This window comes from Carcharhinus amblyrhynchos, chromosome 25 (genome assembly GCF_965287045.1).
Source record: "Carcharhinus amblyrhynchos chromosome 25, sCarAmb.v2.hapA, whole genome shotgun sequence".
Lineage (NCBI taxonomy): Eukaryota > Metazoa > Chordata > Chondrichthyes > Carcharhiniformes > Carcharhinidae > Carcharhinus > Carcharhinus amblyrhynchos.
The window spans coordinates 27,722,483-28,010,840 of NC_137348.1; the positions used below are offsets into that span (position 1 = coordinate 27,722,483).

The 288,358-nt window shown below is 42.7% G+C and overlaps 6 protein-coding genes, 1 long non-coding RNA gene and 1 pseudogene across 8 annotated transcripts in view; 6 read left to right on the plus strand and 2 right to left on the minus strand.

Annotated features, from left to right (window-relative positions):
• Positions 1-15,170: 15,170 nt before the first annotated feature.
• slc31a2 (solute carrier family 31 member 2) lies at positions 15,171-42,528 on the minus strand. Its single transcript, XM_080212197.1, has 4 exons — positions 42,327-42,528; positions 34,490-34,556; positions 24,120-24,300; positions 15,171-18,761 (listed from the first exon to the last, which is right to left on the minus strand). Exons 1-4 carry the CDS (start codon positions 42,333-42,335, stop codon positions 18,593-18,595), a joined length of 426 nt encoding a protein of 141 aa, XP_080068323.1. The 5' UTR covers positions 42,336-42,528; the 3' UTR covers positions 15,171-18,592.
• A 5,759-nt stretch (positions 42,529-48,287) lies between these two features.
• LOC145358160 (ER degradation-enhancing alpha-mannosidase-like protein 3) lies at positions 48,288-103,537 on the plus strand. The gene is made up of 20 exons (XM_080211882.1): positions 48,288-48,827; positions 56,358-56,403; positions 60,993-61,093; positions 62,679-62,718; positions 64,876-64,988; positions 67,328-67,481; positions 67,785-67,919; positions 71,017-71,122; positions 73,376-73,473; positions 76,694-76,819; positions 78,304-78,387; positions 79,704-79,787; positions 81,915-82,039; positions 83,543-83,708; positions 85,515-85,669; positions 89,401-89,563; positions 91,548-91,739; positions 92,403-92,568; positions 93,882-94,073; positions 95,503-103,537. The coding sequence occupies exons 1-20, from the start codon at positions 48,676-48,678 to the stop codon at positions 95,796-95,798; spliced, it is 2,694 nt and encodes an 897-aa protein (XP_080068008.1). The 5' UTR covers positions 48,288-48,675; the 3' UTR covers positions 95,799-103,537.
• Positions 103,538-108,301: 4,764 nt separating this feature from the next.
• On the minus strand, positions 108,302-109,294 carry LOC145358162 (polyadenylate-binding protein 1 pseudogene; annotated as a pseudogene).
• A 282-nt stretch (positions 109,295-109,576) lies between these two features.
• On the plus strand, positions 109,577-128,832 carry nelfb (negative elongation factor complex member B). The gene is made up of 13 exons (XM_080211883.1): positions 109,577-109,768; positions 110,523-110,686; positions 111,625-111,724; positions 111,944-112,174; positions 114,089-114,274; positions 115,107-115,219; positions 115,312-115,414; positions 116,806-116,901; positions 118,558-118,700; positions 121,610-121,716; positions 122,169-122,310; positions 123,952-124,060; positions 125,106-128,832. The coding sequence occupies exons 1-13, from the start codon at positions 109,667-109,669 to the stop codon at positions 125,241-125,243; spliced, it is 1,734 nt and encodes a 577-aa protein (XP_080068009.1). The 5' UTR covers positions 109,577-109,666; the 3' UTR covers positions 125,244-128,832.
• Positions 128,833-144,792: 15,960 nt separating this feature from the next.
• Positions 144,793-164,235, plus strand: LOC145358306 (uncharacterized). Its single transcript, XR_013889462.1, has 3 exons — positions 144,793-144,888; positions 150,836-151,070; positions 162,559-164,235. It is a non-coding gene; the product is annotated as an uncharacterized LOC145358306 (long non-coding RNA).
• Positions 164,236-192,075: 27,840 nt separating this feature from the next.
• LOC145358343 (P2Y purinoceptor 4-like) lies at positions 192,076-193,230 on the plus strand. The gene has a single exon (XM_080212295.1). It carries the CDS (start codon positions 192,250-192,252, stop codon positions 193,228-193,230), a length of 981 nt encoding a protein of 326 aa, XP_080068421.1. The 5' UTR covers positions 192,076-192,249.
• Positions 193,231-228,116: 34,886 nt separating this feature from the next.
• LOC145358365 (lysophosphatidic acid receptor 6-like) lies at positions 228,117-229,312 on the plus strand. Its single transcript, XM_080212344.1, has one exon. The coding sequence runs from the start codon at positions 228,158-228,160 to the stop codon at positions 229,175-229,177; it is 1,020 nt and encodes a 339-aa protein (XP_080068470.1). The 5' UTR covers positions 228,117-228,157; the 3' UTR covers positions 229,178-229,312.
• A 55,515-nt stretch (positions 229,313-284,827) lies between these two features.
• Positions 284,828-288,358, plus strand: part of LOC145358201 (glutamine synthetase-like) — a 10,165-nt gene continuing 6,634 nt past the window's right edge. The window contains exons 1-4 of one of the 2 annotated variants that reach the window (XM_080211986.1): positions 284,828-284,937; positions 285,028-285,201; positions 285,300-285,461; positions 285,686-285,832. In XM_080211986.1, the coding sequence (XP_080068112.1) occupies positions 285,036-285,201; positions 285,300-285,461; positions 285,686-285,832 (475 nt within the window). In that variant the 5' untranslated portion in view covers positions 284,828-284,937; positions 285,028-285,035. The remainder of the gene's footprint in view (positions 284,938-285,027; positions 285,202-285,299; positions 285,462-285,685; positions 285,833-288,358) is intronic. The other variant, XM_080211987.1, reaches the window with a different exon arrangement.

Consider the following 288,358-nt stretch of genomic DNA (forward strand, 5'->3'; position numbering starts at 1 on the left):
ATGTTCACAGTAACGTCATTGCAATGTTAATGTAAGCCTATTTATGACACCAATAAACTTTTAAACTTTATCTGGTCAATGCATTGGCTCATAAATATCTGAAGAGAATCCTGCATTATGCCACTGCCACTCTCTAGTTTTGGCAGCATTAATTTTCTTGAACCTTCCTCTCAGCTACATAGCTTTCCCCTGTGCCCACCATCCCCCTGCCCCTTATGTTTGCGTGTACATAGAAAATTTACTTCTAAGAGCATATGATCAGCAAGAAAATGTACTATGTCCAACTAAATTAATTCTGCAGAATGAACAATAATTCTCCGATTATAGCTGTTCTGCCTTTTTAGAGATCAGCAAAGTAGGTGACTAATGTTGGGTGTTGGTTAAGTACCAAAGTGAAGACTGAAGCCGGTAAAGTGATTGGGGTGCAGGAATTATAGTAGAATGAGAAGTTTATTCCTCCAAATCATAGATTTAGTGACCTATCCCCTCAACATATTCTCCAGTCCTCTTGAACGTACTTATAGTGTATGTTTCAACAATTTATGTGATATGAAGCATAGCATGAGATTCTCTTCAGCATTTGAACATTTGGTTCTGGAAAATGTATTTTCTTGTCCGAATGCCATAGGATTTCACTATCATTGTACCATCATATATGTCTAACTCTATCGTATCTACACCTGGTTTTGATTTGATTTATTATTGTCAATGTATAATGAAAAGTATTGTTTCTTGCTCACCATACACAAAACATACTATTCATGGAGAAGGAAAAGAGGGAGTGCAGAATGTAGTGTTACAGTGATAGCTAGGGTGTAAAGAAAGATCAACCTGATGCAAGGTAGGTCTGTTCAAAAGCCTGGTTTGGACTATTACTTCTCTCATGACCTTGAATTAGCATTACCTCATCTCAAGTCTACTATATTTGGTCAATTGTTACTGGGTTAATTTTATTGGATTTGACTTTTTACACACTGCCCCATGAAGTGGATCAATGAGATTGTTCATGATGTTGCCTCTGTCTGAACCTTTAGTCATTACCCTACACTTGCTCCAGACTATCAAGGACAATGCCCCGTGGTATCTAATCACTCATATACCCACAAATAAAGTTTACAGCAGAAAATCGATATTTGGGCATTGATATAGTCCCAGCTTTTATTAGCTATTCTTCAATCATAGCCCAACTGAGGTATACCACTTATTCAGTCATCTATTTCTGGCCAGTCACTAATTAGAATTATTGTTCAGTATGTGTGGTTGGGTAGTTTTAGAAATTACAGGATGGCTTCTTTGGCCCAGTGTTTGTACAAAATGGTGTCTTGACCTCATTAGCTCACTAGATTGAATATAATGTGAAAACATCCTAAAAATGGCCAAATTAATCTAAAGTCTACTGAACAGGCCAATTTACACGACAGAGACTGGAGAGAGGGTGACCAGTAAATAGTTTGGAATACTTGGTGCTGCCCTGCTACACATTAGCAAGGGTATTGTTAGGAGATTAGCTCACAGGAGGAAAGAAGTACTCAACTTTTACCATATTTTATGGTTTTTTTAAAAAAAACAATTCATTATTTTGACCTACAATAGATTTTTAAAAACTACATTCTCCAAATGGAAGATTAGATAGTGAAAATACTTTTCAAAGTTAAAGCAAGTGACTTCAAAGGAAATGGGTACAGAGCAATACGTTGAATCCCTATGGTACAGAAGGAGACTGAGTCCATCAAATCCTGAGCACAATTCCAACCAGACCCTATTCCTGTAATCCCAGGTATTTACCCTGCTAATCCCCCTGATATTAGGGTCAGTTTAGCATAGCCAATCCACTTAACCTGCGCACCTTTGGACTGTGGGAGGGAACCAGAGGAAACCCACAAAGACATGGGAAGAATGTGCAAACTCCACACAGTGATCCAAGCCAGTATTGAACCTGGGTTCCTGGTGCTGAGAGGCAGCAGTGCTAACCATTGTGCCACCCCAGTACAGATACAGCGAGACCCAGAAACACATGACGGGTGACAGAATCTGAAATGAAGAAAAAGGTACCAAAAGTATTAGTGCGACTGCTGAGGTGGGGGGAAAGACTGGAAAAGTATGGGATTGGGGAAACGTGCAGACTAGAGGGAGATCAGTGATTTATCTGGCAATTGTTTACTGGGAAAGAAAATTAAATTTAATGGATACACATTTGGTTAGACTATAAGGTATTAATTTATGGAAAACAAGACCTTGAAGTCAATTCCTGCTACATGTGGTGGTGGTGGTAATGGCAAGAGATCTCCCAGTGCATTGGAGATGGGGGCACTTGCACAATGGCACCCCGAGAGATGAGCTTCACCAGTGAGCCCATTTCATCAGGAATAAGAATGCCATTGAGTCAAATCCAGACTAATTTTCAATTAAGGGATTCCCCATTTTCTTTACAAGTTATCCTCAGCAGGGGAACAACTTGGAAAACTGGCTTCTTTGTACGATATCCTGATGACAAAATATTGAACAAACCCTCGATTCTAGAGAGAACATAGACCCTAAAGGGCAATTGGAGATGGGCGATAAATTTTGGCTACTGTGACGCCCACATCCCGCAAATGAATTTGCATTTCTGTCCTCTTACCTCTGGTTTCATGAAAAGTAGGTCATGTTTAACTAATTTACTGGAATTCTTTGAGGACATTGAGTACGGTGGACAACGAGGAACCGGTGAATGTGGTGTATCTGGATTTCCAGAAGGCGTTTGACAAGGCGCAGTACAAAAGGCTGCTGCATAAGATAAAGGTGCATGGTATCGCAGGTAATGTATTAGCACGGATAGAGGATTGGTTAACTAACATAAAGCAATGGGTGTTTTTGGTTGATGAGCAGTGACTAATGGATTAGTGTTGGGACTGCAATTGTTTACAACTTGCATAGATGATCTGGAGTTGGGGACCAAGTCTAGTGTGTCAAAATTTGCAAAAAACACCAAGATAAACGATGGAACAAATTGTGCAGAGAACACAGTCTATAGAGGGGTGTAGATACACTGAGTGGGCAAGGGCCTGGCAGATGGAGTACAATGTTGGTAAATGAGGTCATCCATTTTGGTAGAAATAACAGCAAAATGGACTATTATCTAAATGGTAAAAAATTGCAGCATTTTGCTATGCAGAGGGACAGGTTTGCAGGTACAGCAGGGTAATTAAGAAGGCAAATGGAATTTTGTCTTTTGCTAGAGGGATGGAGTTTAAAAACAGCGAGATTATATTGCAGCTGTATAAGGTGCTGGCGAGGCCACACCCAGAGTACAGTGCACAATTTTGGTTTCCTTACTAGAGAAAGGATATACTGGCACTCGAGAGGGTGCAGAGGAGATTCATTAGGTTGATTCCAGAGTTGAGGTGGTTGGCTTATGAGGAGAGACTGAGTAGACTGGGGCTATACTCATTGGAATTCAGAAGAGTGAGATCATCTTATAGAAACATAAGATTATGAAGGGAATAGATAAGATAGTTGTTTTCACTGTCAGGTGAAATTAGAACTGGGGGGGTCAGGGCATGGCCTCAAAAAGGGGGAGCAGTCTTAAGACTGAGTTCAGGAGGAACTTCTTCACACAAAGGATTCGGAATCTGTGGAATTTCCTGCCCAGTGAAGCAGTTGAGGCTACCCTGCTGAATGCCTTAAAAAACAAAGGAAATTTTTGAACAGTAAAGGAATTAAGGGCTATGGTGAGTGGGCAGGTAAGTGGAGCTGAGTCCACAAAAAGATCAGTCATAACCTTATTAGATGCGGAGCAGGCTCAAGGGGCCAGATGGCCTATTCCTGCTCCTAGTTCTTATGTTTGATTTGGAAAATTAGTTCAGTGTTACAGTTGTCATGTTTGTTCTATTTATGCGTTTGAGTTCAGCTTTGTGTCAACACAAATAAGGCGAAGGACTTCAGACCTAATTTGAAACCCTGCTTTCTTTCCCCCTTCCCAGCTTTATCCCAGGGTGGAAGAGTCAACTACTAGGGGTATTAATTTTAAGGTGCGAGGGGTGAGGTTTAAAGGAGATGTTCGAGACAAGTTTATTTTACACAGATGGTGGTGAGTGCCTGGAACTCACTGTGGGGGCGGTAGTGGAAACAGATGCATAGAAATCATAGAAACCCTACAGTGCAGAGAGAGGCCATTTGGCTCATCAAGTCTGCACCAAACAAAATCCCGCTCAGGCCTATCCCTACATCCCTCTAACCTGCACATCCCCGGGTACTAAAGGGCAATTTTGCAAGGCCAATCAACCTAACTCGCACGTCTTTGGACAGTGGGAGGAAACCAAAGCACCTGGAGGAAACTTGTGCAGACACAAGGAGAATGTGCAAACTCCACACAGACAGTGACCCAAGCCAGGAATCGAACCCAGGTCCCTGGAGCTGTGAAGCAGCAGTGCTAACAACTGTGCTACCATGCTGCCCATCATAGTGAGTTTTAAGGGGCATCAAGACAAATACATGAATAGGATGGGAATGGAGGGGTATGGTCCCCAGAAAGGTTGGGATGTTTTAGTTCAGTTGGGCAGCATGGTCAGTGCAGGCCTGGAAAGCCAAAGGGCCTGTTCCTATACTGTAATTTTCTTTTGTTCTTTGGTCCCCAACCAAATTTGCCTTTCACCATTCCAGCTATCAAACTTGCTTTGATATGTTTATTGAAAATTTTCTTATTTTACGTAGCAAACAAACACATACAGATCCAGAGTGCTCGCATGTACACTCCAACACGGTGGGGCACAGGGCTCCCCAAGAACAGGGGACAAGCCCCTGGAACCCCGGCACCCACCCCACCCAAGTCCTGCCTAATTGCACCAGTAATGACAGTGATAATATAAAAACAAAAAAAGTAGAGGAACCAACTGAGCGCCCAAACAGCCCAGGCTATAAACTAGTGAGCGGAGAAAAGGAAGAGTGACAGTGGAAGGAGAGAAGAAGAAAGAGAGAGAGGGAAAAGAGAAAAGTTCTCAAATTTATCCCCACATCTCTGCAGGGTGGGCGGGCGTACGTACTTGGACAAAGGGCCAGGGTGTGTCCACGCATTGGGCGGGGAAGGGGGGGGGGGTGTGGGGTGGTTTGACTCGTTCCATTTACGATTTGGCTGAGTTAAGTACAGCTTTGCCCAACATATTAGGTTAGGTTGATTGGCTATGCCAAGAAATTGCCCTTTAGTGTCCAGGGATGCGTAGGTTAGAGGGATTAGTGGGTATAATATGTAGGGATATCGGGGTAGGACCTGGGTGGGATTGTGTTTGGTGCAGACTTGATGGGCCAAAGGGCCTCTTTCTGCACTGTAGGGTTCTATACTCAGTGGTCTTGGTTTATCTCAAGTATGCAATTCTGTAAGTACTCAAGACACAATTTAGCGGCAGTGATTCTACATTCCAGTGCAGCTACAACATGGGCCTCTAACTATAATGTGGAAAAGTCCCCAGGTAAGACCTGTCCACAGCAGACAGGACAAAGCCAACCCTGTGAATAACCATCCCATCAGCCTGCTCGGTCATCGGTAAAGTGATGGGAGAGAGTGGAAGGTGTTGGAGAGTAAGGGTCATGGTTTGCAAGGACGGTGGAGTCATGGATTGGTTTTTGTCTGGAGGGGTGGGCAAGAGACGGATCGAATTGAAGCAAGTGCAATTGCTAACGGGAGATGGGCTTTTCTAGATACAATTTTTTTTTAAAAAGGAGAGGAGGGATTGATCAAGCAATATCAGATTGGAAACTGAGTTGGGACCTGTTGGAAAAATTGAGACTGCAGAAACATCCGCAGTAAGAAGTCTCTCAACACCAGGTTAAAGTCCAACAAGTTTATTTGATAGTAAACCCACATTGTCTGCACCTTTTAAGAATTGATTAGCTGTAAAGACGTGCATTCTAATCAGTATTCTGTAAATACTCTGTTCGAGACCAGAACTTGCCACTCACCTGACAGAGGCAAACCCTGAAAGCTTGTGGGTTTACTATCAAGAAAACTTGTTGGACTTTAACCTGGTGTTGTGAGACTTCTTACTGTGTTTACCCCAGTCCCCACCTCCACATCATGAAACATTTGCAGAACAGGGCAGTTAAAATGATGATAGCCGCTCCTTGACGTACAAATTCATTGAGCCAGTATTGCCCTCTACTGGTTAAATATTGAAAAAACAATGACCCGCAAGAGTAAATATGGGTGAGGGTGAACTGCAAAAGTTCACCAGGTGCAGCTGAACTCAAATCTGCTTCATCTGTAATGGGTCTTGTGCACTTGCTCAACCTGTGGTCAGACAAGTAACCCCTAATTGCTCTTAGCAGCTTATTGAAATACTTGTCTATCATCCAACGAGGCGGTGAAAGATAAGTGAAGTTAAAACCACGACATTCAAAAGTGTGGACTTTTCGGGTGCATTGATCCTGTGGTGTCAATTTTCTTTGTAGATGACAAATGGCATGCCTTTAATATAGCAGGATCTAATTGCTAAGTAGCTTTAATGCCATAAAAAAATGGCCTCCCCATTCCACACTGAGGAAATGAAATGCATCTTCACATGGAAGATGCATCTTCACAGGATAGCTAGCTTTCTCCACTTCACCGAACATTTGAGTGTACCCACTTTTCTGTACAAACGGATGGAAAAGCCTACAAAGTAATTGGCTTTGTGAGATATTCCCGTTACTGTTTTAGAATTTGCCTACCAAACCTGTACTAACGCAGTTTGCTCACCCTTCAGCAACAAAGTAACAAGACAAGGCCATTTGCCATAATAGTAGGGGCGGGTTCAATTTTGTCTTTTTAAAAAAGCACTTTAGAGGAATATGGATCAAACACAGGCAATTGAGATTTTCTTTGTGATTAAAAAGAAAAGGGCATCTTGGACAAGTTGGGCCGCTGGGCCTTCCCATGCTGTAAATCTCTAACATTATGACTCCGTCCTAACCTGTTCTGCCACCATCTAGTGAAATAATGGTTGATCCATAATTTCCATGGGGTAGGATGTTCTAACCGAGCTCGCCTCTAAGTCAGAAAATCCTACGAATCATCCTGTCAATGAATCTTTTCATGGTTCCCCCCCACTGCCAATGATTCCCTGCGGCAGGAGGGACAAGGAAATTCCCCCTCATACCCCTTACTCTATGTGTGGCAAAGGGTTAGCTAAAGTCTATTAATCTCCAGTTTAGTAAGAGCATTCCAAACCATCCTTTTGCAGGTGGCACAGTTTCCTATCTTCAGTCCTGAATAGCCAAGCTCTAACTTTTAGGCTTTGTTCCCTAATCATGGATTCCCTTCCTGTGAAAAGGCAAAAGTAAGGCAGTGGCACACTGAAGCGAAATCCTGACGCACGTAATCTTTCAAGCAGTGAGCCATCTTTTGAATTTTACTTATCCTAGCAAAATCATACAATCCTCAATGTGTTGCCTATGCTGTCAGGTGCCTGTAAGAGGTTATAATGCACCAGTGGGTCTGAACAGATGAACTTTCCCCTTGCTTGCTGAAATGTGATGCTTTTCTCATGGTCCCCAAAAGCCACAGTTAGCCCTTTTTGTAAAAGGTCTCTCAGCGGATTGGTAACTAAATTTGCCAACCTGATTGACCATTCCAAGGAATCTCTGGGCATCAATGCTGCACTTTAGTTGTGGCTTTCATTTTCTTTGGTGGTCTACCCTTGCATCCCCCAAAAATTAGTGGTTTTGGCAAATTCAAATTTCTCATTTAAAGTGAGGCCTGCATCTTGTAGTGCTCTGAGCTTCACAAACTCGATCGTGCTCCTACTCTGTGGCTCCATGGATAAGCACGTCATCTATGTGACAAATTACAGACAGTCACACAACTGTTTGCCTCCCAGAATATTTGACATAGTTCACCAAAATATCTCCAGAACTGCTGATTTCCCAAAAGGAAGGCAGATTAAACAGATCCATCTAAAGGGCATAGGGCTGACCTTCCCTTCTTGTCCTGCTGGTCAATGGGCAGAACGAGAAGGGAAGGTCTCGATGTGGGCGAAACAACGAGTTCAGGATTTAAATACTAAGCCTGGGATGGAGTCGTCCAAGCTCACTTGCCTTAGCCAGCTCACCGGTGAAGGTCCTCACGAGGTTCATATGGCCACCAGAGAGGTCGGGGGCAGCAGAGGGCAGTGACCTTTGGGCAATGCCAGTCTTGCCTTGGCATAGTGGCACTGGACACTGCCAAAGGGGTATGGCCTGAAGGGCAAAGCCTAAGGGAAGGTGGAAGGGATACTGTGCATTCTCCAGAGTTTTGGGTGGGTGGGGAGAGGCAAGGGTCACTGTGCACTCTGCAACTGACGATCAACGAGGGCAGGCCCAGTTGAGGGGCGATCGGCCAGGCTGGGGGTGGGGAAGGGAGGGGTGCATGATCATGGAGTGGATTCCTGACACGTCTCTCTCTGTGCAATAGCACAGAGAGAGATTGATTTTGAGCATGTACAATAGTGCCTTCTGGTGTAAGCAGCTGGCTTTCTGGTGAGCTTAGGCCCTTTCCCCAGCTTGCAGGAAACAGATCTTGTTTCATCTTTTGCTAAGGGTGCCATAAGATTGGATTTTTAAACTTGCCCAAAAACAGATCAGAAACTCTCCTGTTTTCAAGCTTGTCTGAGGCTTAGCATTTTTTTTGATGAGAGAGCCCCATAATAAACATTAGCAGCCTAGACTGCTGGTTGAGGGGTATTTTCCAAAACCTTCCATTAGCATTAAGTTTAATGAAGAGTTGGCAAGCTTTGCCATGTGGTCATCCACTGATGTCATGGGATGAATTTCCCTCTGGACCATTTGTTTAATTGTGTGAGGTCACCGTTTTAAAAAAAAAAGTGTTCAGTTTGGGGAGTGTTACAAGCCCTGAATATCAGAATTGACATACCTGTGTATCATTCTGACAAGTTCCTCTTTAACTTTGGCGGGAGTAGATAGATATAGAGGTGTAGCAGTCTGAAGCAACATAATATGGTATACATGCTTGGATGTACCAAGTCCCTAACAGAGCCTTGGAATTCTGTCTTATTGTTTTGTTGTCAGGCTTTGTAGAGGGTCTCTGAAATTTGTCTCCTGTGGAGAAGGGTAACAGTATCTGACCTTTTTTACCTATAGATTTGTGCTTCCTGAAGCTTGTAATTTAAGGTCTGGCTGGATTTTTTTTTGATGTGGAGGTGCCGGTGTTGGACTGGAGTAAGCACAGTAAGAAATCTCTCAACACCAGGTTAAAGTCCAACAGGTTTATTTGGTAGCAGAAACTTTTGGAATTTCACTCCTTCAGGTGAGCCACCTGAAGAAGGAGTGACGCTTAAAGCTTGTGATACCAAATAAACCTGTTGGACTGTAACCTGGTGTTGTGAGATTTCTTGCTGGGTTTTTTGAGCCATACTAACTGACAGTTGAGTCTTGTAACACCAGCTCCAGTGTCAAGTTTAAAGTCCAAATTAAAGCCTTTAATTTCCAAGTGACGGACAGTATGTCTTGTTCACGATCCTTGACTTCCCCAAGGAACTCTCTGATACCGTTCCCTTGCTTCCTGGTATTCGAGTTATCTGCATGTTATGGATACTCAGTTGCTTTCTCCCCTTACAAAACCATTTGAAACATCCTGTCTTTCTGCATTGGAAACATTCGCACTCCTTACTGGACAATCTTTTCTGCGCTGCAACATAAACACCTCAAGATGTGCGCTGTCAGTTTTTCTGTCCTTTTGACAGTTTTGGAGGTTTGAGTGGGCAGGGTTGCCACCATTCTGGCCAAGTGGCTAATGGTCTTCTCTGAAACCTCAGTGTGTTGATGGAGTAGAGACCAATTTTGCTTCCTATGTTTGGTCTGCCTATCTATTGAAGTGATCAAGTGTGTGGGGTCATCCTGTGAAATATTTGAAAGCTTTTCAACATGACTTCTGAGAATGCTCTCGCAAATAGGTTAGTCTCAATGCCCCATAGCTACCAGAACCTGCTAAACTGCATTAGTAAGAACAGATCCAACAGGTTTCCCTGATCTTTGGGTCTCAAGATGTGTGCTGTTGGTTTTTCCACCCTTTTTTGGCTGTTTTGGGAGCTGCTGTCATCGGGCCCAAGTTGCTAGCAGTCTTCTCTGAAGCCTCAGTGTATCTGAGGCCTGACAACAAGGTTCTGTTTTGGTCTAAAATATGCAACAAGTACTTTTTGGATGGTTTTGAAGTGTGTAGAGGGCTCTTCTACCCCCTGTCTCGAGAGACTCTCATTGGTGATGGGTCCTCTGGTGTAGGGGAATTAATTAATCTGTTTTTCTGCTCTGTGGCAAGTAAACCTGTGCTGCTCAATACCTTTGGCACTTGTGGAGAAAAAAGCTCCTATGTTGGCCTTTCCGTGAGTCTTCCAAGTTGTTGAACAGCTGCAAGAGGGGCATTGATTGCTTACTAGGTGCTGACATTGCATTGACTGAGTGCCTCTCAGGACAGGAAGGTTTCAGATTCTTGCTACTGACATTTCCCGTCTTGCACTTTCTCACCATGAGTGTTCTGTGAAGGGCTCCAATCGTTGTTAGATTGGTGTCATCACTGCTGCCAGGTTAGTGTGGTCTCTCATGGCCTCATCTCAACAGAGATGATGGCCTGACTTATGTTACTTCAAAACTTATTTTTTCACACTATGCATAAGAGCCACTATGCATAGGCACATCATGCATAGGCATATCTCTCTTGCGGGCAGACTATTCTGCTTGCCCTGAGTTTCCAGCAATTACTGATGTATTTGACCACACCTTTTGTAAGCACAGGAGCTGAACTTTAACACGCTGACGTGCCTGAAGAGTTCAGTCTTTCCTTCCCTCACAAGATTAGTTATCCTAGAGTTTGGTTGTTCCACCTCCTGAAACGTGATCCACAAACAGTGAAACAAATCTCTTACTTTGAAATCATTAATGTACTCCTGTAATTGGAAATTGGGCACATTCCAAACTGTCCGTGCTTGTGCCTTTATGTTCACTCAGCCATCTAAAAATGCTTCGCTGACTGTAATTTAAGGAAATTTCCCCAGTCTCTCAATGCATTTAGTACCAAAGAATCCCTACACTGGAGTAGGAGACCATTCAGCCCAGTAAGTCTATACCAACTCTTTGGAAGAGCATCTTACTCCAGCCCCCAACCCTCTCCATAACCCCACACATTTACTATAGCTAATCCACCTAACCCACACATCTTGGGTCACAAAAGGACAATTTAACACAGTCAATCATTCCCTCCAGCACATCTTTTGGACTGTGGGAGGAAACCCATGCAGTCACAGACAATGTGCAAACTCCACACAGTCACCCAAAGGTGGAACTGAATCCAGGTGCTGGCGTTGAGGCAGGAGTGCTAACCATTGTACCACTGTGCTGCCCTACTTGTCTGGAGTCCCACAGTGAGCACTGGAGGCTCTGCCATTTGTAATTATTCCATAATATGGAAACATTTCTTTGGATTTTGACCATGTTTGAAAAGAGACCTTACCTCATCCCGTTCTTGATGGTTATGGGTATTAGATAGAATCCATTTCCGTGTTTGATTATGTCCATAAACAGGCTACTGACCTCAACAAGTTAAATATTAATTAGACTTTAAACATGCCATATGACAATAGGATAACACACCTTTCCCATGTTTCAATATAGAGGAGAGTGTAAGGCTATATCCTGTGTTGTTATCAAGCCAGCTGATAGAATTGAAATAGTGAAACCAGAGGGAACCTGCTACCTGATATCTGTGTGTAATGCATGTTATTCCCCAGAACAGGAACTTCATGGACATGCACCTGTTGTCTATCGCCTGGTTGAACAAGCCTGCAATCTTTGCACGCTCTTTGACCCCATGAGTTTTGGATCCATTGTGTGTCCATCAATGTCCATGTACACCCATTTCTGTGCCATCACCCACTTCTGTTTCAGCCCATCTGTTACTCAAAGCTTCTGGATTTGACCATTCCTGGCCAGTTTCCATCATGAACCTTTCATAAATCCAACTTGTTCATAAATCATCATATCCATCTTCACTTACTGACTTCCAATTCCCCATATGCCTTAAAATTAAACTTTTCATTTTTTATTAAATCCCTCCATTATCTTCTCCCTTCTTATCTTGGTGACCTATTGTCCCCACAATCTCTCAACTCCTCTGTCCATAGTTTCTTCCCTCTCTCCCTATCTCGAGTTCGATGTCTTTATCCATCTGGGTCCAATCTTTTCATTTCCTAAGACCCTCTACTTAAGCACCTCCCTCTTGTTCTTTAAACTCCTGAAAGCCCACCTCTTTGGCCAAATATCCTCCTAATCTTTGGCTGAGTGTCCATTTTTCCTGCATCTCTTACGAAGAACTTTGAACATTCAACCACCCCCCACAACAATACAAGTACCACCAAAATGCAAATTGCTTGTTGGTTTTAAAAAAAACCCAGCATATTTCCCCTCATGAACAGATCATAAGGACACTGAGTGAGTTTGAATTATAATATTGTCTATATAGTAATACCCAATAACTTTAAAACATTCCAGAAATGTGAAAATGTGAATCTGCACAACACAAATGGTGCATGAGAAAAATAATTTTTGTATTAAAATAAACCTGCTTTCTTGGACTTCATGGGGTAATTGTAAAGCATGTCCAAAGATGTGTGAGTTAGGTTGATTGTCCATGCTCAATTGCCCCTGAGTGTCACGGGGATTAGCAGGGTAAATATATGGGGTTAAAGGGATAGGGCTAGGATGGGATTGTTGGTGCAAACCCGATGGGCTGAATGACCTCTTTCTGCGCTGTTGTGAGTCTGTGAAGTGATAGCGAGTCTACATCTGGTTTACATCTCCCTCTATTCTCATTTCTATTATTGAGGGGTGGAGGGATGTAGACTAACTGCCAATTCATTATTACCCATTTTACACTGTCAAAAGCTACTCTCAAGTTTTCTGATCTCCATCAGTTAGACACAATCAGTGATGATTTCACAATGTTAGTACTGTACTTCTTGCTGCTCTTGACTAATGCTTTGTTACTCAATACATGACTGCAGTGTGACAGTGAATGTGGCACCCATGATAAGTATTCACATAACAGTTGGTTCCAGCTCTTCACAAATAACACAGTATAACACCCTCCATGTTTATTTATACTCTTTTTAACCATATTTGCCTTGTCCATTTGATGCAAAATTGTTGTCAGCAAATCTCTGGTTAACGAAGTAATCCTTTAATTGGGTTATCACACTATTGGAGGAGGCAGTAATTATTCAGTAAATGAGTTCTCGGGTCATTGCAGAATGATCAGATCTTGGTTCCGATTTGAGTTCTATCTCGAGCTGAAATATTAATCTTGGCCTTGCTGTTATGGTTTACAGTAGACCAGGTTCTTTCCTTCAGAGAAGGGAGGGCTTCCCTTGTCCATCTCCCGCTATCTAGTTTTGCAGTAATGGTGGCAGAGTAGGCTCTTCAACTGCAGCTATTATAGGACAATGGAATTGTCTCAGAAGTGAGAGGAGAGAATTCTAAAAAAAATTATAACCATGCAAATATATTAATTATAAATGTGATAGGGTCTTTCTTCCATTGCTTCCAAAATGTATTTAAATTATTTACCAAGAAAGAGTTAGGTAATGGCCAAAAAACGAATACTTAAGAGTTAGCAACTTTCCAATTCTCTTTCTAAGGCAGACATTTGCCTGTTTTCATAGCTAGTAATTCCTGGAACATGTTGGTATGTCACTAGAGGCTTATAGCTTGAATGGCACCATTCTGCCTCAAATGTGGCTGACTAGCATCTCTCCCGCCCTTACCACTAGCCACTGGCATGTTGGAAGGATTTCCAGGTTGACAGAACCTGTTTGGCCACGCCTTCCTTGGCCATCAGCTCCTGGGGCGGGACTCGCACTTGGAGCTTCTGGCTCAGAGGCAGAGACGGTACTCATTGCACAAGACATTCTGTTAACAACTTTAATGAGTTAAAATAATCTTTAATAGTCCAACATTTTATCAGTACCTTCGACTTAATCATTCTTTTACGCTGAGGGAATGTTTACTTTAAAAGGAAAGTACGTTCAGTAATGTCACGATGCACGAATGTAAGATTGGCTTTTTTTATGTTTGCCAATGTTATTTGTGACTTTCCTGTTTCTTCAAAAGAACAAGTTAGCACAGGCATATACCTGTAAACTTAATCTTATCAGGGATCGTTTGAAGAACATAAGAACATAAGAAATAGGAGCAGGAGTAGGCCATCTGGCCCTTCGAGCCTGCCCCGCCATTCAATAAGATCATGGCTGATCTGTCATGGCTCAGTTCCACATTCCCGCCCTCTCCCCATAACCCTTAATCCCCTCTTTTATCAAAAACCCATCAACCCGCGTCTTAAAAATATTTAGAGAGGCAGCCTCCACCACCTCAACGGGCAGAGAATTCCAGAGATTCACCACCCTTTGAGTGAAGAAGTTCCTCCTCAACTCCGTTCTAAACCGCCCCCCCTTTATCTTGAGGCTGTGCCCCCTAGTCCTACTGTCCTTTCTGAGCGAGAAGAGCCTCTCCACCTCTATCCTATCCATCCCATTCATCATCTTATACATCTCAATGTGATCTCCCCTCATTCTTCTAAACTCTAACGAGTACAAGCCTAGTTTATTCAGCCTCTCCTCATAGCTCAACCCCCTCAACTCTGGTATCAGCCTAGTAAACCTCCTCTGCACTCCCTCCAAGGCCAAAATATCCTTGCGTAAGTACGGTGCCCAAAACTGCACACAGTACTCCAGCTGCGGTCGCACCAATGCCCTATACAGCTGCAGCAAGACCTCCCTACTTTTATATTCAATCCCCCTCGCTATGAAGGCCAGCATCCCATTTGCCTTCCTAACCACCTGCTGTACCTGCAAGCTGGGTTTTTGCGACCCATGCACAAGGACCCCGAGGTCCCTCTGCACTGTCGCCTGCTGCAGTTTTTCTCCACGTAAGTAATAATCCTTCCTACCGTTATTCCTACCAAAGTGGACCACCTCGCACTTGCCAACATTAAATTCCATTTGCCAGTTCCTGGCCCATTCGCCCAGCCTATCTAGATCCTTCTGCAGACTCTCCACACCCTCCGCGCAAAACTGGAGCAAAATCAGCTCTGAAATTGTCTGACATCGAGACACTAAAGATACTTAAAACATGTATGTCCCAATCAGTAACCGCAAGCTAGAAACTATTATTTTCTGTACTTTTATTGAACCCGAAAGGCATGCAGAAAGATTCAAATAAATTCTTTTCTGTGATAAGGAGTGTTTAAATGTGAAATTACAATACAAATTATCACTGGAATTTGTTCAGTTTGTTTCCTAATGTACAAAGTTGAATGATGTGATTTCATCATATTACATTTTGCTTCCGTCAGTGAGAAGGTACAAACTGTCCACCAATGAAGAAAGGTCCCATTGAAGGGATTGAACTGACATAATATAACATCATAAAATCTCTCAAATCTCAATAGCCTACAGTTACATTCCTTTATTGTACAAACCAACTCATAAAAATGGTAGCTGTATGGCTGTTCTTTGGCAAAATGGTTAATGTTTTGTTTGTGAGAGTAGCATTCAATCTCATTCGACTTTCATAATCTCGTGGTGCAAAGGATACATTTCACATACAGTCCAACAGCGCATATCACACCACAAGCAGTTCTGCCCAATGTCTCATTCTGAGAATGGAACTGTGTTTGCAAGGTTCAAATCAGGGCTGTTCGCTGTGGCAGAGTAAATTTGCAGCATGGGGAGTAATTGTTGGCCTCAAACATTAAAAATGAAAAAATGGCAATCATTTTATGGTTTTTGTTTGCCAATCACCTAAATTGTGATTAACACATGTCAAACTCAACCTAAGAAAATCAAAATGTATTTGAAGGTAGTTTCTCTTTTAATGATTATGGTAGCTCAAGTCTGCCTTGGCCAATCCCAGTCACTTCCACACTTGCATCTGTGAACTAATGGTTCATTGTTACATCTCTAAAAATATAATTTTCATTGGCAGGCTGTTAGCAATAGAATTTGTGATTCTTCCACCCACAATTACCATAATTCAATCACGGCATTTCTTGGCAGCACAGTTTCTGACAACTAGAAAAAAGTTCGTGAAAGAATGTTTGCAAAGTTATTCCATTCTATATTTGCAAATACTCTAAATCAGCACAGTACCATTTGTAAGTGATTGTGCCACGCAGCAGAGTGATATCATTCTCAATGTTTTCCCTCCTCAAACCAAACAGCATGGTGCTGAAAATATTTCTGCTGGTTGGGCAATCTACGGTAAGACTAGAAATTGGAACCAGTTTGGCCTTTCCAGGGTAAAGTTAGGAAATGTCTCCATGGCACTTTGGGACACACTTCCACAAATGGCATTTGATCATTTTAGATCTGATTTTTGGTAACCAATGGATTTGGAGCAAAGAGACCCGTATGAAGTTAGGCTACAAATCAGCCTTATTCTCGTTAAATGGCAGATAAAGGCTCTAATGACTTAAAATGGTTTACTCCTGTTCCTGTGTCCTTAAAGACAATGCATCTTTAAACCATGCACCAGACCTCTTCACGATCAATATCTAAAATGTCTAACGGTATTAAAAATCTGAACACAGTTGGGCCTCTGTGCCTTGAAAGATAAAGGTCTTTAAAAGTATGGTTTAAAAATGTATTATAAATTTTGCATAGAAACACAAAAATTGCACTGCAAATTATTTTGTGTTTTAAGTTGTGGCACGAGCCAAATGTACCATAAGCTACTTATAGGATAGTTCTGAGAACATACTTGGATAGTGGCAGATGAAAGATTAAGCAGGCTGCAATAATTGGATAGATTAAATTATTAGCGGGGGTGGGGTTGATTCTGCGGAAACAATGCAAGTATTCTGTCTGAGCTGCCCACTTGACATAAGGCTCTTGCATGTTTGGAACTTAGTGTACCATTGGTGCCAGCACCGTGGTCAGTCCACTAAGAATTTTACAAGTGAAATTAGAGCAACAGGAAAACAAACGCAGGCAGTATCGATAGGCACATATACAGTCCTGCCAAAGTTAACATTTTCTCAAGAGCAGGTTGTTCATGTTCAGCTAACTTTTCAGATGCAAAACTTTCTTGGAAATTGAAAGGATTACATTTATTTTTAATTCCAGATTTAATGTTTCCAATTGATGCAGTCATCAATGGTTTTTCAGTCTTCACTCAGCTGTTTGTTTAAAATTACAAAATATGGAAGCAAGCACAGTTCATATTATTAATCATTTGAGCTTGCAAATCTGTCTATGCACATACAGCCATTTTTGATATCTAACAACAGATTTGGTTCAGTTGCAGTCTGACATGACTTTTATTATATTACTTTCTAATTTAATCTCTGAGGTACAAGATGACACTTTTGAAATGTGCAATTCCAATTCTGGGAATCCTTGCACTTAGCCCATCTGTGTTGATTCACAAATCATTAGAATATGTCACTAGGCTAAATGAATTTGAGTGTATTTTGTATAATTTTAAACTTGATGCATAATTACATACAGGTTCATTTCACTGAGGAACTATAAGATTTGACTGTTCAAAGTGTGGTTTATATCCAGATGACATTAGTGGTGATGAGGGAGGGAGGTTTTTTTTTATTTATTCGTGGGACATGGGCATTGCTGGCTGGTCAGTATTTGTCACCCATCCCTAGTTGCTCAAGGGCAGTTGAGAGTCAACCACATTGTTGTGGCTCTGGAGCCACATATAGGGTAGACCAGATAAAGACAGCAGATTTCCTTCCTTAAAGGACAGTAGTGAACCAGATGGGTTTTTCTGACAATCAACAATGGTTTCACGGTCATCATCAATTAATTCCACATTTTTTTTAAATCAAATTCAAATTCCACGACCTACCATGGTGGGATTCAAACCCAGGTCCCTGATGCATTAGTTGAGTTTCTGAATTATTAGTTGAGTGCTAATATCATGAGGCTATCACCTGTCTGTGCAGTGGGAAAGTTTATTTTTCCTATGCCTGTGCAGAGGGAAGCAAATAATCAATGCAGTCATGTCTAATAATGTAACATCCGGAAAGAGGTGTATGGCACAATACTGAGAGGCCAATATTTCTTTTGCGTATTTCAGAGGTAATGCTCTTCAGGCAAGAACCCTTGTGTTTTCTCCATTTTCATGGAATTTGATCAAATCAAAATACTCACTAATACCTGAGGCATTAGGGTCTTGTATTACAAGTTTCAATTCAAATCATTCTGATGAGATGTCAACAGTTTTCCATTGTGTTAACCATATGTTTAACTGGTGTAAGTTATAAAATCAGTATTTTTTGATTCCTGTTGGTTTGAGAAACAAGATACTTGTGCTCTGTGCAATATCTTTAAATAGCACCTATTATTTACAGTCACCAAATCGGCATCAAGTAGAAAAGCCATGTGAATGAACGCATGCACACAAACACACGCACACAGAGTATGCAGAGCAATAGTCAAGGGAAAACTGGCATATGGCTTGTTTCGACATGCTTCCATGTGCAAAATTATGCAATGTGCCGATGGCATGATCTGGTCCATCAGTTTCTCAACAATCACCGCTGCAACGTAGCTTTGTGTTCTGGGTGAAGAGTTCCAGGAGGGCATCATTGGCACTTAATTAACGGGTATGCCAGAAAATACCCGATTCCAGCCCCTGCAATTACGCTTAGGAAGACCCATAAGTTGTAGGACATGGCACAAAGCATCAAAAAGTAGCTGAGGACCACCTGGATAACATGCAGAAGAGACTGCAGCGCATAGACCCATATCCACCTGCAATTATTTAATAACAATTAATGTAGAGTCACGGTAGTGTATCTGTACGTGGTTTTTTAAAAAAGATCTATTAAGATCTTTTTAATTAATTGTTTTAATATACAAGTTTGGGAAGTGAAATTAAATACAGGACAGCAATAAAAATCTTTATTACACGCACGCAGGCAGAACAGATCCATGGGAAACTGGTACTGTACAGTAAGTGCATCTGAAGACATCTGGTCTTTGACGAACTTTCCATGCATAAGATTTGGATCATTCTGGTAGTTAGCATAGGCCATTCCTGCACCCAAGGTAATAGGCCAACAGGGTTATGGGGAGAGGGCGGGAAAGTGGAACTGAGCCACGACAGATCAGCCATGATCTTATTGAATGGCGGGGCAGGCTCGAAGGGCTAGATGGCCTACTCCTGCTCCTATTTCTTATATTCTTATGTTCTTTAAAATGCCAACAGAAAATACAACTCTTGAGCCAAAGCCAACACCTGTGAGGAGAGGTTGGAGAAATTTGGTTTGTTCTCAGTGGAATGACGGAAGTTGAGGGGGGCGACCTGATAGAAGTCTACAAGATTGAGGGGCGTAGATCGAGTGGATAGTCAGAAGCTTTTTCCCAGGGTGGAAGAGTCAATTACTAGGGGGCACAGGTTTAAGGTGTGAGGGGCAAGGTTTGAAAGAGATGTACCAGGCAAGTTTTTTGTTTACACAGTGGGTGGTGAGTGCTTGGAACTCATTCCCAGGGGAGGTAGTGGAAGCAGGTACGATAGTGACTTTTAAGGTGCGTGTTGACAAATAAATGAATAGGATGGGACTAGTAGGATATGGTCGCTGGAAGGATAGAGGGCTTTAGATCAGTTGGGCACATAGTTGGTGCAGGCTTGGAGGGCCGAAGGGCCTGTCCCTATGCTGTAATTTTCTTTGTTCTTTGTTCAGTGTGTCCACCATGCACCTCTCCACTTCCTTAGTCATTTTGGTCTCCTCTACTAATCCCTACTGCCTTGAGGGCTGCAATCCATTTGACTCCTGCTCGGCACCAATTTCCGAGCCTACGTGTGACAGTTAACTTGAATTTTCTTGCTTCCCACCCGCACATACATGAAGATGTCAGGACTTCAGGATGATTTGTCAGTGACCAGAGTATATATCACACCAATAGATAGTTCACTTTATAACCTTGAGAATCAAAAACTGAAACAAATTATTCATTCACAGCCAATAAAGAGAGTTGGCATTTTGAAATGGACAGTTGATTTTACTGGAAACTTTTATGAGGGTAAAATGATACAACCATGTGTTGGGGAGAATCACCTCAAACAGCGAGACATGAAAGAAAGCAACTTGTGTCTTTACTGGTTAGAAATCAATGCCCGCCAAATTAAGTGTGCAGCAAAATCAAGTCTGCGTGATCAGAATCACTTTGGTGTAGTGGGTGGGTGGCATAGTGGATAGCACTGCTGCCCCGCAGCGCCAGGGACCTGGGTTCGATTGCCGGTTTGGGTCACTGTCTGTGCAAAATTTGTACGCTCTCCCCGTGTTGACGTGGGTTTCCTCCGGGTGCTCTGGTTTCCTCCCACAATCCCATGTGGATTCATGTGATTAGCCATGCTAAATTACCCCTTAGAGTCAGGGGACCAGTAGGGCATATACATGGGGTTAGGGCCTGAGTGGGATTGTTGTTGGTGCAGGCACAATGGGCTGAATGGCCTCCTCCTGCACTGTAGGGATTTTATGATTGAGTAATACTCTATTTTTAAAGTTGAGATGTTTAAAAAATATTTTGTTGGCAGATGCAATATGTGACATGATGGTATGATCAGACTGATGAAGCCAAACACAATCATAAATGGATCAGAATGGTAGGGAGGTGCAAGATTTTCTTACACTATAATCATAATAACATTGTAATATAATAACATTACAGCTTCTTTGCTTTCTATAACTTAAAAGGGGGAAATATTTGTTTGTGTACCACAGCTTTAAAAACGCTACTTTATAGTTTGATTATGGAGAGTGTTGAGACCGGGACTGGTCTTGCTCTTGCCAAATGCTGATAATGTACATACTTGCATCAAGAGTCACTGTATCGTGATCAGAAGTGGGGACCCTGGCATTTTTGGTAGTTTCCTGTCAAGTTTCCTTCCTCTGATTGCTGTGTAGTGATAGATGTTGCTTATGCATGTGCGTGGCAATATGTGAATCCACAATTAGACTGTTATGATTTACCTCTTGTCAAATAACCAACTAGTGCTTACCATGTAGACTCAAATATCAGAACAGTACCAAAGCATAATTAAGAAAAAAGTCAGGAACCAAACGGATCATTCAGCTTTAGCATTGTTACAATCCTATCTTAGGGTGCACAGAGCGTTGCTCCTTGAGTGAATTATGCCGAGCACTGACAGGATGTGGCAAGGATTCAGAGTAGGGCAAAACAAAAATGGTGGTTTAAAGTTCATTTAGTAGTATTAATTAATAGTCACAAGTAGGTTTACATTAATACTGCAATGAAGTTACTGTGAAAATCCCCTAGTCGCCACAGTCCAGCAGCTGCTAAGGTACACTGAGGGAGAATTTAGCCTGACCAATGCACCTAACTAGCACATCTTTCGGACTGGGGGAGGAAACCCACGCCGGCGCAGGAAGAACGTGCAGACTCCATAGAGACAGTGACCCAAGCCGGGAATCAAATCCCGGTCTCTGGTGCTGTGAGGCAGCAGTGCTAACCACTGCACCACCGTGCCGCTGGTGGTAAATGAGGTTGAAAAACAACTGCATCAAACTTAACCTAAATGAATGTCCTGAAAGCCTTAAACATGCAGACGAAGCTTTATCATTGAACCACAGAGACAGCGAATTGTTCCAACCTGTTGTTCAGTTAGGCTGCATGGTATTTTGGCTTGCTTAAACTGCTTGATGTAATTTTTAGTCAGACTCAGGATTTTGAACGATTTAACTCGAATGTTGATTCTATTTGCTTAATTTCGTAATTCAGTCCTGTCTCCATTTAATTACTCAGAATGTTTCTCATCTGTTCAAAGTCCCACATGCTCAGTTTAAATGGTGGCTTCACGTGTTACGGATTTTGCTTCCAAGTTAAGTTGTTCCCTTTATCCCAAATAAAGTTTAATTACAGTTATAATTGTGTTAACTGTACACGTGACTATGCCAATGCAAATTGTCATTGTTGCTGGACAAAGTGGCTCAGATAAAATTGCAGCAGTTTTTGTGACATTATCTGAAATCGTACTCCCTTGAAAGACAGTTTCATAATGATAGAGCACAAACTACAGATCTGGATCAATGGCACATTGCTATTATGAGAGTTCCCCATTTTTAATTGTGAAACCCAGTGGAAAGGCCACAGTACAGGACACTGACATTGTTGACAAATGAGAGGAGATAAGTTTAATTAAATTGTGGGAGCTCATACAATGATGGAGAGTGGAGATAGATGGGTGAGAGAAAATTTCCCTCCTCGCTTCTTTTATTGGTTACCCTGGTTGAGAGTGACATTATCACGTGTACGAATAGGTTTAAATTCTCTCCTGCCCAGCCTTTCACATCTCCCATAAATCTCACCTCAGAAACTCTCCTGCTATATCCTAACTTGCACCGTGTCCCAATCACCCATCACCATTATCCTCATTCATATTCATCCCACGAACATGGATCCAACAACATGGTTTTATGATTTTAAAGTTTGCTTCCTTGATTTGAAATCATTACGTCACTCCTCCCTCTCCCCTATAACCGCTTCCAAACCTACAACCCTCTGAGAGCTCTGCGCTCCTCGAATTCTGGCCTCCTGCCGGTCCTTGGTTTTCACTGTTCTACCATTAATGATGGTGCTTGGACTGTTAAGCTATGATACTCTGTTGTTCGACCATAGGGAGTGATCTTCAGTGTCCTGATCAATATTTATCCTTCAATCGAGCACCGCAGCAAGCTGTTTGTGATGGCTGGCTGTGCACTAATTGATTGCTTCATTTCCTACAGTGTTCACTGTTAAAAGGAACTAAACTGGCTGTCAACTGCTTTGGGACATCCCGAGGTCATCAAACCTTCAATACAAGTGCAAGTCTTTTTTTTCATGTCCTCTACCCCTCTACTCCTTTCAACAACAGTAACTTGTACTAACACCTTCAAAGCAACAAAGTCTCCTAAGATGATTCACAGGGACATTTTATATAAAATTTGACAATGAGCCACAAAAAAAAATACTAGGGCAGGTGACCAAAAGTCTGGTCAGAGAGGCAGGTTCTTAGGAGTATCTTTAAAAGAGCGAGAGATAGAAGATGGGTTCTAAGGAGGAAATACCAGAGCTTTGAGCCTCGACAGGAGAAGGCAAGGCAGCCGGTTTTGGAATGATTAAGAGTGGACATGCTCAAAAGGCCAGAACTGGAGAAGTGCAGATATCTAGCAGGGTTTTGGAGCTGAAGGAGGTTCCAGAGACATGAAGGAGTGAGGCTATGGAGGAACTTGGAAATGAGGAAGAGAATTTTAAAATTGCAGTATTGCTGAATCAGGGCCAACGTAGTCAGGAAGCACAGGGTGAATGAAGCTTGTTGCGAGTTAGGACATGGAGCAGAATTATGGAGAATGAAAAATGGAAGGCTGGTGAGGAGTGCCTTCAATTTTAGAGGTAACGAAGCCTTTACGACACCCTTGGAAATTTCCTTCTTTGACTGTCTAAATATTGTCTCTTAACATAGTCTTCAGAGGACTGGTGTCAAATTTAATTTGATTACACTATTACCAAAGATAACCACAAAGCAGAGAGGTGAGTAAGCAGACATTTTTCTAGAGAGGCTAGAAACCAGTGGTGAGAAAGCAGGTAGGTAAATTGTTCTATCTAATTGGGGAAAGGTCAATTTTAATGGCATCAGACAGGAACTTTCAAAAGTTAATTGGGGGAGTCTGTTGGCAGGCAAAGGACGTCTGGTAAGTGGGAGGCTTTCAAAAGCGAAGGGCAAGGCTGGTAGAGATAGGGAGCCCTGGATGACTCGGGATATTGAGGCCCTGGTCAAGAAGGAGGCGGCACATGACATGCCTAGGCAACTGGGATCAAGTGGATCCCTTGAAGAATATAGATGGTGTAGGAATAGAGTTAAGAGAGAAATCAGGAGGGTTGTTGGTTCTCTGTGTTTACTGTTTCTATGGGTTTAAGTTCCTCCATGCATTTATCATGAAAAGAATGATTTTGGAACTCAGATTAGGTTACCACAATTGAACAGGGATCAGAAGATGAATCACCAACAGAATGACAAGAAGGAATTAACACTGGGCATCAATTTACTCTTTGAATTCCAACAGAAACTATGTTCCCAAATAGGGAACAGGACAAAGAATAAACAATCACCTTTTTTGTAAGGAGTTTTGTGCCTTCGGACTTATAGGTAGCGTCTCTGCTGTTTCATCTTCGGTGTTTGGCGTTGCCTTCATCAGATCCAATATTTTCTTGTCCAGATTCACACTTTCCACTTTTAGGATTTCATAAAACACTGACATAAGTAGAAGAATCACCACCGTCAGCACCATTCCTTCAAGCACAAAAGAAAAACATTTGGTAGTTGACATCACCAAATCCATAAACAAGACACAGGATTCCTGAGCTACAAACAGTCGTACTTTGTGTTCATTCTTGTACAACTGAGTCTTCACGAGAGAAACATTTCACTTAAGGTTTTCAAAAGAAGTTGTTCGTTCTTTACCATCCTCCTGCCCTAAATGCTTCGGGAGATCTCTGATCCTTCAATTCTATTTTCTTGTGCATCACATTTTTAATTCCTACTCCGCTGATGTTTGTGCTGTCAGTTGCCCAGGCCCTGAACTCTAGAAGGGGATGGTGGTGTAGTCGTGTTGTCACTGGGTTCATAATCCAGAGACCCAGGGTAATACTCTGATGACTGGGGTTCAAATCCCACCGTGACAGATGAATACAATAAAAATCTGGAATTAAAGGGGAAGCAATGGCTTATTCGTATTATCACCAGACTATTAACCTAGAAACTCAGCTAATATTCTGAGGACCCAGGTTTGAATCCCACCACAGCAGGTGATAGAATTTGAATTCAATAAAAAATACCTGGAATTAAAAGTCTACTGCTGACTGTGAAACCATTGTCGGAGAAACTCATCTAGTTCACTAATGCCCTTGAGGAAAGGAAATCTGCTGCCCTTACTTGGTCTGGTCAGCATGTAACCTACAAGCGTGGTTGACTCTTAAATGCCCTCTGAACATGGGCAGCTGCAGATGGGCAATTCTGCCTTTAAGACCCTCTTATAAACCTATATCTGTGATGATGCCTTAGGTCATCTGTCCTAATATGTCCTTCTGTGGGTTAATTGGAATTGTATTTGACAATACGCACCACCCGCCTTCCCCCCCAACACATGAAACACTTTGGGGCATTTTTCAACATTGAAGCTGCTGGATAAATGCAACAGCATTGGCTTGAAGTATTAATTCTGTCTCTCCATGGATGCAGCCAGATCTGTTTGATATTCCCAGTAGTTTCTTTTGTGTTTTATGCAAAAGTTGATGTTGTAAAAGTAATAGGAAATGATCTTTGCTCGCAAACATTCAAGATACCACAACTCTTAAAAGACACACAACATTTAATGAAGCTACTGAACGTTCAGTGATGTAATGGAGAGAAAAAGTAAATGTTATCTCAATGTAACCCAGAAATCACTCAGCATGATCCCAGCATTCAAATGCTTAACAAGTCCACACAATGTTATATTATCCACTTTTCTAACAGGGGAATGACGATGTTAGGCTGTTACTTAACTAGCTCCCCAAATTTTGGCACAAGCCCCCAGACAAGGAAGATAGTGGAAGATTTGGTGATGGTAATGCCATTAAATGTCATGGAGCAATGGTTAGCATCACTCTTGTTGTAGGTCTGGCCTACTTGTGACTCCAGGTCCACAGCAAAGATTTTGATTTGATTTATTATTGGTACACAATGAAAAGTATTGTTTCTTCTGCACTATACAGTCAAAGCATACCATTCACAGAAAAGGAGATAGTGCAGAATATAGTGTTACAGTCATAACTAGGGTATAGAGAAAGATCAACTTAATGCAAGGTCGGTCCATTCAAAAGTCTGATTGACTCAAGAACAGCTTCTTCCCTGCTGCAATGTGGCAGACTCTTAACTGCCTGAAATGGCTGAGCAAGCTCCTCAGTTCAAGGTCAATTAGGGATGGGTAACAAATGCTGGTCCAGCCAGGAAAGCTCACTTCCCAGGAAAGGTACAATAAAATAATTCACTGCTGGGTCATTCCTAGCAGTGAACCTGCAGGAAGTCATTAGTTGAGAACACTGTCCATGTTCAACATTGGCACTCCATGTCCCTCTTCACTATCTCGGTTTGTGATTTTGTCTGACACGTTGCTGACAGTTCTTCAAGCACAGGCAACAATTCCCCCAGGCATATGTTAATGCAAAGAACAATCAAATAATGCTCAGTTTTAAAACTCTAATAGTTGCACATTCATCATTTCAACTGAAACTTGCTGTGAAAACCACATTCTGATCATTCAGGTAACTTTAATGAAATAAATAAACTTGTTGGTTTACAAGTAACTCACTAAAATGCTTTTCAATTCATATAAAGATGTGTGCAAGGTAATATAACAAGGGTCTATGTTATGATCGCTAGGTGTCTATCATTTGACTAAAAATTGGATAGTAAGGTTGCATTTTTGAATATTGCAGCATGAGAACACTGTTACAGAAATGATCAGCAATGCTGGACGTGACAGAATGTCTCATAGAATCATAGAATCTAGTGCAGTGCAGAAGTTGCCATTCAGCCCACCAAGTCTGCACTGACTCTAACTGAGTATCTTACTTGGGCCCTCTCCCTGTAACTCTACACATTTACCATGGCCCATCCATTTAACCTACATCATGTCAAGCTGGGTAATTTGTAATACATGCACATCTGTGTAGCGTCAGTTTGGCGTAATACCTATTCAGATTAGATTACAAAAAAGAAAAAAACTTGTGATTTTTGATTTGGTATTTCAAAAGCATTTACATTTTACCCCAGATTGAAATAATAATTCTTTTACGTTCTTAGTAGGGAAAGTTGGGAGACGCTGCGATGGAGAGCTGTCCAATTCTGTGAAATCATTTTGAATTAACTTGGAGAGATCTTGCCAGAGATCTCAAGAGCCTTTTGGGATAGAGACATCTCCCAAACTAAGATGTTACAGATCCATCAGAGGTAGGTTCAACAAAAGAAATAACCAACTGTACATTGTTTCCGAGTGTTATCTGATGGGGAGATATTTGATAGTGATGATGCTTATGGGTGGTTTCAATTATATTTCTGATTTATCAAACTGCTTGTAGTTTTATTATGCTGTAACTGTTATCTGTATTTGATGGATTGAGCCTAAGTAAAAACACAAAGCAGCCGGAATAATTTGAACCTGACTTGCCCAGTGGGAAACTGCCCAGATTTACTACAATGAAAAGCAAAATCAAGCAGGATGTAAATTATTGTCCATGCGTGGGATGTGGGTGTCAACGCCAAGGTCAACATTTGCTCATTCCCAACTGCCCACTGAGTGCAGTTAAGAGCCAAACCACACTGGTGTGGGTATGGAGTCACATGTAGGGAAGGCAGATTTCCTTCCATAAACAATATTGGTGAACCAGATAGATTTCTACAATAATCAGCAGTAGTTTCATGGTCACTATTACTGAGACTAGTTTTTGTTTTTAAATTCCACATTTATTAATAAATTGAATTTAATTTCCATCAGCTGCTAAGGTGAGATTCGGACCCATCTCCCCAGAGCATTAACCTGGGTGTCTGGGTTACTAGTCCACTGACACCACCCCAACACCATCACCTCCCGTTTTGGATGTTATTGATGACTGATGAGATTTCCTCCCTTGCCTGCTGGGGTTTGATTAGCCAGAGTTGGTTGATGGGATATTTCTGCCAATCAGCATAGTGCAGGAATGGTTTTGAGCTAATCAAGATGACGCTTTTGAGGTATGATATTCAATGGAGGTAAGACTTTTAATGATGTTGGTAAATTGTTACAGTGATTGACGTGGGTTAGCTGTTACACAGCTACTTGGTATTATTTCCATCGTTTGTTGGCTTTATTGGCCCAAACTGAGACAACAATCTCAGACCACCAAATTAGCAACCAACTACCATTCCCTTCTGCAAATCTGTAGGCTTTTCTGTTTTGTCCTTTCTAAAGTAGCCTGGGCTTGGTCACTTCCAATGCTTTTGCTGGGGCCTGCAGCAACAAATACCCATTGTAGAGAAACACAATGGTAGATTTACTTTGGATCCTAAAATAGATTCAGAAATTGTGCTCTTTTGAGTATAGAGTTTACACTGATGCTTGCATAGTGCTGTTCTAAACTGTTGCAATCGCATTGCCCATTATGCTCGGAATGTAGAACATCCTATGGCTAATTAATAAATGCATGGATATGCAGAAACATTGAAAAACTGAATATTTGGTTGCCAGTTCATTATGGAGCATTTATTTTCCTTATGAAAATAGAAGAACTTCAGAGGCAATTTTCTAAGGTACTCTGGCGATTGGAAAAATTATATTAGATTCCTAACAATGACACCACTACAGAGATTCTTTCTAAGCAGCAGGGAGTAAATTTTTCCTTTAAAGCTACTTCCAAATGCTGATTAGCTGTCCAATTATGACCAATATTGTTCCTCATTTTTTTACAAACTCACGTACAAAATTATCACCTTCTGTCTTCACGGAGGAGGACGTGAATAATTTGCCGGTGTTAGCGATGGAAAGGTGGTAGGACTGGAGGGTCTTAATGACATTACTGTTACTAGAGAGGCAGTGCTCGACAGACTGGAGGGGCTGATTGTGGACAAGTCCCCAGGACTGGATGGAATGCATCCGAGGGTTCTGAAAGAAATGGCGGAGGTGATAGTGGATGCCTTGGTGGTTATTTTCCAGACGTCGCTGGATTCCGGGGAAGTGCCGGAAGATTGGAAAACGGCTAATGTTACGCCGTTGTTTAAGAAGGGTGCCAGGCAAAAGGCGGGGAATTATAGGCCGGTTAGTTTAACGTCTGTGGTAGGTGAAATGTTAGAATCTGTCATTAAGGAGGAAATTGCGAGGCATCTTGAAGGGAATTGCTTGATAGAGCAGACGCAGCACGGTTTCGTTAAAGGGAAGTCGTGTCTGACAAATTTACTGGAGTTCTATGAGGATGTGTCTAGGGCGGTGGATAGAGGAGAGCCGATGGATGTGGTCTTTCTAGATTTTCAGAAGGCGTTTGACAAAGTACCTCACGAGGTTATTGCAGAAGGTCGAAGGACATGGAGTTGGGGGTAGGGTGTTAGCGTGGATAGAGGATTGGTTGTCAAATAGGAGGCAGAGAGTGGGGGTCAACGAGTGCTATTCGGATTGGCGGATGGTGACTAGTGGAGTGCCCCAGGGGTCGGTGCTGGGGCCTCAGCTTTTTACCATTTATAGAGATGATCTGGAGAGGGAACCGAGTGTAGGGTGTCGAAATTTGCTGATGACACCAAGATTGAGGGAACGGCAAATTGTGCGGAGGGTGTGGAGAGTCTGCAGAAGGATCTAGATAGGCTGGGCGAATGGGCCAGGAAATGGCAAATGGAATTTAATGTTGGCGAGTGTGAGGTGGTCCACTTTGGTAGGAAGAATGGTAGGAAGGACTATTACTTACGGGGTGAAAAACTGCAGCAGGCGACGGTGCAGAGGGACCTCGGGGTCCTTGTGCATGAGTCGCAAAAACCCAGCTTGCAGGTGCAGCAGGTGGTCAGGAAGGCGAATGGGATGCTGGCCTTCATAGTGAGGGGGATTGAATATAAAAGTAGGGAGGTCTTGCTGCAGCTGTATAGGGCATTGGTGAGGCCGCAGCTGGAGTACTGTGTGCAGTTTTGGGCGCCGCACCTGCGCAAAGATATTTTGGCCTTGGAGGGAGTGCAGAGGAGGTTTACTAGGCTGATACCGGAGTTGAGGGGGTTGAGCTATAAGGAGAGGCTGAATAAACTGGGCTTGTACTCGTTAGAGTTTAGAAGAATGAGGGGAGATCTCGCTGAGACGTATAAGATGATGAATGGGATGGACAGGATAGAGGTGGAGAGACTCTTCCCGCTCAAAAAAGACAGTAGGACTAGGGGGCACAGCCTCAAGATAAAAGGGGGGCGGTTTAGAACGGAGTTGAGGAGGAACTTCTTCACTCAAAGGGTGGTGAATCTCTGGAATTCTCTGCCCGTTGAAGTGGTGGAGGCTGCCTCGCTAAATATTTTTAAGACGCGGGTTGATGGGTTTTTGATAAGAGAGGGGATTAAGGGTTATGGGGAGAAAGCGGGAAAGTGGAACTGAGCAGCGACAGATCAGCCATGATCTTATTGAATGGCGGGGCAGGCTCGAAGGGCTAGATGGCCTACTCCTGCTCCTATTTCTTATGTTCTTATGAAATCTCATTAGGACCACTTTCATTATTTGTGGAACATTGTTTGCTTTTTTGAATTATAACAAAATGTTTGACATTTGTCCAACTGCTACAGTTTAACCTCAGTGATCAAATCTATATTATAACATTCTTCCTTTCCATTGCTTATTGTCCGACAGATCACCAACATTTCAAAACTTGTTACCTACCAGAATACTTTTGCGTAAACATAAATGGGAACGAGTGCAGAAAAGATTTACTAGGATGCTACCTGGACTTGATGCTTTGAGTTATAAGGACAGGCTGAATAGACTGGGACTTTTTTTCCCTGGAGTGTAGAAAGCTTAGGGGTGATCTTATAGCAGTCTATAAAATAATGAAGGGCATTGTTGAGGTAGCTAGTCGACATCTTCTCCCAAAGGTAGGGGAATCCAAAACTAGAGGACATGGGTTTAAATGAGAGGAGAAAAATATAAAAGGTCCAGAGGGACAATTTTTTCACTCAGTGGATGGCAGGTGTCTGGAACAAGCTGCCAGAGGCAATAATAGAGGTGGGAACAATTTTGTCTTTTTAAAAAAGTGTTTAGTCAGTTACATGAGTAAGATGGCTATTGAGAGATATGAGCCAAATACAGCAATTAGGACGAGCTCAGTGGTAAAAGATGGACGATATGGATAAGTTGGGCTGAAGGGCCTGTTTCCATGTTGTAAACCTCTATGACTCTGAGTGTAATGATTAATCCAGTTTACTTCATTCTGCTGGGCAATCAGATAACCGTTACTTTGAAGTGAGTTCTTAACTGCCCCCAGTTTAAGTTCCGAGCTCTTTAAATCCTTGGTCCACTCGATCTAGATTTAGCTGCACAAATGATCTATGCCACTCAGTAAGAAGTGTAGCTAACTTGCTGCTAGCTAGCTAAGCCAAACACAACAAGCTACACCATAAACTCAACGGAGATTTTTAGTTGCTAAAATATTAAAGTTTTAACAACTAACAATTCACTAGTAAAAATATGGAGCAATATTTATCAAGTAACCAGCTATATGTTTCGCGGCGGTGGGAAGCAGCTCACTGTTGCCCAGCTACGGGATCTTCTAGTCCCACCATTGTCAATGGGGCTTCTTACTGGATGCACCCCTCGCTGCCAGGAAACCCATGGAGGGGGTGGGACCAGAAGATTCTGCCAGCGTGAGTGGCCGGAAAGTCCAACTAAGAAGCTTTATAAGGTCAATTAAATGACTGGCCAAAATAATGCTTTAGTTTTGGGTACCACAATCTGTTAAGATTTTTACTAAGCCCTGAAGCCATAATCCAAAGTTAACATTGGAAGCACTGACTCTTTGACTCTTAATTATAACCAAGCAACTCTGTGTATCTGTATGCATTTTTCTTGATTCATTTATGGGATATGGGTGTTGTTGGCTAGGCCCAGCATTCACTGCCCATCCCTAGTCGTCCTTGAACAGGTAGTGGTGAGCTTCCATCTCAAATCGTTGCTGTCCCTGAGGTGTAGGTATGTCTGCAGTGCTGTTAGAGAGGGAGTTTGAGGAATTTGACCTAGTGACAGTGAAAGAATAGCAATATATTTCAAAAGAGAATAGTGTGTGACTTGGAGGGGAAACTCCAGGTGGTACCTGCTGTAGATGGTACACAAAACTGCCACTGTTCTTCGGTGGAAGAGGGACTGAATGTTTGTGCAAGGGGTAGCAATCAAGCGGGATGCCTTGTCCTGAATGGTGTCAAGTATCTTGAGTGTTGGAGCTGCACTCATCCAGGCAAGTAGAGAGTGTTCCATTACAGTCTTGACTTGTGACTTGTAGATGGCAAACAGGCTTTGGGGAATCAGGTGGTAAGTTACTTGCACAGGACTCCTACTCTTTTTGACCAGTCACAGAATTTATATGGCTAGCCCAGTTCAGTTTCTGGTCAATGGTAACCCACATGATGTTGATAGTTGGGGATTCATTGATGGTGATGCCATTAAATGTCAAGGGGCAGTGGTTAGATCCTCTCTTGTTGGAGCTGATCATTCATGCCAAACAAGTGTCAGGCAATGTTACTTGCCACTTGTCAGTCCAAGCCAGGATATTGTCCAGGCCTTGCTGTATTTGGGCATGGACTGCTTCAGCATCCAAGGAGTCACAAATGACATTGAACATTGTGTGCAGTCATCAGCAAACATCCCCACTTCTGATCTTATGATGGGAGGAAGGTCATTGATGAAGCAGCTAAAGATGGTTGGATCTAGGACACTACCCTGAGGAAGTCCTACAGTGATTTCCTGGAACTGAGATGATTGACCCCCAATTGCCACAACCATCTTCCTTTGTGCCAGGTATGACTCCACTGAGTGCAGGGTTTTCCCCATGATTCTCACTGACTCCAACTTTGTTGGGGCTCCTTGGTCAAATGCTGTTCTGATATCAAATTCAGCTGGTTTGTCCATGTTTAAACCAATGCTTTAATGAGGTCAGGAGCTGAGTGACCCTGGTGAAACCCAAAATGAGCATCTGTAAGCAGGCTATTACTGAGTAAATGCTGCTTGATGGCACTGTTGATGACTCCTTTCATCACTTCATTGATGATCAAGAGTAGACTGATGGGGCTGGGTAATTGGCCGGTTGGATTTGTCCTGATTCTTGTTTACAGGATGTTCCTGGGTTATTTTCCACAATGCGAGATAGATGCCAGTGGTTTAGCTGTACTGGAACAGCTTGGCTAAGAGTGTGGCATGTTCTGCAGCATGAGTCTTCAGTACTATTGCCTGGAATATTGTCAGGGTTTATAGTCTTTGCAGCATCCAATGCCTTCAGCAGTTTCTTGCTATCACATGGAGTGAATTAGCTGAAGATGGCCATATGTGAACTGGCAACCTTGGGAGGAAGCCAAGATGACTCTTTCAATTGGCACTTCAGGCCAATGATGATTGCAAATCCTTCGGTTTTATCTTTTGCTCTGATGTGCTGGGCTCTTCCATCTTTGAGGATGGGGATATTTGCGAAGCCTCCTCCTCCAGTGAGTTGTTAAACTGTCTACCAACTTTCACAGCTGGATGTAGCAGGACTGCAGGGGTTAGATCTGATCTCTTGGTTGTGGGAATGCTCAGCTCTGTCTATTACTTGTTGCTTATGCTGCTTGGCACGCAATTGGTCCTGTTTTGTAGCTTCAGGTTGACACCAATTTAGTAATAAGTGGTGTGTGAAGGATAACGGTTTGGCATCCAGTTACATATTGCAATAAACAAGTTGCATCATCACATTTAGGCTGTATAAACAAGTTGTTCCTTGAATCTTCTACACATTATTATTTAAATCTACATTTTTGGGACAATATATTTAAGTAGCACGCTCTCATGCTGTTGTAAATGTCGCAGAATGTACTCCAACACTGTGCTGACAGTAGCAGAGATGTTATTCTCCTGATCGAGTATATTAAATAGAAGAAATTAAACCTGTGCTAACTTGACGGCCGGTAGGTTAACTTTATTTGGGTCACCAAAAAAATCGCCATTTTCTCCCGACAAGAATCAGCCTAATGGACAAGACAATTAGTAACAGGACAAAGGCAGATGTTGAATGGAAGCTTTGAGGAAGCTTTCCCACCAGGCATTAGATAATATTACACTAACAAAACAATATTTGCAGATGAGGAATGGAATTCACCTCGCTGCGTCTCAGAAAATGAGCTAGAGTGGGTAGTGCTAGATGTAAACCATAGCTCAACAACACTCTCGCCTCCAGCTGGAATGTTCTTGGCTCAAGTCCCAGGACACAGAATAAAGCACCAAACCCATGTTAATCTCTAGTGCGATAAGGAATGCTGCACTGTCAGGGGTGCTGCTTTTTGAGCAAGACATCAAACAACACTATGTCTACACACTCAAAGTAGACATGGCACTATTATGAAGCAGATTGTTCATTATCGATTTGCTGTGTGTGGAGTTTTTTTATGTGCAAATTGGTTGCCGCATTTCCAACAATGTAACAGTGACTACACTTCAGAAAGTACTCCATTGGCTGTAAAGCACTTTGGGACACACTGAAGTCATGAAAGACACTATATAAATGCAGGTCTTCGTTTTTGCTTCATTAAAGGAAAAATAATTATATTTAAATACATGCAATGGCAAATCAATAAAATGTATAGTACATTCATGAGAATTAAAACACAGTTTTGAAAAATATAATTTTAGAACTTTTGTGTTTTCCAAAACTTAGAAAAAGGTAAACACAAATTTTTTTTTTTCAGAAGAGCCTTTTGCAATGAGTAAATTCTGTACCTGCAACAGAGTGAACATTCCAGAAGTCAAATAGTAGTATCACTTGGTCAGACACAAAAAAATGCATCTGTAACACAAAAGAATAGGTAAATTCCATTAGTTAGCTGTATGTAAAATTTAGCAAATTTTGTCTTCAATGCTTTTTATGATAGGTATACTTTCCCAGGCATATTAGTGGAGGGGGCCACATTTTGTCTTTGATCACAATGTGAAATACTTATACCAAGAAGTGCAATGTTTCTAATTCCAAAGACGAATTACATTTGTTCTGAATGATGTTTGTGCTAGCTAAATGCATCAAGGATGCTGGGATCTCCACTACTATTAACATGGATACAAAGAAACATGTTCTCCTGCAGCTGACCAATTCTCTTGAATTGTATTCACTGTATTCAGCTTGACTTGTGCTCACCTTCACATCATGCAGAAGGGCCGGTGAAAGAAATGTGTGCCATTTGTGTTTTAAGTGGATATTTGCCAACGCCATACATGGTGGCATATGTACAACCATTTTCCAACAGGACTTTGACATGGTGGAAAGAGAAACTTAAACAGTCAAAAAGCCAATTATCTGGAAAGCAAAACAGTTGTGGCAGGATTTTTTTCATAGTGTTGGCCATGTTGTAGGGTATTGGTTACAGTTTGGTAGACTGAAGAAGTCTTTGTAGTCATCTCTAGGTCTTTATTGACTCTAAGAACTATTAACAAATATAGGGTTAAGGACATAAGGCTATTTCCACGCTTGCTGATATATATGGATTTGTCCTGCACTCAACTGACCCTAGATGTGGGTCATGTGATCTTATATTACAGTGCACCTGCATTAGACACTAGACACTTATACTATAGGCTATAGTTTTTACTTTAGTCTTTGAAAGTACCCACCACAACCTTTGACTGTTTAGGCTCACATTCTATTCCTAACTGCGCAAAACCAAAATATGAACTCTAAGATATAGAACGCTGCCAAATCTATATCAGAATTACAAACACTTTCCTGTTTCATGAACAGACAAGGTAATGGTTAGATTGAATTAGCTCTACAAAAGGGTTCTTTAATAGGAATCAGGGCAGGTTGAGTGGGCAGTTACTAAGCATGTAGTATCCTTAGTTTTATTAGCAGGGGCATTCAGTACACAAGGAGGTCACTTTGAATTTTTATATGACACTGCTTAGGCCTCATCTGGAGCACTGTACCCAATTGTTGGCACCATACTTGAGGAAGAATGTAAAACATTGGTGAAAGTACAGAGGAGATTCACAAGAGTGATTCTAGGAATAAACAACTATAGCTATGAGCATAGAGTGGAGAGATTGGGATCAATTTTTTTGGAGAAAAGACTGAGAGGAGACTTGATAGAAGTATTCAAGATCCTGAGAGGTACAGGCAGGGCGTATAGTGACAAACTGTTCCCACTCAAGAACAAAAGGGCCCAGATTCAAAATAATGGACAAAAGAAGTAGAAGCGTTAGAAGGAAAAAAAAATCACCAGACGGTGATTGGCATTGGAATGAATTTCCTGAGAAGATTGAGATACTTAAAAGAAAATTGGAATGCCATCTAAAATGGAAGATGCGCATTGTTATGGAGATGAGGCAGGGAGTTGGACTGGGTGGATTTCTCTTTAAGAACCAGTGCAGACTCGATGGGCTGAATGGTCTCCTGTACTGTAAAGATTCTGAGATCTTCCAGTTCTGGTGGAAGACCTGAAATGTTAGTTTTACTCTCTTACAGGTGAATTGACTAACTTGCTGAATATTTGTAGCTTCCATTTCAGGTTTCCAGAATTTACAGTATGTTGCATCTGTGTAAATGAATTGGTTTTTGTGTACTCTTCAAGGGCGAAACTTTTCCACAGATAGGAAACTTGACTTACTTTAATAACGCTATAGCTTTAAAAGAGACTTAAAATGAAGTTTGCTCGTACAAAAACTACAACAGCTTGATGCATCTTTTGTATAATAAAATGTCCCTAGGCAGAAACATTATTTAAAAAATACAGCTCCAAGCCTTGTAAAGAGATAATGGGAGAGATGGGCAAAGGTTAGCCAAAGAGCTAGATTTTAAAGGGCATGAATGGAAAAAAGTGAGGGAGAGAGGAGCTGAGGATTAAGCAGGAAATTCCAGAATTTGGGCCCAGGCACCTAGAAGAAAGGTCACTGTAATAGGTCTTCGAAGGCAGAAGTTCATTCACCACAATCCGTTTATTTACAAATCCAGCAGCAGTACACAGAGTGCTATCACCTTCAGGAGTGCCAGAAGAACTCTGGATTAAATACAAGGAAAAGACTCCCTGATTGACTCTGTAATCGGGGGAATTCATATTCCAATAGGCCAACCTCAACGGCCTGATGATTGTCATTACAACCACCAATGATAGTGGTTAAAATCAGAGATGATTCGGAGGCCAGAATTAGAGGAGCGCAGGTTTGTAGGGTCTGGACCAGATTAGAGATAGGGAAGGGCAAGGCCACAGAAAAATTTGAAATCACGATTTTTTTTGAATCAGAGGCTTTGCTTAACCAGAAATCAGGAGAAAAGTTGGCCAATGTTCTGGAGGTGGAAATGAATAATGATAGTGCGGATATCAGGTGGGAAGATTAGGGTCAAATATGACACCAAGATTGTGAACCACTTAGTTCAGCGGCAGACAATTGCCAGGGTGAAGGATAGAATCAACAGCTAGGGAGTGCAGTTTGTGGTGAGAACTGAATACATTGGTTTCAGACTTCCCAAAATTTGCCCCTTAATGTTCATAGATATATAGGTTGGTGGATTGGCCATGATAAATGTGTGGGATTACAGGATAGGGCAGGGGAGAGGGCCTGGGTAAGATCTCTGTCAGAGAGTCAGTGCAGACTCGATGGGCCTACTTTTGCACTGTAGGGATTCTACAAATATTTAGTTTACTGGAAATTTCAGCTCATCCCGTACTGGATGTCAGACAAGCAGCCTGATAACATAGTGTTGTGAACAGCACTGGTGAGGTAAAACTGGGTATCTTCACCATTCAGATGGAAGTTGACCTTACGGTTTTGTATGATGTCAGTGAGAGCCAGAATGTAGATAAGAAATAGGAGGGAGGCTAAGGATAGATCCTTAGCAGACACCAGCAGTAATTATGTGTGTGTGTGTGTGTGTGTGTGTGTGTCTGCGTGGGGGGGGAGGTGGGGGCAAGAAAAGCCATCACAAGTGGTTCTCTGGCTCCGATTAAATAGATAAGTGTAGGATCCAGTGAGTGACACATGGGAGGCAGTTGGTATGATCAACCATGTCAAAGGCTACAGACAGGTTGAGAAGGAGGGATAATTTACCCTCAGTCACATGATGTCATTTGTGATTTTGATATGAGCCGCTTCAGTATTTTGGCAGGGCAGAAGCAGAATCGCAGAATCATAGAATCCCTACACTGCAGGAGGAAGTCATTTGGCCCATTGAATCTGCACCATCTGTCCAACAGAAACCTTACCCTGTGACAATGTGTTCAAGGAGTTTGGAGAGGAAAAGGAGGTTGCCAGTGGGGCAGTTGTCTGCCAGGGTTATTTTTTTTCAGGAGAAGTGTAATGATGGCAGATTTGAAGGAGAGGGATCCTGTGGTGAAAGAGAATTGTTAATATTATCGGCTAATCTGACAGCCAGTAAGAAAAAAACATATTACATAACTAATATAGAGATTAGCATAGCACAGCATTGCAAAATGGATTTTTATGGAGAGTGTCTTCAATATTTAACATTGTAGATTACAGATTAAATAAGTAGGAACAAAACATTCCCCTGCAGTTTCCCCTTGCATCTGATTTGATCACATGATACTCATGAGAGGCTGAATGTTTCTCATAAGAGGAATCCACTTCCCCAAAAAAAATCATAAATAGGGAGGATTACGCAAACACAGAAAATTAAATGCATCTATAATTCCAGGGATAGTTGTGTGGCATGATCTCAATATCTGTAAACATTAAGTCATGAGGCAACATACTTTAATTTTACAGAACTATGACGTATGTGGTCAATAAGGTGGGATACCTTTTGTGGAGAAAGAATATTATTATTATAACGTTGTTTTTTAATCTTTTGATTTATTATTTTCACAGTGAAAAATATTGTTTCTTGCACGCTATACAGACAAAGCATACAGTTCATAGAGAAGGAAACGAGAGAGTGCAGAATATAGTGTTACAGTAATAGCTAGGGTGTAGAGAAAGATCAACGTAATGCAAGGTAAGTCCATTCAAAAGTCTGATGGCAGCAGGGGAAGAAGCTGTTCTTGAGTCAGTTGGTATGTGATGTCAGACTTTTGTGTCTTTTTCCCGCCGGAACAAGGTGGAAGAGAGAACGTCCAGGGTGCGTGGGGTTAAGCTGGCTGCTTTGCCGAGGCAACGGGAAGTGTGGACAGTCAATGGATGGGAGGCTGGTTTGTGTGACGGATTGGGCGACATTCATGACCTTTTGTAGTTCTTTGTGGTCTTGGGCAGAGCAGGAACCATACCAAACTGTGATACAACCAGAAAGTGCCAGCAATGACCATCTCTAATTCATCACCACCTTCCAAGCCACTGTGGGCGGTGGCATGGTGACACAATGGTTAGCACTGCTGCCTCACAGCGCCAGGGACCTGGGTTCGATTCCTGTCTTGGGTCACTGTTTGTGTGGAGTTTGTACATTCTCCCCATGTCAGTATGGATTTGTTTCAGGTGACCCAATTTCCTCTCTCAGTCCAAAGATGTGCAGGTTAGGTGGATTGGCCCTGCTAAATTGCCCCTTAGCATCAGGGGGACTAGTTAGGGTAAATGCATGGGGTTATGGGGATAGGGCCTGGGTGGGATTGGGACCTGTGCAGACTTGTTGGGCCAAATGGTGTCCTTCTGCACTGTAGGGATTTTATCCTATTGCATTTACCATCCTGACTTGCACATATATCACCGCTCCTTCACTATAGCTGGGTCAAAATCCTGGCACTTCATCCCTATAGCACAGTGGGTTTACCCACACCTCAGGGACTGCAGCAGCTCAAGAAGGGAGCTCATCACCACCTTCTGAAAATCAACTAGATTAATGCTGATCTAACCCACATTCTGTAAACGAATAAAATAAAACATGAAACTGTGAAAGTGACGCCAAGAACCTAATGCACTCCAACAACATGGGGACAATAACAGTTTGCATATATATGAAGATCATTCCCAAGCACTTTTAATAATTAATAAGTAAATGTCAAACCAAAGAGAGAGATTCTAGAAGTGGTACCAAGACTTTAATCACAGAGGTCTTGGAGGAAGATGGAGAGGTGTAGGGACAGATGCTCTTTGGAATTCCCCCTGGGGGGGGGGGGGCTCTTTTCCTGCACTGCCCTCCACTCCTCCAGGGCCCTTTGTGAAATCCACTTCCAAGATATGATCAGCTCTCCCAATGTGGCGATGCCCATTTCCCTAATACAAGTTGACATTATTGCAGCTGCCTTGTTTCTTCACATTGACCGTCACCAGAACAAGGCAGCACAGTGGTTAGCATTGTTGCCTCTCAACACCAGGGACCCGGTTCGATTCCCAGCTTGGGTCACTGTCTGTGTGGAGTTTGCATGTTTTCCTTGTGTCTGCATGGGTTTCCTCCAGGTGCTCTGGTTTCCTCCCACAGTCCAAAGGTGTGCCAGTTAGATGGATTGGCCATGCTAAATTGCCCCTAAGTGTCAGGGGCACTAGCTAGGGTAAATACTTGTGGTTACAGGGATTGGGCCTGATGGGATTGTGGTCGGTGTAGACCCTTCTGCACTGTATGATTCTAAGGAGTTGAATTGACCAAAGGGTTATGGTTGTCCTCTTGTCTTTTCTAGAGCTGTGTCTGAGCGATTGGCCTGTTCACTGGAGTGTATGATCTGCGTGGGGGCTGAGCCAGAGGACGCGCTGGGGAAAGGCTCTTCTTTCCTCTCACACCTGGCAGAACACGTGCATCAGTGAATCTACAGGATCCGAGCAGCTCCAGCCCTCTCCGCCCCACAGCAGGTGGGAAGCAGCCGCCTTTAGGTTTTGTATAACAGCTGTGAAGCGTGTGCGAGAACCCAGCTCGGGAGCAGCTTGCATTCAGCGCAGTAAACATGCCAATCCTGAATCAACAGCCTTCACAGCAAACATTAGCAACAGCCACACACCGGCTAACCGCAATGCTAGCCTCGGGTGGCAATTTACAAGCAAAGTTCCAGCCTTTATGGTTTTAGCTGTAAGTCAACGCGGATCATTCCACATAACTCGTGTCACTGTCTCACTATGTGGTTTTACAGCAAAGGCAAAACTGCCTCTGATTAGTTCAAAAGCGAATACGAACGCACACGAGTCATAGAATGGTTACATACAGGGTGGATGAAGGCCATTCGGCCCGTCTGGTTCGTGCTAGCTCCCGGTAAGACTAACTCAGTTGGTCCCGCTGGCCCTCATCTGCAATTTTTTTAATTCAAATACGTTTGGTTGAATCCTTCAACAGGCTCCGAATCTCGGGCAGTATATCCCAGATCCTAACCACTGATTCCTCTGAAAACATTGTACCTCAAGCTGCTTCTTTTGCCAATCAGTTTATACTCTTGTCCATTTGGTTCTGGACCCTTTTACCAATGGAATCGGCTTGTAGAATTCCTACAGTGAGGAAGGAGGCCATTCAGCCCCTCGAGTCTACACTGACCCTCCGATAGAGCATCTTATCCAAGCCCCCTCACTCTATCCCTTTAACCCCGTGTAATTACCCCACCAGTCTCCCCAACCTACACACCTTGGGACTATGATGTGGAGATGCCGGCGTTGGATTGGAGTGGGCACAATAAGAAGTCTCTCAACACCAGGTTAAAGTCCAACAGGTTATATCAGACTTCTTACCGTATCTTGGGACTATAAGGGACTTTTTTTTCAGCATTGTCAATTCACCTAATCTGCAGGTTTTAGACTCCCCATGATTTTGATCACCTCTCTCGTGACTCCTCTGTGCCTTTTCTCTTACAAGCATCATTCCATCTTCAATCCGCCCACCTAAGCAAGTCCTTGATCCCTGGGATCATTCCTGTGAACCTTTCAGTACCCATTTCTTTTTACATCCTTCCTAAGACATGGTTCTTGGAATTAGACACAATATAACAATCTAAGTCCAATTCTCATTATAACTTCTTTTGTCTTTGTCCCCCATGCCTCTATGTATAAAAGGCAGGAGACCGTATTCCTTTGGAACACCTCTCCACCCTCCCTGCCATCATCAGGGATTTAAACACACGCATACAGTCCAGGGGGCTATGTGTTCCTGCATTCCTTTAGATCTGTATCCACCCTTTGAACTGTATTGAGCTGAAAAAGTATACTTTCAAACCTCACTTCAATATGACAGCAGTCGAGTTTTTCTGATTGTAAACTAAACTGTTGCAATTATTAAAGATTTTAAGATTAGAAATCTTGAATTCCAGGAGGCAGCTTGTTTCATGACTCACACCCCTCAGAAAGTAACTTTCAATATGTATCGAATTTGGTTCATGCTGTCTGCATACAGTACTTGCTGCTGGAGGAATTATGTATAACTTCAGAAACCACCCAACAAGACCCAATTCGCAATACCGTAGACGCACATCACACAGCAGCAAATTTGTTGGTTCCATCTGTGTGATTTTGTCAAATGATCATAAGCAGTCCTATAGTCGCCATGTCTGCAGTTCCAAAATAATAGAATTAATCCCGTGGCAGTCACATTGGGTCGGGAGCTCCTCAGATATTTGGACACTGAGGAAGCTTTTACTGACACAGATGACTATCTACTTCAAGTCACCTATGTATTTCTTCACATTCCTGCGGATTTGAGTACGCTACTTACAGGCATCATGTTTGTTTTTACAATTGTTCTGTATTTTCTGGAGGTCTGCAGGATGTAAACGGCGGGCAGTCCTTTGCAAGCACGTAAGCCAGTCCAGTTCTGCAGAAATAACTTTTTTCGTCCCCGTCGCTTTTGGTGCCTATTGGGCTGACTGAGACTGTTGATCTGTCACAATGAAACTAACTGCATCATCTGATGCTCCTCCTCTGAGTGCACCCTAAAACTGGGAGTTGTAGTTCTCCCCAATCCGGAAGCATTCACTGGACAGATTTAATTCCCCGACACTCTGGCAAAGCCAGTTCCAATCGCTTTACAGCGACACGGATTAAAAGTCGTACCGCAGGGAGAATTAGTTTAGCCACATTATCAAGCGTTTCGTTTAATTTCCGATTGAAGATGAATTGAAAGTGAAAACATCCTTAATAGCCAGCACCGATCCGGCTGGCACAAGCTGGAATGTTTGTGCGGTGGGGAGATGGGCAGGTTATCAATCAGCTCAATCAACACGGAAGATGAGGTGAAGCAGCCTGTCAGATACAGGCTGTGGCACCGTCACTATCATTGCCAATTCGGATAACAATTCACCAGTTTATTTTGTGGGAACTTATGTGAGGGAGAAGGAGAGAGTGATAGTGTGTGTGTGTGAGAGAGAGAGAGGCAACAGCCGCGGTTCTCCCAAAAGGGATGAATTGGCAGGAAAACTGTTCTAGGTCACAACTGTTCTGTCAGTTCAGTTTCTCACTCCAATGTCCGCACTCTGTGCACTGCAGGGGTCCCAGTCAGGAATCTCATTAAAAATCCGGGGGTGGTGGGGTGGGGTGGGGTGGGTGGTGGGAGGGTGAGCCTATTCACACCAGAGACTGGCAGTTCTGGAATTCTGTGCTTGTGCAGTGGCCCCGGTCTGTCTGTCGCCCTGTTTGCTGGCTAGCTCGATCGCTGGCCAGCCCAGGACCCCCACAGTGCTGCCCCTCCAGCCGCTCCCCCTCCCCCGCAGCCCCATTGCAGCCCCCGCAGCCCCATTGCAGCCCCCACAACAATTCCTGGGCTGGCCAGCCCTGATCCCCTCCCCCTGCCCTGGAGTGGCCTGATGTCCCGCCTGCCCACCCGCCCCTCAGCAGAACACCTTCGCCAAACCACCACGATCGCTGGCCTCCCTCCATCCCAGACCCATCCCAATGGAGAGTAGCAGTGGGACAACCCCCCACACCCGCCTAGGCCCTGCCTCCTTGGCACTGCCCAAATAGGCCCAATGGGTAGTGTGAAGGTGCCCCTTGGGCAGTGCCGGGGGGCACAAGCCAGCATTGGCAGGGTGCCCATGCCCAGGAAGCACCCCCCCCCCCCCCACACCGCCCAACCCCCTTCATTCCAGCAGGGTCTCCCACTAGTTCCCCCAATGTGGAAAGTTACTCTAAACCCCACCGGAATGAAGTACTCCTGGCGGGGTGGGAGATTCAATTAGGACGAATAACTACATTCAAAAGACATCTGAAACATAGATTTTTAAAAATTCATATTACTTATCTGCCTTCCTGCCAGTTTCCAGCATGGTCTGGCCTGCGACTGTTCTCCACTCTGGGAGATGCACATAAATGCCCAAATGCTGGAACAAGGCCTGCGACGTGCATCTCCCATCCCGACCCGCCAGAAAAGGTGCAGGTTGGGATGGGAGAATCGCAGCCAATGTGCATGAAAGAGGGAGTTTTTATGGACTTGTTTGTCCTGAAATCTGTTAAATCCCACGCAAGGTCAACTGGCCTTTCCCCGCCTTGCCCCCACCAATTCACGTGGCAGGGTTGGGGGTTGGGGGGGGCACAAAATTCCAGCCGTATTGTGTGAAAGAGGGAGAGTGTGTGTGAGAGAGGGAAAGAACACGTGTGTGTGTGTGTGTGTGTGTGTGTGTGTGTGTGAAAGAATGAGAGAATGTGTGAGAAAGGGAGAGAATATGTGTGTGAGAAAGAGGGGGAGAGAGTATGTATGTGTGTGAAAGAGGGAAAGTTTGTGTGAAAGGGAGAGAGTATGTGCGAAAGAGGCAGTGTGAGAGGGGTGAGTATGTGTATGTGAGAGAGGGAGGAAGGGAAAGTAGTGTGTGAGCAAGAGGAAGAGAGTATGTGTGTGAGAGAGAGAGAGAGATTATTTATGTAAAAGAGGCTCCAACAACACTTATTTGAAGATGATTGGGCCAAGGACACTAAACTGAAGAGTTCTTGCAGTGATGTCCAAAGATGTGTGGGTTAGGTTAATTGGCCCTAGTTTTGGGTGATTGGCAGGGTAAGTATGTGGGTTCCCAGAAAAGGGTCTCGGTGGGATTATTGTCGGTGCAGGCTCGATGGGCCGAATGGTCTCATGTACTGTAGGGATTCTATTATGGAGTATAGTAAGGGGTTGAGGACACAACCTTATTGGGCACCGGTGTTGAGGATGATCATGAAAGAGTTGTTGTTGCCTATCCTCACTGATTGCAGTCTGTGGGTTAGGAAGTCTAGGTTCCAGGACATAGAAGGAGGAGCTGAGCCCAGGCCACAGTTTTCTTCACACTTAGCTACTTTTAATTAGATTAGTTCATGTAGTGAGTGAAAGAGGTACATTACGTTCTACATCAGAAAATCAGCAGGACTAAATTTTAGGAGAATCTAGGCAAATTTGAATTTTGGCCCACTATTTGAGTAACTGCAGAGTGAAAATTTTTATAAATATGATCAAATTTAATAAATTTTCATATCAATTTACAGTATCAAGTCATTTTAAAAATTGTCAATCATATGAGTAAATTTGTGCCACACAAGTGTTAGGCAATGACCATCTCCAACAAGAGAGGATCTAATCACTGATCCTTGACATTCAATGGCACTACCATTGCTGAATCCCTCACTATCAACATGCGGGGGGTTACTAAGCGTCAACAAGGCACAAGTCGAGAGCATAATGGAGTACCTTCCACTTATCTGGATGAGTGCAGCTCCAACAACACTTATTTGAACATGCACTGCTTCATATCTGAGGAGTCGCAAATGGTGCTGAACATTGTGCATTGATTCACAAACATCCCCACTTCTGATCTTACCTTGGTGAAGCAGCTGAAGGTGGTTAGGCCAAGGACATTTCACTGAGGAATGCCTGCATTGATGCCCTGGGGCTGAGATGACAGACCTCCAACAACCATAACCATCTTCTTTTATGTTTGATATGAATCCAGCCAGCAGAGAGTTTCCTGATTCCCACTGACTCACGTTTTGTTAGGGCTCCTTGATGCTGCACTCAGTCCTGTTTTTGTGTACAGGACATACCTGGGCAAATATATACATTTATAAACATATATATGAGCTGAACACATTGATATTCTCTATTTTAGCACAGGTGTTAACTTATGCAATTCAGCTCTAATATCATTGGCTATTTTTTCTAGACTGTGTTTGCAATATGAATTATTTAGGAACTAATTGTGTAGATTTAAAGAATGCTTCACTGTAGTAATTGCCACATAACCATATGACTTGTTGAAGATGGTCATCAGTGTTTCCTTGTTCTTGTGCCATATGCCATTTTGTGCTGTTAGTGCCAGGATCTGATTATTTCTTTGGGTCACACTGTTGAAGACCACGGTTAAAAGATTATATTTAATTCTCATTCATGCCTTGGGCTTCAAACTTAAATGGATATACCTGATGTGCTTTTATACACTTTTTCTTTACATAAACACTCCTGCAATACGTTGCAATGGTCAGTCATTAAATTTGTCTGCAGTTTCAAGCTTTTTCAAAGGCAGAATTTGGTCAATGGGGTTTAGCTAAAATGTATGTCTACTATGTGGGCATACGGTATACATCTTCTGATTTCAGTACATTAATCAAGTTGAAAATCACATCTTGCAAAGTTGTTCGGTTTGGAAATTCTTGGCATATTTATCGAGCAAGTCACTTTGTTTGGGAAGTCAACTACAACTAATACAAAAAAGCAACCTGAATTTTCTACAGTTTGTTAATAGCAGAAATCAAAAACAAAAGCAGAGTGTACAACACACAACTGAGCCTGAACAAAATGCTGGAAATCTGAAATCATAAAATTAGAGTAGGCTGGACAATTAATGAATGTCCATCACATCTCAAATTGTCAAAAATATTTTTCAAAAAAAGGCTGATTTCTTCTGATAAAGGCAAAATACTGCAGATGCTGGAATTGGAAACAAAAACAGAAAATGCTGAAGAAACCCAGCAGGCCTGACAGCATCTGCGGAAAAAGAATAGAGCCAACATTTCAAGCCTGGAGGCCTCTTCGTCAGCTGATTTCTTCAAACCTGGAGGTTGAATTTTACATGCTGGAAATCTGGTAAATGTGAAAATCATTAGCAGTTAAGATTAGTATTTGGGAAATAAATTCTGGAAATACTGGATATAGTCAGCAAGTCTGGCAGGATCTGTGGATTGTTAACATTGAGGAAGAGATTATTGTTGTCACACCAGTTTACCAGATTCTCTTTCCTGTACTCCATCACAGCTGAAACATGTGAAGACAAAAGCACACCTTCTGCCATTGGTCACCTGACACATTCATCCTCAAAGTGCACCACCTACCCTTGCTAACTGGAAAGTGAAGAAACTTTTTATTACTCAGCCGGATGATCCTATTCAACAGATTTCTCCCCATCTCCATTCGGTTCATAGTGAAGCGATGAAAATGTTTGAACAAAATTTAAGAAGAAAGATTCAATTTTTTTCACGCCTCCCCCATCCTATTCCCACATATTTACCCTGCTAATCCTTCTAACCTGCACATCTTAGGACACTGAGGGGCATATTAGTATGGTCAATCCACCTAACCGGAGCACGCAGAGAAACCCATGCAGACACAGGGGGAACATACAAACTCCACACCAACACTCTAACTGGCATTGAACCTGGGTCCCTGATGCTGTAAGGCAGCAGTGCTAACCACTATGCCATTGTGCTGCCATGTGCATAAAAATGCAAATTCTTTTTTGTATTACTTAAATCCATACATTGCAACATGAATATTATAAAATGTTGACATCTTTCTTATTTACAATCTAATGTGGAAATTCATTATTGTGATTCTATTGTACTTTCATACGGATTTTATCTGAGGCCTGTGGATTTCATTGCGACAAAAGACCGTTCATCTCGTCTTATTTTATACCAAATGGGGATGACCCTGCCTTGTAACTATAAAAACCAAGCAGTTCATACATGTATAGAGTCCTATGGTACTATCAGTAGTCATATAGTGGTTAACACTGCTGCCTCAAAGTGCCAGGGACACGGGTTCAATTCTGGCCTTGCATGATTGTCTATGCAGAGTCTGTGCATTCTCCCCGTGTCTGTATGGGTTTCCTCTGGGTACTGTGGTTTCGTCCCACAGTCATGATGTGGAGATGCTGGTATTGAACTGGGGTAAACACAACATCAGGTTAAAGTCCAACAAGTTTATTTGGTAGCAAAAGCCACTAGCTTTCAGGCCTCTGACCCTCTCTCAGGTGCGTGGAGAGTTCTGATCACAAACAGGGGATGTAAAGAGACACACTCAGAGGACTTCAGTGAATCAGACGATTTATAACGAACAATAATGATTTCATGGTCATCATTAGACTTTTAATTCCAGACTGTTATTGAGTTCAAAATCCATCACCTGCCTTGATGGGCTTCAAGTCTCTGGTCCAGTGACAATACCACTGCCCTTATTTAAGATGCTGGCTGGAAAGCTGTTAATTCTCTAATAAAGTGTGATATTTGCCACTCCCTCTCCCAGACAGAAGCTGGGGCTTGGAGTCAGAGGGTTGGATGAAGGGAGGCTGAATTTGAGCAGTGGAGAGGGGACAGCAGTCAGCTGGCCCCTGGGCTTGACTGGAAAGACTACAATCCCAGCATGCTCTGTGCGCTCACTTCCGCAGCTGCGCGTGACGCGGCCGCGCGAGGGCCGCCGGTAGTTGTAGTCCCGCCCCTTGACAGCTCCCGGCTGCTCGGACGCTCCTTGTCGGCCGCCATTTGCCTCGGCGAGCTGCCCCGGGAAAGGTTGCCCGACAGGAAAAATCGGGTGGCCTGGAGGGTAGGGGAGCAAAGGGAGGCGGGTGGTCGTGATGGAACTACAAAACCCAGAATGCCGGCCCTCAGGCTGCCGAGGGAAGAGGGACTAGGCCGGGTTTAAATGAACGGGATGTGGCTGGTGCTGCTGGGCAGAGAAGCTTGGATCGAGTGACAGCTCCTAGGAAGGAACTAGTCACCCTCAACACGGTCTGCTTGAACCATGAGGACCGGTTAGGTGCAAGTGCAGACAGATTTGCGTGAGGATAGAAGAGGTGGAGGAAAGTTCTTGTCAACAAAATGAGGCGAGTAAGCTGATGATCAAGAGAGTGACACAAAACTGGAAACTCCTGCTCCAAAGTTCCCCAAACATGGGTTTCACACTCAGGCTATTGGCATCCTTAACCTTCTCCTGGGTCTGTTTCTATCTGGTGCTGGGGATGACAGAACAGGAAAAAGGGACAATCAGGTATGGTTTTTTTTTCCAATTCCACTGTTAACCGGGCCTCTTTTAAGTTTATTAACGGTGTCACAAGTCGGCTTACATTCACACTGCCATGAAGTTGCTGTGAAAATCCCCTGGTCGCCACGCTCTGGCATCTGTTCAGGTACACCGAATGAGAATTTAGCATGCTCAATCCACCTAACCGGCATGCCTTTCAGACTGTGGGAGGAAACCAGAGCGCCCGGAGGAAACCCATGCAGACACGGAGAGAGCGTGCGGACTCCACACAGACAGTGACCCAAGCTGGGAATCGAACCCCGGTCCTGGCACTGTGAGCAGCAGAGCTAACCACTGTGGTGCCTGCTACATTTTGGTACCTTACTCATTCCAGCTAGCATGCTTTGATAGTCAAGAATTTAATTTTAACCAATAACCGGTGTTGGCACTAAAAATAAGAAAGTGAATATGGTGAAGGTTCCTACAATCTAGTCTAAAATAGTTCTCCTGCTTCTCCAACTAAATTGCTTGCTGTTGTCATAAAGTTTGGTCATACACTTCTCTTGTAAAAGTCTTGCAACATATAATTTTGATGTTAAATTTGACTTTTCCTTTTGGCCTTTTCATCTGTTTGTGACAGGAAGTGAATGTTTTTGATAATGTAACTTGGCATGTGCCTATAAAACACGTAGGATTTATGTGGTGCCTGCTTCCCCTTTCCCAATGACACTTTAAATCTGGTGCCAAAGCAAAAGTTCTCCAACAGCCCAGCAAGCAGGGTAAGCAGCCACATTGCAGTATTACCACCCAGCAAAACTAGAAGTTAAAATCAGTAAATGCCTTCACTTCTGAACTTAAGAATTCATGTGGCAAACAAAGTAGATTATGATTGGATTAAGGTAGAAGCTAAAAGAGGTTAAACTAAAACAAGTTTACTAGTTTTTGAAAAGTGTATTTGTTTTAATCATTGCGGAGGAATTTGATATCTTCATATAAAATGAGCTTTCAGGGCAAGGGGGATTGTTTAGCAGTAATTATAAAGTTAGCACATCATTAAAAACCCAGTTACACCTCAGTCGTCAAAGTGTACCTTTTCAGGTTTTCAATACAATATGATTAATGTTTAAAGTTTATTTATTAGTGTCATGAGTAGGCGTACATTAACACTGCAATGAAGTTACAGTGTAAATTCCTTAGTCGCCACACTCTGGTGCCTGTCACTAAAGAAGAATTTAGTATGGCCAGTGCACCGAACTAACGTGTCTTTCAGACTATGGGAGGAAACCGGAGCAAGGGGACAGTGACCTGAGGCCAGAATTGAACCTAGGCCCCTGGCAGTGCGAGGCAACAGTGCTAACCACTGTGTCACCGTGCTGTGCTACAGTGTACAGTGGAAAATTTTGCCTATTCACTGATTTTCCACCGTCCCATCTCAACCCTTTCACAACATAGTATCCTAGACAATGTAACTTCTAAATTTTACTTGTAGTGAGTGAGCTACAAACTCCTCTTAGCACTATTTCCTTGTTCATTGGCAGTTTATATCTTAAAAGTTGCTGAACTTACACAAAGTTTTGAATAAACTGTTCTTTTCGATGTGTGTTACATTCACATTGCTGCAGATGCACAACCCTGAATGGAAACATTGCTGTCTTTCCACTCCTCCCATTCTCCCTCTCCTCAGAGCTCACTTTCCACCTCCATGTCTTACTGGACCCGTTCCACCTCTCCTTTACCTAACCCTAACCTTATACTTGTACTCTTATATATCCCAATCAATCCACCTCTCCTCATAGATGTCCCAATCCACCTCTCCTCTCACATCCCACTCTATCCACAAATATCTCATTCTCTGACTCTCACACATCCCAATCCAACTTTCCTCTATAATGGTCCCATTATATGTTTGCACTTGCATGTCCCAATTCACCATTCTGATCTCCCCAAACATCCCACAATGGAACTGTTAACTTCTCTTTTCTACACAAAAGCTGACGTTTCAATAGATGAAATGCGGAAGGAGCAAGGAGGATACACGTAGCTCGAAAGCCTGGTCATGGATTTTAAACAACCTTAGAGGTTAACAGCGTGGAGACACACACTTCAGCCAACTTGTCCATGCTGCCCTTTTTTTTTATATCCCTAAACTAATCCCAATTGCTTGCATTTAGCCCATATCCCTCTATACCCATCTTACCCATGTAACTATCTAAATGCTTTTTAAAAGACAGCATTGTACCCGCCTCTACTGCTACCTCTGGCAGCTTGTTCCAGACACTCACCATCCTCTGTGTGAAAAAATTGCCCATCTGGACACTTCTGTAACTCTCCCCTCTCGCCTTAAACCTATGCCCTCTAGTTTTAGACTCCCCTACTTTTGGGAAAAGATATTGATTATCTACCTGATCCGTGCCCCTCATCACCTTGTGAAGCCCTTGATCTCCCCAAACAGTGTAAGGAAATTCACTTCCTTTATTCATTATCCTAGACAGCTTGAATGAACCTAATGTTTCCAGGCTGGAATATGTAGATCAGTCAATGCTAAAGCTAGGAGTTTATTGATGTTACTTCTTAAATATGTCAATAACCCAATCTGCATCATGCACTTGCCCAGCAGAAAGCATTAGGTGCCCATTGGAACTAACTTCATTGATCAACTTTCTCCCAAACTGTTTTCTTTTTTTCTGGTCATGATGGTTTCTACCCAGTGAACTAGTGATCATTAGTTGTTGTGGGCCTTTGTGGGTCGTCTGGCTCCTGGTTGTGATGTGAGCCTTTGGAAACTGCTGAGTGTAGGGCACTCCACAGCATCATTCTAATCCAGAGCTGGAAAAAGGACACTTTACTGGTCCCATTGCTTTCATCCAGCTCAGCCCCTCCTCTCACAGGCCAACCGGTTACTGGATAAGTTTTCCAAATTTTTTCCCCTTCCACAACCATTGGCCAAGGAATGTGGGGCACTCTGACTTTTTGAATCTTGCTCTCTCGTGGGCTCAGAGACCTTGTCCAGTTCCTGGCCGCCTTGTCACGTGCTTCTCATTTCCTGAGATATCAGCCCTTTCCCTTCCCCACCAGCCGAAGAACACTGGCCCACCAATCCGATTCCCCCTCTCCCATGCTCACTGATGCTCTGATCACAGTCTCAGTTTTCCCGTGCTCTCTCCAGCACTTATGCTTAAGAACATAAGAACATAAGAAATAGGAGCAGGAGTAGGCCATCTAGCCCTTCGAGCCTGCCCCGCCATTCAATAAGATCATGGCTGATCTGTTGTGGCTCAGTTCCACTTTCCCGCCCTCTCCCCATAACCCTTAATCCCCTCTCTTATCAAGAACCCATCAACCCGCTTCTTAAAAATATTTAGCGAGGCAGCCTCCACCACTTCAACGGGCAGAGAATTCCAGAGATTCACCACCCTTTGAGTGAAGAAGTTCCTCCTCAACTCCGTTCTAAACCGCCTCCCCTTTATCTTGAGGCTGTGCCCCCTAGTCCTACTGTCTTTTTTGAGCGGGAAGAGTCTCTCCACCTCTATCCTATCCATCCCATTCATCATCTTATACGTCTCAATGAGATCTCCCCTCATTCTTCTAAACTCTAACGAGTACAAGCCTAGTTTATTCAGCCTCTCCTCATAGCTCAATCCCCTCAACTCCGGTATCAGCCTAGTAAACCTCCTCTGCACTCCCTCCAGGGCCAAAATATCCTTGCGCAGGTGCGGCGCCCAAAACTGCACACAGTACTCCAGCTGCGGCCTCACCAATGCCCTATACAGCTGCAGCAAGACCTCCCTACTTTTATATTCAATCCCCCTCGCTATGAAGGCCAGCATCCCATTTGCCTTCCTGACCACCTGCTGCACCTGCAAGCTGGGTTTTTGCGACTCATGCACAAGGACCCCGAGGTCCCTCTGCACCGTCGCCTGCTGCAGTTTTTCGCCACGTAAGTAATAGTCCTTCCTACCATTCTTCCTACCAAAGTGGACCACCTCACACTTGCCAACATTAAATTCCATTTGCCATTTCCCGGCCCATTCGTCCAGCCTATCTAGATCCTTCTGCAGACTCTCCACACCCTCCTCACAATTTGCCTTTCCCCCAATCTTGGTGTCATCAGCAAATTTCGACACCCTGCACTCGGTTCCCTCCTCCAGATCATCTATATAAATGGTAAATAGCTGAGGCCCCAGCACCGACCCCTGGGGCACCCCACTAGTCACCAACCGCCAATCCGAATAGCACCCATTGACCCCCACTCTCTGCCTCCTATTTGACAACCAATCCTCTATCCACGCTAACACCCTACCCCCAACTCCATGTCCCCTGACCTTCTGCAATAACCTCTTGTGAGGTACCTTGTCAAACGCCTTCTGAAAATCCAGAAAGACCACATCCACCGGCTCTCCTCTATCCACTGCCCTAGACACATCCTCATAGAACTCCAGTAAATTTGTCAGACACGACTTCCCTTTAATGAAACCGTGTTGCGTCCGCCCTATCAAGCAATTCCCTTCAAGATGCCTCGCAATTTCCTCCTTAATGACAGATTCTAACATTTTACCTACCACAGACGTTAAACTAACCGGCCTATAATTCCCCGCCTTTTGCCTGGCACCCTTCTTAAACAACGGCGTAACATTAGCCGTTTTCCAATCTTCCGGCACTTCCCCGGAATCCAGCGACGTCTGGAAAATAACCACCAAGGCATCCACTATCACCTCCGCCATTTCTTTCAGAACCCTCGGATGCATTCCATCCGGTCCTGGGGACTTGTCCACAATCAGCCCCTCCAGTCTGTCGAGCACCACCTCTCTAGTAACAGTAATGTCATTAAGACCCTCCATTCCTACCACCTTTCCATCGCTAACACCCGGCAAATTATTCACGTCCTCCTCCGTGAAGACAGAAACAAAAAAGTTATTCAAGACCTTAGCCATATCCCCATCCCCTACCACTAGCTCCCCTTTCTCATCCTCTAAAGGACCAACGTTCACCCTAGCCAGCCTCTTCCTTTTTATATATTTATAAAAACTCTTGCTGTCCTTTTTTTTATATTAAGTGCTAGCCCAGCCTCATAGCTTCTCCTACCCTCCTTTATCAACTTCTTTGTCAATCTTTGTTGACATTTAAACCTTTCCCAATCCTCTTCTCGCCCACTACTCTTAGCTACTCTAAATTCCTCCGCTTTTAATTTAACACTTTCCTTCACCTCCTTCGTTATCCACGGCTTATTACCTCTCTTCCTACTGTCCTTTTTAACCATCGGAATAAATTTCTGCTGAGCACCAAGAAAGATCTCCTTAAAGATCCTCCACTGCTCCTCAGCAGACCTACCTTCCAACGCACTCCCCCAGTCCACATTCGCCAATTCTTCTCTCATCCTACCATACTCCCCTCTATTCAAACAAAGGACGCGTGTCCGGGAACCCACTTTCTCCTCCTCCATCTGCACCAGAAACTCCACCATACAATGATCACTCTCTCCAAGAGGATCCTTCACCGCAAGGTCCCTAATTCTACCCGCCTCATTACATAGCACCAGATCCAAGATAGCTCGCTCCCTCGTCGGCTCCAACACACACTGTTCAAGGAAATTATCCCGGCAGCATTCCAAGAACTCCTCCTCGAGCCCACCTCGTCCAACATGGGTCGACCAATCAATATGCAGATTGAAATCTCCCATAACTACTGCTTTTGCAGTTTGGGATTTGATGCTCAGCCCCATTCAATGTTTGAGCTTGCTTTTGTGAGTGGCCTGTTCAACTCAATGTGCAATACATTCCAAGTTTCTGTGTGACCCTGTATGTATGCATTTTGGAGGGAACATTGTTGGGGACACTTTGGAGGAGCTTCTTGGAAACTTATGGATTTCCACATTATCTTGCGCATGTATGGACTCCTGTAGCTGCTGTTAGTTTCAGTAGAGTAGCAATGGCAAACATTGGCAGTTTGACCGTCATTACCACAGCAAAATCTAGGCGTGTGCAGCTTGTGTGGAATGAGTGGTTTAACTGCTATGAACTCTGTAGTATTCAATTGTTCCACTCAATTCCACAAAATACTGCAAAGACATAGGGTGGAATTTTCCCAAGCCCCTGCTGACGAGTTCAATGGCAGTAGTGGAGGAAGAACACGTAGAGAGGCCCAGAAATCAGTTTCACATTGGTGTGAATTTACAGTGGAATCTTCTGCTGGTGCCTGCCGTGGCAGATCAGAAAACCTGACAAAGGCTGGCATAAATCTCATTGGCATCCTTTTTAAATGGGATGCAGATGAAGGCCTGACCCCACAGGTCAGATTCTCTGGGGTGCTAGTGGGAAAACACGCTAGTATGAAACATGTTTAGAACGATGCAGATGTTGGGACTAAACTGAACAATGCCAGGGGATGCCTCCAAAGTTCAGGATGAAGGCCACTTTTCATAAGATTCTGCGTTCTGCACAATCCTTGCTGCTTTTTGATATAATGCATCAGTTTCAGAAAAATGATAAAATATTACAGAAAATCACATGATACATAGAATTCATAGAACTCCTACAGTTCTGAAGGAGATTATTCAGCCCATCAAGTCTGCACCAGTTTTCTGAAAGAGTATCTTACACAGGCCCCCCCCCCCCCGCCCCCCCCCCCCCCCCCCCCCCCCTATTCCTGTAACCCCACACGTTTACCAGTGGCTAATCCACCTACCTACACATCTTGGGATACTAAGGGAGAATCTGACGTGGCCAATCCACCTAACCTGTACGTTTTTGGACTGTGGGAGGAAACTGAAACACCTGGAGGAAACCCACGCATACACAAGGAGAATGTGCAAACTGCACACAGTCACCCAAGGTCAGGATTGAAACAGGTCCCTGGCACTTGAGGCAGCAATGCTAACCACCGTGCCGCCCATGTTTAACTACAGAATATTCATAAGCATAATTTAATTGTAAAAGGACTTTCGTAAGTTCACATGTGGCCGAGTGTTTTTAGTTTTATTTAGTATCCTCTTGGTTAGGTAATATATTTGTTATGATGAGCAATATGAACAATCATAGAATCCCTACAGTACAGAAGGAGGCCATTTGGCCCATCAGGTCTGTATCAACCAAATCCCACCCAGGCCCTATTCCCGCAATCTCACACATTTACTCTGCCAATTCCCCCTAACAATTAGGGAAAATTTAGCATGGCCAATCTAGCTAACCCACACGTCTTTGGAGTGTGGGAGGAAACTGGAGCACCCGGAGGAAATCCACATAGACGCGGGAAGAACATGCAGATTCCACGCAGTCACCCCAAGGCCGGAATTGAACCCAGGTCCCTGGTGCTTGAGGCAGCAGAACTAATCACTGTGCCAACATGCCGCCCGTGTTTGGCTACAGAACGTTCATAAGCATAATTTAATTGTAAAAGGACTTTCGTAATTCAGACGTGGCCGAGTGTTTTTAATTTTATTTAGTATCCTCTTCGTTAGATAATATATTTGTCCATATTGCTCATTATAACAATCAGTTATGTATACTGGAGCGATATTTTGAGACAGGCCTTGACTTGTTTGTCTTATTTTTTTCATTACAGGAACCAAGTTGTTGAGATGTTTGAGCATGCCTACAACAACTATATGGTAAGCGTTTGTTCCATCTGTTTTCAGTTGCCTTTGCTGATTGTTCATTACTCCCTTTGGAAAGAGAGTTAGGAAGGACGTTGATCTGAGGAGCAGGAGTAGACCATCCAACCCTTCCAGCCTGCTCCGCCATTCAATAAGATCATGGCTGATCCAGTTGTGGTCTCAACTCCACTTTCCCACCTGCCAACCCAAAACCCTTGACTCCCAGCAAGATAGCAAGCACAAAATCCAATGGCTTCAGTGATAAATCACTTGCCTCCAGCAAAATATCTCCAGCATTTTTTAAATGTTCCTCAGTAAACTAAATCCAGTTTTCTGTATTCTTCAGGTATTACTGTCTGATGTGGAATTAATGAACCCCACTTCTCTGAATTTTATTGATCCCAGTCAAGATCAGCCATTATCAGACCTAGTGAATACTACAAGATTTTTCTGATTCTACTGAAGTCAATAAATTGCTGTCAACAATACTCTTAAGATTAAAAAACAATAATATGAAGATAGTCCTATGTAATACTAATGGGAAGATAAACATATATTGGGTAATTCTACAAATCAGTGCTGCTTTTTTGGCAGCTCATGATGTAAGTTAACTATGTGGGCATTTGAGTCCCTTTGGTTTCTACTTATAATAGTCAAAAAAATCATGGACAGCATAATACTGAATTCCCTATGTTTGGTGCAGGCTACCAGGCTCCCCGTCAACAGTGCAGACATAAATTTCTCCCATTCTTGTCTACAGGGCATTTCCTGGTGACTTTTGATCGCGTCCACCAAACAGTATTAGAGATATTCTGCCAACTGGCACCTGTTAGCTGTGCCAGGATACAGAATGGCCAAGTGTAGTAACTGATCTTCAAAAAAAGCTTAGTGAATTGTGTTTATTCAGAATGAGGTGTTTGGGTCACTTTAGTGTGTGGAAAGGAATTGCTAAATTCTGCTGGTTACCCTTTCCTTTTGGTGCATAACAAATAAGCCAGCTCTACCAATATTACAGTTTCTGATTTTTATGGCAGGGTTCTGCAGTTAGTGATAGACATAGCAAATCAGCTGTTACACACTCAGTTGCTCACAGACTTTCTGTGAGCCTTTGTATTGACTAGTTACTGTGATTAAAAAGCAGGAATGGAAGAGGAAAAGCACCCATTATCAATCTGATCGAAGAATTTGCATGGAGGCATATAGAGTCTGATCCAGGAAATACATTTTAGGATAACTAATTCAATGCCAAATCATTCAGAGAAAGTGAAATAAAGAGATGAAAAGATAGAGAGAGAGAATTTTCATTTTTTAACAATCTCCAACAGTAATTAAAATGCACCTCCATGCCATAAAAGCTCATTTTCAAATTTGCTCTTCAGTAATGATGAGCGGTGATAAACTCACTGTTTCTAACACAAAATCTAAGTCAATATGTTTCAGTAAATTGCATACTTTATCTAAACACTATCATTGATTTTTCTCTGTGTATAATTGTTTCACAACAAAATATTCTTTAGCCCATTTTCTGTTTTCATTATGCTCAGAAAGAAAAAGCACATTTTTGCTGTGGTTCAGAAGTAGTCTTGTTAAGTTGCATGTAATATACAACTTGTATAAATGTGCTTGTATCAAACTGAAGTTGTAAAAAGATGAATCATTCAATATCCTTCCTTTTAATATAACACCTTCCTTGGAAAGCTATTTTAAATAATTCTAATCACTGAATAGCTTGAGAAGTTTGTGGAGTTTTATTAATTAATTATTTAGTTTGATTTTCTTGTGATTGTGTTATAAACCTACCTTGTGAACAGTGCTATTAAATTGATATTGACTGCTTTCCCATCAAGTATTATAAATCACAACAAACTCTGACACAGTGTACTTGTAAATGATGAATGGACTCAGAGAATCCTACAGTGCAGAAGGAGGCCATTCGGCCTATCAAGGCTGCACTGACGACAATCCTACCCAGGCCCCATCTCTGTCACCCCACATATTTACCCTGCTGACCCCCTTAACACTAAGGGGCAATTTAACAATTCACTGATCTCGCATATCTTTAGAGTGTGGAAGGAAACCAGAGCAGCCAGTGAAAACCCGCGCAGACACAGGGAGAATGTGCAAACTCCATGCAGTCACCTGAGGCCAAAATTGAACCCAGGTGCTGTGTGGCAACAGTGCTAACCCCAGGACCACCATACCACCCATAACTGTTTATAATTGCACCAACTGCAGAAAGACAGCTTGGCTGAATGAAAGCATACTGAAGTTATTAGAAGTATATGAAAGCAGGTATTTCCTTTTGTTTCCTTAATGGGATGTGGGTGGCTGGCTAGGCCAACATTCATTGCTCATCCCTGTTTGCCCTTGAGAAGGTGGTGGTGAGCTGCCTTCTTGAACTACTGCAGTCCCTGAGGCATAGATACACCCACCGTGTTGTTAGGGAGGGAACTCCAGGAATTTGAGCCAGCGATAGTGAAGGAACAGTGATATATTTCCAAGTCAGAATGGTGAGTGACTTGGAAGGGAATCTACAAGTGGTGGTGTTCCCAGGTCTGCTACTCTTATCTTCCTAGATGGTAGTGGTCATAGGTTTGAAAGGTGCTGCCTAAAGAAACCTGGTGAGTTCCTGCAGTGCATCTTTTAGATGGTGCACACTGCTGCTACTGTTCATCGATGGTGGAGGGATTGAATGTTTTTGGAAACATAGAATCCTACAGTGCAGAAGGAGGCCGTTTGGTCCATCGAGTCTGCACTGACCACAATCCTACCCAGGCGCTATCCCAATGCATTTACCCTAGCTAGTCTCCTTGATACTAATGGGCAATTTTAGTATGGCCAATCCACTTAACCCGCACATCTTTGGACTGTGGGAGGAAACTGGAGAATCTGGAGGAAACCCACACAGACACGGGGGGAATGTGCAAATTCCATACAGACAGTGACACGAGCCAAGAATCAAACCCGGGTCCCTGGGATGGTGAGGCAGCAGTGCTAACTAATATGTCACCGTGCCGTACTGTGGAAGGATAGCAATCAAATGGGATGGTTTGTCCTGGTTGGTGTCAATCTTTTTGAGTGTTGTTGGAGCTGTACTCATCCAGGTAAGTGCAGAGTATTCCATTACACACCTGAGTTCTGCCATGTAGATGGTGGATAGGCTATGGGGAGTCAGGAGGTGAGTTATTCACCACAGGATTCTTAGCCTTGCATAAGAACATAAATACTAGGAGCAGGAATAGGCCATGCTTTCTGCAACTGGGACCGTGAACTCTAGCCCATTTCATGCTGATGGGTTCATACTCACTGAGTATGCTCTGCCATCCAATAAGATCATGGCTGATCTTTTCGTGGACTCAACTCCATTTACTGGCCTCCTCACCATAACCCTTAATTCTTTTACTGTTCAAAAATTTATCTATCCTTGCCTTAAAAACATTCAATGAGGTAGCCTTAACTGCTTCACTGGGCAGGGAATTCCACAGATTCACAACCCTTTGTGTGAAGAAGTTCCTCCTCAACTCAGTGCTAAATCTGCTCCCCCTTATTTTGACACCATGTCCTCTAGTTCTAGTTTCATCTGCCAGCGGAAACAACTTCCCTGCTTCTATCTTATCTATTCCCTTCATAATCTTATATGTTTCTATAAGATCTCCCCTCATTCTTCTGAATTTCAATGAGTATAGTCTCAGTCTGTCTTCATAAGCCAACCCTCTCAACTCCGGAATCAACCTAGTGAACCTAGCCTTTGACCTGCTCTGGTAACCATAGCACTTGTGTGGCTAGTCAAGTTCTGTTTCTGGGGGTCAATTGTAACCCCCAGGATGTTGATAGTGGGGGATTCAGCGATGCTAATACCATTGAATGTCGAGGGGTGATGGTCGGATCCTCTCTTATTGTAGATGGTCATTGCCTGGCAGTTGTGTAGTGCGAATGTTACATTAACTATGATGCTCACTTCAGGTTGTAATCTCTTGATGCAACTACACTTTACTGTTGGTATCTGTTTCTCTCAGCATAGCGTCATAAGTGACAAATTTACTTTTTGTAAGCAATGAAGTCCTTGATGTATTGCTACATAGTATATAGATTTTCAGGAAGACATTGGGACTGGGAACCGGGTAGAGTAGAGCAGGGATTAGCATTGTTGTCCATTGAGTTCTGTGACTTGCAGCAGAGATATACTCAGTTCGCTAAAAGAGTATTGTATCCAATAAGTGTAAACGATATCAACCCAGTTCTCAGTGAGTATGAACCCATCAGCATGAAATGGGCTAGAATTCACCGTCCCAGTTGCAGAAAGCATGACTACAAAGGATGGTTGGGGAAATGGGGAATTCACAGTAATATAATGTAACATAGTGGGGGCAAGTTCAGTGGAATTTCACTCTGCCTATGAATCTGCTGTGTTTGATCCACAGGTGTTTTGGAATCTGAATTTTTGCCATGTGTTCCATTTACAAGCACTGATACTTTTACATGCGTGAACATAAACATACCATGAGCTGCCATCAACCTGCTGATATTTCATACAATCTCTGAAACTTTAAGGATGATGTTATGGTGCTTGACTTTCAGCTAGTTTCATTCATCTGTCTGTTTAGGAACATGCGTATCCTGCTGACGAACTGATGCCACTGAGCTGTCGAGGAAGAGTTCGTGGATTAGAACCAAGTCGTGGTGATGTCGATGATGCCTTAGGAAAGTATGTTCCAGAACTGCACATTCATAAGTACTGTTGTCCATGATTATAAAATAGTAAATTGCATAAGAATAGTGAGTATGCTTTACTCTTTTTATTAAGCTTTAAATTAAGGTTAAAATGTAAGTTAAGTACACACGTGTAAGTGTGTACACTACAGAAATTTATTCTTCTATCCATTATCTCCTGGGCCTAAAGAACAATCTGAAATAATTTCCATCATTTGTGCATAAGTACATTTTTATAAGTACATTTTGCATACACAGGCCTTGGTCGTACTCATTCCCAGTAATATTAGGCAAAGGAGGAAGCCTCACAACACCAGGTTAAAGTTCAACAGGTTTATTTAATATCATAAGCTTTTGGAGTATTTTGGAGTGAGTCGACTCACCTGATAAAGGGATGGTGCTCTGAAAACTCGTGATACTATATAAACCTGTTGGACTTTAACCTGGTGTTCTGAGACTTCTTACTGTGCCCTTCCCAGTCCAACATCAACATGTCCACGTCAATATTAGGAAAAATTACTGAATGATTAAAAACAACATTAGGCAATATCTTTACTTGGAATGTCCTGTAAGTAATTTAATGTTGCTCAAAACAACAGTTTGAACAAGATCAAATTTGTTCAGTGGTGGCATTTTCATCCAAGTCAGAAAGCCACAGATCAAACCCCATTCCAACAGTGGCAGCAAAGACTGAAAATGTTGAACTTTAACCCTGCCATTACCAAAGGAAAAGTAATTTGCTGATTTTAAAATGGGAAGCTTGACACCGAACCAAAATAATAGCTGGACCATGCACTAAAGTTTGAATCTAAAAACATGTCTGCCATTTGTACTTTGTTTCATCAAAGCTCCTTCTAAGCAACTCCATTCATATTTGCTCAAGTGCAGAGTAAAAATAGTCAGATAGAAATGTCCATTACACCAACATCTAATAATCAGAATCTTCACTTGCTTCCTTTCAAATCCCTATTATTTTTTCTGCATCAAGTACAGATTGACTATATACAGCAATGTACTACATTTAAGATACATGTACCAGAGCCCATGTCAGGGAGGCTCAGGACTGGACATGTGCCAGATTTGTGGATTTTCTGGATTTTGGGTCCTAGGCTAGCATGTACTTAAAATAGATAAAATAAGAAGAATAAAATGGTTTTATTCAAATTGCTATGTAGGGCACCAGCTTTGACCATAGCCAGTTTTTGGGTCCTTCTGGATTTTGGGATGCTGGTTAAGGGAACCCAGTACCTTCAGTGAACCTCAAGTACTTAAATGATTGATTTGATCAGAGGTATATAGTTCTACAAATTCTACACACAAAATGCCCAGTTTCCTCTAAAAAGGAAATTGAAATAGGACTTTGGGCTGGTGTACAATCCACTTGCATTGCACAGCATAACATGTTTTATAGTAGCCTAGCTGAAATTTTTATTTGATTTATGTTATAACTTAAGAACATGACGATTCACTGACAACAGAGGAAGAAAACTCAAAAAATTAAAATAAAAGACAATTGAAATTTTTATCCATAATAAACTGTTTTTTCACCTTCATTATTTTAATTATGTTTTCATTTCCAGGTTTTCACTCACTCTTATTGATACATTAGATACACTTGTTGTAAGTATTGCAACTTGTTCTGATTTCATGGGGTTGTTGGTGGGGTGGGAGGTGGGAAGGAGGTCAGGGAAGTGATCTTCATTTTTGCCTGATCAATTTAGATATGCGTCTCATTTTTTCACCAAAATTAATACATGAATACATGAAAGTCTTGGGCAGCTGGCCTAATTTAGTTCAGTATAAACTAATAATCAAAATCTATAAATTGTCAACACTGGACCAGCACATCATCTCCAGATTTTTGTGAGATTTGTCTAACCCAAGTTCATTTTGTGGTGATTGACAGAATTCATGCCAACAGATGATATACAAGTAATTTAAATGTGGACTCTGTAATATTAAGATTTTGGCACTGTAAGGCTTGATGTGGGACTGGGGTAGACCCCGCAGTGTGACATATAAAAGGGTCACACGTGAAGAGTATAGGAGTAAGTCTGCAAGAAATCGGCTTAAAGTTGGCACCTAGTCAGAACTGTATCCTGGATATATGTACATAGTTTTGTGTTATTAATTGATTGTTATTCAACCATACAAACGTCTGGACCCCTTTATGAGACAGCCATACAGCAGATTAATTGGAAGATAATTGCAGTTCTTTTTCCTTTTAACTTGTGTTTCCCCTTTATTTAATTTTTATTTATTTGTTAGTGTCACAAGTAAGCCTACATTAACATTGCAATGAACTTCCTGTGAAAATCTGCTAGTCACCACACTCCAGTGCCTGTTCAGGTACACTGAGGGAAAATTTAGCATGACCAATGCACCTGACCAACACGTCTTTTGAACAGTGAGAGGAAACTAGAGCGCCCAGAGGAAACCCACACAGACGTGGGGCGAACGTGTGGACAGTGCACAGACAGTGACCCAAGCCGGGAATTGAACCCAAGTCCCTCATGCTGTGAGGCAGCTGTGCTAACCACTGTCCCACTCTGCTGCCCACTCACTTTGGTCACAACAAAGCTTTTCAAAATCTTGTTTCCCCATGAATGCCTTTTCCAGTCCAAATGTATTTACTTTTTATTAAGGAGCCAATCAATCCAGATTTTCTTGACTTGGAAAGAATATGCCTATTAGTTATTAAAGTGCAGGAAAATGGGATAGTTAGTGGTGCAGACTCAATGGACTGAATGGTCTTTTCTGTGCTGTATAATTCTTAGAAACCCAAGGAAAAATAATGAAGATGTAACAACAAATGCACATATCAAAGGAACTTTAAAGCCCAAATTAAAGTTGAAGAATGTATTATGTCTTTTCTCTTGTTTGTGAGGTGGTTTGTTAAATATTGAGGCTGTTAGAAGTGTGGTGGTTTCCATTAAAATCCTGGTGTTGGTTCAGTACTGCTGTTTGCTGGCGAAACTGTTAGCTTCAGAGAGAGTGACCCCTCACTGCTTTTTTCAGCAGTTCTTTTCCAGACGACTTTGATGATTTTTCTGTTTCTGGCTTTGCAAAACCAGTTCTTAAATCTCCAGAGTCCCAGGGAAGTATTTGATTAACATGCCTCGTGTTCATTTTTGTAGACCAAGGGTGAAATTTTCCTGCCCCTCTCACCAGCGGGATCTTCGAATTCTACTAAAGTTGACCCTTGCTGGGATTCCCTGGTGAGAGGGCAGGGCAGGTGAGCCAGGCAAATTGCCATTGACTTTGGTGGGATTGGAACTACCAACAGTGAGAAATGTTAAAATCAGGAGCAATTTAGTTGCGCAAAAGAAATCTAATAAACAAACAGGTTATGCACTTCTTAATGTGGTTTGGGGCAGAATGGTTTACCTGAAGTTTAGTGGTCCTCTTCATGTTGTAACTCAAGTTGAGTTCCATGAGTATAAGCTCAGTGTACTGTTACTTTATGGGGGAAGGAACAGTGATTAGGTTGAGAACATTTTTTTGTTTTGTGTGATTATAAAATCCCTTTTGTTTTCTCCATGGCTATACTGGGCCAAAAGGGCAGGTGACCAACTTCTAAGCCTCCATTTTTGTCATTGTGAGTTGTCCCTGAGTTAGGTAGCATTAGTGATCTGGGGATGATCACCCATATAATTTGTATTTTGTACTTTTTCCTACATGTTTTGATTTTCTGAGTCTCATGTTGCCATGTGCTTTGCTCAAGCTATCATTTCTGAAAATGCGATACAATAGTATTTTGTTCTGTTTCACTCAAAGGTGCTAAACAAGTTGGATGAGTTTGAAGATGCAGTGCGAAAAGTGATACTGAATGTCCAATTCGATAATGATATCGTGGTCTCAGTGTTTGAAACCAACATCCGTGTATTGGGGTGAGTAAAACGTTGCATAGAATGATGACTAATTTTCTGAATTGGTCAGTTACAACAGTGAAATCATTGACGTGATGCCTTTATTAAAGTGCTGTCTTTCATACAGTGCATTTCTCAGCTTTCTTATTGTAAAGCAGTCTGGTATCCGAACATCCTTTGCCAGAGAGTGCTAGGCAAGATTCACATGTGGGTTGCCTATTCAGTGCATTTCCAATGATGTCAGGGAGGAAAAATTCTTAGACAAGTCACTTTACACCGTGGTTATTCACCTTTTAGCTCGATCACGGCAAATATTAGAATCGTAGAATCCCTGCAGTACAAAAGAAGACCATTCAGCCCATCGAGTCTGCACCTTCCACAAGCCCACCCAGTCCCTATTCCTGTAACTCCACATATTTACCCTGCTAATCCCCTGGCACTAGAGTCAATTTAGCATGGCCAATCCATCTAACCCACACATTTTTGGACTTTGCCTGAGGCTTTGTGAGTATGCTCTCTCACGTTCAACGTGCTTGAGCTTCAAGGTTGGGGAAGGAAAAGAAACCTTGCATTCTACCGCATAACAGCAAATAATAAATATAACTTTTAACAGCTATATCCTGGAAAAACAGGCCACTAAGAGTACCAGTGTATTTTTTTTAAACTGGAAACAAATACCTATTCGAGAACACAGCATATTGATGATATCAGTTACATCAATTAAAAAGTGTTATAATGTGGCTTCACAATATGTGGTTTCAAAGTTTCTGCACAATGTGCTTCAAATGTTACACTGATCATTGGAGGAAACATCTTCATTACCTTTTCTGAAGTCAGCTAAAGCCACTCCAGTATATGCCACACCTTTGGCTGTAGTTGACATCGTAAGAAGTCTGACAACACCAGGTTTAAGTCCAACCGATTTATTTGATAGTAAACTCACAAGCTTTCGGGGTTTGCCCCTTCGTCAGGTGAATGGAGAGTTCTGGCCTCGGACAGAGCACATAACAGCACAGATAGTTTACAGATCACTGATTAGAATGCGAGTCTTTACACCTAACCTGCTATTCAAGTCTTAAAGTGGCCAACAATGTGAGTGGAAGGAGCATTAAGCCCAGGTTAAAGAGATGTGTATTGTCTCCAGACAGTATAGTAAGTGAGGTTTAGCAAACCCAGGCAAGTCATGGGGGTTATAGATAGTGTGACATGAACCCAAGATCCCTGTTGACACATCATTATAGTTGACATCAGCAGACATTGGGTAGAATTTTCCTCCTCTTCACGGTGTGTTTAGCAGCAGTGAGAGGGAGAGAGTCTTACTGGTCTTTCCATTGTCACCGGGATTTCCCATTAAACACACCCCTCGCCACCGGGAAATACAAGGCAGGGATGTGCCATCGGTAGGACCATAAGATCCCGCCAGTTAAACACTGCCAAGGTTTTGGTGATTATGTTCAGTGATAGTATGTGGCATGTAAGACAAATGAATAATTATTAAAGTAAGTAGAATAGCAAATTGAATGAAAATAATTTAGCAACATTTTATTCTGCTTCTAATATAGCTTTTGGTTGAACAAACGTTGAAGAGTAATGGTGGTGCAGGGGTAATGTCACTGAACAAGCAATGCAGAGTCTTGGGCTAATGCTCTGGGGACATAGGCTCAAATTGTACCTGGTAGAATTTAGATTATAGATTATTTAAAGAAAAATCTGGAATTGAAAGTTGGTCTCACTAAATGAAGACCAAGAAACTGTTGTCAATTGTTGTAATCTTTTAAAAAAGCGAATCTGTTGTCCTTACCTGGTCTGGTCTACACATGACTCTAGATCCACAACTATATGGTTGACACTTAACTGCCCTCTGAAATGGCATAGTAAGCCACTGAGTTCACAGGCAATTGAAACTAGCACCCAATAACACCCAAGTCACATCAAAGAATAAGAAATACTTGTAAGTTATTCAATCCACAAACTGTCATCTGTAATTCAGGCAGACAGCATTGTCTGTGTCTGTGTCTGGTCTGCTTTATTCAAAGCTTATACACCATCTGTATGACTGAGTCATATTTTTATTTTAGACCTGCACCTGTAAATTAGGGTTTGCATCTACTTATCAACTAACAATTGTTCACTTTAATGGGTAGAAAAATCACAGTTGCTAAGCATAGAGGTGGAAAATCCTGCCTCAAAAATTATAATTGAATTAAGTAAGACAAATACCAGCAATACAACAAAGCATACTAAATGCTAATGAAAAATTATAAGTTAGTAACTTTCAAAGGAAGTTTGAACTCTGCCCAATTTGACATTTGCTACAAAAATATAATACTTACTTTTAAGAATATTTACTTTTGTTGCAGTGGGTTGTTGGGAGGTCATGTGATGGCAACCATGTTGAAAAACCATGGAAACAAGATGAATTGGTACAAAGATGAACTTCTGTACATGGCGAGAGATGTAGGCTATCGACTTCTGCCAGCTTTTAACACCACAAGTGGTCTGCCATATCCAAGAGTAAGTACAAAGTACAATGACCCTGGAGATGGATTCAATCTGGATACATTTTAAAAAAAAAACCTCCTAAATATAATTAACTTTGTTGTGCTTCATACCACAAACAGTAAGAAACAAAATGAGATCAAACAAGGATTTAGTTTACAGTTGTCTATCTTTTTATTGCCTATATTCTTTGACAGACTGAATTATGGTAATCCAGTGCTGTCAGAGAAAATACATTTTTGAGACGCTCTTAATCCATTTGTGAAGTGACTGCTATGAATGTTAGTGAAAAGTTTTTAAAATTATTTTTAATTGTAGGTAAATCTGAAGTATGGAATCTTGAGCCCTCTTTCCCGAACAGGCACAGAATCGGACACTTGTACAGCCTGTGCTGGAACCATGATTTTGGAATTTGCTGCTCTCAGTCGCCTGACAGATGAATCTATTTTTGAGGTAATGCAAGTTCACTGAAGTGGCAAACTAATTTTGAATAATCTTTATATTTTGTTGGCATCATGGTATCTTCAATTTTCTCTCCCACTCTCCAAACTAATTCAAAGTATATCTTTATCAGATTATTTAAAATGCGATTATTCAGAAGTGCAGAACTCAGTCAGTCAATTTAAAGACTGTGGAAGCAGAGTCTTTGAATCTTTTCGAAGCAGAGGTAGATAGATTCTTGATACACAAAGGGTGGGGGGATGAAAGGTTACCGGGAGTCGGTGGAAGGTTAGAGTCAGATCAGCCTTGAGCTTATTGAATGGTGGAGCAATCACAATGGTCAAGTGGCTGATTCCTGCTCCTAGTTCACATGTTCATAATTTAACAGTGCTCAAAAGTTTATTTTATCTTATCGCCTTAAATGTTTGCTGATACAAGTATACTCAGTGCTCTGAGTAATCTGTTTTGAACTTTCACTCGTGCTTTGCTTCTGAGCTCAAAGGTTCCTCTTAAAACCTGAAAGCAGGCACATTAACAGCATGTACGAGGCATCGGGATGGGTACATGAATAGAGGGATATGGTTTGAGTAAGGGCAGAAGGTTTTTTTAGTTAAGGCATCACGATCGGTACGGGCTTGGAGAGCTGAAGGGCCTGTTCCGGTGCTGTTTTGTTCTTTGTTCCTTGTTCCTTATGGCTTACTTGAAGTTTTGTAGATCTCTCTTCACGGTTTTCAGAAGTACTCTTCTCTTCTTGCTTTGCTTGTGTTGTATTGACAGTATTCTGGAGTCTTGAGAATTTTCAGCGAAGTTCTGCTCTTTACAAATATCAACTCATAATTGCAAACTGACTTCACAGAACCTGTGAATATGGCTTGAACCTATTGTTGTAGATTAGTAGCAATTTTCACCTTCCATGGGAATAAAAGACGTATTTTCTGTCGTTCAATTAAATTCTGCATTTGCAGATGTTCCTCCAGCTTTCACAATTGTAAGTAGTAAAACACAAACACATAGACATTTCTTTTCATTCAGTCACAGAATGTCGACATTGCAGGTAAGGCCTTCATGTATTGCTCATCCCAGGAAGGTGATGATGAGCAGTCTTCTTTAATAGCTGCAGTCCATGTAGTAAGGTTCTCCCACAGTGCTGTTCGGAGAGAGTTCCTGGATTTTGACCCAATGGATAAACAGTGATATATTTCAAAGCAAGATGGTGTGTGACTTGGAGGAGGACTTGAAGGTGGTATTGTTCACATGCACCTTCTGCCTTTGTCCTTCTAGGTAGAGACCACTGGCTTGGGAAGCGCTATCAGAGAAGTCTTGGCAAATTGCTACAGTGCATATTTGTTGATAGTGAACACTGCAATCAGGGGTGTCAGTCAAATGAGGTTGCCATGTTCTGGATGGTGTCAAACTTCCCAAGTATTGTTAGAGCTACACCCATCCATGCAAATGGAGAGTATTTCATCACTCTCTTGACTTACGTCTTCTAGATCTTGGAAAGCCTTTGAGAAGTGAGATGGCAAAGTGTGACACAAAATACCCACCTTCTCACTTGCTCTTGTAACCACAATTATTATGGCAGGTCTGATTAAGTTCCTAGTTCAGGGGACTCAAGGATGTTGATTCAATGTTGGAGACGATCATTGCCTGCCACTTTATGGTGGGAATGTTACTTGCCAGTTATCCGGGGAGATAGTGGTGCATTAGTATTGTCACTGGACTAATAATCCAAATACCCAGCGTAGCGCTCTGGGGATTTGGGTTTGAACCCCAGTGTGACAGATGGTGAAATTTTAACTCCCGCAGCAGTCTGGATTTGAAAGTCTAACAATGACCATGAAACCATTGTCAATTTTTTGTAAAAACCCATCTGGTTCACTAATGTTTTTTAGGGAAGGAACTCTGCTTTATCTGGCCTAGATGTGACCTCAGACCCACAGTAATGTGGGTGACTCTTAAATGCCCCTTTAAATGGCCCAGCAAGCCACTCAGTTCAAAGACAGTTAGGGGTGGGCCATAAATGCTGGCTGAGGCAGATGTCCACATCCTATGAATGAATTCAAACAAAAAGCACAAAGCTTAACGTTGTCCAGGTCATGTTGTATGTGGGCATGACAACATCTTTGAGAAGCTGCAGTTGGAACTGAAAACTATACAATCATCAGGTTCCAGTTCTGCTCCTATGATGGAGCGAAGGCAAAACTCTAAAGCTGTTTTTGCCATGAGAAACTTCTGTCATGTTGGCCTTGTGCTGAGTTATTCGGCCTCCAGCAACTGCAACCAGCTTTCATTATGCTAGGTCTGACTTCAACCAATGGAGGGCTTCCCCCATGATTTCCATGGCCTTCAATTTTACTAGGGCTTGTTGATGTCAGACTGAATTGCTGTCTTAACTTCAAAGGCAGGCAGTCTTACCTCATCCCTGGAATTGAGCTCTTTTATCTGTGTTTGGATCAACGCTGTGGTTTCATCATTGATCAAGAGGCAGAATGTAAACTTGAGCTATGCTGAAAAGGTTATTGATGAGTTATTGTTTCTTGATAGTATCAACAAGAACCCTTCCATCATTTTGCTACTGATTTAATGAGAAATAAGGAAATGGAGAGAAATTAAGCAAATATTTTATGCCCATCTTCACAAAGGAAGATACATAAACAGTCCCAAAAATACTTGAGAACCGAGGGAATGAGGAACTGAAAGAGATTAGTATTTGTAAAAAAAAAAGTAGCACTGAAGAAATTAATGAGATTGAAAGTTGATAAGACCCGGAACCTGATCATTTCCATCCAGTATGTTGAAAGAGGTGCCTGAAGAGATACTGCATGCACTGATGGCCATCTTCCAAAATTCTATACGTTCTGGAACAGTTCATGCAGATTGGAAGGTAACAAGTGTAACCTCAGTGACTATCCTGCCTTTATCTACGTTTTGGAAGACTGTGATCTGACCTCAGTGGAATATTGATTTAATTTTTGGTGATGCCTTCTCATACCACCCTTCACTCAGTCTGGCGTGTCTAGCTAAATAGTCAAATAGGATGCCGTAGGAAATTATAAGTGCTGTTTCTATTTTTCCTCCTTTACGTGATGACTTTCTTTCTCTGTAGGAGTATGCACGGAGAGCAATGGATTTTCTGTGGGATAAGCGGCAGAGAGGCAGTAATCTTGTGGGGACAGTGATCAACATCCACAATGGTGACTGGATTAGGCGGGGTGAGCGCAGCACATTATCTAACTGATGTAAACTGCACCGAATTATTTTGTATTATGTAAATTCATTTAAATTATTTGAGTTACTGAGGAAACGAGGAATGCACATTTGCAGCACACACGTATGTACACCTTTCAGAGCCCGCCTGTACTTAACAAACATTGGCCAGAATTTCCTGCTGTTCACACCGCCTCCCGCTGAGTGAAACATGCTGCTGAGAGGCCAGAGAATCCCAACCATTGTGTTTGTGTTTCTATGATCCAGTCTCCACTATGTCCCTTACTCTGCAACACTTAGTAACTGTCAATACAACACTTAAAGCATTGAAGGAAAATGTCAGAGCCTCCTATAATCAATTCTGCAGCATTGTAGCCATTTAACTTCACCCTGGGCTTTAAAGCCAGTCTGAACATACTAAAAGTTACATTATTTGAGTTGGACCTCGTAATATGTTATCAGACAGGATTAATTAAATAAAAGCAAAAGGATTAACTCAAGATTGCACAGCAACAGGTGTCATGGTGGCACAGTGGTTAGCACTGCTGCCTTACAGTGCCAGGGGCCTGGGTTCGATTCCCGTTTAGGTCACTGATTATGAGCCAGCACACTTGGTCTACAGGGATGGCAATGCATGCTCAAAATTCGGCAAGCTTCCAAGTTCCAATCTTATCGGCCCCTCATCAGTGGAGTGACATGAAACACATTGCGGGACCACAGAAATCTCCCTTGCTCACCAGATATTCAGTGAGCACCGGCATGATGTCACATCAGTGCCATTTAAACAGGTCTATGTAAGTGTGAACCTGGTGCTTTCACTTCCGAGCGGATTTCAGAGGTGAGCGCTCAGGCAGCCGGTAACCACTGTGGACTTGAGTGTCCTGTATGACTAACAATAATTCAACATGCAAGTACAACCAATAATTAAGAAGGCAAATAGAATGGCCTTATTTGCAAGGGGAATGGAATATAAAAGCAGAAAGTCTTGCTGCAACTGTGCAGAGTATTGATAAGAGCACACTGAGTACTGTATATAGTTTGGTCATCTTAAGGAGGGACACCCTTGCATTGGAGTCAGTTCAGAGATGTTCGCTGTGCTGATACCTGGAATAAAGGGGTCATGCTGATTCCTGGAATAAAGGGGTGCTGACAAAAGGTTGAGCAGCCTGGGCCTATACTCATTGATGTTTAGAAGAACGGGAGGTAGTTTTATGGAAACATAAGATCCTGAGGGGACTTTACAGGGTAAATGCTGAAAGAATGTTTCTTCTTGCGGGGAAATCTAGAACGATTGGACACTGTTTCAAAATAAGGGGTCTCTCATTTAAGACAGAAATGCGGAAGAATTTGGTCTTTGAAATTCTCTTCCCTGGAGAGCTGTGCAGGCAGGCTCGTTGAATATATTCAAGACCGAGTTGGACTGGCAGGAAAGTAGAGTTAAGGCTACAATCAGATCAACCATGATCTTATTGAGTAGCTGAGCAGGTTTGAGGGGCTGCATGGCCTCTTTCTGTTCTTATTTCTTATGTTCTTAAATTATTCAAAGAATACAATGTTCTTTGTGTTGGTCTCCACATCAATGAACGTGAAATTTTCTTAGTAAACAACTAAAGCTTAATATGTCAACAGCAGTATGCAAAAAAGTTATTACTTTATCTATTGGAATGCCAAATCTTTGTCTCCCAGAAATTGATTAGTAGGGATTCATATGGATAGTTATACCTTATGTTAGCTTAACTTGGAACTAGATAGCCTGCAGTTATACTAACACATGTATTTTGATGGGGAAAATAGGAGTCTTATGTTACCAAAAGCAAAATGCTGCAGATTCAGGATATCAGAGGAAAAAAAAATGTTAGATACACTCAAAAAAAAACTTTACAGCCTGACTCCCAAGTGAACCATAATCAAATGATGTGGAAACCCACCCTCAAGGAGGTAGTCTCAAAGTAGGTGACGTGGAATGGTAGATTGATGTATAGAAGCATTTCAATAGTGCTCAAGATTTTCTGTTATTCCTGTTCACTTTATAAACTTGTTTTTCAATATTTTCATGTTGGGAAAAATCATCTGTGCTCTCCCAATATTGTAAATTAGCACCACATGTTGAAGTATGGGTGTACACAACTCCTTTGCCACTTCTCTAGTCACTTCCCCTGTATTACCGATGTGCTCTACTTGCCAATCAATAATGCCAACTCATGATATCTTTCCAACCACTTTTGTAGTGTGACTAACAGATGCCATTATATTCTAAGACAGTGGAGTTGGTGCTGGAATCGATTCGTACTACGAGTACCTGTTGAAGGCCTATATCCTGCTGGGAGATGATGTATATTTGGAGAGGTTTAATACAGTAAGTCTTATGTTCAAAAAGAAAAATAATACCTATTTAGTCCTATGATCTTAAAATACTAAAGGAAAAATTTGCTAATGTGTGGCCAAGAGACATGGAGAGTTAGTATAGCAAGTGATGCATCACACATAAGACTTGGGCCTCGTCACGAGATCTTTTATGCCCATGTGGTTGAACAGATGGGACCTTGGTTTAACATCTCATCTGAAAAACAGCGGGTGTGTTTGTTTTTTGGTTCCACCACGGGTCCAGAAATTTCTGTCCCAAGTCGACAGACCTTTTTCTGGCCTGTTAAATTGTCCATCCTGTGACAATTCCAGCAGCAGGCAGGACTGAAAAACCCCATCCAGCATCTGTGACAGTGCAGCACTCCTTCAGTACTGCACTGAAAGTGGTATGATAGATGTGGAACCCAATCGTCTCATTGTCAGATAATAACACTAAAGAGCACCATGTAGATGAGACATAGGAGGCAGTTAAGAATAGATCCTTGAGAGACTCAAGAATCAACAGGGTGGGGATGAGAAGAAAAACCATTTCAAGAGATTCTGTGGTCACGACTGAATAGGTAAGCATGGAACCTGGCACACTGATCTGGATTATGGAGGATCAGCATCAGAGAACAATAATTAATGAACCATGTCCAAAGTTGCAAATCTATTAAGAAGAAGGGCATGGTCCAAAATAGAAGCAGGCAAACAAATGTGAAAGTAAGGAAGAAAAAAGTTGAGGTGATTTGTGTGTAATTAATTGGAATTAGAGTGTTGTTGTTTGATGATAAAAGCTAGATCAAAAGATGTGTGTGTAGTGTACACACACTGGTCCCTGCCTGGGACTACAGTTCAGCAGGCCCAGTCCTGGGCCTGCCTTAAGACTCTAGTAATGAGTTCTAATTGACCACTGCCTGTTACCTGGGGAACTCGAACTCAACGAGCCCCAGAAGGAGATCAATCTATGATTTCCATGGACTTTGTGCAGATCATCACAAATTAAATACAAAAAGTTCAGAGTAATCAATGGAACAATTGTTATTCAACCGGGCCAGATATTTTCCTAAATTGAAATCTTATCGATCCATTTTATTGAAGGAACTGATGAATTTGATGGGACAATGTTGTACCAGGTCCCTGTATGGGATAGTGTAGACCTAGAGTTATTTTTATATTAGCTGAAACAGCTTGCACCTAGAAAAATATAATCCTAAAAAATCATTTTCTTATAGAATAGTCTGTTCAGTAGTGCAATCAGCAGTGTAATAGTTTGTGAATTAACATTGGAAATGATCGTTTCATGCATTTTTAATCAGATTCTGTGCATTTCTATTTAATGCTGACTCATAACCCTAATAATGTATTTTCATATTTTTATTCAATCTGTTTGAAATAGGCTTAATTTGATATTTTCAGCTGACTAATTTGTTTATCAGACAAAAAAAAATTCAAACTTAAACACGGGTGTAAGATTGACTTAGCTTATACGTGACTGTTCTCTTTTTTTAATGCAGAAAGATGGATATTCGGAATGCAGAAAAGTCCCGTTAGGTCCTTTCTGTATATTAAAATAGTGGTTCTGTTTCAATGAACAGCTGAGAGAAGTACATTACTTTAAAAATAGTGAAAGAGGAAAAATTTATTTTGAATTCCCAGAAAATAGTTGATATTAATTAGGATCTGAGAATTCTAGGGAAAAAAAAACTTTTCATTGAAGGTTATCTTTGTTCATTTGAGTTCCATTCTTATTTTGTCTGCCTAAGGTTTAGTGGAACAATGTCCGCTATCATCAAGGAGAAACTTGAAAAGGAATTCTCTCGTACCGCCTGCCATGGGAACTGTAGTGGGGGAGGGGAGGGGGGACACCATGAAAAGGTTCATTGACCATAGAAAGGATTCTCTGGTTTGGAGATGAGCATAGCCGGAGAATCCCAACTTGGGTCCCACAAGCAGATTAGAACAATGGAAAGCTACGTTGCTGGGGGTTGGGGAATGAGTGTTGACGTCAGAAAGAAATGTTGCAAAGACCGGATGTCATCTAAATTGTAACCAAATTCTGGCAAAGAAATTTGTGCCACATAACAGACTGGGGAGGAATTTTCCCGTAATTTGTCAGACTGAAGACTGGCACGTGTATGTCTCTCCAACGAAAACAGAAAATGCTAGAGAAACTCAGCAGGTCTGACAGCATCTGTGGAGAAAGAATACAGCCAACATTTTGAGTCAGGATGACCCTTCGTCAGCTCTGATGAAAGGTCATCCTGACTTGAAACGTTGGCTCTGCTCTTTCTGTGTAGATGCTATCAAACCTGCTAAGTTTCTCTAGCATTTTTTGTTTTTGTTTCAGATTCCAGCATCTGCAGTATTTTGTTTTATCTCAGTGTATCTCTGCAGATGCACTGCCGCATTTTCAGACCGCATTTTCTGGCACTCTGGCAGAAAAAAATCTGGGGGCCTGGCTTATGCATCAGCCTAGCGGGGTGGACTCTGATAGGGCTGTCAAGGCTGGCTCCATAACAATCAGGGTAGCATCTTTAAAGGGCACCCCAGTCAAAACTGACCTTAAATCCTCCCTGTTGCTCTCCTTAATGGCTACTCCCCTGTCACTGCCAAGTTTTCCTGCCCCCTTGAAAGGCCTTGGTATTCTCTCCCCCCTCCTCTCCCCTCCACATATAACAAGAGACCCCCCCTCCAAATTGGGTTGTGCAGAGGACCTGTCTCTGTCATTGCCCCAGGCACAAATAAGTGCCAGCAGACAGTGCCAGGGAGCGCCCAGGCATTCCCTCTTCCCCTCCCTGGGGGCTATAGTGACCTTGGCACCCCCGCAGGAACCCCTCAACTGTTTCCTAACCTTGTTACATTGCGAGATTTGAATGTGTAGTAAGGGGAAATCATGTGGTGTGTTGGCCCTTCTAATAACATGTAAATCTGTTAAAATGTATTTAAATGAGGTCACCAGTGAGAGGGGAGGGAGAATGGGGAAATGAGTTCTCGCTGGTTGGAAACTCATTTCTCAACTCTTGCGAGATTTTGTACTCGTGTCACTGTTCGCACTGATGGGAATGCAGGTGCTAAATCGCCCCCTAGCAGTGGGATCTAAACTAAAGGCTGTGCTAATAATATTAGATAATTGTTTTAAACAGATCTTTGATTTTGATCCAGCTCTGTGAGTGAAATATATGTGAGACTTTATAAAATGTCCATTTCAACTTTTATTCTGTTTTATCTAGCATTACACAGCCATTATGAAGTACATTAGTCAGCCTCCCCTACTTCTTGATGTTCACATGCATAACCCTACAATTAATGCCAGAAAATGGATGGATTCCCTTCTTGCCTTTTTTCCAGGCTTACAGGTACGGCTTGCATTCTCTTTTGCTTGAAACCATTAGTGTGTTTGGAATTAATGTTAAAAATTCATTATGGTTTAATGAAAATCAAAATATCTTACATTTCTCATTTTCTTTAAAAAAAAACTCACCTTGTTGATAGTTTATAGGATTTTGTGCACTTAAATATCCTTGGGCTAGCCTTCATGGAAAAGAGACATTAAAATAAAGATTGCTTTGATTTTCCTGTGGCAGTTTTATGAAGACCTTCCATTCACTTGCATCCGTGCTCACTTCCTGTGTACAAAAAGGAGCAGCTGTTGTGTTCTGGAACAGCTCTGCCATTTTGTTAAGTAATGATTGGCACCGGAGTATAGCCTGGGACTTGATCCTAAATCTAAATAGGTGATAGTATGCACAAATTTGCAGTGCAGAACGTCACTCGGATTATATCTCTGCTTACTCTTTGCTAATCCCACTGCCCTACTCTCTCATAATCCTGCAGCATTCTCGAATACAAACATTTAACAAAATTTCTTCAGCAGAAAGTTGTTAAAAATGTAATTGTTTACCACAGGTCATACTTGGGGTAAAGATAAATTACAGCGAGGAGCAAGTTCGTATCATTTTGTCTCACATTGGTTGTCGTATTAGTTGACCTTTTTCTTATTCATATGTATTGATCGTATTTTATAGTTTTAAATTGCACACATTCACCCTTTATACAATTATAGCAGTGGTTCATTTACACATGTCTGCTTGTTTTTAATTATTTTAGATTGTTTTGGGGCTTAATGCAACAAAGCATGAAGGCAAGATAAAATATTTAATACTGAAAAGAAAACTGTAGTCCTGAGGCACAATGACACCATGTTTAACACTGCTGCCTCACAGCACCAGGGACCGGGGTTCAATTTCAATCTTGGGTGACTGTCAGGGTGGAGTTTGTACATTCACCCCGTGTCTGTGCGCTTTCTCCTGCTGTCCAAAGATGTGCAAGTTGGGTGGATTGGCCATGCTAAATTCCCCCTTGGTGTCCCAAGATGTACAGGTTAGGGGGATCAATGGGGTCAATACATGGGGCTACAGGGATGGAGCAGGGGGTGGGACTTGGTAAGATGCTTTGGAGAGTCAGTGCAGACTCAATGGGCCAAATGTTCTCCTTCTGCCCTGTAGGGATTCTATGATATAAATCGCACAAAATTAAAAAATAATTTTGACCCTTATTAAAATAAAGCTAACCATCTAACTAGACTTGTGTTTTACATCCAATAGCTGTTTCAGACTTCTCTTGGGACTTTATCCAACCAACTTCCAACAAACTCAAAATTGTGACATAGATTATTATTTTGTGTCTCAAAATATTCACCCATGCTTAAAATTGTAGAACAAAATAAGTAAGGGAAAAAAACAGCTTTAAGAAAAATTTCCAGTTTGCCTGCTAATGCACATAGATAAATTCATCCAGCTGACGCTATGAGTACAACTTTCCAGTATATTTTTGTCTTTAGGTACTAAAAGGAGACTTGCAACCTGCAATAGAAACTCATGAAATGTTATACCAGGTTACACAGCGACACAAATTTTTACCAGAGGTAAGGAGATTTCTGAAGCTCATTGCATAACTAGATATTAGTATCAATGCATAAATTCTACCTTTGTGAATTACATTCCTGCTCACCTTTTGAAATGCTTCCATTCGCCCTTCCCTACCTGCTTTGGAAACTGCAAACTATATCACCTGTAATATAGAAATGTTAATGGCCATCCCTTTGGATTTCAGCCTAAACTGAAATGTTTTCTTAAATCGTTATGTGGCAAAGACTTTCCTGATGGTGAATTTTTAGGTTGTCATTGCAGTGTTTATAAACCACTCACCCTCTTTAGCATACTAGACTGAATGACAACATAAAGCAGAAACACCCACAAGTAGATATACATGAAATACTGCAATAGTAATTAATGAGTTGTTAAGGTTAGCCTTATCTTTGGAAGATGAGAATTAAACTTAGTGTTCATATTCATTTTTTGATAAGTTAGTCAATAATTTTGAAGTGTTTTATAGAAGTCCCAAACTACTATAAAAAGCAAATCAACATTTCAAATTCATATTGGTTGGTGTTGCATGTGCAGTGAGGATAGATAGTGGAAGTCCGGATTTCCCCACACATCAGTCGATTCTGTCTTTTGGCGCTCACCAATTTTCTCCGTCTCAAGTCAGCCTGATGGATAGGCTTGATTTCCAGTTGGGTGGAAAGCACAGGGCCAGGTAGGTCCAATCCTAGACCCTGGGAAGGTGGGGGTTGGTGGAAGGGAGAGAGAGCCCAATCTCAAATCACAGTGGGGGGTGAGTTCAGTACTTTACTCTGGACGTCTTTATAAGGGAAGGGGATCTGGGGGACTGGAGGAAGCACTGCTGCTCCTCCTGGCCTACAAGCAAGGTACTTGCCTTCTCTCCATTGTGCTCACTTTGTCTCAACTTTGGGACTTCCTGGGAAATCCAATTGCTCACTGTTAAACTTCAAAACAGGTTAAACCTGAGGCTACCAGCTTCATTACCAACTGCCTTCTGGGAGCCTCTGTCCAGCTCTGGTACCACGTGGAATGAGGTGGTTCACGCGACCATTAAGATTATATACTTTTGGAGTATGCAGACAGGAAGTCGGATGAAGTTGGCAGCAAAGATGCATAGTTGCTTGCAGGGGCTAGAATTAGTGGCTTAAATCTTTCTGATAAATCACAGAAAATTCTGGATCATCCATGAATTAATATTAAGCAGTCAGTCCACTAACATACCTTTGAAGCTGATAAGAGAATTGGTAGAGAAGAATTCACAAGATGTATGAGATTTTATTTTGCTTCCTGTTTATGTTGCTTATGATGTAAGTTTGTCTAACTTGTATATTCAAAGGCATTTACCACTGACTTTGCAGTCCATTGGGCTCAACATCCTTTAAGACCAGAATTCATTGAAAGTACTTATTTCCTTTATAAGGTTAGTAAGCTCCTTTAACCACAAAATTCCTTGTTAGAAATTTAAAGGTAATCAAAACATTCTGCAGCTAAAGAAGTGGATATTCTACACTCTGTCAATGTTAATATCTGTTATCATTTACGGTCAATTATTTTGTTTAAGGTCTTGAATATCTGGGTACTCTTCCTTTCTACTTTAACATTCTTAAATCTTCCATCTGCAGAAAGCATCTAGAGCAAAGAATAACAGTTCTGGCATGATGACCTTATATACCTGTATCTTTCCATAATGTAGCCTGAGTCCTCTCAATGCTGAGAGTGTCACTGACATTTCCAAAATGGTGCCAGGGGCCTGATTCTGGAAGTGGCACCCACTATTTTCACTAGGGGAGGGTAGGGGTGGGAAGCAGCGGCGGGTTATAGATTTCACATCTGTGGTTCATGGTGTCAGCTGCACATATTAAAGTGCAGCTGCTTTTAGTCAAACCCAATCTTTGTAATTAGAATGTCCAGTTTGATGGAGAGCCTAAAGCATAGGGTATCCTTTTGGAGACGTCCAGGGACCTCTCCAAGAGATGTAAATTGCCGTTTGAGATTGTTAAAAGTAGACATAAGTGGGCGTAAAAAGTGGATAGTTTCATGGGGACTGCCATGGAAACTATCAAATAATTTAAATGTGACATTTAAACTTTTTAAAAAGCAGTCTACAGTTTTAAAAAAATCAATGCTTGCTATTTTGCTCTGTTGAGCCTGAGGGTTGGCGTTGTAGGATTTATGTTGCATGCCTGATTTCACAAACCTACGATTATCATAGTGGGGTATCTGTGCTCACAGTATGATTGACAACTTCAAGTCCTTGCTGTTGGTTGTGAATACAAATGCTTCTCTTTTTTTAAAGAATTGAGTTATTGAATGGATTTAAATGTAGAGAATGGGTAATTATAAATGAGTGACAAATTCATATTAAAAAAAAATACACATTTGAAATGCTATTTTATTTCCTTGCAACATGGGGCATGAGGTTAGCCTAAGGTGGAAACTGGATGAGTTGATATGAGGGAGTATAAAGGTGGCACAATGGTTAGCACTGCTCTCTCAAGGCACCAGGGATCTGTGTTCAATTCTGTCTTCGGGTGATTATGTGGCATTTGCACGTTCTTCCCGTGTCTGCATGGGTTTCCTCTGGATGCTCCGGTTTCCTTCCACAGTCCAAAGATGTGCAGGTTAGGTTGATTGGCCATGTTAATTTGCCCTTTAGTATCTGGGGGACTAGCTCGGGTAAATAGGAGAGGTTATGGGGAGAGGGCCTGGTTAGGATTGTGGTCAGTGCAGACTCAATGGGCTGAATGGCCTCCTTTTGTACTGTAAGGATTCGATGATTCTATAAAGTTGTGGCTGGAGGGGCAGGGGTTTGCATGGGTTGGCACTAAGTTAGCACAAGTGACTATGGGGGTGGGTGGATGGGCACAAGATAATGGGAGCCATGGGGATGGGTGGGAGGGATTAGGTTAGCATAGAAGGTACAAGGGGCCATGATGTGGATGGGGAACGAGAGACACGCGTTGGTATGGATTGGGCATGGCGAGTGTTTGAGATTTAAAAAAATTCATTTATGGAATGTGGGTGGCACTGAGGCAGTGCGAGGGTGATAGTTGAAGGGCTGTTTTTTGAGTTTTTGCGGGCTAGGCTGAAAGACCAGCCATGGTGATCTGGCACTTTCGCCAAGCCCAACAGAGTCTGGGTTGCTTCTGAACTGTTTCTGACCTAACTTCTGCCAATACCCCACGTCACACCCCTACTGGTGTGAAACACCGAACTTTTGGGACTGTTTTTCAGGAATCCCCCAAATATGTGCTCCTGACCCAAGAGCTAAATCTCTGGCTTAGATGTAAGAATTACCAGCTCGTAATCAGAAATTCTGTGATGTGGCTGTTGGTAATGGGACTTGTCGCTAATATTTCTTTTTATTTAATGTTGTGCCCAATGCACATTTTTTCCAAATCAATAATTACTGTTTATTTCTGCCAGTGGGAGTTCATTAGGAATGGATTAAGGAGAATTACTTTTTCTCCATTCATTAAAGTCGAAAATATTCTTTCCCTGCTATCACTGAATCAAATCTGCTTTGTGCTTTTTTTTCTGTAATCAGGCCACCAAAGATCCTTATTATCTACACGTTGGTAAATCAGTTGTGGACAGCTTAAACCAGCATGCACGAGTGCCTTGTGGATTTGCTGCCGTGCAAGATGTCCGAACCGGCAACCATGAAGACAGGTACATTGGTGCCAGAAGTGCAATTCAACTTGCAACATTCAGTCCAAAAATTCACTTGGTTATTAGCTTTCTGAGGTCAGAACAGTCTGACTAAATGATCCCATTGCAGTGAATGGCAGCCCAAAGTATGAGATTGATTTTTCTTTCGTCCACTTTCAATTAAATAAAAGCAGCCAAAAGATAAATATCATCATGTAGTCTTAAAACAAATGAAATATAAAAATTATTCTTAATGACAGATAGAAATAACTTTGTAAGTAGAGATAGCTTAGCTTATCCTTTTAATTTAATTTATACAAGATCTGGAGTAAAATGTAAACTGTAGCAGAAAACCAAGGGTGTAATCTTTTAATGAAAATGGGTAAATAGAATCCCAACAGTGCAGAAGGAGGCAATTCAGCCCATTGAGTCTGCACCAATTCTCCAAAACAGCATCCCACCCAGATCCTATCCCCATAACCCCATATATTTACCCCGCTAATCCCCCTAACCTATAGCTGTTGGGATGCTACGGGACAATCCACCTAATCTGCATGTCTTTGGAGTGTAGGAGGAAACTGGAGCACTTGGAGGAAACCCGTGCAGACACAGGGAGAGCAAGCAAATGCCATACAGTCACCCAAGGCTGGAATCAAACCTGGGTCCATGGCACTGTGAGGCAGCAGTGCTAACCACTGTGCCACCCTGTTGTTTGCCTGTTTCCTTCCACAATAACCTTGTAGGTATTGAAAGTGAATGCATAAAAAAAAAATGCATCTTTCAGTTACATATTTCTGTTCTATTCTTAGACAATTAATTTTAGGACTTTTTTATTTATTTTAAGTTTATTGTCTATATTAATTGATTAAAAAAAATTAACATTAAATCTTGACCATCAGCAGTAAATATTTGCTGGTGTTCACTCTTTATAGAAACTGGTTAACAACATTTCAGTAGTACGAATAGAGTATAAAAATTTAAGAACATGAATGTGGATGATCTTTCACAGTCTACACAGCTTTCCTTACTTTCTGTTGTTTAACCAAGATTCTTCAGATAGAAATAGAATAATTTCCTTCCGATTAAAACATCCATATAAAGTTTATTTATTGGTCACAAGTAATGCTTCCGTTAGCACTGCAATGAAGTTACTGTGAAACCTTTTGCACTTCGCGCAGGAGTGGACAGTAAAGTTTAACATCAGCATTTGGCTGGGGTGATCTGTTCCTAATTGGACTTAATTCTTGGCAAACTAAATGCATCTGTGAGGCAGGTGAAGTAATAAACCGTGAATGATTGTACTCATTTCTGCACATGCTTGCTCCAGACAGATTGAGATTGTAATCTCAGCTACAGAAATGAAATGTCTGAGTACTTTGAAGCAGTTAATAATTTGCCATCAATCTGAAATCTAATGTAATTTGTTTCTTTTTTAATGAAATTTGGAATCGCTAAAATTGAAGTTACAGGAATGTATGAATTAGTATTCTGTGTATCCAAATTGCTTTTTTTATATTTTTCAAGGATGGATTCATTCTTTCTGGCTGAGATGTTCAAGTACCTCTACTTGCTGTTTGCCGAGGACAATGAGCTGCCGTTTAACGTAGATGACTATGTCTTCACCACCGAGGCTCATTTACTGCCTCTTGTATTAGCCACAGTCTGTCAAACTTGTAGTAAGAATATAACGGTAGGTCACTATGGCATTATTAACTTTTTTGCACTCTGTCTCATTCATGCCTTAATATTTAATGAAATGGTGAAGACTTCAGCCTACAAATTGGATTCCACTCTCTTTGAATTAGATTGCTACAAACTGCACACAGCAGATTGTCCAATGGACTGATTAGTTTAGTACCCGCAAACTGCAGGTGCCAGTTACTGCCAAGAGGTACTTGATTGGCTGGTTGGGTGTTGTCTGATGTGTTCTGAGGTGAGTCTGGTTGGGGGGCTGAGAAATTGGGGGTTGTCAGGTAGCAAGCAAAGCTGGCACTGGCATGGGGTTTCATATGGAGATCGGAGCACCTCTTTCCATATTCAGCTAAGTATTATTTTAAACTTAAATTTTGATAACAGCCTCCAGCAATCCCGCTTAAGGTCTGAGGGAAGTTAGTTGCTTGGGATTGGAAAGGTGGAGTCAAAGGGCTGAATGGTCTCCTGTGCTGCAATAGCAGAATTTTATCAAAATTCAGAGTCTGGGCAACAGCAAGAAGTGCATGTTGGCAACATTCATGGCTGGTAGGAGGGACTTGCCCCTTGATTTTACAGCTGCCACCAGGCTCTCTTAGAATCTCTATGGTGCAGATGGAAGCCATTTGGCCCATTGAGTCTGCACCAGTCTTACCCAGGTCCTCTTCCTTGCCCTATTCCTATAACCCCACACATTTATCTTGGCTAATCCATCTAACCTACACATCTTTTGACTGAGGAAATCGGAGCACCGGGAGGAAACTCATGCAGACAAAGGGATAACGTGCAAACTCCACACAGTCAGTCACCCAAGCCCAGGATCAAACCTGGGTCTTTGGTGCTGTGAGGCAGCAGCGCTAACCACTGTGCCACTCTGTTGCTGTCTGCCCTATGCGGGAGACTTGCACAGAGGAATGGTGGCCACTGTGAGGATTGCAGGGACCCTGCACTCTACTCCAGGTATAAATGTTTAAAAATAATATTGAAAGTTATATTGATAAAGAGCAAAAGCCTTCTCATTTAATCATTCGGGTAGTGGTTGTTGCCTTTCTTGCCAGCAGGATGGGAAGGGGGTTAATCTGTCCTTAACCAAATGCCAAAGGTTGATAGAATGGTCGTTAATAGGCAATTTCAATATTTAAATTTCCTCCGTGCCTTTGGCACCTATCTGAAACAAATCCTACTATGGTAAAATGGCCCAACTGTGGGAGTTAAGTCAGGAAGCTGATCCTCCACAGCTTCCCACAATTTGACAACATCACCACCACAATGCCCCTACCTCCAGCAAACTGATGTGACTATGGATATGGCTCTTCTGGCTCATCCACACTGTTTGGCTGAAAATCAGCATAGATAGTGTCTATTTCCTCCAAACCTCTCAAAAGAATATCGTGGGGCAAGTGAATTGAACGTAAAGAAATGTTTAACTTGAGCTGAAAAGTGTGAGGAAAATGAATTAGCCTAAACTCCATCGTTGTGTACAGTGCATAGAATTACATGGAGCAAAACCAACTTGCAGAATCAGCTACTAGTAGGATGAATTGTGGGCCCAGTTCTTCTGGTTTCCAGATAGTCAGAGACTGACGAACTGTGGCAAGAAATGGATTTGGCCAAATCATGTGACTATTTCAGGTTTCTTTTGAATCGTTCAACACAAAGGTGTTACAATGTTCACATTGTAACCATGGTTGTTTTCTTTGTATTTGTCATCCAATGGTACCAATTTGGGAAACCCAAAAATACGTTGCAAGACAAAGTGTTTTACGTCAATTATTTCGATCAATCTATCTTTTTTCCTTTTGAGCAGAGTGTGAAATTGGAAAACAAAGAAGATAGTGTCCTTTCCCATATGTGCCCCAGTGCTCAAACCCTGTTTCCTAATAACCCATCCTACGCACAAAAGATAAGAGAAACTTACAGAGATATCGTTCTTGATGCAAGTTCTCAGACCTCCACAGAAAGGTATGTTCCTTCCATAGATTTTGCAATTTAATCTTATGAAATCAAGCGATTTGTGTTATTGATAAATAACTCAATTTTTTAAAAAAAACGTAAATAATTTTATTGAAGTAACACAGAAAACAATTTTGTCCTTGTATGAAAAGCATCTGTGCAGAAAAATAGGGCCTCCTTATAAGCAATTAGCATAGAAGAAGCTCTGTTTTTAGTATGATATCCTTGTATAGAATTTTTAAAACTGCAATTGTTAATCCTTTAATCCTAGATGTAGACGCTGGGCTACAACATTGCCCATCCCTAACGTGGAATATATAAAATAGTGGTTGGAATTTAATGCCCCCTCTGGAACAGACTGGGACTTGGGGAGGTGTAGCAGTGATCGCATCCAGTCTGTTCCAATTGGTTGGGAAGACATGGGATGGAAGCCCCGTTACCTGACTGCTCCGTATTAAATGGGGCAGGTAAGGTAAAAGTCAGCCATTCCATCGGTAGACCAATTGAAGTCCAATTGAATAGCTAATTAACAGCTATCCAAGAGCTTCATTTCACCATCACCGTTATTTTATCAGTAGCAGAGGACCCATATGGGGTAGGGTCTTCCTTTGTCCTACGCAGAGTCCTGTTGGCAAAAAGGCCTCTCTCTCCCCGCCACCCCCCCTCCCTTATAAAAGCTGCTCCTCCACACTGTTCACTGGCTCCAGCAAGCCCACCCCATTCACCTCTATTCTGGGAACTCCAGTGATGCTTCTGATCCCAACTGTGGCCATTGCTCCCTTTAAAGGCAAGGGACTCTTGACCGCAGGCAGTTCTGAAAAGAGTCATTCAACTCAAAATGTTAACTCTGTTTCCCTCTCCACAGATGCTGCCAGAGCTCCAGTGCTTTCTGTTTTTATGGCAGGCAGTTCACCGCCTGATTACCATTTAATTCCGCTGGGGCTTGGGGAAATGGCCATGACAGTGTTGCACAACTGGTGGATTAAACAAATTCACTGCAATAAGTGCAACAATGACTGGGTTTGGCATTTGTACCTCCAAAGTTTGCTGGGGAGAAGTTTGTTTCACTAGAACTGTACAGTGTTTAGACTGATGGCCATGCCACCATGTCATAAATTCAAGTATAGAATATATATCGTCCAAAGAAGAGGGAGAAATTGGAGATGGTCTTTTCCTTGGTCTTTGTCACCAAAACTTACAGAAGAATGAATCCTTACCCTCAAAGCCACAGTGTGTGCTCGGAATTGGGAAAATAAATGTATGAGCAAAGACAAAAGACAAAGACAAACCACAGCAACTTACTAATGATTTTTGAGAACCATATCTTAATTTACCTTGCCTCACTGGATTTGAGATTATTGTGAAACTAGTCTACATCAAGAATATTCTGACCTTTTTGCACAGAAACATGACATTGCAGTGACTATCTCTCGTCAGTCAAGTATGCTTTGAAGCACATATGAAAGTAAATGTTTCAGTCAGCAAGAGTTGTGTTTAAAACTGCCTCTGTTTTTTGGAAATAAGATGGTTAGCCTTTTGCATTTATCAGGAAAGCCCTTAGTGCCATCGTGGGTCAATAAAATTTACTAAGCAGACCACATTTATGATTATGTGCCTGGTTTCAAATGCATTATCCAGTGAAGTGTCTTGATGCTTTCCCTGTAGAAATCTTGAATTGAAGCTGCAGTTCTGAAACTCATGGCATCCAATTGCACAGTAGCATAGCCAGAGATTTGGGAAGTTGTTGCCTGCCTGCACTTTCAACCACAATTCTTAAAAAGATGGAATATAAGTGTGAATTCACACAGTGGCTGGTCTGATATTTGGCTGAGTGCTAAATTCTCTGTTCCCGCTTTAAGCAGGATGTGAACGGCTAGAGAATTCTGGCCACTCCTGTGTGCTTTTAGTGTGGTTGTCCATATGTGCATCTCTTTTTTTTTAATGCAATGTTGTTGGATCCAAAATATGTGAAATTATGTTTATGGAGGCATCTGTACCATTGTAATCTGAGGTTTAAACTGAGGAAGGACTTGAGCTTGCCCAGATGGCTCATTTCATTAAAGAACAAGAACTGGAGTTCGTAGAATCCCTACAGTGCAGAAGGAAGCCATTCGGCTCATTGAGCTTAGACTAACAATAATCCCACCCTGGTATCCCGGTAATCTCATGTATTTACCCTGCTAACCTTCCTGACATTAAGGGTCAATTTAGTATGGCCAATCAAACTAACCAGCACATCTTTGGAGTGTGCAAGGAATCCCACGCAAACACAGGGAGAATATGCAAACTCTACCCACAGTCACCCAAGGCCAGAATTGAACCCAGGTCCCTGATGCTGTGAGGCAGCTCTGCTAATCACTTCACCTCTATGCTGCTGAAGGGTGGCACGATGGCACAGTGGTTAGCACTGCTGCCTCACAGTGCCAAGGACCCAGGTTCAATTCCTGGCTTGGGTCACTGCCTGTGCAGAGTCTGCATGTTCTCTCCTGTCTGTGTGGGTTTCCTCCGGGCACTCCGGTTTCCTCCCACAGTCCAAAAGATGTGCTGGTTAGACACATTGGCCATGCTACATTCTCCCTCCATGTATTCGAACAAATGTGGGAGTGTGGAGACTAGGGGATTTTCACAGTAACTTCGTTGCAGTGTTAATATAAACCTACTTGTGACACTAATAGATAAACTTTAAAAAGTTTTAATTGTCCAGATATGCAAACATATCTAATTCAAAACTGAATGCATTATTTCCCCAGTCTCAGATCTATTCTTGCAATCTGAGCATTTATGGTCACTAGCCTCTTGTTATTCCTAACAGTCACCTCCATGAGCATTTAATTTTTTTTTGGCAGTTGATTGACATGTGGAAAAATTAACCGTTTTTGATCCCTAAATCAAATTACTGATAGTTGTAGACTTTCTGTCTGTCAAATATGGAATGCGCACACTGTTCCTGTAGATTGCAACTAATAAACTTGAGCACAAGTATTCAGGAGACCATAGATGTAGGCACACTGTTGAAGTCCAAGGATCTAAAACTGTGATCTTAAGAACATTTCTGACCCTACCTTTGAGTAGATATCAGTTGTAGCTCAGTTGGTTGCACGTTCATCTTTGAATCACAAAGGTATAGGTTCCTGACCCATTCAGGACTCGAGCACAAAAATTGAGGCTGATATTCTGGTGCAGTACTGAGGGAGTGCTGTGTTGTCAGAGGTGCTGTCTTTTAGCTGAGAGATTAAACTAACACGCTGTATCCCTGTTAAGGTGGATGTGAAAGATCTCATGGTGCTATTTTGAAGAAGAGCAAGAGAGTCAATCCCAATGTCCTGGCTGATTATATATACCTCAAACAAATTACCTGGTCACTAATACGTTGCACCAATTAGCTTCTGTGTTTCCCATAACACAACAATGATTACACTTCATAAAATAAGTACTTCATTGGTTGTAAAGTGCTTTGAGAAGTCTGGTGGCCATGAAAAGTGCTATATAAATACGAATCTTGCATTCTTGATGATCCTGCAAAATGTTTATATTTGGCTTCTTTCATTAATGATTAAGCTGCATTAGGACATTTGAAGTATATTTCCTAAATATCCAGCAGTTTTTTTAAATATTGCATGTTGCCTCACTTAGATCTCTGTTTAGTGATTCTGAGGCCTGATGAAGAGATACCCTGAATATATGCATGTGTACTTATGTGGAAATGTTCTTTCTTTGCATATGACTTTATTCTATCCCAGGGAAAAGTGTATGGAACCTCCCCAGTCTAAAGCATTCCCGTCACTTCAGACAAAAGATTTTGTTGCTAATGGCCTGGATCACATAGAAATCCTGAAACAAATGGGGTTCACTGTTGTGTCAACAAATGATGGACGTATCCAGCTGACACACACACCTGATCAGGTCAGTATTCTGGATGAAGCTGGACAAAGGAGATAATTATTAACCGGGTTCAGCCTCGTACAAACAAAGAAAATGGTGTTGGTATAGGTTCTGTTTTACGTTGTTCTGCACTTTATACATTAGTCACTGATAATACATTTTCTCTCTGCAGTATATGTTAATGAGCTGGACAACACATTTTTTAAAAAATTGTAAACATCAAAATAACCTAGATAAGCAGTTTTATTTTAGTTTAATCGGGACCACACTAGACTTGTCCTTCACTTTAAGTAGCTGGCTGTTTATAAAACATTGGGATTTGCCCTTAGAGTTCCAAGGCAGATGTTCACTTTTCCTTCCACTATCTCCAAATACACTTGTTCAATTCTTCTCTGTGGGAAAGTGTCACAGCACCTTTCTCAAAACGTGGACCAAAATGTTAGGTTTCTCGACTGGGTGCACGCCCGACCTAGAAGGACATGAGATCACCGGAGAAGACATCCGGTGTGCATCCCGACATCATTGCACACTCACGTAATATTTTGGTTGGTGGGTGTACACAAGTCAGAAGCACGCCCACCAACTATCAAGTAGGCAATTGACCTCATTAAGGGGCCTATTGAGCATAGCCTGTCTGCTTTTACAATTGGCAGGTGGGCCGATGGACCAGGCAGCTTTTATATTTTAGCTTTAAGCTCCATCCAGCAGCATGAACTGTTCATGCTGAAATAAGATTAGAAAATGTGATTAGGGACTGTGGTGTGTGTATGATAATGCTGCCTAGACACTCCTGGCATAGTTTTAACATCAATAATTATTTTTCACAGGTCAGAAGTTCCCTGAGACAGCTCTGCAGTGGCTGTCCCCATGAAGGAGCACCATGGAAATGCCAGCCCACACCCTCCCTTTTCTCAGCACCCAACTGCTCACCACCTTACCTGGCAGCACTCCACCTCTCACACAGCGTGTTCCAAGCTGCATAGCCCAGCTCCGGGGCCGACCAAGGCCACAATTGCATTTTGCATCTGTTCTGAGCCCACCAAATGTGTGCACCTAACCGATGAAAAATTCAGGCCATGTTTAAGATCCTGAATATTCAGGGAGATAAATGCATTTTATTATTTCATGGTGCATATCATCAGTAACTTTTGGACCACAAAGTTGCATACTTCCAATACAACTATTCTCAAATCTAAATTTTCACATAAATTGCAGAAGAATATCTACAACAACAACAAATGCACTTTAGATTCAGGAGCCACGTATACATGAACCTTTTATAGAACATACCTTGTGAGTAATTAGGTAGTATTAAGCCCTGGACAGCTGGCTTGCCTGCCTCAATGAATGAGTTTAATACAATTAAAAATAATCTGAATTTGAACAAATCAAAGAGTTTAAATTTGCCAGGTTTCTGTTGGATTGTGATCTATTTCCTAGATTATGGAGTAACATTTAAGCTCCAGGATTCAGTCATTAGCTGGACTTTTCTATCATCAACATAATATTCTGCACGGTGCTCCGGTTTTCTCCCACAGTCCAAAAGACATACTGGTTAAATGCATTGGCCAAGCTAAATTCTCCCTAGTAAATTCCACCCAAACAAGTGCCAGAGTGTTGCAACTCAGGGATTTTCACAGTCGCTTCATTACCATGTTAATGTAAGCCTACTTGTGACAAAAATAAATAAACTTCAGACTTTTATCCTATTAGCATTGCTGCTTTGTATGCTTCAGTTGTTTCTCTTTCTTGTAGAACCTTTTGTAGAATTGCACCTGGGCAACATAACATGTTTCAACAGTAGATATTCAACAAACGCAACCTGATCGATCGTAACCTCCCTGGCAACCTGATATTGACTTTAAGCTTTGATATTATCCTCAAACTGAACTGATAATAGGTCAGTTCCAGAGTGAGTTGGGTGATGAAACTTCAGGAAAAAGCGTATATATGAAAAATGCAAAATGAATGCCTGGTTTGTTAATGTATGGAATGTCTTACTCAGGCTTCAAGTTCACAAAATGGTCAGAAGGGCCTAAAGTTTATTGCAGAAATCATTGAACTGGCTCAGGCTCAGACGAGAGGAGAGATGACATCGTTTGCTGTGCAGATTATATCTCCCCCATTTTTGGGACAAGTGGTTTTAGCCGCAGGTCCGGCTCATTTTGGAATGGACCTCAGTAAACAGGAACATGGGGTGAGTGCCATGTCCTTATTATTTAAACATAAAGATGAGTCGTTGGAAGCACAGCCAGGGAATTTATTTTAGGAGGGAGAGAAAAGGTGTGGAGTTTGTGCAGAGCATAAAGATGGGCTGGCATACAGGCAATCTTATTCTTTGCACTTCCCTGGGTTTGCCTTAAGCTAGATTGTGTGATATTTCTTTTCCTGATTATTGAGTTTCAAAACCAATGTGTTGAGTCATCAGTCGACTACTCGGTGGTTGGTCTGTAACTCACCTTTTTTTTCAGAGAGTAGCCTTTAAGTGTCATGATATTTAAGAGCTGACATCTTTCAGCCATCTGTTTTGTAACTACTGTGTGTGTGCCTAAATTACATTATTTTGCTAAGGATAAGTCACATCCTCAAACAGCTAAGTTACTTGCTCCAACAAATCTACTAATGCACCTCCAAAAGCTGCAATGGCACTTCTTACCCTGACTTATTTCATATTATTTTCCCCTTGGATAAAGTGCTTGGCTTCAGTTAATGCTTCTGTATAGAGGCCAGCCAAAATTAGAACTAATCATTTGCTGAATTGGGGCTATCACATTGCCCCTCCAACTGCTCCATTTTCCTCTTCTGCACATTGTTAATGATTGTTGAGTTTTTATTTCATGAGCTATTTTGTCCTTTGTAGGTTAAAGGTACTCTGACCAAAGCCATCCCCTACACTGCCTGCTTGGATTTGGCTAACTCAGATGAGGTCCATGGTAAAATTGTCCTAGCACAACGGGGAGACTGCATGTTTGCAAATAAGGCAAGGAATTTGCAAAAGGTTGGAGCTATTGGTGCTGTCATTATTGGTGCGTATTGTTTATTTTGAATATGTTGGTATAACTTACTTCATTAAGGTACTGATGGATAAAGATTGCCTTCATCTGCTGGGGTATTGAGGACTTGGGGGATGATGTATTGAGGGTATTGGGTATTGAGTTTAAAAATTGGCAAGTCATGTTTATAGAACCTTAGTGAGACTGCATTTCGAATATAGTGTTCAAATCTGGTCACCACACTACTAGAAGGATGTGGAGGCTTTGGAGGGGGTACAAAGGATTTACCAGGATATTGCCTGGTATGGAGGGCATTAGCTATGAGGAGAGGTTGGAGAAACTTGGTTTGTTCTCACTGGAGCGACAGAGGTTGAGGAGAGACCTGATAGAAGTCTACAAGATTATAAGAGTGGATAGTCAGATAGCCAGGGTGGAAAAGTCAATTCCTAGGGGGTATAGGTTTAAGGTGCGAGGAGCAAGTTTTAAAACAAATGTACGAGGCAGATGTTTTACGCAGAGAGTGGTGGGTGCCTGGAACTCGTTGCTGGGAGAGGTAGTGGAAGCGGGTATGATAGTGACTTTTAAGGGGCATCTTGATAAGTACATGAATGAGATGAGAATAGAGGCATATGGTCCCAGGAAGCATAGGGAGTTTTAGTTCAGTCAGGCAGCATGTTCAGTGCAGGCTTGGAGGTCCAAAGGGCCTATTCCTGTGCTGTAATTTTCTTTGTTCTTTGTTCATTATATTAAAGTAGAAAAAGTGCCATTGGTTCTGCTTCACTTTTCAAAAAAAAGGCTTACTTCACAGTAATTTTGTATGTTATCTGAAATCGAGTCTTACAGAAGCCATAGGAATTGAGTACTTTTTTGTGTCAGATAGTCATTTGATGAATTTGGAGATGCATAGAATCCCCACGGTGCAGATGGAGGCCATTTGGTCCATTGAGTCTGCACCGATTCTCCGAAAGAGCATCTTATACAAGCCTATTCCCCTGCACTATCCCTGTAGCCCCACACATTTACCATGGTCAATCCACCTAATCTACACATCTTTGGACTGTGGGAAGAAACTGGAGGACCCAGAGGAAACCCATGCAGACATGGAGAGAATGTGTGCACTCCACACACAGTGACCCAAAATCATAATCGAACCTGAGTCCTTGGCACTGTGAGGCAGAGAGCTAACCACTGTGCCACTATGCTGCTATAAAATTAAACACACAAGGATGTCTTTAGGAAAGGGCATCTGTATGTTTCCAAAAACTGAGTAGACAATGTTGAAATGTCAGAGTAGGTCATTTTATCTATAGCTCAATGATTTCATTTCTTTACATTCCTTTCTTCAGATAATGCGGAAGGCAGTAGCAGTGATTCTTCGCCTGTATTCCAGATGGCTGGTGATGGAGAGAATGCCAGTGATATCACCATACCTCTCCTTTTCCTCTTCCACAAGGAAGGCACAATCCTGCTGGATGCTTTGAATGAAAATCAGAATGTGGATGTATTGTTAATAGATAAATCCAAGCAGCTAGGGCAAGGTGTGTATTTCTTTTTTGCTTGGTCAGTCCAAACCAGGCAAAATCCTTTGAGTAGTTGTTAACCTGTTTAACATGTCAAAGGCAATCAAAAGGTTAAGGAGGAGCAACAAACTTTGGTCAGTCATGCAGGATGGCTTTGGGTTACATTAGTGCTTTGGAAGAATTGAAGGGATGAACAGATATTGATATGTAGAGAATGGACAGGCCAGAGATTGGTGGGGAATCTTGGAGAAGTTTCTTTAAGAAGAGGAATGATAGCTTTAAAAGCCCAGTAATATTCCTGGAGGATAAAGTAGGCAGGCACAGGATTGAGATGGGGAAGTTGGGTCGTCACAAGCAAAGTCAGAAGGATACTTTGAGAAATTAAGGAACATACATTATTGAAGTGGTTTGTTTCGAGGGCTCGGGTGGAGAAGGCATTGGATGTGGTGAAGGATAACGAGGAGCAAGGAATCAGGGATGATGGAGGATGCAGAGGCAACTAAGCAGTTGGTTTCTATTCTAGAAACCAAGCAGTTGAGAAAAATCCTCAAGAATATTTGAAGAGCAGATCAAAAGCTTGGGGGTCGGAATGAGGAGATATTTGTGACAGCAGGCAGAGTTTTTGTGTTATTCTTCAAGGTAACCTGGGCTGGGATTTTCTCGCCACGCCTACCACTGAGATATTTCAGTCCCGTTGAAAGTCAATAGGCTATTGGATGGCCTGCGGCAACTTTGCGGTGGGGGCCAGAAAATCCTCAGCTCTGGAATAATCAGGGAGAGGTGGACTTTCTTGTCCACATCCCCCTCAAGTTGTAGCAAGATCTGGCCTTGCAAAAATATTTGGCATATTTCTTGCTGAGCTTTCATGGTTGATTTGATTTGATTTATTATTGTTACATGTATTAGTATACAGTGAAAAGTTGAAAAGTATTATTTCTTGCACGCTATACAGACAAGCATACCATTCATAGAGAAGGAGAGGAGAGAGTGCAGAATGCATAATTATGGTCATAACTAGGGTGTTGAGAAAGATCACCTGAGTGCAAAGTAGGTCCATTCAAAAGTCTGATGGCAACAGGGAAGAAGCTCGAGTTGGTTGTTTCAAGACCTCAGACTTTTTCCGACAGAAGAAGGTGGAATAGACAATGTCCGGGGTGCATGGGGTTCTTAATTATGCTGGCTGCTCTTCCGAGGCAGCGGGAAGTGTAAACGGTCAATGGCTGGGGGCTGATCTGAGTGATAGACTAAGCTTCGTTCATGAGCCTTTGTAGCTTCTTGTGGTCTTGGGCAGAGCAGGAGCCATACCAGGCTGTGATAAATCCAGAAAGAATGGTATGTCAATTGTTGATTTTTTTTTTTGCTCGCATTTTTTGCTAATATAAATAATGATGTAACTCTCTTGCTATTTAATGCAGTAATTCCATTGTTAAATTGCAATTTATTCCAGAGAGCAGAGATGTGGAAAAGTCCACTGGAGAAATAACGATCCATATCCAAATTGAATCTGTCGATACCCAAATCGCTCAGCTAGAACTTGGCATTAGCTCACAAAGCTGTCGAGGGCCAGAATTGACAGAACATTTGGATGAGAAGACAGGCAGACTTGAAGAAGCCCAAAGTCAGGAAGTTGTTGAACAACCACCTGATGCAGAACAGGAAGAGGCTGAAGGCTACACATCTGTATCATTGAACTCCAAGGAAGAAATGGATACTTCTGAAGAAGCCAAAAAGGATGAGCTGTAAATACTAGTTTCTTTCAGCTCAAAGCTCCATTTTGTAAAACTCTCTTTAAATTCAGAGGGATTGTGCAATCCTAGATTTTTCGAAAACAATGCTGCTTCTATTAAATCTAGAATTCCACCATATGTTACCAGTTTTCTGGACAAGTCCGTCAGGACTATGAAAGTGAGCTATGACTTGGGAAGGGAAATTGCATTGCCTTAACTGATGTATATAGCTTTTAATTTATTTTGAATGTGGGAAATTGCCATCTTTGTAGGAAAGTTTCTAAATACATAGGCAGAATTGTATATTAGGAATCAGAATTTATGCCTGTCATTCTACAATATTGAGGATTATAGTGTTCAGTAAATGGTGCTCATTGAAATGAGCATTTTGTAGATTGCTTTTTCTGTAGTAATATAGTGAATTTTGGTCTAAAGAATTGCCTTTCATGATGTAATAGGAACCAGCTATTTAAAGTAACTTGCTGTTACTGTTGTACGCTGGTGGTATATATCCGTATCAAAATAGACAGTGGACCATATTTTTCGGTGGTTTAAATTTGGGTTTGAGATGCGCTCAGCAAAATTGGCCTAGTTTAACAAACCATACTTTCCCAATACTGGCAACTGTGTCAATGAAAACCTTTCAATTTACCTAAATTTCTCTAACACTGACATGGCATTAAATTGAATTACATTTTCACTTAAGCAATAAATACTTAATCAATCGTTTACAATGGTAGAAATGCATAGGTGTTGAAACTGTTGACCATGTAATTTGTACAGTATGCAAATATATTCATGAACAGATTGCAGGTCCTTTATACTTAATTGTTCATCCAGTAGCTAAAGGGTTACTGTATGCAGGTTAATTCATTCATATATCAGGGACTTTGAAGAAAATTTAGTTATGGTCTTCAGCTTTTTGTTCCCCAGTAGACATGAATGAATTTTTTACTACATGAAAGTGAGTACAGTAACACTTCGATACTGAAGCTCATTAAAATTGAATGTTTGATTTATTCTAAGGAATACAGTAAAATGTGGAAATTGGCAATTTTGGATGTTTTGGATCTGAATGGTTAAACCGTTTTACTGGTTGGCAGGGCAAAGGAAGTTTTTTAAAAAATCATCTGACCAACCAAACTCTGAGAGGAGCCTGGAGTCAGAATCAGTGCAACCTAAATGTTGGTTGTCATGTAGCTAGACCTCGGCAACGAGAGACCAGAAATACATGAGCGCTTATGATTCTGATACAAGAGATCATACCTTCATCAACCAGGAAATAACCTATTTCCAAACAGCTTGGATAATGTCAGATGTTAAGAAGTATTCATCGCTTGCATACATGCTTTTTAAAAGAATTTGGAGTGACTTTAAGGAAACAAATTGATTTTTAAATCCCCACAAGTGAGAGCTCAGGAAATGTGAATGAGGCATTAAATTATAGAAGTGGGTGTCTGTTTGCTTATTGGACTTTGCTGGATCAGTAACTTAAACTCTAGCACAATTTAACCAAATGTTGCATGTGAGTTTTAGTTGTTAGGGCATTTGGTTTCATTATGAAATGAAGCAATCAGTAAAAGTATGGGTATAGATTCACTGCCGTGTACAGTTTGCAAAGCAATTTCAGGTGCCTGATACTAAAAAAATTATTTATGATTTAGATGTTAGATTCAAATTGAATTCTCAACTCATTAAGATATGAAACCGCCTGTTGGAGTCATCACAGCAGTATAGATTTGATTTGAATGCTGTACAGTTTGAGGCCAGTGGAAAGCAGCATTTTAAAAGATCATTGTAACTTTTTAAAATCTTTGCATGAAGTCTTTGTTAGGATAAGCCGACACTATGCTTTGTGTGCCAGGAACAAAATTGATGGAGGGAGACAGCAAAGCTTTACATACATGTCAAAGCACACATGCAGAGTTTCACTGTTATTCAGACTGAGATTCTCAATAGCACAAGCAGCTAACAAGTTACCTGTCTCCAATCATTAGCTGAACTTTCAACACTGCATATTTCTCTGCAGATCTTTTGTGCTCAAATGCAGAAAATGCCCCATTTAAACTGTATATGAAGCCGGGACCATGGAATGTTAAGTCATGTAGTAAAACAATGAAATGCAATTATCATTTGCTCACTTTTTAAAAGGCAGGAGTAAATGTTAAGTTGCTGTATTTGCTTGAAATTGTCATTGAAGCACTGGTCTTTCTTAAAATGTATTTAAAATCAACATTCTTGACGCAGACAGGATTTTTAAAAAAATATTCAAATGTAATGTTTACTTCCTACTAATCCTCAGTGATTTTTAATTTAAACATTACTTGATTCATGAAACACTTTGGATGGAATTTAATATAACTGATGGGGATCTTGCCCACTAGTCAGAGAGCTGGCAAGGGCATCTCATTGCTTCTTTTCGGGAAGGCCTGCCATGTTAAATCCAAATCAGGTACCATAACTGGACCTTCCCTCAGATCAAGGATCCCTGGGAGCAGATATTCAATCCATCAAGTGCCCTGGTTAATCATTGCTCAGTACTGCTATCAGGAAGGCTGTAGCTGCTGCTGGTGATGCATCCATCTGAGGCCTTGGATCACTAAGGGATGATTGCAGGAGGGAGGGAGGGGTCACAATGAAAGGTGTAGGTGAGTTGGCTCGACATGAGCCTTCTCCTCTTGATACTGGATCTCTCAAAGGCTTAAAGTGCCTCTACGTGAGGGACCTCCCCTGCCCCAGAAGCCCATGAGCAACCCTGATAGTGTTTGCTTTTCAGCCTTTCTGCCAGTCATCCACCCGCCACTGGACAAATACCAGCAACAGGAATAAGATCCCAAAATCAATTATTGCCCACTTCAGAGCTTTAATTTCTGTCACAAACTTAATTAGAGCAGTGGCTGGAAGGTGGTGGGGTCCCCACTGCCACCCTCCCAGCTGATACAATGACCCCCACCCCCCCCAACAAAGTTTCCATTAAATTCTACTTTATGATTTCCTCCTTGTTGTGTATAACAATGCAATTTTTATTTTAAATCTTCGTAAGCAATATAGCTTTCACACTCAAACCCACATCTCAAAATTGTTCAAATTTACAAACATAATGTTTAATAATTTGCTTAGAACTCAAACTATGTTTACCAAGTTCAGGGAGGGGAATTAATACTTAGCTTGCTTTTGTTATATTTATATATTCTTTTTCCTTGCTTGTGGAAATTCCTACACATCCAAGGAAAGGGGACCTTGGGGAGAAAGAGGGAAGTGAGTCATTTGATAATCTTGATGAATATGCATTCTGCTTCTGTGCAATTTATTTTTATTTTAGATAATACGTTGTTTATTGTTTTTTTTCTCAGAAATGATGGTTCTGACTATGCTAACAATTGTTTTATTACTTGTATATCCAGTTGGCTGTTGTATTGCCATGGAAACTATAATTTTCAATTTTAATTTTTTTTGGTTTGTTAGTCAACTGTAGAACTTTGTTGATTGCTGCTGACACCCTCTTATTTTATCATATATGAGCTTAAAATGTGCACTGTATAAATGGCTTTCAACTAAATTTGTTTCCAGGATGCAAGGTATAATCTAATCTTCAAGAGTATAGAAAGATTTTAATGATGCAGATTAATTCTTTAAATATATTGGGATTGAAATTGATACGTACTGCAGGCCAGTCACTTATTCTTATAGCTTAACACTACGTAATATCTGCGAGGGAATAGAGCCAACATTTTGAAGCTGGATGACCCTTCGTCATCCAGACTTGAAACATTGGCTCTATTCTCTCTCCACAGATGCTGTCGGACCTGCTGAGATTTTTCAGCATTTTCTGTTTTTGTTTCAGATTCCAGCACCGGCAGTATTTTGCCTTTAACACTATATTGTACTTGAAATAGTTTATAGTGTTCATTATTTAAATTTTAAAAGTATGTATTAAACCATATTCAGTTCTACACCTGGAGCAGGTTGGAGGTCAAAAAGTAATTTGAATACTGAGATTAATTTATATGCAATACATACACTCAAATGTTGCAGAACAACATTTTACCTAGTTATTTATGTCATTTGGATGTGCACATGAAAATTAAGTGGTAAGATTATACAGATAATCTAGTTAGTGTTTTTAAATTTTTTGCCATGAATGTCGTTGGCTGCTTTCGTAAAACATTTGTGTTAAAATGTTTTCAGATTAACAATTGAGTTGGTATTTTTGATAGGATTCAGCCTTTTCTAAAATAAAGTGGACAGGAATGCACTATTTCTAACGGTGCTTATTTGCAATTTATGTAATAAAGTCAAGGGCAGTAATGTGAGCCAAAATGTTTATAATAACTTTTGGCCAACTTCAGTAGATAAGGTGTATTCACTCAAAAGAACTGACTCAAATTCATATAGATCCTTTCACAACAATGTAAAATTTGTTGCTGCCAATTAAATATTTTTTTGAAACATAGTCACTGTTGCAATATAGGAAACACAGAAGTTTAATTTGCGCACAAGGTCCCATAAACAGCAGTGAGACTTCTTTTCTTAACCCTGTGGATATTGCTGGAAAATTGGCATTTATTGCTCATCCTTAGTCACCCCAAGGAGGAGGAAGTGAACCACCTCCTTGAAATAATGCAGTCTATCTGTTGGCTAGAGAGTTACAGTATTTGGACCAATTGAAATAAATGGCCAGATTGTTATTTTATTATTGTTATTTTAAGATAAAACTCTGTGCTGTTATGCCCTTCAGCAGATTGAAACTGGGGAGATTGGACACAAAATCAGGAGAGTAAACATAAAATTACCTGTCAGTCAAAAAAAAAAGTGCCATAAATTATATATACCTGAAAAGACAGGCTGGACTTCAGTTTAACATCTTGCGTACTTCCAAACTAGCTGCAAAGATTGTGTACTCAAATCTTGCAAGGTGCTGCTTGAATCTTCTAACTCTGAGGTTAGAGTGCTATCACTGAGCTAAGGTTAACATCTGGGTGATGGGACTCGCAGCCAGGGGAGGTAGTGGAAGCAGAGAGGATAGTGACTTTTAAGGGGTGCCTTGACAAATACATGAATAGGATGGGAATAGACGGATATAGTTCCTGGAAGGGTAGCAGGTTTTAGTTCAGTTGGGCAGCATGGTTCTGATAGACAAGGGAATTAAGGGTTATGGGGAGAAAGCGGGAAAGTGGAACTGATACACTTCAGATCAGCCATGATCTTGTTGAATAGCAGGGCAGGCTCGAAGGGCTAGATGGCCTACTCCTGCTCCTATTTCTTATGTTCTTATGGTTGGTGCAGGCTTGGCGGGCCAAAGGACCTGTTCCTGTGCTGTAATTTTCCTTGTTCTTCTAAATCATGTAGTTAGTTCAATGTTGTTTTGGCAAGTTTGTGCAAAAAAATCAGTAAATTTTTGTGAGTATTTGATAAATCAGCTGTTTGGTCTGAGTATACCATACAAAACTTTATTTTTATTGGTTTAATTGAGTATTTCTATCAAGTGAAACTGCTTTTTGAATATTTGAGAATTACTTTCTACGGAAGTAGGAAGTCCCAGTGGAACATGGTTCTAGTAAACTGGAGACTCTGACTTTTGACTCTGAAATAGTCAGAAGATGCCATTGTTGCACATTTCCTAATACAATTTCAAAAATAAATATGTTTTGTCCATACTCTTTGTATGAACTCCCATTTGGCATGAGCGAGATTTTATTGTATTGAGATTTAAATATTCAGTGAGATTGTGTCCTTTATGAAGTAGCTATGATGTATTTGTGGTGCAGAAATTGTGCTGTTTAACAGCTTGTGTAACGCTAAGTACTTGTATCAGCATTTCTTTCCATTTGGAAAGAGAATTCATGAATATTGGGGAATGTGAAAGGGATTTGAGTGCCTTGTGGATGAGCAGCAAAATTGTAAAGTCGAAATGGTAGAAGTGTTATGAAATCCTTATACAGTAAAATCAGTTAAGTAGATTAAATATTATATTTCAGAGCTTGCAACATTATTTCAAGCATAACTTAAAGGACTGCTACCCTGAGATCATTGCATTGGTCACTTTGCTTGTTCTAGAAAAGTGGATAAATGCAAAATAGAATTTGCTTTTATCTCACACATATCCAGGGGAAGACATATATTACCCAATGACTTTTAGCCATTTCATTTTTGTGAACATTTCAGCATCCTCTGATCAATTGCGATTGTACCAATTTAGTTTATATCACCATTTGTGAAATGTTTTGCCATAGCTTTACTATTGCGCCTTTTTTGTGTAAATTCATTGGTTCTAAAGCCAATATGACTAGCATGCCTTTATGCACATTTAAGTCTGTCACCTTTATCATGTAAACCTTCTTTGCTGCCTTTTATATTTTTTTTGCTCCGGAAAGATTCTCAATCTCCCATTGTGCCTGAGAACTAAGGATATAATAATCTGGGATGGATTTAAAGTAATTTTTTTCCAAGTCTTGTTTGTTATTAAAACATAATCATTAAAATGAGCATACTATTTCTACATGTCGTTATTGACTGGATTGACTTTTTTGCCCACTCATGGAAAATAGCTGCACGCAACTTTGCTTTAAAAGAAAAGTGAGCAACTTTACTTTAACATTTTAACAGTGATGTTTGGCACCATTAAGTAATTGGAATCTTAACAGCTTAAATTTTTAAAAAATAACCAGGGCAAGACATTAACTTTTCAAAATCCTATTCGGAACAATGAGTGCAAAATCAAATAGTTAGTGGGTACAACTACTAAACCTAGTGCAATATCTGAGTTAATTATTTACTACTGCAATCAGGATAATTGTGGTTTAATTATCTAAATTTGTTTGTTTTTATATAGCTGTCTGAATTTTCAGGGAAGTTGAATCATATTCCAAGATAATCTGTGAATGTTTTAATCTATATAAGGTGCCTTGTGTCATTTTAATTTTGATTAAGGTATATTGACAACAAAAAAAGTGTGCACAAATGATGAACTTTTATTAATACATTGTCTTGACAATCTAGATACTAAGTGAAATGTATAATCCTAAATAATATCCAGCCCGCTGTAGAATTGAAGCTTTTTAATATAGATGGTTAGGGTGTTCCTGTAAACCACAGACCAAATACTGAGAAGCACTTGCCAGTATTATATCAGTTTTGACATATGACCACCACTTTTTCTCAGGTCAGAATTGTTTAATTGCTCTCTCCAAAAAAGGTGTTTTCAACATTTTACAAGGTAAAGAAATATTGTTAGTTTATACTCTTTAACTGTATCTCATTTTGGGCCTTTCTACTTTGATAAATAAGGTATATAATAAAAAATTAAGAGGCAGTATTGCTTATTAACTGTGCATCCTGGGCTCTTTTTCAAAACCAAAATGCTTCTGAACCTTATCCAGTAATCTGCAACTTGCACTGTTACCATATTAAGGGTGATGTGGATGCCATGTAATAAATCTCACATTTAAACAAAAAAATTCAAACTCCTTTTGAACTGTAGGCAGAAGCTAAGGAATGAAGGACAATGCAGACGTTTTCGAATTTACCATTTGCAGCAACCAGGATAGTTCACAAAGAATCCAGTACTGCCTTAATGTTTTAATAGTCAGATGCATTTAAGTCTCATTGCTCTTTAAATATTGTTATTGGAAATGAGCTACAGATGTTAAGTTGTTAATGAATAATGGACAAATTTAATGCTTCTAAACCCTTATTTGTAATTGTACAGCACAAGCTTGGCAGGGCCAATACAAATTTGTCATGGAAACCTATAAATGTGTCTTGTTCATTAATTTTATATACTGTTCAAGTAACATTGGGTAAATGTGGCATTTGGGTTTGTATACTGACTGCTGGAAAATTTTTCCCTCGATGAAGCTTTATGTAATTAATTTCTTAATTTGAAGCAGGTTACATTTCAATAAGGTGCTGCCATCAGAATAAAATCCTGAATTTAGTTAATTTGATGACTCAATGTGGTCATCTGCTGTACTGACCAGCAGGCTACATAGTGAATTCCTGGTTTGTGTTTAGTTGATAACTTTCGCAGCAATGCAGCAGTTAAAGTTTATTTATTATTGTCACAAGTAGGCTTACATCAACACTGCAGTGAAGTTACTGTGAAAATCCTCTAGTCACCACTCTAGCGCCTGTTCAGGTACTCTGAGGGAGAATTTAGCATGGCCAATGCACCTAATCAGCACATCTTTGGAGTGTGGGAAGAAACTGAAGCATCTAAAGCAAACACGGGGAGAAAGCGCAAATTTTGCACAGACAGTGACCCAAACTGGGAATCGAATCCAGGTCCCTGGCGCCATGAGGCAGCAATATTAACCGCTGTGCCGCCTGTCGATGGGTCTGAGGTTTAAAATCAGAGGTTTTGTTTTCTGCTCAGTGATTGCAATTGAAAAAGGATGCTGGATGACAACAAGTGAGTTATGTTGTCTCATTAGCAGTTTAATGGTCTGTTGGCGTCAATGTTTGAAAGTCACACATGAACATTGAATAGTGGATACATTGCTAGATACCTATGTCTTACCCCAACAAAATTGTAAAAATAAAGAAATCTACTGCAGTTGTTTCACTGCATGTTAGTGTTGGAGCCTTTGATCAACCGACAGAAGGCACATGCATTATCTAACGAAAGCATTTACTCGTGGCCTTAGTTAGGAAATGCTGAAAAGAATTTGTTAGGAGCTCTAAGTTTATCTAGTTTGTGCCATATGAGTGACTAAATATTCTTGACATGATCTTTGGCTGCAGATTGGAAGGTACTTTGTTTCTCTGGTGCAATGATGTCAGTGCTTCATAGGCATACATAAGAGAGAATGAAGAAAAAAAAGCAGGGCGAGGGAAAAGGAGATCCTGCTCCTATTGAAGAATATTATGTACATTTGGAGGTTATTGTACCTGTATGTTTTCCACTTTATAATCGTCCCTGGTGTTTCTGCCTCTCTTTTGCCTGAATCATTACCTAACTAGTATCTCTAAATATACATTCTTGTTCTAACGAAAGCAAATTACCAGCTTTGACAAAGGGTCATCTGGACTCAAAACATCACCCCTTTTATCTCCTTTCAGATGCTGCCAGACCTGCTGAGATTTTCCAGCATTTTCTCTTTTCCTTTACATTCTTGTTCTCATTTTCCCATGACCCAGGATCACTTTTTAATTGTTACAAAACATGAGAAGTAGTTAATGTAGATCCTCAGGTGTATTTACAATTTATGATGTGTGAGGGGCTTTTAATTTATGCCAAGTCCAAAATGAGATTAGTGGAGCAGAATGGGATTCGTCTATTATTGATCAAAATTTATCAAAGACATAATGAATAGAATCAAAGAGGCCATTTTGCCCATGCTAATTTTGAAAACGTTACAAATTGAAGGTGGATAAATGTCCAGGGCCTGACAATCTTCATCCCAGAGAATTTAAGGATATGGCCCTGTAAATAGTAGAGCCCTTGGTGGTCTTTCTCCAAAATTAATTGGACTCTGGACTGGTTCCTACAAATTGGAGGGTAGCTAATCTAAAGAAAGGTAGAGAGAAAACAGGGAACAATTGACCACTGAACCTAATGTCAGTACTGGGAAAGTTATTTTCCAAAGTTCTACAATTTTCCCCCTTAATTATTCTGTTTGCTTCTTTCAAAGATTATTATTGAATAAACTACCAGTATCCTTTCGAGCTGTGCATTCCAGTGCATTGCTCAGCATGTTTATAAAAAAAAACTTTGTTTTTCCAATAAATGGATCATTTACAACATTTTTCCAAACAATAAATGAAAATAATGCTTGAATGACCCTTGAAGAGTAGCTTTCGATCAAATTGAGGGTTTGTTTCCTTTTTTTTAAAAGGCACAGAAGTGAAATGTCCATGTTTATTGTTGACTTACATATTGTAAACTTCACCAAACAAAGTGTTAAAGTTCAAAGTTTTGAACCCTGTGGTCATGACTGGAATGATCTCAAACCCTCCTTGGTGCGTGTGAGGGTGTGGACTATTTGTCTTGTCAACAATTGCATTTTCCTTGAGCCTTCCTTTTAGGGTTTATTTCCCCCAACACAATTAAGGAATGTTCAAAGAAGCCCTAAGGTGCAGAAGGCCATTCGGGTCCATCGAGTCTGCATGGACCACAATCCCATCAAGGCTATATCCCCATAACGCTCATGCATTTACCCTAGCTAGTACCCCTGACACTAAGGAGCAATTTAGCATGGCCAATCCACCCAACCCTCACATCTTTGGAATGTTGTTTATGTCTACAACTGTGCAACATTCCACCATTTTGTTCAGATCCTATAGGTTGACACTTGATTTATTTTTTGGCTACCATAGATTTTTGGTTGGGGGAGGTGATCAGAGAGAATTTTTTTTTGATTTTCCATGTACCTTGTGCTTAGCAACCAAACAAAAATTAGCGAGAGCTTACTGTCACATTGGCAATTTCTGGATTACCTTTTCCCCACCCAAGGACTTTGAACATCTGAAAAGGAAAATTGTACGGGGATTCAGGAAGAATGTGGAGAAATGGCACAAGATGAATTGCTCTCTGTGAGCTGGTGCAGATCTAACAGACTGAATGGCCTCCTTCAGCAAAATTAAGACTTTTTAAAAACATTGCCCCTAAATTGAATTTATAGGATGTATTTTTTTTAAAGGCACCAGCTCAAAAACTTAAAATACTAATGAGATGACTTTGAAGTCCTTTTCTGGCGGTTACCAATTGGATTGGGAGATGTTTGGTTTTGTATGCTTGGAATGGAAGTTTTATAGTTGCGAACAAAGATGGACACACAAATTTTTAAAATTTGGTCAAATTGAAAACTGTCAAAGCCAATTCAGTCAAAGATGTGAAATTAGTGTGTTATAGAGAAGACACCAAGCTCAGTCAGGTTTTTAAAAGAGAAACCCGTGAAGGCAAAATTTCAACAGGCCAAGAAGTGAAATGCAAAAGAAGGTAAAAGTTATTTGGTTTAGATTGGAACAGGGCAATCTAATCATGTACAGCATATATACTTCTTCTATTTGCCAAGTTATTCTGGTTGAAATGTGTGCAATCAGAACTGATGCTCTTTGCATTCAGAATATTTTTCTTCAGTCTGGTCTTACAAGATGCTTTCTGTCTTTTAGATGTGTACCTTTTGAGGGTGCAGAGCGTTACCCTCTGGATAAATTGGAATCCTTGCATTGAAGATAATGGGTCCCATTCTTCTGTAATATATGCCTATGAATAAACTTGCAAGCTCTACAAGTTAAAGATTAGTCAGATTTTGTGTGTTTTTGGCAGGATACACTGTCATATGAGCCACTTTGCAACTTGCAGTCAAGGGTAACAACCAGTTGCAAAAAGTTCACTTGTTCATTATTTCTTCACTGCAGTGTAAATGCATTATTTTCCCAGTTCATAGATGTGCACCTGACTTCTACCAAATTAAGGCAATCAGGTTGAGAAAAATTGTAAATTTGCATTGATGCAACCCACATCTTCATTGTCATTTGAATAGAATTGATAATGGTCAGCTTGAAAACTGAGTTGGTGTAGATGTGGGTCTTGCAACACTCCTAATGTTTTTAATTCATTCATGGGTGTCGCTGACTGACCAGCATTTATTGCTCATCCCTGGTTTCCCATGTTCAGAGGGCAGTTGAAAGTCAACCACATTGCTGTGGCTCCGGAGTCGCATGTAGGCCAGACCAGGTAAGGGTAGCAGATTTCCTTCTCTAAAGGATATTAGTAAACCAGATGAGTTTTTCCAGCAGTCAACAACACTTTGACAGTCATTGGTAGATTCTTCATTCCAGATTTTTTTATTTAATTCAAATTTCACCATCTGTTGTGGCTGGATTTGAAAGCGGGTCCCCAGAACATTAATGAGCTTCTGGATTAATAGTCTCGTGATAATACCACAAAGCCATCATCTTTCCACAGATAGTCTTTCAGATGTGTTTGGCGTGTATGAGGATAAATTGATTAGGATTATTTTTGCTGGAGTTCAGACGAATGAGGGTGGATCTCATAGAGACTTAAAAAATTCTAACAGGACTAGACCAGGTAGATGCAGAAAGGATGTTCCCAATGGTGGGATGTCCAGAACCAGGAGTCACAGTCTGAGGATACAGGGTAGACCATTTAGGACAGAGATGAGGAGACATTTCTTCACCCAAAGATTGGTGAGTCTGGAATTTATTACCACAGGAAGTAGTTGATGCCAAAACATTGAATGTATTCAAGAGGCAGTTGGATAGCACTTGGAGCAAACAGGATCAATGGTTATGGGAGAAAGCAGGATTAGGCTATTGAGTTGGATGATCAGCCATGGTTGTAATGAATAGCAGAGTAGGCCCAAAGGACTGAATGGCCTCCTCCTGCTCTTATCTTCTATGTTTATGTGTTTCGTTATTCAGCATTTTTATTAAAGCAAGCATTCTATAATCTAAATGTTCAGTTTCAGTTTCTAATGCTCAACCATCAAACACATTGTTTTCAGTTGGCAATGTAGATCTGTTGAGCATTTCCACAGAAATGGATTACCGAACTTTAAAGAAAGGAATGCAAACAACATTCTGTAAGGAACTCTGGGGACTTAAGCATATGAAGCAATTCAGAGTTACCTATCTCAAAAAGCATCCCGGTGATTTTACCTGCTAAATTTGGGTGCATGTTCTGAATCAGGAGGGAAAAGGTGCTCATTTAGCATCTGTTTCTGTTCTTGAGGAGGGGCAGCAGCCAGGGGCTCTTGACTTTGCAGATAAATGGCAGGTTGTTGCATAGCAACTGGAGGCTGAGCATTTAGATGCTGTTGAGGATTGCGCACTCCTGCAGAATATTTGTACTCTGTAAATGAACGGACACCAGGAGCAGCAACATCAGAACGAGCTCCCATTGTCTGTGGCGCTGTATTAGCAACACGTTGAGTGCTCATGACACGTGGCACCCGAGCAGAAGTTGGGTTTGTGGTCGAGGACCTGTTTGGCAGCTACCATCAGGCATGTTCTGGAACAGTGGAGTGACCCATCGAGGGCTTGGCCGAAGCTGTCCAAGCTGGCCTCCTGGGTAAAATGCAGCACGGTGCTGAGCCAGAATAGTAGCTAACATGAAGCATTTCGAGGGTGGATAAGGATTGGTAACAGGGTTTTGGTTTAGTGAAGCCTTGGCACTCGCCAATCTCTGTATGTACTGGTTCTTGCTCTGAATCAGAATGATGGCCAAGGGTTTGGTGCCAACAATTCGGCCATCCATTTCCATTGTAGCCTTGATGGCCTCTTTTGGTGTAGAGAAACACACAACTCCATGGCGCATAGGCTTCACCGTCACCTTAGCGCTGATAATTGTGCCAAATGATGAAAACTCTTTGCGCAAACGTTCATCATCAATGTCATCATCCAGATTTTTGACCAGATGATGCACCTCCGGTGCCATGGGAGGTCATCCCATTTCATCTGTTCAAATCTGTGCTGCAATGCTGGCATTCGCGCATCCTTTTTCTGGGCATGGCCACCATAAACCTGTCTCTGGAATTTTTCTTCGCTATTCATCTCATCGACAGCTTCTTGTGCTTCTTCATGCTTTTCAAAACCGACAAGGCCAAAGCCCTTTGATCTTCCAGTGTCATTGGCCATGACTTTTACACTCAGGAATGCTCCAAATTTGTTGAAGATTTCTTTTAACCGCTCATCATCTTGGTGAATGCCTTTGCTTTGGCTCCTAGTTCAGCTTCACGCTCTTTGCGAGATATTAAACAATAACAAAGCAGAAAGAGGAGTTGTCCAAGTGAGAGTCTGGGCTGAGGAGTTCTGTGACCAGCAGCAGCAGGGTGGGGGCCGGAACCCGAGTGCGGGGGGAACGGTTTTCCAGCCGGAGCGGGTGTGCGGACGAAGCGGTTCCCCCACCCTGCGGGCGCCATGTTCTCGGGGCTGCAGGAGCTCGGCATCGCGAGCGGGGACGACCTGAAGGAAACTCTCACCAACTGCACCGAGCCGCTGAAGGCCATCGACCAGTTCCAGGTGAGCGGCCCGGAGCCCGGGAACTCCGACTGGAAAAACCGGGCCCAGAGCAACAGACAGACTACCGAAGAGACCCCCTCCCCCCACCTCTCGCCCCCCTGCCGCCCCCCTCCCCCCACCTCTCGCCCCCCTGCCGCCCCCCTCCCCCCACCTCTCGCCCCCCTGCCGCCGCCCTCCCCCCGCCGCCGCCCTCCCCCCACACCCTCTGCCGCCCTCCCCCGCCCTCCTCCCGCAAAAGGCGGTTCAAGATTACAGGGATAGGGCCTGAGTGGGTATGTTGTTGATGCAGGCCCAATATGCTGAATAGTCTCCTCCTGCATTGCAAGAATCCTATGAATGCGGGGCAGTGGTTAGCACTGCTGCCTCACAGTGTCAGGGAGCCGAGTTCAATTCTAGCCTTGGGTGATTGACTGTGGAGTTTGCACATTTTCCCCATGTCTGTGTGGGTTTCCTCTGGGTGCTTCGGTTTCCCCAACAATCCAGAGAGGTGCGGGTTAGATTGAATGGCCGTGGTAAATTATCTCTTAGTGTCTAAACATTTATAGGTTAAGTGGATTAGAGGGATAAATATATGGGGTTACAGGTAGGGCATGGGTAAGATGTCTGTCAGAGAGGTGGTGCAGAGTTAATGGTTCAAATGGCCTCCTTTTGCACTGTAGAGACTCTATGAATCTGTGAGATTGGGATTGATTTCTTCTCTGTATCCTGTTTGCTTTGTATTGTGTTTGACTTCATTTGTTTTTACTGAATTCAGATTGAAAATGGAATCTTGCTGCCATCCCTCCAGTCAGCTTTACCTTTCTTGGACCTGCACAGCATTCCCAGGCTGGAATTCCACCAGTCTGTTTTTGATGAACTACGAGAAAAACTGCTGGATAAGGTTGCTACCATAGCATCAGAGGGAAAAGACGGAGATAGGTAGAATTACATTGTGATGTTGTGGTACTTGGCCAAATTAATGAAACTCTTTTTCTCTAAGCTTTATAATGATTGTGGCTCATCACTTAATATCTGAGAACGAAATGTTATAATATTCATAAGTAGTAAATAATTTGAGTCAGCATTTGTAGGGAGAAATCTGATACAACAGTGAGTGTAGTGAATTGTAGGGATATCTGTAAATGCTTTTCCCCATTCCCAAATAGTGCTTGAAGCGAAAGGTTTCTATTGTAAGTTTTGTATCACTAGATGATAACTGAATATTCAACTCGATTTGTAATTTTTTTTCTTTATCAATGCTTTAAAAATAAACCTCTCTTTTACATACACATTGGGCTTGATTTTGCCATTTTCATTCTAAGTGCTGAATCTGGGTGCAATTCAGATCCGACTTGGAGATCTGCTTTCAGGTGCTCCCATACGCACTCAGCCTGAAAAAAAATCACCAGTCCCAGCCATGCTGTGGGCGGGGCTTAGCGTGGCCGAAACGATCGGAGCTCTGAACTGCGCATGCGCAGTTAGAAAAACAATTGAGAAAGCAAGCCCGTGTCAGATTGCTCCTGGGCCACACAAAGTCTTTAGAAATGGAGGGCAGCTAGGGATGAGTAATAAATGCTGGCCTGGCCAGCAATGCGCTCATCCTGTAAAATTAATCATAAAAAAGTTAGCAGTTATGTTTTCCTTGCCGTTGTCCAGTCCAGTATTTTTAGCGTTTGTGCCATTAAGGCATCTTTAATAAAGGACAGTTTAGCAATGAGCTAGAAAACACTGTGAATCATCTGGCATTGTGAGCCAAATAAAGAAATAACCTTAAATATAATTGGATTTCTTTTGATTAACAATTCCTCATGTGAGACTTCATTCTTTTGCTGGCATCTGGTGATTTTTTTGTTCTCTTTCCAAACATCTTTCCTCAGGTATAACAAGCTCGAAGATCTCCTGGGAAAATGTTTTCCATTGGTTAAAGTTCCATCAATACAACCTGTTGTCATGTGTGTGATGAAACACTTGCCTAAGGTGAGTCACATAGTGTTTAAAAAAGTGTCAAATCTGAGCGTGGAATTTTCCTTGCCACAATTTTTTTCAAATGATCAAATGCTGAATTTAATATTTAAAAGTTTATTGGAGTTGACTCATGCAGATAGGCTCAATGTTCTTCCCTCTATTACCTCTAGCCCATCTAATCTTTACCTTGCATTATAATAATGGCCCTGCATATTATATATTTGTTCGCAGGTACCAGAACAGAAGTTAAAGCTGGTGATGGCAGATAAGGAGCTGTACAAAATCTGTGCCACTGAAGTGAAGCGTCAGATCTGGCAGGATAACCAGGCATTGTTTGGAGATGAGGTCTCCCCATTGTTGAAACAGTATATCGTCGAGAAAGAAAATGCCCTCTTCAGCAGTGAACTGTCAGTCCTGCACAACTTCTTCTCCGCATCTCCCAAAACCAGACGCCAAGGAGAGGTATAGCACATGGTAGCTTGTTATCAGAAGCACAGAGAAATCACAGAATTGATACAGCACGGATGGAGGCCATTCAGCCTATCGTGTCCTCATCGGCTCTTTGAGCATTATAACTTAGTGCCATTCCACTGCCTTTTCCCTGTACCTTAGCACACTCTTTCTATTCAATTAATCACCCAATGCCCTCTTGAATGGCTCGACTGAACCTGCCTTCACCACACTTGCAAACAGTGCATTCTAGACCCAAACCACTCATTGTATGAAAAAGTTTTTTTCTCCCATCATATTCAAATCGCTTTAAATCTGTGCTCTTTTGTTCTTGATCCTTTAATGAGCAGGCATAGCCCCCGCCCACCCCGCATCATCACCCCATGATTTTGAACGCATCTATCAAATCTCCTCTTAGCTGCCTTCTCTCCAAGAATAGATCCAATCTATCCTCATAACTGAAGTTTCTCATCCCTGGAACCATTCCTGTAAACCTCTTCTGCACTTTCTCCAACGTGTTCACATCCTTCCCAGTAGTGTGGTACCTAGAATTTTTTTGAAGAGGAGTTATGGGGCGGGGGAGGCGAGGGTGTTACTTCTTTCCTCCCTCAGACCTACCTCCCCCCAGCCCTTCCCACTTGTGCAATTATAGACATGTTAGCTTAGCTTTCAGAAAATAGATAAAATTGTAGACTCTTAGAATCCACAGAGAATTGTAAGTGAAGGTTGTTTGGCCCATTGAGTCTGTACTGACCACAATCCCACCCTATCCCTGTATTTACCCTGCTGGTCCCCCCCGGACATTAAGAGGCAATTTACCATGGCCAATCCACCTAACCACATATCTTTGGATTGTGGGAGGACACCGGAGCACCCAGTGGAAACCCATGCAGACTCCACACAGACAACAACCCAAGCCGAGAACCGAACCCAGGTGTCTGGCTTGAGGCAGTAGTTCTACCAATGTGCCATCATGCTGCCTGCTTCTTAGAAGAAACATGTAAATGTGGATATAGTGCGAGACTACACTTAACTGTTACATTTGATAGTGATATTGGCCTGGATCTTCCATTCCTCAGAGAGATGTACTCCGGACGATATGTCTACTGCGCATACACATGCATATGCACACACACCATATCCACACAAGGACTGCGTGGGAATTAACCATTGAGTTTAAACTTCTGATAGGCAATTATGCTGAATTTGGAATCCTCAAAGCTGCTTTAAATTGGAAACTTTAGATGATTCCATGTCTGTTAGCAGAATAGTTATGTAGGAAATAGTAGAAGAATTTAAACCACCTCTAACTCGTGGACAGTTATGGTACTGACCTCCCTTTGCCCCTGCATTGCCTACCTACCATTCCCCACACCTCCCAGCCACCCCCCACCCCACTGTCACCACCTGTCAAATTGGCTGGGACCTTTAAACCTATAAACTTAGTGATTTACAGCAGCGAGTTTCTGAAGGGGGCATTGTTTCACACGGGCGTGCGCGCACAAACATATACACACACCCCATATACATACACTTTCATGCTTACACCCATTCTGACTTGGGGTATATTGCTGTTCCTTCACCATCACTGGGTCAAAATCTTGGGACTTCCTTCCTAACAGCCCTACACCTCGGACTGCAGCGGTTCAAGAGGACAGCTCACCACCAGCTTCTCAAGGGCAGTGAGGGATGGACAATAAATGCTGGTCCAACCAGTGAAGTCCATATCCCATAAATGAATTTTTAAAAAAATCACAAGGATGTTTAAAATATTATTTATTACTGTTGTCTTTCAGTCTGAACTTTTAGCTATGAGTAAATATGTACTTTATCTTTTGCGAGCCTTCAAAATGTCATTATTTTGTTTGAAGATAACCTGCTTTGTTTTGTAACATTTTTATGATTCTGTTTCCCTCTTTTGCCTAGGTAGTTCAGAAATTAACGAACATGATTGGGAAAAATGTGAAGCTGTATGACATGGTTCTCCAATTTCTGCGCACTCTGTTCCTGCGGACAAGAAATGTCCATTATTGCACTCTACGGGCAGAACTTCTGATGTCTTTGCATGATCTAGATATCAGTGAAATATGTTCTGTGGATCCTTGTCACAAGGTACAGTGATGCTTTGGCAGGTACATCATGCATACAAACTGAAAATTAAATCTCCTAACTTTCTTACTGGCATGTTGTGGGGCGGCACAGTGGTTAGAAATAAGGTCCACTTCCTGAATGTCTTGCCAGACAGCAGGGTGGGCAGAAAGCATAAGAAGAATGATGTGTTGCAGATTTCCAGAAACATTTACTAAGGCTGCACTGTGACACAGTGGTTAGCACTGCTACTTCACAGTTCCAGGGCCCCAGGTTTGATTCTGGCCTTGGGTGACTGCCTATGCGGAGTTTGCACATTCTCTCCATGCCTGCGTTGGTTTCCTTCGGGTGCTCTGGTTTCCTCCCACAGTCTAAAGATGTGCACGTTAGGTGAATTGGCCATGCAAAATTGCCCCTTGGTGTCCAAAGATGCATAGGATAGGTAGCAAATGCAGAGGTTACAGAGGTAGGGCGGAGGGGAGAGCCTGGGTGGGATGCGGTTTTGGAGAGGTGATGCAGACTTGATGGGCCGGATGGCCTCTTCCCACACATAGGGTTTGTACAATTCTATGTGCTCTAATGTAAAAAAAATCTTGGCCCAAAAATGCCTTGGGCGACAATCCATTTTGCAAGAATCATTCCCTCCTGTACAGTTATAGTTTCTGTGATCAGCCACTTTTTACATGAAAGGTCATTGCACTGAAAATGTTAACTCTGTTTCTGTCTCTAGAGATGTTGCCATACCTGTTGAGAATTTTCAGCGTTTTGAGATTTGGAGTAGCTACAGTATTTTTGTTTTGCAACTTAAACAACCATCTTAAAAATCAGAAATTGAAAATGACTTCTCTGTTTACAGTTTACCTGGTGTCTTGATGCTTGCATCCGAGAGAGATTTGTAGATGCGAAGAGAGCTCGAGAATTGCAAGGTTTCTTGGATGGAGTTAAGAAGGGACAGGAGCAGGTGCTAGGGTGAGTGATCTTACAGTGCACAATTGCCCATTTTTATGTGGAAGCAATCTGTTTTGTTATTGGAGTGCTTGGGTAACACTGTCTCTTTATAGTGACCTCTCGATGATCCTTTGTGACCCCTTTGCGATAAATACTCTGGCACTGAGTACTGTGAAAAATCTGCAGGAGCTGGTGAGCCAGGATGCATTACCCAGGGTAAGTACTCACAGGCTAGCTTTTGAAGACGATGTGCTACTTCATCAGTTTCACTTGCCCTTAAACTTCGTAACTGAAGCACACAGTTCCACCCAGTTAGTTCCCTGAACAGGATAAGGGCAATGCAATGCTAAAGTTAACATTGACCTTTTTGACATTGTTCAGTGCCTGAAAGAGAACCATGAATTAAGGTTTGGACTTTTTTGTCAGCTTTTTCTGAAGCAGAAATTCAGCTAATTTCAAATCTCAGATTTGGTTTTGGCCAAATCGCAAAATGTGGTAATCGTTACGTAGTGTTCCAGATACTTCCAATGTTACTTTTGATTTAATGTTAGTTATCAGGTGTTTTAACAGTAATAGTGAAGATGCATTGAAAAATGCTGATTCAAGAATATATATTTCTTCAAAAATTTATGCAGTGATTTCAGTCCAAATGTTTCAATTAGGCTTTCTCAAACATTGAGCTCAAGTCAAGGTAGTTGCCTTGTGATGCAGTAATTATTTCAATAATTATTGTAAGAAATTTGAAGCTATTTATAATTCGTTGTAATTATTTGACATTTTAAATATTGCTATAATATTAACAGTGTGTAAAAACTAAAAGCACCAAATATTTAAAGTTTATTTAATTATGTCACAAGTACACTTACATTAACTCTGCAATTAAGCTACTGTGAAAATTCCCTAGTCACCACACTTTGGCACCTGTTTGAGTACACACTGATCTTAAAAAATATATTTCTGATAGTTGCAGCAGTCAGCTTCATTTTGTTGTCAAAATATATTTGCTACACTTACTCTTTAGTAGTTATCACATTAGCTGGGAAAGTATTTGTTTTCCAGAACCATGTTGTGACTAGCTTGTATCTTACTTGTGTAATTTTAGCCATGTTGTTATCACTTTGAACTTTTAATTGACTTAGCAAAGCATTTCTTTTGTACTTAAAATTCAGGGCAGAGTGGTGGTGAGGATGGGATTGCTTTAATGTCTAGCCTCCAAGCTCTGGGATTCTATCCCCAAATCTCTCTATTGTTCGATTTCCCTTTCTTCCATTTTAAGACTCTCCCTAAAAGCTACCTCTTTGACTAGGCTTTTAGTCAGTGTCTTCTAAGATCTGTTTGGCTCCCTGTCAGTTTTTGTTAGCTTACAGTCCTGGGGAGTGCCCTTTATGTTAAAAGGTGCTACATTAATAAAGTGTTGTAGTTATAATGTGAAAACTTGTCTGTTACAGGTTAAGTATTGCTTTGCATTTTTGTAATATTTAGTATGATTTAGTTGAGTATTACTTTTAAAAAGCAAGAAAGATGTTTATTCATCCAAAGTCTAGTTTTTCTTAAATTGCCTTGAGATTAATGGATTACTGAAGACTAGTAATTGTGGAATTCAACAGGACAGCCCTGACCTCCTCCTCCTGCTGCGTATGCTCTCACTCGGCCAAGGGGCCTGGGATATGATTGACAGCCAGGTGTTCAAGGAGCCAAAAATGGTAAGTTAGGAAGCCTAATCCACTGCTTAGTATTGGCTATCAATGGAATTACCATCACTGGATCTCCCACTACCAATATCCCAGATACTATACACCATTGACCAGAAATTGAACTGGGTCAGCCATTTAAATACTGTGGCTGCAAGAGCAGCTTAGGGGTTGGGAGTTCTGTGGAGAATAACTCCCCTCTTGATTTGCTAAAATCTATCCACCATCAATAAGGCACAAGTCAGGAGTGTGATGGAATATCCTCCACTGGCCTGGATGAGAGCAGCTCCAACAATGCTCTAGAATCTCGATACCATCCAGGATAAAGTTGCCTGCCCTGATTGGCACCATTTCCAAAATCCATTCCCTCTACTACAGCAATGCGTGCCATCTAAAAGATGCATTAAAGTAACTTGCCAAAGCTCTTTTGACAGTGTCTGTGGGTGAGGTGGTGGGATACCTTTGGTGACAACAGTTACAATCAGGCTTTAGTAAGATAGGTTGTTGCAATTCATGTCACTGCCTTCAGCTGACTGCATGGAACACTTTTTTTGTTCACATTTTTTAAGAAACAAATTTTCTTTTAACTTGATTTGCATTTTAGTAGAAGCAAGATTTCAAAAAGGTAACTGCTGACATTTGGTCTGATGGTCTCAACATATGCTGATAATAAAAAAGCAGATGGTGCGGGTGAATCCCTTTGGAGGGTGTTATCAGAGCAGGCTTGCACAACTATTTGTGGAGTAAATAGATTTACAAGGTCTAAAATAGCAACACTGAAAATTATTACACTCAAACCTATTTGTTGTTTTATTGCTGACAGATCTGACATCACAGATTTACAATTCTCCTTTAATTGTCTTTCTTGGTCCAATTTTACAGATAGGCGAATCCAGTACAGCAGCTCAGTAGCTATTCATTGTGATTGTTGGCTAGCTAACTGTGAAAGAGTGGCACAGTGGTAGCACTGCTGCCTCACAGCATCAGAGTCCCAGGTTCATTTCCAGCCTTGGGGGACTGTGGAGTTGGCACGTTCTCCTTGTGTCTGTGTGGGTTTTCTCCAGGTGCTCCAGTTTCCTCTGCAAGGGTGTGTTGGTTAGATTGATTGGCCATGCTAAATTGCCCCTCAGTGTCAGGAGATTAGCAGGACGAATAGGTGGGGTTACGGCTTCGAACCCTGGGTGGGATTGTTGTCGGTGCAGACTTGATGGGCCGAAAGGCCTCCTCCTACACTGTATGGATTCTCAGCCATGTACTTTCAGTAGAATTTTCTGATTGCCAATTTTTTTTGCCTGTTTCTTAATTTTGTAATCAGCCAGTTGTATTATTGCTGTATTACCTGGTTGAGAGTGTGTGGTTTTGTGACGCACCATTTAATGTATTTAGTTACTAATCGATCATCGTGTCACTTCATATTGAGATGAGATGCTTCACTACCTTCTATCAATCTGCATTGAGGTCTCAAAGCCTCAGAATAGTACAAATCTGTTAGTGTCAGCAGCATGCATTGATTTAACTTAATATTCTTTGCCTGTAATTTTTTATAATGTTTTCAAATATGCCAATGGATGGGTGGACAAATAAATTGAGTAAGGTCTAAAATAGTGGTATTTATGTTCAGAGAGTAAGAAGTTTTTTTGTAAATATAATCCATTTCTCTTTCTTTAGGAGATAGAACTGATCACCAAGTTCTTGCCAAATCTGATGGCATTCGTGGTCGATGATCATAGTTTCAATGTGGATCAAAAACTGCCAACTGAGGAGAAGGCTGCGAACTTGTATCCCACCAGCCTCCCAGAATCTTTCATCAAGTACGTCATCGTCCAGGAGTCAACTTTGCTGTTCGAATTCTGGAAATAGACTATTATCTCCATGAGACCAGTTTATAAAGTATTGCATAATCACAGAACATTAACACTGTCATGAAGGCTTTGAGCAGGGTTGCACAGTGGTTAGCTTTATGGCCTCACAGCTCCGGTGACCCAGATTCAATTCTGGTCTTGGATCACTGTCTTTCTGGAGTTTGCACATTCTCCCTGTGTCTGCGTGGGTTTCTTCTGGGTGCTCCAGTTTCCTCCCACAGTCCAAAGGTGTGTGGGTTGGATGCATTGGCCGTGCTAAATTGCTCCTTTAGTGTAAAGTAGAACAGAATATTGTAAAAGATTTAAATTTGTTTTCTTAATTCCACATCAAAAAGTTAAATTATGATTATTTCTGTTATAAAATGACAGTTTAATAAATGTGATTGAAGTCACTTGTAGAATACTCCCAACTCCGGCATAGCAGAGATAAAGTAAATCACCATACTGTATGTAGGCTGATATGCATTTTGAGCTGGAGAGACTGCACTCCACATCAAATGTGGGGCAAGGTAGGCCTCTGGGAACTACCTCAGCTAGTATGGTTATTGAACTCATGCTGTTGGCTTCATTCTGCATCACACTGTACCATCTAGTCAGTAGAGCTAACAAACTAAACAATGTCGGAGGTGAAAATTTCACAGTGAGTGTTCATGTTTAAAGAAAAGTGAACATTAATACTAATAGTATGCGATGTATGTATCCTTTACAAATCTCTTGAAGCAATGGCCTGGATTTTGCTGTCAGGCCACAGGAACAGCACTCACTGACATCTGTCCACAAACTTTTAGATACATAGAGTCATACAGCACGACAAAGATCCTTCAGCCCACTGAATCTGCACCAACAATAACTACCGTTAAATTCGTGCTAATCCCATTTTCCAATTCTTGTCCCGTATCTTTAAATGTCATATTTCAAGTGCTCATCTTAAAGATTGTAAGGTTTCCAGCTTCCACAGCTTTCCCAAGCAGTACATTCCAGATTCTCACCACCCTCTGAGTGAATTTTGTTTCTCAAATCCCCTCTCCATCTCATGCCCCTTACTGTAAAAGTATAGAACATTACAGTGCAGTACAGGCCCTTCAGCCCTCGATGTTGCACCGACCAGTGGAACCAATCTAATGACCCTCTAACCTAAACTATTCCAATGTTATCCATATGCCTATCCACTGACCATTTAAATGCCCTTAAAGTTGGCGAGTCCACAACTGCTGCAGGCAGGGCATTCCATGCCCTTACTACCCTCTGAGTAAAGAACCTACCTCTGACATCCGTCCTATAACTACCACCCCTTAATTTAAAGCTATGTCCCCTCATGATTGATCCCTCAACCAAGGGAAACAGTTGTTTCCTATCCACCCTATCCATACTCCTCATAATCTGATACACCTTGATTGTGACGCTCCTCAGCCTTCTCTGCTGTAACGAAACCAATCCAAATCTCTCCAGGCTCTCCTTGTGGCTCAAATGCCCCACCCCAGGCAACATTCTGCTGAATCTTCTCTGTACATTCTCTATTGCAATCACATCCCTCCTGTAGTGAGGTGACCAGAACTGCACCAGTACTCCAGCTGTGGCCTAATCAATGTTCTGTACACCTCCAACATAACCACCTTGCTCTTATACATTGAGCTACAATTGATAAAAGCAGGTGTCCCATATGCCTTCTTAACTACCTTAATCACCTACTCTGCTGCCTTTAGGAATCTGTGAATAAGTATCCCAAAATCCTTCTGTTCCTCTGAGCTTCTAGTGTCCTGCCATTCATTAAATACTCCCTTGACTTTTTACTACTTCCAACATGCATCATCTCGCACTTATCAGGGTTAAATACCATCTGCCGCTGCTCTGCCATCTGACCAACCCATTTATATTTTCCTGTAACCTACAATCTTTTTCACTATTTGCCACTGTATCAGTCTTGATGTCATCTGCAAACTTGCTTGTCATTCCTCCTCACGTTATCATCAATATCATTTATGTCTATAACAAACAGAGACCTAGCACTGAACTTTGTGGTACACCACTGGATATCGGCCATCAGTCTTTATGTCCTATCACTAAGCTAGTTTCGGATCCATCTTGTCGAATTTCCCTGAATTCCATGTGTTTCAATCTTTTCAATCAGTCTCCTGCACAGTGGCGCAGTGGTTAGCACTGCTGCCTCATAGCATCAGGGACCTGGGTTCGATTCCCGGCTTAGGTCACTGGCTGTGCGGAGTCAGCACGTTCTCCCTGTGCCTGCTTGTATTTCTCTGGGTGCTTGGTTTCCTCCCAAGCTCCAAAGATGTGCAGGTTAGGTGCATTGGCCATGCTAAATTGTCCCTTGATGGACTAGAACAGGCAACAGAGCATGGTAACTAGTGAATTTTCACTGTACCTTAATTGCAATGTTAATGTAAGCCTACTTGTGATACTAATAAATAAGCCATGTGCGACCTTGTCAAAGACTTTGCTAAAATCCATAGAAACTATATCAACTCCACTTCCCTATCGGCACACTCGATCATATTTTCAGAAAATTCTGCCAAATTTGTCAGGCATACCCTCCCTCTGATAAAGCCATGCTGACTATCCTTAATCAGGGCTTGTCAACAAGACATTTCACCTTATCCCACACATTTTCCAGTACGGAATCATCTCCAGGGCAATTCTGGCATCGGTAAATGGGGCAAGCAACAGCATGGTTCCACATCCAATTAGAATGAACTTTTCCTCACTGAGCAATATGAGGTCCAAGCTGGGAAGTATAAATTATATTTAAATAATGCACAGAAAACAAAATATTGCAGCGTATGCATGTTGCATTCTAATCAAAATAATTGAATGTATAACAGATATTTTACTTCCATTGCTAGGTTTGTCCTGGAAAATCGCGTTGCTTGTGAAATCGCACTGTACTACGTACTGCATATTACAAAACAGAGGAACAAGAATGCCATTCTCCGCTTACTGCCATCACTGGGTGAGTAGCTGCATTTTGGTACTGTCTTTATTTTCAAGTCTTAATAGGAATAGGGCTGAATTTGATCATAAGCATAGATCTAAGGGAAAGAGAAAGATGTGCTCACTCCACAGTTTGTGTATATTGAGTGACTTGCATTCACCATTGAATTGTATGGCAAAGTCGAGACTTGCTATAGTTTTGCAGCACTGATGTGTGTTATTCTGACCATTCTCAATAATAACTGGAGGGAAGGTGGGTCCTCTACTGAGATGCATAATGAAAATCCTCCAGTTGTAATCTAAATTGATGTTGGAGCTCAAAATAATTTTGCGTATTTGTTTAACTTTTAAAGCAAAAGTTATAGTTTTTCATATTGAGTTTCTGTAGATTCTTGTTTCCTTTTAAATTGAATTTTATTTTTAAACTGCAGTGTACTGAGGTGACTAAGCGTCCTTTGTATTTCATTGCAGTGGAAACCTACAATGACATGGCATTTAGTGATATTTTCTTGCACCTATTTACCAGCCATTTAACATTATTGATGGAGGAGTTTTCTACAGAGGAATTCTGTACTGCACTGTTTGATGGTTTTATCCTTACAACATTCTCCAGGTAAAGAAATGAAAATTGCACATCTGGACTCTTTTACAGATCGCATAGCTGTAGCTACCAAGGAATACTTAGGGATATCTCCAAAACTAATGAGGGAGAACAGTTGTAAGTTTGTGTTCTAGTAAATGCACAAACTGATCTCAGGTTTTGAAACTTCATCAATTTAAATATTTTCCAGATGTTGATTTCAAGAATGAAATGAGAAAATGTTTGTGTGGTTCGGCGTTCTCAGCCAGCTGTTCTTGACAAGCTTGGTACTAACCAAGTGTTTGAGTGAAACATACTTACAGAAAATCAATATTGCTTAATCCTTATTTTCAGTGTCTGGATAATAACTTCAATCGTCTTGCCTCGTACTTTGATTTGAGCAGTTCTTTTATTGGGTTTTTCAAGACTGAAATTTAAATTTTTGGGGGTATATTTCTGTGACAGCAACGTTCGTCTTCCAAGAATGTTGGTGATATTTGGTAAAATTTGGACTCATCAGAAAGTAAGCCTTTGACATATGTTAATGTATTCTCTTCTTGTCATTTTAATTAATCTACCCAACTGTTCAGCTTTTGGCTTTTTATAATGGATGTTTCTGGATGTTTTCCCTTTTGGAGTGCAGTCGCCTTTACTCCATTGACTAGGTGTGGTTCAGAATAACGTCAACAGTATGAATTCAATTCCTATTCTAGCTGAGGTAGACTTGGGATTTATGTCCTCACCCTGCCCCTGAGAGTGGAAAACTATGGCAGACCAATGCTGTCAAAAGGCTCAGGGTGAAGCACCAGCAGAGAATGAGCCATGGCCTTCGGGCAGAGCACACACACGAATGAATTTTCTTTGAATTAAGCATCACCAATGATTCCAGTAGGAGAACTTTGCATTGGTAATAAATCAGAAAGTGCCTTTATTTTCAAGAAGCAGTTAGATATTGCACTGAGACAAAGGGGAACAAAGGATATGGGGGGGAGACAGGATCAGGCTATTGAGTTGGATGATCAGCCATGATCATAATGAATGGTAGAGCAGGCTCAAAGGGCCAGATGGCCTGCTCCTGTTTTCTGTATTTCCTATCTGCCCAATATCTAGTTAAGTGTAGCGAAATGAATCAAGAACCTGAGGTCATGTTATTTCTGTCTATTTTAAAATCAGTGAAACAAGTTGGGAGTGATCTGTTAAATTTGGGGTAAAAAAGGCTGATAGTACAGTAAAATATTCTGACTTGAGGATAAGCTGCAGTATGCAAATTTGGCTTCTGTACTTTTATGTCAGTAGCCTGGATCTCTCAGAAGTAAAGCAGCGGTATTTTTTTGAAATCCTCTTGTACCAGAAGTGGTCCAACAACTGTCTTCTCAACAACTGAACTACTCTACACAGTCTTGCATCTGTATTGTATCTTTTTATTGCTGTAGGATATTCCAGAGTGCTTTATGGCCAATGGGGTATTTCTGAAGTGTATTTACTAGAGCAGTGTAAGCAGTCAGGTACTGCAGACTCACACAAACAGCAATGAGATAATGATGGGCAGGTCTATAATGCGAGGAATTTAAGTAATTGAGTTAAGAAATTAAGTCTTGAAATGGCAACAGAAATTTTCATTTTTGAATCCTTTCTGTAATGACCAAAATATCCTGGCTCATGTTCTTATTACAGCAAAGAAAATGTGCACCGACATATCCTCCGACTGCTGCTGCACCTTCACCATAAAGTGGTACCTTCAAAAATGGTTTCACTGCAGAAGGCACTCGAACCTACCAAGCAGGTGAGGTATCTATAAAGATCAGAAATGAGATACAAAAGGGAGATGTGAGGGGATAGGGGGAAACACGATGCAGATCCATACTATGAATAAGTAGTATTCTTTTTGGTTAACTTTAAAAGGAGTGTTTACATTTGAGCACGAGTAAGACTTAAAGCTACCTTAAAGTCTGATTGTGTTCTTATATCAGCATGTTTGCCTGGGATTTATTTTTGGGAAAAATATTGAATAGATTTGTAAGAACTGGTACTGCAAGAACATATTTTTCAGGCCATGAGATACCCAAGGCTTTGTTTTATTTTACTAAAGGAAGGTTCTGTGTAGATTTGTATACTTCACAAATTTGTGGTTAGGCTTATGAGTTTTGAAAGAGATTACAAATTTAAATTAATGAATGGATGTGTCCTCACTCAGACTGATAAATTGGTAAATGATTGGGTGGTGCAGTGGCACATTGGTTAGCACTGCTGCCTCACAGCGCCAGGAACCTGGGTTCAGTTCCAGTCTCAGGTCACTATCTGCGAAGTCTGTACATTCTCCCCGTATCTCTGTGGGTTTCGTTCAGGTGCTTTGGTTTCCTGCCACAGTCTGAAAGACGTACTGGTTATTTACATTGGCCTTGCTAAATTCTCCCTCAGTGTACCTGAACGGGTGGGGCGTGACGCTAAGGGATTTTCACAGTAACTTCATTGCAGTGTTGATGTAAGCCTACTTATGACACTAGTAAATAAACTTAAAAGCAAAACACTGCAGATGCTGGAAATCTGAACTGAAAACTGAAATTGCTGGATAAATACAGCAGGTCTGGCGGCATCTGTGGAGAGAGAAACAGGGTTGATGTTTTGAGTCAATATGACTCATTTTATGATGTTTGGAATCATTCATCTGACATGGTTAAAGGCAAAACTGTTCAGGCATTCAACTTGCAATTGGACCCTGCCATGGTACCAGGGATGAGTATCAAAAGGGAACTGATAGATCTTAATAAATACGTTTTATGTTTGATCTTAACATTCCTATGCTTGCTCCATTTTAATTTTGTGTACAGAGTGCTGAAGCAGTGAAAGACTTGTACACTCAACTTACTGAAAAGATGGAAAGTCTTAAGCAGAGCCCTGTGCCAACAGTGGAGACCCCACCATTGGAATTGCCATTGAGAACTGTCTCAACACCAGCTGCCATCTGATAGATCCAGCTTGCTACTTGGGTTGAGGCATTATCGTGCATTAGTGATTGACAGGAACTGTAATTGTAAGGTGAATTGTGAAGTACAGTAACTATTCAGGTCTGTAATCCCTTAGGCATTGTCATAAAATTACATGATGTGGAGATGCCAGCGTTGGACTGGGGTAGACACAGCAAGAAGTCTCATAACACCAGGTTAAAGTCCAACAGGTTTATTTGGAATCACCCACTCACCTGAGGAAGGAGCAGCGCTCCAAAAGCTCGAGATTACAAATAAACTTGTTGAACTTTAATCTGGTGGGGTTGAAACTTCTTACCATAAAATTATAGTTCTAGGTGGTACACTCAATCGCTAAAATTGATGTTCATCTCATTTGCCACAAACTAAAATTAAATCAAACGTTTTGTTCCATTGAGTTGCAGCATTACCTGCTGGACAAATGGCACTATTATTAATACTCTTACAGAGCTGTAGATTAACACCGCCGTTGGCAGGTTTCCATTCCTGCGAAATCTCTCAAAGGGTGAAATAGCAAGCAGCGAACATACTTTATAATGGGAGTGAATCAGATAGGTTTCAGCCATCTCTGATTTGACATTTTTAAGGGAAAAGAAGCAATGGAAATGATTCTGAGTGTATTCAAGACAGTTTTACTGCAGAAATTGTTTGGCAAAACTTGCCAATTACAGAATATCACAAATTATACTACAGGTCCTTCACTTGAAAACAGAGTTAGAGGGAGTGGGTGAAGTGCCTTATGCAGGCCTCGATGTGGATGAAAACAAAGTTATTTTTGACCGCTTCACCTTTTGTTTATGAATTTTGTAAAGTTCTCGGTCAGGAACAATAGCAGTATCAATTACTCTAGCAAAGACACAGCTTCTTTCCATCCTTGTATCACGGTCTGTCATCTGTTCAAACCTTTGGCTAATCTTGAAATCTGCTATCAACCTCGTTGTGAATTGAGCTTTCTTAGGATCTTCTTCCTGCTCCTGCTTCTGTTTGGATTCATTTAATTTCATCACTTCAACCACCTCTTCCATACAGAGTTCCTCTTGCTGAGATTGAAGCAACTCATCCCCTCAGCTGTGGCCAGGTCTTTGAATCGCTCCATTTCAATTTGTTTTCTTGGCCCGACAATCCTAGCCACTTCCAATATCCACATTGGGGAACTCTGTGAAATCATTCACAGCCTCAGGCCAAACCTTTTTCCAATAGGCCTTCATAGTTGAAGCTCCAGGGCCATCCCACTAGCCCTGAATTCTGCTTACTGCTATGAGGATGTTGAATTGCTTCCAGCAATCACAGACTGTGCTTAAAGGGTCTGCATCCAGAAACTGAAGGATATGTGGTAAGCCTTGAATGAGGCAATAGCCTCCTAGCCCAGCAGTCTCCAAACTCCGTTCTGGATGTGGCCCGTGGGCTGTAGTTTGGAGACCCCTGTCCTAACCCATTGGTTGCATTTGGTTACGTTGTATTTAGGGTAAAATCAAAATATCAACATGTAGATGGCTGTCTGTGTGAGAGAGTGTGGGTGCCTAGATTAGTAGGACCTTGAAAGACAGGTTCTTTTCACTCAGTTAAGTGCAAATCTCTGGCAGAAAGCAATTCTCAAACTAGTCTTCAAATATGCCTGCTGTTAGCTTTTCAAAACACTGACAGAGATTTATTTTTCTCTTTAAAAGCTTGAGGGTTTTTTGACCTAGAAACCAGTATTGGTTTAAACTTAAAACCAACCCCATAGGCGAAAGGCTAAAATGTCAACTTGCCCTGTGCTGCTTTAAAACCAGGATGGGAGGGATTTGAATACCTGGCTGAATGATGATAGGCAGCTTCTCCCAGTACAGGCCAGTTTCAGATATGTTAAAGACTCTCCTCAATGTATTCCTGCAGCACCTTGAGGAACTCTCCTCCAGCTGCGTGGTCAATTGAAGCAGCCTCCACTACCACACACACCCCATAACACTTCTTAAAGCAATCGAACCATCCAGTGCTGGCTTACAATCCTTTGGAAGTTGAAGGAAAGGCACCTTCTGCACCACCTTCATCATCAGTATTATCACCAGTGATACCAGCACCATTCTATTTACTACTTTCTGTATCCTTGTACAATTTAGGTTTTTAGTTTTGAATGATTGGGACATTAACTGGGGTCCATCTTTGATGCTGGTGCTTTATCCACATGTTTAGTAACTTCTCCATTTCCTCTAAGTGTGGATCTCTTCCATTTTTAAACGTTAACTTGGCATTATAACTACCAGAAGCTCTAACACTGGTCCTTACTTTTTCCTTCAGATTGCCTAATGTACCTAATTGTGGATTCATTCAGAGTATTCCCCGGCCAAACTGATAGCACTTGCACCATCTCCCAGTCTGTCTAATATTTTGTGTTCGTACCATCACTTGATGCTGCATGGTGGCACACTGCTGCTCCATGGCTCCAGGGACCTGGCTTCAATCCCAGCCATAGGTGACGGTCTACGTGGAGTTTGCACAGTCTCTCTGTATCAGTGTAGGTTTCTTCCGACGTGCAGGTTAGGAGGATTGGCTATGCTAAGTTGCCCCTTAGTGTCCCAAGATATATAGGTTAGATGGATTAGCTGTGGTGAATATGCGGGGTCACAGGGATAGGACAAGGTAGAGGGCCTGGGTAAGATGCTCTGTCAGAGTCGGTGCAGACTCAATTGTCCAAATGGCCTCCTCTCCATTGTTGGGATTCTATGACTTTCTTGGGATGTTTTCTGCTTGTCTTTGACTCGTGTTGAGTAAACTGCTTCCCTGTTCCCGTATTGTAAAATTCTGGTCAGGAGTTACTGTATCCTGTAAATCACAGCAGAGACGGCACAAGCACAGTGCACATTTTCTAAGTGAGGCAACATGAAAGCAACATTTTATGGTCTCTGAATTCAGTGTTTTATTAACGTTTCAGAACCAACATATTTAAGTGAGAAGTTTAACATGCTAAGTCGTGGATAAGTGGGGCGGGGGAAGCTCGATTGGGTGAGTACAAGCACATTTATGCATGTAAACAAATTCACTTAGGTGCGACTATGGAGCTGACTGTATAATAGCGCCAACGTATCAAAGCTGGTCAAAAGTCCCAAGTGACCCTACTTCAAAGACCTACAAACTGAATGACTGAAGATCATTATCACCGCAATTCTCTGGAGGCATTTTTCAAATGTTATCAGCATTCTCCTTTCCCTTATTAATAATATTTGGTTCACCCTGTCAGGTGCTCTCAGCAGTTAATTTACAGGCCAGAAGAAAGTGTGGCCAATATATTTGTTAATGAAAGTACTGATTCTAGATCTTGCTCTTTTAAAATGTGGTTTTTAAAAGGAACCATTTAGACCTTTTGTTTTAAAGTATACTAGTGACAGGAGGCACTTTTGAGATGCAGATCTGTAAAGCGATTGTGTACTGTATTCCAATACATGGACTTTGTGGTTTATAGAATGTTGAACAAATATTTGTAAATGTGTTTATTTCAATGTGCATTATGAAAATAAATTTGGTTACAGTAGGTATTTTTGTGCAAAACCTTTGTATCATTTTTTGTAAAATAAAGTTTAAATATTGACATTGTTATTGTATGAACATTACTTGGACAAACTGTTCCGATCCACAGAAGTTAATTACATCGGTTTACAACCCGTGTTAGCTTCTTCATTGTCAGGCTACCACGAGTCTTTGAAATGGAAGGGCACGTGGGTGTGTTGCATGCTACTAAGATGGGACATGTACCCATTGAGTGAAACATAAGTTATTCCTTTTCCACTCATTGAGGGGTGGCACAGTGATTGGCATTGCTGCCTCTCAGTTCCATGGACCCGGGTTCAATTCCTGGCTTAGGTCGCTGTGTGGAGTCTTCAGGTTCTCCCTGTGTCTGCATGGGTTTCTTCCAGCTTCTCTGGCTTCCTCCCACAATCCAAAAGACGTGCTGGTTAGGTACATTGGCTATGCTAAATTCTCTCTCGGTGTACCTGAACAGGCGCCGGAATGTGGCAGCTAGGGAACTTTCACAGTAACTTCATTGCAGTGTTAATGAAAGCCTACTTGTAACATTAATAGCAGCATGGTTTTAAAGTTTATTTATTAATGTCTATCAACAATAAAGGTTAGAAGGTTAGTTAAAATTTGAGCTTGTGCTGTCCTGTTAACTGGTAATGCTGAGGCAGAAAAGGCTAACAGATTGGGACATCGGGATATTTGGCTGACTTTACTGTGAGCTTTACTGAGGAGAAGCATTATCCCACATGCTATTATGACTATATCTCGGTCTACAGGATTAGACAAGTGATTAATCGAGTCTCTATTTAATCTTTGCTATGAAGTCTGAAATCTCCCCTTACTGCCTCGCTGTATCTCTATAATCAAAACTTGCCTTGTTGACTAAGCTTTTGTTGGATTTGCCAGTTTTATTTGGATAATTATTTGTGAAACACGATGTCAAATTGTTGAATATGCCTGATAGACTTTGAGTTGAGTTATAGTTTAATACCTGAAAACGGCTTTCTATTTCCAGTAACCTACCATTGTGGATCTCTGCAGTCAGAAAAACTGTTTAAGTCCTGATACTGGGAGTCAGCAAAATTCAGAGGCTTTGAGGGAGGAGTCACACCTCTAGGTGGGCAGCACCGTAAATGTGATCTTGACAGTGTTGTTTGCAACCTGGAACAAATCAGAGAAACGTCGACAATTTAAAAAAAATTATTATTTTGCAGGATGAGGCGGTGGCATAGTGGCGTTATCATTGGACTGGTAATGCAAAGACACAGGATAATCCAGCTTTGAATCCCACCATAGCAGATGGTGTACATTAAATACAATAAAAATCTGTGAAATTATTGTTGATTGTTGAAAAACCCATCTGGTCCTTTAGGGAAGGAAACCTGCAGTTCTTACCTGGTCTGACCTACATGTGACTCCAGACCCACAGCACTGTGGTTGACTTTTAAATAGGGATGTCAATAAATGCTGGCCAAGCCAGCGATGCCCACATCCCATGAATAAATATAAAAAGTGAGTGTAGCTGGCTAGACTACACCATCTCTAATTTCCTTTGATGGTGAGCTACCACCTTGAACCATTGCAGTCCATCTGGTGTACATACACCCAGAGTACTATTAGGGAGTCCCAGGATTTTGACCCTGCAGCCAGTGAAGGAATGGTGATATAGTTCCAAGTCAGGAGGGTGTATGTGTTGGAGATTAATAGAAAGATGGTGATGTTCCCATGCATCTGTTGCCCTTTATCCTACATGTGTGTTTGGAAGATACTGTCGAAGTAACCTTGATTACAACGTATTTGAACCTGCTGAGGCGCAAGTTAAGACTTGTTGCAAACATTTTAAAAGCATGTCAAAGCTTTAGAAGTGGAGCATAATTTGAGCAACAGCGCCTGTTTTAATGCAATATCTTGTAAACTGATAAATCAACTGCAATCTGTTTCATCTCTGGAGCACCTTGACTTAAAACCATTTTGCATCTGCAAATCAAGAGAAACTGTTTGATATTTCCCATTAATCCCAGGTAGATTTCAATCAGTGAGACTCCTGAAGTGCGATCCTGATGTGTAGCACTGTTCTCCTCTACCACAAAGTTATACTTATCACGCGATACTGAAAATTTATTTGGCAACTGTAGCTTCAAGTCCTGTTTTAGGAACTACCAAAAATAATATTACAATCTTTTTTAGTTCTGAAAGTTATGTCCGTTTTTATTTCTTTCCACACACACAAAGAAAAATAATTGGCATTAATATAGTACCTCCTGTGAGTTTAGGATGTTCCAAAGTGCTTGACAGACAAGTAAGTGCTTTGGAAGTGTGTGATGACTGTTATCATTTAGGAACCACAACAGCCAATTTGATATAACTGACCAAATATTGTCTTTAACAACAGTAACGGTCACCCTTAACCCTTGAAACAAAAATAGGATAAATTGTTTTGTTCCTCTGTACTAATGGTCAAATGAAGACCTGGTGGTTTTGTAACTTCATACCAAACATAGGGAGACAATAATTCAGAAGAACTTGTTGATAATAGTATTAAATAAAGCAATAAAATTAATTCACATTTGGGAAGGCTCCAAGAATTGAAGTATGGCAAAGTATCATCGCACTGATGCGTTTCTGTCCAGGTTAAGGCATATTATATCAATGATTTGAAGTTTGCTAATGAGACAAAATTCCGTGGGAATGTGAATTTTGAGGAGAATGCAAAGAGGCTGCAAGGGGATATAGACTGGTTAAGTGAGCGGGCAAAGACATTGCAGATTATGATGTGCAAAAATGTGAAGTTAACCACTTCAGGAAGTAGGAAGAAATGAAAGGCACAGTATTGTTTAAACGGTGAGAGATTGGGAAGTGTTATTGCCCAAAAGGGAGTAGGTGTTCTTGTTCATAAGTCACTGGAAACTAATATGCAGGTACAGTAAGCTTTCAGGAAAGTAAATGGTATGTTAGCCTTTATTACAAGGGGATTTGAATACAGGAGTAAGGAAGTATTGCTGCAGTCACTCCACAGTGAGACCACATCTTCAATATTGTGTGCAGTTTTGGTCTCCTTACCAAAGGAAGGATATACTGACCATAGAGGGAATGCAACAAAGGTTCACCGGGTAGATGCAGGAAGGTTGTTTCCCCTGGTCAGGGAGGTGGTCTAGAACCAGGGGACATAGTCTCAGAATATTAGATAAGCTTTTCAGACCAAAATGAGGAGCAATTGGTGGAATGCTGTACCCCACAGCGCTGAGGAGGCTTGGTCATTGAGTATATTCAAAGCAGGGGTCAATAGATTTCTAGTTACCAGTAACACTAAGGGGGAAGTGTTTAATGTTTATTAGTGTCACAAGTGGGCTTATGTTAATGCTGCAATGAGGTTACTGTGAAAATTCCCTAGTTGCCACACTCCGGCACTATAATGATCTCACGTGATGTCAGCAGATCAGTGAATGTTGCCAGCAGAGAAACAATCTAACCAGTTTCCTGAACTAACACAGATTGACAAGTGATGAATTTTCCTTGTGGGATGTTTAAGATCAGGAAGTATTTTTGGAAAACATCTGGCAGAGATGAGCAGCAATTGAATATTTATTTGAACTTTATCAACAGTTTTTTAATGCATCAGGAATGCATTCGAGGAAACGCCAGATAAGTACATGGAAAGGAGTAGAAAGATGAAGCAAGGTGGTTGAAAGCTCAAGGGGAGCAGTAACACTAGCACAACTTGCTCGGATAAAGCCCCTTTTCTAAGCTATAAATACTATGCCAACCTATATTAGCAGCACACTTTCTGAGATTGGTATGGTGGCACAATTGGCACTGCTGCCTCACAGCACCAGGGATCTGGGCATAGATCACTGTCTGTGTGGAGTCTGCGTGTTCTCCCCATGTCTGCGCAGGTTTCCTCCGGGTGCTCCAGTTTCTTCCCATAGTCTGAAAGACGTGCTGGTTAGGTGCATCAGCCATGCTAAATTCTCCCTCAGTGTACCCGAACAGGTGCTGAAGTGTGGCGACTAGGAGATTCTCACAGTAATTTCATTGCAGTGTTGATGTAAGCCTACTTATCATACTTATAAATAAACTATAAACTTTATTAAAGTACATAGGTTAGTCATACTGAATCTAGGACTCAGATTTCAGACCAAGATTTATGCAACGTATTTTGGCAATTCCTCGTGTAACCCAGGAACATGATTCAAACAGTGAGCAGAATGTTTAGCATTAAAGCTTAAACTCAATATCACATTTAGACAATGTTCCGAGAAGCTTGACAGAGGGGAGAAAGAAATGCACAGAATCTATAATTCAAAATACAGGAACAGACTCATTGAGAAAGCAAGTGAATTAGTATTGCTGGTTAAGAACTTGGTGAAAATCTTTGGGAATAAGATTTTTAAAGAAAAAAAATGTAGAAATGTGTATAATATATGCTGAAGCACATGAGACAGTTCAAGTGTGGATATTGTGGCAAAGTTTAGTTTTGCAACCCAATGGAAAGACAAAGAAAAGGGACATCCAGGTGACCAGGATAATGGAGAGAATTTAACACTGTTGGAAACTATACTATTAAGGTGATATGGTGGAGAGAGTTGCCTACAAGGATGTGCTATTTAGTTGGAGGCAGGAAGGCTGCATTGATGAGTAATAACTCGATAAGTAGTATCTACTGCAGGACAGGGTAAGATCTCAGTTTCCGTCTCACTATTGGGGTGGGCACAGTAAGAAATCTCACAAAACCAAGTTAAAGTCCAACAGGTTTATTTGGAATCACAAGCTTTCGGAGTGCTTCTCTTTCATCAGGTGAGTGGAGAGGTAGCTTCACAAACACGGCAAATATAGACAAAGACACAATTGCAAGATAATTACAAATTGGAATGTGAAGAATGGTTGGAACGTGAGTACCACTTCAGCGAAGTCCATTGTCGGACCAACTAGACAAAATCAAAGTTCTCAGCCAAGGGCTCAATTTCTGCCCCACCACCAAAATAGATCCCATTTGTCTCGCAGCAGACACAGAGGAATTCATCAAGTGAAAAATTGGAATCATGTTACGCGATGGCCTGGGTTTGCAAAATCCTACTAACTGCCCTGGTTTGAGGCAAATCACAGCTCTTTAATCTGCAATTATCCCTTTCTCCACTCACACTGTCCATACCTGTGGAGACATGATTACTTGTAAAAACTCACATTCCAAACATTCTTCACATTCCAATCTGTAATTATCTCGCAATTGTGTCTTGGTCTATATGTGCCGTGTTTGTGAAACCTACCTCTCCACTCACCCGATGAAGGAACAGCGCTCTGAAAGCTCGTGATTCCAAATAAACCTGTTAGACTTTAACTTGGGTGTTGTGAAACTTACTACTGTGCCCACCCCAGTCCAACACCAGCATCTCCACATCATTGTTGGAATGAACATGTCAGATGTTTCTATCACATTACAAGGTGCAGTTATATCACCCATTAAACGAAGCACATTTATTTTGCATGCATTTTTCGAATACTGGATATCACTACTTTGTTTCAGGCTAGTTCTGATCCTCTTGAACCTTGCACAACTTCTCTGTAAAGTTGCTGAAGTCCTGGGATAACCCTTCGTTCTTCTCTCTGTTAAACTGGATATCAACTAAAGATCTTGCACTTTGTTTTTAAAACCTCAAGAAGCCTGAAAGTACTTGTGATGTGCAGACACTGTTGTCATTTAGGAAAATGGCAGCCAACAAACACTGGTGAAATAAGACCAGATAATCTGTTTTAGCAACTTTAAGAAAGAAGTCACTTGCTGTTCTTCAAATAGTGCCATGGAATCATTTAGTCTAACTGAGAGGGCAGCTTTAACATTTTATCCATAAGACAAAACTTCTGACTACATCGCACCTTCCTCTGTGCTGCATCAGGAAAAACACGCAAAAGTCTGAGGTCACGTACCAAACTCAAGAACAGCTTCTTTTCTGCTGCTGTCAGACTTTGAATGGACCTACCTCATATTAAGCTGATCTTTCTATGACTGTGATACTATATTCTGCATCCTCTCCTTTCCTTCTCTATGAACAGTATGCTTTGCCTGCATAACGCAAAAGAAACAATACTTTTCACTGTATACTAATACATGTGACAATAATAAATCAAATCAATAAATCAAAAGAGTGTTAGTATAGGACTGGGATTTGAACTCAGAGTCATTGAGGTTTAACATAGGAACAGGCCCTTCGGCCCAACCTGTCCATGCCATCCATTTTTTACTATTAAGCTAGTCCCAATTGCCTACATTTGGACCATATCCCTCTATGCCAATATTACCCATCTAATTGTCTAAACACTTTTTAGAATACAAAATTGTACCCACCTCTACTACTACCTCTGGCAGCTCATTCTAGACACATCACTTGAGTGTGAAAAATTGCCCCTCTGCACCCTTTTGTAGTTCTCCCCTCTCACATTAAGCCAATACCCTCTAGTTTTAGACTCTCCTACATTTGGAAAAGATGTTGACCAACAATCTTATCTATGCTCCTCATTATTTTATGAGATCACTCCTAAGCTTCCTTTGCTCCAGGAAAAAAAAGTCCCAGTCTACCCAGCCTCTTCTTATATCTCAAAACATCAAGTCCTGGTAGCATCCTAAGTAGATATTTTCTGCGCTCTTTCTAGTTTAATAATATCGTGACCAGAACTATACATGGTGTTCCAAGTGTGGCCTTACCAATGACTTGTACAACTTCCACAAGATGTCCCAACTCCTGTATTCAGTGTTCTTATCAATGAAACCAAGCATGTAGAATGCCTTCTTCACCACCATGTCTACTGTGACTCCACTTTCAAGGAGCTATGAACCCCTAGATCTCTTTATTCTATAGCTCTCCCCAACTGCCTACCATTAACTGAGTAAGTCCTACCCTGGTTCAATCCAACTAAATGCATCACCTCGCATTTATCTGTTACGTCCAGGTATTCCGGTTTCCTCCCACAGTCCAAAGATTAGGTGGATTGGCTGTGTTAAATTGTCCATTAATTTCAGGGGGATTAGCAGGGTGAATATGTGGGTTACAGGGAAACGGCCATGGTGGGTTTGTTGTCGGTGCAGGCTTGATGGACCGAATGGCCTCCTTCTACACTGTAGGGATTCTATGATTCTAAACTCCATCTGCCATTCATCAGCCCACTGGCCCAATTGATCAAGAGCTCATTGCAATCCTACATAATCTTCTTCACTGTCCACTATGCCACTAATCTTGGTGTCATCTGCAAACTTACTAACTCTCAAACTTTATGACTTTGAAACCTGATATTCTCTACTGATTCAAGGCTGGTGCCTAAAAAACTAGCACTAGTCATTAAAATAGACATTGACATAAAGAAGATAGTTTAATAGCAGATTTGAATAATGTTCAGTTCACGTTAACATAGCCAATGATCCAATAGCCACTTGAATAAAAACAACTGTTGTTAAAAACATGAAAAAGACTGAAGTAACATTTCCTTACCTGATGAGATATTTTTAAGTAGATTTATGTAAAACAATAGAACTTGTCCATGAAAATTGATGGCTTTAATAAAATGATCATAATTTATGACAAGTATAATTCTACTTTCAGGGCAATGTCAACTTAAAGCATTTTTTATCCTAACAATTTTTTCTTCATGGATATCCTTTCAAATCAAATGCAATCACATCTCCACAACCCTTTTGGTTGATGCCAAAAATAAACTCCAACATGTGTATTTATCTCTTATCTGTTCTGGCAGATGGAAAAGCGATTGACAAAACGAAAACTCAGCAAAAGTACACATTGGTGGAAAGTAGAACAGCTGCAAAATTAATGCATTTGTCAAACTATTTTACCTCCTTAAGTGGTATTTTTGTGCTTTTATACCCAGCTTCTTTTGGGGCCTGGGTTAAAACTTCCACATAGAGAAAAGCAAAATACTGCAGATGCTGGAATCTGAAACAAACACAGAAAATTATGAAAACTCTCAACAGGTCTGACAGCATCTGTGGTAAGAGACTAGAGCCAATGTTTTGAGTCTAGCTGAGACTTTGTCAGAGTTGAGAGCAAAAAAATGCACCTTTTTCCCTTTTTTTTGGCTCTTAGTTCTGATGAAGGGTCATCTAGATTTGAAATGTTGGCTCTATTCTCTCTCCACAGATGGTGTTGGACCTGCTGAGATTTTCCAGCATTTTCTGTTTTAGGTACAACTCCACAACTAGCTTTTTTCTTAAAGTAGGACAATTTGAAGGCTTCGATCACCTGTATTGCTTTTTATTAAAATAGTACTCAGTAGTTCCAAGTTCTTAAAAAAAAACGTAGTTTCCCCTAAACTAGCTCTTATTTATATAGAATTCTCTCTGTGAATTGTCACAATGATGGAAGTGGTGAGGATTTATCCATCACACCTGAAATAGCAAAATGCAACTGATGTCAATGCATATCATGTACAATAGCTACACTGATCTGGCTCAAACAGCTTCTACACAACTTTATCCACTGGTCATGCCCATTTCTGTTTAATGTTATCAAGTTAAAGCAAGGTGCTGTCAGCCAGGGTTTCAGATATAATACCTGTATGAAAAACAGCCAGAAAACAACACACCTGTCTCAACAATTTGGAAAGATGAGACACCCACTCTGTGAAGTCTATCGCCCCTCCCATTCCCATTCCAAAAGATGCAAGGCATGATTAAAAGGTGAGTCCTATCACTCAACACTTAATATTCTCGACTATCTAGTGCTAAATTTGTTTTTATGTTGTATTCAGCTGTTGCAGATATGTCAGCCCGCTACCCCCCATCTTCCTTTAGCAAATAATGTGTAATAAGGATGATGTAAGAACATTGGGTCTGGATTACACAGCTAGTAATGAGGGTGAAACTGTCAGCGTTCAGTTCATGGTGTCACTGCTGCCTCACAGCGCCAGGGACTCAGGTTTGATTTGAACCTTGGGGTGACTGTCTGTATGGAGTTTGCACATTTTCTCCATGTCTGCATGGGTTTCCTCTAAGTGCTCCAGTTTCCTCCCACACTCCAAAGATGTGTAAGTTAGGTGGGTTAGCCATGGTAAATGTGCGAGGTTACAGGAATAGGGTAAAATGGGTGGGCCTGCGTAAGATGCTCTTTTGGACAGTCAGTGCAGACTCTATGGGCTGAATGGCCTCCTTCTGCACTGTGGGGATTCTATGACTCATTGCTCCTCTGAAGCTGATGGCACATTCTGGAGTCGGCACATTTGCAATTAAATTCAGAAAGGTAAACATTGCTGTTAGTGATACTATACTTTCTCAGAAGGTGTGTAGTCAACGTACCCCTGACTGTGAATCAATGTGAAATCTTTCAACTGGTGAGGCCTTCTGACACTAGCAGTAAAAAACCTTGAAAAGGTTACACCTTGAACAGAGGAGTGTATGTAGCTTTTAATGGTGTATCAAATCAAAATTACGATGCTTCATTACCTCTGCAGAGTAAGTTTAGATTTACTAGATGTCAAATTTCTCCATTAATGTGAAACCTAACATTTAAAAAAAAACTTTGTTTTGTTTACAGCCCAATGATTTATTTCCAAGCTGTAATAAGTTAAAATTATAACTGAAGACATTTAGTGGTTTTTATTTATTTGCTGTCTATGGTAATAATAGTGTGATAGGCTGGTTGCCCTGCTCAATGATCCTCTTGATGTAGCACTGGAAATGCAAAGACCCTGAGAAAGAGGAAGCCCGTACGAAGTGGAAATGGTCAAGAGCTTCAGGTTTTTAGGTGTCCAGATCACCAACAACCTGTCCTGGTCCCCCTCCATGCTGACACTATAGTTAAGAAAGCCCACCAATGCCTCTACTTTCTCAGAAGACTAAGAAAATTTGGCAAGTCAGCCACAACTCTAATTAACTTTTACAGATGCACCATAGAAGGCATTGTTTCTGGTTGTATCACAGCTCGGTATGGCTCCTGCTCTAACCAAGACTGCACTAAACTATAATCTATCATGAATGAAGCCCAGTCCGTCATGCAAACCAACCTCCCTCTGTCTACAGCTACCACTGCTTCGGCAAAGCAGCCAGCATAATTACGGGGCCCATGTTAGGTTTAACATTAATGGAGAAATTTGACATCCAATAAATCTGAAAATACTCTTTGGAGCTATATGAGTTTTTGTAATTAAGGACATACTCCCTTCCACCTTCTTCCATCAGGAAAAAGATACAAAGGTCTGGGGTCATGTACTAACCGACTTAAGGACAGCTTCTTCCCTGTGCCATCAGACTTTTGGATGGACCTACCTCGCACTAAGTAGATCTTTCTCTACACCCTAGCTATGACTGTCACATTACATTCTGCACACTCTCCTTTCCTTCTCTATGAAGGGTATGCTTTGTCTGTATAGCACGCAAGAAACAATACTTTTCACTGTATAGAATCATAGAGTCGTAGAAAAACTACAGCACAAACTACAGTATACTAATGCATGTGACAATGATAAAGCAAACCAAATCAAATCAAAAGCAAATCTCTGAGGTCAGCTTTCTTTGAGGTCAGTGGCAAGCACCAGGAACATAAAATTCAGCTGAGTATACTCATGTGGAGAGTACACTATTCTCCAAGTGGAAATTATACATCAAGAGGCCAATTGATCTGACTAATCTTGCAGGAGTTCAAAAGCTCAACTCATTTCCTCAGGGAGAAGTGCAATAGGGGGCTTGGAATCAAAGTTCAAAGCCGTGTGCTTTGGGGTAGTTTCAGATAATATAATGGAGATCATTCCCTCCAAATCTTCACTGCAATGCACCCCCAGTGCCAGACAGATGGTGCTAGGTACAATAAAACAGAACCAGGTTACATTAGCATTAATAAATCATTTGGTACTGATTAATCTTGGCTCAGTAACGCAGCATATAAATCATTCCTACAAAAAAAACTAGGTCATTGTGCTTTCCAGCAGCAAATACAAATCAGTCTGGGACTTCAAAAAACAAAAACAGCATCTTGCTGCTGCCTTTTATCTTGGAGCCATGGCAAACCTGTTTAAAGATCTTGAATATCATGACATGGATTCCTCTCAAACTCTTTCTGTTGTAAGTAATCTCACAACACCAGGTTAAAGTCCAACAGGTTTATTTGGTAGCACGAGCTTTCGGAGTGTTGCCCCTTCATCAGGTGAGTACCAGATTGGAGACTAGGGGGCGGGATTTTCCAGCCGTGCTCACCCCAAGACCAGAAAATCCCGCCCAAGGTCAACAGACCTTTGCATGGTCCATGTCCTGCCTGCTGCGATTCCCGTGGCAGGCAGGATGGGAAATTTCTGCCCTAGGAGTTGCAAACAGTTACCTTTGTTCATATAAAAGCAAAATGCTGCAGATGCTGGAAACTGAAACAAAAACAGAAAATGCTGGAAAATCTCAGCAGGACTGACAGCATTTGTAGAAAGAGAACAGATTCTCCCACCATTGGGAACATTCTTTCTGAATCTACCCTGCCTAATGCTGTTGGAATTTCATAAGTTTCTATGAGATGTTTCAAATCTGAATGACCCTTCGTCAGAGCACAGCTTGGGCTGAGAAGTGGTGCCATATTAGTGTCAGACAATGAGTATCTCCAATGAGAGACAACCTAACCATCATGCCTTGGCATTACCATTTGCTGAATTCCCACACTATCAACATCCTGAGTTGTTATTGGTGACCAGAAATAGAACTGGACAAATCATATAATACTGCAGAAGAAGGTCAGAGGCTGGGAATCTTGTGGCGAGTAACTCATCACCTGTATCACCGAAGTCCATCCACCATCTACAGGGCATAAGGTTTGATAGAATACTCTTCGTTTGCCTGAATGAGTGCCGCTCCAACAATACTGAAGATGTTGCACATTGTCCAGAACAAAGCAGCTGACTTGATTGACACCTCTTCCATAAACATTCAATCCCTCCACCACTGATGCACAGTGACAGCCATATGTACCATCTACAAAATGCACCAAGGCTCCTTAGGCATCACCTTCCAAACCTATGACCACTGCAATCTAAAAGGATAAGGGCAGCAGACGCATAGGAACACCACCGCTTGGAAGCTCCCCTCCAAGTCACTCAACATCATGACTTGGAAACATATCACCATTCTTTCACTGCGGCTGGGTCAAAATCCTGGAACTCTCTTTCTAACAGCACTGTGGGTGTACCTACAGCTGAGGAACTGCAGCGGTTCAAGAAGGCAGCTCACCAACACTTTCTTACTGTAGACAGAGTACAGAGAAGGTTTACCAGGCAGATTCCTGGGATGGCAGGTCTGTCATTTGAGGAGAGATTAAGTCAGTTAGGATTATATTCGCTGGAGTTTAGGAGCGTTGGGGGGGGGGGGGGTGGTCGCATAGAAACTTCTCAAATTCTAACAGGTTTAGCCAGGGTAAATTCAGAAAGATTATTCCCAGTGATGAAGAACTAGAGGTCCTAGTTTGCGGATAAGGGGTAAACTTTTTAAGTCTGAGGTGAGGGGAAATTTCTTCACCCTGGGAGTGGTGAATGTGTGGAACTCATTACCACAGAAAATAGTTGAGTCAAAAACATTGCCTGATTTCAAGAAGAAATTAGATGTAGCTCTTGGGGCTAAAAGGATGAAGGGATATGGGGGGAGGGGAGGGGGGGGGTCAGGATATTGAATTCAATGATCAGCCATGATGATAATGAATGGCAGAGCAGGCTTGAAGGGCCAAATGGCCTACTCCTGCTTCTAGTTTGTATGTTTCTATGCTTCTCGAGGGCAATAAATGCTGGCTTAGCCAGTGATGTCCACACCTGGGTGAATTTTACAAGATTTTTATCTAAGTGTTGAGCTAGCATGAAAACGGGAGAGTTGCTGATCCATTTTTTGGCTGAGTTTTCACTCTCAATTTTATCCATTTAGTCTTTGAAAATAAGGGCCATGATTCCCCCAACCTGCTGCGCTAATTCTTTAGCGCAGTAGGTCAAGGGATTGTCACGTTGGCCAATTCGTGGGGTTTGCGCCTGGGGATAAGAACATAAGAAATAGGAGCAGGAGTAGGCCATCTGGCCCTTCGAGCCTGCCCCGCCATTCAATAAGATCATGGCTGATCTGTCGTGGCTCAGTTCCACCTTCCCACCCTCTCCCCATAACCCTTAATCCCCTTGCCTATCAAAAACCTATCAACCCGCGTCTTAAATATATTTAGCGAGGCAGCCTCCACCACTTCAACGGGCAGAGAATTCCAGAGATTCACCACCCTTTGAGTGACAAAGTTCCTCCTCAACTCCGTTCTAAACCGCACCCCCTTTATCTTGAGGCTGTGCCCTCTAGTCCTACTGTCCTTTCTGAGCGGGAAGAGTCTCTCCACCTCTATCCTATCCATCCCATTCATCATCTTATACGTCTCAATGAGATCTCCCCTCATTCTTCTAAACTCTAACGAGTACAAGCCTAATTTATTCAGCCTCTCCTCATAGCTCAACCCCCTCAACTCTGGTATCAGCCTAGTAAACCTCCTCTGCACTCCCTCCAAGGCCAAAATATCCTTGCGTAAATGCGGCGACCAAAACTGCACACAGTACTCCAGCTGCGGCCTCACCAGTGCCCTGTACAGTTGCAGCAAGACCTCCCTACTTTTATATTCAATCCCCCTCGCTATGAAGGCCAGCATCCCATTAGCCTTCCTGACCACCTGCTGCACCTGCAGGCTGGGTTTTTGCGACTCATGCACAAGGACCCTGAGGTCCCTCTGCACCGTCGCATGCTGCAGTTTTTCACCATGTAAGTAATAGTCCTTCCTACCATTCTTCCTACCAAAGTGGACAACTTCACACTTGCCAACATTAAATTCCATTTGCCAGTTCCTGGCCCATTCGTCCAGCCTATCTAGATCCTTCTGCAGACTTTCCACACCCTCCGCACAATTTGCCGTTCCACCAATCTTGGTGTCATCAGCAAATTTCAACACCATACACTCAGTTCCTTCCTCCAGATCATCTATATAAATGGTAAAAAGCTGAGGATAATTGTGATAGTTAGCCCGATGAGCCCAATTTTACGACATTTTCCCATCACAAAACAAGTGTGATGAGGTCATAAAATTCCACCCCTCATAACTGAATAAAAATAAATGGCTAGTTCTGATAACATCTGTCTAATTCATATCCTCTGATACAAAATCGGATGGAGTATTCCACATTACTCTTGCTACTGTTCTTGATCTGGGAACAAACGCTGTAGGTTTCAGCTCTTCCCAAACCGAGCTTTAGTTTACAGGATTGTATTTGCTGTTCATATATTTTCTAGCAAGATACACTGAGGTTAGTTATCTTCTCTGTGAAATAGGTTCAGATGGAAAGATCAGAGTGCAGCACAATGCTGTAGTTCTGTGGGGTGCTCTCAGAACTGAACAACAGAGGGAAGAGAGAAATAAGAATAATTTCTGAAAAAGCAGGGCTAAGATAGACAAATAGGGTGAGAAATGGCCAGCAGAAATTTGAGTGCATGGGAAAGTTCTCCAGCACAAGTGAAATTAAAGAAAGTTAGTTGAAGGTTTATCAATGATACCAATGTATAGAGTCTTGTTCTTAAGTTATTCCAGTTTAAACATAGTACAAAGACTTTAAGTTAGAGGTATTTCACATTGAGATCTCCAGGGTGGCACCTTGGCACAGTGTTAGCACTGCTGCCTCACAGCGCCAGGGACCCGGATTTGATTCCTGGTTTGGGTCACTGTCTGTGTGGAGTTTGCATGTTCTCTCCCTATCTGCGTGGGATTCTTCTGGATGGTCCAGTCTCCCCCCACAGTCTGAAAGACATGCTGGTTAGGTGCATCAGCCATGCTAAATTCTTCCTCACTGTACCTGAACAGGCACCAGATTGTGGCGACTAGAGGGTTTCACAGTAACTTCATTGTGGTGTTAATGTAAGCCGATGTGTGGCATTAATAAATAAACTTTAAAACTGTATTCTGGTGTTCTTCTATCTCAAATAATGGGCAGCACAGTGATTAGCACTGCTGCATCACAGCACCAGGGACCTGGGTTCGAATCCTGGTTTGGGTCACTGTCTGTGTGGAGTTTGCATGTTCTCCCCATGTCTGGGTGGGTTTCCTCCGGGTGCGCTGATTTCCTCCCACAGTCTGAAAGATGTACTGGCTAGGTGCACTGACCCAAATAGGTGCCAGAGTGTGGTGACTAGGGGAATTTCACATTAACTTCATTGCAGTGTTAATGTAAGCCTTACTTGTGACTAATAAATAAAAACTTCTGAATATCAAACCAAAATACTGCGAATGCTGGAATCTGGAATAAAAACAGAAATTGCTGGAAAATCTCAGCAGGTCTGACAGCATCTGTGGGGGGAGAATAGAATCAATGTTTGGAGTCTGGATGACCCTTGGCCGGGGAATTTGGTTCTGAGGAAGGCTCATCCAGACTCGAAATATTGGCTCTATTCTCCCCCCACAGGTGCTGTCAGACCTGCTGAGATTTTCCAGCGTTTTCTGCTTTTGTCTTGCTTCTATCTCCCTGGCTCCTTTCCAATCCCATCTCCAGTTGTCCTCTTTTGAGTTCGTTACATGAAGCTTAAAAATCCTGCCTTTTTTTTCATGTGTTGCCGGTTACCATAGAGACCAGCCTAAAGGAAACAATCGCAGAACATTTAAAAACATCCACACTGATGAGAATAGTGAGTGAGAGATCAGGAAATCAGCCGGGGGTTGACAGCAATTAACTGGGGCTTCCTGTTTCAGTATAGTAAACTGATAACGCCCCATCAGTTTAAGATTGTTTTTACTTTTGCTATTGATTAAAAATCTCGGTTTTATCTGAGAGAGCTGGCTGGAAATTTCTGAATAAGATACAAATGTGTGTGTGGCGACTGCATCAACTGGAGTTGAGATAGATGATGAGAGAGGCGTTGTGATACAGCCAGCAGTGGGACTGGCACTTACAGTCCAACCCCAATTGCCCCAGCCTGTATCAACACCAGAATATCTCCAGCCCTGCAGTTGTTAGAGAGCACACTCGCTCTTGACTGAAAGACCTGGCCCTATTTTTAACATCTATTCCTCGCTCTGCACAGTCCCAACGGCGTTGCGACTGATCTTTGTTATTTTAACTGTAAGTCTCCATCTCCTTCTGGATTCCACCCGAGGCTCCTTATCCCGCAGTATGGAAACGTTTGGTGCAGTATGATTCATGCAGAGCGAATAATGCTGTTATCATGTTTTTGTCTCTTGCTTCCATTGCCCTTTGTATCTATGCCTCTCTCCCCCCTGGTAAATGTGCATGAAATGTTGCAGCTGTAACTGTGCAGACTTGGTCCCAGATAAGGGAGAGAGAGAGTTAGAGGGGAGGCGGGGTAGGTGGGGGAGATCTCTCGGCTTTTGCCAGTGTCTGTCTCCGCTCTCTGCCTGACTCGAGGGTACAGGACTGGCCTTTCCCCTCCAGAACACACTGCCGAGCCAGAGTGAAGCCGGGGTCTTCTCACTCCGAATTGTGGCCGGATCGCGTCCACTCCCGGGCTGTGCAAGAAGGGGAGTCTCTCTGGAGTCCGGACACGTCTATAAACTCCAATATTCCGGAATGAATCAGATCAGCCGCGCCAAATGAAGTGCTGACGATTCGCTTCATTGATTATTTAGCATCCACCTGGATACAGAGAGGAAATACTTGCAGCTTCCAGCTTTCCAGCATCTATTTAACAATAACCGCGGGTATCTTTATACCTGGGTGGCTTGCTTCAGGGTGACAGAGTCTGCCTTACTGGTTGTTCTGCTCCGAATTCTCCCACCTTGAGTTCCAGCCAGATTTGCTCATCTAGATTAGTTAAAATCTGAAACCAAAAGAGAAAACGCTGGAAAATCTCAGCAGGTCTGGCAGCGTTTGTAAGGAGAGAAAAGAACTGATGTTTCGAGTCCAGGTGACCCTTTGTCAAAAGCGTTTTCTCTTTTGGTTTCAGATCCCATCATCCACAGTAATTTGCCTTTATCCAAATAAAATCTGAATCTGCCCAATATTCATTATTTCATTTAGTTCCACTAAATTAACGAGTTACCACATCTCATCAAAACTAATGCATGTTCATCCATCCTTGGTGCAAAATGGATGGAGAGTGGTTTAAATTTGATTTGATTTAATATGGAAAGTATTGTTTCTTGCCCACTATACAGACAAAGCATAGAGAAGGAAAAGAGAGAGTGCAGAATGTAGTTCTACAATCATAGCTAGGGTGTAGAGAAAGATCAACTTAATGCAAGGTAGGTCCACTCAAAAGTCTGACGGCAGCAGGGAAGAAGCTGTTTTTGAGTCGGTTGGTACGAGAACTCAGACTTTTGTATCTTTTTCCTGATGGAAGAAGGTGGAAGAGAGAATGTGGAAGAGAAATTGATGGCAATGTGCAATTTCATGCAGAGAATGGTGAATATCTGGAATGCGCTGCCAGAGGTGGTGGTGGAAGCAGATTCTATAACAACGTGCAAGAGGCATCCGGCTAGGCACATGAATAAGCAGGAAATAGAGGGATATGGACCATGTAGAGGCAAGAAGATATTAGAGAGGCATCTGTGTCGGCCACAGACTTAGAGTCATGGGGCAGAATTTTACCAGCATGTCTGCCCGAGGCCAACGGAGAATGCCATTCTGTGATCCCTGCCTGTCACCGGAATTGGGGTGGGCATGCTGGTAAAATTCCAGCCATAGAGTCACAAAGGTTTACAGCATGGAAACTGGCCCTTCGGCCCAATTTGTCCATAGCGCCCAGCTTTTACCAGTAAGCTGGTCCTAATTGCCCGCATTTGGCCGATATCGCTCTCTACCCATCCTATTCTTGTAACCATCTAAATGCTTTTTAAAAGAGACAATTGTACCCGCCTTTACTACTGCCTGTGGCAGCTCGTTCCAGACATTCACCATCCTCTGAGTGAAAAAATTGACCCTTCTCACCTCAAACCTATGCCCTCTAGTTTTAGACTCCCCTGCCTTTGGAAAAAGATGTTGACTATCTACCTTATCTATGCCTCTCATCATTTTATAGACTTCTGTAAGATCACACCTGAGCCTCCTATACTCCAGGAGAAACATTTCCCAGTCTATCGAGCCTCTCCTTATAACTCAATCAATCAAGTCCCAGTGGCATCCTAGTAAATCTTTTCTGCACTCTTTCTAGTTTAATAATAATATCCTTGGTGGGTTGAAGGGTCTGTTCCTGTGCTGTACTATTCTTTGTTACTTGATTAACTTCTAGGAGCGGGAGACAGGAATCGTTCTTGGCATCTTCATCTTCACATTTAGAGAGAGAGAAAGACAAAAAATGTAATAATTGGACTGAGGCAGATTGAGTTGCCAATTAATTCCAAACCCCTCTCAATGTTGAGCAGAAGTGAAATATTGAATTATTGAATTGAAGAGTCATAAACCAAAACTTCCTCTGACTAAATTAGTTATTTCTGTACCTGTGGATATTTCCTCCAGCTAAATTATCCACTACCTGAATAAACAGAATGGACATACAACTTGCAAATGAATTTCTACACTGACCAGCGTGGGGTATTACATTTTTGTAAGAAACAGGAGAAGGATCCAAGTTATTCTGAAAAAAAGAATCTAAGTGGGGTAGAGGAGTTTGGACTGCAAATAAAATGATCACTAAAAGTCGCTGGCAAGAGCATAAGAAAGGCCAATGAGTAACATTTTCATTTAATTTATTATTGTCACATGTATTAGTGAAATGCATGAAAAGTATTGTCTCTTGCATGCTATACAGGCAAAGCATACCATACTGTACGTAGAGAAGGAAATGAGAGAGTGCTGAATGTCGTGTTACGGTCATAGCTAGGGTTTAGAGAAAGATCAACTTAATGCGAGGTAGGTACATTCAAAAGTCTGATGGCAGCAGGGAATAAGCTGTTTTTGAGTCGATTGGTACGTGATCTGACTTCAGTATCTTTTGCCCAACAGAAAAAGATGGAAGAGAATGTGTCTGGGATGCATGGGGTCCTTGATTATGCTGACTGCCTTTCTGAGACAGCGGAAGGTGTAGACAGTATCAATAGATGGGAGGCTGGTTTGAATGATGGACTGGGCTTCATTCACAACCCTTTATAGTTTCTGGCAGTCTTGGACAGAGCAGAAACAATACCAAGCTGTAATACAACCAGAGAGGATGCTTTCTTTGGTGTAGAAGTTTGTGGGAGACATGCCAAATTTTCTTAGTTTCCTGAGAAAGAAGCGGCATCGGTGGGCTTATTTCCAGACAGATAGAATTGAGAAGTAAAGAAATTAGACTCAAACTCGTATCAAAGCTTGGCTAGGCCACATCTGGAGCACAGTGCACATTTCTGGTCAGTATATAAAGACAGGATATAGAGAAAGTGGAGGATGCAAGTGATACGAGGACCGATCAGGAAAGGTGAACAGAGAAGACTAGGAGGTGACTAACAAAATTATGGCAGGTTTTGATTGAGTGGATATAGGGAGAATCTTTCCACTTGTAGGGAAACAACAATCAATATAAAATCAAATCATCAAATGGGGAATTCAGAATAAATTTTAATGCTGGCATGGATTAGTTGGGCCAACTGGTCTGTTTCTGTGCTGTTTGTTCTATGTAATTCTATGAAATATCCAATACTGAAATCTAAGTATGAGCTAGTTAATGAAAAACTCATTCATTTTGACACTTGAGGGGTCCAAGTTGTTTTCCAACATACCATGCAGCTCAGTCCAGTTCACATTATTGCCCCCAAGTGCTTCTGCCGCTGGAAAGATGCTGTACTATCGGTGATGCTCAGTAATGGAGAAACCAATACGAGATGTTGCAGAAGCAAACACAGAATCAGATGAAACAAGCCGTTTCTATGGGGTTTGTTGACAAGGAAAGTGGGCAGCTTTGAGTCTATCCACACAATGAGGGGTCATTGCAGTCATTATGATGCTTCAGTGTAATTGAAGTTTGTTTTTCCACAATCTCTTCCAGAGAGATTCTGACATAACAGTTGCCAGCAGGGTTGGAAATACACAGTTCAAGGCTCAGTGAGCCTCTAACACGATTCACTGAAAGCCAGTTCAAGCAGGTATTGTCGCTCATTGCATACAGCTGTTCCCTTGGAGACGGCATCATCCTTTCATCCTCACTTACTCTCCAAGGATCATTGCATCCTCGTCTAATTATTCAGCAAACAAGGTTTCCAACATCCGCCAGCAATTGAATCAACTGCTTATATCCCCCATACCAAACAGACACGTGCACATACACAGGCATGTCCATTCACAGGCACTCATACACAAGACTGATACAATTCAGACATGTACACACACATCCAGACACGCTCATACACAACATACATACATAACCCCTGCACATAAATTAACAGAAACCTCCATATACATACACACAAATCGGATACAACACAGTCAACACATGCACCCCCTAAATGCAGACAAGGTACAACAATCATATACATGTATAACACACACCCTACACACAGATAGAAACAACAGAGACATGTGCATGTATATAAAAAAAATCTATATATATATATATACACACACCCTACATACAGACAGTAACAACAGACACATACATATATATCACACACCCTACACACAGATAGAAACAATACAGACATGTACATATATATATATATATATATATCTACATATACACACACACACACACGTTACACACAGACATATACATATATTAGGACACACACACCCTATATGCGCAGAGGTACAACACAGGCATATACACATGCATATACATATATATATCTCTATACAGTCATCCTACACACTGACAGGTACAACATGTATATATGCATACTGACATATATGCACCCCTAAGCACAAGCAGCTATGATAGACATGTACATTTAGAGACATACTCATACAAACACACAAATACACACACATACACCTGACACACAGCCAGTTACAATCCAGGCATGTACACATATATATCAATACACATACATCCCCTACACACTAACAGATACAACATAGACATGGACACATGCATACAGACATGGACAAACTCAGACACACGTACAACAGAAATGTATAAATACAGACATCCATACAGGCACACATACACCCCTGCACATACACACAGATATGCATACATATACACACAGGCATGCATAGATACACAGTAAATAGTCTCACAACACGAGGTTAAAGTCCAACAGGTTCATTTGTGTTGTGAGACTACTTATTGTGCCTACCCCAGTCCAATGCCACCAGCACCACATCATGCATAGATACACACTTAGATATATAGACAGACACACAACCTGATACATATGGACACAAACATCCCCACTTGCATCTGCACTTAGCCACACACAGGCAGCAATATTTAACATCCTGTGCCTGTCAGGAAATGCTCAAGAGTGTTAATTCTTCCTCCCGCCCTCACTTCACTTTCTCACTGATATCTGATTAAAATCCATGTCTACATTTATCAATACTATATTTTAAACAATTCCCTGAGCATTGATTTATTATTGAGGGAGCTTGCAGTGAAGGAAGCTCGCCAACCAAAGCTTAAACCCAAAGTGCTTAATAATACACTTTATTGACACAAAAACACATAATAGATGAACTCAAGTGGACTTCTCAATGCAAACCTCAGTTTTATGGAGGTTATCCAGAGGGATGGATAAGATTTAAATTGGCCTTTTGCCTGAGATCAAGCATCAGATTAAGCCCAAGGTGGGGTGCTGCACCTTATCTTGTCAGCTTGGATCTTGTTTGTCTCTCTTGGGGGAATCTTGAATTGGTTTCAATTGGAATTTGAATTTGGGTTTTGGAGCAAGCAAGGAATGGATTTGAGGGTTTGCCAGGTCCACTCTGAGCATTGGCTTTATAAACTTTAAGAATGGAGTTTTTTTAAAAAAGCATTTGAACTGTTGGCTTTTTCTATCAACTCCTCACTGCCTTAGCAAAGTTGGACAAAATTGTAAACTAGGGGTTTTCCCTATTCTTGCTCATGAAGATAATGCTCTAAGGTTCTCAGTGTAACTGCGTGTGTCTATTTATTCTGTGAAACTCTGTGGCGTTCCCCGGGGAGGTTTTATGAGCTTTTAACTTTGCTTTCCTCTAATGTGAGTTAGCCCAGCCCTGCGAGTTGGAGCAGTCGCAACATCAGAGGCAGCCGCCGTTTGCAGCCAGCCTCTCAATGCCTCCCCTGACAAATGCCGCCAACCCTCAGCATCCCCGAATGGAGCCCGGGGTTCTGATCTTCCTCCTGTATGTGATGATCATCCACGAATTGGTGTGTGGCTGGATGGAGTATAAAAGGCAGGCAGCCAAGCCCAAAAAGCAAGCCCGTCCCGTCTGGTGTTCCAGGTGAGTAGTTACTGCAAAACATCTTTAACGTTTCACTCTACCTAATGCGGATAACGCGCGATGAGGTTTAAAATGATTAAAATATTCGGATTATTGATTGATATTTCAGGTTTTAATAGCTCTGGCGGTAGATTGTATCTGTACATTCGTTTACTTTTGGTCAAATACAAAACTTGTATTTATATACTCATGGCAGGATCTCTCAAAGCTAGCAACTTTTTTTACATTTATACAGCTCCTTTATAGTCAAGAGTGATCATAGAACCCCTACTGCAGAAGGAGGCCATTCAGCCCATCCAGCCTGCACTGACAACAGTCTCACCCAGGGATAGATATACACCCCTTAAACACAGGCAGGTACAATAGACATGTACGTACAGAGACATACTCATACAAACACATACACCTGACACACAGACAGGTACAACACAGACATGGACATATATACATACACCGACACACCTATCCCTGTAAGCCCACCCATTTACCTGCTAATCCCCCTGACACCAACGGGCAATTTATCCTGGGCAATTCACTTATCCTGTGCATCCTCGGAGTGTGGGAGGAACACAGTAAGAAGTCTCACAACACGAGGCTAAAGTCCAACAGGTTTATTAGGTAGCAAAAGCCACAGCTTTCGGAGCGCTCACTGCTCCTTTGTCAGGTGAACCAGAGCACCTGGAGGAAACCCACGCAGACACAGGGAGAACATGCAAACTCCACACAGACAGTGACCTGAGGCCAGAATTGAACCAGGTCCCTGGTGCTTTGAGGCAGCAGTGCTAACCACTGTGCCACAAAGATAGCTAAGCACTGTGCAAGAACATTGTAAAACAAAATATTATGAAGTCCCACGACATAAGACATTAAGGTAACTGACCAAGTAACTGGCCAAAGAGATTGATTTTAAGGAACGTCTTAAAGGAGGAAAGTGGGATGACAGAATTCCAGAGTTTAGGGTCTTGGAAACTGAAGGGACATTGCCAGTGAATGAGTGATTTATTTTACTGTATCTTCATATTCACACTATTTTATCCTTTGGCGAATACTGGGGAACTGAGGGAAGGATTCCTGAACTGACGGTCAGCCTGTTGAACTGCATTATGAACATTCCCTCTGTGACCAACAAGTCCTGGTGTTGGACTTGAACCCAGAATTTTTGGTCCAGAGGTTGGAATGCCACCAATGCACCATAATGTCTTCCATGGACAGAATGATGGTACAGTGGTTAGCATTGCTGCTTCACAGCTCCAACAACCCTGGTTCGATTCTTGGGTGACTGGCTGTGTGGAGTCAGCACATTCTCTGCGTGTCTGCGTGGGTTCCCTCTGGATACTCCAGTTTCCTCTCACAATCCAAAGATGTGCAGGTCAGTGGATTGGCCTTGCTAAATTGCCTCTTAGGGAGTAATTTTCCTGTTCCGCCCGCCACGGGAATCGTAGTGGGTGGGATAGCACCATGCAAAGGTCTGTTGACCTTGGGGCGAGCACGGCCAAAAAAATCCCACCCTTAATGTCTCAAAACGTGTAAGCTAGGAGGATTTGAGGGGTAAACACATAGGGTTATGGGGAAAGGGCAGGAGGGTAGGCCTAGGTAAAACACTTTGTTGGAGAGTCAATGCAGAATCAATGGGCCAAATGGCCTCCTTCAGAACTGTAGGGATTCTATGATTCTACATGGAGCAATTAAGGTGGAGGATTCCGAAGAGACCAGACCTAGAGAAGCACAGGGAGTCGTGTAGCTGGGATTACAGAGAGAGGCAGAGGAGAGGCCATGGATGGACTTGAAGAGAAAGATTATAGTTTTAAAGTTGGGGCTTCTGTGAACCAGGAGCAGGTGTATCTCTGTGAGCAGGGGGTTGATATTGGATGGGAATGGGTGTGAGTTAGCACATACGCGGCAGACTTTGTTATTAGAATGTGGGAGGCTGCTCAGGAGTGCGGTGACATAATAATAGAAAAGCAAAATACTGCAAATACTGGAATCTGAAACAAAAACAGGAAAATGCTGGAAAATCTCAGCAAGTCTGAAAGTATCTGTGAAGAGAGAATAGAGCCAACGTTTCAAGTCTTGGTGACCCTTCGTAGGAGCTCAGAGCAAAGAGAATCAGAAGAGCTTGATACTATGAGGGTGGGGGGCTGTAATTGGACAAAGGGGATGTAAATGATGATGAAGAAAGCTGAGCAGAGTGTCCATTAAGTGATCAGAATGTGAGGGGAAGATGTGTTCAGTGGTAGCATCATGCTGGAGTTGGTGGAAATGGTGGACGATGATCCTTTGAATGCGGAGGCTAGTGGAGTGAAAAGTGAGGACCAGGGGGACCCTATCCTGGTTCTGGGAGGGAGGGGAGGGGGTGAAAGCAGTAGCCTAGGGGATAGTTTGGATGCGCCTTGTCAACCACAGTGGGTGGCAAACCACAATTGAGGAAGAAGGAAGACATATTAGCGGCACTATTTTGGGAAGTGGCATCATCAGAACAGGTGCGATGGAGGCGAAGGAACTGAGATTTTGACTACAGCTCTTCACACCCCACATCTTGTAAGGACTTCATCCTATTCTCCCAGTTCACTTTTCACCCTCCAGTCTCCACATTCAAAGGATCATCCGTTGCGATTTCCGTCAACTCTAGCATGATGCCACTACTCAACACACTTTCCCCTCACTCCCCTGTCAGCATTCCACAGGGACCATTCTCTCCAGGAAACCCTAGTCCACTCCTCCATCACCCCCAACACCTCACCCCCTGCCCACCGCACCTTCCCATGCAATCGTAGAAGGTGCAGCAGCTGCCCCTTTATCTACTCTCTGCTCACCATCTCAACTCCTAAACACCCCTTTCAGGTGAAGTTTCACACGCACCTCCTTCAACTTGGTCCACTGCTCCCAATGTGGTCTGCTAAATATCAGAGAGATCAAACGCAGACCGGGTGGCTGCTTTACTGAACACCTTCAGTCTGTCCGCAAGCAGGAACCTAACCTTCCTGTCGCTTAACACTTCAACACAGCACCCTGCTCTCCTGTCCACATGTCCGTCCTTGGCCTTTTGCAATGTTCTAGTGAATCCCAACACCAATTGGAGGAACAGCATCTCATCTTCCGATTGGCCACTTTACAGCCTTCTGGACTGAACATTGAGTTCAATAACTTCAGAACATGAACTCTCCCCTCCCATCTTCACCCCATTTCCATTTATTTTCCATTTAATTTCATGTCATTCATTCATTTCATCATTCTCGCTTCCATTTTCTCCCCTCTCCCCCCACAAACCCCCTTCTTCAGGACAACTGCCACATTCCTCAGGCAGTCCCTTAACAGCCTGTACCTCTGTTTTGCCATTCACATATTCTGATCATTTAATGGACACTTTTAGCACCTTTTTCAGCTTTCTTCATCATTATTTACATTGCCTTTGTACAATTACAGTGCCCCCCACCCCCAAACCCCGATAGTATAAAGAACAAAGAACAACACAGCACAGGAAACAGGCCCTTCAACCCTACAAGCCCTCTTCTGACTTTCTTTGCTCTGAGGAAAGGTCATCCAGGCTTGAAACATCGCTCGATTCTCTCTCCACCGATGCTGTCAGACCTGCTGAGATTTTCCAGCATTTGCTGTTGTTGTTGACACAATAATGTTGAGAGGTGACATGGCCAAAGGTTTCAACAGCAGCAGAGCAGAGTGAAGTGCAGTTACTAAGGTGGAAGTAAGTGGTCTTGGTGATTATAGGGGTATGTGGTTGAAAATCCTCCTCTTTGTCAAATAAGAAACTGAAGTTGCAAACTTTCTAGTTCACCCTCAGACAAAGAGAAGGGTAGCATGGTGAAATGATCATTTAATCCAATATGCATTGGAATAAGTGAAATGAAGAACCGGAAATACAGTGAATGACTCAAGTGTGCAGTATTTTTTCATAGTATTTGCTATTTTGGTTTGGGAGGTAAATACCGAGAGTTGATTTTATCAGTATCACACTTAACAGTGTTTCAAAGTAATGATATCATTAGTCTCCCAGCAAATTTAAATAAATGATTGGCTGCTTTGCGAAGCCAATGTCCTCTTAGGTACCAAATCTTCAAATCATTTGCTTATAAAATCTGGTATCTTCCCCATGTACGCACAATTACACGTTTCACCTTACATGGTGACAGTTACAGTGGCTGGGTTATTTTGTAACTGATGGACTGGATAATTGCTGTGTTATTACTAAGACCTTTATAGGCATTTGCGAAAGAAATCTCTGTTGGAGTGCACACCATGAACTCAACAGCTGCTAGGGCTATTCATTCAAACTAACGCAGCTAAGTGTTTATGAGATAGTCTCTGTGGTTTGAGGTCTGTTAACCCGTTGTATACATCTCTGGGTTACTCTGCATCAGAAAGGAGCTAACTCAGCGGCAGCCCCGTGTTAGAGATGGCACCGAAAAGATAAAGGCACAAGATTAGTTCGAGCTAAATCGTGAGAGTAGAGCAGGGGCCAAAAGTTTGAATTAGTGAAAAGCAAATTAAGACTGATGTCAATCAGTATCTGTGATAAAACAAAAGTGATCAGCTACCTGGCACTTGGTTGGTATTAAAAGCAATATCTCTGGAACAATTTAAGAAACAGATGCAATAAAGGGGTTTCCGTTTTGGATGAATGAGCTTACAAGATGTGAACAAGGAGCATGAGAAGGCCATTTGGCCCCTTTAGCCTGCTGTGCTATTTAATTACATCTCAAATCTGTATCTTAAGAACATAATATAAGAACATAAGAAACAGGAGCAGGAGTAGGCCATCTAGCCCTTCGAGCCTGCCCCGCCATTCAATAAGATCATGGCTGATCTGTCGCTACTCAGTTCCACTTTCCCGCCCTCTCCCCATAACCCTTAATCCCCTCTCTTATCAAAAACCCATCAACCCGCGTCTTAAAAATATTTAGCTGGGCAGCCTCCACCGCTTCAACGGGCAGAGAATTCCAGAGATTCACCACCCTTTGAGTGAAGAAGTTCCTCCTCAACTCCGTTCTAAACCGCCCTCCTTTTATCTTGAGGCTGTGCCCCCTAGTCCTACTGTCTTTTTTGAGCGGGAAGAGTCTCTCCACCTCTATCCTATCAATCCCATTCATCATCTTGTACGTCTCAATGAGATCTCCCCTCATTCTTCTAAACTCTAACGAGTACAAGCCTAGTTTATTCAGCCTCTCCTCATAGCTCAACCCCCTCAACTCCGGTATCAGCCTAGTAAACCTCCTCTGCACTCCCTCCAAGGCCAAAATATCTTTGCGCAGGTGCGGCGCCCAAAACTGCACACAGTACTCCAGCTGCGGCCTCACCAATGCCCTATACAGCTGCAGCAAGACCTCCCTACTTTTATATTCAATCCCCCTCACTATGAAGGCCAGCATCCCATTCGCCTTCCTGACCACCTGCTGCACCTGCAAGCTGGGTTTTTGCGACTCATGCACAAGGACCCCGAGGTCCCTCTGCACCGCCGCCTGCTGCAGTTTTTCGCCCCGTAAGTAATAGTCCTTCCTACCATTCTTCCTACCAAAGTGGACCACCTCACACTTGCCAACATTAAATTCCATTTGCCATTTCCTGGCCCATTCGCCCAGCCTATCTAGATCCTTCTGCAGACTCTCCACACCCTCCGCACAATTTGCCGTTCCCCCAATCTTGCCTCTCCCAGTAACTTATCACCCCCTTCCTGACCAATAATCTTTCCACCTGAGATGGACACATGTCCTTCTTCATCCATATTGTAACAATTTTAGTAAAGCCATAGCTCTTTTAATGAACGTATGAAACAGGAGCAGAAATAGGCCATTCAGCCCCTTGATCCTGCTCCGCATTCAAAATGATTATGGCTGATCTGTTTGTGCTGAGTTCTACATCCCCCCTAAACTTTGATTGCCTTGCAATTCAAGAATCTACCTACTTCTGTTTTAACAAATCCAGTGATCCTGCTTCCGGTGCCGTCTGAGGCAGAGGACGGGATTTTCCTCACTCACTCACCTCGAAACCAGAATATCCTGCCCAAGGTCAACGGGCCTTTCCATGGTCCACCCCCCCCACGCCCGCTCTGATTTCCGTGGCGGGCGGGACAATAAAATTCCAGCCAGAGTTTCGAAGTCGCACAATCTTCTGAGAGAAAAAAATTCTCCTTATCCCTGTCTGATAATTTTAAATCAGTTCCCCCTAGTTCTGGACTCGCCCACAAGAGGAAACAGACTTTCAATGTCCGCCTTGTCAATACTGTTCAGGATCCTTATATACGTCAATCAAGTCATCCATCGTTCTTCTAAACTCTAGTGGGAACAAGCCCAGCCTTTCCAATCTATTTTCATAAGACAACCCTTTCATTCCAGGTAGCAGTCTACTAAACCTCATCTGAATTGCCTCCAACACATTTACATCCTTCCTTAAATAAGGAGATCAAAACCGTGCACAGTATTTGTGAAGCAGTCTCATCAGTGCCCTGTACCACTGAAACATAACATTTTTGCCTTTATATTCAATTACTCTTGGAATAAAGCATAGGCTTCCATTAGCTTTTCTGATTGCATGCTGCGCTTGCACACTAATGTTTTGTGCGTCGGATACCTAAATCCTCCTGTACCTCAACATTCTGTAGTTGTTCTCCATTTAAATAATACTCTGCTTTCTTACTCTTCCTGCCAAGGTGAACATCTTCAAATTTTTCCTCATTATAACCTATCCACTAGATTTTTTGCCACTCACTCAATCTATCTGCAAACTCCATGGGGAGAATTTTATGAAATTGATTCTAAGTGTCCAGCTAGTGTAAAAATGGGAGAGTTCCTGATCCAGTTTTGGGTGAGTTTTCACACCCAATCTTATGCATTTCGTCATGAAAAAAAATGGTGTAGGTTGTTTCTAGCAGCTGCAGGCTTAATTCACCAGCCAGCCTGTAGATGGAGCTACTGCGCATGTGCTGGCTTCTGATCCTGCCCATGCTCAATAGCAGAGCAAGTGTCTGACAGACAAGAGAGAGAGCTGTCAGGCCCCTGCTAATGCAGGCAGCCTCAACCAACCCCCACCACCCCGCAATCGTGGGGGCCTGCAGCCAATCAGAAGCCCCACAGTCCATGGGCATCTAGCCCCGTCACCCAGATCAATCAGGCCCCCCCCCTTCCTCAGCCGCAACTGCAAGGCAGTAGCGGCCCTCCACTTCTCCCTGATCCAATCCCGTTGCAGAGTGTGCAGTGGGCCCTCCTGCTAACATCAATCGGGCCACCCCTTCATGCCACACCCCATGGGCCTCCCAAGGGTCCAACCCATAGATGCCTGCTGGACATTTCTAAGGTGCTAGCCTGGCAATGCCAAGGTGCCAGGATGGCAGCGACAACGTGCCAGGGTGGGACTGCTCAAGGGGCATCTCTCCTTGCCCTCAGCCACCCCAGGGGTCCTCAATGTCCACCGGTTCCACCAGCAAGACCAACAGAACTGTTCCTTGTTTGTGAGGAGCAGGTATTTTCCTCACCAGAGAGAAACTCTCCCGGCAAGGTCATAACGGCAAGTGAGCCCAGACAATTGACCACCGAGCTCATGAAACACATGTAAATCCTCATTTAAATACATTTGAATAAATTACTCAGTCTCTTGATCATGAGAGGCTAACTTCACCAGAAATCTGGCTCTTGTAAAATCATAAGAACCAAGAAATTGGGCATGATCTTGATTTCTCAGCTCTCATGCAATTTTACCAGCTCACTCTGCAGGGCAAGCAGGTAAAGTTCCACCCCATGTGTCTTTTTCACAATATGCTTTCCTGCGTATCTTTGTATCAACTACAAGTTGAGCCTTCACTCCTCTCACCTTAGTCAAGGCCCCAGCACAGACCCTGTGAGCCTGAACTCATTCACTTTTTATTCATGGTCATAACAGGCTGGTGTTTCTGTAGATATACTTCCATTCCCAACTATCTCACACCTACCATTTAAAACATGCAGTGAGCAGGAATTGTGTCCCGGTTTTAACCTAGACCTTACACATTCCTGTATGCGTCAAGCCACAAAATATATGGGATGCCCATCACATCCTTCTGATCTCTTACATAGACACAAATCGTAATGCAATCAGACCATATGGTGTCAGGTTAGGTCACAGTTCAATTGATTAGAACAAATAAATCACAAAATGAGAACACAAAAACAGCAGAAGAGTGTTAAATTTACAAACATCTGTTTGACTGAAGAATAGCAACATGTTTTAGGCCTGCACTGACTGTGTTTAAAGTTGATTTATTTGCGTCACAAGTTGGCTAACACTGCAATGAAGTTACTGTGAAAATCCCCTAGTCGCCACACTCTGGCACATGTTTGGGTACACTGAGGGAGAATTTAGCCTGGCCAATGCAACTAAACAGCACGTCTTTCTGACAGTGGGAAGAAACTGGAGTACCTGGAGAGAACACATGCAGACATTGGGAGAATGTGCGAACTCCACATAGACAGTGACCCAAGCCGGGAATCGAACCCGGGTTCTTGGCACTGTTAGGCAGCAGTGCTAACCACTGTGCCACTGAGTTGCCCCAGTTTAAACAAACGTAGTTGAATGTAGTGAACTAGAAATCCAGGAGAGCTGACAACCCTGCAACCAGCATGTCATGCCTCAGATCACAGGAGATCATTTCAGAACAGGGAAATGCTTTGAGGAAATGATAAATTCTTGCACAATTCTTGCTTGGGAGTTAATGGTATCAGCACAAGATTCTTAATTCAGAAACTCAGCTAATGTTCTAGGAACCCGGGTTCGAATCCTGCCACAACAGATGGTAGAATTTCAATTCAATTTTAAAAAAAAACCTGGAGTTAAGAATCTATCGATGACCGTGAAACCATTATCGATTGTTGGAAAAACGCATTTGGTTCACTAATGTCCTTTAGGGAAGGAAAACGGCTGTCCTTACCTGGTCTGGCCTACAAACAAGAATTGTGCGAGAATTTATCATTTCCCCAAAGCATTTCCCTGTTCTGAAATGATCTCCTGTGACCTGAGGCATTAAATGCTAATTGCAGAGATATCTATGGTTGTCAGCGCCACAGCAGTGTGGCTGACTCTCAGCTGCTTTCTAAGGGTAACTAAGGATGGACAATAAATGCTGGGTAGCCAGTGACGCCCATGTCTCATGAACGAATGAATTAATTATCACTATTACTTAAGCAAATTGGTTGGAAACAACAGCTCACCCCCACTCTCCCACTGTCTGGAGCATGATATCAGGACCAAAGCAATATCTTATTGCAATAATACCTGTATCTACAGTGACTTGATAGTGTTCCAGACGCTCACCGAGTGTTGCTTGAATCACCATTTCCCATTCTTAACATCCTTGCTGTTTGCGATGTGCTGATTATATTCTACTTAGCAGAGTGGCCCTGTTCATTGTTGCTGCCTTGGGGGAAAGTAAGTTAATGAGCCTATTGCAACCTGACTGACAAAGCTGTACCTTGTGGGTTATTGGGACCTGTTAGGAAACGGCCTTTATGTGCCATTTTAAAGGGTATTACCAAAGCATGTTCTTCATTTCCTCTGAGTCTCCCTTGAGACTATTAGAGATCCAAATAATATTTTCATTTAAGAAAGTGTAATGTTTATTTATTAGTGTCACAAGTAGGCTTACATTAACACTGTGATGAAGTTACTGTGAAAATTCCCTAGTTGCCACACTCTGCAGATACACCAAGGGAGAATTTAGCATGGTCAATGCACCTAACCAACACGTTTTTTGGGATTGTGGGAGGAAGCTGGAAAATCCAGAAGGAACCCACATAGACATGGGGAGAACACGCAAACTCCTCACAGACAGTGACTCAAGGCTAGAATTGAACCCAGATCTTTGGCACTGTGAAGCAGCAGTGCTAGCCATTGTGCCACCGTGTGAACTCACGCACACCCCTGAGAAACTGAACTTTGCATGACATTGTCTTCTCCTGCTGTGATTAAAAAGCCTGTTTGAAAAAAGTCGATTGTTTCAACCCTAACAACTCTTTGAGCTCAGTGTTATTCATCTATCTTATTTATTTGAACACCTTTGAATGCCTTTCTTTCTAGTACAATACCTTCCATCCTGAAACTCATTCTACTGCAGTGTAATCAGCATCACTGCGGGGAAAAGGCAGGGTTTCCAAGAAAAGAGCTTAAATCAGTTTTGCTTACATTACTGTTTCGTCTTTGTGGACATATGAAGAAAAGTTGAATCGACTGGACTTGTACTCACTGGAATTTAGAAGAACGAGAGGGGGTCTCGTGGAAATATATATAATCCTGATGGGACTGGATAAGCTAGATGTGGGAGGAATGTTCCCGGAGAAGTTAGGGGTCACAGTCTAAGAATAAGGGGTAAGCCAGTCAGGGGAAGAACTTCTTCACTCAGAGAACTTGTGGAATTCTCTACAGCAGAAAGCTGTTGGGGCCAGTTCATTAGATATGTTCAAGAGGGGGCTGGACATAGTCCTTGTGGCTGAAAGGATCAAGGCGTACGGAGAGAAAGTGGGAGTGGGATACTGAAAATGCATGATCAGCTATGATCATATTGAATGGTGGTGCAGGCTCGAAGGGCTGAATGGCCTACTCCAGCATCTATTTTGTATGTTTCTATGAAATAAAAAACATGTAAAAGCATATCAACATTCTTACAATATGTACGATTCCAACACCAAGATGAAGACATGAACAAGCCACGTGCTTTTAATCTTTACCATTTGACTCAGCCTGGGCTGATTTGGATAGAAATAGGGGTGGCATGGTGGTTAGCACTGCTGCTTCACAGCTCCAGGGACCTGGGTTCGATCCCTAGCTTATGTTACTGTCTGTGTGGAGTTTGCACATCCTCCCTGTGTCTGCAGGAGTTTCCTCCGGTTTCCTTCCACAGTCCGAAAATGTACAGGTTAGGTAGATTGGCCATGCTAAATTGCCCCTTAGTGTCAGGGGGACTAGCTAGGGTAAATGCCAGGAGTTATGTGGATAGTGCTTGGGTGGGGGCAGACTCGATGGGCCAAATGTCCTCCTTCTGCACTGTAAGGATTCTATACTTTTCATATTTCTATCAGCAAATATATATCCTATTCTCAGAACACCATTCTTCCCTAATTCTATCATAATTAGAATCTGCTGTTGTAATCAATCCATTTGGGACACATTACTATATTTCTACATTACACCGTAATGGTCATGAAAGGTCATTTTGTATTATGATTAAAATACTAATTTCCCACATTGTCTAATTAAGAACAAGCTCCTCAGAATTTTTAGCATAGAAAGCGATCATTTTCCTTTGCTGTCAATCTGAATGAAATTTAGACTTGAGACATTGAGCAGAAGTTTTGACCAGGCAAAACGAAGAAGCAGTGTCATTCTGTTTCTATAAGCAGTGGCTTGCATTCACCAACTGAAAAAGTACCACACTTCAACATGTAATTTCTTACATGAAGCACTTTTGGGTCTGGCTTTGCCACCTTAAACATGTTCGTCTCTCTAATTCCAGTCAGGTGAAATCCGGAAGCCTCGTACGTTCCAGGTCTCCAATCCGTTATGTCAAACGTGAGAAATTCAGGGACTGGAAAAAGTCTGGACGCATTGTGAGAAAAGCATAAGCGCACAATTATAAATCAGAACTGGTTAGCAGCCTGGAATTCCTTCGCATTTCCTGACATGTGTATGACTTCTGTAATCCCGAGGAGCTGCTGACCATCTGCCCAATCAAACACCCTTCCAATATCTGGTGGCTTCTCCAAAGGAAGCATGTGATTTGAAAATAATTCAAATGTTGATGTGTATGTTATTTTGCACGGGAAACAAAATACTTTGCATTATTTATTGTTATTCTGAATGTTGTGATGAGTTGATGCATTATTACATATGACATTGAAATCAGTAGCATGAACTGTTGCTATTATCCACTGACAAAGAGCAATGTTTTGCCTCAATGTCTGTCTGGTTGGCTTGTGTTCTGCTGACATAACATTTCCAAAATTGCAGACAGGCAAGGTGATCCATTAATAGACACCAAGTAAGAATGGGAAAAGGTAAGAAAAGTATAGGACCAACCCTTGCCTCCCCCCCCACAATCCCAAGACTCTCCCTACCCACCAACCCCCCACCCCTACCCCGCACACCCATAAGGATAGGTGAGAATGGGAAAGCTGAAACAGTGCACATTGGGCTGCTGACTTCAACCATTAGGGGTGGCACAATAGTTAGCACTGCTACCTCACAGCGCCAGAGAACCAGGTTCAATTCCAGCCTTGGGTGACAGTGGAGTCTGCACATTCTCCCCATGCCTGTGTGGGTTTCCTCCGGGTGCTCCGGTTTCCCCTATCAGTCCAAAGATGTGCAAGTTAAGTGGATTTGCCATGCTAAGTTGTCCCTTAGTGTCCCAAGATGTATAGGTTAGGGAGATCAGTGGGGTAAATATGGGGATAGGGCCAGAATGTATTGTTCTGTTGGCAAGTCAGTACAGACTCGATGGTCCAAATGGTCTCCTTCTGCACTGTATATATGATTACACATCAGTAATCTGCTCAAGAACTGAAGTCTAAAAATAATACTTCTACAGTCAGGTCAAATCAGCAATCAAATGGAGCAAAACTAAATACACCAGGGCCTACATGTATAATTGGAATTCAGTTTCAGTCACAAATAAGATTGAGTCCCATCTACAAATCTACACAATTCATTATGGTTCATGTTGAAAATTTACTTCTGGTTCGTGGAAGACATATAAACTGGACTTCAAGAGTCACTGAAGCTAACTTTCACATCACAAATCCGCTATTGCAAATAAAAACGCACTTTTAGTTCCAAGTATTAAAATACAATTTCTTTTAAAAATATGCATTTTGTTTCTTTCATAAAACATGCAAATATATTTCCTTCAAACTTCGAATAGTGAATATTAGAACATAGAGAAATCTAGGGAGTCAGTGAAATTCAGTCTATCCCCAGATGAAAGTTTAACCATCGATCAAAATATTTTTGATTTTTATTGCAGTAAATGCTTCTGTGATTTACATGAAAGACTTGACATAACAGTATAATATTCCAATCACCTCAGTGTTTATTATTGATGAAAAGTCCGTGTTACAAAATAATTTTGTAAGGTCTGTGAAAAATGTCACAAAAAAAGCATCGGAACTTGCCCTTTCTGATATTGTACATAAGATTCTGGATATTTATTGTGTGTTTATTAAAGCTTTATGTTTAATGATCTACTGTTCAGTGTTTGTTTTAATCTGTATATATTTAGAAGGCGGTGTGATTGGCTAATTTGCGATTTAATGATTAAACATATGGGCTGAATTGTTAATCTCTGGAGGAGACGGGACTGGAGGAGGGTGAGGCCATGACATCAGTGGGAGGATGCACTAGTCCGGAGTGATGGTTCAGCCTCGTCCCCATCTCTTTCCCCTGTAGGTGATGCCAATGCTGCCCTTCTCACCTGTGCTGCCACCTCCACCACATCTGTTCCTGTGGGTGACCTGTCATGTTAACTTTGCCAACAGCTGTTTCTGCACAGCTGAGGCTGGCCCTCAGAACTTTGTTGTGAAGGAAACCAGGGCGGATTCTCTGGTCTTGCCGGCAGTGTGCCCCCACTGCTAGTTTCCTGGCAGCGTGGGGTGGTTGAATAGAAAATCCCATTGACAGTGGAATCAGAGAATCCCACCACCAGCGAACAGCGCGTTGCCTCCCACCGCTGAGAAACACACGGCCGAGAGGCTGGAGAATCCCTTCTCAGTTGAGAAGTGGGGGAATTAGTCTAAACTTATATATATCTATCAATATGCAAACAAGGCTTACCAGTTTGTGGATGCTGTATAAGATAAACATTTCACTCAGTCATTTATTAATAATGAAATGTTAGTTAATTAACGTTAGAGTTAGTTAATGTTTGAGAACTAAATGATTTTTTTTATCTGTTCATGGGATGGGAACATGGCTAGCATTCATTGCCCATCCCTAATCGCCCTTGAACTGAATGGTATTTAAGAGTCAACCATGTTGCTGTAGATCTAGAGTCACATGTAAGCTAGACCAGGTAAGGACAACAGATTTCCTTCCCTAAAGGACATTCGTCAACCAGATGGGTTTTTACAACAATCAACAGTGGTTTCACAGTCATTGTTAAGTCCTGAAGCCTAAAAGCCTTTAAAGTCCAGATTTGTATTGAATTCACAATTCCCCATCGGCCATGGTGAGATTTGAACCCAGGTCCCCGGAGCATTACCCTGAGTCTCTGGATTACAAGTCCAGGGCAATGCCACTGCACCACTGCCTCCCCCATGATATACTTCACTCAACAGGAGAGACCTGGGGCATAGGAACAAGAGTAGGCATTTCAGTTCTGTAAATCTTTCTCAATATTGATGATTATCTTCAGATTTTGAATAGATGATAAGGCTTTCAATTTTTCAATTATTTTTAGCAATGATGGTCAGTGGCATTTGATTTGCCCCTGTCAGCAGTTGAATGCAGGAACATTTTCCTCAGGGGCCCAATTATTGCAGCATCAGAATTGTGCAGTCACTTCTCTGATTAATGCGTGGAAATCCTTACCACATTAAGGCAGGGCGGGGTTGACAATCTATCAATCAAATGATGTCACTAACTTTAGAAAGTCTTGAAAATGCTATACTAAACAATTTTTTATTTATTCATTCACTCATGGGACATGGGTGTCACTGGCTGGCCAGCATTTATTGTCCATCCCTAGTTGCCCTTGAAACTGAGTGGCTTACGAGGCTATTTCAGAGGGCAGCTGAGAGTCAACCACATTGCTATGGGCTCTGGAGTCATATGTAAGGGTGGGCGATTTCCTTCCCTAAAGGACATTGTTAAACCAGATTGTTTTTTCCAATAATTAACAATGGTTTCATGGTCATCAGTAGATTCTTAATTCCAGATATTTTTATTGAATTAAAATTCCACCAAATGCCACAGAGGGATTCGAGCCCAGGTGCCCAGAACATTAGTTGAATAAATGAACAGGAATTCCGAAACATAAATAGGGAGGTTGCAAAATACACACAGCAGGTCAGTCAATAGAAAATATTGAGAAGACATTAGTTAGGGGGTGGCACGGTCACAGTGGTTAGCACTGCTGCCTCACACCAACAGGGACTCCGTTTCAATTCCAGCCTTGGGTCGCTCTCTGGTATTTGCACACTCTCTCTGTGTCCGCATGGGTTTCCTCCAGGTGCTCCAGTTTCCTCTTACAGTCCAAAGATGTGCGAGTTAGGCTGATTGGCCATGCTAAATTACCCCTTAGTGTCAGTGGATTAGTGGGGTTAATATGTGGGTTTACGGGGATAGGGCCTGGGTGGGATTGTGGCCGGTACAGATTTGATAGGCCAAATGGCCTCCTTCTGCACTGTAGGGATTTTATGAAATGCCTTTGGAGCAAAGCACTCCTTTACCGAGGAAGGGTCATTTCTCAAAAACGTTATCTGATCTTTTTTCCTTACAGTTACTGGGTAACCTCCTGTGTGTTTCCAGCACTTTTTGGTGTTGGACTTATCTCAAAATTCATTTCAAATATGAATTTACCAACAAGTGTATCATTTTAATGGCAGCTATAATGTGTTCAAGTCAGCGTAATATATGATGGGAGGAGTAATTTACAATAAATGATCCCAAAGCTGTCCTTGACTTTGTTGACTGACATATAAGGCATGAAACGCAAACTGTCAGTCTACAATCAGGCACATGATAAAAAAATCAAGACAAGAAAATCACTATTGCTTATCAGTGAAAGCAAATCGGAACAGGGAATGGTGGAAATGTTCAGCAGATCGGACAGCAGCTGCACAGAGAGATCAAATTTAAGTTTCAGGTCAGTGAAATCCGTTTCTATCTCCACTGGTGTTCCGTAAGTCCATCACTTTCTGTTTCTTCTCTCTCTCAGACATCCCACATCCGCAGTACTTTGCTTTTGGCTTCCTCATTTTTTTCTTCCATCGGGCTACTTCTGTCTCTGAAGCCATGCCTAATTCTGCACACAAAACCATCACGTTCTGTCACCAGGATTTTCAATTAAGGAAAGAGAAACCTCAATTAAATCCCCATTGCCAATTGTGGTGATTCTATCAGACACTGTGGTATACCAGACACAAGGGTTAAGTTGCTAGTTTTGGACTGAATGTGTAGTCATTCTTAAAAAGGAACCTCTCCCTTGTGTAATGTGCAGAACTGATCATTTCTTTTAAGCTTATTCCTGAACAAAATCCCCGGTGAACTGTATGCTTTCTCTGGCATAGATATTTACCTTGTGCATTGGTTTCTCCTTTCCAATTCTCTCTCCGTACCCAGTGGCACACTAAGACAGATTTTCATCTGTTTCCATAGCTAGTAATTCCTGGAACAGGTCGCTGGTCTGTCGCCAGGTCTTATAGCTTGAGGGGTGCCACTCCATATCAAACATGGCTGGCCAGGAGTCTTTCCCGCTCTTACCGCCAGCCAGCAGCGTGTTTCAAAGGATTTGCAGATTGACACCCAACCTGTTTGACCACATTACGAATGTATCTTCTTTCGCCATTGAGTCCTGAGGCGGGACTTGAACCCGGAACTTCTGACTCAGAGGCAGGGACGCTACCCACTGCTTAGGTTTCTCCATAGGTCCATGCAAAGCTTTTCTTCTTACTTGTTTTATGACTCAATCTAGAGGGACGAATAAATTCCTCTCTTCTCCACTCCTGAGGTGGGTTATAACAGAGTTTGAATTCATAAAAAGTTGTGATTTTTCAATTCATTATGTTCTTGACGATTGTTAAAACTATATGATGAAATAAGCCTCCCAAATGTCTTGAGTTCATGAGTAAGGAGTTAGTTTTATTGTTAAAAACTCACTCAGGTAAAAGTATGAGACTTATTTAAAAGGTAAAGACCCAGTCTAATCCCATAATGTACACACTACCATACAAGGAAGTAAAACAGAAGAAGTTACAGGTTTGAGGAGATGAAATTGATAAGAGTTAAAGTCTGAAATGAAAATGATAAATGTTCCTTTGGTGATCTTGAAATTCCAGTGGTGTTGCAGCTGGTGTAAGCCAGTTGTTTTCCCGGAGACTTTCCCTTTTAAACAAAAATTTGTCTTTTTCTAAAATAGTTGCTGGAACTGATGGGCGGTGCAGTGGCACAGTGGGTTAACACTGCTGCCTCACAGCGCCAGGGACCTGGGTACAATTGTGGACTCAGGTGACTGTACAGAGTTTGCACATTCTCTGCTTTGGGTTTCCTCTGGGTGCTCCGTTTACTCCCACAGCCCAAAATATGTTCAGGTTAGGTGGATTGGCCATGTTAAATTGCCCTTGAGTGTTCCAAGCTATGCAGGGGGAGTAGCAGGGTAAATATGTGAGATTACAGGGCTAAAATCTAAGTGGGATGCTCCGCCAAAGTGCAGGCCCGATGGGATGAATGGCCTCCCTCTGCACTGTAGGGATTCTATGATTTGAACTTCCTTTCAGTTTAAATTCTCCATCTCTGTGACATATCCCTAACAGAAATAAGGTCCCAAATCTTAAAACAAAGTGCAGATATTATATTCTACAATCTTTTCTTTTGACGTTACTGGTGCATCCTGCAGACTCCTTTCTTGCTATATTAAACAGGCAAGCTCGTAATCATAGCTTTACACAAATGAGGTACCAATCATGTGACAGATAGCTATTGATTGGCAGCTTTGATTTCCCGTTGTTAATGCTATCAAGATGCCATGAGTCAATCTACAAAAAAAATTATATGCAAATTACACAGGGTAGAAGCCCCTTTTTAAGAATGGTTTCTACACGTCCAAACCAATACCAGCAATTAAGCACTTGTTGACCCTCCTTGTATAATGGATCTCATTCGTCCTCCTTTGTTCCTGGTAGTTACCGCAGTCAGGAAGTCTAGTGGCCCATTGTCCTTTTGCAGAGTGTTCTGACAATAGCAGGCTTGGAGTCCATCATTGGAATGCCAAGGTACATCCCCTGGCAATCACTTTCAGAAGTTTTTTAAAACTTGGTCAATTTGTAGGGTTAGGTGACTTCTGCAGCGATTTTTCTGCACTAATGGCTCATAAGTTCATAAGATATAGGAGCAGAATTAGGCCATTTGGCCCATCGAGTCTGCTCCGCCATTTGATCATGGCTGATATGCCCCTCACTCCCATTTTTCTGCCTCCTCCCCATAGCCCTTCAACCCAATACCAATGAAAGATCTGTCTAACTCGTCCTTAAATTTACTCACTGCCCCAGCATCCACCGCACTTTGGGATAATGAATTCCACAGATTCACAATCCTTTGGGAGAAATAATTTCTCCTTAACTCTGTTTTAAATTGGCTATCACTTATCCTAAGACTATGACCTCTGGTCCTAGAAGGCCCCATGTCTACTTTATCCATATCTTTTATCATCTTGAATACCTCAATTTGACCTCCCCTCATTCTTCTAAATTCCAGAGAGTATAGGCCTAATCTGTTCAATCTCTCTTCATATGACAAACCACCACCACCCCCCCAATCTCTGGAATCAATCGAGTGAACCTCCTCTGAACTGCCTCCAATGCCATTACATCTTTCCCCAAATAAGGGGACCAAAATGTCTAACTGTTTCTTTCCATTTTAGAAATAATGCAAGTCAATGAAGCTAATGACTTATGTTCCACATACACTGGTAACCTCCTAATTTTATCAGAGCTTGATTTCCCAAGAACAAAGGTATGCAAAACTTTATGTGAATGACTCCCAAAAAGTGGGACTTCAGTTAGGTGAATAGATTGAAGAAACTAGGATCGTTCTCCATGGAGACAGCAATGTCGAGGAGATTTTCCAGAGGTCTTCGAAATGCTGAGGGCCTTGGACAGAGTGGAAAGAGAAAAACTGTTTCCATTGGCAGAATGGTCAAGGATCAAAGGACACCGATATAAGGGCAATGGCAAAAGAAGCAATGGTGAGATAGGGGGTATGATTGGAATGGATTGCCTAAGAGTTTGGTATAGGCAGGATCCCTCGTGACCTGCAAAAGGGGAATTGGATAAACATCTGAAGCAAAAATGTTTGCAGAGCAACATGGAAAAGATGGGGGGGGGAGTGACGACTATAGCGACATGGTGGCACAGTGGTTAACACTGTTGCCTCATAATGCCAGGGACCCAGGCTCGATTCTTAGCTTGAGTCACTGTCTGTGTGGAGTCTGCACACTCTCCTCGTGTCTACGTGGGTCTTCTCTGGGTGCTCCAGTTTCCTCCCACAGTTCGAATGATGTGCTTCCTCAGTGTATCCGAACAGGTGCCGTAGTGTAGCGACTAGGAAATTTTCATAGTAACTCCATTGAATGTTACTGTAAGCCTACTGTGACACTAATAAATAAACTTTAAACTACCTGGGATGTTCTCACAGCGAACCTGTAGAGACAATGCCCTCTGTCAGTGCTGATACACAGAATGAGGGAGCACACAGTTTCAGAGTAATCATTTCAGACTGAGATCAGGAGAAATCCCTTGACTCAAAGGGTTGCAAATCTTTGCAATTTCTCTACTTTGGGGGATTGTGGAAGCTCCATCAATGAATATATTTAAGACTGAGATAGACAAGAGTTTTGGCTTGTCAGGGAATCAAGGGATATGGGGAGCAGGTTGGTAAATTGGAGTAGAAACCCATGATCTTGTTGAATGGCAGAGCAGTCTCAATGGGCCATATGGTTTCCCTTCCTTCGATTTCTCATGTTATTCTGTAAACCATTCTGTAAATCTACAAGTCTGCAGTTCAAAATTATTGCTACTGTCCATGAAACTAAGTTAACTGTGGCACTGGTTTCACAAACCTATGTGAAGCCAATGACAAAGAGCACTAGATGGCATCAACCTCAATTGGCCTTTCAGTGGCCGGAAGTTATGAAGGAGCTAAAGACTCCAGCCAGCATATTCACCATTGTATAGGATTCAATTTATTGCAGTGTTTCTGGTGTGACCTTGATAGGAGCTGACTACTATTTTCAAAATGCACATGTCTCATGCACAATTGAGAAACATCCAACATTTATATGCAATTCAATGTAAACATAAAATTAATGGCAAACTTTCAAGATAAATGACGTAATTACAAAAATATACCAGGCCTGTAAACTTTGAACGATGGTTCATTATTAAATGAAATGACCGTATAAGCTAAGAATCAGAGGATGGTCGGTTTTGTACCCGAGCCAACTGCAATTAAAGAGAGAGAGCGAAGGAGAACATCGCAGGAAAAAGAGAGGAAAATTTTTAAAACGTAGGCTGCAGTTATATTACAACATACATTTTCTTTCTTCATTCATGGGAAGTGGGTGCTGTTGGCAAGGCCAGTCCAAAGATGTGCAGGTTAGATGCTAAATTGTCCCTTAGTGTCAGGGTGATTAGCTAGGGTAAATGCACGGAGTGATGGGGATAGGGTCTGGGTGGGATTGTGGTCAGTGCAGACTTGATGGGCTGAATGGCCTCCTTCTGCACTGCAGGATTCTATGATTTATTGCCCACCCCCAATTGCCTTGAGATGCTGGTGGCGAGCCACCATCTTGAACCACCACAGTCTTTGTGGCAACTTTGGTTAAGCCAAACCAATACGGATGGCAGGTTTCCTTCAAGGACATGAGTGAAAATGATGAGGTGGGATCCCCATGGCGGGGACAGGTGAGGCATGCAAAACGGCACAGACCTCGGTGGGACTGGAGGCTCCCACTAGCGGCTAATGGCGATCTACTTCTGCTGCTGGAAAACATAATACTAGGGGCGGCAGTGGAGGTAGGGTGAGGGGAAGGGTGATTTGGCGGAAAATCCCGGTCGTGGTGTTTCTTTGTGACAAATCCGATGGATAAGTTCCATTATTGATTCTCATTCCAGCTTTAGTGAATGAGTCAGACTGAAAGTGGAAGTAGTGGAAGGATGTAGTGAACTATTAAATATCAGATTACTTCCATCAATCGTGAATCTAATCAGAAATTTAAGAACTGTAAAAAAAAGCTTGCAGCCCAAAAGCAAAAAAAAAATGGGGGAAACAAAACAAGGGGCAATGGGGAGCAAGGAACGAAAGAAGCTCTTCAGGAATGCTGTGGGAATAAAACATGATGGCAGAAATAAAACCATCGAAGGCTGCAGGTGAGTAAGTACCAACAAAAGAGAAGTTATGGTGGATGATTAACACCTCTCTTCACAAGTATTAGTGAAAGCTCTTTGCAGAAACGAAAAAGAGAAGAGGATTAACCAGACTTACAGAAGTTGCTTTTGTTCCCTCTGCCTCGGTTTTTCATATTGCCGTTACTCTCTGTGAAATTTAACTCACTCGTGGCGTCTATTCTTCAAGCTTTTGCATGCCCGGCGATAAAGAACGTCAAGTAATGTCACCCACACAACTGTCAATGAGAAAGACTGAGATGAACAAAACCAGCAGCCAATTGTTTGAATGCTGATTATTTGACAGCATATATTTTAACCAGAACAAGACGGCCAATTAAAATGTGCAAGTAAATGAGAACCGACAATAAAACTGATACTGGAACATATATGGGCTACTGAGAGACCACTTTTTATACCCTTTAAACTTAGAGGTTAACGCCAAACTATGAAAGCTAATTAATATGATTGAAGTCCTTCAGTTTAGGTTTATTAAGCTGATTTATTAGTGTCACAAGTAGGCTTACATTAACACTACAATGAAGTTACTGTGAAAATCACCTAGTCGCCACACTCCAGCGCCTATTTGGGTACACTGAGTGAGAACTTAGCATGGCCAATGCATCTAACCAGCACAGTTTTCAGACTGTGGGAGGAAACTGGAGCACCCGGAGGAAACGCACAAAGACACAAGGAGAATTTGCAAACTCTATGCAGATAGCTGGGTATTGAACCCAGGTCCCTGGCACTATGAGGCAGCAGTGGCACACTGCTATCCATACAGATTTGAACTCAGATCACTGAATTTGGAGTCCAGAGTGCTAACCATTACACCATGGAGCCCACAAACAATGTCAATAGCATTCTTAAGAATAAAGGCTAGTTAGGTTGAAAACCAGTCCAAAACCACAGCCAATGTTTAAGGATGCTGAGACCTTAAACAAAAACAGAAAAATGCTGGAAAAGCTCAGCAGGTCTGACATCATCTGTGAAGAGAGAATAGTGCAAATGTTTCAAATCTGAATGGTGAAGGGTCATCCATACTCGAAACTTTGGCTCTATTTTCTCTCTCTCTCTCCACAGATGCTGTCAGACCTGCTGAGATTTTACAACATTTTCTGTTTTTGTTGTTGAAGTGATTGAGGGTGTAATTCTACATTCACTTCTCTGTGTTGGTGCTGGGCTCCTTCTTGTTCTCTTTTGTTTGTGGGATCACATGGAGTAAAGTTACAGCACGGTGCCAATTCTAATTTTAACAACACTCAAACCCATTTTGCAAAATGAGGCACAGCTAATTTAAATGTCTTAAAGAAGTGATGTGCTCTCTATAATGTTAAATGTGCTGACAGTGAAGTAACTGGAGTGCACCTGCAGCCTGCACAGTGTCTTGGGACGTCTTTAATGTTACGGAAACTACGTAAATGCAAGCTGTTATAGGCTGAAAGTTGAAGAAGAATATATAGTTTTGAAGCATAAAAATAATCAGAAGAAACTCATTTGATGAGAAGTAATATTATTTGTTGGGCATTTTATGGTAAATTAATAGTTTCCTCACAATTTAGCACCCGGGTTAATGCATGGATCTATGACAGCAGCAACCAATTGTTTTGATATAGTGCTTTAAACTTAATAAAAAGACCTAAACACACTACACAGAAAAAAAATCAAAACCAAATTTTGACACTGAGCCACCTGACAGTGGAAGGTTGAATTCCTAGAGTTGTAACACGTGGAGTAAGCTGCCAATAAATGTTTTTGCAAAAGCCCGCTGGAAGAAAATTTAGTAAGAAGTCTCACAACACCAGGTTAAAGTCCAACAGGTTTATTTGTAGCAAACGCCACTAGCTTTCGGAACTGGCTGTTCCTTCATCAGGTGGGAGGGAGTTCTGATCACAAACAGGCACATAAAGACATAAACTCAATTTACATGAATAATGATTGGAATGTGAGTCTTTACAGCTAATCAAGTCTTAAAAGTACAAACAATGTGAGTGGAGGGAGCATTAAGCACAGGTTAAAAGGATGTGTATTGTTTCCAGACAGGAAAGTTAGTGAGATTTTGCAAGTTCAGGCAAGTTGTGGGGGTTACAGATAGTGTGACATGAACCCAAGATTCCATCAAGAAAATTTAGCATATTCACCTTTGATTGGTTTGTAGTACAGTCACATATTTCAGATTGGAGAATGTGTGGATTGGTGTGGAGCCTATGATCCAATCCTCTTTCTTTCCTGGTAATTTTCCTTATGTGTTGATCACCTTTTGGTTGAAAAAGGTTGTTTGAATTGTCTTTTGATTTGATTTGATTTATTATTGCCATATGTATTGGTATACAGTGAAAAGTATTGTTTCTTGCACACTATACAGACAAAGCATACCGTTCATAAAGAAGGAAACGAGAGAGTGCAGAATGTGGTGTTAAGTCCATTCAAAAGTCTGATGGCAGCAGGGAAGAAGTTGTTATTGGGTTGGTTGGTACATGACCTCAGACATTTGTAAGTTTTTCCTGACGGAAGAATGTGGGAGAGAGTATATCGGATCTGTGCAGGGGGTTCCTTTGCTTTGTTGAGGCAGCAGGAAGTGTAGACAGTGTCAATGGATGGGAGGCTGGTTTCATTTTTGTTATCCTGAATCTCTGCTGTTAGTTCTGGAATTCTATAAACATCAGGAGAAAAATAACATACCCACTTGCAACTTATTGAAGCCCCTCATAATCTTAAAACCCCCTTCCATATTTCTTTGTATTAAAAGGAGTTAAATTCCTGACTCCACTTTCAATTTGCCCAAGTAGTCTGCCATGAATGCTGAACATTGGAATTCTCCAGTTCGGACATCAACACAAACTCTTCAGATTCTGATTTCTTTCATTCTCATAATGATTTTATTAAAACAATAAAGATTCATATAAAATGCGTCAAGGAAAAGGTTGCCTCCCCTCTAATGACTCCATCTATACTTCCTGTTGCCTCAGAAAAGCAGCCAGCATAACCAAGGACCCCTCTCTTCTACATTCTTCTGTTGGGAAAAAGATACAAATGTCTGAGGTCACATACCAACTGACTGAAGAACAGCTTCTTTCCTGCTGTCATCATTCTTTTGAGTAGACCTACCTTATATTAAGTTGATCTTTCTCTACACTCTGGCTATGACTATAATACTACATTCTGCACCCTCTCTTTTCCTTCTCTCAAAAGTTCATAAGATATAGGAGCAGAATTAGGCCATTCAGTCCACCGAGTCTGCTCCGCCATTCGATCGTGGCTGATATGCTCCTCACCCCCATTTTCCTGCCGTCTTCCCATAACCCTTCACCCCATTATCAATTGAAAATTTGTCTAATTCCTCCTTAAACTTACTCACTGTCGCAGCATCCATCGTACTTATGGGGTAACAAATTCCACAGACTCCCTATGTACTCTATGAACAGTATGTTTTGTCTGCATAGCGCACAAGAAACAAAACTTTTTACTGTTTGCCAATACACGTGACAATAAAAGATCAAATCAACAGGCCAACTCTCCAAAAGCCTCAGTTTTCTAATTTCCCAACCAGGGACATGACAACTATTCAATGGAGTATTTACCTGGATCTGAATCCAACAACTTCATTGTGAAATCTGTTGGAAAATTTCATATAGCAAATAATGGGGCACCTGACATTCCCTAGTGTAATTCCAATGTGTGAACAGGTCAGAAACAATCAAATCGTCTCTTTAAATAGATCTCAGAATAAGGCATGGATAATGCTTTGTTGATATTAATAAGTTGCAGTTATGTGATGTATATGCATTACAGTTTGTGTGGGCTTTGTAACGCAATTCATTGTCCAAGGAAATTATTTAATGCAGGATCAGTAAGGAGATGGGCTACCCTTACATAAATATGTTTGCCATATCTTGTGGGTCCGCTGTCACTGATCCAAGGTTCTGTCATTTCCCACTAAATGGTTCAGGTAGATTTTTTGGCTAAGATTCAAGTGTAGTGTTGCTGTCCTGCACTTGATAGAAGTCAATGAGATTACACTGAGGCTTCAATTGAAGCAATTTTTAAAAACAGCATCTCGGCTTTTTGGCTAAGATGCAAATGAGTTCAAGCACCGGAGGGGGTGTAATGCCTGCTCCTACCAGCTTGGATCATATACATCAAGCCCAAGTATGGAGATGCCGGCGTTGGACTGGGATAAGCACAGTAAGAAGTCTCACAACTTTAACCTGGCGTTGTGAAGACTTCTTACTACGATCAAGCCCAAGACAGGAAGAGGCTTGCCTGTCTTGTCAGCTTGGATCTGTCATGTCTCACTGGTTGAGACTTCGAATTGGATATAGTTTTTAAAAACATTTTGTTCATTTGTGCCTATAAACAATGGTGCTAAATGAAATACTGGTTATAAAAGTCCAGAGAAGAATAGGCTTGAGAAAAGTAAACTAAAAATAGATTGAATTGTTTAACAATTGTATTTGCTTTGACTTCTTTTTTTTTAAACTGTGATGTCTAACTGCGGCAAGATTTATTTGCAGAGGAGGGTGGCACACTCTGACTGGTGTTATGCTGTGATTATGTCACTCAAGCTGAACTGCTGATATACATTTGTTGACTTTCATCTCAATGAAAATCCTTAGTAGGATTAAACAAATGAGTAATGTGAAACTTTCTGTAGCGGAACAAAGCTTAAACTCTTCAGTTACTTGTCCTTGTGTAACCTTTCACAGTTGGAAATCCACCAACTAAACCCTGCTTCAACAATTGTATGTTGATAAACTAACTGTGCTTTTTATTACAGTCAATCATCACAAAAACTCCTGGTGCATCATTTTCACAACTTGGTAAATGCATTTGGTAAATCACTTTCATGTTATTTTAAGCAAGTAATCAGACTTTTTATTTTAAATAATGGAAGTTTATTTATTAGTGTCACAAGTAGGCTTATATCAACACTGCAATATAGCTACTGTAAAAATCTCCTAGTCGCCACACTCCAGTACCTGTTCAGGTACACTGAGGGAGAATTTAACATGGCCAACGCACCTAACCAGCACATCTTTCGTCCTTAGGAGGAAGCCAGAGCACCCAAAGGAAACCCACACAGACACGGGGAGAATGTGCAGAATCTGCACTGTGTCCCAAGCAGGAATTGAACCCATGTCCCTGGTGCTGTGAGGCGGCCCCTGTCTATAGCAGTGATGCTGAGATAAAGATGGTCAAAAGTTTCAAGTTCCAAGGAGTAAAGGTCACCAACAATTAATCTTGGTCCACCCACGTAGAAAGCACACCAACACCTTTACTTCCTCAGAAGATTGAGGAAGTTTGGCACGTCTACAATGACTATATAGATGTCACATAGAAAATATCTTATCTGGAAGCATCACAGCTTGGTATGGCAACTGCTCTGCCCAAAACTGGAAGAAATTACAGAGGGTTGTGAACGTAGCCCAGCCCATCACACAAACCAGCCTTCTATCCATTAACTCTATCTATACTTTACGCTGCCTAGGGAAAGCAGCCAAAGACCTCTCCCATCCCAGTTATACTCTCTTCCACTGACAAAAGTTTGAACGTACCAACAGATTCAGCTCATTCCCTGCTGTTATCAGACTTCTGAATGGACCTCTCATATGTTGAACTGATTTTCTCTGCGCCTTCTCTGTAGCTGTGACACTATATTCTGCACTCTGTTCCATTACCCTGATGTATTTATGTATGGTATGATTTGTATGGATAGCAGGCAAAACAGCACTTTTCACTGTATCTCAATACATGTGACAATAATAAATTAAATCAAACACACCGAACATTTCATTTTATGTTAATTGGAGGAATTTCTATTGGTAGTTTATCCACTGACCATAATTTTTTGGAATCCAGTGTAATCAATCAATAAAAGGTTTGCTCAGCGCTGGAGTTAATTCATTCAACAAACAACAGTAACTTGCATTTATATAGCACCTTTACTGTCCCAAGGAACTTCACAGGGGTGTCATACTGAGGCACATGTGGAAATATTTGGATGGGTGACCAAAATTTTGTTCAGAAAGGTAAGTTTTAAAGGATGAGAGCGAGGTACAGAGGCAGAAATGTTTGAGGAGGGAATTTCAGAGGTTGAGATTTGGGCAGCTGATTGCGCAGCCTGGGCAGTGGTAAACCAGTTAAAATCAGACTACGCAAGAGGCCAGGATAAGGAAAACGCAACAATCTTGAAGGATTGTAAAGGTAGGAAGGGTTACGAAGGTAGGGAGAGAAAAGATGATGGGGGTATTTGAACACAAATTGGTGGTGTTGTGGGAGACAATGTTGGTCAGTGGGAACAGAGATGATGTGTGAACAGGGCATGGTGCATGTTGGGATACGGACAGCAACATTTTATGTGAACTTTCAATGAGATTTTGCAGAATGTAAATTTGTTCACGTATTACTACACTTTAGGTGTAAGGTGCCAAACTTTTACAATTGATTTGAAGGGATACATTCAGCAACCAAACGTTGGAGGTCCCACATTAGGAAATAATACTGCAAAATAAATTTCAAGTCATGAAAGTGCAAGCATGAAGATGAACAGTATTTGTGTTGTGATATATCAGGCTAATTTTTTTCTGCTAATAAATTGCAAATCTGCATAGAGAAACCAGATCAGTGTCTCGAAAAACTAACACACAAAGGGAGGGATTTTCCAGCCACGCATGTCCCCAAGACCCAGAATATCCTGCCCAAAATCAACGGTCCATTGTAGTGCTCCCCTGTGACCCGCCTGCTATGATTCCTGTGGCAGGAAGGATGGGAAAATTCCAGTGTAAATAAGAGAAATCATGCAAAGTAAAGTAAAGCAGTTTATTTATTAGTGTCACAAGTAGGCTTACATTAACACTGCAATGAAGTTACTGTGAAAATCCTCTAGCTGCCACACTCTGGCATCTGTTCGGGTAAATGCACCTAGCCAGCACATCTTTCAGACTGAGAGGGGAAGCCGGAGCACCCAGAGGAAACCCAAGCAGATACAGGGAGAGCATGCAAACTCCACACAGACAGTGACCCAAGCCGGGAATTGAACCCAGGTCCCTGGCACTGTGAGGCACAGTAAGAAGTCTCACAACACCAGGTTAAAGTCCAACAGGGGCATTTGATAGCAAAAGCCACTAGCTTTTGGAGCACTGCCCCTTCATCAGATGAATGGTAGTTCCATTCACAAACAGGGCATATAAAAGACACAAACTCAATTTACAAGATAATGATTGGAATGCAAGTCTTTACAAGTAATCAAGTCTTAAATATACAAAGTGAGTGGAGAAAGCGTTAATCACAGGTTAGAGATGTGTATTGTCTCCAGACAGGACAGCTAATGAGATTGTGCAATCTCTGCAAGTTGTGGGGAATACAAAGTGTGACATGAACCCAAGATCCTTGATGAGGCTGTCCTCACGTGTGCGGAACTTGGCTATCAGTCTCTGCTCAGTGACTCTGTGCTGTTGCATGTCATGAAGGCTGCTTGGAGAACGCTTACCCGAAGATCAGAGGCCGAAAGCCTGTGACGGCTGAAGTGTTCCCCAACAGGAAGAGAACACTCTTGCCTGGTGATTGTCGAGCAGTGTTCATTTATCTGTTGTTGTAGTGTCTGCATGGTCTCTCCAACGTACCATGCCTCAGGGCATCTTTTCCTGCAGCTTATCAGACAACGTTGACCGAGTTGCAAGAGTATGTACTGTGTACCTGGTGGATGGTGTTCTCACGTGAGATGATGACATCCATGTCGATGATCCGGCATGTCTTGCAGAGGTTGCTGTGGCAGGGTTGTGTGGTGCTGTGGTCACTATTCTCCTGAAGGCTGGGTAGTTTGCTGCGGACAATAGTCTGTTTGAGATTGTGTGGTTGTTTGAAGGCAAGAAGTGGGGGGTGTGGGGATGGCCTTGGCGAGATGTTCGTCTTCATCAATGACATGTTGAAGGCTCCGGAGAAGATGTCGTAGCTTCTCCACTCCAGGGAAGTACTATACGATGAAGGGTACTCTGTCCACCGTGTTCCGTGTTTGCATTCTGAGGAGGTTGGTGTGATTTTTCGCTGCGGCGCGTTGGAACTGTCGATCGATGAGCTGAGTGCCATATCCTGTTCTTATGATGGCATCTTTCAGCATCTGGAGGTGTCTGTTGAGGCAACTGTGAGGAGGCAACTATTGAGGTGACTGTGAGGCAACAGTGCTAACTACTGTGCCACAGTCATATGTGAAATTTATCAATCTCCTGTAGGATTACATGCAGCAAATATAACCTCCATGTGAAGCAGGGTGCAAAGGCCGGCAATGGCTGGATGAAGATGACAGATGCAATTAAACTCCCATTTGTCTTTAATTTTATATAACACTTTGATTTTATATTATTCACCATTAAGTAGCAAAATCCTGCAGTTTGAAACGTAGGGTTGGTTGGAACCTAAGAGTTTCTCTGCAGTATGGAGGTTTGGCTGACCTGATTGGAGGGTGTGAGAAGATCTACAATTCTAAATGTGGACACGGGAGTTTATAACGGACATTTTGACAGAAGTGCGTGACAATATGAAATAACGTTTTATATAGGAGGTATGCGCTGATGTAAAATTTGAAATATCCATAGATTCATTTGTGAGCGTAACAAGCAATGGAATTTCCCATTGCTGCTGATTTCATGTCACTGGAGTTCAAGTGAGCCAAGACTGAGCAAACATGAAAGTAGAGAAATTACCCTAAAAAGGAACAATATCTTTAAAATACGACAAGTAGTATGTTAAAAGGAAGATTGCACTATTCAAATGAAAACTGTCATTTAGATACTCATCATCTTGAGGAACACACAAGCATTGTTAACAAAGTTTTTGGCTGGAATTTTACATCACCGATATCCGGGAGCATTGTCTACCTGTTGATACTCACCAGTGGAGGGGCAGATGGTGGTTGGCCCTGTCATCCTCAGGCCAATTGAGACCCTGAAGCGGCCAACTAATGTACTGTCTCTGTACCTCCCCCGCTCCAGCCCCACAATTCACTGAGATATATGCTTCCCTCCAATACTGGCTGCCTGTACATGACCTGTCTCGCACTGTGACACAGTGGTTAGCACTGCTGCCTCATAGCACCAGGAACCCAGGTTCCATTCCTGGCTTGGGTCACCGTCTGTGTGCAATTTGCACATTCTCCTTGCGTCTGCATAGGTTTCCTCCGGGTGCTCTGGTTTCCTCCCACAGTCCAAAGATATGTGGATTAGGTGGATTGCCACGGTAAATTGCTCCTTAATGTCAGGGGGATTAGCTAGGGTAAATACAATGGGTTTATGGGGATAGGGCCTGGTTGGTGCAGGCTCGATGGGCCAAATGGCCTCCTTCTGCACTGTAGGAATCTATGATATTAGTTGCTCCATTAGCAATAGTCTCTGCAGCCTGGGCCATTAGGGGATTCCTGCCCTAAACCCCTCCAGCTTTCTGCATCTCCTAGATGCATAGAATTCTACAGTGCAAAAGGTCATCATTCGGCCCTTCGAGTCTGCACCTACTCTCTGACAGAGCACCTTCTCCAGGCTCTATCCCTGTAACTCCCCATACTTAACTCATTAATCCCCTTAATAAATCTTGGGATACTAAGGGGCAATTCAGCATGGCCAATCAGCATAACCCGCACACCTTTGAACTGTGGGAGGAAACACTTACGCAAGGATATTTTGGCCTTGGAGGGAGTGCAGAGGAGGTTTACTAGGCTGATACCGGAGTTGAGGGGGTTGAGCTGTGAGGAGAGGTTGAATAAACTGGGCTTGTACTCGTTAGAGTTTAGAAGAATGAGGGGAGATCTCATTGAGACGTATAAGATGATGAATGGGATGGATAGGATAGAGGTGGAGAGACTCTTCCCGCTCAAAAAAGACAGTAGGACTAGGGGGCACAGCCTCAAGATAAAGGGGGGGGCGGTTTAGAACAGAGTTGAGGAGGAACTTCTTCACTCAAAGGGTGGTGAATCTCTGGAATTCTCTGCCCGTTGAAGTGGTGGAGGCTGCCTCGCTAAATATTTTTAAGACGTGGGTTGATGGGTTTTTGACAAGAGAGGGGATTAAGGGTTATGGGGAGAGGGCGGGAATGTGGAACGTAGCCACGACAGATCAGCCATGATCTTATTGAATGGCGGGGCAGGCTCGAAGGGCTAGATGGCCTACTCCTGCTCCTATTTCTTATGTTCTTATAAAACCACGCAGACACGGGGAGGACATGCAAATTCCACATACGTGCAGTCACATAGATGCTGGAAGTGAATCCAGATCCCTGGTGCTATGAGGCTAACCGTGCTGCCCGAATCATGTCCTTTGAAATCTATTATTTCTCACAGGCCCTAATAGCCCATGGTGTGGCTCAACGGTAAGTTTTGTTTGGATCTGCTGCTGTGAACTACCTACAGGTGATGATTCTGGTCTGGCCTCAGAGAGCTTTATTCTCTCTCCTTTGTGGGTTAATCCCTAAATACATTTTGAACGTACATTCAAACATCATTCACATACTCCCAGGGACGTACTTCTGTTTTATTTTTGCTGAACTCGGTATTACACAAGGCTATTCCAAACACTTCTCTTTTCTTATAACTGATTGGACTGGAGAGGCGCAAGGTAGGACCAAGTTGAGCTTAAGCGCTGGTTAGAAATTACACTTCTATTTCTTCTACCAAATTGTTGAAATGATCATTTTTTTTCCATTAAAATGAAATGAGGTTTTGTGGTTGTGAAGGAGTTCAGTACTCTGACCATTTGGTATAAATAGGTACGTAGTGTTCAAGGATTTCTTCTTTATTTCTGAACATCGTCAGCCAGGCCTGCATTTATTACCCAGCCGAGGAGGTTTTGTGGTGCAGTGGCGATGCCCTTACTTCTCAGGCTGAGGCTCCGGATTGAAGTCCCACACCAGGACTTGTTGGCCATGGAAGGAGTGTTCCTAACAGTTCAATCGGCTGAGAGTCAGCCTGGGAATCCTTCGACCACTTCCCCATTATTAAGCAAAAGGGAAAAAAATTGTGTGTAAGAGTAGACCGACATAATACAAGTGACCAGCCCAAATGGCTTTTGGGGTGGTGGTGGCGGTGAGATGCCTTCTTTAACTATTATGGTCTAATGCCTCCCTAAAGTGCTGTTTGAAGAGGGAGTTCAAGGAATTTGACTTAATGATGTGAAAAGATAGGTGATTTATTTCCAGGTTAAGCTGGTGTGTGACTTGGATCAAAACTTATGGGTGGCGATGTTCCGATAGACTTGCTGTCCTTATCCTTCCAGATGGTAGCGGTCACGGGTTTTAAAGATATTGTTGAATACGTCTTGGTGAGTTGCTGCAGTGCATTTGGATATAGTACACACTGCGGCCAGCATTTGGTGATGGAGCAAGTCACTTTTTAATGTGTCGGATGGGGTTCAGATCTACCCTGTCCTGGATGATGTTGACCTTACGTTTTGGTGGAACCACATTCATCCAGTCAAGTGGGAAGCAATCCATTATAATGCTGATGAACTCTCCCGTTTAAGTTTAGTTGTTGTATTGGCTAGTTTTGTCAATGTTTGGTACCCTTAAGTGTTTTGTCACGTTGTTATTTAGTTCAGAACAAAAGCTGCCAGCAACTTTTCATTTCTTTTTGTTCTTCCATGGGATGTGGGTGTCACTGACTAGGCCAGAGTTTTTATTGCCCATTCCTATTCGCCCTTGAGGGAGAGGTGGTGAATCGCCACCGCTGTAGGTCCATGTGGTGTAGGTACACCCATGGTGTTATTATGGAGGGAGTTCTGGGATTTTGACCCAACAACAGTGATATATTTCCAATTCAGGATAGTATGTGTCTTGAAGGGGAACTTGCACATGGTGGTGTTCCCATGAAGCTGCTGCCCTTGTCTCTTTAAGTTGTAGAGATTGTGGATTTGGAAGATGCTTGGTTAGTTGCCACAGTCCATCTTATAGATGGTACACACTGCGTATTAGTGGTGGAAAGAATGGATGAGATGCCAATTGCTTTGTCTTGGATAGCATCAAGATTCTTAAGTGTTGTTAGAGTTGCACTTGTCCTGGAAAGTGGAGGGTGTTTCACTACATTGAAGATTGGTTTGATCCTGCTTTGAGGACAGGATGTACCTGGGCCACTTTCTCCTTTAGAAGCATGTTGCAGGACAGAAGGGCGCCATTCAACTCATCTTGTCCATGCCAGCCCAAGGACACCCAAGTGCCCTTTCTAATTCCATCTTCCTGCACCCAGTCCATAGCTCTGTAGTTTACAGCACTTAAGGGGCAGATCCAGGAACTCTTTAAGAGTTCAGGGTCTCTGCTTCCACCACCAACTCAGGCAGTGAATTCCAGATGCCACCACCCTCTTCATAACAAAGGTTCTTCCTCATGTCCCCTCTACACTGATTGCCAGCCATCTTAAATCTATATCCATTGATTCTAAAACCTCCTCCAAAGGAAACAATTTTATCCTGTCCACTCTATCTCTCCCCCTCATAATTTTGTAAACCTCTGTCAAATTCCTCAGTCTTCTTTGTTCGAGGAAAATAACCCCAATCTATCCAATCTCTCCTCATAGCTACACTTTTCTAATCTTGGCAACATTCTTGTAAACCTCCTCTGCATTCTCTTCAGACCAATAACATCCTGCCTATAATTTGGTGACTGCAACTGCTCACGATATTCCAGTTGTGTCCTCACAGTGTTTCCAACATTATAATAATTACTTTTATATTCTAGGACTCTGCCAATGAAGGAGAACATTCCATATGCCTTCTTTCCAACTTTTGGCTATTGGACTGCTGCCTTTAGGGACTTGTACACTTGTACACCAAGATCTGTCATTTCATCTACCCCTTTTAGTATATTCCCACTTATTGCGTATTCCCTATAACTGTTGACTGCTCTAAATGCATTAGCTCACACCTGGTCAAGCAGATGCCACTGTTCTAGTTGTATTGGAGCAGGTTGGCTAGGGGTGGAGTTGGGGGTGGGGGGTGTGGGGGTTGCTGTCGAGGGGCAACTAGTTCCATGAAGTCATCTTCAATATTACAGCTAGGTTACTATCAGAGCCTTTGCTGCATCCAAAGTGCTTAACCATTTCTTGATATCACATGGAGTGAATCAAATTGGATGCGGGGATCCATGATTGTGGAGACCTCAGGAGGCTGAAATGGATCATCGCTTGGTACCTCTGATTGAAGATAGTTACATGCCAGTTTGAAGGGTACCCCAAGCATTTTGAAATAAATCAAATGCCAAATGGGAAAAATTACATAACATGAAAAATGTGACAAAAGCTGAAGGAGTGCAAAAGGCAAGAAAATACATGACGTGGAGATGCCAGCTTGGACTGGGTTAAGCACAGTAAGAAGTGTCACAACACCAGGTTAAAGTCCAACAGGTTTTTTTGGCAGCACAAGCTTTTGGAGTCTCAGCCAAGTAAGGAGTTGTGTTCACAAACAGGGCATATATAGACACAAATTCAATTTACAAGATAATGGTTGGAATGCACGTTTTTACAGGTAATCAAGTCTTAAAGGTACATAATTGTGAGTGGAGAGAGGACCAAGCACAGGTTAAAGAGGTACGTATTCTCTCCAACAGGACAGTTAGTGAGATTCTGCAAACTCAGGCAAGTCATGGACGGTTACAGATAGTGTGACATGAACCCAAGATCCTGGTTGAGGCTGTCCTCATGCGTGCGGAACTGGGCTATCAGTTTCTGCTCAGCGATTCTACGTTGTCGTGTGCCGTGAAGGACACCTTGGAGAGCGCTTACACAGAGATCAGAGGCTGAATGCTCATGACCGCTGAAGTGTTCCCCAACAGGAAGGGAACACTCCTGCCTGGTGACTGTCGAGCGGTGTTCATCCATCCATTGTTGAAAATACATAACAGCTTTTTAAGGTAAAATCAGAATAAAAACTGGACTGGTTTGTGGTCAGCAAAAAACTTGCAGTGATGGTAAAAACCAGTTAAACACATAAAAGCAGGAAATAAAGGGTTCACAACAGCACTCTTAATGGTTTTGTGAGTAAAGATGTTGACTCGGTCCAATGTTCAACTCCCAGCCCGTGGTGAATCAATAAATACAGCAGCAGTTGAGAGAGATAAAGTCCTCCTGAACACCTCTATACCTGGTAACACACAACTAACCAGCTGTTCACCAGATGTGCTGAAATCCACTTTGTTTAGGCCTGAGGGAGTGAAAACAGAGGCCAGACTTGAGGGCTAACTTGAATGAGAGGGGATAAAGGTTTTGTTGGGAGTCAGGGCATCAAGGTGTAGGTGAAAGATTGATTGATTGGACCGATTAATGGCTACAGAATTGTTGTGAATGGAAGCCAAATGATCGGGGAATTTGAAAGTGCCATTGTAACCAACTCCAATTTAGATGCTCAGAATTTTTCAAATAATAACTGGTCAGATAAGTACAAAGGGAAAATTATACTCTTCAAAGAAATATCTTCAATTGCCATCCTGCTGAAGAAATAGTGTTTTGTGCACATAACAAAGTCAAGATGGCTCCCAGGGTAAATGTGAACATAGTGGGCCATACCAGGGGCGTTGATAAATCTGCCTGTGTTGTGTCAATGGGGTGAATGTAAATGATGCCCAATTATTGATTCAATAGGACAATCATGCATCTTATTTTACTCAAACATCATTTGATTGGATACTTAAAATAAATTGTGGATAGGTCAGCCTTAGTAACCAATCTAAGAATGTTTCTTGCAGGTTGCTTCCAGGCAGTTCAAGGCTCAGGCTGATATAGTCTGGAGAAAGGAATTATCAAGTTCTCCCTTGATGGCTCTGGGCCAGTACAGCGAGACATTTAAACCTAAAAGATCGGATAAATCCCCTAATTTGTGAATGCTGATCAGATCAGCCAGGCTGGCTCTATAATTAACAATTTAAGATTATTATTAGAAATCTGAACACACGGATACTAGGTGAGAGCAGAAAGAACTTAATCTGTTACAACCTTGATGTGTGACTTCCATACGAACATAGACACATAGAAGATAGGAGCAGGAGGAGGCCATTTGGCCCTTCAAGCCTGCTCCACCATTCATCACAATCATGGATGATCATCCAACTCAATAGCCTTTTCCTGCTTTCTCTTCCCTCCCTCCCCCCCCCAGTAACCTTTGATCCCATTCGCCTCAAGTGCTATACTTAGTCACCTCTTGAATACATTCAATGCTTTGGCCTCAACTATTTCCTATGGTAATGAATTCCACAGGCTCACTACTCTTTTGGTGAAGAAATGCTTCCTCACTTCTGTCCTATATGGTCTAATAGAAACAACCTGTGCTATTCCAGCTGATTCTTGAAGTGCGTGACTAAAAGAACCAACTTCAGTTTGTATTGAACAATCTTTAGCCGCTTAGCCCTGGCAGAAGTGAGAAATGCAGCAGAGGTTTTATCATCTCAGGGTGGAATTATTGGCAGTCACTGCTAGCATATGACCCAGGCCAACATTTAGCTGTTCCCAGGCTTGCTCATGGAAGCAACTGATTGGAGATCACTTTCTCAGGAAGCTTAAAAGGTTTGTATGCTCATCCATTGGGCAGTTCTCTCTGCATGAGACACTTGTATCCAACTAGGGTCACAGGGATGATAAGAGTTGATTTCCTGGGTAGGCTCAATAACATGTCATGTGGATCACCTGATGAAGGAGCAGTGATGTGAAAGCTCATGATTCCAAATAAACCTGTTGGACTTTAATGTGGTGTTGAGAGACTTCTTAATGTCCCACCCCACACAATGCTGGCACCTCCACATCATGTAATGTACCTGCTGGTATGGAATTTGAATTTCCAGTGACCTTCCATTTGTAGGAGTTTAGGTGCCCAAAACAGTGTACCATTGGGCACAGGATCAAAGAGGGACAGGAAGTTCAAAAGCAATTTGGTCCTTAACAGCAGCGATGTTAAATGAAGTGGCACAGTGAATGCATTTCACATACAACTCTGGTTTTGTAAGGGCAGTGTGCCAAACATAGACAGGTTGGCATGACAATTACTGTGCAGCATTTATGAGTATTTGATTCAACACATGAAAATTAAAGAGACAGTGACATGTAAATCAGCTAACTAAATCACATGCCTTTGTTACAAAAGCAGAGGCTGTTCTTGCCTTCACTGGAACATTGTGCAGCCTTCTGTTATCTTCCTTAATGATCCATCAGTGATAAGGTCAGGAGCACAGGAAAACACAAGAAATAGAAGCTGAGGCAGTCAGCAATACAATCAAAAGCTGATCCTGGGCTTCAACTCCATTATCCCACCCACTCCACATATCCCTTAATTCCCTAAGGCACCAAAAATCTCTCATTCCCAGCCTTAAATGTATTCAATGATGGAGCATCCATCTCTGGGGTAGAGAATTCCAAAAATTCCAACCCTTTGAGTGAAGCAAACTCTCCTCATCTCATTCCTAAATGATTGGCCCCTTATCAGTGGCACAGTGGTTAGCACTGATGCTTCACAGCTCCAGGGGCCTGGATTCAATTCCTATTTTTTGTCACTGTCAGTGTGACATCTGCACATTCTCTTGTGGCTGCATGGGTTTCCTCCAAGTTCTCCAGTTTCCCCCCACAGTTCAAAAGACATGCTGGTTAGGTGCATTGGCCATGCTAAATTCTCCCTTAGCATACCCAAACAGGCAGAGTGTGGAGACTAGGGAATTTTCACAGTAACTTCATTGCAGTCTTAATATAAGCCTACTTGTGACACTAATAAGCTAAACCTCAAAGACTGTGTCACTACGTTTTAGGCTCTGCAAAGACTTAAAATAATCTCTCCACGGCTACTCTATTAAACCCCTTCAGAATTCTGTAGGTTTCAATGAGGTCGCCTCTCATTCTTCTAAAGTCCAGAGAATACAAGCTCAATTTACTCTGTATCTCACCATAGGACAGCTCCGTCATCCCATGGACTAAATAAGTGAACTTTCACTGTTCTACCTCTAAAGCAAGCCTATTTTTTCTGAAATGTGGAGACCAAAACAGCACTCAGTATTCCAGATACGGTCTCACCAAAATCCTTTAAAACTCTAGCAACACTTTTTTTCTCTTGTGAACCAAAGGTCAACATGTAACTTACCTTCCTAATTGCTTGCTGCACCTGCATGCTAACTTCCTGCATTCCCCATGCAAACACACCCAAGTCTCTTTGGGCATTATTTCTTCCAAGTTACACATCTTTTAAAATAAATAGTCCTATTTTACTACCATTATGAATAACTTCACACTTCCCTACATTGTACTCCATCTACCATTGTGTTACCCACTCACTGAATCTATCCATCTCTTTGTGTCTTCCCCACAGCTTACTTTCCCACCTAGCTTGGTATCATCAGCAGACGTTGATACACTACTGCAGTAACTTGCCTCCATCAGCTATTAACAAACAGAAAACATTTATTAACAGCAACAGCTTAAATACAGAGCAACATAAATACTCAAAACCATACCTTCAGGATTGAACTGCTACTTGCCCAGTCAAGAAGGAACTAAACCCCAACTTGATTCCCAATTGGTCAGTTTGGTCAGGTGACCCCCTTCAAAAGCTCATCCCTTAAAGGAGCCTGACATCACATCCCTTCTCTAAGTTCCTTTATACACAGAATTACAGTTAACACATACAATTCCACATAATTTACAGCAATTAACATTTTTAATCAGTCCATCAGAAGCTCAGTTTCTCAGATGGCCTCCATTTCCTCATTGAATGGTACAACTCCAACGACTGGGAGTCATTGTATGGAAATGTCAATTCTCGCTCCACATAGGATAATACTAATCTTACCACTTAGTCCATTCTTCCTGACGTGGAATGGCTTCATTTCTGTTGAAATCATCTCATTCTGCCAATCTACTAATATCCTGTTTCTGATCTTTGATCGCAGTGGGTCTCTGTTGGTTCAAAATCATATCTGCTGTACCAAAACTGGCAAAGTGCAAGGTGTTTAAGAAATTCATTGGCATTATGATCTCTTGTGGCACTGGGTTTGAAGGGGGGAGGAGCAGTGGTACACTGTCTGGCAATGGATGATAGCTAAGGGCATTAATGTTGACAATGTCTGTGGCTGGTGTTCAAACATGTATTCATAGGCTGACGAGGACAATGCCCAGTGTTGAATTCTGACCAATGCAATTGGCAGAATGGCTTTATTCTTGGCTTTGTTCAGTAATGCCTGTAAAATATCTACCCCTGGACATATCGATGGAGCTTTCTCACTCCATACATCACAGATAGCCCTTCTTTTTTCTATCTGTGAACTATCTCAGTTCACACATACAAGAGATTTCTCAGACCCATCATCCATTCTGTGTGATAAAATCGCCCCAGTACTAAATGAGGAGACATCGCATGTTAGCACAAACTTCTGAGGTGGGTCAAAATGTACCAAAAGGAAAGATGAATGGAATAATTGTTTGACTTTGTTAAATGCTTCTCTCTGCGGCACTTTCCAGAACCATCTCTGGTCCTCCTTCAATAAAACATGTAATGGAGCCAAAAGTGATGACAGATTTGGCAGGAACCGCCTATAATAATTGAGGAATCTTGAGGAATGATTTAAGCTCCAAAGCATTAGTAAAGTCATGCCGACTTGTTCCAATAATGCAATGGTTTTCTATGTGCATTGTTGAGATTTTCTCAACAACTGACTCTAGGCTAAGTGGCCTGTAGTTCACTGTTTTTTCTCTCTTTTCTTAGAAAATGATGTAACATTTGCCAACTTCCAATCTAATGGAACCATTCCCAAATGTAAGGGATTTTGGGAAATCATAGGAAGCACATCTACTATCTCTGCTGTCACCTTCTTTTAGAACCCTAATGTTCTAGGGTTCATTAGGTCCCAGGGATTAGTTGAATTTAGTCCCTCAATTTTTGCCAATACTTTTTTACTGTTTCTTTATGATTCACAATGTCTATTTGCCTCTGCACCTTTCAGTCTATTTATCCAATTAGTTTTAGCCAATTCTTCTCTCATATCCATGCAGTTGGCTTTAAGTTTTGATTCTTGTTTATGATTGGATATGTCAGTGTAAGATCTGCTATCCTCATGAACAGTCCTCAGGTCATGAAGTGAATATAGGAACATACGAATTAGGAGCAGAAGTAGGCAATTCAGCCCTACGAGACTGCTCTACCATTCAATCAGATCATGGCCAATCTCTTCCTGGTCTCAAAACGTATGTGGACCAAGGACCCAGGTTTGATTCCTGGCTTGGGTCACTGTCTGTGTGGAGTTTGCATGTCATTGAATCATAGAAACCCTATAACACAGAAAGAGGCCATTTGGCCCATCGAGTCTGCACTGACCACAATCCCAACCAGGCCCTACCCCCATATCCCTACATATTTACCCACTAATCCCTCTAATTTATGTATCTCAGGACACTAAGGGCAATTTTTTTTAACATGGCCAATTAACCTAACCCGCACATCTCTGGACTCCCTGTGTCTGGGTGGGTTTCCTCCAGGTGCTCCGGTTTCCTCCCACACTCCAAAGACGTGCTAAATTCTCCCTCAGTGTACCCGAATAGACACCAGACTAGGGGATTTTCACAGTAACTTCATTGCAGTGTTGATGTAAGCGTACTTGTGACTAATAAATAAGCTTTACTTATACATTGTCCACGAGGGCATTCAGGGATCGGGACATTAACCTTCCTTTAAATAAGGTGTTCCCTTCAGGACACCTACATTCTACTGCTGGGATATGAGTAATTTTCTTACATCAAGTAAATGACAATTTATGTGATCAACGTAATTTTTTTGTGAGTGGATTCTTGTCTCCCTGTTCCCTTTGAACCTTAACAAAATGGCACACACAGTAAAAAGTCTCACAACACCACGTTAAAATCCAACAGTTTATTTGATAGTAAACCCACAAACTTTCGGAAACACTCTTCGTTCGTCAGGTATGTAGAAGGTTCTAATGGTGTACAGCCATCATTTTAAACAATCTGTTAACTGCTTATTATCTAAAAGAGATAAATGTATACATTAATAAATTGCATTTTCAATTAATGTATTTTAATTTTTTCTCAGATTCAAGCTCGCAAGATGGATAACACATCCTCCCCTCCTCTCAATTGGGAAGTGAGTGCTAACTACTCGGCAGGGAGTCCTCACTGTAAACCTGAGGTCCTCGATGCATTCATTCCGATCTTTCTCACGTTGGTCTTTACAGCGGGCTTCATTTTGAACAGCATCAGCCTCTGGATCTTTTGGTTTTACATCAAGAGGTGGAGTGCTGGGATGATCCTGCAGTTCAACCTGGCTCTAGCAGACGCCATCATAACTCCTGCCGCACCGTTCATGATCGTCTACTTCTCAATGTCGCATTGGCCCTTCGGGCAGTTCCTCTGTCAGCTGAAGGTCTTCTTGCTGAGCGCCAACATGTACGGCAGCATCTACTTTCTCGCCCTAATCGGCATCCACCGGTACCTCGCCGTGGTGCACTGCACAAAGAAAATCATCTTTAAGGAGGAGAAGTTTGTAAAGATGGTTTGTGTGGGAATCTGGGTTATCCTGTTTGCCCAAGGGTTTCCCTTCTTTTTTGTCCTCAAAACCACTGAGTTGAACAATTCCACCCACTGTCTGAGCATACATCAGGGCGAGCAGGCAGTTTTATACTTTGTGTGGAACACAGTTATTCTATTGACCGGCTACATCATTCCGTTTTTTGCCTCCATTATTTTCTATGGATTACTCGCCAGCTTCATTGTAAACTTGAAAACCAATCAGCTTAAGAGCAAAAATATGAAAACAAAATCCATGAAAATGGTTTTAGTGAGCCTGGCGATTTTCATCATCTGTTTCCTGCCTGTACACGTGTCCCGGACATTTGGGATTACGCTTAAACTCTTTTATCCTGATCTGTGTGAATTACTCAACCTTTCTGAACTTGTTTATTATAAGTGTTTGGCTCTCTCTAGCGCAAATTGCTGTCTGGATCCATTAGTATATTTTTATGCCTCAAAAAAATTCAGGGAGTCATTACGCTGCGTTGTGAGTTCCCTAAGATGCTGGAACAAGAAGTGAAGATGGGAACAAAAAGTGCTGGAAATACTCAGGAGGTCAGGCAGCCTTTGTGGGAGAAAAAGAGTTAACATTCTATAAGTTCATAGGATATAGGGGCAGAATTAGGCCACTCGGCCCTTTGAATCTACTCTGTCATTCGATCGTGGCTGATGTGCTCCTCATCCCCATTTTCCTGCCTCCTTCCCATAACCTTTCAATCCTTTACCAATTAAAAATCTGTCTTTTAGACCAAGGATCTTTCACTAGACCCAAGTAAGACAGAACATTTCCTTATATTGTCAGAACTAATGGTGCAGGAATGAATTCAAATCCCACCAGCGAGCTGGAGAAGTTAAATTCAATTAATAAAATACATAAAAAATTTTTAAAAACTGGTACCAGTAAAAGTCACCTTGTCACTGCTGGATTATCACTAAAAGCCATTTGATTCCCTTACACTTTTACACCAATAACAGCTTATGTTTATATAATGCTTTTAGCTTAATAAAACATTTCAAGACCTTTTGCAGGAGCGTGATAAAATGAGGTGTCTCTTTTTATGCATTTCAGTGTTACATTTGGGCAGATAGTCTAAATAGTGGAGTGATTGCCTCGTGGTATTATTGCTAGACTATTAACCCAGAAACTCAGTTAATGTTCTAGGGACCCCGGGTTCAAATCCTGCAGATGGAGGAATTTGAATTTAATTTAAAAAATCTGGAATTAAGTATCTACTGATGGCCATGAAATCATTGTCGATTGTCAGGAAAAACCCATCTGGTTCACTTTAGGGAAGGAAACCTGCCATCCTTACCTGGTCTGGCCTACACGTGACTCCAGAGCCACAGCAATATGGTTGGTTCTCAACTGCCTCCTGAAATGGCCTAGCAAGTCTCTCACTTCAAGGGCGACGAGGGATGGGCAATAAATATTGGTCCAGCCAGCAACACCCGATGAATGAATTTAAAAAAAACTCAATTGAAGAGGAAGATTTCAAAGAGCGCTTGTTAGAAGTAAAGTGAGGGTGGGGAGGTTCAAGATGGAATCCCAGCGCTTAGGACACAGGCGACTGAAAACACAGCCATCGATTGGTGACACTCAAGAGGCTAGAATTAGACAAGCACAGATATCTGGAAGAGTTGTGCAGTTGGAGAAGATTAGAAGTAGGATAGGGTGGACTTTAGAGAGATTTGGAAACAAAAATGAGAATTTTAAGATGAAGTGATTGCTTAGCCAGGAAGCAGTGTCGGTCAGGAAGTACAGAGGTGAAGAATTAACTGGACTTGGTGTGAATTAGGGCACAGGCAGCAGAATTTTGGATGGTGTCAGGTTTATGCAGAATACAATGTGAGAGATCAGTAGAGCAGTTAAACGTAGAGGTAACACAGGCATGGGTGAGGGTTTCAGCAGCTCAATAAGTTGAACCAGTGACAGAGTTGGGCAATGTTACAATGATGGAAATAAGCAGTTAGCGCTGGGATGGTTATGTGTTTAGAAGCTCAACTCAAGATTAGATGTAACACCAGGGGTTGTGAACAGTTTGGTTCAGTTACAGAGACTTGCTAAGGAAGGAGGATTGTGATAGAGGCTGAAAACACTGGCTTTCATCTTTCCAATATTTTACTTGAGGAAATTTCTGCTCATCCAGTTCTGGATGTTGGATAAGCAATCTAATCATTAGAATTAATAGAAAGGCTGAAGGAGTTGGTATTAAGTTGGAGCCAGCTGTGGTAAATGTACATCTGAAAATTAACACTGTGGCTGCAATTTTCCAGTTGTTCATGTCCAGCCACCATTAAAAGCGAGGACGGAGAATTTGGTATTCAGCCAAATCTTTGTTCACTGCAGCGGGACTGGAAAATCCCACCGGCGAGAACGGCCAGAAAATTGCACCCCATAACTTTGAATAATGTCACCAAGAGGCAGCTCGCGGATGAGAAATAGAAGGGGACCAAGATTAGATCCTTTGGGGGTCACCAGAGAGAATGATGTGGGAACAGGAGTAGAACCCTTGGATACTGACTCTTTGCTTATACAAATGGATAAGAAGGGAGGCAGGTGAGTGCAGTCCAGCCCTACTGGACAACAGTGTAGTTGGGGGAAGCCGGTGCATTCAGCCATTTTAAAGGCTGCAGACTGGACAAGGGGGACTTGAAGGAATATTTTACTTTGTCGCAGTCACATTAGATGCCGGTTATGGCATTAATAAGAACTATTTTGATACTGAGATGAGGTGATCTCTGAGTGGAGGGATTCAAAAATGAAGATGACAGCATGTTCAAGGATCCTGGAAGGGGTAGTTAGCAAGGGCTTTTTAGGGAAAGCTGATATTGGCAGATTTGAGAGAATGATGGACAGTACCTGGGGAGAGAGAACCATAACAATGTAACTATCAGGGGCCGTAATTTAGTAGGAATGGGGTTGAGAAGTAGACATCATGGACATGAATGGAGATAAGAAAGTTGGGAACTGTTGTTTTGGTGCCCTTTAGGAGAGGATATATTCCATCTGTACTTACATTGGTTTGTGTGTACCATCTCTTTCTACAGTCGTGTGTTTCACTCCGAGCTGCTCTCTGAAATGATTGATCAAGCCACGCGGTTATATTTAAGGAAACACTCTCCCATCTTCTCCTGGACAGTTAGGCATGTGTAAAAAAAAGCCAGTTTTGTCGGCGATATCCAGATTCCACATAAAAAAACACTGATAACTTTGTTCTGGTGAAAGGTCATCGATTTGTAACAATGAAAACAGAAGTTGCTGGAAATGTATAACACGTTCATCAGTGCTTAAAATTCAGTTGGAGTCTGTCTCGCCAGAGCTCTGATGGCGGGTCTGCATGAACAGTGTGTAAATGCACAGACCAATGTGATGTACTTCTGCTATTTTTTTATTTGTAGGTTTTACTTTAAGGGTGAGATTTTCCAGCCTCCCAGCTGTGTGTTTCCCCGCTGGCGGGAGGTGATACCTTGTTTGCCAGTGGCAGGATTCCCTGGTCCCACCACTGTCAATGGGAATTCCCATTGATGTCACCCCACACTGTTTAGAAGTGTGCTGCCGGCAGGACTGGAGAATTTCGCAGGTGTGAATGGCCAGAGAATTTCAGCTTAAATTTCTTCTTGTTGTCACAAGAGAGTGCCCTTCCTTGTGAATCAAGCATTCCAGAGGGTATGTAGCATTCAGTCACTCCTGTCTGTGGTCCAATGATTAAAACAGCAGAAAGATTAAAAACCAGGGTGCCTGTGAGACTAGCTCTCCCTTTCCTCCGCCTTAGTGATTTAAGGTTTGTGTGTCTTCTTTTCATTTGTTTGCATCGCCAACAAGGTCAACATTTATTGCCCGTCCCCAATCCTGCTTGAGACAGTGGTTGTGGTGAGGTGTCTTCTTAATCAACTTCAGTGCATGTTGTACGATTACGGGGGCGCACAGTAGTACAACGGGTAGCATTGCTGCCTCGTAACTCCAGGGACTCAGGTTCAGTTCTGATCTTGGGTGACTGTCTGTGTGGAGTTTGTATGTTCTCCCTGTGTCTGTGTGGGTTTCGTCCGGGTGCTCCGATTTCCTCCCACAGTCCAATGATGTGCAGGTTAGGTGGATTGGCCATGCTACGTTGCCCCTTAATGTCCAGGGATGTGGAGGTTAGGTGGATTAGCCATGTAAATGTGTGTGGTTACAGGGATAGGGCAGGGGAGAGGGTCTGGGTAAGATTCTCTGTCACAGAGTTGGTGCAGATTCAATGGGCTGACTGGCCTCTTCTGCACTGTAGGGATTCAATGATTCAATGGTTCTATGAAATCCACAATGCCGTTAGGAAGACATCTCCAGGATTTTGACCCAGTGATTCTGAAGGAACAGTGATACAGGATGGGGTTCTCCAATCTTGTCCATGGACAAACCACTGCCAGCAAGAATGGAGAATTTGGCGTTCAGACAAAACTGAGAACCCCCAGCTGCAGAAAAGGTCAGGGGGGTTTCCGGTCATAGTTCCAAGCCAGAATTGTGTGATTGCATGATGAATGGCTGGTGTCCCTAAATGGGAAAGGATGAATGGAGAGATCAGAAATAGGCAGGACATTTTAGGTAATTTGCACTTAGGTTTAATATTTAAATCGATTAAACATATCATAATTTCTGGTGTTGAAAGAATCCATCTTTCTGTTTACACTTATGTGAAATATCTTGAGACATTTTACCATGTTAAAGGTACTAAACTGCAAGTATTGTCGCTATTTAATTTATGTTTGTAAGTGAAGGTTTTACAGCATAACAGATTGTTTTAAAATTCATGTTTCCAATAAAAATGTTGAATAATGTACTTTGAATCAAATGGTTTTATATGTCAGTCATTCAAAAAACAAAGAACAAAGAAAATTACAGCACAGAGACAGGCCCTTTGACCCTCCAAGCCTGCACCAACCATGCTGCCCGACTGAACTAAAATCCCCTACCGTTCCAGGGACCATATCCCTCTATTCCCATTCTATTCAAGTATTTGTCCAGATGCCCCTTAAAATTCACTATCGTATCTGCTTCCACTACCTCTCCCGGCTGCGCATTCCAGGCTCCCACCACCCTCTGTGTAAAAATCTTGCCTCGTACATCTCTTTTAAACCTTGCCCCTCACACCTTAAACCTCTGCCCCCCCTAATAATTGACTCTTCCACTCTGGGAAAAAGCTTCTGATTATCCACTCAGTCCATGTCTCTCATAATCTTGTAGACTTCTAACAGATCACCTCTCAACCTCCGTCGCTCCAGTGAGAACAAACCAAGTTTCTCCAACCTCTCTTCACAGCTAATGCCCTCCGTACCAGACAACATCCTAGTAAATCTTTTCTGTACCCTCTCCAAAGCCTCCACATCTTTCTGGTAGTGTGGCGACCAGAATTGAACACTATATTCCAAGTGAGGCCTAACTAAGGTTCTATAAAGCTGCAACGTGACTTGCCAATTTTTAAACTCAATGCCCCACTTAATGAAAGCAAGCATGCCATATGCCTTCTTGGCTACCTTCTCCATCTGCGTTGCCACTTTGTGACCTCTGTGCCTGTACTCCCAGATCCCTCTGCCTATCAATACTCATAAGGGTTCTGCCATTTGCTGTATATTCCGATGAAGCTTCTCTACTATTTTCCTGAAATACATCAGCTGGAATTCTCCGACCTTGCCCATGGCTGGGATTCTCCGGCTCCGCTGCAGTGAATGGAGCTCTGGCTGAGCGCCAAATTCTCCATTCTCGCTGGTGGCAGTGGCGGGGTGGGTGAGACTGGAGAATTCTACCCCTTGTATTTGCCAAATCAGAATTTCTGCCAAATTTACAAACGCAGCAATAAAATATTCTCAATACAAATTTCAGCTTTCCAATCATAGCTGAGATTCTCCGACCTTGCCCGCAGCTGGGATTCTCCATTCGAATGATAGAATCATTGAACCCTACAGTGCAGAAAGAGGCCCTTCAGCCCATCGGGTCTGCACTGAACACAATCCCACCCAGGCCCCACCTCCACATCCTTACATATTCTACCCATTAATCCCTCTAATGTATGCATCCCTGGACACTAAGGGGCAATTTCTTAGCACGGCCAATCAACCTAACCTGCACATCTTTGGACTGTGGGAGGAAACCAGAGAACCCTGAGGAAACTCACACAGACACGAGGAGAATGTGCAAATTCCACACAGACAGTGACCCGAGCCAGGAATCGAACCCAGGACCCTGGAGCTGTGAAGCAGCAGTGCTAACCATTGTGCTATGGTGCCGCCCTGCTATATTGAATGGAGATTTGAAGTTTATTTATTAATGTCACAAATAGGCTTACATTAACAATGAAGTCATCGTGAAGTTCCCTTAGTCGCCACACTCCGGCACCTGTTCAGATACACTGAGGGAAAATTTGCCATAGCTAATACACCTAACCAGCACGTCTTTCAGACTGTGGGAGGAAACCAGATCACCTGGACGAAACCAATGCAGCTGATCAACCTAACCTGCACATGCTGGGAATCGAACCCTGGTCCCTGGCGCTGTGAGGCAGCAGTGCTAACCACTGTGCCACCTTGTAGGATGCTCCTGGCAGTCATTATTTTGCTCTTTCTGTGCCTGGACTGCTGAAGATAAGACGTAATCCTCTTGTCTCAAGTAGGTCCCACATCAGGGCATTAAGCCGCTGAGGATATCAGCATTTCTGCATCTCTGTGCTCAGGGATTAACTGGTTTATTTTTCTCCAATTTGTAAATCTTCTCTGGCTTGGATCGGAAAAGTCTGCCAAGTTAAATCAGAATACATAGTAGATGATGCAAAGATTGCAACTTGCCTGGGTAATGCTCATGACTTTGATAACTAAATAGTGGCCTAAATTTACAGAGTATAAAATAGAACAGTTTACCCCTTCCCCCTTTTGTTTTCCCAATAAGAAACTCTTGGGTTTTGTCCAAGAGGAGCAGTGAAAAATCCCAGCACTTTGGAAGAATTTATTGTGCGAAACTCTTGGAAATGTTGACATGTAACCACAAATTTCATTTTTGAGAAATAATAAAATTAGCATTACAATAAATAAAAAATAATAAAAATCTCTTTCATTCAAATGACTTTCATTGACTGTAGCCAACCCGGACCACATTAGGCTGGATTTTCTCTCCCATTGTAAGTGCGAATTGGATTTTTCCTGCTGGAAAATCGATTCTCCTGTGCCTCCCGACACCATACAATTTTCATGTGAGGCCTTCTCATGGATTGAGAAGACCTTGGGGACAAAATACACCCACATTCCTTCCGGAGTTGTTATGGTATGGATCAGAACCCCCAAGGTATATTATGAGGTTAGACTAGACCCCAACTATTTGTTCTTCTGGTATTAATGTGAGGATATGACGTTTCATTCTAGGAGTGATTCCATTGACAAGGGGAAGATTTTATGAAAACAAACCTTATTTAACAATACAGTTTAACTGTAACAGCTAAATTAGCTCAACATTTACCATTTGAACTATGATTAAACATGACAAGTTACAATTCTTAACTGCTAACCTATGCCAAGGAGTTGCAATTCAAGCAATATTCTTCTTACAGACTTAAACCCCTCTTCAAAGTCAGTTAGCAGAAGCAGGCTTATGTGTGTGTAATCAGGTCTTCAGTCCTAGAGTTCTCAGAGCACTTCTGGAGAGAGAGAGAAAGAGAGAGCCAAAGAGACACATCTTTCAGATCAGGCAGCAAACTGCATGTAAAAAGATGAAACATAAACTGCATACCTTCCCTGCAAAATTAACTCCTCCCATTAGTACATGATATTGTCAATCAATTTAATCAAAACTCTACTCTGAAACCCCAAGAAAAAAACACATAAACACAAATGCAGCAACCCTGTTTAGAAAAACACACCATTAGCTAAAATGAGTTACTATACTGCAGCTTCAGCATGGAGCTGCATTGTTCTCCAGATGTGCAAACTCCACATAGTGGTGACCCAAGGCTAGAATCAAACTCAGGTCCCTGGAATTTTGAGGTAGCAGTGCTAACCACTGTGCCACCATACCATCACACGGGGAAAATATATTTATCAGTCAAAAGTTTCTGGAAATCTGCAACGTATCGTCCTTCTTGCAGCTTCTGTCCACCCCCATGTCTGGCAAGATCTTCAGGAAATAACCATTATTTTTACAGTGGAATCTTTTGGGCTCTTTGAATAATCCCAGTGGGAAGGATTTTCTGACAACATCTGAGAACAGGTAGGGTGCTGACCATTCCTACTCTGGTTGCCACTGCCATGTCACAGGCTGCCTCGATCTCCACCCGGCCAACCCCTTTCCATGTCTCTGAGCAACCAGGCTCCCCTCCCCCACGTACCCACCTCTCAACATCCCAGCTCCCTCTTTTATTATTTTCTCAAAGGGTGGGCAGGCATTTCTTCTTTCAAGCATTTATTCCTTCATGTAAAGTGAGTGATTCAAGCATTTATTCCTTCATGTAAAGTGAGTGATTTTTTAAAATTCCTTCTTTTCTTAAATAAATATGTTTCCCTTGTCATTTTCTCTCTGTATTAAAAATGTTCAGGAAACCCAAAGATTTTTGCCAACTTGATGAGAAGGAATAACAATTCTTTCCGCTCTTCAAAAATATGACTCACACATAACTCAATCTCCTACTTTGTGCTGAAAAAACTGATCCAAGAAATGTGACTTTTACATGGGTATGTATGGTTTTATCTTGGGTTGTTGTACTTCTTCCATTAGAGAAAGTGCCATTATGCATTAAATGATGTCAAAAACATGTTCTGTCAGCCCCGGCTGTCAAGTTTTGTGCTTGCAAGAAATTGTAAACTAACGTGAGTGCCTTGTAGAATTGAGCTCAGTATTAATTCAGAGAAAGTTGTTTTCCTGTGTCTGATTTGTTTTCGGTTATTTTGTTCTAGATTTTGTGACTCAAACGATGTTCACAAGGAGTTGCTCGGGAGCAATATAGAGTAAGACTAGGTCGGAGATGGACCTGCGCTAGATTTGAAACTTTGTGGGTTGGCTAATTAAGTGGAGCTAATTGGCGAAACTACCATCTTTGCAAATGTGACGTCGCTGCCCATTTAATGGCATGAGCAATCTCGTGGAACTTCACCTGCTTTCATTCAAGCTGTGTATTGGGGTGGGTATGTACTTCCTGCGTGCAAACTAATGAATCAAAGCTGACACTCTGGATGTCTGAGGTCAGAGGCCAAGAAAAAGGCAAACAGAAAAGTAATCATAGAACCATGGAATAGAATTATAGAAGCCCCACAGTGCAGAAGGAGGCCATTTGGCCCATCGAGTCTACACCAGCTCTCTGAAAGACCATCTTACTCAGGCCCATTGGCCCCTACTACACCCCCCCGCCACACCCTCCCTCCCAAGCCCCTTGCCCTATTAATGTTGCTCCGTGCCTTCATAGAATCATAGAATCCCTACAGTGCAGAAGAAGGCCATTTGGCTCATCAAGTCTGCACCAACTCTCCAACAGAGCATCTTACCCAGGCTTTATCGTTGTAGCCCCAAATATTTACTGCTCTAATCCCCCGACCTCAACATCTTGGGAGACTAAGGGACAAATTAGCATGACTAATCCACCTAACCTGGAGTGTGGGAGGAAGTCCATGCAAACATGAGGAGAACGTACAAACTCCACACAAACATCACCCCAGGCCAGAATCGAACCCGGGTCCCTGGAGCTGTGAGGCAGCAGTGTTAACTGTGGCTAATCCACCTAATACACATCATTTGGACACCAAGGGACAATTTAACATGGCCAATCCATCTAACCTGCACATCTTTTCAACAATGAAAACAAGAGTTTGAGAATGAATAAGGTTAGAAAAGTAGTCTGAGTTTAGTTTGTGTTGTTTTCAATGAGCAGGTTAATTCTTCAATGCAAGTGATTGAATAGATTAAATCATGCCCGAAATCAGAGAGACTGCTGTGTGGAAAACACAGACAAACCAACCTTCCCTCAGCTCTTTGTGTGGATAAGCTCAGAGCATCGCAGTTTTTTACTTCAATGTTCAATGTAATTCCAGTTAGTTCCAGCAGAGGGAGGTACCATAGTATTATGAATAAACCCAACATAAAATGGCATTTTAAAAATATTTACCATTAACAAATATCCCAAAGAGGAGGGGGCAAATTGCTCGGTCAAAAAGCTAGGCTTTAAGCTGGACTTTATAGGAAGAGAGGGAGGTGGAGGAGTCCCAGACTGAGGAAGAAAATTCCAATGAGTGAGGACTCAGTAGCTGAAGAAACTTAGGCTGATGTGCAAGAGAGATTAGAGTTTGTGGGGGTCACGGAAGAGAAGGAGCCACGACAGAGATGGAAAGGGATGAATTGATTTGAGCAGAAGACTGAGAATTTTAAATACAATTCACCGAGGAACAAAGGGACCGGAGTTAGGAAGGACAGATGCGATGAGGTGATCGGTGTGCTGTAGGATAGGATATTGGCAGCAGAGTTGTGAATGATCTGAATTATATGGAGGGTGGAGAAGGTGAATACATCCTAAAGGGCCATGAGTAGTCTGTCTGAAGAGACACAGGCATGGGTGAGGCTGAAGTAGGGCAGTACTTGGGCAGCACAATGGTTAGCATGGCTGCTTCGCAGTGCTGGGGACCTGGGTTTGAACCCCAGCTTGGGTGGAGTTTGTACATTTTCTCTGTGTCTGTGGGGGTTTCCTCCAGTTGCTTCGGTTTCCTTCCACAGTCCAAAGATGTGCAGGTTAGGTTGATTGGCCATGGTGAATTGCCCCTTAGTGTCAGGAAGACTAGCGAGGGTAAATATGCAGAGCTACGGGGTTAGGGGCTGGGTGGGATTGTGATTGGTACAGACTGGATGGGCTGAATGGTCTCCTTCTATAATGTAGAGATTCTGTGAAGTAAGGGTACATTATGGAGGAGGAAATAGATGGAAGGTTATCTGCCACACAAAATGGACTCGGGGAAGGGATATTAAGAGGCATTGACTTTGGGCATAGACATTTACACAAAGAGTTAAACCTGTAGTGTTTAAATTGCTGCAGAAAACTGGTCAGACCTTGAGGCACCTTAAAACTCGAGATAAGAGCAGACCCAGAACAATGAGTTTGATAACGAGGTCAGCCATTGATAGAGACATAACTGCATAAATGTATTTACTCTATGTACAATGATGTGTTAACTGTCGATGTCCATACTGTCTACTCAACTTGTAACAATGTGCTAATGGCCAATGTCCGTACTGTCTATTATCTTAAAACATATAAAAGATGCTCAACTACCATTGTATAGTTGAGAAGGTGGCTGCCAGTACTGCGGAGTACCAGCGCTTCTCCCAAAGCTTTGTCTGAATAAGACTGTTTGTTGAACCTCCAAGTCTGACTCTGAAGTGGTGAATTTCCCACAACAGAGAGAACTATTGGAGCTGGTTGACATCAACATAACTGAGGAAACACCACTTCTGCAGAAGCAAAATTATTATTCCAATAATCCCAAAATCAGGAAAGATCCTAAATTTGAATTCAAATATGATCGTGGCTTAAGAAGTCTTAAAAAGCTGGAACTGAAAAGGTGGTATCGGTAAAAAGATTACCCTACAAATACAACTATTTCATCAATGCCCTTTGGGAAGAAATTTGATTTGATTTATTATTGTCACATGTACTAGTGTACAGTGAAAAGTATTGATTTGTACGTGCTGTACATAACACACTGTACAGAGATAAGGAAAGGAGAGAGTGCAGAATGTATGTTACAGTTATAGCTAGGGTGTTGAGGAAGATCAACTTAATATAAGGTAGATCCATTCAAAAGTCTGATGGCAGCAGGGAAGAAGCTGTTCTTGGGGCGGTTGGTACGTGTCCTCAGAGTTTTGTATCTTTTCCCCAATGGAAGAAAGTGGAAGAGAGAACGTCCTGAATGCGTGGTGTCCTTGATTATGCTGGCTGCTTTTCCAAGGCACTGGGAAGTTTGGACAGAGTCAATGGATGGGAGACTGGTTCGTGTGATGGACTGGGCTTCCTTCATTGCTTCTTGCGGTCTTGAGCTGAGCAGGAGCCATACCAAACTGTGTTACAACCAGAAAGAGTGCTTTCTATGGTGCATCTGTAAAAGTTGGTGCGATTTGTAGAGGACATGTCAAATTTCCTTAGCCTCCTGAGAAAGTAGGGGTGTGGATTAGTTTTCTTAACTATAGTGACTGCATGGAGAAACCAGGAAACGTGAAATTCTCGACCTTTTCTATTTTGTCCCCATTGATGTAGACAGTGGCGTGTCCTCCACTACGCTTCCTGACGTCGATAACAATCTCCTTCATTTTGTTGACATTGAGGGAGAGATTATTGTCAGTGTTGGAAATATCTGTCACTGTGGCTTGGTCTGGTCCAGTGACTCAGGTCCCATACTAATGAGAGTGACACTTGACCATCCTCTGCTCTAATGTTGCTCAACAAACCATCAACTTATATCACCATAATCTGAGGAAAATGAGGATTGCAAGATAAATGTCAGCAATAAGCACATCATGAGAAGGCATAAAAATAAAGCCAACATATAACTGAAGAAGAGGGGGGAGTTTTAGATGAACATTGGGGCGACTCCAGAAGTCATAGAGCCATTGAGTAAAAGAGCAAAACAGCCCTTCCGCCCAACCAGTCCATGCTGACCACGGTGCCCTTCCAGCTAGTCCCAGTTGCCCGCATTTGGTCCCTACCCTTCTATGTATTTAACCAAATGCTTTTTAAATGTTGCTTTTGCACCTACCTCAAGGATTGTCTCTGGCAGCTCATTCCATATACATACCGCCCTCTGCCTGAAGAACTTGCCCTTCAGAATCCTTCTGATGTCATGGCTGGAAATATTCTGGAGAGATAATAACCAACAGTGAAGTTAAATCATTTCTGCAGGTTAACGCTCCCATTTCATTTTGCTTATTTTACTCCTGGAGTTACAAAGGACAAGTTTCCAGTATTTATAATATTTATCACAATTGTTTCATGAAGTTTCGGCAACAATTTCCGTTCATATAGTCGATTTAACAAGACACTTAACGGGAGCGATAGCAATTAAAGCATTTTTGGCACATTTTCTGAGACCAAGGGCAGGATGTCCACATTTTTAGGCAGAGGGGCGGGGAAGACGATGTAGAAGCCTTTGGCCCCGTGTTATCGGCTCTGTGCCATCAGCCCCATGGACCGCCTCGTCCGCCATCTTTTTAGAGTCATAGGAACAAACTGCTCGGGAGCGGATCCCATGATGTCATGCTGGCAGGGCGGGCTCTGGTTGATGGGTGGGGGGCAGGGCAGGCGGGGTTGGGGTGGGGTTGCGGAGGGGGGGATGGTGGGGCGAGGGAGGGGGTGACGATTGGAGTGGAAAATCCCAGTTACAAATCCAATGTGCAGAGTGGACCAGGCAAGCCATCTCCTTGCTTGCTCCAAAAAAACAATTCAAATTCAAATTGAATTCAAATTCATGGTCCCCAAAGGGGAGACGTATTAGATCCAAGCCAACCGAACCAGGCATTACACCTGATCTCAGCTTGGATGCTGCACTTGATCTTAGCCAGAAGGCCAGAGATTCACAGAACTCTTTCACAATAAGTACAAAAATGTAACACTTAAGAACTGGCAGTAGTAGCTGTCGCATTTTTTTATGGAACACCAGCCTTCAATCTTCAGCTGACTGTGGCACTCATTTCCTGACTGAAGCCTAGCTTCCCCTTTTTCTCGATGATGCATTCTTTCAGGTCATGATTATGTTTTCCAGCTTGGCTCTGTGCTAAAACTCTTTTTCTGACCATCTGGCTGTTTAGCAAATGCCTAACAGCTCTGCTAAGTTTATACTTGGAGCTTGCGTGCATTCCAAGATCCTCAAAACTTGTGGTTTATGATTCTGTTTTTTACAAAGATTTCCCTTAACTTTGTATAATTCACTCCTTTCACCTTTCACCCCTTTTGCTCCTGTAGTTCCATAGGCAATTGATCTGACAACACCAGCTTGAAAAAGTGAGTGTGTGCGGAGTCCATTTCTACAACTATGAACCAGATTGGGTATTTTAAAGATTTTTGCTGGGCAGAGGTTTCCCTGAGGCCGTCTACAGTTTAAAGCATTTCCAGTTAAGTTTTGCAATAATTGAATTAACCATTCTATATTGCTTTTCAGCATTTCGTATCCCTTGCACAAATTTGAACCATCATTCACTGAGTTTATCCATCCTACTTTGTAATTATGCTGCATACATAATGCAATTTTAACAAGTTCACTTAAAGCAACTAAGTCCTAATAGTGCTAAAACAAAGACTAATTTTTTAAAAATCATTCATAGGACAAGGGCGTCGCCGGCTGTCAGCATTCATTGTCCATCCCTAATTGCCCGAGGAAATTCCCCAAGTCAACCACATTGCTGTGGTTCTGGAGTCACACTTAGGCCAGATCCGGTAAGGATGACAGATTTCCATCCCTAAAGGACATTAGCAAACTAGATGGGATTTTTCCAACAATTGACAATGGTTTCATGGTCATCAGTAGACTCTAAATTCCAAATTTTTAAAAAAATTGAATTCAAATGCCACCATCTGCAGTGGTGGGATTCAAAGATGGGTCCCCAGAACAATAGCTGAGTTTCTCGATTAATAGTCTAGTGATAATATCACACTGCACACCCAAATCTGTTGTTTTACCATTTGACTGCCTTACCACAAAGGAGCTGGTTCTGTCCAACTGATTCATCTAACATGACTCTGCTGAAAGTTTTCATACCATCGCATTTGGAGCTGATTCAGTCTCTGCGTGCCTACTTCGTAGAATCATAGAATGGAATCATAGAATCCTACTGTGCAGCAGGAGGCCATTTGGCCCTTTAAACCTGCAGCGACTACAATCCCACCTAGGACCTATCCTCATAACCCACATATTCACCCTGCTAGTCCCCCTGACATTAAGGGTCAATTTATCATGGCCAATGCATCTAACCAACACATCTTTGGATTGTGGGAGGAAACCGGAGTACCTGGAGGAAACCCATGCAGACACGGGGAGAATGTGCAGAATCCACACAGACAGTGACCCGAGGCTGGAATTGAACCCAGGTACTTGGCGCTGTGAGGCAGCAGTGCTAACCACTGTGCCACTGTGCCACCCTTGCAACATCAACACCACCTAAAAGGCAAAACTTCCAACGGTCTGCAGCCAACTGAACCCGAAATACCTACACCAAAGAATTCCTCATTGGACTCTGATTTTGAAGCTGGAATTTTATCGTCCTGCCCACCAGGGAAATCGGAGCGGGTGAGGGACAAACCATGAAATGGTCCATTGACTTTGAGCGGGATTTTATGGTTTCGGGATGAGGGAGGCTATGAAATCTCATCCACAGACTCTGGAATTCATGAGAACCAATATTTGGTTTTACTAGGGTCTTTGTACTATAAACCTCCCTTTCTCCATCCACGCCCCTCCTTTACTGTGTAAATTCAGAGTAGGATCTTGTGGACACGGTTTTTCATGGATTTTGAATGTGTGAAATAAACTAACCTTCTGAGTTAATCCTAACTCAAGCTGCCTGTGAAATTACTGGTGAAAGTGGATCACACATGAATCGAGGCCTTGGGAAAAAATATGTCACCACTTATTCTTTAAAATAAACTAATTCAAAACATCATTATGTGTCACAGAAAACTAGCATGCAGTTAGAGCAGATAATAAAGAAATTGAATGGAATGTTGGCATTATAGTTAAAGGAATGAAATATAAAGGTAAGGAAGTCTTGTTGCAACTATACAGGGCATTGGTGAGGCCGCACCTGGAGTATTGTGCACAGTTTTGGTCCCTTATTTGAGGAAGGATTAGTGGCAGAGGAGGTTCTCTCGATTGATTCCAGAGATGAGGGGTTTGTCATATGAAGTGAGATTGAACAGTTTCAGCCTATACTCTCTGGAATTTAGAAGAATGAGGGGAGATCAAATTGAGGTATCAAGATGATAAAAGGTATGGAAAAACTAGACAGACTGGCCCAATTTTACCATTGCACCGCACCTGTTTTTGGGTGCAAAATCTTGGTAAAGTCAGGTGTGGGCTATTAACGCGATCCGCGCTCACAGATGCCCACTTTACCAAGGTCTGAAAATGGCCACGACCCAAATCGTGCCCGAAATGGGCACGACGGCGATTTAAATGCATTTGCATTCATTTAAATTGAATTAATGAACTGCCCGCCCATTTCCCCCTTTACCATGGCGTTCACGCGTCCAGAATCGGCATGAAACAGATATGCTCGGCAAAGGTCTGTTTCAGGCGCTCCAGCTCCTGAGGAGGTAAGATCAGCATTTCCAGCGGCTCTCTGACTCAGATCGGCGGTGGGAGGCGCCAGGAGGCGAGCCAGATCATTCTCTGATGGGGGCAGGAGGGAGGAGAAGGTGGATCTGATGTATCTTTGGTTGGAAGGGAGGGAGGAGGGAGGCCCAATCATTCTCTGGTGGGGGGAGGAGGGGGGCCTGATCATTCTCTGGTGGGGGGAGGAGGGAGGCCCGATCATTCTCTGGTGGGGGGAGGAGGGAGGCCCGATCATTCTCTGGTGGGGGGAGGAGGGGGACCTGATCATTCTCTGGTGGGGGGAGGAGGGAGGCCTGATCATTCTCTGGTGGGGGGAGGAGGGAGGCCCGATCATTCTCTGGTGGGGGGAGGAGGGAGGCCCGATCATTCTCTGGTGGGGGGAGGAGGGAGGCCAGATCATTCTCTGGTGGGGGGAGGAGGGAGGCCCGATCATTCTCTGGTGGGGGGAGGAGGGAGGCCCGATCATTCTCTGGTGGGGGGAGGAGGGAGGCCCGATCATTCTCTGGTGGGGGGAGGAGGGAGGCCAGATCATTCTCTGGTGGGGGGAGGAGGGAGGCCCGATCATTCTCTGGTGGGGGGAGGAGGGAGGCCAGATCATTCTCTGGTGGGGGGAGGAGGGAGGCCAGATCATTCTCTGGTGGGAGGGTGGGGGAGGGGAGAAGGCTTGCTCATTCTCTGGTGGGAGGTGGGGGGAGGGTCAGATGTATCTCTGGTGGGTTGGGCAGGAGGCTAGATGGATCTCTGGTGGGGGAGGGGCATTGGGGGGTTGGATGGAGTCCGCTGCCACTCTGCGGATGATCGGGGGGGGTGGGGAGGGGGCAGTGGGTCGCGATCGGTCTGGCGGAGGTGGTGGGTGGATAAGGGGGACAGTTATGTTGTGGGGGGGTCGGGTGATATCTGTGGGGACCATCGCTCCCGCTTTTTGCTCCCGGGCCACTTTATCCGCTTTTTTACGGCCCGGGACCAATGTGGAAATGGCGCGTTTTTTTTCAATTTTTTTTCTCACTGCGCACGTGCGGTTCAAAACTCCGATCGCAGCAGCAGCATTTCGGGCACGATAAGCCCCACCCACAGCGCGACTCAGACCCGCAACTGAACTCAGCTGAGTGCACATGGGGGCATCTGAGAACAGAATGAAAATGGTAAAATCGGGCCCATGGGGTGACTGCTTCCACCGATGGGGCATTCTAGGGTGAGAGGTCATAGTCTTAGGATAAGGGGTAGAAAATTTAAAACAGAGTTAAGGAGAAACTATTTCTCCCAAAGGGTTGTGAACCTGTGGAATTTGCTACCTCAAAATGCGGTGGATCTGGGATAGTGAGTACATTTAAGGAGGGATTAGACAGATTTTTAATTGGTCATGGGTTGAAAGGTTATGGGGAGACGGCAGGAAAATGGGGATGAAGAGCACATCAACAATGACCAAATGGCAGAGCAGACTCGATGGGCCGAATGGTCTAATGCTGCTCCTATATCAAATGAAACTTCTATTTTTGGAGCTGTGATAAAAGGAAACAGTGCTGTTTGAACTGATCCTCCCCCACTCAGTAAGCCTAGGTTGAGAAATAAGATTACGGTAGTTGGTGACAGACGATTTTTCTTTTCAACTCTTGCCAGTTGAGTGGTCAAACATGCACGCATCCTTAAATCCAAACACTGGCACAGCAGAGGTAAGTCCACTGGTAGAGTGTGATCCTAGCAGTTTCACTTTCCTGAACCTCCACAGCAATTCTTGAAACCAACCAGGACGTGGAGGCTTTGGAGGGAGTACAGAAAAGATTTACCAGGATGTTGCCTGGTGTGGAGGGTGTTAGAAATGAGGAGAGATTGAATCGACAGGGATTATTCTCCATGGATAAATAGAGGGTGAGGGCCAGCCTGATAGAAGTTTGTAAAATTATGAGGGATACAGACAGTGTGAACAGCCGGAAGCTTTTCCCAGGGCAGAAATGAAAATTACAAGAGCGTACAACTTCAAGGTAAGGGGGGCAAAAGTTCAGTGGAGATGTGCAGGGGAAGCTTTTTACACAGAGGGTAATGATGCCCTGGAATGCACTACTAAGTGACGTGGTCAAGGCAGATACACTAGCGACATTTAAGACTTACCTGGGTAGACGGGGAATGGAGGGATACAAGTGATTGGTCTAGATAGGACAACGCACAGGCTTGCAGGGCCAAAGGGCCTCTTCCTGTGCTGTACTGTTCTTTGTTTTGCTTTCTTTTTTGTGTCAAATAAGGAAATAAGAATAAAAAAGCTTACAGTTATATAGTGTCAAGGACTTGCCAAACTCCTTTAAGCCCATTGGCGAACTTTGAATTGTAGCAACAATTAAACTGATGTAGAGTTTTTCATTTCCTTTTATATAAATCACTTCCCTTTTTGGCGCTAGTTAAGTATCTCATTCGTCAGTCACAAATTAGACGAATGCGGGTACATTTTGGTTTTCAGCTTCAAGGGTAAGTGTTGCAAAAGATGTGGCACTTTGGCGCATTTTTTGTCTGCAAACTCGGGCAGAAGCAAGTTGAAACTTTATAAGAAATATAATCATGGAGATATTTTAACAATGGTTTAACAGAAACAGCAAATAAATCTATCAAAAACTCATATATGCTGTATTGCACTGAAAGGGGTGCAGTAGAGATTCACCAGGATGCTGCCTGGGATGGAACATTTAAATTATGAAGAGAGGTTGGGTAGGCTTGAGTTGTTTTCATTGGTGTAGAGAGGCCAGCGTTGGACTGGGGTAAACACAGTAAGAAGTCTCACAACATCAGGTTAAAGTCCAACAGGTTTATTTGACAGTGTTCCTTCGTAAAGTGCCTTTGTCGGGAACCTTCCACACACCTGACAAAGGAACACCGTTTCTGAAAGCTTGCGGGATCACTATCAAATAAACTGGTTGGACTTTAACCTGGTGTTGTGAGACTTCTTACCCTGTTTTCATTGGAGTAGAGAAGACTAAGGGACGACCTGATCAAGGGATATAAGATTATGAGGGGCATGGACCAGGTGGATAGGGAGCAGCTGCTCCACTGAGTTGAAGGGTCAGGCACAAGGGGGGCATAGGTTCAAGGTGAGGGGCAAGAGGTTTAGGGGAGATGGAAGGAAAACCCTTTCTACCCAGAGGGTGGTGACGGTCTGGAATGCACTGCCCGAATGGGGGCGTGGCGGAGGCATGTTGTCTCACATCCTTTAAAAAGTACCTGGGTGAACACTCGGCACGTCATAATATTCAAGGCTACGGGCCAAATGCTGGCGGGTGGAATTAAGTGGAAGTTCAGGTGTTTCTAAAGTGTTGGTGCAAACTTGATGGACCAAAGGGCCTCTTCTGCGCTGTATGATTCTATGATTATTCACTTCTGTTGGAGCATGATTATGATATTATTGTGTTGTTAATGCTTTAAATAAAATGCTTTCATTAACCGTCGCATACCAGATAGTCTATTGACCTACTGAAGTAAACTAATACAAACGTTCTATTGATTCGATCCTGCAACTTAAATATTTTACAGTTTGTATTTTGCATTTGAAAGAAACCAACCAGCTAGAAAGTTAATAATCCAGAAGTTAAACCCAACGAAACATTGAAATTTCAGTCAGTAGTGAGATGGTGCACATGGATGCTGACTACATGCTCAGTTTATCACTCGAGGCGACACTTTACATGCAGAACTGAATAAAGTTGCTGCTCGTCCAAGTAGTGCAGAGCTCTCTAGCTGCACCAGACAGATCTTCATCCCACAGCAGTCCTGAGAGAGTATGAAGAGAACAGGGAGAAACCCAGACACACACAGCCGCCTTTGATTCCGTTTGCATGCAATGATTGTAGGACCTTTGTAAGTGTCAATACGCATCAAAAGATGAGTGAAACTATTTGACAAAAGGGACTTTGGGCATGTCGACATCACTTCTCTAAAGAAAAGGAAATGAGCACCATGATTCGCGTTGCAGATTGTTGTTTGTTGTGAAGTACAATTCCAGATAGTGCTAATCAATTCTTTTATTCTGTATCAGCTTCTACAGCTGAACAAATATTCACTTCTTAGAATCATAGAATCCCTACAGTGCAGAAGGAGGCCATTTGGCCCATCGAGTCTGTACCGACCACAATCCCACTCAGGTCCTATTCCCATAACCCCACATATTTACCCTGCTAATCCCTCTGACACTAGGATCAATATAGAATGGCCATTAACTGTCTTAACTGCATTTCTTGGGGTTCTTTAGATGAGGCTTGTTGACCTTGCTGACATCATAGAATCGTAGAATCATCCAGCGCAGAAAGGGACCTTTCGATGCTGCATCGACAGACCACTACAAAAAACACTATGCTGCAAGAACCGTATTTTTTTTTCTTTTCCTGTCACAGGCCTATTTATAGTTCTCATTCTAAATTTTAACCTCATCCACGTAATTACAGTAAAGATGAAGATCCTGTACTGTGGGAGCCAGCAACGTCTGTGGGACAGGGACCAAGGCTGGTAAAGGTTGGTTGTACACACTTTTCAGCAATTCCTGGGCCTTATAATTTACTGGACTTCTAAGAAACACTGCAGCACTGTTGATAGGAAGAAAATAACACAGTCTAAGGGAGCTTTCCTCCGATTTGTTCTAAGGACATGCATCTAAAGAGATGGTTTCAAGTGATTTCTATCAAGTACATAAATTTCTTGTTTTAGAGGAATCCCATTCTTTTGCCAAAAATAATAAACAAAATCTGTCTTTCGTGTATCATTACAATATCACTGGCGTTTAAGAATTTGGGCATGTTGTTGTTTTAGTGGTAGTTTTCTGATGAGCTTTATTTGTATTGTTAAATATTCATAGAATCGTAGAGTCCCCACAATGCAGAAGGAGGCTATTTGGCCCATTGCGTCTGCACTGACTCTCCAACAGGACGTTCCACCCAAGCCCTATCCCTAAGTAGAAACCTCACTAATCCCCCTACCTAACGCACCTTAGGACATTACAGGGCAATTTAGCATGACCAATCATAATAACCTGCACATCTTTGGACTGTGGGAGGAAACAGAGCACCAGGAGGAAACTCACACAGACACGGGGAGAATGTGCAAACACCACACAGGCAATCACCCAAGGGTGAAATTGAACCCTAGCACTGTGAGGCAGCAGTGCTAAGCACAGTGCCACTGTGCCACCCATAGATATAAGGTATGGTTTTAACTAGGTTTAATGTGGTATTTCTACGTAAGGAAGGGTGGATTCATGCAAGACAAAGGTGTTTGTATGCGTGGGGGTTTGGTCAGCCTGAACTGTGCTTCTGTAGTGTTAAGAGAAGGTTATAGCATGAAAAGTATACAAGTTGGGAGAATTATGAAGTGGTTGCTTAGTAACCAGGGGCACCTTGAGGGTAGCAAGGCTTCTTGAGATGACTTTTAGCTGGACTTATAGCAGCTGGAGCTAGGAAGTGAGAGAGAAAGCAGCTCACATAGATTTGCTAGAGGCAGAAAAGCTATATAATGGAGTAAGGTGCATGAAAGCTAGCTTCAGGGGAATGTATAGAAGTCAGGGAATGGAAAAGAAACTCCAGGCATATTGAAGTAAGAAGAATCAAAGAAGAACTGCCTTTGGAGCAAGTTGCAGCTTATGGATGTCAAAGCCAGACCTAAGAAGAGCTGGTGAAGTTGGCTACAGAGAATACACATATCTAGAGTAATCATAAGGTTTGCTGCTCCTATTTCCAGTGATTGAAGCAATGGTTTTCTGCTGGGATCTGAATTTGTGCAGCGTTTCGAACGCATGTTGCAACTCAAGATATAGGAATCCTGAAAGGAGAGGCAGAAAACCAGGCGCTGGATCCCTTATTAAAAATGGAATGGAGTTTTGTTTGAAAGAGTCGTTGAAAAACCTGGAGCAGGGTTTTAAGGCAAACTGCTGATGGAAAGCAATGTTTAAAGAAAGATTTTAGAAAAGTATCTTTTTGGGAGTGGAGTTTGGAAACCCATAAGTGACAATCATCGGGGGGACACTGTGCAAGAAAACCATGGAAGAAGTGACATTAGCCATTTGCTTTCAGAGTGGGGTGTCATTTTTGAAAACTGTACACATTTGTGAAGCGAAAGGGGCAGTAAAGGAATACTGTATTATAATCAAACTTTTCATGTTTAATAAATGTATTTTTCTTGTTCTTAAAATTAACTAGTGGTCCTCTGACTCATTATGATGTAAGTTATGGTCCTTCAAGCCAGAGTTCGATTCTGGAATCTTTCTGTCCCATGGTGACACCCACTGGGATGGTAACATTTCCCACAGGATGACGGCAGTAAAGTTAGCTCCACCTGGATGGTGTAGAGTCCTTAATGCAAAATGCACAGCATCTTTTGATTCATAACCCACCACATGCTCCTGTGAACATGTGGGGCTCAGCTTTCAACCCTGGCTGGAATTTTACTGCCCCAGCGGTCACGGGAATCAGTGCAGGCGAGGGGTGGGCAACGGGAAGGTCTGTTTGACCTCAGAGGCAGGACTTTACCGTTTCGGGACAAGCAAGGCCAGAAAATCCCACCCTCTGTGTCAGCGAATGGGTTTCGAGTGAATTCAAATCTGACCCATTCGCTTCACAATTCAAATGAAGTAGTTTGGAGACCTTGATGGCAGCTATTTGCCAGTCCAGTTCCTCTTCGCCCTAACAAAGAAAAAGGTTTTAAAAAGTGACTTTGAGTGACACTGTTTTGCTTTCTCTCCACTTTTAAATAGTCCTTCCCTGAAGACCAAGCTGCTGCAGTTTCCTGTTCAGACCAGAGTTACAATTACAGTTAGTGACAGTAGTGTATAGTGCTATAGTAAGTGTCTTCTTATTTGAATATATGCACTGATATTTTGAATTAAATTAAATTGATTTATTATTGTCACATGTATTGCGATACAGTGAAAAGCATTGTTTCTTGTGGGCTACACAGACAAACCAACCATTCACAGAATACATGTGGGTGAAGGAAAGGAGAGGGTGCAGAATGTAGTGTGACAGTATTAGCTAGGGTGTAGAGAAAGATCAACTTAATATAAGGTAGGTCCATTCAAAGGTCTGATGGCAGCAGGTAAGAATATGTTCTTTAATCGGTTGGTAAGTGTCCTCAGATTTTGTATCTTTTTCCTCACAGAAAAAGGTGGAAGAGATTATATCCAGGGTGTGTGAGGTCCTTGATTATGCTGGCTGCTTTTCTGAGGCAGCGGGAAATGTAGACTGAGTCAATGGATGGGAGGCTGGTTTGAGTGATGGACTGGGCTTCGTTCACAACCCTTTGTGGTTTCTTGCGGTCTTGGTCAGAGCAGGAGCCATACCAAGTTGTGATACATCCGGAAAGGATGCTTTCTATGGTGCATCTGTAAAAATTGATGAGAGTCGGAGTGGACGTGCTGAATTTCTTTAACTTTTTGAGAAAGTAGAGGTGTTGGCAGGCTTTCTTAAATATAGTGTTGGTGTTGGTGATCTGGACATCTAGAAACTTGAAGCTCTCAACCACCTTCAGTGGGTATGATCATGTGTGAGTGATGTCATTGGTAGCACAGACTTTTGTGGGTTTAGTTTTGACACGAGGGACCTGTGTAACAAGCTGCCTCCAGTCCTGAGTTTGTGCTACGCTGTATTTTGTTATTTTCTTAAGTAAAGAGGAGTTAATATCAGAACACATTCCACCACCTTTGTGTGGCCAAGTTACCACAGACACAATTATGGCAATGGAGAACCTCATCTGCATGTTTAAAGAAGGGTCTTGCTGATGTTGGGCTGATAGGTAAGCTGCCTGTCCAGAAGCAACAGTAGAAACTGTTTCCTGCTGGATGAGCTAAAATCCACCCCACAGTCTCAACTTTCAGTGGAGACTCCCTTTGAAACCAACATCGCAACAGCTTCCTGAAAATAGTCTTGAAGAAACATCACAGGAAAGTTAAAAGCAATGGAACAAGATGGATGGTCTTGAACTTGAACTCCACTTAAACCAGAAATAATAAGGAACCAGATTCCATTGAAGAGGCAGCAGAATTAAGCCTTGGACACATAGAATCATCACATAAATCATAGAAACGCTACAGTGCAGAAAGAGGCCATTTGGCCCATCGAGTCTGCATTGACCACAATCCCACCCAGGCCCTATCCCCATATCCCTAATATTTACCCTCTAATCCCTCTAACCTACGCATCTCAGGACACTAAGGTGCAATTTTAGCATGGCCAATCAACCTAACCTGCACATCTTTGGACTGAATTTTCCCGTTCCACCCACCATGGGGAGCATAGCAAGCGAGAGGCGGACCCTGGAAAGGTACATTGACCTCGGGCTGGATTTTCTGATTTCAGTATGAGCATAACTGGAAAATATCATCCATAGCATGGTGGCACAGTGATTAGTATTGCTACCTCACAGTGCCAGGCACCTTGGTTGGATTTCTGGTTTGGTCACTGTCTGCGTGGGCCTTGCACGTTCTCCCCGTGTTTGCGTGGGTTTTCTCCGGATGCTCCAGTTTCCTCCTACAGTCCGAAAGACGTGCTGATTTAGGTGTATTGGCCATGCTTAAGTTCTCCCTCAATGTACCTGAAAAGTCACTGGAGTGTGTTGACTAGGGATTTTACCTTCATTGCAGTGTTAATGTAAGCTTACTTGTGACACTAATAAATAAAATTAAAAGACTAAAAAGAATTTTACAGCACAGAAGGAGGCCATTCAGCCCATCGTGTCTGCACCAGCTACCAGAAGAGCTACCCAGCTGGTCCCATTCTCCAGTTCTATCCCCATAGTCCTTGAAATTCAACACTTTCAAATATATAACCGGCTCTTTTGAAACCTCGTATGGAACTTACCTCCACCACTCTCCCAGGCAGCGCATTCCAAATCTCAACAACTCACTAAGAAGTTTCTCCTCACCTCACTCATAGCTCTCTTGCTGAATGCCTTGAAATTGTGACTCCCTAGTCACTGACATATCAAGTAGTGGAAACAGAATATTCTTCTTTATCCTTTCTGTAATTTTGAACACCTCAACAAGGTCACCTCTTTATCTCTTCTCAACCTTTTGGCTAAGATCAAGCATCCGATGAAGTCCAGGATGCCTCATCTTGTCAGCTTGGGTGTTGTTTGTCCTCCTTGTAGGGACCTTGAATTGGATTCAATTGGATTTTGAATTTGGTTTGTTGAGTAGATAGGAATGGATTTGAGGGTTTGCCTGGTCCACTCTGAGCATTGGCTTTGTAACTTTAAGAATGGAATAAAAAATAGTAAAAAAAAGGGCCACTTCTTAATCTCTGCCCCAAGGAGAATAAGCCCGATTTCTCTGTTGAATACATGTTGGAACCATTGTGTCGCTCTTCGCAATTGAGTTTTTATTTTTAGACTCACTTTGTAATTGAGTCATAACTTGGCCACTCGTGTTCCCACACAACACCTTCTCATGTATGTGGCCAACAGGCAACACCGCAGGTCACATTCAAGAGTAGCACTCAGTTACAGTGCCTAAATGTCTGCTAAAGCAAAAGCAAAGACTCAAGTCCAGAGAGATATTTTGATGCTGTGGTGTGTTTTTTTTTAAGTAAGTAACAAACTGAACGGTGATGATTTATATCACATTGATATTAAATGTCGTTGTTTGCTGTGAACATCTTTTTATTCATTCGTGGGACATGGGCGTCCCTGGCTGGCCAGCATTTATTGCCCATCCCTCGTGCTCTTGAGAAGGTGGTGGTGAGCTGCCGTCTTGAATCGCTGCAGTCCACGTGCTATGGGTTGACTTGCAATGCCATTAGGGAGGGAATTCCAGAATTTTGGCCCAGCGACTGCGAAGGAACAACAATATATTTCCGAGTTAGGATGGTGAGTGGCTTGGAGGGGAGATTGCAGGTGGTGGTGTTCCCATGTATCTGCTGCCCTTGTCCTTCTAGATGGAAGTGGCTGTGGGTTTGGAAGGTGCTGTCTGAAGATCTTTGATGAATTGCTGCAGTGCATCTTGTAGATGCTGCTACTGAGCGTTGGTGATGGAGGGCATGGATGTTTGTGGATATGGTAGGCTGATTTATCCTGGATGGTGTCAAGCTTCTTGACTGTTGTTGGAGCTGCACTCATCCAAACAAGTGGGAAATATTCCATCACACTCCTGACTTGTGCCTTGTAGATAGTGGGCAGGCTTTGGGGAATCAGGAGGCGAGTTACTTGCCGCAGTATTCCTAGCCCTACATTTTCCCTTTCTGTTTATGAACATTTGTGTACAGTATTTAAAATATACTAACGAAGTATAATGATCTGTACAAGTACTTTTACATTTCTACTCATTGGTTGTTGCTGATTGCATTTATTGCCCATCTCTAACTGCCCTTGAATCGAATGGTTTTCTCGGCCATTTCAAAGTCAACCCACAATGCTATAGACTTTTAATTCCAGATTTCTATTGAATTTAAATTTTGCCATCCGCTGTAGTGAAGCTCCCTCCAGAGTAGTTCTCCTGGGTCTCTGGATTATCATGAGTTCAGTGACATATCATCTTGCCACTGCCTCCCCAGACATAGCTACCGGAGAAAATTAATTGTGTCTCATGAATGTATTTGTGTTAAAGTCTCTCTTGTACTGGTGAATTTTGTTGCAATGTGCAAAATAGTGAATCGAATTAAAGAAGTGGAAACCAATAACAGGGATTAGGGCAGTTTCTGAACAAGTTGGAAATGATGTCCTACTTGATCCTGTTTGGGTTGACTTTTTTCACTGTGTACTTCAATGATCCTAGAGGGAGGGTTGCTCAGGTTTACAGCCAAAATCAGGATAAGAAGTCGATCAAATGATTGAAGGCAAAAGGAAGTTGCAAGGGCTTATTGAGATTAAAGCTTGGAAGGACAAACAAGGGGGCAGATGGAATTTAACATCAGCAAACATGAGATGGCACATCTGGCAAAGTGTTATCCTGAGTCAAAACGTTGGCTCACTCCACAGACGCTGTCAGACGTGCTGGGATTTTCCAGCATTTTCTGTTCTTTGCTTTATTGTATGAGATGGCACATTTTGGTTCAAGAAATGAAGGTGACAGAACTTTGAAAGGAAGGTTTGATGTTAGTGATGAGCAGAGGGATTTGTCAGTTCCAATTCCCAAAACATTAAAACTAAAAGCTGATGGAGGAGATCATTTAAAAATGCAAAATAGTGTGTGTTATTGGAAAAGGTATAGAATATGAAAATTGAGAAATAATTGCTGGTCTATATAAAATCCTTGTAAGATCACTGTGTTCAGGTATGCGATAGGAAGCGAGTTGAGATGAGGATTCAGTTCCAAATCACCAAGTCACTGACATCAACAAACGATTGCACAGTGGACAGCAGGGTGGTACAATGGTTAGCACTGCTGTTTCACAGCATCAGGGACCTGAGTTCAATTCCCGGTTTCGGTCACTGTCTGTGTGGAATCTGCATGTTCTCCCATGTCTGCGTGGGTTGCATCCCACAGTCTGAAAGACGTGTTGGTTAGGTGCATTGGCCATGCTAAATTCTCCCTCAGTGTATCCGAACAGGCGCCGGAGTGTGGCAAATGGGGGATTTTCACAGTAACCTCATTGCAGTGCTAATGTAAGCCTTGGGATGATAATAAATAAACTAAAAAAATACAAGGACAAAATTGGGGCTGACTTCATTCTAACAGAAAAGATAAACCAGTGTCCTGATAGAGGTGTTTGAAATTACGAAGGGATTAGGCTGAAAGAAATGAACTATTTCACTAACGGCGAGTCTAGAATGAGGAAAGAAAAGTTCAAATTGCATTTAGAATCATAGAATCACAGAAACCCTACAGTACAAAAAGAGGCCATTCGGCCCATTGAGTCCACACTGACCAAAATCCCACCTAGGCCCTACCCCAAATCCCTACACATTTTATCCACTAATCCCTCTAACCTACACATCTCAGGATACTAAGGGGCAATTTTAGCATGGCCAATCAACCTAACCCGCACTTCTTTATATAGTGTCTTTTATCACTAATGGATGCCATAAAGTGCTTTACAGCCAATGACATACTTTTGGTACTGTTGTAATAGCTAATTTGCACTCAGTAAATGCCCACAAGCAGCAATGTGAAAATCACCACATAATCTATTTTTTGTGATGTTGAATAAATTAATTAATATTGGCCAGGACATTGGAAATAATGCTTCTGTTTCTCTTTATAATCGTGCCATGGTAATTTTTAAATTCTCCTGAGCAGGCAAGCCAGGCCTTAGTTTAACATTCCATCTGTATAGTGGCACCTCTGACACTGCAGCCCTCCCCCAGTACTGCGCTAAAGTATTAGCTTTGATTTTGCACTTCAAGTGCTGCAGGGGGCTTGAACCTGGAATGTTGTGATTCAGAGATGAGAGTGGAGCCATAGATTCAAAAAAAAAGTAAGAGATTTAAGAAAACAAGAAGGAGAATTGTGAGGCTGAACTAATTGTTGGAACAGAGACCACAACCTGGAAATTCACTCCCAAGTCAGGGTTGTAGAGTCAGAACATTTCCCATCTCTGCAAATCTGACCTAGGAAAAAGTTGGAATTTTCATGTGTCACAGTTGGAAAAAAAAACAAAAATCCTTTTACCCCTCAATCCCGCTCCCCACACATAAAACCCCATTTCCATTCCAACCCATGTCACATTGTGTCCTGTACCCACCATCATTAACCCCTCACGTGTTCCGTGCCCCCTTGTATCCTCCACGCCACCCCATGCCCCCACTCACCTCCCTCATAAAGCCCATTACTCTCCATGCCAACCTCTGTCCCAGTACCCGTAGTAAGTACTTTATAACAATCAAGACATTTTTTTCCAAAAAATTAAAGGGCAGAGCTTTTAAATGCCTTGATAGCTCCCTTTGGCAATTAATCTTGACAGGTTTCTGGAAAGTACTGACCTTTGAAAAGTCCCTCTTGCAGGTTTTAACAGTTCAAATGAGCTGGACAGTATTGCATTTAAGTATATTTTACATACATTTATCCCTGCTTTAAACAATTCCAAATGGCACCTGCCTTTATCCTGATGGCCACCTTTGTGTACGGCTGTGTCAAGCTGTGTGTAGATCCTCAGTACACTAACAGCAAGTGCCACTACTTTTTGCGGTTCTACCTGTCCCAGGTGTTGCAGAGGACGGGTCTGGCCACACTGCCACGGAACGCTCTAAGTAGTTGGACCGTACCGCAACACCTGTCCTTCGTGGAGAAATTTTTCGAGAAACACACCTTTGGTCACTTGGCGATCAAGCAATGGTCAGCACGTAATGTCCTTGAGGCCCCGAGAGAAAAGGAGATGGCGGATCCTGTCGGATGGTTCCCTGACTGTCAGTGTCATCTGGCAGAATGTCTCGTCACCAGAACTCACAAACAAGCACCAAGACGTGGCTTGGCTGGTGGTGAGAAGGGCACTCCCTGTCAGATCCTTTATGCACACTCAAGGTTTCAACATCACCGCACGCTGCCATCGAAGTGGCTGCGGGGGTGAGGAGACGGTCGCACACCTCCTTGTGGAATGTGCCTTTGCAAAAGTCTGGAGTGGGACGCAGTGGTATTTGTCGAGGTTCATCCCAGCTAGGTGACACAGGACTCTGCTCTACAGGCTGTTTCTAGGGACGCACACCGAGATAAATATCAACTGCTGCTGGAGGGTCATCAACTCGGTGAAGGACGCACTTTGGTCCACCTGAAACTTGCTGATCTTCCTGTTGAAAGATTTGTCCTCGATTGAGTGTTGCAGTCTGGCACATTCCAAGTCCAGGACTACGTGCTCAGGGGCGCGCTCAAGCTTGGGGCAGCCACCACAAAGACACAATGGGGAAAGGCCACTGTGTAAAGCCTTTCAACCGAGGCAGACCGAGGGCCCAGAAACTGCAGAATACCCTCATCCTGCATAACTGTGTGCTAATCTGAAAAACAAAAGCGCACAGTAAAATCTGATGTATGTATATAGTTTCCAGAACTGAAATGTAATGTTGTGTAGATAAAGATCGTATAGTACTGTAAAAATATCTGGGGCTTTTTTTGCATTGTTTGTAATTATTGGATATGACATTTTGCGATGGTTTATTTGAGAGGTTTTTTTGTGAATAAAGTATATTTTTGAAATAAAAAAGTGTGACCGTTGAGGTTAAGGGCAACGTAGATGGATTGGCCATGCTAAATTGCCCCTTGGTGTTAGGGGGACTAACTAGGGTAAATGCATGGGGTTATGGGGATAGGGCCTAAAAGGGATTGTGGTCGGAGTGGACTGATGCACTGAATGGCCTCTTTCTGCACTAGAGGATTTTATGATTCTACGAACTGATGGTGCACAAGATAAACGTTAATGACTCAAACATGTGGCATAATTTACGTGTACTTGACGAATAGCATATTTTTACAGGGTGTGGAAAACAGGATGTTACTAGAAACAGAATATGATTCTTAATGAGTGAGAGCTTCACATTGGGTCACAGCCAATGCAAATTGAAGTTTGTGTCTTTCTCGTTTTTCTAGGTCAGGGCCTTAAGGTTGGCATCCTGCCTGAGGCACTTTGATCTTGCGTATTGGCCCTAACCACAGAAAAGTAACTTTTGTTCACAGACTGGTAACTTTCCCTTTTTAAAGGCAATCTTCCCACAAAATTGGTTACAGTCAAAGTCTAAGGGCGGTGGTGTTTCATTTTCCTGCAGGAAGCTGTCATTGTGAAACTGTGAAGTCATCCCCTATAAACATTGTGCTTTTTTTTGTTTCTCACCCAATAAAACAGCCACAACTGAATGAATTCCAAATTGAGCTGCAACAAAGTTAGCTTTTTTTCCTGTGGCCACAATAACTTGAAAACTGTTGAGTCGCTCATTTAGTTCAAGTGTCTGTCTGCCACTGGAATGCTTTTTGTTTCTCGAATTGGGCATTACGGAGTAAAATTAACTGAACATTGAATGTTCCTTTATGTACACCCAATACCTGTCAGTACAGTTGGCCTTTCTTAGTCACTTGGCATGGTCATGGTTTTGTGTTCCTTAGTAAATAAACCAGTTTGTTAGAAACTTAGCAGTGGAAATATTTATGCAGTGGAACAATCATTGTGCAGAAGTGGCAATGAGTGCAGTAAGTCAATGTGTGTAATTGCTAAAACTGCCATTTCATACTCATCCCAAAGCATCATGAGTTTATTTATTAGTGCCACGAGTAGGCTTACATTAACACTACAATGAAGTTGCTGTGAAAATCCCCTAGTCTCCACACCCCAGCACCTATTCGGGTAAACTGAGGGAGAATTTAGCATGGCCAATGCAACTAACCAGCATGTCTTCGGACTGTGGGATGAAACTGGAGGACCTGGAGGAAACCCACGCTGACACTGGGAGAACGTGCAGATTCCACAGAGACCGTGACCCAAGTGGGAATTGAACCCAGGTCCCTGGTGCTGTGAGGCATCTCTAGTAAAAACCAAGATACTGCAGATGCTGGAAATCTGAATTAAAAATAGAAAATGCTGAATAAATGCGGCAGGTCTGACAACATCTGTGGAGGGCAACAGTTAACATTTTGAATCGAAATGAGGCTTCTCCAGAATGTAGATCTGCTGATTTTACCTAGCGTTTTCTATTTTTATTATAAATGTATCTCTGCTGAGTTAGCTGATCTGAGCGAGGGTGACAGCTGATTCCCCAGTTGATTTCAGATCGCTCCGCTGATTGTCTTCCATTAACCTCTTCTGGGCAGTATGTGTGACAGGGACCAAGCAGCAGACTGACATCAGCGATGATACTCAAAGAGTGACCCGGGTTCGAATCCCACCATGGCAGATGGTGGAATTTGAATTCAATAAACAATGTCTGGAATTAAGAATCTCCTGATAACCATGAAACCATTGTCGAAAAAACCCATCTGGTTCACTAATGTCCTTTAGGGAAGGAAGTCTGCTGTCTGGTCTATGTGTGACTCTAGAGACACAGCAATGTGGTTGACTCTCAGCTGCCCTCTGAAATGGCTTAGCAAACAGTTCATGAGCAACTAGGAATGGGCAATAAATGGTGGCCCAGCCAGCCATGCCCATGTCCCACAAATGAATTAAAAATAACTTGGGTGAGTTAGCGGGTGATTGCTGGCATCAATGGAACTTTGCTACAGCACCTTTGGGAAGGAAATGGAGAACAGAAAGTTATAAATGGTTGGAGCAAAGAGAGGGAGTCTTTTCCTTTAAGAGTGCTTAAAGGTGCTTTGCCTGTCAAATTAAAAAACTGAAGTGGGGTTCCTCATTATATTAACCTGCGCCTGTTAATTGCGCTTAAGGCAGCTTGTTAAACTGGTTCTTCTTCCTGTGTTAAATGATTGTTGTTTTAGACGTTGCAAGCATCAGCAAGGGCCCAGTAATGCACATAGCTCATGCTGCTTAAAAGCAGCCTGCACCAAGTTACATTATTTACACCATACATCTGTACACAGCCAGCTCTCCAGTGGCTCCCTGCTGAATGCAGGCTGGGAGTCTGACACACCAGCTTTAAATAGGGAGCATGAGGCTCCCTGATTTAATCATCAGTTAGGACTCAAATAATCAAATAAACAAACTCAAATTACCTTAAGGACAAATTAAAATGGGCAGCTCCCCAAAAGGAGGGGAACAGTCCGAACCAAAAATCAAATCACAAAGGAAACTTAAAACATTAAATCATAATGTGATTATCGGGGTTTATAATGCCTCTGCGGTGCCCAGCAGGTGCAGAAGACATCAACTGCACCCATGGACACCGCATATTCCCTCTCCAGGGACACCTGGCCGCAAATATAGCTGCGGTAGAGGGGCAGACAGTCAGGGTGGATGACCCCGGCGATCGCGCACTGCCTGGACCTATTGATGGCTAAGACTCATCAGGTAGTTCATACTCTAGCAAGCCCAACTCATTACCCTGGCTGAAATCATCACTTGTGCGGAGAGAACAGAACCAACATTTCAAGTCTGGATGACTTGCACCCAGAATCGAAATGTTGGCTCTGACTTCTCTGGAAGTCTGTACGGAATTGTGCTTGGCTGGGAATGCCCACCCATTCTCCACACTGCCTCTTCCTCCCCCCCCCAGGCCAATTCGCTTATAGACACTCTCTGACAAGGTTGCGATATGAAGTAGATTCACTGTGATGAAGCATCAGTGTGTGGGAGAGGGCTTGGCAGCAGGAGTGGGTGGAGGGGGCAGTGGATGGCAGGATGTGCTGGTGACAAATGCCATAGGACCGTAATCAAGGCAGTTGATAACACCAGAAACAAAAAGCAGAAACATGAAGATGAAAGGAATAGCTTAAATTAAGCTCTATTAAAACCACTGCAATGTTTTAAATTCATTTAATATATTTCATTGAGTACAAGGGTTCTTTTTTTTCTGTATTCATGTACTAAAAAGAAAAAAAAATTGGTTTAGAGGTCTGTCATATATAAGAAAACATTAGCTGAGTTCTTAATAATTGACCAGAAATATAAGATCATCACATGCCTTTTACCAGTTTATGTCAATGTCTATGGGCTGGGATTTCTCATGCCTGTAATATTCCAGCCAGACTGCGGGGTAAAAAATGGAAAATTGCAGCCAAGGGTTTAATAAGTTTAAGATAAAGTGTCAAATTAAACACCTCACACTGAGGTCCATTGTGTTGCACTGAGCATTGCTAAAGAAAGTGGCATCAATGTTACTTTCATATACCATCTGTAAACCTCTAACTTTAATTGCTTTGGGCTAGTTCAAAATCATTCCAAAATTGCCAATATAAGATTGATAGTACAATTTGTGTTATCCGGTTGAAAAGAAACTGCGAAAGTGCGGCAAGATGCAAAATCATCTCAGTGCAGCTTGCGGCAAATTAGATGGCTTTGGTTGTTGTAAAGGAAACTTAATTTCTGAGGGTGTCCTCAGCACTTCTCACACTTTCTGGTAGAAGTCTACACAATTATGACAGGCATGGACAGAGTGGATAGTCAGAAGCATTAGAGTGGCACAAATAGCACAATCTAATTACTTTCTGCAGATCTTGCTGAATTAAAAAGTTGAACTGCTCCACTTTTACACATTTATTCATATTTATATTATTTACATAACAATATCCTTCTGTTATTTAAAAGCTCCCTAATTATTTCCCACTATTTATTTATTCAGCAACTGAGGTCCTGTGAGGCGGTGGGTAGCAAATCCGTTTCTGAACCAGAAGCTCTGGGTTCGGTCCGACTCCAGGGCTCGGCAGCCGAGGAAGATAGATTTGTAATGTGGCCAAAGATCTGCAAATCCTTCTGACATATGCCGACGGCAGGAGGTAAGAGGGCGAGCGATCCTTCGTCAGCCATGTGATGGAGAGAAAATTGGAGGGCTTCCCCTCACTATTCAGAGCTCTGGACTGCAATGTGGATGTAAGAGTGTACGTTGCCACAGAAAGTCGGACTCCTTTTGGATGGGGGGTGGTTGGAGGGGAGGGGGTCAGTTGGCTGTATAACCAGTATTGATCAGATTATTACCAAGAATCAGAGTCCCTACAGTGTAAAAGGAAGCCATTCAGCCCATCAAGCCTGCACCAACAACAATCCCATCCAGGCCCTAACCTCGTAGCCCCAAGTATTTACCCTACTAGGCCCCCTAGGGGCAATTTAGCATGGCCAGTCAACCTCATCCACACATCTTTGGAGCATCAGAGGAAACCAGAGCACCCAGAGGAAATCCACACAGACACGGGGAGAACATGCAAACTCCACACAGACAGACACCCAAGGCTGGAATCGAACCCAGGTCCCAGGCGCTGTGAGGAGGCAGTGCTAAGTAAAAAGGCTCATTACACAACTGGTTGATGCTTTGATTGTCAGCCAAATATTTTTGTAATTGGGAAAGAGAAATGTTCAAAAAAAACATAAAAGGAAAACAATCTTTTTAAATGGCCCTGTGATATTTCTCCAGCGCTGCAAAGTACACTTCACTGTCCTGGAGTCTGATTATCAATTCCAGGCCAATCCAACATTGGCAACTATACCTGTGTCTGGGAAGATTCTCCCAGGATTGATCCACAATTCTAATGTCAGACGTAATGTGCATTTTGAAACACTGAAATGATTACAATTATGTATTTCAATTTAAATGTGTGTATTTGCTTATTTTCCTAGGTCAACTCACCAGAGGGACCTGATCTGAGAGCCCTGCTATTCTTGATGCAAAAACAAGGTCTTGCAATGACCTTTAATACTTCGATCAGTAATCCTGCATGCGAACCTCAGAAGCTGGTTATTTTCATCCCTGCCTTTCTAAGTGTGGTTTTTATCATTGGTTTTACTCTGAGTGCCTTGAGCCTTTACACCTTTTGGTTTCGCTTCAAGAACTGGAAACCTGGAATGACCATCCAGTTTAATCTGGCTTTGTCAGATGTCAGCATAGTTCCTGCGGCACCATTCATGATCTCCTACTTCTCAATGGCAAATCACTGGCCATTTGGACAGTTCCTGTGTCAGCTAAAGGTGTTCTTATTATTCATACATATGTACGGCAGTATCTACTTCCTCACTTTGGTGAGTGTGCATAGATATGTCACAGTTGTGCGCCTGACAGAACACAGCATTTTTAAGAACCAAAGACATGTGAAGTCCATTTGCATAGGCATATGGATTTTCCTCTGTATAAACGCATTGCCATTCTTCTTTGTCCTCAAAACATCTGAAACGAACAACGTTACCCAGTGCTTACGTATACACCAAACTGAAATGTCAACCGTATACTTCACGTGGACAATGGTCATTTTATTCCCCGGCTTTATTATCCCATTTGGGATTTCGGTCACATGCTACATCCTGCTCGGGGCTTACATAGCTAAAATGGACAGCAGCCTTTCCAGGAGAAAAGCTATGAAAGTAAAATCAATGGGGATGATTGCTGTGTCTCTGGTTACATTCCTCATTTGCTGCTTGCCAGTACAAGTCTCACGTATAGTTGCTGTAACAGTGAAACAACTCTATCCTGAGGCCACGTGCCAGTTGCTATATAAGATCGAAAATATTTATTACGCCTCTATTGTGCTAGCCAATGTGAACTGTTGTCTCGATCCTCTGCTCTACTGGTTTTCCAGTCGGAAATTCCAAGTGGCTTTCAAAGGGACTCTAAATCTATTCAGGTGTCAATTCAAACAGCAGAATCTCAATGCAGGTAATTCAGTTGCAGCAGAAAGATCCACTGCTTAGACAGTGAAATGTACTTGCTACAATTTTATTACAGTAAATAACTTATCATGGGACTTCTAGCTATATTTTACTTGAAAGCAACCACATGTCTTTAGTGAACTTATTTTATCCGGACAACTACAATAAATCTAAACATTTTAGCATTTCCTATTTTACAACAGTTTGGATGCTTCAGAAGAACATCATTGGCTGTGGTTTCTTCTGGCTATCTGGTGGTGGTTAATATGTAAATACAGGTTCTTTCTTTAAGGCCATAAGAAAGAAGAGCTGGAGTAGGCCACCCTGAGCCTGCGCTGCCATTTCTAAGTTCCTAAGTACATAAGATATAGGAGCAGAATTAGGCCATTCAGCCCATCAAGTTTGCTCCACCATTTGATCATGGCTGATATATTCCTCATTCCCATTTTCCTGCCTTCTCCCCATAACCTTTCAACCCATTACCAATTAAAAATCTGTCTCACTCCTCCTTAAATTTACTCACTGTCCCATCATCCACCGCACTTTGGGGTAGTGAATTCTACAGATTCACAATCCTTTGGGAGAAATAGTTTCTCCTCAACTCTAATTTAAATTTGCTACCCCTTATCCTAAGACTATGACCTCTCATCCTAGAATGCCCCACAAGAGGAAGCATCCACTCCATGTCTACTTTATCCATACCTTTTATCATTTTGATACCTCAATTTGATCTCCTCTCATTCTTCTAAATTCCAGAGAGTGTAGGCCTAAACTGTTCAATTTCTCTTCATATGACGATCTCCTCATCTCTGGGAACAATCCAGTGAACTGCCTCCAATGTCATTACATCTTTCCTCAAATAATGGGACCAAAGCTGTGGACAATACTCCAGATATAGCCTCACCATGCCTTGTATAGTTGCAAAAATACTTGCTTATCCTTATATTCTATTCCTTTAGCTTTAAAGGCAAACATTCTATTCACTTTCTTTATTATCTGCTGTACCTATGTGCTAGTTTTCTGTACCTCATGAATGAGGACATCCAGATCTGTCTGCATCACAGTACCCCGAAGTCTCTCCCTATTTAGATAATAAGTTGCCTTCCCATTTTTATGACCAAAATCATGACCTCACATTTGTCCATGTTAAACTCCATCTGCCATTTGTTGGCTCACTCTCCCTAACTTACCTATATCCATTTGTAGGGTTCTTATTCCCTCATTGCAACTTACTGTCCTGTCTATTTTTGTGTCATCTGCAAATTTGGCTGTAGAGCCTTCTATCCCTGAATCCAATTCATTAACATGGACTGTAAATAGCTGGGGCCCAACGACCAAACCCTGTGACATCCCACTCGTTTCTTTTTGCCATCCAGAAAAAAAAATTATGCTATCTCTTTGCCTTCTTTCTATCAGCCAGTCACCTATCCAAGCTGACGAATTATTCCTAATCCCAAGTGATCTAACCCTGTGAATTAACCTTCTGTGTGGCACCTTATCAAATGCCTTCTGGGAGTCCAGATATACTAAATCTATAGGATCCCCATTATCCACTTTGCTTGTTACATCTTCAAAGAACTCTAGCAAATCAGTCAAACATGATTTGCCCTTCATAATGCTGTGCTCTCTCTGATGGATAGTGTCTTGACTTCACAAATGTGCTGATATTGCTTCCTTGATAATTGATTCTAACACTTTCCCAACAACAGGTGTTGAACTAACTGATCTGTAATTTCCTATATTTTGCCTTCCTTTCTTTTGGAATAAGGATGCAACATCAGCATTTTTTCCAATCCATTGGAACCCGTGTCCAGGGAATTTTGGAATATTATAACCAATGGATCCACAATCTCAGCCACCACTTCTTTTAATATCCTAGGATGTAGGCATGGTGACTTCTCTGCCCTCCATCACAATAGTTTGCTGGGTATCCTTTCCCTATCGATGTTGATTGTTCTAAGTTCTACCCTTTCTATTACTTCTGACTTGCCCATCCCTGTAGGAATGGTACTAGTGTCCCACACCATGAAAATTGAGGGAAATTATTGATTTAGCATCTCTGCCATTTAATAAGATCATGGGCTGATCCAGCATTCACTAAGTCCACTTTCACAGAATTAAAGAAGAGGACATTCAGTCCATTGAGAGTGCATCAACGCATGAAAAACCTCCCACCTAACCACATTTACCAGCAGCTGGCCCACAGCCTTTTCTGATTTCTCTCTGCAATCCTTAATACCCTACTGATTAAAAACCTAGAGCTCTCAGCCTTGAAAATGTTCAAGGACTCAGTTTCCACAGTTTCCTGGCGTGAAGAATTCTAAAGATTCAACACTCTTTGAAAGAAGAAATTCCTCCTCAAATAAGCACCCCTTTATTCTGTGCCTAAACCCTCTGATCCTGCACTCTCCCACGAGTGGGAACATACTCTCAATGATTATTCTGTCCAACCCCCAAAGAATCTTAGATGTTTCAATCATTTCATCTCACATTCTCCTGAACTCTAAGGAGTGCAAACCCAACCAATTTAATTTTTCCTCATATGGCTGTCCCTCCAATACCCTGATTTATCCTAGTAAACTTTCTCTTACTGCCTCCAATGATAGTATGTCATTCCCTAAATGAGGGGACCCAAACAGTACACAGCATTCTAAATGTGTATTCCAGTATTCTGCAAACTAAAAGCGTTGTGTCAATGAAACGCTGAAATACAGCAAATACTTCCTCTCTCCACTTCTTGACCTCTTGGCTCAGATCAAGCCCAAGGTCAGATGTAATTACTTTTCTTGTCAGCTTGGATCTCGTGTGTCTCTTGTGGGGACCGTGAATTGGGTTCATTTTGAAATTGAATTGTTTTTTGGAGCAAGCAAGGAGATGGATTAAGGGCTTGCCCAGTTCACACTGCACATTGGATTTGTAACTTCAAGAAAAGCATATATTTCTTTAAAAAAAACTTTGCATTGTCAAATTGCAACAGCAACGGATGTGTCAGGGTTGGAGTGGCAAATTGAGAGATTGGGGAAGGGTTTGAGGTGTCAGTGGTGACAGGATCAGAGGAGATCTCTGATGTGTGAGACAGACTTTATAAGGTAAAACTATTAGGCCTGTAGGAAATGATGTTGCTCCTATTGATTCACGAGTAATGCTGTAAAGGCAATTTTCCAGCCTGGTTGCCTCCTTTGATCTACCAAGGACCCCCAAGCCTCAGACAATCTGATGGATGCCAGTTAAAAACAGAAACTTTGTTGAAGTGGAAGATATGGTCTCCTTAAAAGTGTTTAAAAGTCTACTGACAGTAGAGTGATCATGTACCCTCATCTGACCCTCACTAAAACCAGATAGATTTAAAACCAATTGGGTTCCATTTACCCTTGGGAATTTAAGTGACTCCCTACTGAGTCTCCTCTATTTCATTTTATAAAGCTTTTACACACTTAATAGTTTTCATTTAAAATAAGAACCCAATCTAGTTTCTGTGAATAAATAAAAAGCTTTGCAATATTTTAACCTATTAAATGTAACTATATGACTCAGGGCGGGATTCTCCGATCCCACTGCAGTGAATGAAGATGTGGCTGAGTGCCAAATTCTCAATTCTCGCTGATGTCAGGAGCAGAGTGTGCGAGACTGGAGAATTGCAGCCAAGGTTTCGAGTCCATAGACTCCTCATCAGAACTGAAGGGAGGGAGAATGTGTTAGAACTGCAGAAATTTCAACAACAAGTAGCAATTGTAACAGAAGATTGATGGTCTGATGCCTGAGGGGGAAGGGGGAGTTGCACTGAGGCAAGATATGGGATATTAAAAATAGAGGGGTTTTAAGATGGAGGAGGAAGTTCAAAAGATAAAGTTGCCAAACTTAACATTGAGTCCTCCAACATATCCCAAAGCTAGTTTCTCCTGGAATGAGTCACCAGAGACACAGCTTGAGGGGTGCCACTCCGCATCAAGCATGGCTGACCAGGAGTCTCTACCACGCTCACCACCAGCCACTGGTGTGTGTTGGGAGAATTTTGCAGGTTGATACTCAACCTGCTTCATTATGAATATGCCTTCCTTGGTCAACAAGTCCTGGGGTGGGACTCGAACCCACTGCCAGGGCCCTACCCTCTCCACCACAAGACCTCCATCACAGTTTCTGTACTTACCCTATATTAACAACTGCTTGTTCTTGTTCTTTCTGGTCACTTGTGTAAGAAAAACCTGTAAAGTTGACAGACAGGATGTGGCAATTTCTGAAAAACAATTTTCAAAGCAACATTACTAACAGGTTCAGCAATGTTGTGTGTAAAATTATTCTGTTCCTCAAGACTAACATGAGCTATGATTTGCTGCAGTGTGACAAGTCAAAATAGAAAACTAAGAAAAGAATAGCTTTGTGAATTTGGCATGTAATAATTTCTAAGTGTCTTATGTAAATGACATTCAGTCACATTTCAAGTACCTGTAAAGTGAATAAACTTGTAAGCACCCGTTCAAGTTATAGAAGATTGAGATTTGATTATTTTTGCTGAGATGCCTTAAACATTTACCCTGAAGGGTTTGATTATATTCTGATGTGTGTGTGTTAAGATTGCCTTTAAATGGCAATAATGTCTTCAGCTCAATTCTTTTAGTGCTGAAAGAAAGAAATATGAACATTTCCAAACATTAGTTTCCCCTCTTAAATTTAGATTTGAATTCTTGCATTGTTATAAATTTTCAGTTCACCATTTTGTCTGGCGTGTCTGATATTGTCCTGGCTTTGCAAAGTCCAACTACCCTTTCCCTCAGAGAGTCATAGAAGTTTACAGCACGAAAACAGGCCCTTTGGCCCAACTTGTCCAAGGTGCCCTTTTTTTTAAACTCCGAAGCTAGTCCCAATCGCCCGCATTTGGCCCATATCCCTCTATACCCATCTTATCCAAGTAACTATCTAAATGCTTTTTAAATGCTTTCTTCAAGCAATTGTTTTTCTTTGCTTCCCTTGTTCCCCAGTCAAAACAGCAGGTGACAGAGAATTCTGCTTTCATCTGTCAAATGTACCTGTCAATGTCTTTTTAAACTCAATGTTAGGAGTTGAGAAAATGTTGAAATGGCGCGCTGCCAGATATCTTTCTCCTTCTTCTTCTGAGTGCTTGGCCAGCATTTTACAGAACAGCCCTGGTCCATTAGTCAGAAAGATGAGGGCAACCCTTCATTAGCCAGCCCCAGAAGCCCCAACTGCATGTTACATCTCTCAGGCAGGTAAGTACCTTTTCTTCATTCATTCGTGGGGCATGCACGTCGCTGGCTGGCCAGCATTCATTGTCCATTCCTCGTTGCCGTTATTCAAAGGGCTGTTGAGAGTCAACCACATTGCTGTGGTTTGGAAGCCACATGTAGACCTGACCAGGTAAGGATGGCAGATTATCTTCTCTAAAGGGCATTAGTAAATCAACTGGATTTTTTCGACAATCAACAATGATTTCATATTAATCAGTAGCTTCTTAATTCCAGATTTTTTTTATTGAATTCAAATTCCATCATCTGTGTGGTGGTATTTGAACCTGGGTCCCCAGAACATTAGCTAAATTTCTGGATTAATAGTCTAGCAATAATACCACTGAACCATTTTCTCCCCAACCTGCAGTTGGGGCTTCCACAGCTTTACAAATCCAATCCAGAGGGGTGAGGGAGCTCAATCTAAGGATCCCCTGGGTAGCCTGATGCCTTAGGTGGGTGAAGGTATGACTGCCAATGGTGACAGGGAGAGGTAGGGATGATGAATAAGGCAGGAATAAATTAAATAGAGAGATGGGGTAATGCAGCAGATTGTTGTGGAGTAGGGGAGAGAAGAAGTTACAAAGATAGGGAAGGAACAGGCTGCATAGGATTTAAACATGAAGATCAAAATTTTAAATTGGAGATGATGGGGATTGCAAGCAGTATTTCATCTCCAGAGATCAGTGTGAAAAAAATTATTTCTGCCTAATTTATTCCTATTCTCCCCTAGAGCAGAGGACTCGTGCAGTGATACTGCATGGGATCAGATTAATATCTCTATATCCTCTGCGTAAGGGTCACGATGGCACAGTGGTTAGCACTGCTGCCTCTCCGTGCCAGGGACTCAGGCTCGATTCTCGGCTTGGTCTGTGTGGAGTTTACAAGTTCTCCGTGTTCGCTTGGGTTTCCTCTGGGTGATCTGGTGTCCTGCCACAATCCAAAGATGTGCAGGTTAGGTGGATGGGCCATGCTAAATTGCTCCTTAGTGTCAGAGGGATGAGCTATGATAAATGCATGGGGTTATGGGGATTGGGCTTGGGTGGGATTATGGTCAGTGCAGATTCAATGGGCCAAATTGGCTCCTTCTGCGCTGTGGGAGTCTATGATGCTACGAAATCTATATGAAATGTGTATAGATCTTAAAGCAAATGATTGACCTGAAATGTGTTTTACTGTTGCCTCTAACCCTGATGTCAATGACTTATCTATTCTCTTTAATGTACAAATAAAAAGCCAAACAACCCTCCAAATTAGGAACTGAAACCAGAATTGCAGAACTCACTTTAGACAGAATGTATAACGCAATGTTTTGGACTAAACCCTTTTCAGCTCTTAAAAATGAAAACCTGGCAAGCATTTTAACAACACTTGTTAAAAAAAGGGACTGGGGAGGGGAAGAAAATGAAATATAGCACAAGGGAGAAGAGTTAAATGCTTTCTCACCGGTTCGAACAAAACGCAGATAATTGTGAAATAATGCAAAGAATTATCATGGCCATCACAGGAGGCATTCAAGTAATGAAAGAGGCTTACACAGAGAGGGGCCCACCCAAAGATAAAGATGAGAAAATAGGAGAAGTTACACATACAGAAAGCCTGCAGGTCACATCTGAAATTGAACAGAGACTTGGTGATCTGGGGGAAAGTGAAAAAACCCTAAGGGAAGATAGGAACATTCAAGCAATTGCATTCAGTTCCTTGAACCTGTTTCATTAATCATGACTGTTCTGTAACTTCATCTGTCTGCCTTGACCCAATAGCCTTTAATAACCTTGTCCAACAAAAATCAGTAAATCACAATTAGGACAGTTCGACAGTTTTAACTGATCTAACCTCAACAGCTTTCTGAAGTGAAGCTTTATTATTAGCCAGAAGTAGGCTTACAATAACACTGCAATGAAGTTACAGATTTCCTCATCCCTCATGAGGAGAAGTGCTTCCAGACATCACCCCTCAACAGCCTAGTTCTAATTTTAAGGTTATAGAAGCATAGAATCCTTACAGTGCAGAAAGAGGCCATTTGGCCCATCGACTCTCCAAAAGAGCATTCCACCAAGTCCCTCCCCTCTACCCAATGCCCCTTGTAATCCCTGCACATTTACTGTGGCTAATTCACTTAACCTACTCATCTTTGGTCACTAGGGGCAATTTAGCATGGCCAATCCACCTAACTTGAACATCCTTGGACTGTGGGAGGAAACAGAAGCACCCGGAGGAAACGATGCAGACATTGGGAGAATGTGCAAACTCCGTACAGGCAGTCACTCAAGGCTGGAATCAAACCCGGCTCCCTGGCACTGTGAGGCAGTAGTGCTAACCACTGTGCCCCCTTGCTGCCCTTGTTCTCCACCCTGATGTCAAACAGAATAGTTTCCCTCTCTTTCTACCCTACCAACTCTGTAAAAAGTTCTGGGTTTCTTAAATCACCAACATCAAGGACTTCCAACAAAGATAGCTTATTTCTAAACTCAACAGCTCCCTACAGTATTTGTGTCCTACCCACGCTCCTGGGGATAGCTCCCAAGTTCCCACCACATGATCTCTTATGTAGCTGCATCAGCACATTCTCAAATGACCATTCAGTCTTCATCTAGCTCACTTAGTTAGGATACCTAGTGACATGAGATGTAACAGTACGTGCAATAAAATACTGTATACAGACCATTGTGTGACATGCAATTAAACAAAGTGACAGTTCAGAACTATTTACATATATATAAATTGAGGTATAAATTAGGCTGTAGCAAATGGTGCATAGCCCATCGCGTCTCCTTCTCTCCCTTCTTTCTGTTGGAAAGAAAGCGGAACTTCAAAGGTCAGCTCTAGGCTAAGAGGTAATAAAGTCATAGATTCTTGTGTTTGGGCCTACATAGGTGCCCTGAGTGGTGATTACACTGGTTGGTGTCTTTCTGTGACTGGTGTCTTCACTGTTAGCAACGTGGGATATTTCATCTGTGTGTTTATCAGATGCAAGATTTGCTGTTTCAGACTGTGTAGGAGTCAATATATCCGCTGGTTCAAGGGTTGATGCCATAGGCTGGATGACAAAAGTGCTGCGCTATCCCATTGGTGCTGGTTTTGCTATTTGCAGAAGGTGATGGTGATTGTGTACACCGTGGGCACCGTCTGAGGCTACCACATTGCTGTTTGGTTGTAGCGTATTAGTGTGTACTGGAATCATAGAATCTACAGTGCAGAAGGAGGCAATTTGGCCATTGAGTCTACACCGACAACAATCCCACCCAGGTCCTGTCCTATCCCTGTAACAGCACATAATCCCCTTGACAAAGGGCAATTTATCCTGGCCAATCAACCTAACCTGCAGATTTTTAGACGGTGGGAGGAACCAGAGCACCTGGAGGAAACCCACGCAGACATGGGGAGTACATGCAAACTACCTCCAACTGGTTATGGCAACATGTGGTCTGAATCCTGACCATTTGACCCGATGTTGAAGTGCCAAATCCATGGGCATCTCCGTGTGTTTTGTTTTTCAAGCTGTGAAGCAGGGGAGCCTCATTGGTTTCAAGTTTGGCTTGCAGCAGTCTTTGCAGTCAGAATCATGGTCCTGGTACACCAGGAAGACAGCTGTTGATATCACAGGCTGAGGAATGCTGCATAGTGATCTGTGTGATCCCGTTCACATTTCAGTGGGAGATGCTTGGCTGAGCGAACCACCTATTCTGCCAAACTGTGAACATGTATACGCTTGCGATATACTTAAAGAATTCAGTGGAGACAAATTGGTGATCGTTATCTGTCATGTGTCTCTGTGGGATGCCATCTATGGTGAAGTGTCTCTTAAGCTTGATATGACTGTTTTACTCATCATGTTTGGCAGGTAATCTAATTCAAACTGCCCGGAATATAAATCAACTACTTGTTTACTGTTTCTATCAAAGCTGTGAGATACTGTGCGTGACCACGGGAGGTCCAGGACCTCACGCAAATGCAATAGTCCCTTTCCTTGATATAGTTTGGGTGCATTGCACAGAGTGCTCTGCAGGTCTGAGAGCCCAAGTAATGGCTTTACCTTTTGGTCAACAGTATAGAACTCAAAGTTGATTTGTGTGCACTGGAGGGTTTCTCCATCCGCCTTAAGCCATGGGATGCATCTGGGTGCTGGGATCTGGTGTTGCATACGGATCTATTCCCTGTGACCTCTGGCTGGATAGTGCATTATCCTTCAATCCAGTGTCAATCTTGACTTTAAGTCTGGTGCTCCTGTAAATTGTGTTGAGAGTGGTGAGGATCCCACTTCTTTGTGTGATGTTGTGGACACTGCCACAGCAGGGTGTTGTTGCAGGCTCTGTAGCTTCAAATGTTTTATTGAACTCCACAATACACTCACCTTACAGGTACCCCTACCACTGGAGGATCTAATACCTGCCATGTTGCTAATGATGGAGGAAAGCTGCTGTGTTTTGCATCTGCAGAAACTTAGCAAAGTAGTTCCATTTCCCACACTTCTTACAAATTTTATCAAATGCAAAACAAGCTGTTTTGTTCAGTGGCTGCTGGCCACTACAGTCAGAATAGGGTGGCCCGTGTACTGTGAATATCTCCGTTTTCTCTGCTTTGCTTCTCAAATTGTTCATTTAACACACAGATATGGATGGCTGATTGCAACATTTCACAACAGATGATTCCAGACTAAATCACTACATATTCCACAAACTATTCGATCTCTGATTAGCTCTGCTGTGGGTGTCCTGAATGCACGTTTCTTTGATAATATTTTTTAAGGTGACCATGTAACATTGGGTGACATTCTCTTGTCACCCTGCGGTGTATTTCTTGGCGGTGGGAGCACCATTGACCGGTGGCTGGATCTTCTGGACCCACCACTAAAAATGGGGTTTCCCATTGACTCCACCCCCAGGTGCTGGGAAACTTGTGATGGAGGTGAGCCATCAGCTGGGCCAGAAGATTCTGCCGGTGCCAAGAGCCAGAAGGTTTCACCTATTGTATTGACTGATCCAGTGTTTGGTGCATTGAACTGCACAGATGTCTATCAAAGATTTGGGGGACGATTCTCCCATCGCGACCTGCAAATCTTCTGGCGGGTCCGATTGGGAGAATCGCATGTTGGCCATTTCGCACGTGCGTTCCTGATGTGCACGTGTCTCCCAGAGCCAGGGAACAATCACAGTCAGGACCACGCTGGAAACCAACGGGAAGAGAGGTAAGTGATTTAAATCTTTCTAAAATGTATTTTATATCTATTTTACATGTCATTATTGGGCCCAGCATGGAGCTTGCCAGACCCGACAGCATCGCCCACCCTGCCAGGAGTACTTCATTCTGGCGGGGTTTAGAGTAGATCCCCACATTTGAGGAACTAGCGGGAGACCCTGCCGGAGTGAAGGGGGGATCAATCAGGGCCCCCCATGGGTTCAGGCGGTGGGTGGGTTGTGTCCCCTGGGTATGGGCACACTGGCAGTGCCAGCCTGTACCCCTTGGCACTGCCCATTAGGCATCAGGCAGCACCAAGGGGTGGGGCATGTTGTGGGCAGGGCCTAGGGGTGATTGGTTGGGGTGGGCAGTCCCACTGCCACAGCATTGGGATCGGTCTGGGCTGGAGGGAGGCCAGCGATCGGTGTGGGCCAGGGGAAAGGGGTTGGTCGGCTGGGGGAGGGGGGTGTCTGCCTCTGGGAGGGTGATTTGACCCAGGGGAATGGGGTCAGCGGGGGTGGGGTGTCTGCCCCGGGTGAGGAGGGTTGGGGGATTGCCACTGCTGGCTGCGAGGGGCTGGATATTGAAGTGCTCCAGATAGGGGGAGCTGTCAGGGATGGCCTGGAAATTGTTGTGGGGGCCACGATCAGGCCGTGGGGGTAGGGTCTGGAGGGGCAGCACTGCGGGGGTCCCTGATTGGCCAGCAATCGAGCCAGACTCTGGTGTGAATAGGCCCCGCCCCCTGGGATTTTAATGAGATTCATGATTGGGACCTCTTGAGTAAGAAGTTCTATTGGAGAGTTGGTGCAGACTCAAGGGGCCAAATGGCCTCTTCTGCACTGTAGGGATTTTATTTTACTTACTTTGAACATAACTTATCTGCACATGTACACAGTGCCCCAAGTTTCGTGCCACACATTCTTGAACTCTTTGTGATCTTATCAAAAGATCTCACAGTTACTACTTATCTCTCCAGATATGATCAAATGCCTTGAGTGGTGTCAAGTTTTGCTTTCTTAAAAAAAACATAGACAAGGTCACAAGGATCACTGAGAAAAAGCTATCAGTTCACTAGCCTCCTCCAGAGTTTTCTTTTGCTGGAATATATTCAATGCCAGATTAAAACATCAAATTGTATCTCAATTCCCATTTGCTGTTTTGATTTCTATCTTTTATCCAGTTTGATCCATCACACACGTTATTATCCAATCCCAGTCACGAACTTTAGAGAAATCCTGCAGTCCAATAAAATATCTCCTATCTTTAAAACAGAAATCGAACATTTCTATTTGGTTCCAGGCAGTAACTGACTGCTGTAAATTACATCATTTCTTTAAAAAGTAACTTGCTAACTTACAGCGCATTTTTCGCATCTCAGAATTGTCCCAAACTCAAATCATAGAATCCTACAGAAGGAGGCCACTCGGCTCATTGGGTCCACACTGACTACAATCCCACCCCAGGCCCTATCCCCGTAACTCCATGCATTTACCTTAGCAAGCTCCCCTAACACTATGGCGCATTTTAGCGTGGCTAATCCACCTAACCCGCACATCTTTGAACTGGAAGAAACTGGAGCACTTGGAGGAAACCCATGCAGACACAGGGAGAACGTGCAAACTCTCTGACAAGTCGAAAAGGGGACAGGCTTACACTCTATTAAATCTTTTGGATCCCAATGCCATAGAAGAATTTCAGTCTTCTAGGCAGGACGAAAAAGAAGACCCTGCAACAGTTCGAGAACATCAGTCTCCTGGTAAGAAACCTTGGGGGAGATTCTCTTAAAATTGCTGAATTGGTGGGAAAGCTGGTCTAGATCATGACTGTTTTTTCAGTGCAGCTTCAGAGGCCTGTTTTAAAGATAGGAGATATTTTATTGGACTGCAGGATTTCTCCAAAGTTCGTGACTGGGATTGGATAATAACGTGTGTGATGGATCAAACTGGACAGAAGACAGAAATCAAAACAGCAAATGGGAATTGAGATACAATTCGATGTTTTAACCTGGCATTGAATATATTCCAGCAAAAGAAAACTCTGGAGGAGGCTAGTGAACTGATAGCTTTTTCTCAGTGATCCTTGTGACCTTGTCAATGATTTTTTTTAAGAAAGCAAAACTTGACACCACTCAAGGCATTTGATCATATCTGGAGGGATAAGTAGTAACTGTGAGATCTTTTGATAAGATCACAAAGAGTTCAAGAATGTGTGGCATGAAACTTGGGGCACTGTGTACATGTGCAGATAAGTTATGTTCAAAGTAAGTAAAATAAAATCCCTACAGTGCAGAAGGAGGCCATTTGGCCAGTAGAGTCTGCACCAACTCTCCAATAGAACTTCTTACTCAGGACCTATCCCTATAATTGCACATATTTACTCCAGTAATCCCCCCAGCATACACACCTGGGGCAATTTAGCTTGGCCAACTAACCCACACATCTTTTGGATGGGGGAGGAAACCAGAGCATCCAAAGGAAACCCACGCAGACATGGAGAGAATGTGTAAACTCCATACAGACAGTCACCCAAGGTCAGAATTGAACCTGTGTCATTGGCGCTGTGAGGCGGTAGTGTTTGCTGCTGTTCTGTCCATAGATTATGCACGAAACCAGTGCAAAATAACCCCATGCAAGGCTTTGGAAGTACTTGGAACTATATGTTTAAGAGCAGGTCTCAGACATATACACTACTTGATAAACAACATGGCATGAAAAGGTTAAACGACCTAATAGAGCTCAAACAACACCGTTAAATGATAAAGGCATTGATACATACTCCATAGAGAAACTGACTTCAAAACAATTATGGTAGAATTAAATACACCAATTCCTGTCAAAATTAACAAAATTAAAGCAAAAGATTAAATAATTTGAATGGGAACAATTAAGGGCCTTGCAGTAAGCAACCCTGGTGAGAAATATCCAGAAGATGAACACAGATACATGGGGAACTGGAGAATATTTTTTAAGTCCATGCATGACGTTATTTTGAGTGACATTGAGTGAGGTGATCTGCAGGTCGGGAATGTCAGAGAGAAAGGAACATCAGTCTGTGTTGACATTATTCAGAGATCACATTCAAATTACAATAAATTATGAGATATCGTGGAATTTAACACAAATTATGTGATAAGGAAACTGGAATCTAAAAAAAAGTGGATTTTCCTGTTTCACAGATCATCCCACTCAAGAGCAAGAGAAAAGAAAGAATGATCAAGAATATTAATGAGACAAGGGGGCAAATTCTCTTGCTCCCCCCACCACAGGAATCATCGTGGATGAGGGACAGAACAATGGAAAGGTCCGTTGACCTCGGAGGGGTTTTCCGGTTTCGGGGCGAGCGTGGCCGGAATTTCCTGCCCAGCATGTGAAGGAGTAAGATCTCACCTTATGAAAATCAAGTTGGAATTGCATTTAATCCACATGGGAATCAATTAGTGAAATTAAAAACATAGCAACTGGTCAAATTTCAGTTTAACAGGATTGGTAAATGGTCTGTGAGTTGTGATGATAGTATCTTCTACGTTTTTGTAGATTTTGGGGCGAATGGGATCAAAGGTTATGGGGAGAAAGCAGGATTAGGCTATGGAGTTGGACGATCAGCCGTGATCATGATGAATGGCGGAGCAGGCTTGAAGAACTAAATGGCCTCCTCCTGCTCCTATCTTCTTCTGTGTTTCGTGAAGTCAATCTCATTCCCACACTTACAGGAGAAAACACAATGTGAGCTATTTGACAGACAGCAGTAGAGTTTTTAAGCAGGGTATCAAATGCCCAGGCAATCTCGGCCTCAAGCTAGAAAAATGGATGTCAATTGATCAACTCCAGCTTAGTTTACACACAATCTCTGTATGTCACCTCAATATAATTTTATACTGAATTCTAGAACACAAGCTCATCGCATGACTTGGTCTTAACATCATAGACAAAATTGACAAGGGAGAAAGAAGTGCCTTAAGGCAGCGATGTGAGGTGTCAAGATTGAAGAATTACTGGTACAAGCTATCCACCTTCTTCACAATCAAAATGATCAGCTCTGTTCTCGAAAGAGAATGCTAAGAGAATAAAGTATAAAAACAGTCAACCCAGTGCATTAAATTAGTGCTGTTTAACTTGTGATGATTGAGAGAAGTCACTGTTTTTTCACCATCTTTGACTTCATAAGTTTATAATTAAGTTCTGTAATTAGCTTTTGTACCTCCTTAGTTTTTCTAAATTTTAATACCTGTTAGTCCAATGTACTGTGTTAAATTAATCACTCTCAAGAAAGTAATTCATTCCAAGCAAGAAAGAATCTGTGACCTTCAAATGACCTGTCCAAAAGGTAGGCAGCATCTTTCCCCCATCCTGAACAAGTTTTTTATTAGTGTCACAAGTAGCTTACACTAGCAGTGCAATGAAGTTACTGTGAAAATCCCCTATTCGCCACAACCTGGCACCTGTTCGGGTACACAGAGAGAATTTTAGCATGGCCAATGTACCTGATCAGCATGTCCTTTGGACTGTGGGAGGAAACCAGAGCACCCGGAGAAAACCCACGTGGACACGGGGAGAATGTGCAGGCTCTGCACAGACAGTGACCCAAGCCGGGAATTGAACACAGGCTTCTGGCACTGTGAGGCAGCAGTGCCAACCGCTGTGCCACCGTGCTACCTCAAACAGGCAAGAGTAATACAAAACATTATTTTATCTTCATAAGAAGTAACAGAAACAAACATTAATGAGAGGTATGATCCTATAAGTAATTGATACATTAAAAGAGCAAGCGACGATGGAATATGTGATTTTATTTGATTTAGAGTTAGTTGCTTTTGTATGAAATATGGGACCATGGGAAATGATATGAAGATGACTGTCATCCTCGAGAAACAAATTAGAAATTGGTCATGCCCACCTAGACCAATCACGGGTTGATCAAGCATTCCTTAAACTAATTAGAATATAATAACATCATTGATCACCCTGTGGACTGTGGCTTTCACTGACCAAGTTGCACATGGAGTATGGGACTGAAGCCTGTCTGTGCTGCCCGCAAGACAGAATAGAGAGAGATTCAAGGTGAGGTGTTCTGAACAGCATTCTGGCTGGTTTGGGCAACTATCAAAGGCCAAGAGGGGGTGGCGGGGTGGGGGAACCTGAAAGTGTTAAAAATCACTCAGGCTGATAACTGCTAAATTCCCTGACTTCACAAATAAAGATGTTCTGATGAGAAAGCAGCCAGTTGCCTTAATACCAGGCTGACTATAGATAGCAGCCAAGGTCCATTACTGCATTTCATCATAAGGAGAAATCTTATCCACAAACCTTCAATTTATCACTGTGCAGCTGTAACTTGTGTGGGTTCACTAAAACAAGGAACAATGAGTAAGTGAGTTTGGCGCACCACCAGCCAAGCATATCCATAATCATACTTATGTCTGGAAGTCAATAGTTAATTAGAGAAAAATACATACCAGGTAATATTATAATTAAGTGGATGTGCCCAAATTGAAATTGGACAACTATACTCATACATTCTGTAATCTAAATCATTAGTTGTGAATGGATGTGGATCATTTTTAAACAAATGTACATTTCTGATTGATATATGTTAATTACTTGTAATTAAGCTTAAAGGTATAATTGCTGTTGTATTCCTTTGTTCTGGGAGCTGGTAAGCAACATGGTCGGTATAGCTTTTGTTATAGCTTGAAATAAAGGCCATTTTAAACTTAAACTCTGAGTGTGGCCTAGTTAGCTGGAGGAATGAGGTACACTGTAGTTGAATAGTTGTGAAACTCCCTTCAACATCAGGCCCTGTACACAAGGAATAGGACAAATGTAACTCAGCCAATTACTGTCCAATCAGTCCACTCTCAATCGTCAGAAAAGTGATGGAACGGGCTATCAACAGTGCTATCAAACGGCTCTGATTCACAATAAACTGCTCAGTTTGGGTTCCACCTGGTTCACTCAGCTCCTAACCTCATTACAACCTTGATTCAAACGTGAACAAAAGAACTGAACTCTGGAGGTGAGGTAAGAGTGGCTGCCCTTGATGTTAAGGCAGCATTTGACTGAATGAGGCAACATGGGGCCCCGGCAATTTTGGAGTCAATGGGAATCAGGGAGAAAACAGTCCACTGATTGATGTCATACCTGACACAAAGGTAGTGGTGATTGGAGATGAATCAAGGATCTCATTGCAGAGGTTCCGCAGGGGTGTGTTCTAGGCCGACTATCTTCTGCTGCTTCATCAGTGATCTTTGTTCCAATATAAGGTTAGAAGTGGGGATGCTCATTGATACCTGCTCAACATTCAGCACCTTTCACAACTCCTCAGATACTGAAGCAGTCCATGTTCAAATGCAGCAAGACAACAATATCCAGGCTTCAGCTGACAATTGGCTAGTAACATTCATGCCACTCAAGTGCCTGGTAATGACCATCTCCAAAAAGAGAGAATCTAACCATCGCCCCTTGACATTCAAGGGCATTACCATTGCTGAATCCTCCACTATCAACAGCCTGGGGGGTTAGCATTGACCAAAAACAGAACTGGACTAGCCATATAAATATTGTGTCTACAAGAGCATGTCAGAGGCTAGGAATTTTGCAGCAAGTAACTCACCTCCTGACTCCCCCATAGCTGTCCACAATCTAAAAGGCACAAGTCAGGAGTATGATTGAATACTCTTGACTTGCCTGGATGCGTGCAGTTCCAACAACATTGAAGAAATTCGACGAAGCAACCCACTTGATTCCAATCTTTCCACAAATATTCACTTCCTCCACCAACAATATACAGGTGGAGGAGTTGCAACAGTGTGTGCCATCTACAAGGTGCCCTGCTGGAACTCACCAAGGTTCCTTAGGCAGCACCTCCCAAACCCACAACCACTACCATCTAGGAAGACAAGAGCAGCAGATGCATGGGAACACCATCACCTTCATGTTCCCTCCAAGTCGCTCTCATCCTGATTTGGAAATACATCACCATTCCCTTAACGTCAAAAGACTGGAATTCCCTCCTGATCAACAATGCATTGGAATTCTACCACTTCACCCACCACAGAATCAGAGCAAGCGAGGAGCGCTGTAAGGGATTTTTTTTTTAATTGATGCCAGCGCTCTCAGTTGAGGGCTGGGTGTTGCATGAGACACCCCCTCCTCCAATCAGACAGTCCTGCCTGATGTCCCCCATTGTTCCTGAGCTCCTTTCTCTGCATTCTCCAATGAATCGGCTACCTCAATGGCCTTCTCTAGGTCCAAATTGCCTTCTGCCAATAATTGTTTTTTGACTGTCACAATTGTTAATTCCACAGGCTATTTTATCTCATAACATGTTGTTCAGCGGTAGCCCGAATTCACAATGCTCCGCCAATTTGTATAACCTGATCAGAACTTCAGTGACAGATTCCCCAAGTTTTAGCCCTGCCGTGTTAAAGTGGTATCGCTGGGATATTATGGAGGGTTTTGGGGCATAATAGCCTTTAACCAAGTCTACTGATTCATTAGAGGTCTTGGAGTCAGGGGCGTCTGGATAGGTCAGGCTTTTGATTACATCAGGAGTGTGCATGCTGTCACCAGACAACTTTCTGCTTCTCGTCCACCTCAATATAGTTAGTTTGAAAAACGTAACGCACACGCTTTGTGGATTGGGCCCAGTCTCCGGTACTTGCATTGGAAGCTTCAGGTTTATCAAAAAGAGACATTTTTCTTACCAGAGGATTTTTTTTAAATCATTCATGGGACATGGGCATCGCTGGCTGGCCAGCATTTATTGCTGATTCCTAGCTGCCCTTGTTCAGAGGGCAGTTGAGAGTCAACCACATTGCTGTGGCTCTGGAGTCACATTTAAGCCAGACCAGGTATGGACAGCAGATTTCCTTTCCTAAAAGACATTAGTGAACCAGATGTGTTTTCCCAGCAACCAGCAATGAATTCCTGGTCTCCAGTAGGTTCTTAATTCCAGATGTCTTTTATTGAATTCAAATTCCATCACCGGCCATGGCAGGGTTTGAACCCGGATCCCCAGAACATTAGCTGAGTTTCTGGATTAATAGCTTTGCGATAATACCACTAGGCCATCGCCTTGCAAATAAACATTACCCGGAGGGAAGAGAAAGACATGCTTTACTGCTCATCGCTATTGTAATAATCTTACCAGGGCCAATCTTCCATCACCTTTGTTTACAACGTGCTGCTCAGTGGCTACGGAGTACAGGTCAACCGCAGAGTCTTTTGGAGTTGAACCAGCTGGTTCAAAACCCCCCTGGTGCTCCTTTGTGCCTCAGAGGGGAGCTCATATTCGACGAAGCTCCCAGGGAGATCCATTAATCATCTCCTTCTCGAGGGCAATTTGGGACGGGCAATAAATGCTGGCCAGCCAGCAATGCCCATGTTCCACGAATGAAAAAAAAAGACTCCCCCCAAGACCATCATGACAAAATGGATTGCGTAAATCTTCCACAGGCATATAAATAGTAAAAAGATTGTAAGAAGAAAGGTGGGGCTGAGTTAGGACTAAAAAGGTTATATGTGCAAGGAGACAGAAGGCATCACTGAGATACTAAATTAGTTCTTTGCTTCTACCAAGGAAGAAGATGCTGTCAAAGTCAGAGTAAAAGAGGAAGTAGTGGTTAGAATCTGAGAGGCGGGTGGAGGCAGAATTAATTGTGACTTTTAAAAAGGCGTAAAACATCTGAACAGAATTTTCCCCAACCTGCCTACCCAACAAGGCTATAAATCCCCTTTAACACTTCCCACTACCCTTCCACCCATCCCTAACTTTGGCAGCAGGCTGGGAGATTTCAGTTCGGGGCCTGCTAATCAAATGCAAAGTAGATTTATATCACCATTTGCATAAATCACACAGGCCTGCGCTGATTTCCAGCATGGAGCAGCTGATGGCAGTGGAAATCCGGGGGGCTGGAGACTCGCGGAGGTCGTGGCACCCAGTGGGGAGTCCACGAAACGGCTCCCATTCGAATCTCCCAGCCCGCTACACTACAAAAGCGGCGCAGCGGGATGGGAGAATCACGACCTCCCCCCATTCCCCCTCCCTTGAGAGTGTCAAACAAAATTTATTTTGAATGGGAGGGGGACAATTGAGAATATGGTATTTGGCCTGTTATTGCTTTCCATCCGTTAAGCTTTTATGCTCGTTACTGCTGTCCATGAGTTTCAGCCAGATAGACCTAGCAATCAACAGATCAGATTTACTGAAGAAAAGAACAGAGACGTTGCTGGGCACAAATCCATACGGAGATTAATAATGAAATGAAATACAGAAAAGCGGAATTCTGAAATGCTGAGGATTGTCACAAAAAAAGGCCTCTGTGTTTGTGTGGGCTTCAGGTGGAGGTTGTGAACTTCGGAGAAAATTACTACCCGAGAACATGAGTCACACGGCTTATTTCACAAGATTTCATTGTGCTTGGAAGAGCATTACTGTCGTGTTGTAATCCGGCAATTAAAGCAAAGGTTAGGAATAGTGCTTTAGCAACCATAGCTCAGGGAAAAATAAATGCAACCAGGACAAAGACGTAAGCAATTTGTGGGAATAACAACAGCAGATCAAGTTAAGGTGCATGGCCCAAAATATTACCCAGGAAACTGTAAAAGAGCAGAAGTGTGGAACTAACTAGGTTGCTCTTAAAAAAATCTGGCAGAGACTCAATGGGCCAAATGGCCTCATTCAGTGCTGTACTATTCTATGATTCTTGGTGGGCTCTTGATGGTCTGAAATAGCTACTTTTGCTCCTATGTCTCATGATCTATGGCTCTCTTAATGAAAGTTGGTGGCATACTTTGGATAATAACCAAGTAACTTCGAACAATTGGTATGGAAAGGTTATTGTGGGTATAATGGCCTGGTGGTATTGTCACTAGACTACTAATCCAGGTAATGCTCTGGGGATGGAGGAGTTCGAATCCCACCTTGGCAATTCAAATAAAAGAAAGTCTGGGATTAAAAGTCTCGTGAGACCATTGTCGATTGTCATAAAAAACCATTTGGTTCATTAATGTCCCTTAGGGAAGGAAATCTGCCATTCTTACCTGGTCTGGCTTACATGCGACTCCAGATCCACAGCAATGTAAATATGGTTGACTCTTAAATACCCTCTGAAATGGTATAGCAAGCTAGTCCAAGGGCAATTAGGGATGGACAGTAAATGCATCCCATGAACAAATAAAAAAAAAGCTTGTGATTTACTACTTTCAGATAATTAGGATGTCATTGAGTCACATACTTGAGTGGACGGAGAAACAGCCATATTGACTTAGTAAATAAGCGAGATTCGAGACTGCAGCTATTTTCTGGCTGGGTTGTGTGGACAATATAAACTATTACATCCACTGTTGTTCAGATGTAGTGTCTTAATAAAAGCACCATATTCATTCATTCTGATTAGTGAAGTCTGATTAATAGAAACCCTGCAATGCAAAAGGAGGCCATTTGGCCCATCGAGTCTACAACAACAATCCCACTCAGGCCCTATCCCTGTAATCTCACATATTTACCCCACACATCCCAGGTCACTAAGGGGTAATTTAGCATGGCCAATGCACTGAACCCGCACATCTTTGGACTGTGGGAGGAAACCGGAGCACCCGGAGGAAACACATGCAGATACGGGGAGAACGTGCAAACTCCACACAGTGGCCCAAGAAGCGAATCGAACTAGAACCCGAGAGCTGTGAGGCAGCAGTGCTAGCCACTGTGCCACCGTGCCAAATTCATCCGTTTCAGCTTAAACAGACCAGATAAGAACATAAGAACATAAGAAATAGGAGCAGGAGTAGGCCATCTGGCCCCTCGAGCCTGCCCCGCCATTCAATAAGATCATGGCTGATCTGTCGTGGCTCAGTTCCACATTCCCACCCTCTCCCCATAACCCTTAATCCCCTCGCTTATCAAAAACCTATCAACCCGCGTCTTAAATATATTTAGCGAGGCAGCCTCCACCACTTCAACGGGCAGAGAATTCCAAAGATTCACCACCCTTTGAGTGAAGAAGTTCCTCCTCAACTCTGTTCTAAACCGCCCCCCCTTTATCTTGAGGCTGTGCCCCCTAGTCCTACTGTCCTTTCTGAGCGGGAAGAGTCTCTCCACCTCTATCCTATCCATCCCATTCATCATCTTATATGTCTCAATGAGATCTCCCCTCATTCTTCTAAACTCTAACGAGTACAAGCCTAGTTTATTCAGCCTGTCCTCATAGTTCAACCCCCTCAACTCCGGTATCAGCCTAGTAAACCTCCTCTGCACTCCCTCCAGGGCCAAAATATCCTTGCGTAAGTGCAGCGACCAAAACTGCACACTGTACTCCAGCTGCGGCCTCACCAATGCCCTGTACAGTTGCAGCAAGACATCCCTACTTTTATATTCAATCCCCCTCGCTATGAAGGCCAGCATCCCATTCGCCTTCCTGACCACCTGCTGCACCTGCAGGCTGGGTTTTTGCGACTCATGCACAAGGACTCCGAGGTCCCTCTGCACCGTCGCATGCTGCAGTTTTTCGCCATGTAAGTAATAGTCCTTCCTACCATTATTCCTACCAAAGTGAACAACTTCACACTTGCCAACATTAAATTCCATTTGCCAGTTCCTGGCCCATTCGCCCAGCCTATCTAGATCCTTCTGCAGACTCTCCACACCCTCTGCACAATTTGCCGTTCCACCAATCTTGGTGTCATCAGCAAATTTCGACACCCTACACTCGGTTCCCTCCTCCAGATCATCTATATAAATGGTAAATAGCTGAGGCCCCAGCACCGACCCCTGGGGCACTCCACTAGTCACCAACTGCCAATCTGAATAGCACCCATTGACCCCCACTCTCTGCCTCCTATTTGACAGCCAATCCCCTATCCACACTAACACCCTACCCCCAACTCCATGCCCCCTGACCTTCTGTAATAACCTCTTGTGAGGCACCTTATCAAACGCCTTCTGAAAATCAAGAAACACCACATCCACCGGCTCTCCTCAATCCACTGCCCTAGACACGTCCTCATAGAATTCCAATAAATTCGTCAGACACGACTTCCCCTTAACGAAACTGTGCTGCGTCTGCTCTATCAAACAATTCTCCTCAAGATGCCTTGCTATTTTCTCCTTGATCACGGATTCTAACATTTTACCTACAAGAGACGTTAAACTAACCGGCCTATAATTCCCTGCCTTTTGGTAGGAATAATGGTAGGAAGGACTATTACTTACGTGGCGAAAAACTGCAGCAGGCGACGGTGCAGAGGGACCTCGGGGTCCTTGTGCATGAGTCGTAAAAGAGGTCTCCCCTCATTCTCCTAAACTCTAACGAGTACAAGCCTAGTTTATTCAGCCTCTCCTCATAGCTCAACCCCCTCAACTCTGGTATCAGCCCAGTAAACCACCTCTGCACTCCCTCCAAGGCCAAAATATCCTTGCGTAAGTGCGGCGACCAAAACTGCACACAGTACTCCAGCTGTGGCCTCACCAATGCCCTATACAGCTGCAGCAAGACCTCCCATGTGGAACTGAGCCGCGACAGATCAGCCATGATCTTATTGAATGGCGGGGCAGGCTCGAAGGGCTAGATGGCCTACTCCTGCTCCTATTTCTTATGTTCTTATGCCTGCCACCCTTCTTAAACAACGGCGTAACATTAGCCTTTTTCCAATCTTCCGGCACTTCCCCGGAATCCAGAGACATTTGGAAAATAATCACCAAGGCATCCACTATCACCTCCGCCATTTCTTTCAGAACCCTTGGATGCATTCCATCCGGTCCTGGGGACTTGTCCACAATCAGTCCCTCCAGTCTGTCGAGCACTGCCTCTCGAGTAACAATAATGTCATTCAGGCCCTCCACTCCTACCATCTTTCCATCGCTAACATCTGGCAAATCATTCACGTCCTCCTCCGCGAAGACCGAAACAAAAAAGTTATTCAAGGCCTCAGCCATTTCCCCATCCCCTACCACTAAGTCCCCCCTCTCATCCTCTAAGGGTCCAATGTTCACTCTAGTCAGCCTCTTCCTTTTCATATATTTATAAAAACTCTTCCTATCCTTTTTTATATTAAGTGCTAGCCCAGCTTCATAGTTTATCCTACCCTTCTTTATCAACTTCTTTGTCATTCTTTGTTGACATTTAAACCTCTCCCAATCCTCTTCTTGCCCACTACACTTAGCTACTCTAAACGCATCCGCTTTTAATTTAACACTTTCCTTTACCTCCTTCGTTATCCACGGCTGATTATCTCTCCTCCTACGATCCTTTTTAACCATCGGAATAAATTTCTGCTGAGCACCAAGAAAGATCTCCTTAAAGATCCTCCACTGTTCCTCAGCAGACCTACCTTCCAACGCGCTCCCCCAATCAACATTCGCCAATTCCTCTCTCATCCTACCGTACTCCCCTCTGTTCAAACAAAGGACGCATGTCCGGGAACCCACTTTCTCCTCCTCCATCTGCATCAGAAACTCCACCATACAATGATCACTCTTCCCAAGAGGATCCTTCACCACAAGGTCCCTAATTCTACCCGCCTCATTACATAGCACCAGATCCAAGATAGCTCGCTCCCTCGTTGGCTCCAACACACACTGTTCAAGGAAACTATCCCGGCAGCATTCCAAGAACTCCTCCTCAAGCCCACCGCGTCCAACATGGGTTGACCAATCAATATGTAGATTGAAATCCCCCATAATTATCCATTCCTGCACGCCGCATTTATTTGCGCGTTAACAGCCCGCCCCACCTCCAGATCATTATTTGGGGGCCTATAAATGACACCCACCAGCGTCTTCCTCCCTTTGCTGTTCCTAATCTCCACCCACAACGATTCCACTTTCTGCTCTTTGGCTCCTATATCATCCCTTACTACCACCCTGATCATTAAGCCAGGACAGCCACCAGGACTCGTACTGATTGTATTGGATGCCTGTGTTTCTGTACATCTTGTGAGTCTGCCCTGCTGAGATCCAGAGTGCAGATGTAAAATTCTGCAGTGACACTGTGCTGTCACAAAGTGGTGCTATTATATCAAACATTATATCAATATTCAGTGCGAGTTCTCTCATTAGCTTTACAGCAAATACATTGGCCAGAGCTTTACCATTTGCCTGTCAGCGAATCGGAGTGGGCAAGGGTCCGACAATTGATATCTCCGTTGACCTCAGACGGAAATTTCCGTTCTCGCCTGAGCGAGGCCATAAAATCCTCCCCTCCAGTTTTCTTTCAGATACACGTGCTTCAAACTCAATGGGGGAACGATCTTACCAGAATTTGGCAAAGTGTTGGTTCTGCCAACAAAAGTGGAGTGAATTGCGCCAATGGTTCCGGTGTCATCGCTGACTGGGTCTTGAGCCTCACTGACAAATGTTTTCAGGGCATGAGAATCACGCCAAGCCCAGGGCACCCTCCCTCTGATTTGCCCACCCCAGCTCCACTTAATTGTGCCAATCAGTGGGAAGCTGCATATAAATGGCTCCCCCGACACTTATTCCACAGCAACAGCAGGAGATGGCAGCCGAGAAGACCACACCGTGTTTCTCAGGGACTTCTTGATGTAGTGGAGCAGGCTACTCTACAGTGCGCTAAAGAGCAGTGTACTCTCTCTCTGCACTCCAGGAGAAAGCCTCCCACAAAGCTCACCATCCTCACCCGAGATGGGGTGGCAGCCCTGGCAAATACAGACTCTCTGTAAAAGAGGACAGGGCAGCAGTGCTGCAAGAAGATGAACGATGAACGAGGGTGGCACGGTAGCACAGTGGCTAGCACTGTTGCTTCACAGCTCCAGGGACCTGGGTTCAATTCCCGACTCGGGTCACCGTCTGTACAGAGTTTGCACATTCTCCCCGTGTCTGCATGGGTTTCCTCCGGGTGCTCCGGTTTCCTCCCACAGTCCTAAGATGTGCAGGTTAGGTGGATTGGCCATGCTAAATTGTCCTTCAGTGTCCCGGGATGCATAGGTTAGAGGGATTAGTGGGTAAATACGGGGATAGGGCCTGGTCGGGATTGTTGTCGGTGCAGGCTCGATGGGCCGAATGGCCTCTTTCTGCACTGTAGGGTTTCTATGGATTTTCTGCGCTTAGCCAGGGTAAGTTAGCCTTATGTAGCCTTTTTAACAAAGAACAAAGAAAAGTACAGCACAGGAACAGGCCCTTCGGCTCTCCAAGCCCATGCCGATCGTGATGTCCTAACCAAACTAAAAAAAAATCACCTTCTGCCCTTACTCAGTCCGTATCTCCCTTTTCCCTCCCTATTCATGCACCCATCCTGATGTCTCTTTAATACTGCTAATGTGTCTGCTGCCAGCACTTCCTCTGGCAGCACCTCCCAAGCACCCACTACTCTCTGCGTGAAAAACTTACCTGCACATCTCCTTTAAACTTTCCCCCTCTCACCTTGAGCCTGTGCCTCCTCGTAATTGGCATTTCCCCACCCTTGGGAAAAGCCTCTGACTACCCACCTTGTCTATCCCTCTCATAATTTTGTAGGTCGTGCCTCACCTCCAGCTTTCCAGCAAAAACAATCCTAGTTTACACAACCTCTCCTTGTAATCAATAGCCTCGAGACCAGGCAACATCCTGGTGAACCTTCTTTGCACTCTCCCCAAAGCTGTCACGTCCTTCTGTTAGTGTGGTGACCAGAGCTGCAGCAATATTCCAAATGTGGCCAAACCAAGGTTTAATATGGCTGCAACATGACTTCCCAACTCTTGCACTCAATGCCCCATCTGAAGAAGGCAAGCATACCATATGCCTTCTTAGTCACCTTGGCCACTTGTACTGTTACTTTTAGGGAACTGTGGAATGTGCACACGCAGATCCCCCTGCATTCTAATCTTCCTAAGGATGCCCCTTCACACACGACTCCCACGTCCACCTTCATCTCTCACTCGCCACTTTGGCCTTTGCCAACACCTGTAAGGAGGCCCACCTCTCCCTTCTCCCAACCACCAATGATCCCCCCCAGTTGCTGCATTGCTCCTCACACTCCAGCTCCCACTTCAGACCCATGCCTGCCACACTTCACCACCATCTTGATCAACTGGGCCTGATATATGGCAGATCGAGTTTAATTGAGATAAATGCGAGGTAATGCATTTTGGTAGATCGAACCTAGTCAGGACTTACTCAGTTATTGTAGGGCGTTGGGGGGAGTTATGGAAGAGGAGATCGAGGAGTACAAGTTCATAGCTTATGGAAAGTGGAGTCACAGGTGGACAGGGTGGTGAAGAAGGCATTCAGCATGCTTAGTTTCATTGATCAGAACATTGACTACAGGAGTTGGGATGTCTTGTTGAAGTTGTACAATACATTGGTAAGGCCACAGCTGGAATACTGTGTACAGTTCTGATCACCCTATTATAGAAAGGACCTTATTAATCTAGAAAGAGTGCAGAAAAGATTTACTAGGATGCTACCGGGACTTGATGGTTTGAGTTATATGGAGAGGCTCGATAGGCTGGAGTTTTTTCCCCTGGAGTGTAGGAGGCTTAGGGATGTTCTTATAGAGGTCTATAAAATAATGAAGGCATTGATAAAGTTGATAGTCAACATCTTTTCCCAAATGTAGGGGAGTCTAAAAGTAGAGGGCATCGGTTTAAAGTGAGAGGGGAGAAATACAAAAGGGTCCAGAGGGCAATTTTTTCACACAGAGCGTGGTGAGTGTCTGGAAAGGGCTGCTAGAGGTAGTAGTAGAGGTGGGTACAATTTTGAATCTTAAAAATCTTTTAGACAGTTATATCGGTAGGATCGGCATAGGTGGATATGGGCCAAACATGGGCAATTGGGATTAGCTTAGTGGTAAAACTGGGCGGCATGGACAAGTTGGGCTGAAGGGCCTGTTCCCATGCTTTATGTCTCTATGACAGCTTAAATGTCAACACTCTCCCTATCTATGTCATTGCAGGACAAACTCAACCACAACAAATGTCAGCAAGCACACCCAGCTAGAATCATGCCAGAGCTCAGAACCCTTGAACCATTTGAAGAGAGCACCTGAGTTGTCCAGGAAGGAGGAAGAGTGCGTCTGCACTGATAATGAAGAGAGGGCAGCAGGCAAATGTGAGAATCTTCAAGACATGCTGTTATTCCTCAAGTCTCAAGTGAGTAACCAATGTTCCTGTCCTTATTCCTTGTGAAGCACTGATGCCACCTCGATTCTCTTGCAGGCAAAGCAGCCGAGTAGCCCAGACCATCTCTCTGGACTTATCGGAGTTGAGCAGCTCCAAGGGAGATTTCTCAGACTGGAGAGGTGTCTCAGCTGTCACCAGCACCCGGCGCCAGCGCAGATACTTACATCTCAGTGGGTTCACTAAGTAGACTGGCCTCTGGGTCACTCATTGGTGAGCACCTCACAGCAACAGGCGCAGGCAGTGATGTTCCAGAGGAACTGGCACCCCTGCCTGGTGATGTGTCCCTGGGCCCGGTCACCCCACAGCTGCTGGAGCTGCAAAGGCAGAATCATGGGTATCAGGAAGAGATGACTGCAGCCCTGCTTGCTCTGCAAGGCAGACTGGAGGAGCCCCATTGCCTTCTGTCTGAGGAGATGGTGTGGTCACTGAAGTATGCCAAGGCCAACACTGCCAGAGTGGCAAGCGCAATGGTTACCTTGGTGCAGGACATGCACTCTGTGGCAGGAGATGTCCAAACCATGGCTCAGCTCATGACCTCCATGGCTGAGGGCTCCATGGTGCAGGATATCAACTACATGTGTCTGCCCCAGAGGGGGGTGCTTCTAAACATCATGCCAGCTGCTCTACTATCACATGGAAGACCACTGGGCATCCAAAGGGATGAGGATTGTTAGGTTCACAGCCCTGGGCCTCCCACCCAGGAGACCCTGGGGATGTCCAGTCCATCTGAGTGCCCCCGTCCTGTGATCGACACACCTCCGGCCCCACACACTGATGACGGCAACACTATAATACCCGTGCTGCCAAAAAGCAGGCCAGGGCCCTCCAGGTCCAGGTCCCCCCAGGGGATTCCCGCCAAGATAATCGAAAACAACAGGGCGTGGAAGTCAGCAGACCTCCTCAACCTCAGCTGTGGATCTTGGGGAAAGACCTTAGGCAGAGTGGGAGGGTGAGGAATGTTAATAATTGATAGACACCTAGTTGGTTGGGTGAAAGTAGGCGCTAGTGTAGAGGGGTCACCCCCACTGTATATAGTTACAAATAATAAATCATCCCGTTCACTCTCAGAGCCCCCACCCTGTCGCCAAGCTCAGTGGTACCAGATATCCAGTGCTTCATTCCTGTGGAGTGTGAGAATGGCTGTGTTCTGTCTCTCCCACACTGAGGACAGAGTAAAGAAGCCTTGCTGCTGGCAACTCCCCAACCTTGACCACTCTTCCTGAGACCTTATTCATGGATCCCCCTCCCCACCCATCCTTCAGGATTAGAGCAGTTCCTGACCAGGAGAGGCTGAGGGGCTGTCGAGGTGCCTGCCCATCTCGGCTATAAGGTGAAAGTGAAAACATGGCCATATACCTGGAGAGGTCTGCAGTGCCTGAGACTATCATTCCGGCTTTGGTGAACTCCATATGCCTGTTCATTGGCAGGGCACTTGCAGCTCTCTGTGAGACAGGAGTCAGACCTATGGCTGAGTTTGAGAGAAGTATTGCTTTGTCCTCGCTGCAAGTCATTCTCCTGCAGAACCTGGCCAATGGCTATAGCCCCCTGCCATTGAAAATATGCAACCTAATCTGACACTACATCATTGGTTTGACTTTGTACCCATTGAGCAAGACCTCACCAGCTGCTAAACCCACTCATCCCCAAAACGAGACGCGATCAGGGCATCCCCTGCTTGAAGACCAATTCTGGTCCTGCCCATCGCCCAGCACTCTACCTCCTCCTCCTCATCATCAGACCCACCGCCCTCCTCAACATCCTCCTCATTCTAGGAGACTTGGTGCTTACCCATCTCCTCCAGGTCTCTGTCTCCCCTCTGCAGTGCACAGTAATGTGGGAGACCCTCTGGAGGCTGTATGGTAGGGCACCCCTGACTGATTCGGGCAGCGGAACCATATCTTCAACAATCCAATCACTTGCTCCACCAACATGCGCGTTGAAGCGTGAGCCTCATTGTATCAAGGATCCGTTGTTGTCTGTGCCCTCTGCACTGGCGTCATCAGCCACCTCCTGAATGGGTACCCCTTGTCCTCAAGGAGATGTCCCTCCAGCCACTGCTCTCCTTCCAGGGAGGCTGGGATTTGCGAGCAGCCCAAAATGGCGCTCCCCTGGAAATGGGCACACACCTGCATAATGCACACTGTAAAGTCACAAATGAGTTGGACATTGAGGGAGTTTAATCCCGTGCGGTTCCTAAATGGCACCTCATACCACCATGGTGACTTAAGTGCCATGTGGGTGCAGTCTATCAGGCCATGCAGGTATGGCATCCCTGCGAGGTGGGCAAAGGCCATGGCACTGGAATTCTGGCTTGCCTAATCCCAGTCAAAGTTGATAAACATTTCAGCCTGGCATAAAGGGCATCTGTTACCTCCCTAATACATTCATAGCACTAGGGACCCGGGTTCAATTCCCAGCTTGGGTCCCTGTCTGTGAGTGGAGGTTCTCCCCGTGTCTGTGTGGGTTTCCTCTGCGTGCTGCGGTTCCTTCTCATACTCCAAATATGTGCGGGTTAGGTTGATTGTCCATGCTAAATTGCTCCTTAGTGTCAGGGGGATTAGTGGGTAAAATGCTTGGGGTATACGGGGATAGGGCCTGGGGGGAATCGCGGTCGGTACAGGCTTAATGGGCCCAATGAAGGGTCATCTTACAGAGGATTGTGAATCTATGGAACTCACTGCCCCAGAGTGCAGTGGATGCAGAATCAACCAGTGGGTTCAAGAAAGGAATAGATAAATATTTGATCAAAAGCAGGATAAAGGGTTGTGGGGAAAAGACAGTGAAGAGGAGTTAGGATGAGATGGAGATCAGACATGATCGTACAGAATGGCTGAGCGGGCTTGAAAGACTGCATTGCCTATTCTCACTCCTAATTCCTATGTTCCACGTATGGACCTGCTCCCTGAGCAGCTGCAGGTCACTGGTCCTGGCCGGTTGCAGCAGTGCGTCATTGTCTCTGCTGCTAGTCAATCCCGATCAGTGGGAAGGCCAACTCAACAGGCTCCATGGTTCTGGTGATTCATGCACCACTGAGTGATGGTGCCCTGACAGCCCTGACCCTCATTGCTCCATGCGTCTGTGACTTCCACCCAAATGCTTCCCATTACCTCTGTGAATTTCTGCTTTCCCTCACACCAGCCCCTCTGACACTACAGCCACATCCCCAGCTAGCTTCCTCTGAACTCCAGCAGGGTGCACAGTGTTGAGCCTCCGTTGTCTCACGGCATCTGACTCGCACATTCTACAATCCCCTTCCCCCAGCCAAAGAACATAAGTCCTGATCCTGAATAGCGCTAAAGTATGTCAGAGAGAATGCACGACAACCAGGTCTGACACAACACCTCAAAAATGGATGCCATTTGTGATATCAAACAGGGTGCCATCTATCACCATCACACCTTGCCAGGTGGTTCTGCACAGTGTGAACTGTGCACTGCTAAGGCTTGAATTAAAAGATGTATCTACATTTTTGGTGTTGCAAAGGGCTAACCTCTGTCCTCAGACCATGCAACTATATCTAGCTCTGCGTATCAAACTGACATGCTAGACTCCTCAGAGAATCGTCAGTTAGTTGCTCTGGTAACAACATTCATCCTGACGAGACACAACTGAATCTTGAGAGGTTTGCAGTCAGCATCTGAAGCCATTCTCTAGAGGGCAGCCTCCTTCTTCAAGGTCTTCAAAGCTGTGCACAGTTAAACAGCTTTACCCAAGAGCAATCAACACACTCTCACTGCAGGACCTGAGGGCCAGAGTTCACAAAGAAGTAGATTTGAACTTCCTGTCCAGCAAGCCCCTCTGGCCTTACACCACTGACAGAGTAAGGGTTCACTGCGTTAGGCCTCCTCCAATTGAGAGGGTCTCTGTGTCTCATGAGGTAGGGTACCTCCCCATCCCACCCTAGCAGCCTGGCCTCTCCCGAAGCAGGACCCCAGGACCTCACAGATACACTCATTACTGCCCCCCTTTTGTGGCTCCGTCCCATTCAGTTTCCAGCTCCCAGCAAGGAACAGTACCCATTCCACTGCTGTTGGAACAGTAACCCAGCACGGAGGGACTGGGTAGCGATGTCTGCTTGGCAGCCGGGCACATCCTCTTGGAGCGAGGGGTGATCTGATATGAAGGGAAGTTAAGGCCTCTAAGTGACCCATCCATGCCTCCTCAACCACCCCACCCCAACCCTCAATGGCAACAATGACCCTTAGCCCCAGCCCCAATCTGCACTTCTTTCCATATCCAACATTCTCCCTGATACCTCTTGAGTGGTGGACTGCTTGAGAAGTAATGGCCACCAGAGCTCTCACCTTCGAAATCTCCCATGGAGGTGATGGCGCCAGGTTCACGCTTAGGTACCCACATGATGCCATTCATCCTGGCAAGACACAGCTGAATCTTGAGAGGTTTGCAGTCAGCATCTGAAGCCATTCTCCAGAGGGCAGCCTCATTCTTCAGCGCCTTTAATGCTGTGTACAGTTAAACAGCTTTACCCAAGAGCAATCAATGCACTCTCACTGCAGGGCCTAAGGGCCAGTTCACAGAGAAGTAGATTTAAACTTCCTGTCCAGTAAGCCCCTCTGGCCTTACACCACTGACAGAATGAGGGGTTCACTGCATTAGGCCTCCTCCAATTGAGAGGGTCTCTGTGTCTCATGAGGCAGGGTATCCTGATGCCAGCTGAATTTTTAGTGTGACTTCAATATCCAGTGTGAGGGCTCGCTGATCAGATGTTGATACCTCCAAATTAGGTTCCACCTCTTTCCCAGCACGTTCCACAGGGGAAGTACATTCAAAATCGGAAAACGCGGTCTCGCCAGCGAGAATCATGTTTTCCCAAACTCTCCACAACTTGCTCCCACTCCAGCATTCCCGCAGACCGATAGAGTGGGCTCAAGATCCCGCCCAATGTCTTTTATGTTTTTTTATTGTATCGCCAAACTATGTTCATACTTTATGTATGTACATATATATAAATAATAATTCTAATTGATTAACAAGGTAACTATTCAATTGAGACAGGGTGACAGGGAGCAATATGTCCTCAATGATCTATTGCAGTACTCTTATCACATGAACATTATACTTGTTCAGTTAAGTGAGGATTTGATCAGGAATAGGTTCATCTGTGCTGGCATGTCTTTCACCGCATTGTGCAATCTGCTTTTAAATCCACTATATTTCAAACTTGCAACAAAATTATTGAATAGGTGTGTCTCTGGTGCCACAGGCACAATAAACCAGCAAAAGTGCGAATGAGCATTGAAAACACAAGCTCAGCAAATGTTTCCTATTACTTATTTCCTTCTTACAAGTCCAAAATTCATTGACTGGACAGGATTCCCACTGGAAGCAGTGCCCTGAACAAAACTGCTTTCAAATTTATTCCCTTTACTTTCTGTGAGATATGAGGAATGGTCTGGAAAGTAGGGAAAGTTGAGCTAATAGAAATACAGAAGACTTGAATGAGGAAAATAATTAACATTCTGAGTGGCATCCCATCAGCAGAACTGGTTTTGTCTTGCACAATATAAGCTTCCCTCAACAATGTGTAACATTTCCTTGGGCATTAGCAAGTCATAATTATACCTTGCCTCTGTATTGGCGAAGGCATCGCATTCTTTTCAATATGATCTCCATTTGCATCTTCCATCTGACCATTTAGAATGGCATTTTAAAATTATACAAGTATTTTAAATGCTCAGATCAAGTTACTCCCTTCTCTATTTTTAACCAAGTGTTTAGTCCAAAATTAAACTGGTCACTGCCTCTCTAAGTTGGTGAGATCAGAATTTGCAGTGATGGCAGTTTCTGCATTTTAAATTATTTCTTTACAACAAGGGTTAAAGCAGCAGAAATATCTTCAGACTTCCAGGTTTAACTTGGCCACGTTCAACAAGTTGCTGTCTAATACCCTCCTGGGAAGAGACTTACCCATTTAAAATGTCAATCACTCCATCCAGCAACATTTCAACCACTGACTGAGATTAATGACACATAACATGGCTTTCTCAATCTTCCTGAAACTTTCCATTGGAATGAAGGTGAGAATGTAACAGCATTTCATGCAAATGTCAGGCAAATCCTGCAATGCATGTGTGATAATCTTATCGAGGTCAGTCTTCCGTCACTAAGACCCTTTATTGACAATGTGCTCAAAGTGTCGCTCAGCAGCTACAGTGTACAGGTCAGCCCCAAAATCTTTTAAAGCTTACTTATTTGTTAAGTAGGCTTACGTTGACACTGCAGTGAAGTTACTGTGAAAATCTCCTAGTCGCCTGTTCGGGCACACTGGGGGACAATTTAGCATGTCTAATCCACACAACCTGCACATCTTTGGACTGTGGGAGGAACACAGTAAAAAGTCTGACAACACCAGGTTTTAGTCCAACCGATTTATTTGATAGTAAACACACAAGCTTTTGGGGTTAGTCCCTTCGTCAGGTGAATGGAGAGTTCAATGGAGGAAGCCAGAGCACCTGGAGGAAACCCATGCAGACACGGGGAGAACATGCAAACTCTGCACAGACAGGAACGCAAGCCAAGAATTGAACCCGGGTCGCTGGCGCTGTGAGGCTGCAGTATTAAATCCCACCCTGCCTGTTCCTTCCCACTGGGCAATCCTGCGCTCGCCTAATAGGGGAACCGATATTCTACGAGGCCCACGAGGAGATGGATTAACTATCTTTGTGGCCATCATAACATCCCTCCCCCCCTCAAGTCCATTTCTTCCTCAACACCCCTGCCACAGGATGGCCTTTTCCACTGCTTGGCAATTGGTTGATTGGAGGCAGGACCGAATCGGGGTGTAAGACACATTTTTCCCTTTTCAGGCATACCCCAACCTCCAAGAATTGTCATAAGGCCTTTTCCAGAATTGCTAGGTGTTCGCGTCCGAAGTTCCTGTGACCAAGATGTTGTCTAGGTACCTGAGGTGACCCTTGGAGTACGCTCTCCATGACCCACTGAAAAATGGCACATGGGAACAAGACACCAAAGTGCAGGGAAGTGTACTCCTACAGGTCTTTGTATGTATTGTCACACACTTTTGGGAAGGCTGGTCTTGTTCAAGTTGGAGATTAGCACGACTCATGTCCAACTTCGAAATGCTTGGCCCACAATTAACATGACATACAGGTCTTCAATCCAGGGCAAGGGGTATTGTCAAGTTTAGAAACACTTATGACAGTAAGCTTATAGTCTCCACAAAGTCAGACTGACTTATCTGGCTTGAGGACAGGAACAACTGGCGTGGTCCGTTCTGCAAATTGTATTGGTCGTATTATGCCCAGCTTTTCCAGGCATTCTAGCTCTGACTCGACTTTTTCCCATGTGGAATATGGTCGCTAGGAATCTGAAGACTGTCTCCTGCCCTTCCTTCATTGCCTGATAATGCGATTCCACCGCTGAAAGGGATTCTATAACTTTTTTAACTGATGCCATCTTTAATGAAACAAAGATAAGCATGGGCAGAGTGATGGCACAGTGATTAGCACTGCTGCCTCGCAGCTCCAGGGACCCAGGTTCAATTCTGGCCTCAGGTCTGTGTGAAGTTTGCAAGTTTTGCCCCTGAGTCTGTGTGGGTTTCCTCTGATTTCCTCCCACAGTCCAAAAATGTGCAGGTTAGATATATCAGCCATGCTAAATTGCCCCAAGATGTGTAAGTTAGATGGAATTTGCCATGGTCAATATATGAGGTCTCCGGCGATAGGGCAGGAGTGGGGGGGGGCTGGATAAGATGCTCTGTCAGAGAATTGGTACAGGCTTGATGGGCCAAATGGCCTTTTCGACACTGTAGGGAAGCTATGCTTCTATGAAGCAGGAGAACAAGGTGTGAAGAGAATACAAAGAACCTGCAAAGGTTGAGTGAGGGGGCAAAAAATTGGCAGAAAGAGTATAACGTGGGAAAATGTGAGGTTATCCACTGTGTCAGGAAAATAACAGAACATTATTTAAATGGAGAGGGACTGCAAATGGGGATCTGAGTGTTCTTGTATATGAGTCACAAAAGGTTAGCATGAAGTTACAGCAAGTAATTAGGAAGGCAATTGGAATGTTGGCATGTTCCTTCACTTATTTTTCTCTCTCACTGCAGTTCAGCAATTTCTCCATGTTTCCACAAATGCAAGTGTATAAAATAGAAGACAAATTTTAGCCTTGAAGTGATTTATTGTGCAGCATTAGATTTGTTCCAGTTCCATCTATCTCTCTATTCTAATTTTTTTTCTCCACCGATACCATCTTGTGCTGAGCATTTTGATGCTAGGCTACAAAAGGTATGTGGACTTTAAGAATTTTTTTTTGGTGGGATGGTTGGTGCAGAGTGTTTTGATTTTGTCCGGTTGCTTTTCAAATCCATCCTTGCGTTGGATAATAGCAAATGCTGCCAAACAGCTTCGGAAAAAAAAAAATCTCACACTTGAGAAATGGCTTAATAAAAAAGCAAGAACAAGTTCTACCAGGAAGTGTAGAATAAACGCCTGGTAATCACTTTGTTTTGGAAGAAGTGCCGCAGAAGTATATGAAGGTCCAGGGTGGGGGAGGGGAGCCGTGGAAGATGCCCATTAGTTGTCCATTAGTTTCATAACACTAATAATTGCTACACTGAAAATATTGCATTCTGATTTTAATTTTTAGCATTATTAGATTTTGGAATAGATTTTTCATTGGACAAAAGTGATGCATTGATTTTAAACAGCCAACCTGATGATTGCTTTCCTAGAAAAGGACATGATTGTCACTTTCCAACCCCCTGCTCCAGTTCACAATGATATTTTCTTATTCATTTATGGGATGAGGACTTCGCTGGCGGTTCCAGTATTTATTGCCCATTCCTAACTGCCCTCGATTTCAGAGGGCACTTGAGAGTCAACCACATTGCTGTGGATCTGGAGTTGAATGTAGGCCAGACCAGATAAGGACGGCAGATTTCCTTCCCTAGATGGTGAACCGGATGTGTTTTTATGACAAACAACAATGGTTTCATGGTCATCATTAGACTTTTTAATTCCAGATTTTTAGTGAATTCAAATTTCACCATCTGCTGTGGTGGGATTCAAACCTGGGAGCCAGATCTTGCCCTGGATCTCTTGGATTACTAGTCTGGTGACAATACCACTACGCCACAACATTCTATCACCACCAGACATCTTACATTTCCCCACTATTGAAATAACGTTTTTTTATTATTAATTTATAGGATGTGGGTGTTGCATTTATTGCCCAACAACGCCCTTGAGAAGGTAGTGGTGAGCTGCCTCTTTGAACTGCTGCATTCCCTAAAGTCTAGGTCCACTCACAGTGCTGTTAGGGAGGGATTTCCAGGATTTTGAGCCATCTGCACTGAAGGAAAAATGATATATTTCCAAGCCAGGTTAGTGACTTGCAGGGAAAGCTCCAGCAGCTGGTGTTCCCAGGTATCTGCTGCTCTTGTCCTTCTAGATGGTAGTGGTCATGGGTTTGGAAGGTGCTGCCTACGGAACTCTTAAATCGGCCTCGCAGGTGGAGGAGGTGGTCAAGGCGGCGTATGGTGTACTGGCCTTCATTAATCGAGGGATTGAGTTTAGGAGTCGGGAGGTAATGCTGCAACTTACAAGACCCTTGTCAGGCCTCATTTAGAGTATTGTGCGCAGTTCTGGTTGCCTCACTATAGGAAAGATGTAGAAGCTATTGAGAGGGTACAGAGGAGATTTACAAGGATGTTGCCTGGACTGGGAGGCATGCCTTATGAAGTTAGGTTGAGGGAGCTGGGACTCTTTTCCCTGGAGAGACGAAGGTTGAGAGGCGACCTGATAGAAGTTTACAAAATGTTGAGAGGAATAGATAGGGTGGACTCTCAGAGGCTATTTCCCCGGGTTGAAATGGTTGCTACGAGAGGACACAGATTTAAGGTGCAAGGAGGGAAGTTCAGAAGTGATGTTAGGGGTAAGTTTTTCACTCAGAGGGTGGTGAGTGAATGGAATCGGCTGCCGTCAGTGGTGGTGGAGGCGAACTCGCTGGGGTCTTTTAAAAGACTTCTGGATGAGTATATGGGGTTTAATGAGATTGAGGGTTATAGATAGGTCTATGGATTGGTAGGTGTTGATGTGATTGGCGCAACTCGTGGGCCGAAGGGCCTGTTTGTGCTGTAGTGTTCTATGTTCTATGTTCTATGAACCTTGGTAAGAGACTGCAGTCTATCCTGTGGATGGTACACGTGGCTGCCACTGTTTGTTGAAGGTGGAAGGATTGAATGTTGTGAAAGGGATAGCAGGCAAGCGGGCTGCTTTGTCCTGGATAGTGTCAAGCTTCTTGAGTCTTTTTGAAGCTGCACTGATCCAGGCAAGTGGAGATTATTCTATTACCCTCCTGACTTGTGCCTTGTAGATGGTGGACAGGCTTTGGGGAGTCAGGAGATCAGTTACTCACCATAGAATTCCTAGCCTTTGACCTGTTCTGGTAGCCACAGTGCTTATGTGGCTAGGCCAGCTCAGTTTCTGCTCAATGGTAACCCACAGGATGTTAATAGTGGGGGATTCAACCATGGTAATACTATTAAATGTCAAGGGGCAATGGTTAGATCCTCTCTTGTTGGAGATGGTCATTACCTGGCACTTGTGTGGCATGAATGTTACTTGCTACTTATCAGCCCAAACCTGGATACTTTCTAGATCTTGCTGCATTTTAACATGAACTGCTTCAGTATCTGAGAAGTCACAAATGGTACTGAACATCACACAGTCATTGGTGAACATCCCCTTATGACCTTATTATGGAGGAAAGGTCATTGATGAAGCAGCTGAAGATGGTTGGGGTAGAACACTACCCTGAGGAACTCATATAGTCATGGCTTGGAGCTGAGATGGTTGACTTCCAACCACACAACCATCTTCCTTTGTACTAGGTATGACTCCAACCAGTGGAGGGTTTTCCCCTGATTCCTATTAATTCCAGTTTTACAAGGGCTCCTTGATGCCACACTCAATCAAATGCTGCCTTGATGTCAACGGCAGTCACTCTCACCTTATCTCTGGCATTCAGTTGCTTTGTCCATGTTTGAATCAAGGATGTAATAAGATCAGGAGATTGACACTGGCAGAACCCAAACTGAGTGTCTATGAGTAGGTTATTACTGAATAAGTGTTGTTTGATAGTAGTGTTGATGACTCCCTCCATCGCTTTACTGATGATCAAGAGTAGACTAAATGGGGCAGTAATTGGCAGGTTGGATTCTGCTTGTTTCTTGTGTACAGGACATACCTGGGCAATTTTCCACTGGCAAATGCGAGTATTGTAGCTTTACTGGGAGAGCTTGGCTTGAGGCAATGCAAGTTCTAGAGCACAAGACTTCAGGCCTATTGCCAGAATACTGTCACGGTCCATAGCCTTTGCTGAATCCAGTGCCTTCAGCCATTCCTTGATATCAAATGGAGTGAATCAAACTGGCTGAAAACTGGCATCTGTAAAGCTGGGGATTTCTGGTGGAGGCTGAGATGAATCATTCACTTGTTTTAGTTCCTTTCACCTTAGCACGATGCCCCAAGTGTTTACAGCCAATTAATTTTAAAGTACAATCACTATATATAATTATGATAGAATGTAACCATTGATAACATTGGATGTGTTGCAATGTAAGCAATGGTAACATGCTGTGAGGGTCAGCTGACCAGCTCACTTGATAGACAATGTAACCAATGATAAACAATGCGGTGGCCAGCTGACCCAATACAAAAAAGGAGTTGGGAATTGTGTGGAGAGCTTGTATGGCCCAGAGCATAGCTTCAAATGTTGGAGTAATGAGGTTTCTTTATTAAACCTTTTTGTTTGATTTACTTTCTGAAATAAGTTCCTTTTATTGCTTACGCCTGAAGTATTCCTTCTGTTGGATCAACAAATTATTATTTATAGTTCCTAAATAATGTTGAAATGCAGCAGCAAATTTGCACATAGCAATGTTCCCAAAACCACTATGTTCCAAACACCAGATAATCTCTGTTAGTGATGTTGCTTGAGGAATTTATATTAACAAGGACATGAGGGAGAACTTTCTAGCTTTTCTTCAAAATTAGGCTGTGGAGTTTTTCACCCAAGAGCAGACGGCAATTATGTACCTTCCACTGCCAACTATCCCTCTCCCATGTATCTCCCTTCTTCTGTTTCTCCTCCCCTGTCTCATTCAATCTTCGGTGGAGCAGTGGCACAGTGGTTAGCAGTATTGCCTCACGGCGCCAGGGACCCAGGTTTGATTCCCGGCTTGTGTCACTGTCTGTGTGGAGTCTGCACATTCTCCCCATGTCTGCATGGGTTTCCTCCGGGTGCTCTGTTTTCCTCCAACAGTCTGAAAGACGTACTAATTAGGTGCACTGGCCATGCTAAATTCTCCCTCAGTATACTTGATCAGGCAACGTCACAGTAACATCATTGCAGCGTTAATATAAGCCTACTTGTGACACTAATAAATAATAAAAAATTTAAATTTTGTCTCTTACATCTCCCTATCTCCTTGTCCTTGCCTCTCCCTGTCTTTGCCTGTTCTTCCTTCACTGATTTCTATTTCCTCATTGGTTTCATTCCAAAATGCTTTTCATTGTTTGCAAATTGACACCTTTCCACACCTGAACAATCTGAAAACTAAACCCTATTCAACATTTTTGCATGCAACCTTATTTGTTTTGTTCAGGATTTAGAAGTGTGGTGTCAGCTCACCAGTTCTACCTGAACTATGTTCCACTGTAATGTAGTGTAAACCATTATACCACATCAAAAAAATGCTAAAATACATTAATTGCGCTATTGCCAATTGGCCTTGTCTATCAAACAGTCACTTCATCTGGATGGTGTCACCTCAATGTACACTCATTCAAGAGAAGGGACCTCTGGCAGTGTAGTGCTCCCTCAGTACTGCGTTTGATTTCTGTGCACAAGTCATGGCTTGGGTCTGCCTCAGAGGTAAGAGCTACCCACTGAGCCACAGCTGACACTAAACCCGAACAGCACAATCAGTCATCTTTGTGGCTTTTCCCCTGTCTTTTAGCTTTCTACAAACATTTTGGGCCGAAGTTTCCGGCCTAAGCCGGTCAACAGACCTTCGCATGGTCCCTATCCCCCATGCTACAATTCCTGTGGCAGATGGGACAGGAAAATTCCGCCCTTTGTCAAACAGTGAGCGGAATATTTCACTGCACTTGGGAATGGGAAACAAGGTGGGTAGGGGCAATAACTTGAATAAGAAGTCTAAATGTCAGCTTCTTGATGGTGGGAAGGACTTTTATAATTATGTTCGGAGAGATTTGAAGGCAAGTGTCAAGAAGTATATTGCATTACTTGCTGCTCTTCAAAAGGCCTGGTCAACAAAATTAAGTTCCCTTCTCAAATGTGCCTTTGGATTCTCAGCTGCACGTAAATGGTGTGTAACAGACAAGGTAGTCAACTGGCTCGAGTTGGCATGAGCAACCATTGTTTTTTTTCCCTCTCCTTGTGGAGAGCTGTTCTACAAGGCGGTGATTAGGTGGGTGAAGAGGTCTAAGGGGCAGTGATGCTGGGAAGAAGGAGGGAAAGGGAAGTGTCCTACATGTTCATTGTGGGTGTTCTGTGAATGGGTGAGGGTGCTGTCCGAGCAGGGATGGTGGGAGAGGGTTGGTCATAAAAGGCACACTCAAAGCTGTCTGTGGTGGGGTCCTCACAGCTGAACTGAAAGTACTGGGTAGTGGAGAGAACAGTCACAGTAAGAAGGGGTAGTGAAATGTTGTAGAGTGGCAGGTCCAACACCATTGTCGGGTAGTGGATGGTCTGACAGGGGTGATGGAATGGTCATGGAGACAGACAAGCATGTGTAATGGGAGAGGTTAGTGTTCAAGGTGGGCATGGGGACAGTAATTGGTGTAGGTTCAGAGGGGAGAGAAGGTATGTGGAGAGTGATGGTTACAGGCTAGATGATAAAGGGAAAGATTTAAGGGTATAAGAGGGGAGAGGAATGGTTATATTTTGTGGGTCAGGTGTGATGGGGGAAGTTGATGACTGGCAGGGACAAGATGGAAGGTGGAAGAGCTGATCTGAACTCACACACCATTTTCTCAAAGCTCTTCTTCATAACACAATTGTTCTGTATCTGTGAACCCTCAAAATGGGACAAGGATCTTTCAAGATGGATGGAGTTCAAGGTCAGCAGAATTGGCCCACTGTAGAGTCACCCTACTGAGGAACATGCTTAGGTGGGTTCTCCATCCCCTAGTGAAGCCCACACAGCAGAAGATTTGCTCTATAATTCAAGGGTCTCACAACATTGAGATCCCAGTTAGGTCGGGAGCTGCAGTAAAGCCTGTACTGAAGGCAACTCAAGTTGACAAAAGCATTTTGGGGTGGGCTGGGAGATGGGTGGTGAACCAAGGGAGGCCAAAGTTTATTTCCTGGGGCCTGGTGGGGTGTTTGTGGCAGATGGCAGGGTTGGGAGACAATAATGTGCCAGATTAAATGGGCTGGTTGATGGACATGGCAGATACTTGGGTGGGTGGCAGATCTCCGATGGCATGGCAAGGATCTTTCAATACATGTCAAGGGTGATGGAAGGAAGGTCAGTTTTATTTCAGGGAGAGTGCGTGGACATGGCTTTCATTAACCCAGTCAAATTTGCAGTCTCCTTGCACATGGATGTATGAATGAGTCTAGATCTGGTTTATGGTCCTCTGGGATGGAATTCCCCATGCTGGGCTGGAAGGAGACCAGGGTTAGACTGATACTAGGTATGGGGCTTCCCATTAGTTGAAATGCCCAGAGCCGGAGGGAGAATTTCAAAGAATATTCGGACTCGGAGGACAACTGCAATTTGTTCACAGATCACCTCAGGTTTACATGATGCTGCTTCAAGGCAACCCAACACTTCTAGTAGCTGTGGTCCAACTGAGAAGCAAATGGCGGGAGTGAAGATGACAACTTCCTGCCTGCTCTGTGGCAAATTTTGCCGTGCTCCTAATGCCTGCATATTTAATGAGCTGACCAGCCCAAAATTGTGCATCATCAGCCATTCCCCCCAACAGCACACCCTTCCACCCCACCTTCCCCAAACCCCCCTCCAGTGTGGAAATCACTCTCAATTCCGTCCCTATCTCCCAATTTATGCTCCTGACCAGAAGATGCCATCCAGTGAGTGGGAGACTTCAGCATCATCTCAGATTTTAAGATCAAAGTTTTATACCTTTGATTTTCTCATCCCCTCCCACTAGGGAGGGTACTTGAGTTTCCTGCCACAGTCCAAAGATGTGCGAGTTAGGTTGATTGGCCATGCTAAATTGACTGTAATATCAGGGATTAGTAGAATAAAATGTGGGGTTATGGGAATAGGTCCTGGGTGGGATTGTGGTTGGTGCAGATTCTATGGGCCAAATGGCCTCCTTCTGCACTTTAGGGATTCTATGATTCTTTGAGGGGGAACAATATAATGGACTTCTGCTTGGAACTGGAAAGTGTGAGTTGGTGGTGACATCAATCAGTTGAATGGAATTATTTTGGTTGATGGGACTGAGTGGATCAAGCTATCCGCAGTTCTGGTCATCACATTGTAGGAAGGATTTGATTGCACTGGAGAGGGTGTAGGGAAGGTTCACCAGGATGTTGCCTGGGCTGGAGGGTCTGAGCTGGAGATCTGAACAACGAGGAGAAACTGGATAGCCTGGCTTTGTATTCCTTGGAGCAGTGAAGGTCAAGAGGGGACTTGATGGAGGTGTAGAAGATTATGAGGGTTGTAGATAGGGTGGATCAGAAGACACTTTTTCCATTGGTAGAGGGAACAATAACCAGGGAGGGGGGGTATAGATTTAAGGTAACAGGTAGAGGGGAGGTGAGGAGAAACCTTTACACCCAGTGGGTGATGGAGACAGGAGCTCACTACCTGAAAGGATGGTTGTGTCAGATACTCTCAATAACATTTACGAAGTATTTAGATATTCACTTGTGCTGTAATTATCTCCAGGGCTATGGACCAAGCATGAGAAAATGGGATTAGTGTGGTAGATCCTTGTTGACCGACATGGACATGATGGGCCAATGGCCTCCTTCTGCACTGTAAATGTCTATGAGTCTAATCTATCTATGAAATCAGGGTGAGGAGGTTGAAATATTGCTCATGTCTTTATTCTTTATATTGTTTAATCAGGATTGCTTTATATTTATTTTCAAAACTGTTGCCCTTTTCTCTCATGCTCAATGACATGAGAGCAATTCAAAACATTACTTAAGCCTGAGGCAAGCACACTGATTTGCCTTCTTGTCCTCTTCAAGAAAGCCAGTGGGGGAGACTTTTCATGTTATTTTCCTCATACTGAGAACCATGACTTAGTGAGTTGTGCTCCTGTTTCTGAGAAAGAAGGGTGTATGTTCGAGCCCCACGGGGCATTATTTAACAACATAAGAACTAGGAGCAGGAGTCAGCCATCTGGCCCCTCGAGCCTCGCCGCCATTCAATAAGATCATGGCTGATCTTATTGTGGACTCAGCAACACTTACCTGCCCGCTCACCATAACCCTTAACTCCTTTACTGTTCAAAAATTTATCAATCCTTGCCTTAAAAACATTCAATGAGGTAGCCACAACTGCTTCACTGGGCAGGGAATTCCACAGATTCACAACCCTTTGTGTGAAGAAGTTCCTCCTCAACTCAGTCCTAAATCTGCTTCCCCTTATTTTGAGGCTATGCTCCCTAGTTCTAATTTCACCTGCCAGTGGAAACAACTTGCCTGCTTCTATCTTACCTATTACCTTCATAATCGTATGTTTCTATAAGATTTTCCCTCATTCTGCTGAATTCCAATGAGTATAGCCCCAGTCTACTCAGTCTCTCTCAGCCAACCCTCTTAATTCCAGAATCAACCTAGTGAATCTCCTCTGCATCCCCTCCAGTGCCAGTATATCCTTTCTCAAGGAGACCAAAACTATACACAGTACTCCAAGTGTGGCCTCACCAGCACCTTATACAGCTGCAACATAACCTCGCTGTTTTTAAACTCCATCCCTCTAGCAATGAAGGACAAAATTCCATTTGCTTCTTGATTAACTGCTACACCCGCAAACCAACTCCTTGAGATTCCTGCACAAGGACACCCAGATCCCTCTGCACAGCAGCATGCTGCATCTTGAAGGAGATGTTCTTGCGTAACTAGCATCACTAAAACAGATATCTAGTCATTATCTCATTGTTGTTGGCGGGATCTTGCTGTGTGGACTTAGGCTGCCATTATTCTGACCTTGCAACAATGATGCACTTCAAAGAATATTTGGTTGTGAAACAGTTAGCAACGTCATGAGGTTGGACAAACTGCGAAAGGAATGCAAGTTCTTTGTTTCTGACAGTATTTTGCTCTGGGTTACAGGTTCAAAGGAGCAACATTCCTCAGAGGTGTAAAATGAGACATATTCGTATCTTGATAATGTTAGCAAGCTGCCTTTTCACTGTAGCTCTACAAATTTCTTCTTCCCAGCTAATGATCCAATTCTCTTTCAAAAGCTGTGATTGCCAATCTGCCTCCAACACATTCTCAGGCAGTGGCTCAAGGACCACACATATGTTTCCAGCAAGACCTTTTATAGCACTTAGGATCAGAAATCAATGTCTATTTTGTCTCCTTAATTGACACTGAGGCTGACTGGGATAAGTGAACACTAGCCTGACTGGAAGCAAATAGCTCAAATAGGAAAGAAGTCTGAACCCATCCCAAACTATGAACCTTAACCTTTCACAGCTTAAACTCACTGAGGCCTGGGAGGGAAACTCTCTGCATGGTTTTCTTCATTCCATATTTCTAATTGTATTGTCAGGTTTTCTTATACCTGTATCTGCAGGAATTTTATTTGAGTGTGTACGATGTATATACAATAGGATATGTTTTGTAAGATCCTGTGGTGTTCTGCACATAACCAATGGGATCACAATCATGGGGACTCTGCCCACTGATTGGAAAGAAGGATACTGTAATGTTAGAGCCATAGAATCCCCGTACTGCCATTCTACCCAACAAGTTTCACCACTTCTCTCAAAGGCCATCTTAGTCCAACCTATTCCTGTAGCCCCATGCATTTACTATGGCTAATCCACCTAATCTACACATCTTTGGATTGCGGGAGGAAACCGGAGCATCAGGAAGAAACTCACAGAGACATTGGGAGAACGGGTAAACTTCATACAGTCACCCAAGGCCAGAATCGAACTCGGATCCCTGGCACTGTGAGGCAGCAGTGCCAACCACTGTGCCACCCTGTTGCCTGTTGTGAGAAAGGTCTAACTTATTTCAGTGTAGCTGTAGCTCATTTCCTTGTGGCTTCTTAGTCTTGTAGGTAAGTGTTAGCTTGCTACATCCCAAAAGGTTCGCTTCCAATTGCCTAATTATTTAACTAAACTTGGAACTTAATCAGACAATGAATTAGTTTTGCCCTTGGTTTTATCATGAAACCTCCTGGGCTGTGGGAAGCAACAGAATATTGTCAAAGTTGACTTGGCTTTGATGAATTCTACAGCAACAGGCCCCTGTGTTCATGCTGTGGAGATGCTGGCGTTGGACTGAGATGGGCACAATAAGATGTCTCACAACATCATGTCAAAATCCAACAGGTTTATCTGGTAGCATCAGCTTTCGGAGTGCTGTCCCTTCATCAGGTGAGTGATGATGAAGGGGCAGCTCGTCAAAAGCTTGTACTACCAAACGAACCTGTTGGACTTTTACATGCTGTTGTGAGACTTCTCACTATACCTGTATTCAAGTGAAAGAGTGATAGTAATCCTAGACACTTTCTTTCAGCCAGATTTAGTTTCTCAACCAAACCAACTATATGGGAGACTTTTGTACATTTGATCCATAACTTTGTTATCATGGATATAGGATGGTGCCAGGAGAGTAGAGAGAATGAGTTATCCAATATTAAGGGCTGCACAGTGGTTAGTCACTGACTGCTAGACATAATAATCAAATTTCTTCTTTGATTATGTAGACAGTAGGTTTAAGAATTGGTTTTACCAAGCCAAAAACAAAAAGAGAAAAATCAAAGTCATCTGGAAAAAACTGCTAAGGGAGCAGTAAAGGGTCTCGCTCTCTTGCTCTGAAGCTAAGATTGATTCTAGCTAGGTGCAGTTACCTGAAATTTAAATCAATTCCAGAATTTTAAAGAAAATCAGCTAACTTCAAACCACCGCAACGTTCAACAATCTACACCTCAAGGACAAGCAAAGGACTTTATGGTATATCCTCTTAACTTTTATTTGGACTCTTTTGCTGTTGTAGGTGTGAGTGAGTGAGAGTCTTTTATTATTTTCTCTTCAATGTCGTAGCTAATAATACACTCTTTGACTTAAGAAAAACTGGTTTAACTGGTTCATTAGTAAGTAAATACATCTGGGTTGAAAAAGACAACTACCTGGAAAATACATTTTAAAGAAGTTTTTGTTGCAAACAACGAAGCTGGCTGAATAAAGGTGAACCAGTTCACACCTCCTCACCCAAGTCCTAACAATGCACAAAAATGTTAGGCTAGAAAGGCCAGTCCTTCTGCCCTATTCCACGCAGCTATGATGCAGATTCAGACACTGCCCTTGCAACAGGGAAAGGTCAAATGCTAACCAAACAAGGCAATTCCATCATCCAGCTACCTTATTCCTCAGTATTATGAATGAATAGGACAATAGTTAGCAATGATTAGGGTTTGTGCACATGTGGCTGCAGATCTTAGAGTCAGAGTCATTTACAGCACAGAAGGAGGCCATTGAGCCTACTGAGTACGTGCTGCTTTCCCATGGAGCAATCCAGTCAGTCCCACCTCACTGTTTAATCAGCATTATTCATTCCTTCAAGTGTCTATCCAATTTCATTTTGAAATCATTGATTATTTCTGCTTCCACTTTCCAGGTTGTTACCACTCACTTTGTAAAAAGGTTCTTCCCCTTGCATTTCTTGCCCAAAATCTTAAATCTGTGTTCCCCTATTTCTTGAACGTAGCTAAGGGAAAGAGATTTTCCTTGTCTACTTTATCCAAGCCTGTCATAATCTGTCCAACCCTATCAAATCTTCTCCCAATCTCCTTTATTCCAAGAACAACCAAAGCCTTTCCAACCTGATGTTGTAACTAAAGACCCCATTCCTAGAACCATTTCATAGATTACATGGAATCCCTATTGTGCAGAAGGAGGCCATTTGGTCCATCAAGTCTGCACCAACCACAAACCCACCCAGGCCCCATTCCCGCAACCTCACACATCTACCCTGCCAATGCCCCTGACACTAGGGTCAGTTTGGTATGGCCAATCAATCTAACCCACAATCTTTGCACATCCTTGTTATAAATCCTCTATGCAACAATTAAAGGACATTCACATCTTTCCTCAAGTGTGATGACTAGAATTGTCCACAATGAGAAGATGGTAGCGTAGTGGTAATGTCACCGGACTAGTAATCCAGAGACACAAGACTATGCTCTGGGAACATGGATTCAAATCCTACAATGGCAACTAGTGGAATTTAAATTCAGTTAACGAGAACAAAACTGAGGAAGAGACGCCCAAAAAGAGTCACAACCCTCTAAGAGAATGAATTTCTCCTCATCTCTGTCTTAAATGATTGACCCCTTGTATTTGAAACTGTGGCAATAATCATTCCTGTCATCAGTGATCGCTGCATTTTCAACAGAATCCTCCAAAATTAGCACCTCCACAATGTAGAAGGTCAAGAGAATGCCATATCATAGATTGTGGCATACAAGTTGACCACTTAAGCAGACAGAAGTGGTCAACTTCTGCACTGAATATAAAATGTGAAACATAAGTGATCATCATTTTCACATGTAAACCAGATAACACCAAATTATTGAATAAATTTTGGCAAAAAGAATTAAAAAAGCTTATTATCTAACTATTAAGAGATTGCAGAGAGTCTTGGGTGTCCTAGTGCATTATACAGAAAGTAAACAGGAAAGCTCAAGGAATGTTATTGCTCATTGGGAGGGGAATTGATGACAAAAGTAAATAGATTATGCTTCATTGGGGCATTGGTGAGACCAGATCTGAAATATTGTGAAATATTGGTTTCTTTATTTAAGTAAGGATATGAATGTGTTAGAAGCAGTTCAGGGAAGGTTTATGAGACTAATACTAGTAACACGCTAGTTGTCTTGAGTAGAAATGATGGCTTGTATCCATTAGAGTTTGGAAGAGTAAGAGGCAACTTGGTCAAAACCTTTCCATTCTGAGGGGCACTGACACGGTGGATGTGGAAAGGAAGTTCCTTCTTGTGGGAGAATCTAGAGCTCGTGGTTACTATTTAAATATAAGGGGTCCCTTGTTTAAGACAGAGATGAGGAGAAATTCATTCCCTTAGGAGGTGGTGACTCTTTCAGCCTCTCATCCTCAGAGGTGGTGGTAGCAGAGTCAGAATGTTTTTAAGGCAGAGATGGATTCTTGATTAATAAGGGAGTGGAACGTTACTGGGAATAGACAAGTATGTGGGGTTGAAGATACAATCGGATCAGCCATGATCTAATTGAGTGGCAGAGCAGGCTTGAGGGGCTGAGTGGCTTACTCATGCTCCTAATTCATATATTACTAATCGAAGAAATATACCTTCAACCACAATCAAAACATTTTAAAACCACTAAATTCATTGCCCTTTGGCATCCAAGGTGAAGGATTCATTGAGTTCATTCTGAGTCACTTTGGCAATAACATCATTGTAGGGATTCCACTCGGGATCAGATTTGGTGCTTTCATTTTCAATATCATCCCTCCACAACAAATCATCTTCCTTTCCATCCAATTAATTGAATATTTCACATTTTTTAAATAATCTGATGACATTTTGTGTACACGATTTGATAACGAAACCAAACAAAACATCGACCAGGATAGTGCATATGTTTCCACTTTTTATGTAAGTTTGTCTCCATTATCCATCTACCTCTTCCATTTGATATGAATTTGATCCTTGAATGGATGTTTAAGTACACATCCATTCAACGACGGTTGAACAACAGGTGTTAGAGTTCCCTCCCGGTATAACTGAAACATCAATGTTATTTCTTCATTGGCACCTGTTGATCACATTGGTTTTATGGGATCTGAGCATGTCCTACACATATAAGCTACATTCTTTACAAAATCTCCTGCAGGATACTTTATGGTCGGCAGGGTTTTATGTTAGAAAATTACCATAAATTTGTTTTGTCAACAGTGCAGGCTAGAACCATGGTGAGTCTTGTTTTCTCCTGTCTTTTTCACTTGATCTACTTTTGAACATTTCCATTCAACAGCTTGGGGGCTGGGCATATTGGCAACATGGATGAAGCGCCCCTGAATTTCAATGTAACTGATACATTAAAAATAAAGAGGCCAATGTAACTGATTGGGTACCACTGTCTGATGGTGAACTGCTGGAAACTGGTAATTTTGGCATCAAGGTCTCTTGGTTGTCTCTGAGCACTCTTGCTCTTCGGTCGCAACACTAGATAGACAGTTTCATTCCGTCAAGCAGCTACACCAACTATCTGTTGATCCGAAATCTTTGCTGGACTTGGGTTTGCTTTGGCCCCCTTAAGCGCAATAACCACTGCAATGATTTTTGAGGAACTATTTCAATACATGGCAGCATGGGAGCACAGTGGTTAGCACTACTGCCTCACATAAGAACATAAGAAATAGGAGCAGGAGTAGGCCATCTAGCCATTCAAGCCTGCCCCGCCTTTCAATAAGATCACAGCTGATCTGAAGTGGCTCAGTTCCACTTTCCCGCTTTCTCCCCATAACCCTTAATTCCCTTGTCTGCCAAAAACCTATCTACCCGTGTCTTAAATATATTTAGCCAGGTAGCCTCCACCACTTCAACGGGCAGAGAATTCCAGAGATTCACCACCCTTTGAGTGAAGCAGTTCCTCCTCAACTCCGTTCTAAACTGCACCCCCCTTATCTTGAGGCTGTGCCCTCTAGTCCTACTGTCCTTTCTGAGTGGGAAGAATCTTTCTACCTCTACCCTATCCATCCCTTTCATTATCTTATATGTCTCTATAAGATCCCCCCTCATCCTTCTAAACTCCAACGAGTACAGACCCAGTCTATTTCATCTCTCTTCATAGTCCAAACCCCTCATCGCCGGTAACAGCCTAGTGAACCTCCTCTGCACTCCCTCCAAGGCCAAAATATCCTTGCGCAAGTGCGGCAACCAAAACTACACACAATACTCCAGCTGCGGTCTCACCAGTGCCCTATACAGTTGCAGCAAGACCTCCCTGCTTTTATATTCTATCCCCCTCGCATATCCCCCCTGTATTTACCCTGCTAATCCCCCTGACATTGAGGGCAATTGAGCAAGGCCAGCATCCCATTCGCCTTCTTGATCACCTGCTGCACCTGCAGACTGGGTTTTTGCGACTCATGCACAAGGACCCCCAGGTCCCTCTGCACCGTAGCATGCTGCAGCTTTTCACCCTTTAAATAGTAATCCCTCCGATTATTATTCCTGCCAAAGTGGATAACTTTGTTATCCTGCCAAAGTGAAAACTTTGTTTTCACAGCGCCAGAAACCCAGGTTCGATTCCCGGGTGACTTTCTGTGTGGAGTTTGCATGTTTTCCCCATTTCTGTGTGGATTTCCTCCTGTGTTCTGGCTTTTCCCCCATAGTCAGAAAGGTGTGCAGGTTAGGTAGATTCACTAAGGTCCAGAGTGGTAAATGCCAGAATGGCAAGTTCCTTTTCCTGCTGTACAGCACTATACATTGCAGCTACTGAGTTCAGTCCAAATATAAGCTGCTCTGCACAAATTTCAGAAGTACAAGAATGCATGGGCTTCATGGGAAAAAGGAACACTCTGCACTATTCCAATAGAGAGATAGCCTGATGGAGGACATAAGAACATAAGAAATAGGAGCAGGAGTAGGCCATCTAGCCCTTCGAGCCTGCCCCGCCATTCAATAAGATCATGGCTGATCTGTCACTGCTCAGTTCCACTTTCCCGCTTTCTCCCCATAACCCTTAATCCCCTCTCTTATCAAAAACCCATCAACCCGCTTCTTAAAAATATTTAGCGAGGCAGCCTCCACCACTTCAACGGGCAGAGAATTCCAGAGATTCACCACCCTTTGAGTGAAGAAGTTCCTCCTCAACTCCGTTCTAAACCGCCCCCCTTTTATCTTGAGGCTGTGCCCCCTAGTCCTACTGTCTTTTTTGAGCGGGAAGAGTCTCTCCACCTCTATCCTATCCATCCCATTCATCATCTTATACGTCTCAATGAGATCTCCCCTCATTTTTCTAAACTCTAACGAGTACAAGCCCAGTTTATTCAGCCTCTCCTCATAGCTCAACCCCCTCAACTCCAGTATCAGCCTAGTAAACCTCCTCCGCACTCCCTCCAAGGCCAAAATATCTTTGCGCATCCTTAAGAATCCCTAGATTGCAGAAGGAAGCCATTCAGCCCATCAAGTCTGAGCCAACAACAATCCCACCCAGGTACTATCCCCATAACCCCACATATTTACTCTGCTAATATCCTGACATAAACGGCCAATCAACCTAACCTGCACATCTTTGGGAGGAAACCCACGCAGACACGGGGAAAACGTGAAAACTCCACACAGTCAGTGACCCAAGGCTGGAATGGAACCCAGGTCCCTGGCGCTGTGAGGCAGCTGTGCTAACCACTGTGCCACCCTTGATATACAAATGGAGTAGTTTGATTATTCCATGCTCATTCAGTGCAAGCAATAAGAAGTCTTACAACACCAGGTGAGGAAGGAGCAGCGAGCGCTCCGAAAACTAGTGACGTTTGCTGCCAAATAAACCTGTTGGACTTTAACCTGGTGTTGTAAGATTTCTTACTGCGCTTACCCCAGTCCAATGCCGGCATCTCCACACCATTCAGTACAAGTCCAGAGAACAGACTTTGGCCTCTGTATAACCACAAAAATGCATTACACTGAACAGCAGCAGACAGCAGATGTGCAGTTGAGAGTTTATCACACTCCAAGGGTTTAAATGACTTTGTAAGCTGCAAGAGTCAAGCCTTATAGCACACTCCTTATAGCACACTCCTAGCTACTGCTTATTTTCTCATGAATTCCTTAGAAATTAACTTTTTTGATTATTCTGTGAGAAGTTTGAAATTAGTGTTAAACTTTTAACCCTGTGGATCATATGGCATCTTGGCTGCTGCTTCTGTCACACAACATATGCAAAACTGAATTTAAAAACTCATTAAATCAAGTATTATTAAACAGCAGAAAGATAACAGCTACCACAGTAATTTCAGTCTCAATGTACAGATAAAACATGGACTGCTCATGTTTCAACACTGTATTTTCAGATATCACTCAAGTTAGATTATTACAGTGTACGCACTCTCATCATAAAATCCCTACAGTGCAGGAGGAGGCCATTCAGCCCATCGAGCCTGCATCGACAACAATCCCATCCAGGCCCTATCCCCATAGCCCCATGTATTTACCCTGCTAATCCCCCTGACATTGAGGGCAATTGAGCATGGCCAATCCACATCTTTGGACTCTGAGATAGTCATTCATGTTGTGTGTATATTTTCCCTTGTTACAGCAGTGCAGGGTAAAATACTTCTAAAATACTTTATTTGCCGCAAAGTGCTCTGGAAAATTCTGAAATGATGAACTGTACTTAATTTGAAATGTGTTCTTTCTCACTCCCTGAGAAAGATGCACTGGTTAGGTGGATTTGCCATGATAAATTACCCTTTGTGTCCCAATATATAGGTTAGATGGATTAGCCAAGGGAAATGTGCATGGTTACAGGGAATAGGTTGGTGGGGTGGGGGGGCCGTGGTAGTGGAGGGCCTGAGTAAGATATTCTGTCAGAGAGTTGATGCAGACTTGATGGGCTGAATGGTCTCTTCTGTACTCTAGGGATTCTATCATACTATGATTGGCTTTTGTTATGCTGTGCCAAAGGGATTCCATTCTGCAGAATGAGATTTCAGTTTGGGATGGGACCCAAACACATATCACATCCTTTTCTGCTCAATGAATTGATGACAATGGTTTCCCCAGGCGCTTCAATGGTTGCGTGTTCAGCAAGCGAAAAACACCCGTTTACAGTCCAGATTGATGCTGTCTCATGTGTGACATTCAGCCAAGTCTTGTTTTGCATAACTATCTGCAAACACTGCACCTGAAGTAAGTGCCAGTGGGATAGTCAAAGGCAATAGCTTCGTGCTGCACTGACTTCCTGATAATGTTCTCCGCAAATTTATTACTATCGAGGGAAAAATAATTCCTGTAACTGCAGCACAGGGACTGACTAAAATTGTTTACACTTCAAAAAGTGCCCGTCAAAAGTTATTTCCAAAATAAATAAATCCTAAGCTTTTCAAAGATGTCCAACCTCTTTGTTACCTTAGCTAGTAAACCCCAGAGAACCAAGCACATCTGTGCTTTAGAGAGTGAGACCATTTAAAATGAACCAACTGCATAGATCAATAATATGCTTTTTCTCTCACAGATGGCAGCATACTTCAAAATACTGTAATGGGAGTGCCCTATTGCAAGTCAACTCATCAATAATCAGACTAATATTATTGTCATTCAACAATAAACCAGTTTCACGTGGCTGAGGAATGGTCGTACAGGTCACTGATGACTGTTCCTCTTTTTTATTCTTCATTGGAAGAGGGCATTGCTGGCTGGGTCAGCATTTATTGCCCATCCCTGACATAATTTAAGAGTCAACCACATTGCTGTGGCTCTGGGGTCACATGTAGGCCAGACCAGGTAAGGACGGCAGATTTCCTTCCCTGAAGGACATTAATGAATGAGATGGGTTTTTACAACAATGGTTCCATGGTTATTAATAGATTCTTAATTCCAGAATTTTATTAAATTCAAATTTTACCATCTGCTGTGGTGGGATTCGAACCTGGGTCCCCCAGACTGAGTTTGAATCCCACCAGTAATCTTGGGTTTATGGATTACTGCCTGAGGGAAAGTGGGCTGCAACCTCTTGATTAACATTGCTTGTTTTCTGGCTTGAACCCCACTCTTTCCTTCCCTGGCTCCCTCATTCCAATGATCCCAGTTCTTTCACCGTGCTAGATTTAATGCTTCCATGTCACTGAATTGAAGAGTGCTGTGACCTGCTACACACTCCCATAATGTCCTCGTAATCATCCCCTTGCTGTTTTTTGTCATCCCCTCCCTCCCCCACTCCAGTTCAATTTCCCAGTCTGGCCTCTCATCTGCTCCGAGGTGCCCTCAGTGCAACGGAGGCCAAGGCTGCCAGAATTCTGCATGGTAAGCTCATTCGGCTGGACAACTGGTGCATGCTGCAGAGAGATACCAACATCATGTGTCACGGGCGCAGTTGATGCCTTCCATGCCTGCTGGGCACCACAGGGGCTGGTGTGTGTTATAGACCCTCATAATTACATTTTGATTTAACATTTTAAGTTTCCTTTGGACTTTGGTTTCTGTTTGGGCTGCCCCCCTTCCTTTTTGGGGAGCTGCCACTCTTAATTTGTCCCTAAGTTAATTTGAGTTTGTTTTACTCGTTGGGTGCATGAAAAGAACTACCAACGTCATGTGTCACTGGCACAGTTGATGCCTTCCATGCCCGCTGGGCACCACAGGGGCTGGGGTGTGTTATAGACCCTCATAATCACATTTTGATTTAATGTTTTAAGTTTCCTTTGGACTTTGGTTTCTGTTCGAGATGTCCCCCTTTCCTTTCTGGGGAGCTGCCCCTCTTAATTTGTCCCTAAGTTAATTTGAGTTTGTTTTACTTGTTGGGTGCATGAAAAGAACTACCAACGTCACGTGTGGGTTTAATTCCCCATACCTGCTGAGGGTACTTGTGAAATCTCAATCTTGCCTGAGGTGTGGTGATCCTCAAGTTAAAACCCCACCAGCCGATGGTCATCAGGAACTTTACCTTTATGTTTTTCTCATCACTCCACATGCTGTATACCCCCCAGGAGATGCGTTGAGCATACTGCATTGGAACTGCAAACAATTTGAACAGGTCCCTGAGGCGCACCGGTTGAATTAATAAATATAAGTTCTGAGCTGTCCACCACGCCCTATACACGTCGTAACCATTTTCGAGTGATGGCATTGGGAAGTCAACCGATACCTAAACGACCTGAATAAAACCCCACCTCCATCACGCGTCAGCCTATAGATCTTACTCGTTAGCTTGGGCGGGACGGGTAGTTTGTTAAAAAAATCGACTCTCCCAGTCCTTGAATCTCGTTTGCATCAGGCTGTCGAAGTGGGTATGCCTTGGTGGTAGGCATTTTTTTTCCAAACGTAACTCCTAGACTAAGTGGTGAGTACAGAAACATCTTAGTTGTCGTATTGTTAAGAACTTGTGCTTTTTCTATACCATCTGATCTTTACCTTTTTCTTTTTTTTCAAGAAGTTAAGATGTCAGTGGCTGTGAGTTCCAAACTGAACAAAATAGTCAGGGAACAGTATCTGAAACTGCCCCAGCAAGGCAGTGTACAGGTGACCTACGTGTGGATCGATGGCACTGGAGAAGGGCTTCGCTGTAAAACCAGAACCCTGGAATATGAGCCTAAAACAATTCAAGGTCGCGTATATAAAGTTTCTACACACACTATCGCTGACTGTGACTTTTTAAACTGAGCTGACTTGTGCGGCTTCTCCCTGTTTTTTTTTCCTGAATAGATATCCCAGAGTGGAATTACGATGGCTCCAGTACCTTTCAGTCGGAAGGCTCCAACAGCGACATGTTCTTAATTCCGTGTTGCATGTTCCGGGATCCCTTCATCCTGGATCCTAACAAGCTCGTCCTTTGTGAAGTCCTCAAATACAACCGCAAACCAGCAGGTGAGACTGTGAAACTGCCGCCTGCTTGAGTTGGTTTGACTGGAAAGGTGAACTGACAACAATAATTTCTGTAATGGGAGAGTAGTTAGCCCTTTATTCCCAGGGCTGTTTTGAATTAAGGACACTTTTTCCCTTCCGTAGTTAATACCTGAATGCTGTATATGTAAAACAAAAAGTATCCATGCATTTTTTTTTGGAAACCTAACTGCTACAATGTATTGTAGAAAGTAACCTGAGGCAGAGGTGTAAAGAGGCAATGGACAAGGCAAGCTCCTCTCACCCCTGGTTCGGGTTGGAACAAGAGTACACTCTGCTAGGAATCGATGGGCATCCTTATGGCTGGCCTCCCAACGGATTTCCGGGACCGCAAGGTAAGAGAGAAATTTTGGGAGGTCCCAACCAACATTATCCTTAACTCGCCCCCCTCCTCCTCCACCCCAACAACTGAAAGATAGGGAGGTGTGTGACAATGATCTAAAAGCTGCCCCTAACAGGTGAAAGGGAGGTTTCTATGATAGTCCGTCTCTTTTTTTATGTGAGTTTTAACATGGAGGTTTGTGCACTGTAGCATTCTCCCAACTGAACCTCAATATTCCTTTCGTTAATATCACTGGTTCGTGATTTTTCATCCGTTTCCGAAATCGTGGCTCCACATGCTTCAATCTGGCGCAAAAAAAAGACGCGGAAGTGTAAGCGTCACTTGGAGAGCTGCCGATCCCTGCAACTTCCGAGATCGCCAAAACTTACCTGGAGTTAGCGTTGCTTAATGTCTCTCGTGTTAGTTGCAAGCTCTCATAACCCACAGCCAGATCACTTCTCCTGCATTATTCTTCTCCCCGAAATAGTGCAGCAAGAAATAAGTTTCCCACCTGAAGGAGAGGTGGGGATGGCAGGGTGATTGGGGGGGCTATCTAAAACACTCTTACAAAGGCCAACGAGCGGAACACCCTCCACTGTACAGAAGTCATTGCGGCCCTAATTTGCATTACCGGTACTAACCCGCAACTTTTAAAAGATGTAAGAATGTTGGAGTGACCAACTGGCAGGATTTCAAGTTTTGAAACTTTTTACTGTAACAAACACCAAAATCAACATCAAGTAAGCACAACTCGGTGGGTAACTATTACACAAAAAATCAATAAAGTATTCCTTAACTGATTAACATGTTCCACCCCGTCCCCCCACCCACTCCATGGACTTAGCATATTAAACTGATCTTTCTCCTACACCCTAGCTATGACTGTAACACTATATTCTGCACCCCTCTCTATGCATGGTATGTTTTGGTATAGTGTGCAATAAACAATGCACTCTCTCAGATCGTAAGAAGTCTCTCAACACCAGGTTAAAGTCCAACAGCTTTATTTGATAGCAAAAGCCACTAGCTTTCAGAGTGCTACCGTTTGTCAGGTAAGTGACGAAGGAGCAGTAAGCACTCAAAGCTAGTGGTTTTTGCTACCAGATAACTGTTGGACTTTAACCTGGTGTTGAGAATTCTTACTGTTTACCCCAGTCCAACACCAGCATCTCCACATCTGTCAGATCATGGGGAATCTTCCAGTGTCATTGTAAACAGTGTCCTTTACTCAACTTTCTCTGTACAATTGAATGGCTTTCCAGTAACAAGGTATTCATCTAGTAGCTACTTGGCTTTTAATTCTCCACAGTCCTTACTGTTCAAGCAAGAGTTCTGTTTTCGCTAGTCCTCAAACTCCAAAGTAATCCTCTTTCTTCTGCCTGGCAATAGCAGCACCCAATTTTACTCTTAAGACTACAAGACATAAGAGCAAAATTAGACTGCTTGGCCCATCGAGTCTGCTCTGCCATTCAATCATGGCTGATATATTTCTTTTCCCTATAACCCCAATCCCCTTATTAATCAAGAACTTATCCATCTGTCTTAAAGACAAATGACCTGACCTCTACAACCTTCTGTGGCAAAGAGTTCCAAAGATTCACCACTCTGACTGAAGAAATTCCTCATCTCACTTTAAAGGATTGTCTTAGTCTGAGGTTGTGCCCACTGGTTCTAGTTTGTCCTCCTAGTGGAAACATCCTCTCCATGTCCACTAGCAGGTCTCTCAGTATCCTGTAAGTTTTTAAAGAAGATTCTCCACCCCCCCCCCTGCCCCACAAACATCAGCCTTTCAAAGTTCTCAACAATTCCTCCATACAAGTGCTTCATTCCAGAGATCATTCTTCCCACCTCACACTGACTGTCCCCAAGTGTCCAGGCAGCTGTAAGGCTAGCTGCCTCCTCCTTGGGGTCCAAATATTAAAGTTTTCCCCTTTGAAGAAGTTTCTGTCTCCACAGTGACAAGTCATACAGGCCTGTCTCCATCAGATCCCATCCATCCTCTCCAAACTATATTCTATTCCACCTTGAATCAAAGATGGTTTAAATTCTAACTATTACAAAACACAGCATTTATAACAATGCACATAATTACTTAGAATTAGTTCCAAGAATCAAAAAGGGTGGATCTGTGACTTTGATCCAAATCTATAATTATCATGCATAATAAGTCAGGGACCTGGCCTGCAATCATTTAAGTTGCCATTTATGGGCTGTTCATAGTCACATTTTTTCCACTTGCTGTACAGACTGTGCTGCTTTTAGATTAGGATTTTAACCATTTCAGTTATATTAATTCAAAGACCTGTATGCTCTAGTGAGAGGAAAATATTTCAATTGGAGGGAGTGAATTAATACAAGTGGGGGAGAGATAGGGGCCCCCAGGGGAAGTCCTTTTCAAAGTTTGAGTAACAAGGAATCTTACCTGAGCAGGAGGCAAAGTTTCAAACTTTCCAAACTAACAGGACAGTAATGAGGAATACTACTTTCAATAATAAACAGGTGAATAAAGCACCAATGCTGAGGGACTAGTTGGAGTGTA

Bases quoted from the DNA above. Each gene is read 5' to 3' on its own strand.
- LOC145358365 (XM_080212344.1), top strand. From the start codon at position 228,158: ATGCAAAAACAAGGTCTTGCAATGACCTTTAATACTTCGATCAGTAAT.
- nelfb (XM_080211883.1), top strand. From the start codon at position 109,667: ATGTTCTCGGGGCTGCAGGAGCTCGGCATCGCGAGCGGGGACGACCTG. The intron at 109,769-110,522 runs GTGAGCGGCCCG...TACTGAATTCAG, and splicing joins AGGCCATCGACCAGTTCCAG to ATTGAAAATGGAATCTTGCT. The intron at 110,687-111,624 runs GTAGAATTACAT...ATCTTTCCTCAG, and splicing joins GAGGGAAAAGACGGAGATAG to GTATAACAAGCTCGAAGATC.
- slc31a2 (XM_080212197.1), bottom strand. The intron at 24,301-34,489 runs GTACAGAATTTA...TTGTGCTTGAAG, and splicing joins GAATGTTCACTCTGTTGCAG to GAATGGTGCTGACGGTGGTG. The intron at 18,762-24,119 runs GTGATTGTTTAT...AAATAATTGCAG, and splicing joins CAAAACTCCTTACAAAAAAG to GTGGATATGGGTCTATGCGC.
- LOC145358343 (XM_080212295.1), top strand. From the start codon at position 192,250: ATGGATAACACATCCTCCCCTCCTCTCAATTGGGAAGTGAGTGCTAAC.
- LOC145358160 (XM_080211882.1), top strand. From the start codon at position 48,676: ATGATCAAGAGAGTGACACAAAACTGGAAACTCCTGCTCCAAAGTTCC. The intron at 73,474-76,693 runs GTAAGTCTTATG...TGTTTTATCTAG, and splicing joins ATTTGGAGAGGTTTAATACA to CATTACACAGCCATTATGAA. The intron at 78,388-79,703 runs GTAAGGAGATTT...GTATATTCAAAG, and splicing joins GACACAAATTTTTACCAGAG to GCATTTACCACTGACTTTGC.